This window comes from Podarcis liolepis (genome assembly GCF_965112155.1).
Source record: "Podarcis liolepis genome assembly, chromosome: Z".
Classification (NCBI taxonomy): Eukaryota; Metazoa; Chordata; class Lepidosauria; order Squamata; family Lacertidae; genus Podarcis; species Podarcis liolepis.
In genome coordinates this window covers 26,801,246-27,045,038 of record NC_139570.1, presented here as the reverse complement: position 1 = coordinate 27,045,038, position 243,793 = coordinate 26,801,246, and the positions used below count along the sequence as shown (strand labels likewise).

At 43.3% G+C, this 243,793-nt stretch overlaps 3 protein-coding genes and 1 long non-coding RNA gene across 11 annotated transcripts; 2 read left to right on the top strand and 2 right to left on the bottom strand.

The window, feature by feature from the left end:
* Positions 1-370: 370 nt before the first annotated feature.
* On the bottom strand, positions 371-15,307 carry ZC4H2 (zinc finger C4H2-type containing). The gene is made up of 5 exons (XM_083485441.1): positions 15,046-15,307; positions 9,459-9,630; positions 8,320-8,492; positions 5,650-5,812; positions 371-4,463 (listed from the first exon to the last, which is right to left on the bottom strand). The coding sequence occupies exons 1-5, from the start codon at positions 15,096-15,098 to the stop codon at positions 4,350-4,352; spliced, it is 675 nt and encodes a 224-aa protein (XP_083341567.1). The 5' UTR covers positions 15,099-15,307; the 3' UTR covers positions 371-4,349.
* A 6,040-nt stretch (positions 15,308-21,347) lies between these two features.
* ZC3H12B (zinc finger CCCH-type containing 12B) lies at positions 21,348-52,669 on the top strand. 7 transcript variants are annotated; one of them, XM_083485065.1, is made up of 8 exons: positions 21,540-21,821; positions 24,226-24,297; positions 28,464-28,553; positions 45,184-45,905; positions 46,992-47,131; positions 47,988-48,222; positions 48,676-48,782; positions 50,796-52,669. In XM_083485065.1, exons 4-8 carry the CDS (start codon positions 45,310-45,312, stop codon positions 52,214-52,216), a joined length of 2,499 nt encoding a protein of 832 aa, XP_083341191.1. In that variant the 5' UTR covers positions 21,540-21,821; positions 24,226-24,297; positions 28,464-28,553; positions 45,184-45,309; the 3' UTR covers positions 52,217-52,669. The 7 variants fall into 7 exon arrangements, with proteins under 7 accessions (XP_083341190.1, XP_083341191.1, XP_083341192.1 ...); XM_083485066.1 differs by lacking the exon at positions 21,540-21,821 and adding an exon at positions 22,201-22,218; XM_083485067.1 differs by lacking the exon at positions 21,540-21,821 and adding an exon at positions 22,609-22,713.
* An 8,231-nt stretch (positions 52,670-60,900) lies between these two features.
* On the bottom strand, positions 60,901-104,834 carry LAS1L (LAS1 like ribosome biogenesis factor). 2 transcript variants are annotated; one of them, XM_083485166.1, is made up of 14 exons: positions 104,715-104,834; positions 103,212-103,442; positions 100,984-101,109; positions 99,730-99,799; positions 99,453-99,534; positions 96,849-97,037; positions 92,006-92,052; positions 90,326-90,435; positions 78,398-78,483; positions 77,697-77,903; positions 76,204-76,342; positions 75,319-75,668; positions 71,698-71,842; positions 60,901-61,236 (listed from the first exon to the last, which is right to left on the bottom strand). In XM_083485166.1, the coding sequence occupies exons 2-14, from the start codon at positions 103,391-103,393 to the stop codon at positions 61,146-61,148; spliced, it is 1,824 nt and encodes a 607-aa protein (XP_083341292.1). In that variant the 5' UTR covers positions 103,394-103,442; positions 104,715-104,834; the 3' UTR covers positions 60,901-61,145. The 2 variants fall into 2 exon arrangements, with proteins under 2 accessions (XP_083341292.1, XP_083341291.1); XM_083485165.1 differs by having other exon boundaries at positions 103,212-103,443; positions 104,671-104,795.
* A 108-nt stretch (positions 104,835-104,942) lies between these two features.
* LOC310698342 lies at positions 104,943-160,772 on the top strand. The gene is made up of 4 exons (XR_014521414.1): positions 104,943-105,180; positions 115,918-116,013; positions 148,768-148,823; positions 159,144-160,772. It is a non-coding gene; the product is annotated as an uncharacterized lncRNA (long non-coding RNA).
* Positions 160,773-243,793: the final 83,021 nt, after the last annotated feature.

Sequence of the window (243,793 nt, the reverse complement as noted above, 5' to 3'; positions counted from 1 at the left end):
GGGAAGTCTTGTTTGCCTCTAGGACGCCCTTTTATGATGCCACACATACATGGAGGCTGCTAGCACATCACATGGATTGATGGCATCATTAATTTACATCACTGCATTGCAATATGTGACAATAGTGGCCCAGAGAGTACAATACGCTGAGCTCTTTCTATATAGTACTTTTGAATGGCTATTCAGGACTTCATTACAGAGCATAGGGGACTCACTTCAGAAGTCACTGGGTTTCAGAATCCAACCTGAAGCCTAGCATAATCTGAACTCAAAGCTGGGAGTCTACCAAAGAAATCAGCATCAACAGTAGATGAAGCCTAAATCTATTAGGGAAAATGGCAGCAAATAAAATGCATTCAAGTGTGCTATATCTTTTCCAGGCTTTACAAATTTTTATTTCCAATAAAACAATACACTCTTGGCAAAAGTTAATAGAAGGCTATATATTTGGGGGGGAAGACCACAAATTTTAAAAGTCAAAAGAGGAAAAGAGATGGGGGTATCCCCAATATTCATTTAACATCATGAGGCAAACCAATTAAGACAAATTCTGCTATTAGTAAAGAAAGAAGATGTTAAAGTGTGGGGTGTGAATGATAGTCAAGATGTATTCCTGGTAGTGGCATGTTTTTTACTTAATAAAAAACCTTAAGGATGTAGAATTGGGTTCAAAGCCTTTCATAAAAACGAGTTACAATTTTGCAGTCTAGATGGAAGCATCCAGTTTCAATTAAGACCTTGCTTACTTCCATTGGCATCATCCACTGTTCTATAATAACAGAACCCAGAATTTTTTTTAATGGTTAATAAAGGTATATTATAGAATTAAGAATTTCTGCAATAATAATGAGTAAGAGTACTCTTGGTTTGAGCTTAGGTGAGTTAGTTCCTTTATAGTAAAATATATTATTAAACAGCAAGTAAAAAGAGAATTGCAACCATTCAAAAACCTGATATTGGCACATAATTTCAATGCCAAAGGATGTATGACCCCAATTTATAAAATATTAACAAAATGAATTTATAAAATATTAACAAAATGAGGCACAGGTGATCTAACGGAATGATAAAAATGTAGGCGAAATGTAGGTTTTGATACTGATCCCATAAAATGGAAAAGAAAATGCAGCAGGGGGCATATGAAATCAATTTCAGCAAGAATTCACGAAATGACCCTTATGATCAATTTTAGGTTCCACTGGTGATAATCCCCAACCTCTCCCCCAAATGAATGCATATTTACAATTATGGAGGGAATGTCATTCAGTGGAAGTTTTTCATGAAATTCCTAGAAATTAATTTAATATTTTTTAAAATAAACAAACAAGAATTTACACCAACCCTATCTTTAACATTATTGGGGATATGGGATGGGCCAAATCAAAATAGTTTGGAAAAAGAAATGAATTTATATTTTTTGTATGCTGCCAGGATGATTATCAAAAAATAAATAAATAGGAATACTTAGAGATTAAATAAGGATTTATGGTATAGTCAAACCAGGCCCATAGCTATTGCTGAATATTAACTCAGAAATTAAGGGCAAGCAAAAAGATTCATTTTCAACTATATAGCAAGAATTTATTTTATATATAAACGTTGAGAACAATGTTCAAATGCCTTTTTGAAATATGCTACTATCTTGAATTCTTAGAAACGTTTCAGCTTAAACTGAACTCTGAAAAAAGAACGTGAGGACAACATCTCAATATTTATGAACAAAGGAAATCTTTTTTAAAAGGACTTGTTACCATCCAAATCAACAATTATTTTTTCCAGGAATTGTGAATGCAACCAACATTTGGGGGGGGAGGGTTAATTTTGATTTTCATGCAATTGTATTGTTTTCTCCTTAGTTTTATTTTAATGTTATTGCACTATGTTTCTGATTAAATAAATAAAAAATGCAAAAATCCCAACCCTAGCAGCATGTGAAACAGGATGGGTAAACAAAAATGGTGTTTTAATATACTGTCCCTTTAATAGCTATTCTTGACATCTCTGTAGCAACAGAAAAGAACATTTTTCCAATGTTTACATTTTTCCAATGTTTACAAACATTTTTTCCAATGTTTGGTCCCCAAAAAGGATGCACTCTCACTTGTTCCTAAATCAGACTCTTTCTAGGCTACAAAAGGGCTAATAATAGATCCCATTATATCAGGGGTGGGGAATCGGTGGCCCTCCAGATGTTGTTGGATGCCAGCTGCCAGAAGCCCCAGCAAGCATGCCCAATGGTTAGGGATGATGGGAGTTGTAGTTCAGCAACATCTGGAGGGCCACATACTTCCCCCCCATGACATCTAAGGACTAGAAATGTGAAAAGCATCTGAAAGATTCACACTTTAAAAAAAATACTGCACAAATGTAAAGCAAACAGACATTTATAATTCTACATTTATGCTGAATAGCCTTTTATATAAATCACTGGACTGTGCATGGGCAGTGTAAGCCCAAATGTTAATATTCACATAGTCTAGTTAAATTGCTTGCTTTGTAGCTGACGTTACCAAGAACAACAAAAGTTATCTCTTCACTGTGTTAAAATAATCAGACACTTGTCCGTGCCAGAGAATTAATTTGGCCATCGTGGCATCACCACTCTGAATAAACGTCTCGATGCTGACTCAGTCTTGTCTGTTGATAGTTCAGAAGGGGATGCTTTTCTTTTCTTCATTTTGCATCACTCAGATGGTAGCCACCAGGGCTCTTCATGTGTGTGCCATAATCAAGCACAGTAGAAGACCACAAACCACCAGTGCAGAAGACACTAGGTCCAAACCCTGATATCTGCAGATAAAAGATGGGCATGGAACCTTCTCACCCATAAGGCTGTACTCCCTTCCGGGCAACTTTCCTGGGACTGCATGCCAGACAAAACAGGCAGAATAATAGAGCCTCTTACGTTTGTACAGTAAGCTACATTTCTTCATCTACCAACCAGGAAAGCAAGCAAGCAAGCAAGCGGCATTCTTATAGATCAGGGGCAGGTTCCAGTCAGGCAAAAGCACTCAAGGAGTGCACAGATCAAGGCTGGCGAGGGTTCAGCCTGGGGTCAAGAGTCCTGTAGGCTGGACAGAGGGGGCCATGTTTGGCCTGCAGATGGGAGATTCTTCACCCCCTAAATTAAAAGTGAACAAGGAAAAGGCCTTTCTCTGTTGGGGACCCTGCTTGTCACAGGCTGTCAGTCACAATTCTGGGCTAAGGAAGCAAATAGTCTAACCTGAAAATAAGAGCCTGGCGGTTGGTCCATCTAAGGCCAGCACTCTGTTCTCACAGTGTCCAACCAGATGCCCAGCAGAAGCCCACAAGGAGAACTTGAGCACTACAGCACTCTCCCCACTTGCAGTTCCCAGCAACAGGTATTCACAGGCATACTGCCTACAACAGTGGAGGGGGACAATAGCCACCCAGTGAAAAGCAACTTCCTATGTCTCTGCAGGAGCACAAAAAGTCTTGCAGAAGTTTCAGCTTCTTTTCAGCAAGTGCCTACTTCCTTAACATTGCAAACATAAAAATGTTTTTCTTTGTGTGGGTGATACTTGCTAAAGCATTGGATGCCAAAATAGTGGTCAAATAGTATTTCTCTAAGCCAGAAGGCAAGCCTGTGTACAGGCTCCTTGGCCCTCCCCATGATTAGCAAAAATGGGGTGCATTGTCCAAATAGTAAAAATTGCAAATAATAGCACAGTCGAATGCAAGTTTGCATGAACAGATAAGATAATTGATCAGTGTTTCCAGGTAGTGCAGAATACTGATTCCCTTAACACATACCCCTGATTATAACTGGAAGAGAAATGGGTGAGTAAAGACACACTTCCCATAAAATCAGACATACACAGTTTTGTCCACTTAAAGACTCTTCAGCTCTAGAAACTAGCATAAAGGCTTGATACAAAATTAGTGGAGGAATGGAATGAAACATGGAATGGAAAACGAAGATGTTTTAGCAAGCTGAGTAGAAAAATCATTCAGTTTGTTTTTCTAAAACATTAAGCATGTTATCACTGATTGGATAAAAGCCTTTGTTTTCTCTGTACCAGGTGTTCTTCATCCTGAGGGTGGTACAGGTTCTACTTGTGCGTAGGAGTCCAAATGGTGGGATGACCAACATGTCACAAACTGTAGCACCATTGCCTCTTAATAACTTCCTATAAAGCAGAAAATCAAAAGATGAAAATAAAGTCCAAAATGAAACAGTTGTGCTTAACATCATGATAAATAGAAACAAAAGCTAAAGTCAGGCTTGTAATTTTGCACTCGGATGGATGCTGGTCACATTTATGGTTCTACTGAAAAATGGGGCATGGTTGGGGTCTGGTTGGATCACAAACTTCCTTGGCAGGCTTTCATTCGTCTTGCTTCCTCTTGGGCTTCTTTGGATTCCGAGAGCGGCTTTTGGCTTTGCAGAGAGGGCAGATTGGTGCATTCCGATGGATCTGCTGATGGCATGACAAGCAAGCCTGAAATACAATAAAATCATCCCATTAGGAATGTGGTTTTTCCCTGGAAAGCCAGGGTGAGCAGCTTCTTCACCTTGATGGTTCCAGACACAGCCTGGCCAAGTTTCCTCAGAAGTCAACAAACTCTTACCAGCTGTGAGAAACTCTCTCATAATACTAGAACTCAAGAGCCACCTGATAAAAACAACTGGCAGCAGGAGGTTACAGGACAGATGAAAGAAAGACTTCCTCATCACACAAAGCACAATCACTTGCAAGAAACATCCCTTAAGTTTATTCTAAGATGGCCCCGGACCATGTCTAAGCTTGCAAAAATAAACAAGGCTGGAGAGAGTGTGGTAACATGGGCTCATATTTCCATATACAGTGGGGGCATGAGGTAGCACAAGCATTCTGGCATAAGGTACAGTGGTACCTCAGGTTAAGAACTTAATTCATTCTGGAGGTCTGTTCTTAACCTGAAACTGTTCTTAACCTGAAGAACCACTTTAGCTAATGGGGCCTCCTGCTGCTGCTGCACCACTGGAGCACGATTTCTGTTCTCATCCTGAAGCAAAGTTCTTAACTCGAGGTAATATTTCTGGGTTAGCAGAGTCTGTAACCTGAAGCATATGTAACCTGAAGTGTATGTAACCTGAGGTACCACTGTATTTGAAGCAATAGCCAACCTGTAGAGCCAGACGCAACACTTGTGCTGTGTTCTCTTAACATTAATATTAGAAATCTCTTCAGCAAAAGGAATTAGTATGTCTTTTATTAACTGCAGCCCAGCTTGAAATTGCGCAACATTGGTCATGGAAAGAGGGGATCCCTTCTTACAACTGGATCAATAATTTATGGGAAGTGCTTTTCTCAGACCATCTCATGAGACATAGAAGAGCAGTGAAAGGGGTTACAAAAATGGATAATTCTGGTGAACTGAATTTTTTTTTTTCATTTGTGAATAAAGGGGAAATTTCCCCCTCCCACATCTCAAGAGGGCATGTGGAGAGGAAATGCTGACTAATGACCTAGAGTTTTATACTTAGAATTTATTCTGTGAACTGATGCATGATCCATGATTTATGTGAATGAACTGTATATCAGGAATTGTGCTCCAAAATTTCTGGAGGGTGAAGGGTGCCACAATGTGTTGTTTTGCTGCTGGATTGCCTGACCACCAGTGACCCAAAAGGTGTGTCCTTACCTTCATGGGTGGGGGTTGCTGTCTGAATGTTGCTGTCTGTCTGGTGTCCTGTTTCCTGGCCACCTGTAGCTGTTGAGCAGCAGCTGCAGCCGCAGCCAAAGATTCTGGGATAGGAGGTTCCTGTGGTTCTGTTTGCCATTCAGCTTTCTGCTTTTCGAAGTAGCTAAATAAAGAAGAAAAACTAATACAGGCTATGCAGAATCGCTGCCACTCTGATTCTTTCGGGGAGCTTACATTAGCCTTCATTGACCTGGTGCACTCCAGATGTTTTTGACCACAATTCCCATCAGCCCCAGCTAGCACAGCTGATGGGAGCTGTAGTCTGAAACATCTGGAGGGCACAAGGCTGGGGCAGACCTTGGGGCAGACATCCAGTAGTGTTTTCCTTGTGTTCTTATGCTGCCACTCACTGACAGACACTGGGAAACAAGACAAGCCTCATCTGCGATACACATTTAAAGCAGTTTTATAACAGTTTAAACAGGCACAGCTTCCCCCAAAGAATGCTGGGAACTGTAGTTTGTTAAGAACAATGAGAGTTGTTAAGAGACACACACATACACACTTCCTCTCCCAGAGATGCAATTCCTAGAGTGGTTTGACATTCAATCACTCTTCCCAGGGAACTCTGGGAGTTACAGCACTGGGGGGTAGGATAGAGAGTCTAAAAACTCTCAGTCCCCTTAACAAACTACAGCTCCCAGGATTCTTTGGGGGGAGCCATGACATTTCAAAGTTGTATGATACTGCTTTAAATGTATAGGGCAGTTGAGGCCAAAGATGACTCTTCCAAAATATTATGGGGAATATTCAACTTCTGGGAGTAGTCAACTCAGAGCTGCCATTTTGAACACCTGCCATGTGTCAGGTGTCATGTTCCATCCTGAGTACTTGTTCCTAAAGTTTTTGAACTACTATCTTCAAAATATATCATGTGAAGTATAAAGTGTACGGTTCAAGTATTGAATAGATTGCTTCTCCTTTCATCCCTACAGGTGCTTGCCTATATCTTTGATATCAGTAGGAAGACTCTTGATGTTAGAATGCTGGATGGAAATCTCTCTATCAAAGTGAGGTGTCAGCTAACAAAGAACAGTGTATCCCATTTGTGATAGATTTCCATCCAACATCTCCAAACTAACACCTGGCAATCAGAGAAAGCTACTCATAGTTGGCAAACTCTAAACTGCTTGTGATCAGCAAGCTTCCCAATCTATGCAAAGTATTAGTGAGAGCTGTACTTAAGCCATCTATCTGCACTCCTGGATCTCCTCCTTGTCATTCCATCACCTGTGTGTGTCTCCTTCAGACAGCTACTTTCAAAAGCAGCAGGATGGCTAGAACATACTGCATCAAACAGGACATCACCTGCAGATCCTGGGTAATTCAATCCATAGCATCGAATGCAGAACTGCAATATGTCATATCCAATATATAGGTAAAACTACACCCGACCTACACGGACATTTTAGAAACCACAAATAAGCAATTTTTACACACACGTAGAGCAACCTGTGACTCAGGGTGGTCCAACTTTCCATACCAAATGGGCCGCAAGAGTATTTAGGGGAAGTGAAGCCCTCTCGCTGCCTTCCCAAACCCCGCTAAGTGAGGTGCTGAGGTTTGGGAAGAATGCTCAAGGCTCTGGCAGGGTCTTCAATCCCTCCCACCTCCTTGCCAAGGCTAGGGAAGTGCTAACTGGGCTTTGGGAAGGTGGTGTGAGGGCTGCAAGGGAGTGGGTGTCAAATGTTGCTAAGGGCCACGAAAAGGCCCCAAGGGCTGCATATTGGACCACTTTGCTGTTACTAAACACTTCAGTTCTGAGAAGCACAGACAGACAGACTGCTCAATAATTGCTTTAGAGATGTCAGCAGATCCAATAGCGTTGCAAAAAGGGAGAACTTCTGCATGCACATCCTGGACACATTAACACAACATGACCTCAACCATCACTAGGCTTCAGCGAAGGAGGGTCTTCTGAGCATTCCATTCTCAAAGCTCTATAATTGCTGGCTTGGGAATAGTATCATTTTTGTCATAGTAATTGATGAATGCAGAAGCCAAAATGTTTTGCTATAAGAATTTACAATTTCTGTTTTAAAGCCTTAGAGAACAATAAACAACACCTCCAAAAGCATGATCCTCAAGTAAAGAGAGATCGAAAGGGCCTTCAGAATACTGGACATAGTCCATCACGGCACCCTGCATACACATCCCCTCTTCATTGTGCTTGAGATGCTGTTTGCCTCTCAGGACCTGAAAGCAGGTGCCTAAGCTTTTAACAAGCAAGGGACGCGGGTGGCGCTGTGGGTCAAACCACAGAGCCTAGGACTTGCCGATCAGAAGGTCAGCGGTTCAAATCCCCGCAATGGGGTGAGCTCCTGTTGCTCGGTCCCTGCTCCTGCCAACCTAGCAGTTCTAAAGCACATCAAGGTGCAAGTAGATCAATAGATACCACTCCAGCGGGAAGGTAAACAGCATTTCTGTGCGCTGCTCTGGTTCGCCAGAAGCAGCTTAGTCATGCTGGCCACATGACCCAGAAGCTGTAAGCCAGCTCCCTCGGCCAATAAAGCGAGATGAGCGCCGCAACCCCAGAGTTGGCCACGACTGGACCTAATGGTCAGGGCTCCCTTTACCTTTAAGCTTTTAACAAGTAATGTGTCAGCTTACTCAAGGGAGAGCTTCTCTTCCTCCTCACACAAATCTGGCAGCCTCTGCAAGCCCAGAGTCATCCTCAAGGCATCCACATGCTCCTTCAGAGGCTTGTACTCCTCATGCAAACGGCGGGTAGACTCCAAGAGCTTATTGAGGTCGTTCTCCGACTGCTTGATTGTGTTCTCCATCTGGAGAAGGAACAAGGCAGCATTCATTAGGTTTGTCCAGCCCTGCCTGAAATGCAGCTGCAACAAAAGCACCAGGGGGCCCACACAATGTTGAGGTTTTTACATTCAGGTGAATATTTAAAAGAGACCAATGAAACTGTGATAAAGAGAGTCATCTGGGATACGGAAAGTCCATGCTAGATTCTGCAGGAGAGCAGAAACAGCACAGGTTGTGGGAACAGAAGCTGGAGTCAATGCCCTGAGAACCTCAGTTTTAAAAAATCAAGTTTCTAGGTCTTATGGTTGTGAAGAGATGTTTGTGGACCGCTGCAGTATCAGGAACCAGAGAGGTGGCTGAATAAGATTCCCTGTACAAATTCATTTCCTGTTTATTCCTGTTTCCCCTTCTTCTGTCACTTTCCCAGTGCTGAGCTATCCTCTCATAGTGACTACATAAAATACATTGATGGTGCCATAAAATATTAACAATAAGATTCGTATTGGGCAGGATTCTAGACCTTTCTCTCTCACTCACTCTTTGTCCCTCTCTCTGCTTCCCCCCCCTCCCACCCACATCAAGCATTGTAGCAAGATCATAAATAATGAACATAACATTTTCTTTTTCTACCACCTTTTTGCACAGTGACAGAAAGTTCAATAGCTGAATGTTTTGTTCACATAAAAGTTGCTCTGAGTTCCCTTCTGCCTAGCCTGTCAGGGGGGAAAGTGAAATAACAAATCTTGGACAGACAACATTTTTTGCAACCAGGTCTGGGAAGCAAATGAATTCAGCACACATTTCTGAGGAGTAGCATCTAAGAGGGAAAGCACAACATTAGTAGTAGATAAGCCTTCACACTCTGCCAGGTTACTCAGGAGTACACCCAACAAATGCAAAAGTCTTGCCTACTCCCAGGTAAGTATGCATAAGATTGCAACTCGAATGATCATGAAAACTCATTACCACCATGCCTGGCTGTCACTTACAACATTGATGTCAGCATGGATGAGTCTCAGTTCCTCCACATGAGCCATTTTCTCCTGCAGCAGGAGGTCCATCTCCTGTTTGTATTCCTTGAGGTGCCTTTCCTCAGATTCCAGAGCCTCGAATTCAGCCTTCAAGCGGGCCTTGATCTTCTCCATTTGCAAAGTCTTGTTTCTGGGGAAGGGGGGAGGGGATACACACAGGCACAAATGCACAGAAAATATCAAAGTAAAGCTGAGGTGGCATTTCCTGTTTGCCAAGAGGCATTTAAATCATTCCAACCACAGTCATAAATGTCAGGTGATGAGGCTGAGCTCCAAAGAAAGTGGGTTTTGGCAGCAGGGACATAGAATGGCCATGCTTTGAAGCTTTGGCTATGTTCAAATCTGGGCATCATAAGCCGAGAGATGCACAACCGTCACACATGCAGCCCCTTTGCTCCTGTGTCATTCCTTGCTTCATACAAAACAACCCCCAAATCTACAGTCAACCATCGCTTCCTGTTACACCCAACTGGGAAACAATGGTTAACCGTTTCTAATCAAGCCTGGATATGAAGGGTTAAAGTTGGCTTTAAAATCTTGACTTGTTCTGAAGCCATAGTTTCCTGGTTCTAACACTACAGGTTATGGTTAGCTGCCACTTCCTAGCTTTTCCACTTGCTCATTTTTAAATAATAAAATTTAAAGGGCAGATGCCACATACGTAGCTGCCATTTTTGGCTTCAAATGCAATTTGGCAATTTTTGACCAGTCAGCTGACTGGCATGTCAAATGTACAATCAACATATCTAACTGGCACATGGTTCATTTCTTGCTTAACAGATTACTTAATGCAAGGTATTTGGGCAGAACTCAGTGACTTAGCGGGGGGGGGGGAGTACTGGTGCTTCTAGTATCAGAGGCAGTATTCCTCTGAGTACCAGTTTTAGGGGAACATGAATGGGAGAGTGCTATTGTGCTGATATCCTTATGAGCTTCCTATAGGCATCTTGTTGGCCACTGTGGGGAAAAAATGCTGGACTAGCTGGGCATTTGGAATAACAGGGCTTTACTTATGAGCATTAAAGGGATGCGAGTGGCGCTGTGGGTTAAACCACAGAGCCTAGGACTTGCTGATCAGAAGGTTGGCGGTTCGAATCCCTGCAATGGGGTGAGCTCCTGTTCCAGCTCCTGCCAACCTAGTAGTTTGAAAGAACATCAAAGTGCAAGTAGACAAATAGGTACCACTCCAGCAGGAAGGTAAACGGTGTTTCCGTGCGCTGCTCTGGTTTGCCAGAAGCGGCTTAGTCATGCTGGCCACATGACCTGGAAGCTGTCTGCGGACAAACACCGGCTCCCTTGGCCTATAGAGCGAGATGAGCGCCGCAACCCCAGAGTCGGTCACGACTGGACCTAATGGTCAGGGGTCCCTTTACCTTTACTGTACCTTACTTATGAGCATAGGAAGTTGCCTATACCGAGTTGGGACCATCTAGCTCAGAGCTGTCTGCACTGACTGGCAGTGGCTCTCCACTTTTATAAACAGGAATCTTCACCAGCCCTGCCTGGAAATGCCAGGGATTGAACCTGGGACTTTCTGTATGTAAAGCAGGTGCTTCACCACTTAGCTATAGCCCTACCCTGTTGGATCTCAGTCCCCAGCACCACCACATCTAAGGCAGCCAACTCTTCTTTGTAGCCTCTGCCTGGCGAAACCTGCTCCATACACCTTAACTTCTAGATTGCCATTTTCTGCACTGCTTCTGTTGCCCCTCTCTTTCCCATTACAGCACATCATTAGCACCTAGGCTTCAACAACAGGAGAAAATGGAGTCGTATCATATCTTTTGCCACCTAGCTCTGCATGGGCCTCCTCAGCTGCAGTGGAAATGATCAGAGAGATGCCGTCCCTGTTCTCATTACGGCCTCACCTGCAGCCTACAATGCCGTAACGGCTCTGCCACCAGCTCTGTCGCCCCCTTCTCTCAAGCCTCATGCACTCACACTTCCAAGAACACATTGAACAAAAGAGCACACTTTTGCACACACTTTTCCTGGTCTCCTCAGCACATTTTGCCACAGCTCAGAACAAATGGGAGGATGAAGACTTGCAGCGATGCCATCTTTTTGTTCAGAATGGAACACGTAGCACAGTGGCAGAAGGAGAGAAAACCCTGAGCTCAGTGACAAAATGACTGGTTTCTCTTCAGAAGAGTCCAAAGTTCAATTTATTGCATCATCTCCACCAACACCTTCACACAGGAGGGCAGGAGTCTACATGAGACATTTTTTTTTTTGGGGGGGGGGGAATTCCTGCCATTCAGAGTAGACCATATTTCCTTAAGTAGGTTACATGTCTGACTCAGTATAAGCCAGCCCTATATATTCAGAGGGTTCATCTCTTTGGGGGAAATAGTGCTCTTTACAATGATAGAAGAAATGAAAAAAGAGAGAAAAGTTTAGGCTACCTCTAGCACAACTAGGATGTCAGAGAAGGAATTAAGGTACAACAGAGCATCATAACTAAGAGAGAAGGAAACCTGGGAAGGGGGGAGCTTTCAGTCAAGTCACTGTTGTTAGAAATTGAATAAAATAATAACAATTTGCCATTAATTTATCAGTTTTGATTTTCCCCTATGCCCTTCTCTGTTCCTGGGTCAACTTTTCATTCAAGGCTACTTGTAATGCCCTGTGTTATCCCTACAAGCAAATCTGTAACCAGTGGGTTATAATAACCTACCCTTAAATAAGGAGAGGAGAGCTTTAGACATTAAAAGCCAGAATAGTCTTCAAAATAATAATAATGAAAAAGCTATAGAACGATCAGTATCTCCTCCTTCATCCATCAATCTAATACACACACTCCTCTTGGAAATCATGTCTCAAAACTCACTCCTATGGTGTTTCACTTTTATTTTGGGCATTCATGTGCTGGCTGTATGACTAGATTCACTGGGTATTTTGGATTAGAAACCCAAAGCACAATTCAAATTTGACACAATGAAAACACTGAAGTTAATTATAGAACAATAAAATCCATCTGAAATCATAAACACAACAGCATTTTTTTTAATCCAGCATGAGGGAGGCGTGGTGTCAGAATCTAACCCACCAGACAAATGTGCCTACTGTAAATAAAAGGTACAGAGTGCCTCCAGACTGTCAATTTTTTGTGTGAGGGATTTATGCAGTTAAATTGGATTAAAGAGATCTGCCACCGTAGCACAACAAAGAAATGGTCTTTCTGCAGGTTGAAAAGTGATGGGAAAATGCACTGGGAAGAGTGGGGTGAATAGGAGAAAATCTTACAGTATATGTACACAACAAGGAAATCAGGATGAAATCTCAATAAACAAGACCCCTGGAGGAGTTCCTTGGAATCACAAAAATGGCCTCACATGGCACCTTAAAAGGCAAGTGTCTGGGGAGCGCTAACCACCTGTCTCACTTTGTTAGAGGCTGAGGACAGGAGACCCTGGAAGACCCTGTAAAACAGACTTTTGTTTTTTCATGGTCTGATGACTAGATACAAATAAACTAATTGGATCTCTGTAGAACAGAGGCAGCTATCCATAAGTTGTAGACAACAACATAATCAGCACTGGCCAGCACAGGTAATATTTATGAATTATGGGAGTTGTAGTCCAAAACTGGGAGGGCACCACGTTGGCTACCCCTGTACAGAAGATCTCAAGATCCAAACATGTATGCATTGGAGAAAGCAATCCTTCAAGGAGCCTGGCCCAAACTGCTCAGGATTTTATAGGTTAATACAAGAGAGCTAGAGCAACAGCACTAGAACATCTTCCTTGCATACAAAAAGCCAGAAGTTCAACCCCTGGCATCTTCAGGTAGGGCTTGGAGAGACTCCCTGCCTGAAATCCTGGGGATTTCAGTGTTGGCAACTGTGTTGGCATTCTGGTCTGATTCAGTATGAGGCAGCTTCCTATGGTCCATTTCAAAATGTGACTCTGCCTTCACAAAAAGACTTAGACAAGGTAAATGAAACAATAAGAGCATGATGTTCATATTATATGAAACACCACCTTAAAAGTGAAAGAGGAATGGTGCTTTGCAAACTACACATGTCCCAGTAACATGCACTACTGTCCACTTTATAAAAATGTAAAAGGTTCAATTGCATGGAAGGGTGGGCATTCCCAGCTCATTGTGTGTGTGTGTGTGTGTGTGTGTGTGTGTGTGTGTGTGTTGGAGGGAGGCTTTAGAAAACTGCAGCAGCTGTGCTCAGTCCATTATTCCTTTCTTTTGTGTGTCTCCAATGTGCAATCTACTCCCTTAATAATCAGGGGAGTTGATCCCCCTGCAAATATGAGAAAGGAAAGAAAACTGACTATGCTTTGCATCCCTATATTTACCAAGGCCCTTCTCTTTTCCATAGGAGAAGGGAAACACAGTGTGTGTCTAGAATGACACTATTTTCTGGTGAGATTCAGTCACATACAGGCAAATTGCATGGGTTGTGAAATTAAAGTTGATTTGGGACTCCTGCACAACAAAACCGCTTCCTCCCCCAAATCAAACTTTTTTGCACTGGAATGTGTGGGACAGGCACAATGTCAAATAACCTCTCTGTAAACAAATCAGAATAAATGCTCAATAAATACCTGGTGTCTAAACCTCCCTGCAAACTTGTGCAAACAAATCAGGATGAATGTTCAACAAACAGGTCATCTGGAAGGTTATCTGTGTTAGGCAGATAAAAACTTGTAATGAAGATTTCCCCAATACAAATTCTGCCTCATCCTCTCTTGGCAAGGATATACCCAAATTCACCTGTCTTCTACCTTGACTATTTCCAAAAGTGTTTCAGTTTAGGAGGAATAACATCTTCAACTTAGAAATCTATCTTCCAACTTTGTTCATCGTCAAAGCTCCTCATCCATCAAAACTGCTTTATGTTGCTAAAAAAATTACTGTTTCCAATACCCAGTTACAAGGGAGCAAGCTTTATTGAGCCCAGTGGGACTTCTTCCTGAGTAAGCATGCACAGCATCAGGCTTATTAATTTGTTTCCTGAGGCATCCTTCCATAAAGAATGTAGCAAGGCAGACTTTAACACAGAACAGCTTTTGACAACCAGGTGCCCTCCAGATGTTATTGGACTACAACTCTCACTCGCTATGCTGGCTGAGGCTGGTGGGAGTTATAGTTTAACATCTGGAGGGGACTAGGTTCGTGGAGGCTGATACAAAGCAAGTATAATGATAATAATGGACGATTTTCTGCAAATGTATGGTCCATAATTCCGCTGTGCGTATTTTATGTGCATTCATCATAAGTCAGTCTGGGGCTGCTTCCCCCTCCCCCCCGTCTGTTGCTCTCAAAAGAAGCTCTATTTAAAATCCAATGGACCTTTTGTGTGACATTTACAGTAGCTACTTTTACACTAGCATAAATTAGCCACTCTTTCACAGTGGAAAAGGAAAACGGGCGCGAGGAGAAATTAAGCTGCAATCCGACGCACGCATTTTCCTGGAAGTAAACCACGACAGACACAGAAGGGCTGCATTCGGAGTAAACATGCGTGGAATCGGGCTGTATATCACCATCCTTTCTAAAAACGGCACACAAACAACGAAAGCCTTACCTGATCTCTTTGATGCTTTCAAGTTTGCACATGATTTCCTGTTCATCAGCCATGCTTTCTCATTCGCGATTTTAACCTCCCGTGGAAATGACCAAAATAATAGCAGGCAAAGAGGAGGGAGAAAGGAAAATCCAATACAATAGACACAATGTAGCCGCCCCGACCGTGCTTCTGAGCGCAAAGACTGCGGTAGGGGAGAGCGAGACCTCTCGGGACTTCGAGTTCAGATTGTAATAGCGGTCCAGGCTCACTTAGGCGGCCAAGACTACAAGGCCCACAATGCAAAGCGCGGAGCTACTGCTCTCTTTCTTCCGGCAACCTCTCTTTGCATTTGTCACAGCTAATTATGTCCAGTAGTCATTAGGAGTGCAAATGAGTGAGATGCGTTTTCCTAGAGTGTTTTTTGTTTTTTTTAGTGGAGATTGGAGAGTGGAGATTATGGATCTTTCCATTTAATTCACCAAATGAATTAAAAACTACAACCTCTATTTGACAAAATTTGGATAAAATGCCATATAAAAATTACATAGTTACTTTGTGCTATATATAGTCAATAGACGATAGAATAGAGAGTAATGTATATTGTACGAAAGGGGAGCAAGTTGCACAAAGCTATGTGTGTATGTGTGTAAGAGAGAGTATTGTTTTGTGTGAGGTTTGTGCAACATAGACAGCCCCCCTTTGTGAAATACAGTCATACCTCGGGTTAAATATGCTTCAGGTTGAGCATTTTCGGGTTACCCTCTACGGCGACCCGGAAGTAACGGAACTCATTACTTCTGAGTTTCGCCGCTCACGCATGTGCAGACGCTCAAAAGGACGTCACACACATGCGCAGAAGTGGCGAATCGCGACCCGCGCAAACGTGCAGTCGCGGGCTGCATTCCACTCAGGATGTGAACAGGGCTGCAGAACGGATCCCGTTCCCATCCAGAGGTACCACTGTATAAACTAATGATTCCAATCACTTTGAAGGATATCTGTACGTTTTGTTCCGTAACTTTCATTCTCAAAGAGTTACGGACTTACTTTTTAAAATGAAAGCTGTAGGTTTGGGGGCTGCTGCTCACTGTGGGCTCTGTACATTCATACCCCCATTCTCACCTCTTGGCAGCCCTGCTCAACACGCCCTTTCCTTGTCCTTACTGAACCAAAGCAATGGGTGTTTTGCTCCCTTCCCCCCACTCTCTCGCTCTTCAGCCTCTGCCTCCTTTTGGGAAAGAAAAAAAGGGGCTCCTGCCTCCTTCACAATTTGTGGTTCTTGCCTCCATCAACTATCGGTTCACACAAAGCATTCGCTTTCAGTTGTTCCTTTTTATGATAAAATGCACCACGTATTAATGTAGTGCAGCAGATTATTCTACTCCAAGACAGAGGGAATTAAGGTAAAAGCCCATCACCCTAGTGGTGTAGAGGCCTGTAACTGTAGCTGTGAACAGAAAGAGATGGAACGATTAACATTTTTGCATCAGGACTTCCAATAAGGCAACACTGTCACCTTTTATTCATCTCACAATATCATGTCACATTCTTTTAAAAAGCTAGCTGCACATACATATGTGGGAGAAATATTGATTCAATGACCCTACCTAATCCATAGTCTCTGAAACAATATGCAAACTGAAAAACAGAAACCCCTTGAAATTCACCCTGTTCTGAATTTTGCATTGCAATTCTGCAGCCAAATAATGTATTCAAAAGGGCATATACTGGAGTTAATTGTGCATTAAAAATACATATATTAGTGAACATAACACACAATAGCCATGCTGCCTGGGGCTGATGGGAATTGTAGCCCAAAACATTTAGAGGACACTAAGTCAGGACCATAGGAAGCTACCTTGATGGTAAGAGCTGTTTGACAGTGGAGCAGACTTCCACAAGAGGTGGTGGACTCTTCTTCCTTGGAAGTTTTTAAGCAGAGGTTGGATGACCATCTGTCATGGATGCTTTAGCTGAGATTCCTGCATTGCAGGGGGTCTCTTCCAGCTCTACACTATGATTCTGTTATTCTACAACAACAACAGCAGCAACAGCAGCAGCAGCAGCAGCAACAACAACAACCAGATCTATTGTGAGATTAAATATTCTGCTGCCTTTTCTGAGGAAACTGTTATGGCCCCCGTAATTCATTCTGGAGGTCCGTTCTTAACCTGTAACTGTTCTTAACCTGAGGTACCACTTTAGCTAATGGGGCCTCCCACTGCCGCCATGCCGCCATCGTGCAATTTCTGTTCTCATCCTGAAGCAAAGTTCTTAACCTGAGGTACTATTTCTGGGTTAGCGGAGTCTGTAACCTGAAGCGTCCGTAACCTGAGGTACCACTGTAATATAATCCTTGGTTTCAGGAGAACACTTTAAAAACCCAGGTCAGCTTAGGGCTATATGTTTGGAGGATTCAGGATCCTTTGATGTGTGATTTAATTAGAGAAATTAAATGTGATTGCTTTGAGGGGGTTGAGGGACATTAGCTGCAGTGGGCCAGTGAGTCTCCTCTGGTTGCTAAGACACTGAGGGAACGAGAGCTGGCAGGTTGAGGAGATGAGGAGGGAGAGGAAATTAAGATTCCACAGAGAATGCACAAAACATGAGCAATGGCAAGGGGCTTATCCATCTTCAACAACAACATCAACAAAACTCATTTTTTCTTTGTTATTTTTATTTTAGCCCAAGGTAACATTTTCAAGCTGCATTTATTTCTTCATAGGTTTATTCAGTTCCCCATCACATCAATGAATGCAATATGAGTCAGACTGCAATCCATAGCCCACTTAAACCATCAACATCCCTGACCACTGGTCCTGCTAGCTAGGGATAATGGGTATTGTAGTCCAAAAGCAGCTGGAGACCCAAGTTTGGGAAATATCAATATAGAAAATACTGTTAGATGGCAAGTTAAAAATGGTTTACTTACAAACCCTTCAAAGGTCAGATTCACGTGCTTTTCCATACAGCAATTATAAAACACAGGCAGGAAAATTTATGTTCCAGTGTGGTGAGTGCTTCTAAATTATTTGTTTAGAATCACAAAGATGGCTTGTTCAAGCCACACATTCTGAACTTGGAGCAACTAGCTCAGAACTCCTTACTGGTAGGATTGACATGGTGGAATGGAAGAGAACAAAGGCTCGCTAACCTTCCCTTCCAAGGTGAGGTGGAGTGACCTAGCTAAGCCTGGCAGGACAGCTTACTGTATGGTCTTAACCCAATGATTCTCAAACTTCTTTCTCTGGCCCACATGTTCAGAATAAAAATTTCCTTGCGCCAAACCGAATGTTTTTATTGATTAGAAATTCAATGGAAAACAAAAAGAAATAAACTCCTAGCAGTGCTTGATTTTGAAAAGATCTCTATCCATCTTCCTGGAGTTCAGCCAGAACTCACCGGGACTCAGTTCCGGCACCTCTCAGGTGGGTGCCCCATTCTAAGAGAATGAGAGGGGTTCATGGTGAGTTCCAGCACCTCTTTTTCTAAAAAAAAAGAAAAAAAAGCACTGCATTCTGCAATATAAATAAATAAATACTACTTTGATACCATACTATGCTACACTGAAATGTTTAAATGTCCTTGAATCTTTCTGCTAAACTTGCCATCCTCTACACACTACTGTGGTACAGCACACCCTTTGAGAACCACTGCCTTAAGCCTTTCAGGCATTAATTAGACTTAAGCATTTTGGTTATATGAGGCTGATTATCCCATACGGGGGTGGGTGGAAGTTGTAATCCAGTAAGGTCTGGAGGGCCACTGGTTTGCTATCCACATTGTAGATAACTTCAATAGCTAGATACATTTTTTTAAAAAAATCAGCATTGCTGGTGGCTATTGACCTAGGCACATCCCACATGTTTGTAGAAGCCTTTTAAAGCAGCAGTGTGGCTCATGAAGATGAGATTTGCAAGTGGCTAAGAGGGAACACAGAAAGAAACTCCCAATGGATGTTATTTGCTTTGGGTGGGTGGTGTGGGAACTGATGATGCTTTGCAGACTAACAGCATCAGGATGTTTGCCATCCTGCTCATGCTCAGTAGATATATTTGTGAATACAGCAAACCGTGTACATGCAGAATGATGGGCTTGTCAGTGATCTCTCTCTCTCTCAAATAACATTTAAGAAAACAATTAATAAATATGAAGTCATTGAGACATACTTTCCATAAAGGTTAAAGGAGAATCATGAAATAGCTGACTCACTTTAATTTTAAAGGGCAAATCAATACGGGATAAGAGAGAAATAAAATGAGTCACTATAAAATTCATTTAATAAACTGGGGGGAGGGCGGCTAGCAGAGTTTGGATCATATCAATAAGTCCAGCTGGCTTTCTGGCAGTGACGCCTTGTGCCTCAATTTTCTTATTTATTTATTTGTACATCTGTTTCATCTGATTTCAGTAGAACCCTTGCTTCATTCTATAAACTGCTCTGGGATCTATGATTGAGCAGTAAGACAACACAAAAATGAAACTACCTATGTATATATATGGGGTGTACAGGGGACGTGTAGCACCTCTGTTGGGGGACAGGTCATGCTCCTTTGGGGGTAGTTTGTACACCTTTGGTCTCCACCCTGCTCTCAGCTCTCATCTGTGGCTCCTAGAAGCTGTCACCATGCGACCGTGGTCACACCCTGGGAATGGCTTCGACTGACCAGCTAAGACAGGTAAGGGTAGCAGATGAGGCTCAAGCCCTTGGTGAGGTTCTGGCGGCTTGAGTGAATGAAACCAATAATGGGTCCAACAGTTTCTGATTGTGCTGTAGAGGGAAATGAGGGGCAAATGGGGCACATCAACCTGGGAAGTTAGCCCATCTAGGAGAAGGAAAACTCTGATCCTAAACCTCTGTTGAGAAAGGCTTCAGAAGTAAATCCTGAGGAAAAATCTGTACTTGCTGTCTTGCAGGACATCTTCAGGAGAAGAAAAGGCTAAGCAGTAAACTCTACACAAATCCAGAGTGGAGTTGGATGGGTGACTTATACACCTCTGTCTGGCAACTCTTGCAGCCAAGCTGTATTGTTCTACTTTCCTTTGGACCAACCACAGCAGTGAGATCAAGAGGGGAGTCTTGTTAACTGGGCAGCCCAGGACCTCCATGCACACTACCCAGGCTCGCCCCCCATGAAAGAGGTCACTTCAGTGCTGCTAATGCAGCAAACACAATGTGGGAGCCAGAAGTTATGAGTTACTGTTCTGTACAGACAAAGAAGGTGCTGTGGTTCTCCAGTGGCTTGACATCACACCCAGGAGCACACTCCATTATCTTTCAGGACGTGTGGAGGCCAGCAACAACTGTGTCTGACAGTGAGGGCAGAACATAGCCATAGTTGTTAGCATCCACTGATAGCAGAGATACCTTGTTTGTTTATATTTCATAAAATTGTAAAAAACAAACAAAACCCCAACCCTCAAAGTGGTTTACAAAGAGAATGAAACAATAAAATTCTTAGTAACCGTCACAAGGAACTATTTAAACATTAAAGAAATCAGCACCAAACTACAAACAGATTAAAACACACACCAGCATTTGACACATCTGGGTGGGCTTGCCTGAACAACGTTTTTAGCAGAACAAAGTGAAAAAATGCATGTTTGATGTCAATAGGTAAGGAATTCCAAAGTGTAGCTGCCATATCTCCCCAGACCCTGTGATCATCACCTGAGGCCTTTCTTTGTGTGCCTCATCCACAAGAGGTCTAGAGAGTGGCAACATGAGAGAATGGACTTTTATGCAGTGGTTTCCCACTTGTGAGATGGGAACCTCCCACAGGGAGGTTCATTTGTTGCCTTCAACCCATATATTTAGATGCCAGGCAAAAATATTCCTGTTTTCCCAGGCCTTCAGCTATTTAAACAATCCATGAACTTTTAAACTGGGGTGGGGGTACTGTTTTTGCCTAATACTATGTTATGTATTTTTGTATTTTTATATTGTAAACCACCCTGTGATGAAGGGTGATATAGAAATTTAATAAATAATAACAACAATAGATCATGTTACTAGAAATGTGGAACAGGTATCCTGCAGCACCTCTATCAATGCCAATTCTGTTGACTGAAGTGGCTGAGTGGGTGCATTATGCCGGGAAGATGGCCTCATAGGCAAACCTGTCCTAAGTTGTTAACGGCTTCTTATAGACGGACACCTTGAACTTAGCCCGGTTGCGAACCGGCGGCCAGCGAAGACCTCCGAGCACAAGCTGACAGGGTCAGCAATTGTGCTGCAGCATCCTGCACCAACAGCAGCTCGCTCCTCTCTACTCCTCCTCCGCCGTCCCAGCCACCCATTGAGCGCACTGCAGCAGCCCAGTCCTGAAGCAAGCAGCCCCCTTGCTAACCTCCTAGGCAGCGCACGCCGGAATCGCGCACGGGCCAGCGGCAGCTTAGCGGGTGCCCGCGCCTGCGCAGACGGCGCGATAGCATCTTCTCGGCCAAGCCGAATCCGCCGCCGCCTCTTTCTCAGGAGCGGGAGGGGCCCGGGCGCGGTTGCTAAGAGACGGCGCCCGAGCGGCCTTTCTGAGGAGCAGCCTCAGCAGTAGCCGCGAAGAAGCGGCGGCGGCGGAGGCCAGGCCAGGCTGGGCCGGCTCCTCCACCTCCTGCTCCGTCCGGGGGCCGCCTCCTCGTCCGGGAAGGACGCCCCCGCCCCATCCCTCATGCTGTGGGCGCCGCGGGGCGGGAGCGGCCGCGGCGGGGCCCCCCAAGCAGAGACGCCGCCGCTGCGCCCAGGAAGAGACCGGTGAGGAGGGCGGAGGCTCTGTGCGGCAAAGCGGCCTCCGGGACAGGTGGGTACCCGGCGCCTGCCAGCCTCACCTTCGGGAGGAGTGGGGTGGGGAAAGGTCGTCGCCTCCCCTCCCTCCCCCTCGCCCGCGGTAGACCCGGGAGGGGGGCGTCGAGGCTTCCTCGTAGCTTGGGAGAGCTTCCCGTTGCAGGGGCAGTGTACCTGCCTGCCTGCCCACATGCAGCACTTGGGGTTTCAAAAGAGCATTTCCCTTTTGAGGGGCTAGGGAGCTTGTCCGCGCTTATTTAGGGTTTTGTGTGCTTGTGCGTGTTAAGATATCGTAATCGTTGCTCATTTATTTCTGTTCCGTTAGTCCGCAACTTGGCAAAAAAGCACACCAAACCAAGCAAACCCCAAAAAGGAAGAAACAGAAGGGTAGGCGCCTGGGGGGAAAAACTTTGGTAAGCCCCCACACCATTGAATCCAATTTGTTTTGACTATACAGTACATGATTTTAGCGTTAAGCACGATCTCTGGAATTTAAACCGCCCCCCCTCAAGTTGCAGGCTTACTGTGTTTTTTTTAATATATTTATGATGGTAAGGTCTCTTACCTTCTGCCATACACCCCCAACACTCTTTAAATTTTGTTGTTCAGTATTTATTTATTTTAAAAAATTGTGCACCACTCAATTTTTAACCCCCCCTCAAAGTGGTTTACAAAAACATGAAATTGTAAAATCAAGAAAGATTCAGAACCCCACTTTAAAATATGCAAACGTTAAAATACCAAATTACCTCAACTTTCTAAGCATCTGGGTAGGCTTGTCTAAACAAGAATATTTTTAACAGGCGCCGAAAATAGTACAGTGAAGGCGGCTGCTTGATTTCAACAGGCAGGGAGTTCCAAAGTGTGGGTGCCACCACACTAAACAATCAAGTTCTTACAAATGTAGAGTAGGTATTATGTGGCACCTGTAATAGTGCCAATTTTTTATATATTGATTTTATTTAATTAGCATATATTTTATTGCTAACCACCCTGTGAATTTTTACATGGAAATGTTGGGTTATATGTTTAAGTAAATTCTTAGGTGCAGAATAGAGGTCTGTCCTCAGCTTGCAAGCTGGAAATATGTATGGAAAGCTGGTTAGGGCGTAAAAGATTAAAGCAAATAACTCAGCAGGACCCTCTAGGGTTAGATATAGTATACTGCTGGGTGCTGCTGGGAATTTGAAATAACTTAAAAACAATAATTAGCAATTGTAAGGTATTATTTGTTGTATTTTATTTAAGGTGCTTTCACACCATTCTTCAGCCATAACCCCTGCTGCCATTTCTGCTTCCAAATGTCAGTCATAACTGTTCATGCTTTCATTCTGAACAGACACAGCACAAAAGGAAGCAGGATTGGGAGGGAAGAGGAAAAGGAAAAATCAGGCGCTGTTTCTTGTTTACAGAGTTATTGACATGACTAACTGGCATGGGGAGATTTTAGTGAGGTGGGTGAATGCCATGTGTTTCTGGGGCAGATTACTGGGTGGAAATTGCAGGAAAGCATATTTTTGCAGAACATTAGGAGAAACAAACTATGGTAAGAGTTGTTCAGCAATGGAATATATTATCTCAGGACTCTTTTTTTGCTGAAGCTAGATGCCAATCTATCAGGGATGCTGTGGTTGCATTCTGCATTGAGTAGAAGGTTGAACTACATCCGTATTCTTGAACCTTGTGTCTCCAGTTGTTGCTGCTCTGCATCATTCCCATCCATTTTTTGCTAGTGTTCAGGAATGATGGCAGGTGTAGTTCAACAACTAAGGCTGTTGTAGACTAAGATCTAAGGCTGAAGAACACTGGATTAGATTACTTTAGAGGGTGCTGGTCATGGACTATAACAATAAAGATTGGATTTTATTACTTCCAAGGTTCCTTCCAACTATGATAATTATGTGGGGATAAGTCTAAGTTCACCTATTGGCTTTTGTAGCTATTTGGAATCTAGGTTCATAGGTAATATTTTTCTAAACACTGGAGCAGTGGAGGAGCAGTGGACTGATCTAACCATGCCTTCAGTAGTCCCAAAAGCATCTGTCTAGCCTCTGGAAAATGGGGTGTGGTTTAGATGGGCTTTTGGCTTGATCCTTCAGCTGATGCAATGGTGAAAATGAATGATATCCACTTATTGCTGCATGCAAAATCTATAGAAAGAACAAGGAAGGTTATTTTATAGGAGTTGTTTCTCTGCATGCTACAGGACATAGACTCATTAGAAATCTTAAAGGGGTATCAAATTATTTAAGAAGCTCAAAGTAGACCATGAAGAATTCCAAAAGGATTATCTCAAGAACGGATGAATGGGCATCAAAATGGCATATAAGATACAACATAAGATTGTGCAAAGTGATTGACCTTGGGACACAACCCCCTGCCCTGAAATGTGTCCTTTCATTTATTCACTCTATCCCTAGAGAAGAGATCTTTGAGCTGTGGTTGGGCGCTTACTGTAAACCACAAATCTGTGTGGTCTGTTACTGAAAAAGGTGAGTTCTTTATTAGGAATTGTTAGGGAAGAAACTGAAAACAAAATGGATAGTATCACAATGCCTTTATAAAACTTACATTTAAAATACTTTGTACAGGTCACCACATCTCAAACTGGACAGCAAAGAACTGAAATTATCAAATGATTCAGGTTTGAACAGGTTCATCAAAAAGAAAGACAAGCATTTGGAACTTAGTTTAGAAAGGAGACCATCATGGAGGTTTATAAAAAACATTCTCACTCTCCCATAATACTAAATCCCACCAGGGGAGGGTTATGTCCTTTATTCCTTGCTTGTGTGCTTCCTAGAAGCACTTGCCTGGCCACTGTAGAAAATGGGCTGTTGGATTTGATGCATCTTTAGTGTCAACTAACAGGACTCTTCTGAGGGAATATAAACACTGCTGTGTGCAGTTACTCAAAAATTTTGCAGAACAATATTTTTATAGGTTTCAGAACATGAGATACAACATTTAAAAAGAACCCCAGTGTTAATACTTTGTATTGTTCAAAGCTTTAACCTGATTACTTACTTCAGTCACATTTTAAAATATGCTTCTTCTTTTTTACTCTTTAGCAAGCTCATTAGAGTGCATTTGTGTGTGGAGTGAAGTAGCTTTGTAGACTGTTTATTATAAGCATGAATTATATTTTTTCACATATCTACTTAGCCCACATTGACATCCAAATGATAATTTGTGGTCAATTCAGAGAACTAGTACTCAGTATAAACAGCGCCTGTTTTGTTTCTTCCCACTTTGCCTTTCTTCCCACAAGCCTTTGTTTACCTTTGTTGTTCTGTACCTTCTTAATCCCTTCTTGTGGCACACTGTTAGCTGGAAGAATCAGCTTTGGAGTCTGTTGCCATTAGTTAGGTCAAATATAACCTGGTGATTTGGTAAATGAATTTTATCCATGTGCTTTTGCTGTATTTTTCACAGTAACTTTCTGTAAAAGTTCTGAAATTGCAGAACTTGAACTGAAATTCTTTCTAGAACTTTATCCAGAGAGCTATTAACTTAGTCAGAATTGTTGTTTGGTTTGTAGTTGAATGGTACCTACAAAACTAGATCCAGTGTAGCAGTACAATCTTGGGCTTTGTGTTTGGCATCCCAACTCTACATCATTCTACCCAGAACTTTAAAGAAATTTTGACAAGCACAGAACTGGCAGTGATGGCACAATGCTAAGTGCCTTAATATAGGAATGCAGAATTTGTGCCCTCCAAATGTTTTTGGTTTCCAACTTCTGTTGGCTTGCATGTTTACCTTGAACTAAATTCTGCTAAATTCAGTTAGACTTACTTCCAAATAAGTGTGCATAGGATTGCAGTTTTAGAAGAGGAAGGCTAAAAAGGATGCAATCCATATCTTTGCCTTCAGACAGAATCTTGCACATGTTAGACCACATGTTAATCCCTGACTGATATATTACCTTTTCCAGCAATTGTGGTGTGCCAGAAGAAGGGAAACAGGAAAACAATTGTGCTGTTTCACTTCTTCTTTTTAATAATGCCAGAACAATTTAGTTGAATAATCCATATAGTGAACCAAACCTCCAGTGTAGGGAAATCCAAGACTACATTATGAATTTTCTTCTTTGGCCTTTTAATGAGGAGGCTTATTTTATTCCAAATGCTCTGAATCTGCAGTTGAAGCTACAGGCAGCCAATTTGAAAAGGTGTCGCACTGTAACTTGAGCAAAATTGAATGTTCCACTTAGCACTTCCAACACAAAGACTGTGTGTTTTGGCTGCCTTCTGTTGCCTGACTTTTGCCATGCCTCTCCCTGTCTCTTTTAAAGGTTTATCTTTTTCTTATTTAAAAAAAAATAACGGACCCCTTTGATGTCTTCTAAGCAACCTGCTTCCTTTTCTGCTAGTAATGAAATTGTGCCTAGTACCTAAATGACATGTAGATAATATGCCTGACAATTCTGTAGGGCAATTGTATATTATTCTGTTCAGCTGTGTGTTTTATGGCAATATTATTGTGATCTTTGCACCCATAGTACTTCTGACTTGAAACATTGGCCTGTTATGGCTAATAGCCCTGAATGGGGATGGGCATCCAGTCAGACCTAGTGATATAGATCTCCATCCTTGCATATACTCATCTCACCTATGTGTGTGGAAGCCTCGTTGCATGTGGAGTTCTACCTTAGTAGGTTTGGAAAACTGAATTTTTCAGAATAAATAATAATAATATTTTAGTATTTATACCCTGCTCATCTGGGTAGGTTGCAGCAGCCACTCTGGGTGGCTTCCAACACATATAAAAGCATGATAAACATGGTGTGAATTTGCTAGTCACATTATGTTTTTAGGCTCCCGAAGCAATTGACTTAGTGGTGCTCTGGCATCAAAGGAATATATTTTACCAGCAAGTGATGGCGTGACAGCTTTTTCTAAATGCATCTGTGTGGGAGACTGCTCATATGGCAAGCCATTTTTGTGAAATGGCTTTCAGTAATTCTGATAACCTCAGCTATGTACTACGACCCTTATTTATTTGTATTGTGGTGGAATCGCACAATGAGTTCTTTCACAGAATCTTTCCATGTGGAACTGCCTCCATACAGTTGCATCCTCCTGAATGGCAGCCCTGCCGGTATTTGGATATTATGGAGCATTTTCTGTAACTCCGTTAACAGCAACTGACTCATTGTCATTCTAGCTGTAGTTCTATCAAGGTAGTGCTAAGGCACATATTTTTATTGTTCTACTGTGGAGGTGGCTGTGGGAGAATAAGAATCAGTAGCTGTTGCGAAAACTCATCCAAAGCCAAATGTACTTTAACAAACTACTTTAATCTGAGAGTCCTGCAGAAGAAGACATGCCACTTAGACAAACTGAATGCCAATTGCTAAGAGCAGGCATAACCTGAGGTGCTTTCTTCTTTATTACAATTTGTATAGTTTGCTGTTGGGTGGAGGTGGTTGTCCATAAATGTTTTTTCCTGCTTAACCTAAAAACTCTTAAGCAATTTATAAGAGCACACAGTCTTCTACACCACAAAGTAAAACATGGAATTGAAACATTCTATGATACCTGTTTTGTTTGAATAGCTTGTGGTTGAGAAAAGAAAATCTACCCCTTCCTCAAAAAAAAGTCTGTGCAGAAATATCCTTGAAATGCCCTTGGGCGTGTTGAGAGTAGCTTGTTCTAGCTATGGTTGATTCAGATTAAATCTTATCAAAAGCAGTAAAATTTTAAAAATGTGTCATAATATCTACATAATTACAAAAGCAAATAATAAATAGGATGCTTTCTAACAAAAGATTGACACCACATCCTCTGGATAGAATAAAAGAGATGATGCATTGACCTCAGGGTCATACATTTGAAGTGATAGAATTTTTATTTTTTTGAGCAAACTCAAAATGTTTCACCCTTCTCCTCATCTTAGGGGTGAAAATTTGCGGTAGCATTGTAAAAGATCAGTTTCTTTTTGGAAGAGAAGCAACTCAAGACTTATTGTGCCTTTGTAATACTTTGTATACAAATGCAAAAGATGAACAGATATTTTGTGAGGAATAGGATAAGCAGAAGCAAGTATTCTGCTTTGATTTGGATTCATATAATTCCAAAATTCAAAATCCAAACTTAACTCCCTGGCAAGAAGATTAAAACAAGTGCCACTTTTCAGCTCTCCCAGTTTGTAGTTCCTCATGACAAAACTAGCTCCCACCATGGCAAGAGTTAGTGGCACACGGTCCAGATATTTGTGGATTTAGAGGTCTGCATTTCCACTTACTATGGCAGGTGTTTTATCACCCTCTGGCAAGAGTGACAATTTGGGGTAGTTCCTAGCCCACTCTAGTTTCAAGTTGAACGCCAGCAAGGATCATCTCCACAGTTGTGCTTATTTTCAGAGAGCAAAATATAAAGGCAGTGTCCACCTCAAACTCAGACCTGGAAATGAGCTTTCTGTTTGGCACTGGCTGGCTGATAGAATATACTATTGATATAGTATATTACAATATTCTAGTTTAAGGTTTCTCCCCTTGTGTCTATGTAACATTTAGTAAGAGATGAAGTGGTTCAAAATATCATCTTCGACAAATATTTGAAAGCAAATCTAAATATGTGCTGTTACTGATATCTGCTGTTTGGTTTAGTTAGGTCTGTGTTTTTTAAACTTCCTTTCCTTTTTTTTAAATTAGGAATGTTTGTAGCCGCCATGTAAGCCTGAAGTATAGAGACCCAAGATATGATTCTGGCACTTTAAGAAATATAAGAGACCAGCTTTAACTGTAAGTTAAATTATTTTGTTTGAAAATGTACAATGTCTTAATGTCACTTGATTCTTAAGTACAAGTCTGATGAAAACAAACTTTTCATCTGTTAGTGGATACTCATGTCTACTTGAAACTTAAGTTTATAGCCATGCAGACACAATCCTTGTTGCTTGAAATGGTGAGCTGGCTCACCTAGTGTAAAGTAAATTTGCTCATGGCAAGCTTGATGGCTCCAGTTCATCTCATGATATCTGTCTAGCAATCATGACAGGATGTACTGTACTGGGAAAGTATTCTCTCTTTAATAAGGTACTAATGACTATCTTGGGACAATCTCAACTATAGAGCCACAAGTAGGAATGCCGCTTGGGGCAAGATATTGACTGTACCATCTGTTCCTAGCATGTATGAACACTTTAATTGATATATTAAGAAATTCAACTTTTAAATTGATCTTCCTACTTGTCCCTCTCCAGTGGTCTAGATATTGAAGTTGTCCTCCCTTCTTTCCACTAGGAGGCAGGTTCTGCTTAAATTCCGCTCTCGGTACAGGCCTAGATTTCATTGTGAGGGCTCCAAGGGGAGAGTGTTTCTTTTCTTTTCTTTTCTTGGGAAACCATTGTGCCCACCCTGGGAAAATGTAGTATTTTCTTAGTGATTCCACTTCTTGAAGAAAGCATGTTTTTATCTCTTTCTTCTCTATTAGCTTCCCTTAAATATACCCTGACCATAAATTATCTTTCCATTGATATATAATTTTATGGTATTACTCAAAAAAAAATGGTGTTATGAGCCATCAAACCTCGGAAATACACTTTCTCTGGAAGGTTTCCACAATTTTGGCTACTAGTGTATAGTTCAGATAATTGTTTATTGAGTGGTGGTGGTCCTGAGGAGTATTCGATCATATGAGCCCCCGCAGCTGGAACCAGAAGTGTTGCAGTACAGACATAAGCTTACTGCATTATCTGAGGTTTATGAGAAGTAGGTTTTAGTTTGTTGTCCTTTCCCAGGCAACCAAGGGGACAGCTTGATGTAGAATAGTGACGTTAAGATGGGGGATTCAATCACATAATTAAAACCTCTTTGAATGCAGTGTAGGGCTGCAGCCTTTGTAGTCTGTCAGCGTTCTTGTATCCTTTAAATACATTTTTTCCCTGATGGGCAAAAATGAATTAAGAGAATACATATGTTACCACCTGTCTGTGCTTAAGGAACAAAAGATTTGGATAGAGGGATTATGCTATTTGCATTATTAACGCTAGACAATTTAACAAATCAAACAAAACTGTGTATCTTTTTTTAAAAAAATGGTTGTTTCGTGTCCATTATAGTTGGTATGCAAATATTAGGAATATCTCTCAGGTTTGTTTTTTTTAAATTTAGAATTCACATTGAGACATGAACCATGGAATGTGTAGCAGCTGTTTGTTTAGTCCTAGCAGTTTCAAGCATGCAAATAAGTGTTAGGTAAAAATTTTGTGTGATGCCATCTTCAGTAGGAAATTATCAAATGCAAACTTGTGTGGTAGAGGTAATATTTTAGAGCTAGGAGAGTAAATTAAACAAGGAGGGGGAGAACCATGTACATCACATTGAACTCATTGGAAGAAAAGGTGGGATATAAATACAATAAATAAATATTTGCTCCTGGCTAGCCTCCTTCTGTACACAATATGAGTCATGAATCGCCCCTTTTCTCAAGCCATTGCCTCATCTTTTAGACATACACCATTTTCAGTTCTCTTGGAATCATGTTTCTTCCTGATGCAAAAATTGGAGATAGGTGTGTAAGATAATTAGATTGAAGAAATAGATCCCTCCCTTATTTTAAGAAGTGCATTTATTATTATTTTTTGCAAAATTCTTGAGGGTTATGGTGGTGGGAATAGGGATTTTGTGGCTCTAAATACAATGGAACCTCGGGTTACATACGCTTCAGGTTACAGAGTCTACTAACCCAGAAATAGTACCTTGGGTTAAGAACTTTGCTTCAGGATGAGAACAGAAATCACGCAGCGGCAGCGTGGCAGCAGCGGGAGGCCCCTGAAGTGGTGCTTCAGGTTAAGAACACTTTCAGGTTAAGAACAGACCTGTAGAACGAATTAAGTTCTTAACCCTAGGTACCACTGTACTAGTTAATGAGTACAAAACAAGCAAAACACACACACACACAAAATTCCAACCCCATAGGAATTCCTTTTCTATAGATTTCGTTGATGAATGCTGTCAATTTTTCCTGGGGTTAGTGATCTTTCTCCTAATAATATGATGATATGAGTAATTTAGGCCAAATTCTGTAGTAGCAAAAGCCTAGATTTTTTTATGAAGGAATAAGAATTATCTGGAATGAAATGTTTTTGAAGTTTGTGGTGCAGATAATTGATTAAAGTTCTGATCAACTTTATACTCTCTCTGTCTCAATGAGATTGCCAGTTCTCTGGCAGAATCCCACATCACTCCAATAACATTTGAGCGATGGAGTCCTGTGGGCCAGGCTGTTGCATAAGAGGTACCCATGTTCCATGTCTATAACCATTGCTGTCCCAGTATGGGTTGCTGGCACTACTTTTGGCAGTGCCTGACCATTCTCTTACAGCAGAGGTGGGAAACCTTTGATTCTTCATATGTTGTTAGACACCAACTCCCTTCAGTCCAGCCAGTATGGTCAATAGTTAGGGATGATGGGAGGTGTCATCCTGCAATATGTGGTTCCCCATCCATTTTTTGCATGATTCTATCCTTCACACATTACTTCGGCAAGGTGGGATCCAAATATTGCTACTCAAGTAACATATGACTCTGGTCATAGTCTTCTGTTGTTGAATGAAATTCCAAACCTATAATTTAATACATAGTTTTGGCCTGCGAAGAACTTATATTCACATTACAGTATTTCTTTTTCCTTGTGATTGGTTGCTTTTGAAACAGAAACTGGTTTCTCATAATTTGTGACTGAAAAATTCCTAGTGATTTCACTGGACTCTGAGTGATTATGGACTGCTTGAAAAAGTTTAAATCATCAGCATGTAAATCAAATGCCTTCTTCATAAAATGGTTTTTTAAATGTACTTTGTATCAGGATAAAACAGTGTTGTGAACAATGATTATCTGCCTTTATGCCTTAATTCTTCTAAGAACTGGAGCTCAAATTGTGCAATTGAAAAATTATTATTTTTCATCCTGTTAAAATCCTGTTGTGGTATATAATTACTGGGAAAGCATTTTTATTTTATTACACAGAAAGGTGTATTGATACTTGAAGTACAGTACTATGTGAACAGAATTCAAGTGCTTTGGGAACACTTGTTCTTTTTGAATTGCATTATCAGCCCCACCAGTCAGTCGTGACTCTGCTGAAAAACGGTGTTTAGGTAAGGATGCCCGGTTGCTAAGCAATGGACATTAGAGGCTTAAACGTTTAAAGCTGTAGTGCAAAGTTTCCCTCTTTGAGTGAGATATTTTCATGTTACAAATTGGAAGGGATTTTTCTTCCTTAAACTGCTATTTAAATATGTATTTTATATAAGGAAGACTATAATAGCTCCAAAGTTATGAAATTTTGCATAATTGGAGATGATTTTATTTTTATTACTGTCTCTTACTATCTTTTAGTCTGTTACTTACAGATGGGGAAAAATTTACCCATTTCCAAGTAATAGTTTTGGTGGTATTTAAAGGCATTTTAAAAATTCTGCTTACTTCAGTATTAGCAAGCAATATATAGCAGCAGTAATTAAATATGGAGGGGAAACTAAAGGATTGCTTGGTAGCTCATGAAAGAGATATGTTAGTGATAATGCAAAAGTTGATCACATCTATTTCACTTCACATTTTCAGTTGCAGAAGGTGATAATTTGATGGGTCAGCAAGAGGGAGCAGAGAATCTCTACTTGTCTTGGTTAAAAGATAAAATAAAAATAGCAGGGGATTGTTTTGTGCCTTGACAGGGCACATGTTCCTGACCTCTTTCTCAGGACCTGGATAATGTGGTATGGTGAGCAAGGCCAGGTTTGCAAAAGAAAAGTAGACTTGGATTGCCTGTGGCAGGGACTTCAGAGATGAATGAGAAATTGGGAAGTAGGGTTAGGGAAATAACTGGAAATCTCTATCCTTCCACTGACCTGTCATTCAAAGATGTTGATCTCTTAGCTAGCAACTAAATTTTGTGTCAAGAAAACACATTGCAAAAAAACCCCTCAAAGCCCCAGGTCAGAATGGACTCCTGCTGAAAGAATATGTGGCTAGGAATATTCTCCATTGTTCAGTGAGGCCCAACTGGACCTACCTACAGTGTTCAAGACTTGTTCAGCCCCAGGACTTCCTATTGGGTGCCCTGTTGGTCTCTCAAGCTCTAGCCTTTCCCTCCTTTGGCCAGAATGATGTCATGCAGTTGAACACTTGTCTGATAGCACTGTTGTTTGTTTGTTTTAAAACCAAACTCAAATACTATGTAAAAAATCATGATGTGGGGAAAACCTTGAAGCTAGTCATCACTTCTCATGATTCTTGTCACCCCATTGCTGTACTGCCTCAGCTCTTCCTTGCCTCCTGGAGGGGGCAGCAAACCACAAGAGCAGGTGCTGAAGAAAGCAGCTCACCCAGAAACTTAGCAATATAGATGTCACAAGCATCTTTTTTTAAGCACAGGTACCGGGCTGGGACATGCTTGAAAGAGATGCCGGTCGAAGCTGGCTCTGGGCCTCTTTCTGGGAGTCCCCTTCCCCCTTCTTTTCTCCTTTTGGACTCTCTTTGCCAGCAGGACCTGCCTGAGGGTGCCTCCTGATACTCAAGCTCTTCTGAGGTCTTTGAAAAGCAAGAAGGTCTTTCTGCTTCACCTCCCCAAAGCCTGCCCCCCATGTTGCTGCCCAACCCTGCCTTTTGAATAGCTGCTGCGCTCAGCCAGGGCGCACTTGGAAACCACTGCTTGTCCTGTGGAAAAATACACTGGGGTTATTTACCTCTGAGTTTAAAAAAATAAAAATAAACCTTGCCCTGTTGTTTAAGCCCCTTTCCTCTGTTCTTGCCTTCTGTGTCCGTGTGGATGTCTGTGTCTCACCCCCTCGTAATGTTCCCTATTTTCTCCTCCCTATCCTCGAACTCTCCCTAATTCTCCCCTCGCCCCTTTGCTTTCTCACACATTTGTTCCCCCAACCCTATACTTCCTTATGTGTTCCTTCCTTTTTCTTCCCTCCCACCCCCACTGGCAAAAAAGGAGGGAGAAATGTTTTTGTTTTTATTTTCTGGTGTTTACATAGTTCCAACCTTATTTCAGACATTGTGATATCATGATGTTTAGCTTTTGATACATCACCATCTTGAATACCAGACATCACACAGCCCTACCATGAACTTCGCATCTCAACATCTGGGCAGGTCTGTTTGGGAATAGAAAGTTCTTAAGATTGTTCTGGCCAGAAATATCAACTGACCACTTACACGGGGCTTCTTCCCTGTTCACTTTCCATCACCATCTGTTTTGGTTTTATTTCTTCACCCTTCTCTTCATTTGGGCTCCCCCCACAGACATGAAATTAGTTTGAAGACCACAGGTTCCCTACCTCGATGAAAAGGGAAGGGAGAAAGAAGCTTGCTGAGCATTAGGTATGCCATATAGATAAAAACAGTATGGGAAGAAGGAGCAAGCAAGAGGTAAACATAGCAATTACCATACTTTTCTGTGCATAAGACTATGTTTTTTTACTCTAAAATAATGTTCAGAATCTGGGCTCGTCTTATACACTGATAGTATCTCCCCCCATTTTCTTAAATCAGAGTCCCCCAAAATAGGGGGTGTCTTGTACATGGGGGCGTCTTATAGATAGAAAAATATGGTTTATCTGTTCTATTCTGTAAGCAGATGTAGTACATTTGTAGCCTGCCATATAATGCTGCATTTTCAAAGCGAAAGTTTGACTTGCCTGTCAAACGATTCATTATAGCAAGCTCTAACTCTTAACACCTGCCAAAAAGTCTTCTGCTTCCTTAACCAACTTTGCCCACCCTGTTTGATAATCTAATTGCCCCCTGCTCTTCAGCCCACCTTTTCCTGTAAATCCTTTGGCTAGGAAGTCTCATCTGCAGCAGAAACACATGTAGGGTGCATTTGCTCACACTTCATTTCTCTGTCTTTCCCCCATTTGAAATTTAGGCAGTACATTCACTGGGGAAGAGCCCCATCCCTTTGGGAGCTTATATTGTTCTGTAATATGTCATGTGCATTAGAATTTCAGTATAGTTGAGTAGCATGGCTTGGAGAGCAAGGCTTCTAATATTTTAGGAACAATTGAGTTATGCATGCAGCATGGATGCTGCTAGCCATGATAGCAGTGCTGTGCCATTGCAGTTGAAGGCTTCAATGCTTCTGAATACCAGTTGCTGGAAACTACAGGAGGGGAGAGGGTTATTGTGCTTGAATCCAGCTTGCAGGATTCCCACAAGCATCTGGATAGCCACTGTGAGAACAGGATGCTGGACTGGATGGCAACTGGCTCTGGCCTGATGCAGCAGGCTCTTCTTACGTTCTTACACTTGCTCTGTTAGTGCTTGGGGATATCATTATGCAAATAAGTATTAGGTAGGAATTTAGTGTGATGACCACCATTCATGAAAGTAGTAGGAAATCAGCACAGGCAAACTTACTAGTCACAAATGTATTTTAAAGCTAGAATGATACACTCTTGGATACACTTCCTGCCCTCTCTCCACTGTCTCACGCCAGCTACAGAATGCTCATTTTCTCACAACATTGAGAAACATATTGCCCTTTAGTTTAGACAAACTCTTTCTGTTCCCTTGGAGAAATTGTGCATTTTTTCCTGATGGCAGAGGAGAGCCATGGAAAAATTGAACAGAAGCAGGTGCTTACAACTTGGAGAAAGAGAATCTCTTCCTCCCACCATTCTCTTTCAGGAAGTTCAAAAAAGTTTCAGGGAGTTCAAAAAATTTCTTGCAAAGCTCTTGAGGACTACTTAAAAACAAATAGTAATGGTAGGGGTAACCAACCTGATGCCCTCTAGATGTTATAGACTCCAATTCCCATCATAGAATCATAGAGTTGGAATAGACCACAAGGGCCATCGAGTCCAACCCCCTGCCAAGCAGGAAACACCATCAGAGCACTCCTGACATATGGTTGTCAAGCCTCTGCTTAAAGACCTCCAAAGTCGGAGACTCCACCACACTCCTTGGCAGCAAATTCCACTGTCGAACAGCTCTTACTGTCAGGAAGTACTTCCTAATGTTTAGGTGGAATCTTCTTTCTTGTAGTTTGGATCCATTACTCCGTGTCCGCTTCTCTGGAGCAGCAGAAAACAACCTTTCTCCCTCCTCTATATGACATCCTTTTATATATTTGAACATGGCTATCATATTACCCCTTAACCTCCTCTTCTCCAGGCTAAACATGCCCAGCTCCCTTAGCCGTTCCTCATAAGGCATCGTTTCCTCACCTCCAATCAGAGTCGGTAATAAAGGAGTTGTAGTTCACAACCTCTGAAGAGCATTGTGTTAGCTACCCCAGGCTTTTTAGTGGCCCTGAAGAATGTAGTAGTAGTAGTGGTAATAGTAGTAGTAGTAGTAGTAGTAGTAGTAGTAGTGGTAATAATAGTAGTAGTAGTAGTGGTAATAATAGTAGTAGTAGTAGTAGTAATAATAATAATAATAATTAATAATAATAAAAATTTTTAAAATCCCATAGGAATCCCCTTTGGTATATGTTCCCTTGATGGTGTCAATTTTACCTGAGGTTTGAGGGATTCCCTACTACCACCAAATAATAGTATGATTATGATAGCTAATAATAATTTTGATCAAATTTTGTAAAGACTAAAGCTTAGATGTGACAGAGACTTAACGGTCATCTAAAGTGGAATGCTTTTTTGAAGTTTGTGGTGCAAATAGTTAACTAAAGTTTCCAGATATTTTTTCAACTCTTGCATTTTAGAGAAAAACACATTTCTGTTTCATGTGGGACAAGCTGGTCACATGAGTGATACCCATGCCACATCCTTACAACCACTGTGCTAATACGGGTTGCTGACTGATGTGGATGATTTCCATGTGATTCCATCCTTTACATGATATTTGGAACCATGTGGGATCCAGGCATAGGGATCTTCCATGCCAGATACTATTGAATCTGGTGATGGGCTTCTATTGTTGTAGACGGTTGAGTAAAAATTCTAACTCTTTGATTTAATAAAAAAAAATGCCCCCAGAAGAACATTTGGGAGCAACAAATTGCATCTCAGAACTTATCATTAGAAAATTCCTATTGATTTTGTTATACAGTCAATATGTTAAATCAGGCTGATAAAGCTGTCTTTTCTGTGCGGATCTAACTTCCCCCTATTTATTAAGATGTCGTAGCACTATAGCAACATTTTTAAAAAAACAATTTAAATAATTACTCCCTCATAATCACTGATTTAGAGGCAGTTGTGATTCTCACATCAAAGTGCTCCCCCCACCTGTCGCCTTTTAATGAAAAAATGACACAGCTGAATTTTCTTGTTAATAGTCTTTCAACCACAGTTGACAATCACTTAAAAAAAGAAGAAGCAAGATACTCCTGTGAGTCATGGAAGTGGGTGTGTTTCTGCAGAGAGCAGCTTTCGTAACACCAATCCACCAATCTGTCACCAGAGTCGGAAGAATAGAACACCCCTGCACACAGGCTCTGCTTTGGCAAAGAGCTATCTTCTTTACTACCAATGTGAGTTACAGCTAAGCTGCTGCTTTCTTAGAGGCAAGTGGAAGTGAGTATGCTAGCAGTAACGGTAACATGTGCTTGGAGATGAATTCCCCCCTGTAGTTTGCTTTTCAAATCTTGTTTTTGATGTGTGACAAATCTTAAGTGCCTGTTATTCATAATATTGTGGTTCAAAGGAGGCAGACTTCAGTAAGTAGTGTGTGTGTGAGAGAGAGAGAGAGGGAGGGAGGGAGGGAGGGAGAGAGATTTTTCTGAATTGTTGCACCACGCTTGACGTCCTAAAATATGGAAACAAGTTGAAAGTGTGCATGTTGCAAAAATAAAATAAAATGTACATGTGCATAAGATTAATGCTGGAAAAAGAGGATCTTTTGTTAAATTTTGAGTGTATAGAATCTAATGCCCCACTTGGGGGACCGGCAAGTTAACACTTGGCAAGAGCAATTTGCATAAGAGAAAAGACAGGAGGAAAAAGAGTATTTTAACCCTTCCTTGTTAAGTATTTACCCTTATCCCCTTTCTCACAGTGTTATTAATTGTTTGTATTCTTGTTCATTGTTTACTTCAGAGATTTAATATTATTTAAGGATAAAAGCTGGTTGGGGAAAGGGTTTGGGGGAGATATGGCTGACAGGGAAACGGATAAGTGCTCCCCTTCCTGAGATTGCTTTGCAACAAGCAGCCTTCAGGCACCTTATACCCCTTATTTCAGATTAGGTCAATCTGCACCCGTATAGCTTATGGTTGTTTGTTGTTTAGTCGTGTCCAACTCTTTGTGACCCCCTGGACCAGAGCACGCCAGGCACTCCTGTCTTCCACTGCCTCCCGCAGTGTAAAGTTCACTAGTAAAGATAAAACACACTATATGATTACTTAACAAGGTATTGGATGGTACATGTTACAGGTGTTCAACAAACTTTCAAACTTTACATCACTGTGATACTTTACTAAAAACTAGAACAGTAAATTAGTGAGCCGGTGAGGTAACAACTTAATCGTTCTTCAAGATTATGTTTGTGCAAGCATCCTTTTTGTTGCTTTTCATTTCATTTCTGTTTGTCTCCTTCCACAGCTAAGAATTATGTGTTTAGGTTTTTAAATTATTTTAATAGTATGGGATTTGTTCAGTTATTGCTTTACACCCCTGCAGCACACACAAGTAATTTATTTTAGTCTACAAAACAAAGGTGGAGAAGCCTGATGGTGACTGTAAATATCAGGGGTTGTGTAGGGTCACACATCACCCTCTCCTCTACACCCAGTATAAATTGCGGGGGAAACAGGTCTGTAGTGACTGTAGGACTTGCACAAAATCAGCTTTAAAAAAGGGAATAGGTAATGATCAAGGAGGATAACAACTGGGATGAAGCACATCTTGAGTTGAATGAAGAAACACCAGGAGATACTTGCCCAAATTGTGTGAAAGTTACTCCTCTTTAAGGGATGCTCTGCGTGCTCTCAGATCCCTGTAGCAAAATTCCCTTTTGATTTGTGCACGCATGCTTCTTTTATGCTTCCTCTTGAACCGTGTGCCCTTATTTCTCTACAAAGATATCTGGCTACACCACATTGCCTATTATAAGTTTGCCCATGTGGGAGAAGAAACGGCAAAGTAAATTTCCAGGGCAGAGAATTTCTGATTCTTAGTAAGTTATATGGTCATATGTGACCCTGATTTCTGCTAGGCTGAGATGGAAGGGACCCTCCATTGCTATTCAAGGGTTTCATGATATACAAAAAAGGTAGTTTGCTTGCTTACACAGAACTCTTCATGACCGTATGAATATATTTTACTCTAGCTGTACGTCAGCTCATCAGTTACTGATTACCATTAACCAGCATCCCCACCCTTTTAGGTGCGGAGAAGTGACAATAAAGTCACTTTTCTCAACCAGTTTTTTCTCTATCTCTTCAGGGAGCTTCAGGTACTTCTGACTCAAGGTAAATGAGCCATGAGGATCAATGGTGTAGAGTCCTGTCCTCAGCTTTCTTTTTTCTGTTGTAGTGTCTTCATTGGTCACAAAGCTGTATCTTCTGTTCTTTCTAGAAGTGTGTCCTTGTGTAGCAGGTCTGGGCAATATAAAATGCTAAGTGTCCAAAGGTGGCAGGTGCTTCACATCACTCAGGCTGAGGATATCAGCAGACATCAATACATAAAAACATACATTTGATGGGCACCTTCATGAAGGCTGACCCAGAAGTAAACATCTTCTATGATGCTTTTTAAATGAGATTTGTCACAAACTTAAGTAGTGTTCAAAAATTTCATGGTAACTGACAGGATTCAGTTACAGTGAAAATAAACATTTTGTTTTATTTTAGCTGAAACAATCTATTTGGTGAACCTCAGCATTTTAAAATTTATATTTGTAGAAGCATATGCACCCTCATCTTTTGGAAGGCAGTTCAAAGTCATAAAATAAATAAAATATTTACACTTCTATAAGTTACATCAATCTGTCCAGTTTCTTGAGTATGATTTCCAAATGGCCTTGAAGTGAAATGTGAATCACAAATGAGCCCAAGGTACTTAGATAATACCAGATGCAGAAATCGAGGAGGGAGGGAGTCCAGAAGCCCCACTGAACATCTGGAGGGCCACAAGTTCCACACTTGTGCCTTAGGACACAGGATTTGCAGAATAAATAATTTTACAGCAGAGTTGTCTGTGTCTTCCTTTTTGGAAGGAAACTTTCTGGAACACAGTCATACTTGGAGCAGAGTAGTTGTTGCATATGCTGACGTCTGCTTTCAGTAATGTGAAGGTTACATCCATTCACAGAACGCTGTGCACAGTGACCTTTTCTGCTGCTATTATCACACTTCTCCACTTGCTATTCTAATAGCTAGTACACTTGGGTGTGGGCCTTCGTACAGCCAGAGGTGTGTGGAATACTGCATGATTTATGTCTAGGAGGTGGAAATGAGAAGAGTCCCATAGTAACTTGACTGCAAGTGGAAGTTTGTTTAGTCAGCTTAGAATCTCCCCTTATTTGCATTGCTAGCCTCAATTGCTAAGGAAGGGATTCACTTATTCAATAATTTAGCATTTCACTTGCTGTTTCAGAAAACAAGGGCAACAGGATACTTTTAAAATTAGAACAAACAGGCTATATTGTAAGGGTGGTGGGCCCATTTTGAAGGCCAGCCTTGGGACCTGATCTTTTCTTGAATGTTCTGCTAGTGGGAAAATGCAGATGATCCTGTCAAAGCTCCTGTCTAGCTATAAGATGGTGAAATGAAATAGGTAGCTGACATAATCACTCCTGAGCCTCCTCTCTGGCTTAGTGGTGCCCATGTGGTTCCTTAGAATTTTGGGCAGCTTTGGGCTATGAAGCAAACTACATGAAGGTTAGAGCTCAAGTCATACAATTCTTTATTGAAAGCTGACTGAACCCTGGCTAGTATGCATAAACATGCCTACCATGTTCCAGTGTGGGCTACGAGGAAGACACATTTTGCATTGCATCCTCAAGTGGTCAGCAGACAGTTATTTTGAATGGTCCAGAGGTTAATGACTCCCACTGTAGAGGAGGAATCTGGAGCATTTGAGGACCTGCTGCGACCAACTAGTTATACATGTTGAGGATAAATTGGCTCGAATTCAGAGTGTTGTTGTTGTTTATTAAATGTCTATACTGCCCTTCATCTGAGGATCACAGGGTGGCTTGTAATATAATGCATGGAGTACCATTGACTCCGCAGTTCCAGTTCCAGATGAAGGTACCCAATGCCACAGTCAGTGATGTGTTGTGGGATCATTTGAACTTATGCAGTCAGCAGATGTGGACAAGGTGCTAGCAGTTGTACGTCTGACCATTTGCTCTCTTGACCTCAGTCCAGGCTGGCTTATTCAACCTATCAGAGTTACTTTGACTAAAGCATGCTGCCTTGAAATAGGTGGTGTATCCACTTCTAAAGAAACTTGCCGTGGATCTCTTGGATTGGAATTGATCCAACTGAACTATTGATCCTCATCTCTGACCATTACAGGGAAAGGGACAAGGGGAGTGTTACCTTGCTCCTGCCTCTTGATCTCTTTGTGACTTTTGATACCATTGACCTGTTAGCTCTGCTTAGGACTACGTATTCAGAGCCATCAGTTTTGGTAGGTTTCACAAATAGAGCAGCTGTGATAGATAAAAATGAATGACACTTCCATGCCTGTATCTTTAATGCGGAAGATTCTTGAATCTTTGTACATACTGCTTCTTTAGATAAAGCTGTTGAAAACCTTGGTATTATCAGCAGATTAGTGGAAAAAACAGCAACTATTGTGCCAAAAAAGTTCTGGCAAACCAATGCTGGAAATGTGTCACGGTGCCTTGCATGAGGAACTACTGATAAAGCAGAGTCCCAGTTCCCCTCCCTCCCAGATAGTTTGTGATAGTAACTCTAGATTTTATGCATAAAAGGTCCACCCCCTTGGATCCATTGCTGAAAAAGCTAAAAGGTTCAGTCAGTACTCCGTTCGGGGAGAGAGAGGAGATTGCTTGTTTTCTTCTTCTTCCGTGTTGCCTGCTATCTGCCTGGCTTTGCTTAAGCTACTACGAAGCCTATCCGACTACCCTAAAACTGGTGACTGAAATTTTATTGACTCAATATGCTAAAAAATGTTTCATGGCTGGGTGGGCTACAGTTATGCTATTTACCTTGATTGCTTTGGCAGTTTTGTTAGATATTGGACCTGGAAAGGTGACCAGTTATCTTGTGATTTTATAAGCTATGTGACTTCATTGCTCAGTTCAGTCTTTTTACATTATATTTTAGGTTTTGGCACTTTGCTTTTTTTATTGACTATGGCATAGTCATGATTTATTTTAGTTATTGAGAGTGAATTTTTGTTTAATTATTATTTGGTGGTATTTTGAAAGTTAATTTTAGTATGTATTATTATATCCTATATGGATTATTGGATATTACTTTTTTGATATAAGTTGTTCATTTTAAAGTCAATTTTAAATATGACTTAATTGCATTAGATCAGATTATTATGATCACAAATCTGAAGTTTTATTGTATAAACTTTATTCCCTATTACATTGGGTTGCTACTGAGCAAAATCAAACCTTGATTGGAATCTAATGAGTATTGGCATATTGGCCGGTTTGTGGTGTGGTGTGCACTGATGCTGATTGGATCACCAGATTAACAGTATCCTTGTGGAATGGGAATTGGGGGCACCAACCTCAGAGAGGAGCATTGGGAAGGTGCATGGCACTATTTTATCTTTAATACTATTTAGTAAATATATAAAGCTCCTGGAAGTAGTCACTAGGCGTATGGGGGCAAGGTGCCATGTACTCTGATTACATTGAATTCAATGGGACTTGCTACTTCGTAGGGATGTATAGGATTGTGTCTCAGTCATTTTAAGGCATAGCACCTCAGAATGTTCTATCTATCCCTTGAAAACACATAAGTCAATTGTAAGTTCTTTGTGGAGGACATTTAAACACAAAACAGGTGTTTTTGATCTCCTTTGTGTACAGGAGGGAGTAGGGGAGCATATACTAAGGGGGGGGGGAGAAGTAGCAGGTATGGTGGCAGCATATTTGGCTACCCCTCAGCAGCTATTTCCCAGATAGTTCTGTGTTCCTTTAAACAGCTGTTGCAATTATCTTTCTCACTTCTTAATCTGCTGCTAAAACAGACAAATTGTGGTGCAGGGCTAAAAAAAACAGTGTCTACCAATACATATCATGATATAACATTGGCCATTCAAAGCACCTTACCTTTCTCCTTTTATGGTTGTTTTGCCAAAGATCTGCTACCACATATAATGGAGGTGAAGTGGCCATTGAAAAGAAGTTTTTCAAAAGATTAATGTCAGTTTTGAAGAGGTTCCACAAGTACAGTTATTTTTCCAGTTATGCTTCTCTGGCAAGGAAAGTGAGGAAAGGTGCCATTATGTTTTGTTTGCCCTTGTACTGATATTCAGTAGTATGTACAGTAAATAATATGCTTTTAATATAGGGAGATACATTTGCATTAGCAGAATTCATTCTTACCATGCTTCCTCTTGACTCCAGTGACTTGCTTTGATTTTGCAGAGTGTGCCTTCTTTTTCTCTATTGGAGGAAGAATGAATAAAGATTTATACTTTGAAATGAAACGGTTATTTGATTTGGCTTTTTAACAGTGTGGATGAACAGTTCATTTTTAAAAAAGAATAATGAACAGCTGAGTAAATATAAAATATACAAATGTTCTGAGTTCCTAAATAGGTCTTTGTTTCTTAATACCTCAGAGCATACAGGAAAGAAAATAATACAAAAAGGGTTGGGAGAAGTACTCTGGAAATACATCTGGAATTTCTTGCATGAGGCCCTTCTCATGCATTTCAGTCATCAGCCATAGAATCCGGAATGCTTTATTCACATACAGATCACTGCATAGCTTTTGGGGCAAACCTTCAGATTCCGTTTTTGAACAGAGATGCTGCACACTATTGTGCAGCATTAGCCATGCTCAGATACCATGATAAGCCATAGTTCCTACAGTGTCAAGAATGGGGAACCTCTGGCCCTGCAGCAGTTGTTGTACTTCAGTTCTCATCATCACCAGCCAGCATGGCTAAATAAACGGTCAGGGCTAATGAGAGTGGGAGTCCAACAGTGTCTGAATGACCACAAGTTCTCCATCCCTGCATTATGTGAACAAATCGTTTTAAGCTGTGGGCTGTTACACTCCGTCTTTTCTTTTTCACCCACAAGGAGAAAAGCAGAAGCGCAACCCTTCTCTGTTTAAACTAATTACATGGTTTCGAAAGATGTCCTAACTGGTTTGCCTTAATTATGGTTAGTGAGAACAAGCCAGGACCAATCTGTGGTTTCAGATCCTTGCTTGTTCTGAATTTGAATTTAAACAAATAACGCATAGTTATTACCAATCCCCTTTTAAAGCCGGCCATGTTAGTGACCATCATCACATCCTGTGGTAACAAATTACATAGTTAAATGATGTGTTGCCTGTCTGGAATCTTTTGCCATTCAGTTTCATTAAATGATTCCAGGTTCTAGTACTATGAGAAAGAGTACTATCTGTCTCTTTTCTCCATTCCATGCATAGTTTTATAAACTTATATCTTGTTCTCCACTATTCACTTTTTTTCTAAACTAAAAAGTCTACAATGTTGTAACCTTTCACCATAATGGAGTTGCTCATTTTGGTTGTCCTTTTCTGCTCCTTTTCCAACTACACAGTATCTTTTCTGAGGTGTGGTGACCAGAAATGTGCATGGTATTGTGGTTGGTCTGGGGTAGTAGGATTATTCAGTGCACCCCATATTCTCTTTAGGCATTCTTTCAGTGTGTGAAGGTGAACTTTCTTTGTTTTCCCTGGTTTGTGAGTACAGTTTCTTATTCACAACAGCCACTGTGACAAGCAGCTATCTGACAGGGCATTAACTTGAAACAGTGAATTTACTGTGTGGGTGGTGTTGGTATAATTGCCATCACTGGCCCAGTTCATATGCCACATTAAACCATATTTAAGACTATAAACTGTTTAATATGAATGAGCAGCGTGCTTCTCAGAATTACAGAATCATAGGATTGTGGAGTTGGAAGGAACTCTGAGGGTCATCTAGTCCAACCCCCTGCAATGAGGAATCTAAGTGTGCTCCCAGTGTGCTCCTCTGCAGATGAAACAAGCCAGAGTCTTGTCATGTTTGTGTTTCTTTCCCTGAAACAAAATATGAGTGTTAACCAACGTTAGTTTTAAGTTAAAGTTTAATGTGATGTGCAAACCACGCCTCTGTATTAAATGCATTTATTTTGGAGAGTGAGGGTAAGGGAATTCAGTTTACTTGGAAGTAATACAAACTCTATTGTATTCAAATTATCTAAAAATGTGTTTTGTAAAATTCATAATTATTTTGCATTAGTCAGTAAAATCTAATTATGCATGTTGTGTATTTTCATAATGCAGGGACATATTTCTGGCTTGGGGTATATCACAGATCAAACCCAGCCTAGTGATGTCAACAAGATGCAGTGGCGTACAACTTCTGGGCTACTTTGGCCATAAGAGAAATCTGGCCAGAAGGTGAACGTGATGACGGCCTGGTCTATGGTAGAAAGGCTGAAAATGGAGAAGAGCCGCTCCCAAGAAGAGAGGACTAAAGAGCAAGATGGTGGGGATCGTAGCACCGAATCTGAGGAATGGACAAGCTCTGAGAGTGAACCTGAGCAGCCTGGCTTCAGGAATAGCTGCAGCAAGGCACAGTTGAGGGATAAAGAGATTTCCCACAAACCACATCGACAACTTTGCCGCTCTCCTTGCTTGGATCGTCCGAGTTTTTCACAGAGTAGCCTCCTTCAGGATTTGAAACCGGAAGAGAATAAAGCAAACTTGAGTCAAGAATATCAATCTAAACTTGATTTTGCTTTGAAACTGGGGTATCCTGGAGATCAGATTCAAGCTGTGTTGAACAAGCTGGGGGCAGATGCTCTTACCAATGACATTTTGGCTGAGCTTGTGAGACTTGGAAACAAGGTTGAGAATGAAGGACAAGCAAGTAGTGGAAATGCCACTGGTCCTGCAGGTACAAAGGAGGTTGCTAGTCCTGAGCTGTCTCTGGAAGATGAGGTGGTAGACAGCTCTGACAACTTGAGGCCAATCGTTATTGATGGAAGTAATGTGGCAATGAGGTACTTTAGTAGTAATAGAATACTCTAAGAAATGCACTAATTATGCTGCATATGTATTTGTTTTATTTCATATACACACTTTGATTTCTGTTATTAAAAACAACATCCAATTAAAAATGATAGCATAATAGATTTTAAAAGGCAACATCTGTAACTCAACTGAGATAGCCCTTTTAATCAACCATGGGAGCTCAAAGACCTGTTGAAGAAGATGAGCCTTAAGTCTACACACTTGTATTTAAAAACTAAAAATTGAGCTGTTTACAGTGGCGTAGCGTGGGTTGTCAGTACCCGGGGCAAGGCAAGTAATTTGCGCCCCCTAAGTGAGAGAGAGTGAGTGGGCCAGGTAGGGGCAGAGAGCTGCGAGTGCGAGCGCCCCCCCCGATGTTGCGCCAGGTGCAGCCGGCCCCCCTGCACCCCCCACGCTACGCCACTGGCTGTTTAATAGATTTTTAGGGCTGTAGTCCTGTATATGTTTCTCTGAGAGAATTCAGTGGGGCTCCATCTGAGTAGACATAACGTAGGACTGTACTGTTCATCTTGTACAGTGTATCACAGAATAGAAAATCTTTCCTTTTACTTGAGTAATTAAAGTCCAATGGAATTTAAAGGCCTATTCTTATAGGTAAGAATGGAATCACTTTAGTAAATTCTCAAGGCATTATTCACTCTCTGAAATACATGTCTGAAAAGCAGTTTAAAATTTACAGACAATTTGCTGAGCACAAGAGTTGTAGCAGGGGTGGTTACAACCCATTGAAATAAAATTGTGTCTTTCTAAAGTGGGTACTAAACTTCCAGAAAAGGTTTCTTTCCCTCTATAAGTCTGCTTAATGCTATTTGCTAAACTACATTTTAGTCCCATCCATATTCCAAAGAGCTCAGGGTGGTGTACATAGTCTGATGTGAGGTAGGTTAACCTGAGAGACAGTGAATGGCTTTAACTGAGATTTTCCTAGTCTTAGTCCAACACTCTGCCCCACTACATAACACTAGTCTCTCTGGCTTTATGTATTTTAGAAAAAACAAATCTCATTGCAGTACTTATGACCAGTACTTGCTAAACCAACTTGTTCTGTTTTTCAGTCATGGCAATAAAGAAGCATTTTCCTGTCGGGGGATTCAGTTAGCTGTCGACTGGTTTCTGGAGAAAGGTCATAAAGATATTACAGTGTTTGTGCCTACATGGAGGAAAGAGCAATCTCGACCAGATGCACCAATTACAGGTGGCAAATCAAACATACATTTGTTTTCTTCAATTGCCATTACTAGGACGAGGATAATTACCGTGCTAGACACTGGCTTTTCTTGGAATGGGGCCAAGGACCTGAATCAGAGCATTTTCTGTACACACATGCATGGTAGTTGCTCATATTCTAAGCCACTAGATTGTTATTTTTTCTTAATTTTTTTACACTTCATACTTTAAATCCGTGCTGCACATAAGCCTGCAAAAGTTACTAGCCTGCAGAAGTGTTAACAGTCCTTCTGAGGGATGACAAAGGAGCAAAAGTCTATGGCATTTCTGTGCTGGGAGTAGAGGAGTAGCCTACTTAGTTTCTGTTCTGGGCATGGATGGGAGGGCTTGAGTGCTCCATTCCTTCTCTGCCATCCCACTTCACCTGCATGCATTTTCCCCTCACCTGTGTCTGCAAGGTCATTCCATACAAGGCAGCTTTACAGTTTTTTGTTGCATAGACTGAACCATAATATAAAATGTCATGGTGTATAAACTGAAACTAGTTTAACTGTGAGATTATTCCCCAGAAGGGAGACTCTTCAGCCTTGTGCCCCAAGGTGTTGCTGGAGTAAAACTCCCATCATGTCCAGCCATCTCAACCAATGACTAGGAATGACGTGAGTTGCAGTCCAAAAATATCTGGGGACCCAAGATTGAAGTCCACTGTTACAGAGCAAAGCACTGGCACACCAACTTTTATGCTCTTGGGGAGTGTGCAAACACTTCTTCTTGTACAATTCTTGAAGAATATCTCAGATACTGAGATAAACAGAGAGAGCAAGCATATTTCTATATAAGGGACTTTGCTATTAACAGTTTCTTATATAACCCTGGTTTTTCAGATCAAGATATTTTACACAAACTGGAAAAGGAAAAAATTCTTGTTTTCACCCCATCTCGAAGAGTTCAAGGGAGACGGGTTGTCTGTTATGATGACCGTTTCATAGTGAAACTGGCGTGTGAGTCTGATGGCATCATTGTGTCAAATGACAATTACCGTGACCTTCAAAATGAAAAGCCAGAATGGAAGAAATTTGTAGAAGAACGGCTCCTGATGTATTCTTTTGTGAATGATAAGTAGGTTTCTTTATTTACAAGTAGAATAGTAATGCTTAATGTTTATCTGGTGCGATTTGAGTATTTGACTTCGTCTAGATTTTCATAGATCCTTAAACAGAAGCTGCCTGGTAGGGCAATGTAAGACCATTAGTGACTCCCTTTTGTTATTCTCTTTTAAACTAGAATGCCACACACCTATTTCATTTTTCTGCACAGAGAAGGGACTCCAGTCCCCTATTGATTTCAATTGGCCTTTCTCCACTGGTTCCTACTCTACAGTTTCCTTTCTGAGATGGTGCGGGGGGAGCTGACAGAGATTAGCTTGCCTTCAGGCACCTGCCAAGCTCATAGCTATGACCAGGTTCAAACTGGGTATTTCCCAGCCTATTCATAACCATTGTATTGTTACCAGTCTACCATGTCTGGTAAATTTAATACTAGCAGGTAAAACTGGTCTCTTGGTTTTTCCAGGTTTATGCCACCAGACGACCCATTAGGACGCCATGGCCCCAGCCTTGAAAATTTCTTAAGGAAAAGGCCTGTTGTTCCTGAACACAAAAAGCAACCTTGTCCTTACGGTGAGTGTGTCACACTTGACTATTTTGGGAGTCAGAATAATAAAATTAATAACCTTGATAAAAAGCAAAAAAATCATAGTGGGTCATCTGAGGTGTTTTCTGTATTGGAAATCATGTAAGAAGCTTGAGTAGGACAGAAAGGTGTAGCATGCTTCTAGAAGTGTGGGGAAATCAGATTTTGTTTGTGTCTGCTGAGTGTACTGCTGAGTTAAAAAAAAAAAAAGCTTTCATGGTTAAACCAAAGACATGGTATTAAGTAGGTAACTGGCTCTTGCTTGCTTGATCTTGGCATTGCGTACGTGTGGCTGGGAGCAGGGTGGGGAGAAAAGAGGAGGACTCAGAGAGGGACTGCAGTTTGGGCAAAGAGTTAAATTTCCTCTTACCTCTTTGCCACATGTGACCCAGAACCATCCTTCCCTTCTCTTGCACCCTGCAGAAAATAAGAATGGAAGGGCCAATCATGTGTTTAATGTCACATCTTGGCTCTGTTAATTTAGAGTAGTGGTTCCCAATTGGTAGACCACAATCACATAATGAAAACTACCATAGATGTATCAACATTTTCAAAAGTAGGGGGTCTATGGCTTGGCTTTTGCAGTACTTAGCTAATTGTGAACCACTGATTTAGAGGGATGTTCACATGCAATAGCATTTCTTGGAAAAGTCTGGAAGAAAATACAGTTGGAACTTAATTTGGTGTTTGGAAATATTTTCAAAGCTCTCCTGTGCTCAAAAAGTCATTTAACTAATCCAGTATTAAGGCCACAGAGAGTCAATTAACAGCTGTAAACCACCCTTGATTATTATTTTTAATTAAAGGGCAGTATTCGTTAAATAAAGTTTTAAAACCCAGTTAGATATTTGACAATTAAACCTCTCCCTCCCCTTGTTCATTTTCAAGCTCCCAGCGCATCCATTGTCAGCAGATCCATTCTGTTAAATTCCTAATGAGTAACACTATGTGGTCTTGGCTGAGAGACTTTTACTGCACAGTCTGCACAGTCTAATGTGCATGTCTACTCAAAAGCAAGTCCCACTGAGTTCAATGGCAATTACCCCCTGTTGTGCATAGACCTGTAGCCTAAGGGAGTTACATATTCACACTTGCAGTTCACTTTCATAACACCTTTGTGTCAAAAGTTAATCAGAGAGATGGTGACCCAAAGGCACATCATGTGCACGTTTTAAAATATGATAATGCATGAAGCTGACTGTTTAAAAATAAAATCAGGGATCATGTGGAAGATCTTGGAGAGTTGCTGCCAATCATAGCAGACAGTGTTAGGCTTGATAGATTAATGGTCCTAATCTGTATATGGCGATTCCCTGTGCTTCTATGAGTGGGAATTTAAACCTGAGTCTTTATTAGACTCACACCAGTACCTGCTCTTGCTACCTTCAGGGAGGTTTATATCACTTAAGTAAGATAAATAGATACAGTGACGGGATTGTAGAACATATATAGCACATATTTGGGTCTGCTAACAAAGGAAATGTGATGGCTGTTAATAGTTCATTCTAGCATTGACTGTTACAATGCATTTAAAGGACCTTGGGTTGTATCCATCTATGTCATGTTCCAAATTGACTCATTGAAATCAGTGAACAAGTTAAGAATTGTATCCAACTAAGTTTTATTCATAGTAGATGCACTGAAATTAATGGACCCAAATTAATCATTTTCATTAATTACAATGGCTTACTTTGACCAGGGCTAGCTAGCATTGGCTATAACCCTTACTCATTACTAACTTGAGTCCATTGAGTTCAGTGGGTCTAGTCCAGGCATTCCCAAACTTGGCCTTCCAGCTGTTTCGGGACTACAGTTCCCATTATCCCTGACCACTGGTCCTGTTATCTAGGAATGATGGGAATTGTAGTCCCAAAACAGCTGGAAGGCCAAGTTTGGGGATGCCTGGGCTAGTCTAAGTATGACTCTGACACAACCTCCTGTGCTTAGCTGGATATTGCTTGCAAAGACCATGCCTAATATGGGAGATTTTTCCCCAACAGGGAAGAAATGCACCTATGGACACAAGTGTAAATATTACCACCCGGAACGAGCAAACCAGCCACTGAGATCCGTAGCTGATGAGCTTCGCATCAGTGCCAAATTATCCGCTGTGAAAACGATGAGTGAAGGAGCACTGGCTAAATGTGGCACAGGAGCAGCCCTTTCCAAAGGGGAAATAACTTCAGAAGTGAAGCGCATTGCTCCCAAACGTCAGTCAGATCCAAGCATTCGGTCTGTTCCTGTGGAACCCGAAGATAGACTTTCAATGGTGCGGAAGTCTGAGGCTAATTCTGTCCCCTCCCTTGTTTCAGCATTAAGCGTCCCAACCATTCCACCTTCCAAAAGTCACGCTGTTGGGGCATTAAATACCCGGTCAGCAAGCAGCCCTGTACCTGGTTCATCTCAATTCACACATCAGAAATCCTCACTAGAACACATGGCCAGTGTACAATATCCTCCGATCCTGGTCACTAATAGCCATGGCTCTTCAATGAACTATGCAGATCAGTACCCAAAGTATGAGTCTTTGGGGGACCATGGCTATTATTCAATGCTCAGTGACTTCTCCAATTTGAGTATTAGTAGCATGCATAGCACAGATTACTATGGGGCTGATGTAGACCAAAGTTTATACTCAAGAAATTCAAGCCCCTGTCCAGACAGTTGCTTAAGCCATACAAGCAATGATTCGTACTCCTCATATACAGACTTATATATGGGTCTGGGGGATGGGAGCCCAGAAGACAGTGTGAAGGTTCACCGACTCCCACCTCAAAGCCGCCTTCAGCCTTTCTCCCATGGTTATCATGAGTCCTTAACAAGAGTTCAGAGCTATAGCCCTGAAGGGTCTAAACATATTCACAAGCATTCACTTTCCCATTTAGCACTGCACATCCAACACCCAGTTGTTGGGGCTAGGTCCAGTTGCCCAGGGGACTACCCTGTGCCTCCAAACGTTCACCCATCAGCCACTACCCAGCCAAGTCGTGCCCTTGTTATGACGAGAATGGATAGCGTTTCTGATTCGCGTCTTTATGAAAGCAATCCCACACGACAAAAAAGGCCACCGCTCTGTCGAGAGCAGCATGCCAGTTGGGATCCATTGCCATGTCCGACCGATACCTACCCTTACCATCCCTACCCACTGAGCAACAACCTCATGCAACCATCTTATGAGCCTGTAATGGTGAGAAGTGTTCCAGAGAAGATGGAGCAGATCTGGAGGAATCCTTGGGTTGGAATCTGTGGTGACCCACAAGAACCACACATAATCCCAGAGCATCAGTATCAAACCTATAAGAATCTCTGTAATATTTTTCCAGCTAGCGTTGTCCTCTCGGTGATGGAGAAGAATCCCCACATGACAGACGCACAACAGTTGGCAGCTATGATTGTTGCCAAATTGAGAACAGGACGTTAATAAAGATCCTTCATTTTGAATTTCTAAAGATAAATAATTGAAAATTCTGTACATTCTGGAGATCTCTAAAAATGACAGGTGATATGCTCTGTTTGTTAAAAGGTTTTAATTGCAGTATACAATTCAATTCTGTATATTATTGTAGTGATTATATTTAAAATATGCATGAAGCATTTTGAAAAAGGAGATTGTATAATAAATATGAGTATTTAATGATTTTTAAAGCAGGGATTTTTGAAAAAGGCATTTTACAGGAAGTGCATACCTTATGCATGGATGTATCATTTATTGAATCTAAAAAGGTCATATGTTGGTATGTCCAAAACAGGTCCTTCAAAACAGCAATTATATTGCATGACTCATTGTATAGTCTTCAGTATTAACTGACATATGTTGCTCCAACATAACATTAGGTTTTTACAATAAACTCTGTGCACTTGGACATCCTCACAAGCAGAAGCCTGCTCTTCTTAAATATCCTTCACAGATATTTAAATAAAACAATAAAACAAGCCCAGTCAGTTGACATGCCTTGTGTTTCACAGAGGGCTTTTGCACCTATCTAGTGGCTCCAGCATGAGGCGGCTTTTGTGGGGAGGCTCAGTTCTCTGGGGAATACACTTTTTGTGCAGTGGAAATACCTTTTTGCACATGAGGAGCATTGCCCAACCTTGAAGGGAATGGGGCTGGGGCTGGGAAGCAGTGAATGTTTCTCTTGGACCTTCTAGATAGCTTGAGCTTCTGCCCTTTGGGAAAAAGAACATGGCCGGCTTGCAAACTTGTTAATAATTCTCAGCTAAATACTGTTGTAATCTTTGCACTGTTACCATAGGCGTGTACAACACATTTCATTAGGGTGTGCACCCAGGGATTTTAAGTTTTAAGGTGAACATTTCTTCAATATATACTCATACTCAGTCACAAAGGACATTATTTTTATCTATCAAATTAACTAAGGACACTAAAACTTAATTAAACTTACTTTTTAAAATTAACAACTAAACCTTCCTTTAAATATGCAAACATAGAAAATGAGGCACAAAATGCCAAATCTGTGGTGTAGTGATTACCAAGTGTATACAAAATACAGTCAGTTTTCATGATCTGTATGAGCTAACCCAAATTGACCAAAGCAGATTAAGATTTTTTCATGTTCCTGTTGTGTAGAATGGGACGTTGCCCACCAGATGTGAGTAACAGGTGGTGAGTGGAGCTCTGACAGAGACAGAGCTATGAAACAGAAACAGATACAAGCAGAAAGAAAAGGCTGGAATGGATATGCAACTTCTTCTTGTCCACTTCTAGAGACAAACACAGGCAGACACTGCCTATACATTCCAGTTTTATTCCAGCCTTTTAATCCTGCCTGTGTCTCCCTTCATCTGCTTCCCTACTCTCCTCTCTTGCACCTTTGTCTCTCCCTGCCCCACTGCTTCCCCAGTGGCACCTGAGGGAGCTGGGTTGCCACTCCATACTCTATCCTCATCACAATCCAGTTTTGTTTTGTTTTGTTCTGCTAAGCACACCAACATGCCCTATGTGCACGCCTATGGCTTTTACAGATCATTACAATTGGCATTTCTAGCCTTTTCAGTACAGTCCAGAAAGCAGAGAAGTTGTAGAATCTGCAATCTGAATTCTGCTTTCCTGTTCTTGTGCGTTGACCAAAGACATGCCGAGAACGTGTCTGGAGGATGCCAATGAACAAATATGCAAAGTAGTTTTTAAAATCCAGTTCATTTTTATTAGTGTTGGACAGCAGGCTAGTTTTCAAATGGGTGCTCTAGAATTGGGTTTACTGCAAACTTGCTTCAGTTTTGCACTTTGAAATCCATGCAAAGGTGAGCATTTGCTTCCTGGAACTCCCTGTTTGACAGGCCAGAATCATCATTCTATGGGTGGCAATGTTTGCAGAATGAGTATCCTTTGCTCCAGGGTGGGCAATTTAGTAGCTAAATGTCTCCTATAAGAGGCATTTATGGCGGCGGTGGCTCTTTTGTTTTCTTTTTTAAGGCTGCACTGACTGGACACCCTTTTTAAATCCAAATGTGTATTTCAACATTTTGAACCACTACTAACTCGATATGTCTCGAGCTAGGACTTGTTGACTTCTACTGTAGTTTTTTTTCATGAAAGTCGAGAAGGCCTGGTTTCTGGCCTTTTGTTTCTTCATGAGAAGGTGTGACACTGCCTAAATGTTTCTTACTATGAAACACACGGAACGTGAGGCTGCAGTCAGGGTTGTTTCTGGTGTTTTGATAATGGCTTGCAAGCTGCTTTTGGGTTATTTGTTGATCCCAGTCTAAAAAAACCCAAAGGAAACCCCAAGCCCTCTACTTGATTGATTGCACTAATCCTAAAATGGCTGCTGGTGGCCCATTTCTATTTTGTGTTGAGTACACTTCAAGAGGGATGTGCTTGCATTAAGTTGGACAGCTCAACAGGTGGTAATAATTCTGTCACATGCTGATCCAGTCTGTTTGCCTACAACCACACAGGGTGCAGAGTGGGCTCAGGATGGGCCAGGCAGTGCCTATAACAGCATGCAGCACAATGTTGGCAAAAGGGTGGGCAAGCAAACTTTGCTAGCTTGCTGTGTTTCTGCTTGAGTGCACAACTGAAGACCCAAGACTGTTGGTAGGTGCTGTCTTGACACGTTCTTCTAAATGCAGTACAAGATGAGGATATTGGTTCACCTACAGTATCTTTGTAATCTCAAGGTCCCCTGCCTTCATGATGTCATAATAGGTTTTCAAAAAGTGGTGCGAGTTCAAATGCTGAGCTCAAAGCAAGTAACAATAATCACAGTACCATTAAAAAACATGAAACATTGCAGTCTATATTATATCAAATGCAGTCGCATGCAGGTAAAGGAAACAACAAAATCATACTAATTGAAACAATTACTACTATTCAATAGTAATTCAAAATATAGGAAAGAGTGGCTGACCACTAATTGAAACAATTACTACTATTCAATAGTAATTCAAAATATAGGAAAGAGTGGCTGACCACCAGCCCTGTGCCAGATGGCATTCTTTGGGAAGGGGCTGCTGCTTCACTCAGTGCAGGGAGCACACTCCCAGGCATTTATTTTCAAGTGTTAGAATACCTGGGGGGTCTAATGATGAAACACAAAAGTTGCTGCTTTTTCCAGGTAGCTACAGAAAATTGTTGCTGAAGAACTAGTGGCAAACAGGTGGTTTGTCATGGTTGCAGGTTGGGTTTCAGCAGGAGGCTGAATCTGCATTGGAACAGAATGGCACACACCATGTTGGCTTGCGGTTATGTGGGCTGGTGTCCAGAACATCAGTTGTCCTCTCTCATCTTTTAAAAGCAAACAGCAGAAATGCAGATCAGCCCTGTAGCTTTAATCTGTGCACCAACACAACCCTTAAAGATACCTGCATTTAAATCTGGAAAACATCTTTTTAAAAAAAAAATAAAAAAAATTGGCCAGCTTTTGTCGGAATGGGATTCCTTTATTGTTGCATTTATTTTATACTTCCTTCTTTTGTGTGGTGTAAAAGCAGCTGAGAGCAACGCCTCAAATATCCAGAAATGACCTTTTGTTTGTTGATACAAATTGTATCTTTCTTGATTGTATAAAAAAAAATGTACAAAAGCCATCTCTAGATTAGCTTAAATATTGTATTTTCATCACTATGTTTGTGGCACTGTGTGTCACAGGGGAGTAGCCCATCACAGATTATGAACCTTTTTATTTAAAATGGGCACTTAACAATTTATAGAAAAAACAAAGGTAACTTTTCAAATCCACTTTATTACTATAATGTGCACAGCCTAGTGTGTGTGTTTAAGAACACTACTCTGCATAGGTTATATTAAGTCTATTTATTAAATGAATGCATTCCTGCAATTGATATTTTTTGTAAAGCATCAGTGTTAATAATATTGATGTTAATATTTATACAGTTACAGTAAAATTGCTGTACATCCTGCTTTTGTTCTTAACAAAATAACTATTGTATGATTTAGGTTCAATAAGGAATTTTGTGTGCTCACAATTTCTTGCATGGAAATCAGTTTCTGTATGTATAAAAATGGATGTTCTCCATTTTATTCCTATGTTAAGGCAAACTCTTGCAGGGGATCTTGGAAGAGTCTTTTTAGCAAACCTAATGTTGGGCTGAAATTACCTTGAGAGCTTTTATTGGGTTCTAAAATATTTTACTGTTCCCGTCAGTAAATGTTTTTTGTTTGTTTGTGTGCGTGTGTGTGTCAGGGGGTTTATATATTGTTTTGTTCTGTATTGAAAAACATTTCAAGCCTTTTTTGAATGCTTTCTTGGGAAGAAATATTGCTGTGAAGTTGAAGTGGTTTACTGTAAAACAGCTTTTCCTAAACAATGGTTCCCAAATTTTTCTGCTGTACAAGGAAGAAGTGAATGAAAATTTTGAAGCAGTATGCAAATCTTTTGCCTGTCAATTATCTTTCATCAGTGAAACTTTTTTATATGTTTCCTTTATGCCTTGATCCACTTCTCTTTTTCTCTTGGGAGACTTTTCCCATGCCAGTTCAAAACTGACATTTCACTGCCTTCATCTCTTATTGCAGAATTTCTTCTAAAAGTAGAAGGGATGGTATAAAAACAAGTCACAGTCGCCTACATTGTAAATATAAGACTTTACTTTAAAATGCTCTTTTTGAGAGTACAGTATTTAATTTTTTTAAATTGTGTACCAAATAACTACAGAATATGTATCTATATATAAATTTAAAATAGCCCAGGTAACAGCAATCTTTCACTTGTAAAATATTTTAATTTTCTCTTAATTTATTATTGAAGAGTAGTTAATGTTCAGTTAGGCAACTGAGTTGTGTCTGAAAAACCCAAAAGATAGGTTAGGAACCAATCTTAAGTAATTTTGTAAATATTAAATGTTGTTCTGTGTTTTTGCTTGTACACACATATTTGACTACTATTAATCCTATTGTACTATTGAGCTGCAGTATTTTGCTTTTCTTAATTTGTAGAACTAAACATAACTGTTTAATTGTTGTAAAAATTTATAAAATCTCTTTGGGTTTTTTTGTTGACCCAAATATAATGTAAGTCTCAATGACAAAGAGTGAAGATAGACTTTACAGCCCATTGCCCTGGTCCAGCAAGAGCAATGCAAACAGGGAAGCTGGCTTCCACAAGTGCAACAGAGGCAGGTGGTACATCATGATAGCAATCTAGACTCCATTGAATTAGTTGGATGTGCTGTTTTATGCCGAAGAGAATGCACATCCCCATGTCGGGGCAGTGCAGCTACAGCTGGGTCAGGGCCAGCATGTGGTGTCTGTAATCAGTGTAATATTTTGTGCAATGTTTTTTCTATACAGCTGCATGTTTCAGGCATCCACTGGCATGGGCATGTGTGTAAGTTTTGTAAAAAGTTTTATATATATATATATATTAAATGGCTGAGATAATCGCCAAAGCAACATCTTGCAGGGGACAGAAAACATGCTTTCCCTTTAAAATGTGAAAATCAATGCTTACACAACAGTGGCCCTGTTTTCATGTAACTGCAAGCCAAAACAAGAATGAGCAAGCGTGTGGGTACCCAGAGTGAAAATTCTGGTCTTTCAGCTGATATGCTACCTGAAGCCAACCTTACCTGGAGCTAAGCCATAAGTATGTTGGATGTGGGTCTGAGCTTTGTGGCCTGTCTTCCCCCAACAAACCATGAGTGGTAAAGAAAGAACATACCTTATATGTTGGGAGCAAGACAAACCACATGTAACACTAAGCCAAACTGTGCCTTAGCTCTGGGTATTGTGGTAGCAGAAGAATAGGCAGAGTGAAATGGTTGCGATTTTCACTATGGGTATCTGCTGCTTGCGGAGCCATAGTTTGGCTTAATGTTAACTATGAACCGGGCCTCTTAAGAATTGTTTTCTTGCAATTCAGTTGTAGACATTTCTCTGCAATACTTAACCAATGAAGTACTGTAGTGACTTTCCACAGGGCCTGATGCCACTCAGCAGCTTCATAGTACCAATGGAAAAAAACAGCCTTTTTTCACTAGAGTGGATTCCTTAAGAGGTGTATGGTGTCAGGGCAAGACAAGACAGTGGCACAAATTTGAAGCCATACTTGTAGGGTTCACTAAAGAGAAGTCATTAGTGCCAAGTTAGTCACTTGGATAAATAATCTGTGAAGTGTTGCTATATTTTGATCTGCCAAATAATAGCTTACAAGCATCACACGTACAGGACTTCTGAATGTTTTTGTGTTCAACATTACAAAAAATGTTAGAAATCTTGCTAGAAATTGTAGTCAATCAACCACTGCTGATGAGTCACCATGTTAGCGTAACTTTAATAGGAGCTTTACAGAGTCCACTGAAATAAGTGGATATTCAGCAACAGAACTGGAGCTTTACACAGTCCACTGAAATAAGTGGATATTCAGCAACAGAAATCAGTGGATATTCAGCAATCACCAAGTTCGTGACTTTGAGGATCTTTTAATTTTCTGTGACAGGGCTGCAATGTATATGCGCATGTGCACACTAGTACAAATGTCACTGTCATTTCATGCTCAAAGAATGCAAGCACCCATTTATTTATGAAACAGCTTAATAGTCGCTTCCAGCTTGCTTGGATTTTGACCTTTAATTTTCTGGTGAGTGGTGTGGGCAGCAAATCTTTCTGTTTAAATGCATCTCAAAGGTGGTTATGGTGGGGGCGGAAGGGATCCTTGTTTTCTCCACTCCGCCCCATTAGCAGGTTTTGTGTAGATGTTTTGTATCTAGGCATTTATATTAATGTATTCAATAAACTGAGTCACTTGGTCAGTACCTCTCAAGTCTCTTGTGCATTTCTTTTTGTGGCCAATACCCGCCAGTCTAAATCTTGCAAATTTGAAGTTGTATTGAAGCCTTAAGCCATAGGTCTTAAACCAGTGATTCAGGACCCACGTGCCAATCTCTCAGCCAGGCCTGGAGGATGCAACCTTTTCTTCTCTTTCCTTTTGTGAGATTTTCCTCCCTATTTTGTCCCAGCCCAGCCTTGCCTCCCCACCCGCTGCTGGAAACATGCTGCCTGGCCTTGGAAGAGGATTTTCATCCTATTTCAGCAGCCTTGCCTCCCCACCCACTGCTGGAAACATGCTGCCTGGCCTTGGAAGAGGATTTTCATCTGATTTTAGCTGTCTCACTGATCTTCACAAGACAGTGGGTTGTGGCAGGAGGCCTATAAACCATAGAAACAAGGAGCGTGAATTACTGCTGGTGCAGTAATCAGTGAGTGAATCCAGTAGCATCCAATTCTAGAGCAAGCCTTGTAACGTGATGGTTTATTCACTAATAAAGGCTGCTACTCCACTGTACATTTGATTTGGAATAGAGGGGTTGGGCAGGAAGAAAAGGTGGGAATCCCAGTTGAATTGAATGGGTTCATTCATGCATTAAGTCTACTGAGGGTCCAGTCCCCTTGAATGTTTTATATCTCCCTGTCTCTCATCCAAGTTTGGATCGGATTTCTATTGCTTTGCTGTATGGGTTAAATTCTCTGAAGAAATATAATTTGGGAATAAGAATTCATGGGTTCAGCTAAGGTAGGGCTTATCTTTTTCCTTCCTCCCCAGGTAAATGTATGCTGATAGGATTGTGGGCAATTTCACAGCCTGATCCTTTGGGATAGTTTACCCAGGTTTAACCTTCATGTGCTTCCTCCTCGAGAGGTCCAGAGGGTGGCAACATAACAGGCCTTCTCTGCAATGGCTTCTTGTCTGTGGAATGCTCTCCCCAGGGAAATTCGCCTGGTGCCTTCATTATACACCTTTAGGCGCCAGGCAAAAATGTTCCTTTTATTGGGGGGTGTTATTAGGTGGTTTTTATTTTGATTATACATATTGTGGTTTTTATGTTGAGCTTTTCTGTGCCCGCCCTGAGACCTCCGGGTATGGAGTGGTATATAAATTCAATAAATAATAAAAGAATAATAATAACCATGGATGGGGCTTAGGATTGCTATGCGTTTCCTCAATAACACCTGAGGGTTATTGCAGTTTTTCACCCAAATCTGAAATGGCAATTCTAATCCAATTTACTTGGGAGCACACCCCGCTGAATAAGTAGGACTTTCTTCTGAGTTGGCATGGGTAGGGATGCACTGGCGTGCTTGCTTACAGAATGATTAGCCATCTTGCTCACTGCCTTCCCATAAATGCTTATTCAGAAGCAAGGTCCATTCATTTAAATGGAGTTGGCTCCAAATTAAGTGGGCTTAGAAGAGCAGCAAACAATTGCAGACTATGTTAGGTTCTGAGGGTACTAAAGCTACTACAAATTTTCCCCTCTACCATTTGAGTTCAGGAAAGTTGACACAAGAAGAGGACAGATGGACAGGTGATTGTGAGAAAGGGAAAGAAGGGAATCTATTGAAGGTTACAGAAATAGGAGGCTCAGCTTCCAAGGGAGTGATAAGTTAATATGAAAGTCCTATGCCTGTCTACTTAGAAATAAGGCCTATTTATTTTAACAGGACTAACTCCAAAGTAAATATGTACAGGACTGTAATTTTTATATTTCAATATTTGATTGAAGATTTATATTGTTTAGTTTCTTTTTAAAAAATAATTGTAAAATGGCAAGACTTTCACATGTAGTAAACAAAATAGCATGCCAACACCTCAGCACATGATATGTAACAACAACAACAACAACAACAATAATAATAATTTTTATTTATACCCCACCCTCCCCAGCCAAGGCCGGCCGGGCTCAGAGCGGCTTACAAGCAATAATAAAACAAGTTGAATGATTACACCTTAAAACAAAATTAAAATACAGCATTAAAATACTGAAACATTAAAATATTACAAATGTGGAACATGTATGTATGTGACACTTGCAGTAGTGCCAATTCCGCACACTATATTCTTCTGCACCACCAGCACATCATCCACTTGTTAGAATAGTTGAAGGTCATTTTTTATCTTATGGAGCTCGCTCTGGGTCCATAATAATCCCTCAGCAGCAGAGCCACCCCATTCTGAAGAGCTGTAGGAGAAGGGGGGAAAACAGCTTTAAAAACAAATTTTATAAGCAAAAGGGACACAAACACATACCATACTTTTTGTGTATAAGACAAGGTTTTTTATTGTAAAATAAGGTTTAAAAACTGGGGGCATCTTATACACGGGTAGTGGGTACAAATCCCATCATCCCTAGCTAGGAGGACCATTGGTCAGGGGTGAGCTGGGGACCCAAGCTTGAGAAACACTGGACTTACCTATTGAACTCAACTTAAGATATACAGTGGTGCCCTGCAAGACAAATGCCTCGCAAGACGAAAAACCCGCTAGACGAAAGGGTTTTCCGTTTTTCGATGCGCTTCGCAAGACCAATTTCCCTATGGGCTTGTTTTGCAAGACAAAAACGTCTTGCGATTTTTTTCGCTCCCCCCCTTTTTTCTAAGCCGCTAATAGCCTTTTAGCCGCTAAGCCTTTAATAGCCGCTAAACCGCTAATAGCGCTAATCCGCTACTAGGGTTGCTTCGCAAGACGAAAAAACTGCTAGACGAAGAGACTCACGGAACGGATTAATTTCGTCTTGCGAGGCACCACTGTACTAGTGAAGAGTGTTTCACAACTATAATCACCTTTGCCCTATCCCAGGATTAAATAATGGTTACTTCTGAATGTAAATTCCACATTGCACACACAGAAAACTGCCCAACAGCTGTTTTGTTCTCTGGAGGAAAGAAGGAATTCCCCTAACAAAATGCAAATACAACCAGCAAGGGACCTGCCAGTGCCAGAGCAGAAACTGATATTTTAACAGAACCATCCTTGGTTAAAAAGTAAATACAGCAGAAGGTGCATCCAGACAACTTGTTTATTCAGCGTTCATGCATCTCTGTTTGACTATATTAGAAACATTCATTCTGGATTGTTTTCAAGGGTGCTAGATGATTCTGCAACAGAAAAACTGTTATCCCACACTTTCCAGAGCATTTCCCCATCACCTTCCTTATTGCAAGAAGTCAGATCTTTTGGGGAAGTGTGTTTGCTGCATAAGACTTCCAAATCAACTATAATTTTGCAAGCTGAATTCATCAAGATGTGATTTAATCCCTCCTGGACACAGTGACAGCCTGGGAACGCCCTGTGTTCAGCAGGATTTGCCTTCCCTGCTTCTTTACCATCAAATTCGCAAAGTGGTCAACAGCATGTGCAAACCACAATGAAAAGTCCAGCTACAGCTTCATAAAGCTAACATCAAGTCAGCCAGTAAGACAGGCAAAATCTGCCCTCCTAAAATTAACTGGCCACTGTGAGGTAAGGTTGGGGTATGCACCTACATATTGGGGTAAGTATCTCAGGTATTCCACACCCAAGATGCTTAGAGCTGGTAAACCTGCTTAAGGCTATAGCCTTAAGACACATGCCTGCTTCATGTCTGCTGTGGTTTCTAATATCTAACCCCATCAGGCCACATGTGTGTTTTCAACAAGTAGGGACAAGAAAAGGTTGAAAAGCACCTACAAATTTCCCTAAAGCCAGATATAGTAAAGAATTCCCCTAATGCTAGAGTCAAGAGCCAATCTCATGTTCAAGCTTCTGCATAATCATAGATAAATGAGAGCCTTGGAGAAAAGGTGGAATAAAAAGGTAGCAAAATAAAACATCTTGCCCATGTCTCAACATGGCTTGCCAAGTAACACAAATGATTTAACTGAAGATATGCAGCGGGACTGGTCTACATATGCAGCAGAGCAAGTCACCAGAATGCTGAGGTGGTAGAGTGGACCGTACCGCTTCAGACAGCTGATAAGGGATGCCGGTTTTGGTACCCAACCCCTCATCACAATAAAAACCCCCACACAAAAACAAAAACCAAGCATGCTAGGAAGTTGCTCCCTATTGTGCTAGCATTAGGGTAGCATAAAAAATTGTGAAGCCTGAAGTCTGCAGTCTGTTCTCCCACACCTGAGAACTCTACCACCTCACTCTGTCTTATGCATAGATCAGGCTGTGGTGCAAACCTGAGGAGTGAACACTACAAGCAGAATCATAGTAGAAACAGAGGACAGGCTGCATCTCCACTATAAGATGAAACAAGGTAGTTGGAAATAGCATACTGGGGCACAGGATGGTAGAATAAAATGCTTGTCACAGCTGGAATGTTTCCACCTCATCACTTTCAGGGATGGGACTGGACATTTTAGTTGGGGGCTGTAGTTCAGTGGCAGCACATCTGCTTAGCATGCAAAGCATCCCAGGTTCAATTCCTGGTATCTCCAGATAAGCTACGAATCTACCTTGTCTGAAACTGGAGAGCCACGACTAGCAGCCTGACTAAAGACAGTTTCCTATGTTGTAAAATGCAGAGAACTAATAATGCTAGGACACGGGTGGCGCTGTGGGTAAAACCTCAGCGCCTAGGGCTTCCCGATCGCATGGTCGGCGGTTCGAATCCCCGCGGCGGGGTGAGTTCCCATCTTTCGGTCCCAGCTCCTGCCCACCTAGCAGTTCGAAAGCACCCTTAAGTGCAAGTAGATAAATAGGTACCGCTTTATAGCGGGAAGGTAAACGGCGTTTCCGTGTGCTACGCTGGTGCCGGCTCGCCAGAGCAGCTTTGTCACGCTGGCCACATGACCCGGAAGTGTCTCCGGACAGCGCTGGCTCCCGGCCTCTTAAGTGAGATGGGCGCACAACCCTAGAGTCGGACACGACTGGCTCGTACGGGCAGGGGTACCTTTACCTTTTTAATAATGCTAGACAGCAGATAAAGATGGATAGGCTCTGCACAAAGCAAACTATCTCAACCCCACATGAGAGACCTCCATCTATGACAGAAAGGGAATGCTGCTGCTTAAGTGCTAGAATGAAGGCTGCTTCCTGCTGCAAGGCCCACTTCCACCTGGCCCACGGGGGTGGGGCCCACACTCACTTGAACAGCGAAGAGGCTCCTGGGAGGCGGAGGGACATTGCTGGAACAACTCTTGGGTTGGGGCAACTGGCTAAAATGTTTTGAACGGTTCTACTTTTGGTTCCTCTGTTTCATTTTTGTTGGGTTGGTGTTGGTTAAATGTTTAGTTGGAGTTGGTGGTTACTTTAATTTGGGTATAACTGCAAACTGTTTATTATTATTGTTATTGGTTTGTCGCTTGTATAGGAGATTTTGTTTTTAATGTTTGATGTTTTGTTTTTTTATATACCCAGTCAGATGGGTGGGATATAAATTTTATATTATTATTATTATTATTATTATTATTATTAGCCTCAGTGAGCATTGCCACTGAGTTAGTCACTTGCAGTCCAGCGTCATTGGGAGAGGCACAGCACTGACTACACTTGTCATAAACTGGACATCATGCTCTTTGAAATTAAAGCACAAAGATTTTTGCCCCTTTCTAGGGCCTGTGTGCCCCTTAAATCTGCTCTAGGGTTTTCCCCAACCCTGTGGAGACTGAGGGATGTCCCCTTGCAGAAATCCTTGCACAGACATGTTAGTTAGACAGCATCTGGGGCTTCTGTAACATCTCTTTGAGTAAGTTATAGCCCAGGTAAAGCAAGGCACTTTGTGGAAGTGAGGTTTCTGCCCATCCTCCAAGTTGCAGGCATCAACAGCTCCCTTCCACAGTGATTTATTTCAGAAATCAGCTGCTTCCTCTACATCATTTGAGCCCTTCCTTTTTTGCCCGCAAAACCAGTTGGGGGAAGACAGAGGGGGTAAACCCATCCTCCCCACCACACAGGGAGGTGCAAAGTCTGTGAGAAAAAGAAACAGAGGACCCAAGGTCCTTAAATTTCCCACTCAGCCCACAGGGGCTTAGTTCTTAAAAGAGACCTCATAACCAGAGTAACCTCTTTCCTTTCCCTTCCTCAAATAGACACATGCGACCACAAAATCCACACCTCATTGCTAAAGCAAGACCTCATGCTTCTCTTTTGCACTCTCACAGCAGCAGCAGAAGAAGAAGCCTCAAACAGTGACGTAAATCAAACCTCAAGGTGGGGGAAAGAAAGGCGGAAAGAGAGAGCATCACATACCCTAAGAGGGATGGTGTTTTGAAATGGACTCAAGATAAAAACAAAGAACTCTTGTTAGTCAGTCTATGTTTAGAAACTGAATGGTGGAGGGGGTTTCTGCTACTTATGCAACTGAGGGATGACTGGAAGACAACAGAGAAGAATCTGTAGGTATGAAGAAAAAGGTCAGTGCTATTAACAAATGCATTTATGCTGGTTATGTCCAAACTGAAGCAGACTCATTACTGCTCTTATAATATCCCTGCAAAGCAGGTCACTATTATTATCTTCATGTTGCTGATTGGGATGAAGGGACAGGGTGCTTTCATGGCAAAGGTGAAGTTCAATCCAGATGTTCTGCCACTCTTAGCTCCATTTCTTGGCCACTGTACTTAAGCCAACCCTGTGGTTATTATATCAGTTGTGGCAACTACCACAGAAGTGAATGCTTGGGTGTTGAGTATGCAGTCTGGTTGGAGATGTTCTGAGGCAGGGCCTTCTCAGGAGTGGTTCCCCGTTTGTGGAATACCCTTCCTGGTGAGGTGCACCTGTCTACCTTGTTATTAATGGTCAGGAGGGATTTAAAAACATTTGTTTTTAACAAACCTCCCTTACCCGGCATTGGGTGGCTGAAAGAGATTGTTCCCAGCAATCTTGAAATGATAAGCCATCATTTAAATATGTAACTGTTTTGATACATTCTTAACCTTTTAACATGTTCTGAGTTTAATTTTTAATTCTATTGTTTTGCTACTTCAATACTTGCAGCACTGGATGCCTTCTGATAGAAGGATGGGATGAAGATTTAATTAATAACCAAAAGCCCATCTAGTTCAGCAATCTGTTCTCAACTATAGCTACTCAATATGCCTCAAAAGGAAGCAGAAAAGCAGGACTGGACCACATGAACACCCGTTATCAGTCATTAATGATAATAATTTGCCTGCTTCCTGATTATACATCCCCAGAGGTAAAGGGAAAGATAAATGACCCCTGGGTGGGCAAGTCCAGTCAAAGGCGACTATGGGGTGCGGCGCTCATCTTGCTTTCAGGCTAAGGGAGCCAGCGTTTGTCCAGACAGCTTTCTGGGTCATGTGGCCAGCATGACTAAACTGCTTCTGGCACAACGTTACACCGTGATGAGTGCCAGAGTGTACGGAAACACCATTTACCTTCCTGCCACAGTGGTACCTATTTATATTTTGAACTGCTAGGTTGGCAGAAGCTGGGACAGAGCAACAGGAGCTCACCCTCTTGCATGGATTCAAACCACCAACTTTCTGATCAGCAAGCCCAAGAGGCTCAGTGGTTTAGGCCACAGCACTACCCATATCCCCAGAACAGCAAGGGGGAGGTTCAACAGCAAGACAGCATAAATAAAATAAAATAAATGCACACATTGGAGTGCCCCAGGGCTATCTGCTCCTCCATCCTTGCTGCTGGCAAAAAAATCTACTTGGAAGGGCGAGAGAGGCAAACTGCCCTCTTCAACAATTGTTCCCGCTCACCATTCTCGACAAAGGAGCAGCATCTTCATGCTCCTTCAGGTGGATCTAGTATTGCATGAATATTGCACTAAAAATGAAGCCGAACTGGGGAACGCAACCATTTCTGATCATCTAGAAAAGCTCAATTTGGATGTCAACTATTTTCTGTACATCTCTGCCTTCAGTTGTGTGTCAAACAATTTTGCCCTCGCCACACACCGACAGGAAGAAATCAACACCACAGCAGGATCAGAGTTAGAACAGTTAAGCAAGTGGGACAGGAGTGGCTATAAATGGCTACAATTGGAGCAGCTGCTGTGGCAACTGACATTATTGCTCTGGTGACAAAATGATGGAAGTTCACAGCACTGGCTCAAATGGACAATTAGGAGCCACCCTGCTGGAAACATCCAACTTTGGGGTAAAAAACTAACCATAAATAGAAGGCCTGCTGCAGAGACCTAAAATAGATGCCGGCCAATCTAGTGTTCAGATTAGTGTTCAATCTAGTGCTCAGACCTCTGGAACAATTTTGTAGCAAAGACTATTGTAACATACGCTATTCCCCAATCCTATCTGAGGTCTTTAGGGCAAGAAAAATATTTGCAACTTGGGCTGTTAAAGGTAAAGGGACCCCTGACCATTAGGTCCAGTTGTGACCGACTCTGGGGCTGCGGCGCTCATCTCGCTTTATTAGCTGAGGGAGCCGGCGTACAGCTTCTGGGTCATGTGGCCAGCATGACTAAGCCGCTTCTGGCGAACCAGAGCAGCGCACGGAAACGCCGTTTACCTTCCTGCCATATTTTTCGCTCTATAAGACCATAAGACGCACCTAGTTTTTGGAGGAGGAAAACAAGGGGGGGGGGGGAATTCTGAATCTCAGAAGCCAGAACAACAAGAGGGATTGCTGCGCAGCGAAAGCAGCGATCCCTCTTGCTGTTCTGGCTTCTGGGATAGCTGCACAGCCTGCATTCGCTCCATAAGACGCACACACATTTCCCCTTACTTTTTAGGAGGGAAAAAGTGAGCCTTATAGAGCAAAAAATACAGTATTTATCTACTTGCACTTTGACGTGCTTTCGAACTGCTAGGTTGGCAGAAGCAGGGACCGAGCAATGGGAGCTCAGCCCATTGGGGGATTTGAACTGCCGACCTCCTGATCAGCAAGTCCTAGACTGTGGTTTAACCCACAGTGCCACCCGCGTCCCTTAACTTGGGCTGTTACCAGATTGCAGAAGTCTGAACCACACAAGTTTTTTTAATCAATTTGCTTAATAAATAGGAGTGAACATGGATAGAAACTAATATTCAAATGCTGTTTATTTATGGTCTACCAACCACAGATAAAATAAAAAGTTACAGAATGTGAAGCATTTAAGATGGCTAAAAGCAGAAAAAGCTATCAAAGATTGCTACATTTATGAATTTTGCAACTTGCTCCATCATTCAAAAAGTTCAAGCTCTCCATGAAAGTGGTCAAGAGAAATTCTGAAGGGCATTAAATGAAGGACTGTGCAATGGGGCATATCAGTTCCTATGTACACTTGTAAAAATGCTTTAAAAAAAGAACAGGTAAAACAAAATATACGTCTTTGTTGTTGAAAGTGCACAATCTTTTACTTATAGGAGCTTTGTAATATATACCCCCTAGAAGCTTTGAGGATAAAGCATTCGTCTGAGCCAAGGAAAAATGTTTTCTGTATTTAGAAACAGACAGAAACTTTAAATAAAGCATCCCATTCCTACAATTAGGACATAGTTAACCAAACAATTGGGTTAAGGCCTCTGGGCTCCTGAAGGTCAATATCATTTCATATGACAAACATTTATTGAATATATAAATTGTTCAGACTATTGCGGTAATCCACCCAGCACTCATGAGAAAATGTGGTGTGATCTCAGCGTAATCAAATGAAACTTTAACATGTGGCATAATATAATACTAATAATTTTGTCAGAACTAGCTATTTGTTGTTTACTGTTGTAGCAATTGTTTTCTCAAAATTTATCTTCTGTACCATGAAAATAAATAAAATCATTATTTAAAAAAATATGATTCTATATAACAATATACTTGGCTTGCTCACCGTTCATGGGTCAGCTTAGCCAAATACCATCTTGACCTACCTGGTGCCCTTTTGACACTTTGGACTATGACTGCTGCCAGCTTCAACCTAGCACATGTGTGCTGGCTGGAATTGATAGATGTAGTCCAAAACATATGGGGGACACCAGATTGGTTAAGGCTGGGCAGTTCCTTCACATGAAGGAAAAGAGTGCCTTTAAAGAAAAGTGGAAAACATGTAGGCCCCAATTCAAGTAACATAGCATGCTGGCTAAGCCCAGTACAAGGGCTTCTGCTAGCATAATGGTGCTTTCTCTCCACTCCTTGCCTGTATTTGCTCTGGAGGGTTGCCGAGACCCCCTCAACAGTGCACAGGGAGAAAGCAGGGGATCATTCTGTCTGGCAGAACTGCTAGCATGGACAGAATGATCAGATGAGTGTGGCACTGAATTGCTCTCATACTGTTTTTGTATGTTACATACAGGGGTTGCCGCAGATACAGTCAACTGTGAGGGAGGAGGGTGGAATAAATGCTACTGGATGACAGGGAGAAGGCAGAATTGCTCAACACCTACTTTGCCTCTGTCTTCACCCAAAAGGAAAGCAATGCCCAACCTGATGATAACAGAATAAACGATGCAAGGAGGGAGCTGAAGCCCAAGATAGGAAACAGGTCGTAAAGGAACATCTAGCTACGTTAAATGAATTCAAATCTCCAGGGCCTGGTCAGCTGCACCCAAGGGTACTAATGGAGCTCATGGATGTAATCTCAGAGCCTCTGCCTATAATATTTGAGAATTCTTGGAGAATAGGTGAGGTCCTTGTAGACTGGAGGTGGAGAGATGTTGTCCCTCTCTTCAAAATGGGGAAAAAGAAGAAGACCTAGGTATCTACTAACCAGGAAAGGGTCTAGAACAAATAATTAAATGGTCAGCTATGAGTACTAATACCCAGCATGGGTTTCTCAAAAACAAGTCATGCCAAACACATCTCATTTCTTTTTTCAATAAGTTACAAGCTTGGTAGATCAGGTGAATGCTGTGTACATAGCGTATCTTGATTTCAGTAATGCTTTTGACAACGTCTCCCACGGTACTCTTGCAGAGAAGCTGATAAAATGGGGGCTAGATGAGATAACTCTTAGGTTGATTTTTAACTGGCTGGCTGGCTGAACCAAAGAGTGCTGTCCTGGGCCCACTGCTGTAATAGTACCAGTCTATTCTGCTTTGGTCAGACCCCATTGGGAGTACTGGGTCCAGTTCTGGGTGCCACAATTTAAGAAGGATAGTGACAAGCTGGAATGTGTGCAGAGGAGGGCATCCAAGATGAACAAGGGTCTGGAAACCAAGCTGTATGAGGAATGGTTGAGGGAGTTGGGTATGTTTAGCCAGGAAAAGAGGAGACTGAGAGCAGCCATGATAGCCATCTTCAAATATCTCAAGGGCTTTTGGGTGGTAAGAGCTGTTTGACAGTGGAATAGAATGGTCTCTCTTGGCAAGTGGTGGACTCTCCTTCATCGGAGGTTTTTAAGCAGAAGCTGGATAGCCAATGGCTTTAAGCTACAAGAAAGGAGATTCTGACAAAAGATCAGGAAGAACTTTTTAAGGTTGGATGGCCATCTGTCCTGGATGCTTTATTCCTGCATTGCAGGAGATTGGATTAGATGATACTCAGGGTCCCTTCCAACTCTACAATTCTAAGATTCTACAACATCTGCTAAGGTGTCACTTGCAGTTTTTAGCAAATACTAGACTGCAGACAGGCTTTGAACTTCAGCTTCAGTTTAACTGCTGTAAAACACCCAAAGTCCAAGGTGCTGCATAAACAATGCTACAAATTTTCACTCAGCATTGCATCCACAATTAGCCCTTGCTTTCCTCCTACTTCCTTTGGAGCTAGAGAGGTGGCCAAAGATCTTCCCTGTAGTCGCAGTGGGATTCCTGTCTCTTCCCCAGCTCCAATGTTGGGAGAAAGGCTGGTGGAGGCTTTTTTTGTCACTGTATTGCTAAAGTGCTTAGAAAAAGGATGGGCAGAAGCTAGATTTGAATCTACAGTAGATCTCTGGGTAGTTTATAAAATTTCTGTCCCACCCTTTGCATCAGTCTCCAGTTGGTAGATCTCAAAACTCTAGCAAAAAACAAAAGTTGACCTCATAAGTCAACCCTAATCTAGAAAGCCTCAATCACACAGAGCCAAACAAGCAACCTCCCAACACACACTTTCAGCACCAAACTTAACATAAAAAGAGTCCTGCTAGATCAGGCCAAAGGCCTATATAATCCAGCATCCTGTATTCACAATGGCCAACCAGATGCCAAGCAGGACCTGAGTTCCACTCTCCCCTCCTGCAGTTTTCAGCTGCTGGTAAGTAGTTTATTTTTTAAAAAATTGAGGGGACTGGAGGAAGGTTGGGTTATTAAAACATCTGTTAAAATGAACAAATATGCGTAACATCCATGAGTCTATCTTCACAGGCCAAGGACAAATAACATATGATGCTGTTTTATTCCTGGAAAGTTAAGCAAGTGCAGATGGGGAAGCTGTCTGGGTGACAGACATTCAAGGAAACATGTAGAAGCTACTCTAAGCTACTCGGAGTAAAGAGCAGTTCCTAAGGAGTGAACCAAGTGAAAGGGAAAAGTAATGTTCAAAACCCAGCTTAGAGAGACATAAAGAACAAAACATGACACACTGTCAATTCACAGCCTGTGCCATTCCCATGGATTTTATTACATTTCCTCTGATCCTCCCCAATATAGCATCCACAGCGCACACCCTCCACACCTCCTGATGTCTTAACAACCCCCCTGTGAGGTATGTTAAGGTAAGAGAAAGACTGGCCTGTGCGTTTCATGGTGGAGACAAGATCGAGCCTTTCATCTCTTTTATTTAGCACTGCAAGGGCCCATTCAGGCCTCAGTATGTTACTCACGTGGCATTGGGGGTGCTATTCCTGCCTCCATCCATCAGCTGGTCGTGTGTCAACATCACGGAGTAGTTCTCCACCAGCAGGTTGTCAGGGTCATCTGATTGGTCAGGCAATTTCCCCAAGGGATAATTTCCCCACTTCACCCAATCTGTGAGAGAAGACACAGATAATTCAGCACGATCAAATGCCTTTCACCTGGGGTTAGTCTGTTCATACGGACTATGAACAAAATGTGGTACAATATTATTGCAACCACAGAGCCTAGGACTTGCCAATCAGAAGGTTGGTGGTTTGAATCCCCGCGACGGGGTGAGCTCCCGTTGCTCGGTCCCAGCTCCTGCCAACCTAGCAGTTCGAAAGCACGTCAAAGTGCAAGTAGATAAATAGGTACTGCTCCGGCGGGAAGGTAAACGGCGTTTCCGTGCGATGCTCTGCTTTGCCAGAAGCGGCTTAGTCATGCTGGCCGCATGACCCGGAAGCTGTACGCCGGCTCCCTCGGCCAATAAAGCGAGATGAGCGCCGCAACCCCAGAGTCGGTCACGACTGGACCTATTGGTCAGGGGTCCCTTTACCTTTACACAGGGGTTCGGTTTCAAGGGTTCTGAATATACACGAAAAGCATGTATACCCAAACCCCTAGAACGGCTAAGGACTGCAATACCTCAAGGACTGCCTCTTCCCATATGATCATCTTCTCAGGCCCTTCTTTGTGTGCCTCCTCTTCGAGGTCCAGAGGGTGGCAACACAAGAACGGGCCTTCTCTGCAGCGCCTCTCCGTCTATGGAATGCTCTCTTTAGGGAAGTTCATTATACACCTTTGCGCACCAGGCAAAAACGTTCCTTTTTAACCAGGCCTTTGGTTGATCTTATTGACATCCAACACCCTTTTAGAATGTCGCTTGGAGGGTGTGTGTGTAATTGCTTTTGGTTTGATTTTATATGTTGTGGTCTTGTTGTGAACCGCCCTGAAACCTCTGGGTATAGGGCAGTGTATAAATTGAATGAATGAATGAATGAATAAACCACCCAGCAGCTAGTGGGTGAGGGGGGGAGAGGGGGGGACTTGCCCAGCAAGCTTAAAAGCTCTTTATGTGTGGGGTAACCCAAGTGGAGCTTTTAAACTCTCTGCCCTGCTTGGATTTAACTTGCATAATTTCAACCAGCTTGCCTTCAACTGAAACTGAGCAAATTAAATATGTGTAAGATGTGATCATGCTGTATTCCCGGTTTTTCCTCTCCCCAGAGATCAATGTGGGTTAGAATTGAGTTAAAATGTAAGTATGCTTTACAATGGATGGGAAACCCCTTTCAGTCCGAAGGCCGCAATCCCTCACAGGCATCCTTCTGGTGTCACATGCCAGTGATAGGTGGGTCTGGAGGCAAAATTGTGTGAAGCCACTTTTTGCATGGCTGGAATGTCTCCTACTCCATGAACTCAGAGGTTGCACACCCATTCCTCCCTATCCTCCATCCAGGCAAGCAATGAACATTTGCAGCCAGGCAAAAGCAGGGCTGGTATGGCCTGGGGAAGGTGCACGGCCTGCAGACAGTCTTTCAAATAAGGCTGGGGGTTATATTTGCCCTTTGGGCTTGAAGTTTCAGAACATCAATAATCGTCAACCCTTCCAAACAAGCACTGAGAGACCAACTTCTTAACATATACGGCCTATGCATGGAGATGATGATGATGATGATGATGATGATAATAATAATAATAATAATAATAATAATAATATAATTATACCCCACCCATCTGGCTCCATTACAACCCACCTTATGGCAGGCTGCAACTGTGCACTGGGTCAGCTTCAGAGTGAGACTTGCATCACTCTAGCCTTGATCTAGCTTGTTTCATAGCCTGGAGCTCCCCAGAAGACAAAGAGACCAATTGGGCTCCACAATGCTGGAGAGGATGCTCAGGAACAATCGTGCCAACTATTCATTTCATCTTGGATTCCATAGGCAATCCTGTCTATGACAGGATTGTCAGCTTTCTTAGCTGGAAATCCCCCAGATCATTAAAGAAACACACACAGTTGCATTAGTTTCTAAAGATGGGTTACCCCATCTTTAGGTGGGAACTACCAGTGTCAGTCCAAAACTTACCCAATGATGGTCTGATCATGACAAGGGAGTTCAATGAACACTCACACAAATCCTTGGGTCCTTCCCTCATATCATTTCAAGCAAAGGATATATTTCCCTCATATCATTTTGATAAATGATATTTCCCTCATTTCAACCAAAGACCATATTGAGGGTCCAATGTGTTGGACCAATGGTCTAGAAATTTGACAATCTGTTTCTTCAGCAGAGCAGGGCAGCAAATGCAGAGCAGTGTGATTCTATTTGACCCCCCCCCACTTTGTCAGTTGAATACAAGCTTATATGTTGAGTTGCCCACAAACATCTAATTGATGCAGTGAATGAGGTGCAGATCAATTCTGAGCTGTAAACACACTTCAGACTGAGCCATGATTATTTCTGGATAAACCAGCTCAAAATATCCTCACCATTCCGCCCCCCAAAAGAAAACAAGTGTGTGGGTGAGAGACACAGAGAGAGGGGGGGGGAGGGAGAGAGAATGAATGAATGAATTTGAGTAGTTTCTAAATGAGTGGAGCATTGAAAGCAGATTTTTTATATCTCTTTGGGGCATGTCTAACACAACATTTCTGGAAACTTATTGGGCAACACACTGGGTAACTGCCTGGGAAACTCAATGTGTACTACTTGAGCAATAAGGAAATTAAAAAGATTATTAGAGAGAGCTGGAATTAATACTAAATCTAGTAACAGGTGCTAGAATGAGGCTGACTCAGCCTAGGGGAAAAAACAAACAACATTCATAGCTCAGAATGATTCTCACAAGCCCGGGCATTTTGCACTGAAGACTAGACTGACGCAGAGAATACTTTTTTTTTTTAACATTAGAACTCAGCATCATCCAAATAAATTGAATGGGCCACTCAACACACAAATTAACTTATAGGACTGCACCTGGGATCCTGCAGGCAAAGCAGATATTCTACCACTGATAACTTACAAGAGAGGGTCCTCTTTCTCTCCCTCCACCAACTCATCCCCCCATGTGATTTTATCACCTCAGAACATACTTAGGAAGCTGCCTTGTGCCAAATCAGACCATTAGTTCACTGTCTAAGGCAACAGCTCTCTATGGTTTCAGATGGGTATTTTCCAGGCCTACCTAGAGATGCCTGGGAATGAACATGGGACTTTTTGCATGCCAAGCATGTGTTCTATCCTTCATAGCTCCTGCAAAGTTCTATTTCCTCTGATGTAGCAAAGGCCCCTGCTAGGCAAAGAATGAAACTGTGGGCTCAAGTGTCTCTGAATCACAGGTGCTTAGTTCCATCCTTTTCTATCTCCACTCAACTGTTTGGCTGTAAGTCACTTTGGGCTGCTCAGGGTAAGAGGAAGTGACTCACAAATCCAATAATAATATTAACAGCCCACCACTGCCACTACCACCATTCCACATACTTGCAACTACTAATCATGATGTGTACAGATACTCAAGACAATGCCAGATGTAAGGCTGGAGACACTCCAGACTGCTGCTTGTTTCTCCCTTTCCCCAGCAAACCAAAAGGCAATTTTTACCTGGGCTGACCTGCCAGACCGACCCAAGCAGAACCATCTTTCTCTCATCAAGATATCCAGGGTGGAGATGTGCTGCCTGAGCTTCTCCCTCTTCCTCCTCCATCTCTTCTTCTTCTTCAATATCTCCCAGCGGCCACTCATGCTTTGTAGTTCTTTTGGCAAGCCCTCTGGCCATATTGCTCTGCTTCACTTGCCACTGTAAGCTCTCCACAGTATAAATAGGCTGCTTGCGGAGTTCTGGGATTGAGCCTGGGCTGGGAACGGTGTCCTCTTGGGTGTAAATAGAGGTGAGGTAGAGAAGCAATTCCTTGGAATCTGGAGGCAAAGGCTGATCCAATTTTTCCAGAATCCTGAGCCCGGAAAGAGAGACATGTGGAGAGAGTGTGATGCAAGGGCAGAACAACTGCTTTCAAATGAGTTGGCCAAAGCAAGCTAGTGTTTAAGAAGCCAGCTGGGCATAATAGGTGCCAATAAATTCCATACCTGCGAGTTTTATTTCCCTATCTCGGTGTGGAGCACACCAAACCACCACACTCCTTGCAAGTGCACCACACTCTCATGTGAACCCAAGCACAGAACTAAGCAAGATCAACTTGAGAAAGTGCAAGGGACAGAGAAAGGGAGGCTTGGAAGGCTTCATTTGATACCCAAGCCTGAGGATCCCCATCTCTGCCCTAGGGTTTTTAAGTGCCAAGGTATTTAGAGTACTTCAAGTAAAAAGTCCCATCTCTTACCTGTGTCCACAGGTCAATGAGGAGCCAGTTCAGAGGCTGAAGTATTGGCTGCAAATCATGTTGGTTTCCTGAACTGACTCTTCTGCACTAACACCCTGAAGCCCAGGTCTCCACCACCATGCATATTCCAGTGAATGGCTTACATACTTACATGTGCATGAGATGAAGACTCGCCCAGCAAGTAGCTTCTAGGCAACAATCAAGGAGTTTTTGCCACTGCAGTGAAACATTTTGAAGAAATGGCTCCGGGGTGCTTTCGCTATTTGTGTGGGAATGCATTGACTTTTTCTCTTCACGCAGAACCATGAAAGAAAAAGAAAAGAGACACTTAGCTGGCAAAGAAAGAGTGTGTAATCAAATGAGTTGGATTTGAAAAAGGAAGGCCTGGGTCAAAATTCCATATCTGCCATAATGTGGCTTTGGGAAAGTGTCACTTTGTCTCAGCCCCAGTTGTCTTATCTGTAAAATGGAGCCAAGAGTAGCTGATTTAACAGTATGTGTTTTAAAACAGAAAAACAAGTAGATGGAGAGCCAGTTTCGAGAAAACCTCAAGGAGCAGGTTTGTCAAATTTTACTAACAGAACAAGGCATTGGTGGGAGCCAGACTGATCAGAACAACAGCAGTTCAATTGCCATCTAACAGATGGCTTAAATGGTGATTAGACAAATTCATAGGGGCCAGTTCTATCAAAGGCTATTTGTCAAGTGGAACTTCCATAATCAGAAACAGCCACTTTGAATACCAGTTGTTGTGAGGGACAGCCATTGCTTTCATGCTCTGCTCATAGACTCCTTCAGAAGTTAGTCCCTGCTAAAATAAGAATGTTAGACTAGATGAATCTTTGGTTCAGTGCAGGACTATCCTTGTGTTCCAATTCTTGAGGCTTAAGCAAAAGGTATCATTAAAAGGAAGAAAATGAGGGTGTAGAAAAGAGCCCTACAAGGAGAGCAACTCCTTTCCAGATTTATAGTAAATGTGACATTGCTAGGTTTTCCCATTCGCTAGTTCCTACAAAACTGCAAATGTAGTTGGCAAGGAACATTAATTCACACTAATGTGTGAATTAACACATTAATGTGTTTCCTCAACCTTCAAGGCTGCGTACACAGAAAGTCATGGTCACCTGTATTCTACTTATTCTATTTGTCTTTTTTGTATGTGGTATATAAACACATAAAATAAATAGCAAAAAATATTTTTTCATATTGGTTTGCATGTTTTAGATCAGCCTTCCTCAACCTGGCACCCTTCAGAAGTTCTGGCCTCCCACTCTCACGGCTGATAGAAACGGTCATCAAAACTTCTGGTGGGTACCAGGCTGGGGACAGTTACCTTAAATGTTTATTATTATTTGTTTTATTACATTTATATCCCACCTTTACTCCATGGAGCTCAAGGTGGCATACTTAAGTTCTCCTCCCCCCTCCCCCTTTTTATCCTGTGCGGTAGGTTAAGCTGAGAGCGAGTGACTGGCCCAAGTGAACTTCACTGCTGAGTGGGGACTAGAACTCTGGTCTCCCAGGTCCTAGCCCAACTCCGTAGCCACTACACCACCCTGGCTCTCAAAAAATGTTGCTGTTGATGATGAGGATTAAACAGCGCTTTCTGTTGCTTTTTATTCCTGCAAAGGGTACAATACTCACTTGATGGTGCGCTGGTCTCTAAAATTTTTGTGAGCCACCTGATGAGATAGTCTGACCGGAGTTCGGTAATCGAGAAGAATTTCTTCAGCTCACAGAACAGCATCTCGGCCAGAGTCTGTGTGAAGTCTCTAGAGTGCAGGCCCCTCAGGAGGGGGTACCAGAAGCAACCAAAAGACTGAGGGATTCTAAAATCCCAATCCGCGGTTTCTACACCACCACCAAGGGGAGAGAGGAAAAAAGTTATTCAAACAACAACAACCAGGTAATATATTGAACACCACCACATTCCCTTAATTTTCCTCAAGTTTTAAAGTTATATTTCTGCGTGATTATTGTTACTACTGTTATCAGCAGGAGGGTGTAGAACCACAATCATAAGGCTGTATCCAATGCTAGCTCTACTCAAAGCAGAGTCACTGAAATTAATAGACATGATTAACTCAATTTCATTAATTTGAAAAGGCAAGGTGCAGGGCAGTTTACTACTTTCTCATTCTGTCTTTGCCCCCTCCCCACATTCCACATAATTTTTGACTATGGTGGCAACTGAAAGCTATTAATTTATATTACTTAAAATGGTAATACGGTTTCCAGTTTGCTAGGATGTAGCACAGATTTGTTTTATTTATTTTGAGTGGTCAACTGCTGAAACCATGTGCACACATCTGTGCCAAAAGAAAAGAGAAATCTAGAGCACTAACCTAGATGTTCAATATTCAAGATGTTCAGCTCTTCCGTGGTTGGGATGAGAAAGCCATCATCAAGCAACACTTCGATCATAGCCTCCCTAGAGTCATTACAAATCTCAGTGAGTTTCCTTCCTTCCGCTCTACCACTCCATATGAGCACCAGACACCATTGGTATAACCCAACCTTCTTCAATTGTGCTTATTTAATGCCAAACCATTAGAAAGAACAAGGCTTGAGTAGATTGCACACTTCCTCCTTCCCTTCTGATCTTGGTGTAGCTATTAACCTTAGTTCATTGGTACATTCCAATGGCCAAATGACTGTTTGCACCTGCCTACAAACTAGGATCCAATCACAAACCAGAATTTCTTCTCATCTTCATATGCTAGGGAAATGGAATGTTTTTCTTATGCCATTCCTGTGGGAGATTAGCAGCCAAACCTAACAAATGCATATTCTTCCCACATAGCATGAGAAGGGGCTAAGTCAACGGAGCTGTATTGCTGATAGGTAGATACTCAGACCATAGAAATACAAGTGGTAGAAATGGCTCTATGTGATGTCATTTCCCTTCCTCTCTTGGAGAGGAAGCAACATATTCCTTCCTGTTCCTCTCTCTCTCATCCTTTGACCAGCGATGAGGGCAGTCCGCTTGCTCCAGTGTCAGGCATGTGCTATACTGCCTACGGGATATTTTTTTAATGCTGCCATTGCTGTGAACCAATGCATGATTACAAAGCAAGTAAATCTTATTTTAAATATACTTTATAAGTTGTTGCCTGATTGTTTGTTGAGTGGGATAAGAAGTGAGAAGGTTGCTTATTTCATTAGGTGGACTTGCTCAAAATGAGCCTTTACAGCCTAATTCCTATGCTTTTAGCATAGGAGTTTTTGCTGCCAAGGGTGGAATGTTAAAACTGTTCAACCCACACATGTGGCCTGGAGGGATATATTGCAATTAATCTATTTTCTTCTACCTATTAAAACTCATCCCACAATTTCATAGTTTGGTATTACATCTGAAGAACGTTTTTGCTTTTCTGTTCTGGTTTGGAGTGAAGCTGCCAGTTGTGGAAACCAAAATTGAGGAAAGGAAACACACATCCTACACTTACTTCCAATTCTCCAATCTATTGCTGAGAGGATCAGAACCAGCCCACTGATACATCCACAATAATACAGTTTGAGTCTCTATATAGAAGTTCAATAAAGTTGTGGGGGTTTCAAAAAAGGGGGGGAGGAGGAATCTGTTTCTAAAACAGGAATATACTACAGCTAATAAAAGAGGATGGGGAGACAAATCTCATTTCTGGAAGTGTCATATAATAGTGTTAGTTTCTAAAAGGAAACTTCTAGTTGGAAAGGGAAGATGTCATTGTAGTCAGTGCATCAGTTCCAGTTGCTGTAAATAGACACAGCTTCTCCCCCAGGCTGTAAAAATAGCAGCTTGTACTATAATTCAAAAGGCATGTTTCTGCAAAAACTGGGAAATGAACAACAGATCAAAATGAACAAGGGGTAAGTAGGCCTCTGGTCAATTGCTCAGGGACTGCTATGATGCTGCTATGCTGGAGCAAATTATAAAACAGCATTAATTCCATGTTCTCTGTTCCCTCCCACCTACCACCCACCCCCTTACTATTACCTTTCTGGCACCAAAACCTGGAAGCAGGTCGGAAAGGTGAATGCAAAAGATCTCAGGTTTTAGTCTCTAGCAGCAGCTCTCCAGATTTTCCCAGCACTGTCTGGGGATGCCAGAGGTTGAACCCGGGACCTTCTGAATGTAAAGCATGTGCTCTACCACTTGAACCACAGTCCTTCTCAAAAGGCATCAGTGAAGCTGGCTCTCACTTCTTCTATCAGAAGCATCCCTGAACAGTACCAGCCCTGCCTCCACTGCCGCTGCCTGCTGCTTTTCTCCACTTGACCTTCAAACCTGTTGGCGGATAAGCAGCTCTGAAGTGGAAGACTTACAAAAGAGAAGCAGCAGGCAGGGGGGGAAGGTTAAGCGCATGGACATAAACACAAACACTGCTTTTTGCAACTGTCTCTCATATATTCCATTTTTATCCTACCACGAGCTCATGCTCAAGGACTTTCCATCCACAGGGCCTGCTCTGGGGATGTGGTGGTACCTCATCAAAATGCCCTCAGGTGGGTCCCCTCCATTGCTGGGCCCCTGCGGCAATGGTAACAACACCATTTAAAGTCTCTACAAATGTTGTGGTGCAATGCTTTGTCAGGGGACATTGCGATGCACTGGCAGAAGCTGGTGCTTATTCAGAACTTCATCTATGAAATAATAAGGGAGACTGCTAGAGCTGACATCCACAGCAGCCCAGGATGGCGTGTGGTGATCCCAGCCAATGACCAGCCCCACGTCCTGGAGTGTACAAACCCCTTATTTAACAAACAGGCATTTCTGCCCTGATCTGGCAACAATGGAAGGCTTAGACTACTTCTTTAAAAGGGAGGGAGAGAAAGAGGGAGAGGTGCACTTGATCATATTCCCGCACCCTTCATAAACATATATTTCTTTACCCTGGTAATTTTAAGAAAGCAAAAGCCACCCCCTTCTTCACAAAGTCTGTTCAGAGCCTGGAGAAGTCCTGCAACAGAGAGAAAGTGCTCAACTCCTGGCCTCTAAAAAGCTGCAGGCTATTTAAAACAGATGGTTTCAAGCTTGTGGAAGGTAATGGGCCCAGCTCTTATCATGTCTCTGAAACCAAGGAAATTCTTCCCAATGAAATGGGGAACCAAAACCTGAGTTTCTTGCTCAGTCACAAACCTCAACCCTCTATGGTGAGCTCAGGTGACCCATGGAGAAACCCCCTTCCTGGTTTCCATGCCCATCCATGTCCAGAACAGGTACACCTTCTCTCCATATGTCTATATATATATACCTCCCAGTAGCCCAGTTTCTGCTAGAACACCAATGTGACTAAGAATCTTGAACATTAAACTATCAACATCTTGAAGAATATGACCTCAGTGATTCTGCTACTAGTAGCCTTGTACCCGATATTGCTAAGAAATTCTAGGAAAGTAGGGGTGGCATGAGTTTTGCAAGGTTCTGCCCACCATCTTGATTCAAATAGCATCTACTCATATCTAAATATAGTTGAAAACCTGCTCATAGATCTCAGGAATGATAATGCAAAATTGGGTTATGATATCTTAAGAAAGTGTTTGCCAACCAAATGCTCTCCAGATGTTTTGGACTACAACTCCTTTCAGCCCCTGGAAAGCAACCAGGTTGGCAAAGGCTGTCTTAAGAGGTGTTCAAATGTACAGCAAACAGACAAACAACATTCCAAAATATATAGGAAATATATAGTAAAGGGTGGCTATCAATATGTGATGTCAATCTTACTACACAGAATTTTATTTTATTTTATAGGAGAATCACTTCCATTTGGAGGGCTGCATCCAGAAGTGGCTCTCTGTGGGCCACTCACCTACCAATTACCTGATGTAATAAGACATCTGGTTATCAAAACTTCCAAGCCACAGCTGCAAAGGAAATTTCTACAAGTATGGGAAAGGTGGTCAGAGTTTGCCCAAAACTGATTAGTATGCTTGGGGCAAGTTATCAGGCCCAATGTCCAGATGTTCTCCAACACCACTTAAAAGTTCTTGTGATATTACAGTATTCTATTCATTATATAAATTTATATACTGCTTCTCATATTTAAGCACCAAAGCAGCATACAACATACAAACACAATAGACCATCAGTTGGTGTTGGATAACAACTAGCTCTTTTTTCTTTTTTTTTAACACTGAGTACAAATGAATGCTGCAGACTAGAGATGCGCCCACTGCTCCCCACTCTTGACCCCCATGCATTTAAAAGGAGCACCTGAATGAAGCCTACTTCTACATGTGTAATCTGGTACCTGGGAAGTGGGAGGGTCCCAGATTGAGCATTCTGTTGCTTAGTGCATTACCATAAGACATTGTGCACTGGTGATTGCTTATTACATGATTTCTGATACTGAGAAGGAAATGGTAAAAGAAAGTTCCAATTTGTTATTTTTTCCGCTACCGTACTCACAAATAGCAAAAATGTCTCCAGACGTTGCAAGTAGTTAGGATTACAATAAGATGATGCTGCCTCTGTAAAAGACATTGGCTTGAAACATTTCCAGACCTTTGACTAAATAAACAATCTATGGCCTTTTAGACAGTTGAGGGTGGGGGCAGTTGTTTTGTTTGTTATATTGTTTGCTTTTACACTGTAAACTGTCCTGCAATCATCAGATGAAGGACAGCATATAAATTTGATAAACAAATAATAAACATCCTGAGGGAAAGACATTGGCTCTCCATGGTGCAGATAATACTTTAATGCATGGAGGTCAAGGAACACGTCAAAGTCAAACCTTCCATCGCTCTCCCCCCCACTTCCCCTCTTTCATTACCCAATGTACGCATGAAAAAGGGTGAAAACCTAAATGACCTGAAGGGAAAGATAACTCTGACGTGGGCCTCTTTCCCCAAAGGTCACCTGAGGAACAATCATCATGTCTCATCAAGAGGACGCAGATGTTTTAAGCGAGGGGATTGCACCAATAAGTTGTTGCTTTCTAAATGCTATCCACTTCTTCAAAGTACTTCCCCACACCCTGGATGTTGGAAATTTTCCAGTTGCTATGCAGCTGACGCTACATGGCACTTCAATCAGGCGGCAATTTCTACTTAATAAAAGTATAATAAAATAAACTGAGGGAGAAGAGGAAGCAAAAACAAAACCACTCATATTCACATCCCTTAAGAGCTTGAGATCTGGTTTAAATTTCTCACCCAGAAGAACATCTACAACAGCCTTGGCTAACCCGGTGCCCTCTAGTCTTTTCAGATCATCATCATCATCATCATCATCATCATCATTTATTATTTATACCCCGTCCATCTGGCTGAGTTTCCCCAGCCACTCTGGGCGGCTCCCAATCGCATGTTAAAAACAATACAATGGTACCTCGGGTTAAGTACTTAATTCATTCTGGAGGTCTGTACTTAACCTGAAACTGTTCTTAACCTGAAGCACCACTTTAGCTAATGGGGCCTCCTGCTGCTGCCGCGCCGCCGGAGCACAATTTCTGTTCTCATCCTGAAGCAAAGTTCTTAATTTGAAGCACTATTTCTGGGTTAGCGGAGTCTGTAACCTGAAGCGTATGTAACCTGAAGTGTATGTAACCTGAGGTACCACTGTACAGCATTAAATATTAAAATATTAAAAACTTCCCTTCAGATGTCTTTTAAAGATAGGATAGCTGCTTATTTCCTTCACATCTGAAGGGAGGGTGTTCCACAGGGCGGGCGCCACTACTGAGAAGGCCCTCTGCCTGGTTCCCTGTAACCTCACTTCTTGCAATGAGGGAACCGCCAGAAGGCCCTCGGCGCTGGATCTCAGTGTCCAGGCTGAACGATGGGGGTGTACACGCTCCTTCAGGTACACAGGACCAAGGCCGTTTAGGGCTTTAAAGGTCAACACTAACACTTTGAATTGTGCTCGGAAATGTATTGGGAGCCAATGCAGATTTCTCAGGACCAGTGTTATGTGGTCCCAGCGGCCACTCCCAGTCACCAGTCTAGCTGCCGCATTCTGGATTAATTGCAGTTTCCGGGTCACCTTCAAAGGTAGCCCCACGTAGAGCACATTGCAGTAGTCCAAGTGGGAGATAACTAGAGCATGCACCACTCTGGTGAGACAGTCTGCGGGCAGGTAGGGTCTTAGCCTGCGTATCAGGTGGAGCTGGTAGACAGCCGCCCTGGACACAGAATTAACCTGCGCCTCCATGGACAGCTACGAGTCCAAAATGACTCCCAGGCTGCGCACCTGGTCCTTCAGGGGCACAGTTACCCTATTCAGGACCAGGGAATCCCCCACACCCGCCCGCCCCCTGTCCCCCCAAAACAGTACTTCTGTCTTGTCAGGATTCAACCTCAATCTGTTAGCTGCCATCCATCCTCCAACCGCCTCCAGGCACTCACACAGGACCTTCACTGCCTTCACTGATTCTGATCTAAACGAGAGGTAGAGCTGGGTGTCATCTGCATACTGATGAACACCCAGCCCAAACCCCCTGATGATCTCTCCCAGCGGCTTCATATAGCTATTAAAAAAGCATGAGGGAGAGGACGGAACCCTGAGGCACCCCACAAGTGAGAGCCCAGGGGTCTGAACACTCATCCCCCAACACCACTTTCTGGACACGGCCCAGAAGAAAGGAGCGGAACCACAGTATAACAGTGCCCCCAGCCCCTCTAGATGGTCCATAAGGATGTTATGATTGATGGTGTCAAAGGCCGCTGAGAGATCCAGCAGAACTAGGAAGCAGCTCTCACCTTTGTCCCTAGCCCGCCGAAGATCATCGACCAGTGCGACCAAGGCAGTTTCAGTTCCGTGGTGAGGCCTGAATCCCGATTGGAAGGGATCCAAATGGTCCACATCCTCCAGGCATGCTTGGAGTTGTTTAGCAACCACCCACAATTCCCATCAGCCCTAGCCAGCACCTACAACCTAACTATTATCTTCAAGCTAAGATGATTTGCTTGAAGATAACTATACGCTTCAAGCTAAGATGATTTGCACTAGCATTCATAAGAGACTAATTGAAAAGAAGACTATGCCATAAGAACCATAACCCTCAAAAGCAGAAAAAACAGACATTACTGAGCCTAGTCTTCTTTGACTTCTATACACCTCCAAATTTGTTGGCCACTTGGTTCATATCAGAATAGCCAGTATTGAGGTATATGTGTATCGGTGTTTATATATATGGATACAGATACTTTATGAGTGCACAACAATTATTTTTAATAATCCTATTAACTTTGCAACATCCTTCAATACTTCATTCCAATACTACCTCTGGTGTTGTTGTTTTTCTGGGGAGATACTATTGAGGCAGCACTGCCAGCATTTTGTTAGCATTTTCTTGAAAGAAAAAAAAATTCAGAGCCCTCATACAGAAAAGCATTTTCACAGGTCATCATTGTCATAATTTATTATTTATATGCTGTCCATCTGACTGGGTTGCCCCAGCCATATGGACATCCCTGCTTGTAGAGAGAGAACCAAGTAAGAAAAAGCAGCCTTTGAAATTGGCTCCATATACACCTGTCCATATACACCAAAGGCCTGGTCTACACATGCTCCAGAAATGAGGTGGTAGAATGCACTGCATCACTTTAGATTGAAGGTGATGCATGCCGTTTTCAAATGACCAACCTATATAAAATATAATATAAAAATCATGCAAATAAGAATCTAGCATGAAATGAGTGTGCTAGATTTTTACATGCAGAGATTCATTCGTTTTACATGGAACTGAGTCTAACCTGGGATTCCCCTGTAACCTACATTCTGAAGCAGGACAGTCCAACTTTCAACTTATGTCTTTCCACGTCATACTCCTGCATTTGTAAACTGGGCAACACGTCCCTTTTGTGGCATTTCAATGGGTCAACCCTACAATCAACCCTCCAGACAGGGTAAATTCTAAACTTCATTCACTTGGGCCACCTGGGTGCTGGAGATTGTTGGCAGACTCACAAGTTTGTGTCATCTATCAAACCACAGTATCATTCTCAAACGTTCAAGGTTTCAAGCAAAATAATTTACGCCCTATTTCAAGATTCCTGACATACTGAACACAAAGTAATAGTTACTCCCTTGTTTTAGATTTGCTAGCCTTGGAAGGATTTTTATCAGCAGTTAAAGATATTTTTTTCAAAGCAGAGGATATTGGGCTGCTTGAAGGTTCTCCAAGGCCCTCAACGGAGTGACCCTCTGGGTGGGCTCCAGCTTGGAATCAGGGTTCAATCAACTGAGAACACATGGGCAGTGGCGAGGGAGGAAATGTGCCATTGGCAGCACTGTTTATCTGTATTCCTCTGTTGCTCCGGTGGGAGAGGAGCTGGCAGCAACCTATGGCTTGGGTCGCTGCCAGGAATCTTCTGGAGCCATTGACCAAAGCCCCACACTTCCTCCCCATCTCTCTGGCACTAACAGAATGCAACACAGTCTTATTAGCACTGTCTTTCCCCATCCTCACACATGGAAGAGGCGAGCCTTGCGATGCAACACCACTCCCATCACACATTTCACCTCCCTAGACATTACCATGGGACAGAAGGAGACAAAGTGACTGTTTTCGGAAGGAAACTGTAATATCTAGTCCCAGCCATATTCAACAGACTACCTGTTATTGGGTTGCAGTAAGAAATTGCCAACTACTGACACTCTTGGCATCACAATAAACTATACTCTGCAGGAATCTCTAGACTGAAGTCAAAGCTCAGAAAAAATCATAAAACAAACAAATGCAATTAGTCACAGCAGTCTGATGCATGGGATGAGGACACAGCTCAGCAGCAGAGCACCTGTTTTCCATATACGTAGAAGATATCAGGCTCAATCCTTCTCATTAGCAGTTAGTAGATGTGAAAGATCTTCTACCGAAGACCCTCGGAGTCTGCAGACTCTCAAGAGTCTCGATCCAAGGCTGCTTCCTAGGTTCATATATTTATTGGGAGGAACAGGCTCTGTTTGAGCTGTTGTCCTAATAAAATCAGGCCTCTAGAAACAGACAAGGAGAGCACCTTTTTTGGCCTACAAATGCTCAGATTCAATCCTCAGCAACTGCAGACAATCAGGTAGTAAATGACGGAAAACCTCCACTTAACACTTTGAAGAGGCTCTTCCTGCCAGAGTTGACCATACTGGGCTAGAAAAATAAGGATTTATTCTTATACAAATTTGTGGAAGAAAAAGCTACCGGTGGTTACTAGCAGTGATTATACTGAAATAAGGCAGCTTCCTGCACTCCTCGGACAGTTTTTGTAGTCAGCACAGTTCTCTCTGTTATTGTTTACTGTTCAGACTAATTAATGCTTTAAAATAACTGGCCCAAATTCGACAGGCTGTAATTTTTGCTAGTCAAATGCTAAACCAATACCTACTCTCTCTGCCCATAGCATGCAGTGCCCTGGACTGTGACAGCTGATCTGGGAAAAAGAGCTGGTGGGTGAATTGCCTTGTATTTGGGCAGGAGATAGACCCAGATGAACACCACAAATCACATGATATAGCAATTTAAAATGCTACTGCAGCCTCTTAAAAAGAAGACATCACCTTGCTGACAAAGATCCATATAGTTAAAGCTATGGTTTTCCCAGTAGTGATGTATGGAAGTGAGAGCTGGACCACAAAGAAGGCTGATTGCCGAAGAATGGATGCTTTTGAATTATGGTGCTGCAGGAGACTCTTGAGAGTCCCATGGACTGCAAGAAGATCAAACCTACCCATTCTGAAGGAAATCAACTGTGAGTGCTCACTGGAAGGACAGATCGTGAAGCTGAGGCTCCAATGCTTTGGCCACCTCATGAGAAGAGAAGACTCCCTGGAAAAGACCCTGATGCTGGGAAAGATGGAGGGCACAAGGAGAAGGGGACGACAGAGGACGAGATGGTTGGACAGTGTTCTCAAAGGTACCAACATGAGTCTGACCAAACTGCGGGAGGCAGTGGAAGACAGGAGTGCCTGGCGTGCTCTGGTCCATGGGGTCACAAAGAGTCGGACGCGACAAAACAACAACTGCAGCCTTGTGGCTACTGATCTCTTTCTCCCCTCTACTTCGCTCTGAGCTGGACAAGTTTTTGCCTGTGAAGAGAGCAGCCTCAACAGAAACACATTTCCCTTCACTTTTTGTGTAAATGTGTTACAAGCATGCACTGTGGTGTGTTCTCTCATCCAGGACTCCTAAGCAAGCTAGAGGTGGGGTGGTTGTCCTGTGTTGCACAGCTGCCTCCTACACTTCCTGTTGCCCATCACTAGAAAATAGGAGGCCCTGCTGAAATGCTAAGTGCCAAAAGCAAATTCCGCTTTATCAAGAAACAACAGGACATGCTTAAAAGAAGGTCTCAGAAATGTAAATAACAGAACAGAACACTGAAGCATATCTTCTGCGCTGTCAGGGAATAATGCAAACAGAACAGTTGCTAAGAGAACTCCACAATCTGCAGAGATAAGAGGGCACAAGTTCGTTGTCTGCAGATATTTAGGAGGTTGACACAACCTTCTCTCCTTCACAGCATGGTGGTCCTGACAATACTCTTCCCCCCTACATATGGGAGTAAGAATGCACCTTTCACTCCCTCTCTTGTGTTCACAAATGGGAATATGTGAATAGCGAGTGCATGTGTGTAAAATCAAATGTGCATGAACCTGAACACTACAATCAATAGCCCAGATAAAATCTAGGCAGTGAGCCGGCAGCCTGAGCCTATGTATATTTTACCCACAAAACATTCTATCCATGGATATCTGGGGATAGGACAGGTGCACCAAGAGTGCCGGGAGGGAATGCACACATTTAGTTCCTAAACATACATGAGAGAGAATGTCAAGTGAAGAGTACTGTATTGTTTTGTTCAAACTGGGCCAGAATCTCTTAATGGGCCTAAATACTATGGAAAAAGTAGTCAATTGGCACCCACAAAAGGCCACTAAGCAGACGGACTCGGAGTGTGATAAGATGGTAAAATCATGGTAAATCTTATTTCCTACAAACGTTTAAAGCTAGAACCACTGTGCCTAAGCCCAAACGGTGCACGTTAGACATCCCAAAGTCTCTCATTTCATTCCATTTATTTGGGAAAAGGAGACAAGGCCAGCACATGCTCCAATCATAGCCTTGAAGCAGGAAGTCATCAGGTCTCCTTATGAAACCGTCAGCCCTCAGCTGTTCAGTGCTTAGAGCAAAGCTCTCTGGGAAGCCCCAGCTACAGCTAACTGAGTTCTGTTTCTGGGTTAGTGGAGTCTGTAACCTGAAGCGTCTGTAACCTGAAGCGTATGTAACCTGAGGTACCACTGTATTTATATTTTATTAAAAGTTTTCTTTGAAAAAATAATATGAAAAAAAGGAAATGTGAATAGTCATACCTCGGGTTAAATATGCTTCAGGTTGAGCGTTTTCAGGTTACACTCTGCAGTGACCCGGAAGCTCCTGCAGCCAATTGGAAGCTGCGTCGGATGTTCAGCTTCCAAAGAATGTTCACAAACCAGAACACTCACTTCCGGGTTTGCAGCGTTTGGGAGCCAAAACAGACAAGTACCAAGGCGTTCAACAACCAAGGTACGACTGTACAATTAATCCAATAAATTTAAAATTACTAACAAGACATTATACTCTATGAATGGATTCCAAATATCATTGTATTTAACCATACACAATCTGTGTATAAAAGCAATCCATTCATATGTTGCTAGAGTTATCATATCTTCTATCCATTGATTGAAGGGAGCCATGGTATTATGTTTCCAGTGAATTAATATCAATTTTTTAGCAGAAGAAAGGGCATGGAGAGTCCATTTACGTTGACCTTTTGTCAGCTCCCTTAATATTCCTGGTCTCTTGTCAAAGCATCTGCTCTTGACATTCAGTTCCTACTGGACAGCTCTCTCACAGCTCTAGGCCTCATGCTCAGTACTTTCTCCTGGGAAAGGCTATAGCTCAGTGGTACAGCATCTACTTTGCATACAGAGGTACAATGCCTGGTATCTCACGGCAGCGCTGGAAATGGAACCTGCTGGAAATCCTGGAGAGCTACTACCAGTTGGTTCAGAAAACACTGAGCTAGAAAGACCAATGGTATGCTTCTGTATAAGGCAGCTTCCTGTGTCTGCTATTTGTGTCCCCTCACTCTGCTCAAGGCTGGCAGAAAAAGACACTTTGGTATAACTTTGCATGGCTGCTCCTGCGTATTTACACATGCAAACTAATTTCCCCTGCCTTCATAGGTGGGGCTCTGTTACCATGGCATAGTATCTAATTGGGAAATATCATGCATCAATTGCTATGTACTTGCAGGCATGGTAGACACCTGCCACTGTGGGCCTCAGTCTCCACTAGGTTAAAGTCCTTCCTTACCTGTTCTCTAGGAACAACTCTTTCACCTGGGCCACAATCCACTGTATCTCTGCAGAAGAGTTGTACCACAATTTGCAGACCTGATTGATGTCCTGCTGTTGCTGGAGAACCTAACACAAAGAGAAAGACTCAATTAAAAGGCTGGATTGCTGTATGTGGGGCTGCCTTTGGGTATGGTTCAGAAGCTCCAGAATGTGGCAGCCAGATTGCTGATGAGGGCATCTGGCCAAGAATTACATGACACCACTGTTAAAACAGCTGCACCGGGTGTCCATCTAATACTAAGCCAGGTTCAATGTCCCTGCATTAATTTGCAAAGCTCTGAATATCTTAGGTCCAGGACACCTTGGGAATTGCCTAAACGCTTATACCCCAGCTTGATAATTGAGATAATCTGCAGGAGCATCTTGGGTTGTTCCCTAAGTTGGTGAGGCTCCTTTGCCAACACGAAACTGAGCCTTTAGTTTCACTGGCCTAGTCCTGGGGAACACTCAGCCAACAGAGATCGAGCAGGTGCCTTCTGTGACAACTTTTAAATAGCCACTGCTGAAGCTTTTTATATTCTGTCATGCCTATGTAGGCAATTAAAATATAAAATGTTCCACAACAGTTAATTGATATCCGTTTTTAACCTTTTAATATGGTTTCTATTGTACTGTACCATTTTATGTTTTATTGCTGTAAACCACTTGGATACATTTTTATGACACAAGTAGATATATATTTATGAACATATAAATAAACAGGAGGAATTGTGCTGTACAACACCAACGGTAAAAAAGAAACCAGGAGTAAGGCGGCCAGTGAAAAATAGCCTCACTGGATCTATCCATCAGCATTCAGGGATGGGTCATCCATTGCCAGTGCAGAATTTATGGGCTTTCATGATCTGTACCAGTAAGAAAGGGCAGGGAATCAATCAATCTACCTCTTTATTATGTTCAATGATGAGAACTGGGGTGAGGCAACTTTCTGGCTCCACGGGTCAGATCCTTATTGGGATCAGCCTCATGGGCCAAATTGAACAGGCAGGTGGGCTGTCAAAATCCTTTGCATGGAGTTGCTACCTAGGAACCACACCACAAGGGATACTGTGTCAGCCATATGTCCCAGCACATTTGGGAGCGCTGAATGAGGCTGGCAAACTGCATGCTTCCCCACTCCCTGCCACTGACAAGGACATGAGAAGTAAGGCTGGAGTTTACAAGTGACAGCAGCTTTGCTGCTTTAATTGGCAAAACATAGTTGTGTTTCTCCCCCACTCCCAAAATCACTTTACAGAGATGAGAGAAACAGGGCTACTTAGTGCTGTGTTCAAGCATAAGAGAGCCCTCCATGAAGGCAGCACTTTTGTGAGCCTGAACCCAACACTATGCAGCCTTATTCCTTCTGACCCTCTCAAGTGGCATCAGCTGATAGGAGGGTAGGCATGGCCTCTCTGACTGAATTGGACCCCACTGGGGAGGTTCTCCACCCTTCTAGCATGACATCTAAATGATATATAGTATGTACATTTGGAGCACAATTCCCTATTTGAAATTTAGTCCTCAGTATGATTCTCTAGATGCATTGTCAAAAGGTCCAGGGAAAATATAATGTGGTATATAGAGCAAACCTTCTTGAGCTTTATATTTTACTACTTCAAAAATGAATCAGGAAGTACAAATCTGTGTAACTTACCTCAAATTGTTGATTTTTATAGGAAACCAGAAGTTCCACGACTTTCTCTGGGAAGGCAAGTAAAGAAGACAGACAGTAATTGTTTTGAAATCTATGAAATGCAAAACACCCTGAGCACCATTTCTTCAAACAGCAAGATGCTAATTTAACAAATAACTAGATATTATTTCCATCATAAGAGCTCTTTCCATCATAAGACCCCTGAGGGTCATCTAGTCCAACCCCCTGCAAAATTACCCTTGAGGCCCCTTCCAACTCTACAATTCTATGGTTGTATGAGAGCTGATAAACTGAAGCTCAATTCAGACATGACTGAGGCAGTGGTAGTGGGTGGTTCCTTATACCTGATGGATGGGTAGTGGCCTGCTCTTGATGGGGTGACATTTCCTCAGAAGTAAATGAGAAGCACTGGGCATCATCTAGGTCAGCCCTTGCCTATGGCCATGCTAACTGGGACTGATGGGAGTTGTAGCCCAAAACAGGTAGAGGGCACTCAAGCACCAGACTAGTGAAGGCTGCTCTGGGTAATACACTGAATTGCAGGAATGACTGTATCATCCTCTTCACATCAGCACCACTTCATACACTTAGGCTCCATTTAGGCCCCAAAGTTACTTAAATTTCTACCAAGGCAGGTCACCTGTACTGCATGGCTGCTTTTTGTTGAGAGATGCTTCTGAAGCTGAAGCCTTTTTCAGGCAGGGATGCCAAAAAGCCCTGCAGCTAGTAGCCATGAAGACATGTACAATGAGGGTAAGAATGGTGAACTGACATCTAATATGCTTTCCACACCCTCATTTCCAGCAAGCCCCAGGATTTCAGTGCTTCGGCATGACTCAATGCAGGGGTGAAGAACTGAAGGTGACTAGTGGGCCATATCCTTACCCCCACCAACTCCTGCAGACCAAACCTATCAAGCAAGTGGGGCTAGCAACAAGACAATAATCCATGTCACAACAGCTTAAGGTGAACGTTTTCCTTTCCCTGTGTGCTTTGAATTGCGCCATGCAGGCAGACACAGTGCTTTTAAGGTGCTGAAAATCAGCTGATTGCCAACTATGGCAAAGCCCTGTGCCTTTACGAGTGCTGTAGAGATTATCAGATCAGGTTAAGGCACAGCTGGTGCCTGCAAACCACGCTTTCAGCAGCAAGCAGGATCTTTTACCTGTGGACTAGATGTCCACTGTGGGGCAATTGGGTGTGGCTTGGCCAAAACAGCTTGGAGAGCCAAATGGGGAGGGCACATGGGCCTGATTAGGCTCTGTGGGTTGAAGGCTTCCCCACAGCAGCCCTAAAAGATGATGGAATAATCGGTGTAACCTCTGCCATCGTGCAAAGAAAACTGCACATACAGTAGAAATATTTTGTGGGGTTGTTGTTTTTTTTGAAAGGTTAATAATAAAATTTTATTTATATCCCGCCCTCCCCAGCCGAAATAAGGCTCAGAGCGGCTAACAGTAATAAAAGTAACACAGCATTCTAAAATCAATTCAAAATCAAATGGCAACCAGTGGGCCAGAGTTCTACGAGGATCGCCAAAGGAGGGGGTCAGACTGTGCCTTGGCCAAAGGCCTGGTGGAACAGCTCTGTCTTGCAGGCCCTGCGGAAAGACGTCAAGTCCCGCAGGGCCCTAGTCTCTTGTGACAGAGTGTTCCACCAGATCGGGGCTATAGCCGAAAAAGCCCTGGCTCTGGATGAGGCCAGCCTAACCTCTCTGTGGCCCGGGACCTCCAAAATGTCTCAAGGGCAGCCCCATGTAGAGTGAGTGACAATAATCAAGTCTGGAGGTGACCGTCGCGTGGATCACAGTGGCTAGGTCAGGGCGAGAGAGATAAGGAGCCAACTGCTTAGCTTGGCGGAGATGAAAAAATGCCGCCTTTGTTATAGCTGCAATCTGCACCTCCATGGAAAGGGAGGTGTCAAAGATTACACCCAAACTCTTAACGGACAGTGCTGGCACTAATTGCGCCCCCACAAGAGATGGGAGTTGTCCCCCCAATCCCATATTGTCCCAACCCAGCCAAAGGACCTCTGTCTTCAAAGGATTTAACTTCAACCGGCTCCCACGTAACCATTCAGCCACAGCTTCCAAACATCTGATCAGTGTGTCTGGGGCTGAGTCAGAATGGCCATCCATCAACAGATAGAGTTGGGTGTCATCATCATACCGATGACAGCCCAGCCCAACCCAAAACTCTGGACAAGCTGGGCTAGGGGGCGCATAAAGATGTTGAAAAGCATCGGGGAGAGTATCACACCCTGTGGCACTCCACACACCAAGGAGTGGCGCAACGACAGTTCCCCCCAAGCGCCACCCTCTGTCCCTGACCAGAGAGAAACGAGTGCAGCCACTGAAGGACGTTGGCAAGGCGGTGGTCCAGGAGTTTGTGATTGACCATGTTGAAGGCTGCTGACAGGTCTAGAAGAATCAGCAGCCCCGACCCGTCTCAATTCAGCTGCCTGCGGAGATCATCTGTTAGGGCGACCAGAGCCGTCTCGGTCCCATGACCAGAGCGGAAGCCGGACTGGAATGGATCGAGAGCTGATGTTTCATCCAGAAACCCATCAAGCTGTTCAGCAACTGCTCTCTCAATCACCTTACCCAGAAACTGAAGATTCAAAACCAGGCGGTAATTGGATAGATCTAAAGGATCCAATGATATTTTCTTTAAGAGCAGGCGCACCAGTGCCTCCTTCAATTCCCCTGGGAATGTCCCAGTGCCAAGGGACAAATTGATGATATCCCCTTAGGGGCCCCCGCACCTCGTCTGGACACGCTCTAATCAGCCAGGATGGGCACAGGTCAAGAGGACAGGTGGTGGGCTTTCTAGCTCGGAGGAGTCTGTCCACATCGGCTGGGGATATCCGGTCAAAGTGGTCCAATACTGGACCCGAGGACACTCGAGGGGCCTCCAGTTCTGTTATTGTATCCAAATTGGCAGCGAGGTCACGGTGGAGCAACAGGACCTTCTCCCCAAAAAAGCCCACAAATAACTCACAGCTATGTGTCAAATTGTTATTTCAATTTGGCTGTCCCTCCAGGGACGTTAAAGACCTAATTATACTAAATAATTGCGCCGGGCAAGAGCTAAAGGATGCAATGGAGGCTGAGAAGTAAGACTTCTTAGCGGCCTTCACTGCCATCTCATAGGTTTTCATAAAAACCCTATAAGATGTTCTTGAGGCTCTGTCGCAGGCACCCTACCATACTCGCTCTAGCCGTCTGAGGTCCCGCTTCATTTTCTGGAGCTCCTTGGTAAACCAGGGAGCCCGGTTTCTGCGGGGTCGCAGAGGGCGCAATCTCATTGATGGCCTCCAAGAGCTGGGTATTCCAGTCCTCAACAAGCTCAGTCAATGAGTCGCCAGAGGGAGCAAGGTCCGCAAGGCTTGACGGAATCTATCAGGGTCCATCAGCCTCCGCGGGCGAGCCCAAATCGGCTTGCCAACTAAGCAGGGTGGGGGTGGAAAGTCAATCCTGGCTTTCAGAGCATAGTGATCAGACCATGGCACCTTCATCGAAGGGGACATGATCACATCTATACATGCACCAAAAATCAAATCCAGTGTGGCCTGCTTGATGTGTGGGGCCCAAAACAAACTGAGAGAGCCGTAGTGTTGCCATGGAAGACACCAGGTCGAGAGCCTGTGAGGAGGGAGTGGCATCAGCATGGATGTTGAAGTCCCCCAATATCAATAGGTTAGGGAACTCCAAGGCCCAGTCAGCCACTGCCTCCAGTAGGCCTAACAGGGTGGCTGCTGGTGCGCTAGGTGGCTGGTACACCAGCCAGACAGCCAAGCTCTCCTCAGAACCCCACACTAGGCCAACACATTCAATGCCAGGGATCGATGGTGATGGCAAAGCCCTGAAGGAACAATCTTCCCGGATTAATAATGCCACCCTCCCCCCCCCCCCGGCCCACAGTCCGCGACTGGTGGAGGACGGAGAAATCCGGGGGCGTCACCTCTTGTAAGGTAACTGTTTCCCCTTCTGGTCTCTGTCACACAAGCCCAGGTCTCTGTCACACAAGCCAGGTCCGTCCCCTGCGAGGTAAAGAAATCTCGCAGGGTGGCGGTTTTGTTGCCTATAGACCTGGCATTGCACAGCACCAGTGACGGAGGTGAATTATCCTTGCTCACTCTACCCTCGTCCCTCGGGATGGGGCGCAGATCGGAAGGGGTATGAGTGTATCCGTATCTCAATCCCCTTCACCTATAAAATCTGTTCCCACTGCCACACCTCCCTTGCCCCTCTACAGTAGCAATCCTGAGCCTTATACTAGCCTCCATTGATAGCATTGATGTTATTATTTCCCAGCCTAATTACTCTGCTTATAATAGCAACAGCTTGATAAACTCTAATTAGTCGAGTAGTTACCTATTGGCTTTAATTAACACAAAGGGGGATCTGTATTTCAAAATGGGTGTTCCTGCTCAGGGATGACCAGGAGCCACATAGCGCTGTTTGGGGCTCACATTGAGCACACTGAGCATGAAAGCTTAATTGCCATATAGATGAAGGTTGGGGGAGGTGGGGGAGGAAAGGGTAAAACACTGGAGAATAAGTTCTTTAAATCTAATGGCAACACTTCAGAGTATTATAAGCTTCTTAGGGGCCCAAGGTGCCTAGTTTCATTTCCCCAATTTCCATTTGAATTGACAATTCCATGCCTCAACTTCTCTCACAGATGCAGACTTGTTACTAGGTTCATACCATTGACCTCTAGCTCCTTTTTTCTTCTCTCTGCCCCCAGCTTCCTGCCTCAAGAAAACAATGCAGAAATCCAGGATTTTAGCATAGCTGTAATTGGGTGGCAGTGTGTATCCACATGGTGACTATACTCACCTTGAAACATCACATTTCCCTGACAGTCGAGGGACTCCAATTTTTCAGGCTCCGTTATACTGCTGATGAACCCGGTACCTGCTAGTGGCGATTCCTCATCCTCATCCTCTTCATATCCTCTTACTAGGTTATTGGCCAACTGGCGGCTCCAATATGTTTGCCGGAGCCATTCCAGGACAACATCACAGCCTGGAGGTGACAACACATATACAGTATAGAGAGGATAGTAAAACAAAGGCAGCCTGGTCAAGTGAAAGATTTACAAGTAATTTCTCATAACTGCTCCATACAAGGAAACATGTGCAGAGGGCAACAACAAGAGTGCATGTCTTTTCAGTGGCTGCCCCTCTGTTATGGAATGCTCTCCCAAAGGAGGTTCACCTGGTGCCAGCACTGTCAACTTTTAGGCACCAAGAAAATACATTCTTGTTATTTCTGGAATATGAATCTTCACATGGTTTATTTGCTTAATACATCCATATACTACCTTCCTACCAGTGGACTTATGGTGCTCTACAATGTAAAATAATGACTGTAACTAGCTTGGTGGATCACAACCTGGATGAGCTTGTTCTTAGACTTGTCTATGGAGGGAAGGTACTATGTAGAATTAGAATCATACAGTTGGACAGGAACAAATTTTTGCCCAGCATGGGGCTCCGCTGGAGCAAAAAGACAGGCTAGCACTTCCTCTCTTCCATCTACAGAGTGATGCTCTACAGTGGTACCTTGGGTTAAGTACTTAATTCGTTCCGGAGGTCCGTTCTTAACCTGAAACTGTTCTTAACCTGAAGCACCACTTTAGCTAATGGGGCCTCCTGCTGCCGCTGCGCCGGCGGAGCACGATTTCTGTTCTTAACCTGAAGCACTATTTCTGGGTTAGTGGAGTCTGTAACCTGAAGCGTATGTAACCTGAAGGGTATGTAACTCGAGGTACCACTGTACTGCCTTCTGTTCCCCTACAAATGAACACTCTATCTGTCCAGATCTTCAGACCATCCAGTTTTTCTATTGGTGAAAGCATTTACCAAGCCCTAAATGTACAGCACCACCTGCTGGAAATAATAAAGTACTGCACTTAGCGGTTAGGCATTTGGTGAGGCAGAGCAGCCCACTGGGGCTGAAGATCAGTAGGTGAAGGTGGAATTAGAGTTAAATGTCTCTTTTGTCCCAATGTTATCTCTGATCAAACAGGTCCTCGAAAGCACGAGACTTGTAATGGTTCCACATGTACCTCCAGTACTCCTGGAGCTACATGCTGAGTGGGTCATGCCCAGAAAGCAAGGCAGACAGGCTCTTTTCATGCCAGGTAATCTAAGCAGGGACGGGGTGGCACTGTGGTCTAAACGATAGAGCCTAGGGCTTGCTGATCAGAAGGTCCTGCCAACCTAGCAGTTCGAAAGCACGTCAAGTTCAAGTAGATAAATAGGTACCGCTCTGGCGGGAAGTAAACGGCGTTTCCGTGCGCTGCTCTGGTTCGCTAGAAGTGGCTTAGTCATGCTGGCCACGACCCAGAATCTGTCTGTGGACAAACGCCGGCTCCTTGGCCAGTAGAGCGAGCTGAGCGCAGCAACCCCCGAGTCATCCTTGACTGCACCTAACCGTCAGGGGTCCCTTTACCTTTACTCCAAACAAAAGAACTTTAAAGCTCCATAGTTTGCATGGAGTGGAGGGAATGCCCAACCAGTGGGCCAGCTCTGGAAGGCTAGTAATGGTCTGTAAGATCTCACAAAAGAGTATCCCAGAGCCAGCATGCTGAGCAGGCCTTGGCCCCCAAGGCAGAGAGCTTAAAAGCTTTTTCTATGCCAGGTAACTCTGTGTCTTGCTTTGCTTTGCCTTGTGCAATTTCAACCTGTTTGCCTTCAACTGTGTCAGGTTGAAATTGTGAAAGTTAACTGCATGTAACGCGCAATCGTACTGCACATAGATTGTCAGCAGGACTGACAGTCCATCTCTATCACCTGCAGATCTACTGCTCCCTCAAAGGATGCCGACCTTTGTCTCTTACTACCCCTTCTGCCTGGAAATACCTTTCCAGAATACCTCGCTTCTAACCCTTCCTCAAAACACACCTCTTCCATGAAGCCTTTAGCAAACCTGCCCCCCACTTACCCTCGTACTGTATTCCAGCTAAGCCCAAGTACACATAACTTTACTCCCTTTTATACCCAGTAGATGGCTGTAATCTATGGGAGAGTCTTTCTTGAAAGTTCCAAAGATCTCAGAAGCCCACTCTGTGGTAATTCAGTGCAGGGCTTTTAGTGCGGCTGCTCCTGTTCTGTGGAACAGTGTTCCTGTTGAGATATGACATGCACCCACTATCTGCACTTTCTGGAAGCAACTGAAGATAATTTTTGTTCCCAGAGGCTTCCCCAGCTGCATAAATGGATCTTTACCATGAGTCTTTACTTGTTACAGGTTCAGAATCATTTTAAATGTATTTGTTGTTTTCAGTTTTAAATTGATTTTAATTATTTGTAAATCGCCTTGTCACCTATTCTTCCCATTTACCCCTGCTTCCATTTCTCCAGGTGGGAGCCTCTAGAGTCTGGCCCGTTCTCCCACAGAATGGGCACAGATAGCACTATATAAAGCTGCACTCACCTTTTTGGCAAGCATCCAGGTGAGGTAGGTTGCCATGGGTCAAATCATGACGAAGGTTCACAATCCAGACTGGGATGTTTAGCTATAAAAGAGAACCAAATGGTCATTAACATCACAGGGGCAAGGGGTAATACCTCCCTCACATTTGCTGGAGATGAATACTATCTGTGTCATCATTATCCAACTGTCTGCCTCTGTGTGTGTGTGTGTGTGTGTGTGTGTGTGTGTGTATAATGTCTGCAGCCTGCAGAGACTTAATTCTCTGGAACCTTCCTACCTCTTTTGCTAGGCGTCTCAGTGGAATGACAACCGTTTTCTGCTTCCGCTCTGTGATGAGGTTCACAAACCTGCACATGAAAGAAAAAAATACCCCAATACACAACTGATTCTAGTTTTTCATGATACATTTGTCTGAAAAAAATGTTTCCAGGAATGCAGTCAAAATATAAAACTGGAATAAAGCTTTATTTTGTTTTCCTGAACTGAACCTGAACTGTTGTTTGAAAGTCTCCACTGAATGTGAATCCACAAAAATTAAATAAATAAAAGTTAAGTCAATAATATCTGATGTGGTACACTAAAGGGTATCAATAGATTTAATCAGTATGAGCACAATGTACATGTCTCTGACTGTAAGATTAAAATTAACATTTCTAATTTATTACATACTCAGAATTCTTTTATACCTATCAGCTCTGCCCCACAATACTAATCAAAACATGCCTTAAATACTTAAGTTTGATTTCAAATTACAGTCACAGAATATCTGACTGGTAAATTCTTAACAGATGATAAAGGGCCATCTTCATATATGAGGATCAGACTGAATCAAAGGCATTGTGCATTACCCTTTATACAATTCACCTGGGAACATATTGCTCTATTTATTTCAGAATTTTATAGAAGACCAGTCATATAATTCCAAAATCTGATGGTTGCTGGATGATGCAAACATGTTTGTTGCCTATAGAGCAGCTTCATTTGTGCTAGCATAAGAGAAAGTTGTGGGTCACATTTTTTATTTTGCCCCAAACAGTGTCAGCTGCCAAAAAGATTATTTAATCTAACTAAATTGGGAACCTTACACTTTACTTTTTTCCTAATCTGCAGTTCTAAAAATGTGAAATGCCTTAAATCAATCATCTTGGATTGTCTGGTTTTGCTTTTATTATTTAAATCTAATTGAATAGCTGTATTAAAGTTCTCTCATGCAAGCTAGAACTGAACCTGTTGGTTCCTATGTGCCAACTCAGTTACTAAACATTTATTCACCTTAACTGAAATCAAAACAGAATTTCAGTTGTGGGTAAACCTGAGCTGGAGACAACACCCAAGAACTTAACGATTGGAATTTTAAGGTATGCTGCAATTATGAATTATATATAGACTGAAAATGCTATAATGGTATGACAGCTTTCTACAAAGAAAGCCTAATCTCTCCCTGCTTAGCACTAGGGGTGTGGAATTACTGACTAGCACAAACACCCTTCCCAGCCCTCCAATCTTCCTTCCTCTGTCTACCCGTTCTTACCTCACAAGAGCTAGACCATACGTAAGGACCAGTTCATGGGACTTCATAACACCAGAGGCATCTAGGAGTTTACAACGAATCAGATCTGCAGTGCACTCCACAGCTAATGGCATCCTATGCCCATACCTAGGTTTAAAGTGTGAAACACAGTGAGGCCAGGGTTGTCTCCATTCTGAAGACAAAAAGGATATACTTACCTCCTAGAGCAGTGTTTCCCAAACGTTTTTGGGCAACGGCACACCTGCTTACCGGAAAAAAATCTCGCGGCACACCACCATTAAAGCCCCGCCCCGTGACGTCAGCGCGCAGCGTCACGCGGGGGGGGGGGGGACGCACAAAAGTGAACGTTTTTTCCCTTCCCCTTGCCGGGGTGGGAGGAGGCAGCAGAGCGAGGGCAGCTGAGGCGGCGGCGGCGATAGCGGGCGGAGGAGGAGCCGTCGCCGGGAGTTGCTGCTGCTGCTGTTGCTGCTGCTGCCCGGACATGCCGGCCTCCTCCTCCTCCGCTGTCTCGCGCTCCTCCCTTTTGCGCGAGCTGCCCCGCCGCTCGGCACCACCACCGCGGAGCCGCCCCCGGCTCGACGCGGATCCTCGCCGCCGCCGCCGCCTCTCGCCGCCCGACTCGCCCGCCTCCCTCCCACGGCACACCAGCCGGTGTCTCACGGCACAGTAGTGTGCCGCGGCACACCGGTTGGGAAACGCTGTCCTAGAGCAGTAGTTTTCAAACTCTGAGTTTAAGAAAACCCCTTCCTCAAGGAGACCTGTGAACTCCTTGAACTGTGGAAAAGTGGCACACAAATAAAATTATTTAAGTATGCCATTTTTTTCATCTGGAATTGCCAAAGATAGGTACTGTGTGAAATTGACCAGGATCTAGATCAGGGGTAGGGAACTCGTGGTCATGCAAATGTTGAATTCCAAATCCTATCAGCCAGAAGGATGACATCAGTTGTAGTCCAGCAACATCTGGAGTGCCATAAATTCCCCATCCTTGATCTAGATCAGTGGTTCTCAAAGGGTGTGGCAGCAGAGGAAGGTACATGTGGCAGGAAGATTCAAGGACATTCAAAGAAACATTTAAACATTTCAAAATGAAAAAATTCCTTCCAGTAGCACCTTAAAGACCAACTAAGTTAGTTCTTGGTATGAGCTTTCGTGTGCATGCACACTTCTTCAGATACATACATCTGAAGTATAGTGTGCATGAACACGAAAGCTCATACCAAGAACTAACTTAGTTGGTCTTTAAGGTGCTACTGGAAGGAATTTTTTTTATTTTGACTATGGCAGACCAACACGGCTACCTATCTGTAACTTAAACATTTCAGTGTAGTATAGTATCAAAAAAATTTTTTTAAAAAAAATATGCAACCAGAAGCAGAATCCATGCCTCTGTTCAAGAGCATTGGCTATTCTACAGTTCTCCACAACTTAATCCTTGTGAACAGGGATTTTCAACAAATATGAAAGATCAGAAAAGATAAAGACTTCTTTGTGTTGTTTCTCTCAAATTAGACCTAATATAAATGAGATTACCTGGCAAAAGCAAGCTCACACCTCTTACTGAGTCTGTAGTTAAGATACATATGTAAGAAGCTCATTTATATTATATTTCAAGAATGATTCATGTTTCTTATGTAGCTGCATTGTTTTATATTTTCTGGATGTCCCATAATCATATTATAAAGTATTCATGCTCTATGTTATAAAGCAAGCATTGATGGGAGCTGTTTCTTTTTGTTTTCCAATGCATTTCTTATCAATAAAAAATTTAGTGAGGTGCAAGCAAATTTTTATTCTGAAAGTGTGTCCCAGAGAAAAAAAGTTTGAGAACCACTGATCTAAATTCAAGTGAAAAGCAAAGAGCTTGGGACTGAGAAAAGAATAGGTGCTGCTAAGCAGAGGAGGAGTGGACAGAGGTCTTCACCCCTAGCAATCATAGGATAGGGAAGAGGTTTCCAAACTGTGTGTCAGTTGCAGTGTGTAGATGTGCCATGTGAATACTCCCCGCACTTCTCCCGGGACTGAAAGGGGATAGTTTAACCTTCAGTTTGCCGAATTACTGTGTTGCGAAATTATGCATGTCTAAAAAGTGTGTCACCAACATGTAATGTTTGGAAAGCTCTGGGATAGAGTCTAACTCACCTTATCCCCTGCCATCCTTCCCTTGCACTTCAGGTACCTCCCCACGCTGCTTGCTGTCTCTATAACCTGTTCACATTCCCTCTTACCTGCTTTTCCAAGCAGATATTCGGTCCAACGCATCCTGTTGTATCTCACGGTCCCCACAGTATAGGCCCACCATTACTTGGTCCCATTCAGCTTTGCTCTCCCAAGCCACGACACTCTGTGGCCTCTTCCGCCAAGACATCTGCTTCCATCCTGGGGTTGTGCTACTGGGACCACTAGCCATGCTGCGGCTACACTCTTCAACAACCTCCGCAGATCCAACACTATCAGATCTAAGGATAAAACAAAACCTTTGTGAGCTGAAACACATCAAAGTCAATGTCTCATATGCGTTCTCAAGCTGACAAATGCTGTTCCTACATCCCACACAAGTTCAAAGGTCAGCTTGCACAAAACTGGCATTTACTCAACTTCCAGTAGGCAGCTGTGCTGCTCTGTTGCAGCATAAACCAAAGAATGTCTTGAAGCACCTTTAACACAATTAAATTCTTTAGCCTATACTTGATGCTGTTTTCCTGCATTTCTGTGGCGGTCCTATATTCATTTATCTATCTAACCATACACACATAAATAAACATAACGGTTTGTGTGGTGCATATATAAATATAAAAAGACATTTTTAACTATTCATACAGCCCTGGTAAGATCCTGTTAATCACTAAAATCATACACTGATGACAATTACTAACAGTTTTGCATGCGCTCTCTATAAATATATCACACGCACACTTACACTCAAGTCCCTGCTGCGTTTGGTGCATTTAAAAGTAAAGGTAAAGGTAAAGGGACCCCTGACCATTAGGTCTAGTCATGACTGACTATGGGGTTGTGGCGCTCATCTCGCTTTCTTGGCCGAGGGAGCCAGCATACAGCTTCTGGGTCATGTGGCCAGCATGACAAAGCCGCTTCTGGCAAACCAGAGCAGCGCACAGAAACGCCGTTTACCTTCCTGCCAAAGCGGTACCTATTTATCTACTTGCACTTTTGACGTGCTTTTAAACTGCTAGGTTGGCAGGAGCAGGGACTGAGCAACGGGAGCTCACCCCGTTGCAGGGATTCAAACCACTGACCTTCTGATCGGCAAGGCTCTGTGGTTTAACCCACAGCACCACCCGCGCAGCAATTCATACCTTCACATTATACATACATCACACAAAATACATATTTCAGATGTATACACTTAAACATATACACTAACACACATAAAGTTTATAAATTAGGATCACTATACGTAGTAGTATTTATGTGATTCTATGTTGTTTTAAACTGCATTGAGTTGAACTACTGTAAGGCCGCCGCCAGCACATGGAACAATAATTCCTACGAATACATTCATATACTGTATTTACTGACGTACATACAACACACACGCACACACTGTGTGGCGATACCCGTGTTCCATATACACATACGATGCAAAACCACCACTTAGGTCCCCACCGCCCTATTTGGGAAGGGGGTGAGTGTGAGGCGCCTGTAACCACTCCGCCCACCCACCCCGTCCCCCACGTCCACCTTATGCTGAGCAGACCCGCCGCACACACATATATCCTGCGCCGATGGGACCGGCTAAGGACGAGCGAGGCTCCCCAGCCCCTCCAAAGTCAAGAAGAGAGTAAGCCGACCGGGGGGAAAAGAAAACGAGCGGGAGACAAAGCAAGACCAATTACAGCGGCAGGGGCGGGGCGAAGGAAGCGAGGGAGCAATCTGACTGGGTGCGCGGCGCCCCCTGCGACACGGAAGCGGATATGAGGGAGAAGGCATAGATATAGCTGCGGCAAGACTGTCCCCGGCGGCTGAGCTTCCGGGGCTTTCCAGGCTTGGTGTTTGTGGTTGCCGGTCTTCACCTGGGCGGAAGTGACGGTTGCCCATAGCAACGGCACGGGATTCCAGGGTTTTAAGGGGAGCTGCGGTTGGGCGGAAGCCTCTTATGTTTTCCTCAGGCGGGGGTGCAAGCGCACAAGCATGCCATTCTCGCGTGAAAGGCGTCAGTACTGAGAGGTGACTCAGGTGGGTAAGAGATATAAGCATCTTACGAGTTTATTTAGGCTTCATCCATTTTTTCATCCAGGCTGGTGTACCTGGCTCTCCCCGTTCCCGATTTGTATCCCTACGACAACCCTGTAATACCTCAGGCCGAGAGGCAGTAGCTGAGTGGGAATAGGGAACCCTGGTCTCCAGGCCCAACCACTAGGCCAAACTACCTCTCACAGCCCTGTTAAACTTTCAGCAAAAGTTTTTGATGAAAGGACACCCCCCCACACAAAACTTTTCACACAAAAATGAGATCCAGGTTCCAGTGCCTCCCCTTCAGCTATTATTTGTGAGGAAGTCATGGCAAGTGATCTACTGCAGCTGCTGTTGCGACACCAGATCCTTGAACCCCTCCATTGTTTTCAACAGTCCCCTCTCAGCCCTGCCCACATTATAACCTGGCAGTAATTTCCCTGATTTGTAAGACTGAAACCTGCTTTATACGATTGAATCCCCCAACTGCCTTTTGATACCAAGTACTCAATATTGTTTATTGTGGCAGCACCTACACCTTGGAACTCCGCCTGTTGGGACCCAAACAAGCGCTGTACTGAACTCGGCCATGAAGGTTGCTGGGTGATGGCAGGCCTGGGTAAATGTCCCCTCAAAATTTGAAAGTGCATAAAAAATCTGACTCTTCCTGTACAGTTGTTGCTTACTCTGGCTCAGCTTCTGCTATGCTGAAGATGCATCTTTAAACATGCCCATGCTTACAGACTCCAGTACTCTCTAAGGAATTTTATAACAGTTAGGATTGGCAATCCTACCAAGGCCCTTGTCTCGCTATGCAACAGTGAGATTCAGAGGGACATGGAAATGATCACTCCTGAGTGATTTCTCTGCTACTGTGGAGCACATTCAGTTCCCCTGATATACCGGAGAGTATACATGAGATGAAGCAGGCAGGCAGGATGACAGAGCATAGGTGGTGGAAGTCCCACCGCAAAGATATCCAAACACAGGCAATCATGCCTACTCTGTGACTGTGAAAACACAAAGCGGGCCTACTCCATTCCTTCCAAGTCATCATCAAGAAATCAGTTGGTGGAGTTTTTCAGGGTGGTCAGCAGGCTGTTGGCACCTATATCAGTGGAGTGGGCCCAGGACACTTCAGAGACCTTCTGTGAGTTGCTGGCTAGGCACTTTGAGGGCAAGGTTTATTCATCTCCATAGTGAGCTAGATGCTGTGATTGATGTATTCCCAATATAGGTTCCAAGCACTCCATCAAGCCATGTTTTGTGGGATCAGTTTCAGCTTTTGTAGCCTGGTGATGTTGGCAGGGTACTTGTGAATATGTACCCAACAACGTGTCATTTGCACCCTTGCCCTTCATGAGGGGGTGATGTTGCTCACATAGAAGGAGGTAATAGTTCAACCACTACTGGGGGGAAAACCCACCCTGGACCAGATGGCATTTAACAACCACTGCTCTGTCGTAGATACCACGTTTTGGGACAAGGGATTTATGTGATGCAACTGCATGTGTTCCTGGAGAAAACAATATGTAGACACATTTCAATCTGGATTCAATCTGCTTTGGTCACCCTGGTGAATGACAACTATTGGGAGATGGAGAATATGACCCTGTAGCTCTAACGAAATCTCTTATTGGCTTTTGATACCATTAACCATGGTATCCTCCTGAACCATCTATGAGACATGGGTGTAGAGAAGAGATGTTACTCAGAAGAATCTCTTCCATGCCATTCCTGGCCCCATTGCTGCACAACAGTCCTGCAGTGCTTTCCTTAAAAAAAAAGAAGAAGTTCAGCTGCTTTAAAATAAATTGAAAAGAATAATTACAAACTGAACACCCCATCCCCTCCACCTTCCCCCAACCTAAAGGCATAGTTCAGATGTCGTATAAGCACTGAAGTGGAGGCTGAATGTTACTAATATCAGCATGAAGGAAAATACTAATGCAACCACATATTATGGAATTTAGCAAGTACAGTGCTCTTCTACCTGGTCGTTTCTGGTATTGCTCCTTTTTAGGTCACAGCCTCAGAAAAGGGAGGAAATGACCAATTAACAATCAAACCTAGCCATCCTGGACCAATGTACCTCACACCTCCAACCAACCCACTAAAATTTCTTTAGAGTTTAAAGTCAGTTCCCCAGCTCCCTGCTTCTCCCTGAGAATAAATTACTGTGTTTGCCCACCCTGACTTTAGACCTCCAGTAGCATGGTTCCAAGCAGCAGCAGGAGGAGGAAACTGACCTTGCAGGACTCAAAAACTTCTCCAAAGCAGCACTAAGGAATATTTTGCAAGGAAGAAATAGTGGACAGGAATACTGTGTAGTGGGGAAAGGCTCCGGGGTGGGGTGTGATCTGCAGGTGGGGGAGGGCTAAGTAGGCAAAAGATCACTAATAACCACCAGTACAACCAGGGAAATTTCATCGCTTGATATGTTCCATGTTGCAGACCAACCATATTCATGGCCCTCTGTCCTGCCTGGTCTCACACATTTTATTAAGCAAGTGTTCCTGGAAGTGTGGCAAAAAAAACAACCCTGTCCATCCCACCGCATAATGAAGGAAAAGCTGAAAGGCACAAGTGTATACTGTAAAGACAGCATCTTGTTTTAATACCTACTAATTAAAAACCATGATGCCCTTGGGGGTCTTCCATTAGTTTTTTGATCAGGCATAATGGGATTAGTAGTAAACTAGGAGCCTGCAAAAAGCATTTCCAGTTTATTCCCTTTGTGCCTCACTAAAGGGATTGAGCATAGCAGGGCAGGAACCAAGGAAGGATGTACAGCAGCAGATTTACATAAAGGCTGCATTCACACTATGTACTTAAAGCACATTTAAAACATTCTACCTCTCTTCCTCCCCCCCAAAAAAGAATCCTAGAAAGAGTTGTTTGTGTAGGGTGCTGAGACCTGTGAGCTCTGAACTATTGTTCACAGGATTCTTGGGGGTCATAGAATCATAATTATAGAGTTGGAAGGGACCTCAAGGGTCATCTAGTCCAACCCCCTGCAATGCAGGAATATTAGCTAAAGCATCCATAACAAATGGCCATCCAACCACTTCCTTTGTTATACTAAGAACCCTACATATTTGACTCACTAAGAAGCTGGCCTGGCTTCTTCAACAATTGAATCCTCCATTAGATTTTTAACCCTTGTCAAGTTCAGGACCTCAAGAATTATAAGGGACTCAGACATCATGCAGTCTAACCCCCCAAACTTACAACAAAACAGACAAACAAATGTTTCCACCTCCCTGTAATGAATGCATTGCCAACTAAATACAGTGGTACCTCGGGTTACATACACTTCGGGTTACAGACTCCACTAACCCAGAAATAGTGCATTGGGTTAAGAACTTTGCTCCAGGATGAGAACAGAAATCTAGCTCTGGCAGTGCGGCAGCAGCAGGAGGCCCCATTAGCTAAAGTGGTACCTCAGGTTAAGAACAATTTCAGGTTAAGAACGGATCTCTGGAATGAATTAAGTACTTAACCTGAGGTTCCACTGTATCTCGCATGTGCCCTTGTTTTAAGAGAATCAGCTATGACCGAGGAGCCCAACTCCTGGAGAGTTAACTCATAGGTGTGGCCTGGCTGAAGGACTTTAATTTCTACTCTGTGCAGGTTCCGAGGCCTCATCAATAATAAAGTGCAATTCACTGTTAACTAAGCTTGTGTTACGTTCATACATAAATAGCAGAAAGTGCCCCCCGCCCCAGTAGTCATTTTTATCTGCTCTCAGAAGGTGGGATATTAGCAGCCCAGTAGAGGGCATTCTCTGGCAGCTCTATGGATGTATAAATCCCTCCCCAAAGAGCTGAATCTGGCACCTGCATTTTATAGTTTTTGTGGTATGCTGAAGACACAGATCTTTAACCTGTCTTTGTCAGCATAGATTTGTGTTTTCACGACCCATCCTGTGACTGCAATTTGTTTTAACTGTTTTTAATACAGTGGTGCCTCGCAAGACAAAAAGAATCCGTTCTGTGATTCTCTTCGTCTAGCGGTTTTTTCGTCTTGCGAAGCAAGCCCATTGACGGATTAGCGGATTAGCGCTATTAGCGGCTTTTAGCAGCTTATCTGCTGATCGGATCAGCTGATAAGCAGCTTAGCGGCTTAGAAAAAGGAGGGGAAAAGGAAAAAAAAACCCAGCAGGAACTCGCAAGGCATTGTCGTCTTGCGAAGCAAGCCCATAGGAGATTCGTTTTGCGAAGCACCTCCAAAACGGAAAACCCTTTCGTCTAGCGGGTTTTCCGTCTTGCGAGGCATTCATCTTGCGGGGCACCACTGTTTTGAATTTTAGCAAGACAAACAAGCCATCCCTTCCCTTGTCTGGCTCTTTTAAATTTGTTTGTAAATTCAGATCGAGACCTGAATAACAAGGAATGGTATGGCATCTTTTGACAGGGGCCCAGGCCACAACTGCCAAGTTCTGGAAGGCTTTTGATCTCAATAATCTTGATTTTTGCTATTCCAAGGCTTGGCCCTTCTTGAAAAGATCTTGCATAAGCAAAAGTGCCCAGGGGCATAAGTGTTCAAGATCCCTTCTTTGCCATTTGATCTCATTTTATTTTTTTATATACAAACACAGCGACTCAGGAATGTCAGGTACCACAGATCTATACAAGTGTCCTAATTTATTACAGCCCAGTGTTGTTTATTGCTTTGAAATGGACTGAGACCATAGAACCCTTTGGTAATTACAGACAACACATCATTTCCCTCTCAGTATGCTTTATTATTAGCTTAGTAAATCACAGCTGCATTCTACATTTCTTTATTGACAATTGTGACAACTAATCTTTGTTTTTAAAAACCAATCTTTTTTTTTTTTTTTCTGTACAGTCATACCTCGGGTTAAATATGCTTCAGGTCGAGCATTTTCAGGTTATTCTCCGCGGCGACCCGGAAGTAATGGAACGCATTACTTCCGGGTTTCGCTGCATGCGCAGACACTCAAAATGATGTCATGCGCGGAAGCGGCGAATCGCAGCACGCACAGATACAGGTTGTGTTCGCTTCAGGATGCGAACGGGGCTCCAGAACAGATCCCATTCGCATCCAGAGGTACCACTGTATTTGCCTCTTGTTGTTAATGAAAATACTTTGAACTAAGATTGAATTTTGAATTGTCATAACCCACCCTGGGTAGGCTGGTGAAGGTGTGGTGACATATTTTATCACCATCCCTGACTTTTTCCTTTACAAAGGTAAAAGTCATTTCTGTTCCTCCTCCCCACTTTTGCTTCAGGCCCCAACCATTGCTGCCAAGTGGCCCTTAGATGGTTGTGCCATGCAGCTTGCAGACTGAAAAAAGTTTCCCACTTGTGTTCTAACTGGAGAGGCAAGGAATTGAACCTAGAACTTTTCACATGCAAAGCATGTACATTAACACTGTCCCCCTCCCCCGACCCTTTCACCAGAAAACCACATAATTTCTTTCACAGTACTAGCAATCCAGGGGATGCAGAACTCTGAGAGACTTTCATGCCACTCTGCTGCAGAGGGATCTTTGCTCTGCTGGCAGCAATTGTTTATGATCCTTTTGGTCAGAGAGGGCTTCATGACTTCAACCTGTTATTGTGCACGTTTCGAAAGCAGGAACACTTGATCACCAGTGTCGTGTCAGAGAGTGTCCCAAAAGGTGGGTTCAGAAGATAGGTAAAGGTACCCCTGCCCGTACGGGCCAGTCTTGACAGACTCTAGGGTTGTGCACTCATCTCACTCTAGAGGCCGGGAGCCAGCGCTGTCCGCAGACACTTCCGGGTCACGTGGAGAGCGTGACGAAGCTGCTCTGGCGAGCCGGCACCAGAGCAGCACACGGAACGCCGTTTACCTTCCCGCTATAAAGCGGTGCCTATTTATCTGCTTGCACTTAAGGGTGCTTTCGAACTGCTAGGTGGGCAGGAGCTGGGATCGAACGACGGGAGCTCACCCCACCGCGGGGATTCAAACTGCCGACCATGTGATCGGCAAGTCCTAGGCGCTGAGGTTTTACCCACAGCGCCACCCGCGTCCCGGGGTTTAGAAGATAGTTCAGTACAATTAAATTAAATTTGTCTTTAAATCTGATTTAGGCAGGCACGGCTCTGTGAGAGAGATTACAGCTAATGTTTATTTGCCAGCCAGGGAAAGTTTTTTGTTTTTTTTTACAAGCCCAAGAGGCTGCAAAATTGAAAAATGCCTCCTAACAAATTAATTAGTCTGTAAGCATCCTTCAGCTTTTTGTAGGTAGCACATTAGACATGTGGGGAGGACAAAGGAGGAGGCTCCTCTGTAGCAGAATCCCTTTTTCCTTCTGACTCTTTGGAGACAATGACAGCAGCACACAGGTTTCTTGGGGATGAATGTCGTTTGCTGCCAGCATTGGCCAAGGCCAATTAAGGATGATCAAAAGCTCCTTCCTAAAAATTCTAGCCTCCAGCTTGTTCATAATCAAATTAAACCATAAAAACTGCATTTAGCAGTCGATTTTCTGGTCCTTTGAGGTGCTGCTGCTGGAGTTGGGCAGATGTAATGTTCTCAGTCCCTTCACCCTGGGTCAGAGATTGGGACTGCAATCTCTACATGGTGGCAAACCATGAGCTCCTTGGAGAAAAGGTGGTGTGTAAATGCAAATGATGATGATTATTATTTGTGTGCATAAAGCTTATGCAGAGTATGCCTGGTTTTATTGATCACGTGTTCCGATTTGTCAGGAGGTTATATAACAGTGAGCATTCAGCCTGATTTGTTTGTGCTGTGTTTATACATTTTCCTGTTATTCATTCATCCAGTGACTCCAAGGTTGCAGGTTCGATCCCTATTTGGGACAGCTACATATTCCTGCATTGGAGGGGGTTGGATTAGATAATCCTCTGGGTCCCTTCCAACTCTACAATTCTCTGATTCTATCATCCACACTTTCAGAGCATTTCCCTGTCACTTTCCTAACTACAATTAGTCATGGTTTTTAAAAAGTGAATTTGTTGTGTTAGGATGACAGAGAACTTTAATACATTTTAATTACACAAATCAAAATCTTCAGTATTCCCTTGAATCCCCCCTGCAAAATATTGACAGCTGACCTTAAATACAGAGAGTAAAGCCAATAGAGCAAGTCCTATTAGTGGGACTTACCGTATTTTTCGCTCTATAAGGCGCACCTGACCATAAGTCTCCTAGTTTTAGAGGAGGAGAACAAGAAAAAAAAATCCTCTCCCTCTCTGTGCAGCACTTCTCCAGCAAAGCAAGAGGAGAAATGGAAGGGGCTCCATTTCTCCTCCTGCTTCACTGAAGGGGCGCTGCGCAGAGAGAGAGGCTCCTGCTGCGCTCAGGAGGCTTCGGGCGGCTATCCCTGAAGCCAGGAGAGCAAGAGGGATCGGTGCGCACCGATCCCTCTTGCTCTCCTGGCTCCAGCGAAAGCTGCACAGCCTGCATTCGCTCCATAAGACGCACACACATTTCCCCTTCGTTTTTAGGAGGGGAAAAGTGCGTCTTATAGAGCGAAAAATACGGTAATTCTCAGGAAACATGCAGGAGTTTGTGCTGGGCAAGTATGTTGGCCATATGTCTCTCTTTGCATTGGGCAAACCTATCTTTGAAGGCATCCTACTTTTCAGAATGAAAAGAAATCCCAACATTCCTGACCATTAGCCATGCTGGCTAGGGCTGATGGGAATTGTAGCCCAACAGTGTCTTAGGGTCATCAGCATGGTACAGACAATACTGGGCAAGGTGGATCAATGGCTTGACTCAGAAGCTTCCTATGTCCCTGTGCACATTTGACAATCTGCCCAATGAGACGTTTTCAAGCATTATACCACCACATGGAGCCTCTACCACATAACAAAAACAAGAGCTTTGTGGCATCTTAAACATATCTTAACATAAACATTATGGCATAAGCCTGCATATGACAAAGTGAACTAGCCCTGTAGAAGCTTGTGTCATAACAAAATTTCTTAGCCGTTGTTCTCTGTTGTTTATTCTGCAACCCACTCACATAGCCTGCCTCTTTGGAATTCGTTATGCAGACACATTTCCAGTATGGCTGTCATTGTGTTTGAATTGTAGCATTGTAGTCCATTCTGTTGTTCTTGAGTTACACAAAATGCAGCCATCCTCCCATCTGATTGAAATGCCAGGCCCTTCGCTGAATGATGATTTAATAAGTTCCATGAGCAATCCTGGCCGTCACAGCAAATTTCAGCAATGGAGTGGTGTGAATCAGCAATGGAGAAGCAAAACACACCAAAGAGCTTTCATTTCCAGGCCGGGTTCTCAGCCTTAGTTGCTGGAAAGATCTTTCTTTTTCCTCCCACAATTTCTCCTTTCTGAACAAGCTCAACATTTATTGGCTATGTGGATGCAAAGTGAGCTAACTAATAGGTTAACACCCTTCAGTTAAGAAGAAACACTCAATAGTGCTTGTTTTTTGTTTTTTAAAAAAGACAAATAAAAATTCCAGATTTTATTTTTTAATTTAAAAACAAGCACTTACAAAAACTGTGAGTAGCAGGCAATTGCCTCATTTGGATGTAGCAGTAAATTATGATTTGGCATTAAATAGGTTTGCGATATTTTGAAGAGCAAAAAGGGGACACATTTTCTGTGATACATTTGTAGGTGGGCTGGGGGGGAATAGTAGTAATAAGATAAAAGGTGTATTGAAATATTTAATAATGGTAATAAAAATGAAAATGATTGTAAAAAATGAAAATGGAGAGTGATAAATAAGAGATGTCAGTTAAAGTGGAGTAGAAAGAGAAGGGGAGATATAGTTAAAAGAAGAAGAGGATTCCGCCGCCCCCCCCCCAAGAAATGGAAGAAAAGAGGGGAAATTATTAAAAATACAAAAACAAAGCAACAATAGGGAGAATCATTTTAAATATATATATATATATATATAAGGATGGGGATGGTTACTGCTGCCTCCAGAAGTTGGAGCCATTACTGAGGCAGCATCCTTGAGGGCTCAGACCTTCCCCATGGGTGCTGGCATATTCGGTCTCCTCTGCACTCGTCCACTAAAATGTAATAATAATAATAATAATAATAATAATAATAATAATAGACCAAACCAAGCAACTGAAGGCAAAACAAAACAAATTACTGATGGGGGCGGGGTCTGATCTGTAGTAGCAGGCAGCTGTGGTCCTGGGGGAAGCAGTGCCAGGAGCCACTGCGCTCTCTCCCCAGAACCTCGACGGTCTCATTTTGCGGCCTCAACTTTCTTGTGGCAGGTTGGCTCTCTCCAGCAGCACAACCATTATGTCCCTCACACACCTTCACAGATTACTGGGCTTGGAGCATGTTGGGGATTCGTGCTCCACAGTGCCACGCAGGAGCACCCTAGGGATGTGGCTAGGGCTTCCCTGCATACCCAAGCCCCACTAGAGCAAGCCGGTTCCCAGCCAGGAAAGCCCTTTCCCCTGTGCTGCTCCTGCTCCTCCATGCCCTGGTGCCAGTCATGCTTCTCTGGCTGCTTCTGTTCGTCCTGCTTGGTCTGGGCCAGGCACCGTGGCCGGGAGGTGTCTCAATAGCCTGGGGAGCCTTGGCAATGCGCAGTGGTAGCAGCCATTTGGAGGAGGAGGAGAGGCCACAGGTGCAGGTCTAGGAAGGAGACCCGTGGTGCCCATACAGTGGTACCTCGGGTTACAGACGCTTCAGGTTACAGACTCCACTAACCCAGAAATAGTACCTCAGGTTAAGAACTTTGCTTCAGGATGAGAACAGAAATCACGCAGCAGCAGCAGGCCCCATTAGCTAAAGTGGTGCTTAAGGTTAAGAACAGTTTCAGGTTCAGAACAAATTAAGTTCTTAACCCGAGGTACCACTGTATAAGGTGCTGAGCAAAGACCCCAATGATGAAGGTGGTGCAGAGCGGGAACCCTGCTTCTGCAGCCCTGTGCACTGTGCAGCTGCAAAGCACACCTCTTACCTGGGTGCGCCCTGCTGGCCATTGTGCTCCTCAAAGGCAGCATCCTTCTGGAGTGGGGCTGGCCTCCCCTGCTGGCAAAGGGAGAAGAAGACAATGAGGGCCATAAGGCTCCTGCCTCCGCTGCTGAATTTGGCCCACTACCAAACCAAAAAACCCCAGACATTTTGCCAAGTTTTAAAAATCCTCCTGGACCCAAATTTTACTCCAGTGAAAACCTGACTTATGGCAATTATATGACTAGGCCACATGCTCCTCCTTTCTACTCTCTTCCCTTGAAGGAGGGCTCCAATGCGTTGGGGAGGTCTATGCTGTAGTTGAGGCAACCTGACAGTGAGGGTCCTGGAGATGATCCAAGCATGGGGTTTTCCCCTCAACCCACTCTCCAACTCATCCATCTCTGTAACAACAGCCGTGACCTCTGCCACCCTCGCCTCCCTCTCTACAACTGCTGGAGCATTCTTTGACACTTCCATGGTGCCTCATGTACCAGCTTCCACAGCACAGTCAGACACTAGGAGGAGTCCTATCCAGAGGGGGGTGCCCTGTCCAGCATTCAGGGGGCAGAGACCCCCTCCCATCTAGATGCAAGAGGCTCCTATACCAAGCAAAGTGAGGGATTGCGGAAATGCTTGCTGGGCTAAGTTGAGTCCGCCCTGTTCCTTTATATAGGATAGCAAGGGTATGTGTCATTGTCGGATCAACGTCTAAGCCTTTAGAGCTAATTCACTTGCCTTTGTGTAGCTGAAGCTTGGATTAATTATGTGCATTCCCTGTTGTGCCTTAACCAGCGATTTGCATATGTATTGTAGGAATCTGGATATTAAAGCCTTTGAAAAGAATCCTCCTTCAAGCTCTTGTTCTTCAGCAACTGGGAGCCAGGTGTCAGAGGCAGTTGCCAGGGTCAGGTAAGTAATAACTCACAAGGTGCCAGTGAAGTTAACTCTTTATTCAAAGAAACAAAACAGCTCAAGCCTAATGAGCCTAGTAACTTTCCACAGTGAGGCAGTTACAAGGACTGAAGGTCCCCACCTTCCCACAGTTCCCTAAATCTCCTTCCTGGATCCTTCTCAAGCAACCTGAGTCTCCTTCTTCTTGCCTCTGTTTCATCTGTTCTCTTCATTCCTCTTCATGCTCTGGGAGACCAGTATGGTTGCAGCTGTAGGGGGGGACCCTCTGGCTTCTTCAACAGCTTACCTGATCTCTGCCTTGTGCCCCCTCCCTCCTCTAGCCTCCGCATCTGCCTCTGCTTTTAGATTGCTCTGCCCCAGTCTCTTCCTGTTCACTAAGCCCTGTTGCCTTTTTAGCTTTTGACACATCCTCCCAATCTTCTCCCTCTGACCACTCATTGTCATCCCACCAGTAATCCCCTGGCTTCCTCCCTTGTGGGTTACCAAGCTGGTGCCTCCCACCATGCTTCTGCATCCAGCCAGTCCATGGCCCTAGGATAGTAGCCTTCGTCCCACTTCATGTTTTAAGCCATCCCCAATTCCCAAAGTGGCAAAAAGCTCTAGGTGCCACATTGCACTGCGCTTTAGAGTTGTAGTGTCATCATGCATTTTATTTTGTTTATTTGTTTTTATGAACAAAATTTGTACACTGCTGAATTGTAACTAAAACCCATAACCTACGTGCATGTGTCCAAGATATAACGGGAGTAAAGGTCCTAAAAAGTGTGGGCAAGGCACAAGAGTGCATGGTTTGCCTCCCCATGACCAGGAGGGGCTAAAAGAGGCAAGTGTAATGGCAACTTCCATGTAGGAGAAGTCTCAAGTGGCATGCGCCCATTCCGTCAAAGGTACATAAGCATAGGGGTCACAGTCCTACTGTTGCTTCAACTGCTCTGTGAGGACACAAACCAGGGAGAGTTAATGCCTGCTACGTAGTTCCTAGAAGTGTGTGGCAGTGTGTATTCAGTGCTTAGGAGCTGCTGTGTGTGCTTTCGTCAACAAGAATAACTATCTGTCTGGATGTGAGCAGGACACTCCACTGCCCCTTGGGGAAACATAAACACCACCAACAAAAACATTTCAATAAACCATTATGCTATCCTGGGAGATATATGTTTATCACTCCTTTTAATAGCGAACTCAGCTGCTGAGTGCTGACATTATAGCCATAACGCTGTTCTGCCACCTCTGCATTTCATCTCTCTGCAGCAAGTTGGCAATGCCAGTGGCAATGTGAAAAGCCTGACAGCAGAGGGCCTGTGTGGCCCACGTAAACATCACATAAGGGATTGGGGAAATGATTTTTCCGGAATGGAATGTCATTAAATTTGCCATCATTACTGACTGGGTCAGTATATAGCACAGTGGCAGGAACAGCTGGGGGTGTTTCTCCATAGAGCAGCTCTCTTTCAATCAAAGCCCGGCGTGCAGCAGTGGCTCGAACCTTTTGGTGTACTTAAATTGATTTTCAAAAAGAATATCATGCATCTTGTTACAACAGCACAGTGTTACTTCAATATAGACTTAACAAAAGTCACTTCCACTGACACAGTATTAATCATAGCAGTTCTTTCTACTCATAACCGCAAAGATTATTGATCTAAATATGCCTGTTTATCTCAGAAACCAAGAACAAGCAAGCAACGGCACTCTTACTACACAAACACCTGTGATTCATATTCAGTAACAGTGGTGGGACAAAGGGCCTCCCAAGTACTTCACAGCAGGGACAGTGATCTCATCTCCTGGCAGGCTATCTGCAACCCTCTGTGTGCTAAATAGATAGGTTTTTCTCAGAGAGAAATTTACAAAATAAGCTAACCAGAGGAAGAGGTACATTACATGAGCATGCGTGGCCAATGTTTAGAACTGCCATGGTTCATTTTGAAAAATAATAAAGTCTCTTTCTTGTTACTAACCAAAATGTCATAAAGTAGTGAGCAAGCTTTTGAGTCCACAAGAATTCTTCATAGGGTCAGATGTTGGATAAAGCTGAGTGGCAGCTATTTAAGTCATCACGTTTACACTGGCCAACAAACTTACTTACTTACTTACTTACTTACTTCTTTATTTATTTATTTTATTTGTGTCCCGCCCTTATGCCGTAGATTTCAGGGCAGATCACAACATAAAAGTACAAGATAAAAACACAAAAATCATAATAAAACCAGAAAAAAATGCCTACAAACCAATAGCCCCCTCCCCACACTCATCAGAAGGGGCACTGCTATGGGGACTGCTATGAAGAGTGCCTGTGCTTTAGAATTTACCACTTTGTTGCAAAGTAACATATTAAAATGGTGTGTGTTGGTTTTACTGACCATTAATTTCTATTTCTTTTTGGATAATTCTATATTCTGCTATTTTTGATTTTGTTAAATGTTATTGGGCATGTGCTTTTAGAATTATTTAGATTCATTGTTGCTTTATTGTTTGGCTTTAAGCTTTGCATATTTTATATTTGTTATATATTTTCAGTTCTGTAAATCACCCTGGATGATGATGATGATGATCACCGTATTTTTCGCTCTATAGGACGCACTTTTTCACCTCCAAAAATTAAGGGGAAATGTGTGTGCGTCCTATGGAGCGAATGCAGGCTCCTTGGGTTCAGCGATAGCAACGCGAAGCCTCCGAAGTGCAGAGGGAGCGCTCCCTCCGCGCTCCAGAGGCTTTGCGTTGCTTTCACTGAAGCCTGGAGAGCGAGAGGGGTCAGTGCGCACCTCTCACTCTCCAGGCTTCAGTGATAGCTGCCTGAAGCTTTTGGAGCACAGCGGGAACATGGAGGTGGTGGGGACTTAGTAGCTTCATGGGCACCAGGGGAAGACGTGAGGACAACATTACACCAACAATTGTCATGCTGGTGACTGCTGATGTAGATTCTTCTCCCTTCCCTTTTTTAAAAAACCTAAAAATTCATTCAGTTGAGTAGCAACTGTTTGTACAATTTACTCACTAGAGCTTTCTGGATCTTGATATTACTCCCCCTATTAGCAAAACAGGAGTCCTACATGCAGGCATGCTGAAGTGGAAGGGGAAAAGAGCTAAGATGGGTTGTGAGTCTTGTAAACTGTAGAGACTACAACTGTTTGAAAAAAAGACCAGGTTTTGTTGTCATTTAAAAAAGAGAACAAGGCCACACTCCATACCTAAACAAAACTCCACAGGGATAAAGGACTGCAGATGTGCTCTGTCATCATGGTGAATGTTGGCAGCAAAGAGTATCACACAGGTGCACATCCATATCCTTTGGGAGTTGGCAGTTAGACTGGAGAGATGCCAGCCCCCTTCTGCCAGCTTCCGTTCAGCCTTAAGTCCAAGGGTGGAGGGAGTATATGCACCCTTAGAAATGCCTGCCTTGACTCAGTTCTTCTTCCATATGATTCTCTAAGCTGAAAGTCTGCTTCCTTCCCTATAGACCAGTGGTGGCGAACTCAGAGCCCTCTCTGTGGGCACACACGCCATCGCCAAAGCAGGGCTGTTACTGGGGGTTGGCAAAGTGGCCGGCCGCTTCCCCCCCATGCCGCTGCATGCGGGAAACGCTCCCTAGAGTGTGCGCTGCCCACAGCATCGTCGGGGGGAGTTGCGCACCCACCAACCAGCTGGCATGGGTATCTGGGTGAGAGAGAGAGAGCGCGCACACAAAGGGACACACGTGCAACTCGCTCGCCACACCTCCTGATCTGGGCTGGGAGGGAGGAGCGCCGCCCCTGGTCTAGGCGGACGGCATTCTCCGTTTCCTTGGGGCTCCTAAAAGATCGAGCAAGAGATTCTCTGTGGCGATAGTGCAGGTGATTGGTGGCTGTGTCAAGGGCTGTTTTCAATTAGCTGCCATTGTGGCAATTGGGCGGTTGATTTGCGGCTTTTGGCAGCGAGTGTAGAGATGACTGGTGTCTTCCGCAACTTGTGCGATTGTAAGCATCTGTGCGGCTGGTGAGCAATTTTCAGCAACCCCCCCAAAAAGCTTAACAACTTTGGGAAATCGCCCCCCCCCAACAGCTGAACAACTCTGGGCAATCCCCCCCACTCAAAAGCTCTTAGTACATCAGTGGCCAAAATTGTAGAATCTTCTGGAAAAAGTGTATTTCCAAGGTTTGATGGCTCATAACTACTTTTTTTGGAGTAATACCCGTGCTTTTTTTCTGTGGGGACGCAGGGAGATGCATACCCTAAACATTTTGTGAATTTAACGGGAGAAGAAATTCACTGTATTTATTTCCCCCGATGGTGATTTTCTTGAGTCAAAATGAGAGTATTCCTAAACATTTTTTAAAGAAAAAAAGCACTGAGTTATACCATAAAATTATATATCAATGGAACGGGTTACATTAACCCTAATGTATGAGTTGTCTTTTTCTAAACTAAAACCTCAGTATTCAGGTTAAATTGCCATGTTGGTACTTTGTGATAAATAAATGGGTTTTGGGTTGCAGTTTCAGCACTTGGTCTCTAAAAGGTTCGCCACCAGTGCTATAGACCCTCTCAGGTGCTGAGATCAGCAGAGGGGGCCCTCTTGTTAGTTCCTCCACTCTCAAAGTCTGGGAGGCAGGTAGAAACCCAGGAAAACATTTTCTCTGTGGCATCCCTTAAGCAATGGAACTCCCCACTTTCAGAGAATGCTGAAGATTTACCTCTTTACCCTGAGTATATTGTATATAGTGCATATTCCATTAACACAATAACTGGTTTCCTCTTAGAGATTCTACCCTCATCTACACAGGACCACAGGTTTGGAAGGGATGCATGGACACCATCCAGACTGACCCCCCCCCAAAAAAAACCCTTATAACACTGGAACACTGCTCATGCACCTGCGTGGAAGTTTTGGATTTCGGCAAGTCCCTGCTGAGGCACTCAGAAAACCTGGCAGTGCCACTCAGGGCATGGGATGTGGATATCTGTGAGCAGCAAGAAAGTTCTTCAACAATGTAGTAGATTTTGTTCTCACCCTAATCCTTCATGGTTTAGTCTACTCTGTGCTATAGAAGTGAAGGGGAAGGCAGAGGCATTTAAAAGGGCAACCATACAATGGCTTTCATTCAGATGCTGAGAGAGTTAACTCTGCCCCTTAAGCAGTTAATGCTTAAACCATTTTAATGCTATACTAATTGTTTCACATCAGAGGGTAAGACATAAATTATAACCCATTGGGCTTTAATTGCATGTTCTTACATTGTTGCTAATTATCCTTTATTCCTGAAAAAGAGAGCTTTAGAATGTTTAATTTTGGATTCCAAGAAATAAAAGGTACTTCCAAAGAGGTTATTCTTATCAGATGTGTGCTGCATCTACATTTGAATATTTTCAGGAAATTTCAGTCCATTCTCAAACTAGGACTTTGCTTGCCTTGACCTCAGTGCTGAATTTTTCAAAATATACGGTGTTAAGAGTTTGCAATGAAACTATATTCAACGTGTAGAATCCTTTTCTTGTCCTGTGATCCTAGCTGTTTGTATGTGGAGATGGCTTCAGATACTCAGTGCTGCAGAGCATACTCTTAGAAATGCTCTTCACATTTCCCACTCCAGGGACAAATGTAACTTCTGCATGGTCTGAAGGCAAAGCAATCTCACATTTTGGAAGGTGGATGGTATGGAGCTTTGCAGGGCATCCATGTACAACACAATGTGTAGTCTGGAACAGAGGAGATGGAAACTGTTAATCCTTCAAAGGTCCTAAGGAGTCTTATCTGGTCATTGCCAGCTCAGCCTCTTCCAGGTAGTCTCTGGATCAGGGGTAGGCAACCTAAGGCCCGGTGTCCGGATGCGGCCCAATTGCCTTCTCAATCCAGCCTGTGGACGGTCCGGGAATCAGCGTGTTTTTACATGAGTAGAATGTGTCCTTTTATTTAAAATGCATCTCTGGGTTATTTGTGGGGCATAGGAATTCATTCATATTTTTTTTCAAAATATAGTCCAGCCCACCACATGGTCTGAGGGACAGTGGACCAGCCCACGGCTGAAAAAGGTTGCCGACCCCTGCTCTGGATCATTGTTTGCTGCCGGATCTTCTGAGTAGACCCTTCCTCCTAAGTAGACCCTTGGTGATCTAGTGTAGAGTGAGCTGAATCAACTTTCAAAAATGAAGGGTGCTAAAAAGGTATAATGTGACTTGGGAATTCAAAGATATTTTGGTTAAATTAATATTATTTAGTTTTGCTTGGTAAGTAACATTTGTGTAAAATTGCATAGAAAGCATTAAAAATGATTGCCAGGTACTTGCTATTATTAGTAGCATTAGCATTAACATCTGACATTTTCAGAAGCTAAGATTTAAATTATTTGGTTTTCTGAAAGCAATTTATGTGCTTCTTAATCCAAATGTTGTCCAGTCACAAAAATAACAGCGCGGCTGATGGTCAGGGATGATGGGAGCTGTAGTCTAACAACTCCTGGAGGGGCCACAGGTTCGCTATCATTGATACAGGCAACATGCACAACTTGTGATACATTTGGGACAGAAGGAAAACAACAAATCAATTCTAATAGAAGGGGATAAAAGCTCACATATTAACACCCCCCTTCAAATAAGCATCCCCAGAAATATGCCAAACAACTCATGGTAAAAACTGTCAAAAGGCAGTAAGTTGAGCTGCAAAGGTCTGACAGCAGTGCTCTCTCCCCCCCCCTTTCTTTTTTCTTTTTTCTTATGGTGAAAGAGCCTCTTTCTCCAATGAAAGGAACATAATCACTCTTCAAGGGTGAGGCATTTAATTTATTCCACAGGGATTCGTTTCAATCCTTTTCGAAAGCTAATCTCTGCTTTGAATTCCTGGTGTTTGCCATTGAGGAAGGGCACACGTAAGAGCCTGCTCAAACCTCCCTTCCCCTTTAAAGCCATGTCTGAAAAAGATTATTTTCCTCCTGCAGCTCCATTTTCGATTTGGTCTGAGTCAAATCGCTGGATGACCCTGGGAATAGCTGGCTTCACTGACAGAGCTTTTCCTGAGTCTGCTGACATCCTTTCTGATGTGGTAAATAAGTCACAGGAACCATAAAAACCAAGGGCTTGGTTTTTTGTTTTGTTTTTCTGCTTTAACACATGGGCCACATTTAGAGTTCATCTCATCCAGGGGAATATTTAAGCTTAGAACACGGACAAGACACCTTTTTTAAAAATCCACCCTGATCTGCCCCTGGGATATCCCATTTGCCCTCCCCATCATTGAGGCAAGAACAGTGGAGGGGCAACAGTGGCTCCTACACTTGTTGGGAGGGGGCTTCAGATGGTGGACTACTCTCTCTGCCCACAGACTTCAAAATCCTATGTCCTCTGGGGTGCCCTTCTAGGATTGCACTCAAAGCATGCATAGAATACTTTATTATTTCAGGACGGCACATATTCACAAGAACATTAAAAGAGTTCTACTGGATCAGGCCACAGACCCATTTACTCCAGCTTCCTTTTCTCACAGTGGCCAACCAGATGTCTATGGAAAGCCCTGAGGCTGGCTTGAGTGCAACAGTACTCTCCCCGTGTGTGATTCCTAGCAACTGGTATTCACTGGTTTCCAATAGTAGAGGTAGAACGTAACCGCCATGGCTAGTAGCCATTGATAGCCTCATCCTCCATGAATTTACCTAATCCTCTTTTAAAGCTATCCATGTTGGTGGCCATTCCCAACTATGAATTCCTTAGTTTAAATATGTGTGTTATGTGGTGAAGTACTTTCGTTTTGTCCTGGTTCTTCCAACATTCAGCTTTGTGAAATGGCTCAAAGTTCGAGATTTATGGAAGAAAAACTATCCACTTTCTCTAAACCATGCATTTATTTCCCTTTATCATGCTCCACCCCTTATTTGCCTTTTTTTCTCTCCACCACCACTATTTTCCAATATAACAAAACTGCAACAATAAGAACTGAGTCTAAATGCATGATACAATTACCACTGGGTGCATTACATTAACCGTGCAATATTATTTCAGACACACTCTTTGTTTTTTTTAAAAAATAACACTCCAATTAATAACAAATCAAATCTTGCCACACATAATACAAATAATAAAGCCAATTATACATTCCAAATTACCGTATTTTTCGCTCTATAACACGCACCCGACCATAACACGCACATAGTTTTTAGAGGAGGAAAATCCGTAGGCATGCCACCCGTAGGCATTCCCTCCATAACACGCACAGACATTTCCCCTTACTTTCTAGGAGGAAAAAAGTGAGTGTTATGGTGCAAAAAATACGGTATATAATTTAAAGGGACTTCCCGTGTTCTGGCTGGTCAGGAGAAAATCTCATAATCATAAAGTATCATAAATCCAATATCCGATCTTATCCTTTATCTTATCATAACAGTCACTGGTATGCGACTTTCAATTGTATTTAACAAATCCATATGTATATTAGCATGCAAGAGGAATTTTATTTATTCTTCCTGTTGTTTTCATCAGATGTTTTTGGTGCAGTCCCCCTCAGAGGTCCCTTTTCATTCCATGATCTTATCTTCCAGGACTCTGAGCTGTCTTCCAGCTTTCCTTTATCTATCAAAATTTAAAATACAACAATCCTTCAAATCTTTTAATGAACTGGTGTTTTTCAAATCCGAATAAGGGTCTTCCATAGGGGGCAATGCCATAAGGTATATTTCACAGTTAGTAATTGTTTGGTTCCTCTAAAATCCAAGCTTTGCTCCCCCCGGGCCCTAGGGGAAGCTTGCAAAGATCAAAGATTCACCTTCACTTTGATATTAATCCATATACGACAAGAATCCATGCAAGCAAATGTAGTTTCTTATGTGAAATATTCCCCAGTTGTAATCCATCGGTTGTGTTCAACCCCTGTAGAGAGGCCCTTTCTTTTTCTAATGCATCACCATTTACGCCATTTTATCGTTCCAAGCCGAAAGTATATCTACTCATGTTTTTGTACAAAGTCCTTTCATATCTTGCCAGTTCCAATTAGAGCCCTCCACAGAGGGCCACACCATAAAGCATCAAATTCTCAAGTTTTTGTACAGTTCCTCTTGCATTCCGTTTAGTTAATTAAATCTTTCTTAGTGAGGCTTGCCAAGTCATGAAGTAATAAGTATAGAAAAGAAACAGATGCTCACCTCACATAAATCGTAGCAAAATGACGAAAATCCTTTCCAGATCAGAACCTTAACACTTCTTTCCATAGCACGCCTGTTTCAGGGTCCGAATTCAAATATTTTTTAAGGAACAGGAATACTCTCTCTCATGGTGCCAGCAATGGAGAGTTTCCAATTTGTGCAGTGCTAAACACCCAGCATCCCTGCCCCTGCATTCCATTGTAGTGAGCAGCAGATGAGAAGTCCCCCCTGCCCTGGGGGGTTGCCAGGGATAATTACCCCCATATTATTCCTAATAAATTGCATGACTGGAGTCCGGTGCTATGGGAAAGCTGCCAAACGCCATGGCGATCGCACCAGAAGCCATTTCAGATACACTCTTAAGCACATTAGTAGTTAATATAGCTCCTGCACTGATGGGTTTGGGTTGTCAGTGAGAGAATTTTTATTTCCATCCCTTACATATGAGAAAAAGAAAAACCAGGTTTCATCCAAAGTGTTTCTCTTTGCAATACCTTTTATCATCCTTCTGTGTCTATTGAGGTGTTCAGAGATAACCACAACCCACTCATTGCTTTACCATATTTCTAGTGGCTGTTCAGCCTCGGATTTCCAAAAACGTGCCAGCAGGTGGCTGTCATCAGGGGGAAAATGAGTCTATGCCAGGTATTGAAATCTGGGTTTTTATTTAGTGAAAGTAGGACTAGTGCTAGAGATAAGTTGCAGGCCCTCCAAGTGTCCCTATTTTCCAGGGACATCTCTGATTTAGAGAAGCTGTCTGGGTTTCTGATTTGATCCCGAAATGTCCCACTTTTCCGTAGGATGCCGCCATTTTCATTGGAGAAAATAGTAAAATTATCATTATGGAATGGGGCGTCTCTATTTTCCTTGGATAAATGTTGGAGGGTATGAAGTTTTTAGTGATCTTGGAAATGGTGTCAGAAACAGTGGTCCAAAACATTCACAACTTTGTAAACAGATAAACAACTACACAACTTTCTAAAGACATCTAAAGGCAGCCCTGTATAGTTTTTAATGGTTTAATGGTTGATATTTCATTGTATTTTTATATTATGTTGAAAGCCACCCCAAGTGGCTGGGGCAACCCAGTCAGATGGGTGGGGTATAAGCCGGGCTCCCCCCCCCCCCAGCCAAATGAAATACCGTATTTACTCGAATCTAATGCTCATCTTTTTTGGCCAAATTACATTGGAAAAATTAAGGTGTTCATTAGATGTGATGGCACATTTACATTTGCCAGCAAATGCTTTTTTTGGTTTCAAGGTTCTGAAAATTGAGTTGCGCATTAGATTCGATGGCACGTTAGTCTTGAGTAAATATGGTAGATAAAATCCATTTTCTGCTGCTTCTGCATTAGAAAAGAGAATTCTGGATTGAGTAATTTGTGACTCGGTGGAAAGCATTCAGCTGGTTGACTAGAAAGAATGAGCTTCTTTTGGGTTCTGTAGCATTAGAAGTATCATATGCAAAGGCATCAGATGATGCCTTTAATAGAAGAATCTTCTCACAGTCAATTGCCTGGCACCTTTATCACCACTGCAAATAACAACAGTGACAGGGAGCAGTCGTGACACATGCCTCTAAGAAGGTTGATTAGAGGGGCCTTAAAACCATTAACCACACTGCCTGTTCTGGTTTTCAAGCAGGACAGAATCCATCAAAGGCTGCTGTTGCTGCTGTTGCTGCTGTTTTTGCAGCCATTTTCTTAGTTTTGTTCTTTTCTCCTTTTTTTCCTCCCCCCCCCCACGCCTTCTTCCCTCTTCAGGATCAGTGTCTTCTCCGCTGTCTTCTGCTCCTCTGTGTATTTATCTCCTTTTGGCTGAAGCTGTAACTGGTCCATCTTTGTTTTTATTTTGCTTCAAGGTGGGTGACTGCAGCTTTAGTTATTCCTTCATGTGTTATCAGCAGTTTGAAGAGGTAACCCCATCTATATTTGATTCCAGCTTCTCTGAGTGCAGCAGTGAATTCATGGAACACACATCTGTATTGCAAAGTTACAGGCTGTAGTGGGTCTTCAGGATCTCCAGAAGTCCCTCCCCAACAATGGGAGTCAGTGACTGAAGTGTAGGTGGGTTCCCACAAAGCTAGACACAGTGATAACAGCAAGAACCTTTATTGAGCTAACAGAACTGGACAATAACAGCAAAGCAACTGCTTATGTACATTTCTGAAGGCCTGGGCCACTCCCACTCTCAGTGTGATTGGCTGTCTAAACTCCCAAGCTGCAGATCATAACTTAGAGTTTAAAAACCAATGGCAGTGGCCCAAATCCTGAAATGTTCTGTGATTGGATATTATGTATTGAATTAGAACACGGGGGCTCAGAATCCTTAGTCCAGACTCAAGCTCAGGCAAACACAGACCACTGAATATATAACAATAACCCCCACATCATCAGAGATAACTCTAATGGCTGGCTTCTAAAGGATGCAATGTGAGCTACAAAATGAGCTTTTTTCACTGCCCACACTGTAGGCACAACTATGTGTTCTTAGCAGTTTTCCGTAGGCTTCAGAATGAGACTTGCACCACCTGCACTCCAGTTCTCACCCAGCCTGCTTCATAGTCTGGAGCACCTCAAAGTACCAAAGAGCCTCTCAGGCTCCAAAACACCGGCAAGGATGCCCAGGGCAGGAATGATCATGTCTGTTTCATCTCGCTATTCCACGGCAAGGGCTTCAACAGGATCACCAGTGCAACGAGAAAATCCCTCAGGACATTCAGGGACATATCAGATGACATCAGTCTCCCAGGGCAGGCCATACCTCCCTTCAGAGCGGCACTGCCATTGTTAGTCGAAACTTAACCAGATAATGGTTTGGCCATTGTACTCCTTCTATCTTCAGTAAATCCCTCATATCACTTTGGGCAAAGATCACATCCAGAGTGTGCCCTGCCTCCTGTGTTGGACTGATGGTAATGTGAGAGAGACCTGTGGTTGTCATGGAGGTCATGAAGTCTTGAGCTGGCCCATCAGCAGCCTCCACATGGAGATGGAAGTCACTCAAGATTATCATTTTATGGTCCTCCAACAATATCCCAGAGACTACCTTGGTCAGCCTGGTTAGAGATGCAACAGAGTGATCAATAGACCAGTAGCATCACTGATCTGTCTTCTGGCCCAACACCAGTGAAAGACACTCTAAGACTATCTCAAGGTCAAGAGGCTTCCTGATAAAGGAGATGGTGTCCCTGCAGACAATAGCAACTCCCTTGTTGAATCTCTTTTTGAAAACACTCAAAGTGTTTATTATCTTGTGGTGATTGGAGACAGATACTTATGCCGCCATTTAGCTCCTCAGCTAGCTCATTTGCCTTTTCTTTCTCTTCTAAAAACCTCAGGTGGTATAGCCTGGAGGTAGTTCCAGCCCTTTGTTTTTATGTATCTGAGAAGGAAAGATTAAACAATTTAAAAAGGGATATGGGGACATATTTTTGCATGTTGTGGACAAATCATGGTTATACATCATGTACTCTGGGCCCATCACTAACCTGAGGGTTCTCAGAGCCTTGTAAGGTGGAGAGCTTTAAAAGCTCTTTCTGCAGTAGGTCTTCCCTACTCTTCGTTTATTTATTACTTTCCTCCACCCATGGTAAGCTGTAGTCACGTAAGGATAGTGAGTGTAAGTTGTGGGCCCGCCATATACTCAGGAGAAACTTTATTAAGGACTCCATCACAAGGCATGGTCTCCTCCACTATACAGTGGTGCCCCGCAAGACGAATGCCTCGCAAGACAAAAAAACTCGCTAGACGAAAGAATTTTTTTAAAAAATCTGGATTTGAATTTCTGTGTGCTAGGTGGCTGGGGGAACAGTTGGGGAGGGGTTTGCAAGAATCTGGAAGCTTGTGTGTTTTTTCTGCATTTTTATGATTTTCTGTGACCATTGGGCCACTCTGCTGTTTTTTTAAAAAAATTCTGGATTTGAATTTCTGTGTGCTAGGTGGCTGGGGGAACAGTTGGAGAGGGGTTTGCAAGAATCTGGAAGCATGTGTTGTTTTTCCTGCATTTTTATGATTTTCTGTGACCATTGGGCCACTCTGCTGTTTTTTTTAAAAAAATCTGGATTTGAATTTCTGTGTGGTGGGTGGCTGGGGGAACAGTTGGGGAGGGGTTTACAAGAATCTGGAAGCTTGTGTGTTTTTTTCTGCATTTTTATGATTTTCTGTGACCATTGGGCCACTCTGCTGTTTTTTTTAAAAAATCTGGATTTGAATTTCTGTGTGCTAGGTGGCTGGGGGAACAGTTGGGGAGGGGTTTGCAAGAATCTGGAAGCTTGTGTGTTTTTTTCTGCATTTTTATGATTTTCTGTGACCATTGGGCCACTCTGAGAGCCAGTGTGGTGAGAGCCAGTGTGGTGTAGTGGTTAAGAGCGGTAGTCACGTAATCTGGGTAACCGGGTTCACGTCTCTGCTCCTCCACATGCAGCTGCTGGGTGACCTTGGGCCAGTCACACTTCTTTGAAGTCTCTCAGCCCCACTCACCTCACAGAGTGCTTGTTGTGGGGGAGGAAGGGAAAGGAGATTGTTAGCTGCTTTGAGACTCCTGAAGGGGAGTGAAAGGCGGGATATCAAATCCAAACTCTTCTTCTTCTTCTTCTTCTTCTTCTTCTTCTTCTTCTTCTTCTTCTTCTCTGCTGTTTTTTAAAAAAAATTCTGGATTTGAATTTCTGTGTGCTGGGTGGCTGGGGGAACAGTTGGGGAGGGGTTTGCAAGAATCTGGAAGCTTGTGTGTTTTTTTCTGGCATGGAGAGGCTGCCAGTTCTGATGTTTCTGCGGCTGAAGACTTTGCAGCGGAGTTCCTGGAGGTTGTGAAGACGGAGGGCTACGTTCCACAGCAGGTCTTCAACTGCGACAAGACCAGGCTGTTTTGGAAGAGGATGCCCAAAAGGACTTTCATCACACAGGAGGAGGCCAAGTTGCCTGGCCACAAGCCCATGAAGGACCGTCTGACCCTGCTCTTCTGTGCCAACGCAAGCAGCGACCTGAAGATCAAGCCCCTGCTGGTGTACCACTCGGAGAACCCACGGGCCTTCAAGAAACACAAGGTCAACAAGGAGCGGCTGAGTGTCATGTGGCAATCCAACAGTAAGGCTTGGGTCACACGTGTGCTGTTTGTGGACTGGGTCAATCATGCTTTTGGCCCTGCTGTCAAACAGTACCTGCTGGACAACGACCTGCCGCTGAAGGCTTTGCTTCTGATGGACAATACTCCTGCTCATCCTAAAGGCCTTGTGGAGGACTTGTTGGAGGAGTTCAGCTTCATCAGCATCATGTTCCTGCTGCCTAACACCACACCACTGCTCCAGCCGATGGATCAGCAGCTCATCGCCAATTTCAAAAAACTCTACACCAAGGAGCTTTTCAGGTGATGCTTCGAGGTGGCTGATTGCACCACCATCACCCTGCGGGAATTCTGGAAGGACCACTTCGACATCGTCACCTGCTTGAAGATGATCACCACGGCCTGGAACGGGATCAGCCAGAGAAATTTGAATTGCGCTTGGCGCAGCCTGTGGCCGGACTGTGTGGCACCAAGTGACTCTGATGCACCAGAGTCAACTGTGGTGGAGGACATTGTTGCCTTGGGGAGGACCATGGGCCTGGAGGTCACAGAGGAGGACATCAGCGAGCTGGTGGAGGAGCACGACCGCGAGCTGACTACCCAGGAGCTGGTCGAACTGCAGGCAGAGGCTGCGCAGGAGCAGGCCTCGCTGGAAGAGGAGGAAGCAACTGAGGAACGGCTGTCCTCCAAAGAACTGAGGGACATTTGCCAGAAGTGGAAGGATGTGCAGGCTTTTGCACAGCGGCACCACCCTGACAAGCACGTGGCACATGACCTTGTGAACACTTTTCATACGAGGGTCATGTCACCTTTCAGGGAGGTGCTGAAAAGGCGGATGAAGCAGCAGACCATGGACAGGTTCTTCAGCAAGAAGCAAAGAGTGGAAGAGGAACCTTCTTCGAGTGGTCCCCCAGAGTCTTAGAAAATGTACTGTACACTTTGTTGATTTTTAAATGTTTTTCTGTCATGTTTAGAAACTTAAATTATTGTTCCTTCAGTTTTTGAAATGCTCTTTACAGTATGTGTGACTTTAAAGAGCACTTAATAAACTCTTGTTGTACCAAATTTGGCTTTGTTTGGACTTTTTTTTACCATAGGAACGCATTAATTGATTTTCAATGCATTCCTATGGGAATTCGTGATTCGCAAGACAAAAAATTCGCTAGACGAAAAAACTCGTGGAACGAATTAATTTCGTCTTGTGAGGCACCACTGTACAGTGGTACCTCGGGTTATAAACACTTTGGGTTACAAACACTTCGGCTTACATACTCCGCTAACCTGGAAGCAGTACCTCGGGTTGAGAACCTAGCTCCAGGATGAGAACAGAAATCGCGCACCGGCGGCAGGAGGAGGCCCCATTAGTGAAAGCACGCCTCAGGTTAAGAATGGTTTTGGGTTGAGAATGGACCTCCAGAACGAATTAAGTTCGTAACCAGAGGTACCACTGTACATTGAATAGGATTTGTTCCACTTTCTGATTTTCTTTTAGTCTGTTAAGATTTCACCCTGAGAAGTTAATAACAAATACTTCTTCTTCTTTGGTGATCACTCGTAGCCGAGTAAGATTGTCTTCCATAAACACGTTTTAACAATAAATCCAGAAGTGACTGTGGAGGCCAATTCTGGATCCACATGTCTTTCCATAGTGGGGACATTGGTTTCCAGGCAGGAGTTGATCTCAGTGTGGACTTGCCAAGCGTGCCTTCCTCTTAGGATGTTTCTTCCCTTGTGTCCTGAGTTCGAGTGTCTTCAAAGCCCATGACACCTTTGGTAAAGGCTGTTCTCCAATTGGAGCACTCGCAGGCAAGTGTTTCCCAATTGTTGGTGTTTATACTACATTTTTAAAAAATTGCTTTGAGACAGTCTTTAAACCTCTTTTGTTGACCACCAGCATTAAGCTTTCCATTTTTAAGTTCGGAATAGAGTAGTTGCTTTGGAAGATGATCATCAGGCATCCGCACAACATGACCAGTCCAACGAAGTTGACGTTGAAGAATCATTGCTTCAACACTGGTGATCTTTGCTTCTTCCAGTACACTGGTATTAGTTCACCTGTCTTCCCAAGTGATGTGTAAATTTTTTTGGAAACACTGTTGATGGAATCTTTCGAGGAGCTGGAGATGGCATTTATAAGTGGTCCATGTTTCACAAACATATAGTAAGGTTGGTAGTACAATAGCTTTGTAAACAAGCATTTTGGTTTCCCTGAGAATGTCCTGGTCCTCAAACACTCTGAACTCCAACTGGGAGAAAGCCGCACTCGCAGAGCTCAGGCGATGCTGGATTTTGGCATCAATGTCAGCCCTTGTGGAAAGATAACTGCCAGGTAGGAGAAGTGATCAAAAATTTCCAATGTTACACCGTTGAGTTGGATTTGTGGTGCTGCAGAGGAGTTTTTTGTACTTGTTGGTGCAGCACTTGGGTTTTTTGGATGTTGAGCCATAGGCCAAGCTTTTTGTTACGGTAACCTTACTCTTTGCTTTCAGCCTGCTCAGATTAAAGAGCTTTCCATTTGTTCGATATATGATTTCTACTCCGGTGGGGAGTTTCCCTTTGACAAAGTGTAGGATTATGGCAATGAAAATAATGAATAGAGTTGGGGCAATAACACAACCCTGTTTAATACCTGATCCCACTGTGAATGGTTCACTTTGAGAGCCATTGTTATCTGCAGTTGTTGCTGTCATATTATCATGGAGGAGCCAAATGATGTTCACAAATTTATCTGGGCAGCCAATTTTCAGAAGGACAGTCCACAGGGCATTACGATTTACAGTGTCGAAAGTCTTAGTCAGGTCAATAAACGCCACATACAGGGGCTGGTTTTGCTCTCTGCATTTTTCCTGAAGTTGTCGAGTGGTGAAAATCATGTCCACTGTCCCCCTAGAAGGCTGGAAACCATTTTGGGATTCAGGAAGGGTCACCTCTGATATTGTTAAGAGACGGTTTGCTAAGATCCTTGCAAGAATTTTGCCGGGCGCAGCTAATAGAGAGATGCCTTGATAGTTTTCTGCAATCTGTCACCCTTCTGTCACCTTTTTTTAAAGACATTGATAATTTTCTGTCACCTTTTTTAAAAGACATTGATAATTTTGGCATTCCTGAAGTCTGCTGGGATCTCTTCTCTTTCCCAGATTTTTTCAATGAGTTTGTGAAGTTGTTGTGTAAGTTCAATTCCAACCACTTTGAAGACTTTGGCAGGTATCCCATCTGGTCCACTGACTTTGTTGTTTTTCATTTGGTGAATAGCTGTACACAACTCTCCCAGATTTGGAGATACTGCAAGCTCATCTCTAACTTGTTTTTTGTGGAATTTGTGAGAAGATCTCAGCAGCTACAGGGGAGTTGCGGTTAAGGAGATGTTGGTAATATTCTTTCCAGCGCAGTGCAATAGCTTCTTTATCTTTTAGAAGTGTGGTACTGTCTGCTGAGCATAGAGGGCATACGCCATGATTTATTGGCTCATAGATAGTCTTTGTGACTTTAAAGAAACTCTGTGCATTATGAGTGTCATAAGTGCTAAGTGCTCAATCTCTTGAGCTTTTTTTATCCACCAGGTGCTTTTTACTTCTCTGGTTCTTCTTTGAACCTCAGCCTTAGAGTTGGCAAAGGTTTTTTTCCTAATGGCACAGTTTCTGTCTCTTTGCCAGATCTGAAAGGCCTTCCTTTCCTTGTCAATCATGCATTCAATCTCACTGTCATTCTCATCAAACCAGTCCTGGTGTTTCTTGGTTTGGTATCCAATAGTTTGTTCACAGGCTGCAATAATGGATGTTTTTAGCTTGGTCCAGTGTTCCTTGATGTTATCAGGGAATTCTGAAAGCAGATGGTCCTTAAGAGCTGTTTGGAAGCAATCCAACTTAATGGGATCTTGAAGGGCTTGAGTGTTCATTTTGCACCTTGGTTTCCTTCTTTGAAGCCTGTGTTGAGGTATAATCTTGATAGCCATCATGGAGCATATTAGCCAGTGATGTGTCCAGCAGTCGTCGGCACTCGCCATAGCTCTGGTAAGGAGCACATCACGGTAATCTTTAGCACGGACAATAACATAGTCTAAGAGGTGCCAGTGGTTTGACCGAGGATGCCTCCATGAAGTTTTTAATTTATTTTTCTGTTGAAAGAGTGTGTTGGTAATAACAAGGTTGTGCGCTGCACATATCATCAAAAGTAAGATTCCGTTCTAGTTACTGTTACTAATTCCTTCTTTCCCAGTAGTTCCAGGCCACAGATCAAAATCTCACCCAACTCTTGCATTAAAATCATCCAGGAGGATAATTTTATCTTCTTTAGGCGTCTCTGATAGGACGGTATCCAGCTGAGAGTATTTTTTCCCTGTAATGTCTTCATCGGCATCCAGTGTTGGTGTATAAGCACTGAGAATAGTAGCCTGTTGGTTTTTGGTGAGTTTTATTTGAAGGGTTGAAAGTCGCTCATTAATGCCGGTAGGGACTTCTCACAGGAGCTTCACAAGATCGTTTTTGATAGCGAAGCCTACCCCATGTATTCGATGTTCTTGTTCAGATAGACATATCAATGTTAAAACGTCGCAGCTCTCTTCCAATGATGGCAGTTCTGCGTTCAGGACACTCGTTATCTGTGTTATCTAACAAAGTCTGTATATTCCATGTTCCAAAGTTCAGTTGTCTTTTACGACCACTGGGTGGTGACCCCACTGGGCACAGTAATCAAGTCAGAGAAAAAGGGAGGCAGACTTTGTTTAGGGCACCTTTTCTAGCCCCTCCCCCTTTTCGGGGTGAGTGGAGTGGATCCTAAAAAGGGCTGCTCAGTCATGGATACAGCTGTCGAGCTTCTCAGCTGCCTCATTTCTTGAGTCAGAACAACTGAATCTGTATTCACTGCCCATGTGCTAGGCGCTTCCAGATTTCATGATCCTGCCCCCGTTACCATTTGCTGATTGCCATGGGACTTTTGGGATTTGGGTTTGGGATGGGTTTTTGGAAGAAGCCTGTGTATGAATTTGTTTTATTTTTGTAGATCAGTGCACACTGGCCAACGCACAGTCTTCACAGTAAGGCTCTGTTCCGATGGCATGAGCAGCCACGACGACCAGTAGATTCTTATCTGCTGCAGCCTTCATCCGCCTTCACAGCCGTTGTAACATATCACTTGTTATCATCCGCCTGTTTTGCCATTGAGGACTTCTTGGATCATTCTTTGTCTAGCTCTTTCCCTTTGACCTTACCGCCTTGGGTGACCCTTCTGGGAGTACGAGATTCCCAACGGCTTCGCTCACAAGGTGATGATCCAGCGAGCAAGAATAACAAATACAGGAAATGTAAGGTAAAGGTAAAGGACCCCTGGACGGATAAGTCCAGTCAAAAATGACTATGGGCTGGGGCACTCCTCTCGCTTTCAGGCCATGGGAGCCAGTGTTTGTCTGCAGACAGCTTTCAGAGTCATGTGGCTAGCATGTGGCCAGCATGACTAAACCTCTTCTGGTGCAACGGAACACTGTGACAGAAACCAGAGTAAACGGAAACGCTATTTACCTTCCTGCCGCAATGGTAACTCTATATCTGCTTGCACTGGTATGCTTTTGAACTGCTATTTTGGCAAGAACTGGGACAGAGCAATGGGAGCTCACCCTGTCGTGTGGGTTCAAACTGCCAACCTTCTGATCAGCAAGCCCAAGAGGCTCAGTGGTTAAGACCACAGTGCCATCCGCATCCCTACACAGGATATGTAAAGAGTACCAGCAAGTTCCCTGGGTAATATAAGGCTGTAAAAGCAGTAATTGTGATATATTTATTGTGAGTGTGAAGAACTTTTGGTATGAAAGTGTTAAAAAGATGAGATACTGTGATACATTTTAAAATACAAGGCATTGCACAGATAGATAATGTTCATTCATGCAAGCATGATTCATAAGGGGATTCATCAAAGGCATGGCATATTTGAGGAAGGCTGCCAGAGTTCTGAGATGGAGATTTGAAAATGAGGGAACCACATTATTTAACCTAAATTTAATCCCCTCCCCCAATTGCAGTAGCAAATTCCCTTAAACATGCAAAACAAGCATGCAGAGGAATGGAAGCTTTATTCAGAAGGTAGAACTTATTAGTAATTTAATGAGAAGTCAGACTCCAGCTGACACATTCCTTTGGGCTTTAAGATTGAGGTCAAGCATTCTGGTGATGTGCAGAGCTGAACTACAAAGACTTTAGCTTATTCACAGATGCTTGATGATGGTCAGAGAGACAGGTACAGAAGTGAGAAGGTGGTGGTAAAGCAGACTGATAAAAACGGCCAACATGCTTTGAAGAGCAAAGGCAGAATTTGGGCCTATGAAGACCATTTTGGGGAGTGGCTGGGGAAAAAACAACAATGTTGCCTTTGCAAGTCTTTTTTTATTTAGTATATGCATAATAAGAGGTCTCATTTGTGCATGTTTTGCCTTCCAGAAACCATCAGCGTTCAGTAAAGTCTCACTGACTTTGCAAACAGTGAAAGGCAGTCATCTTTCTTCCTTCAGCCCCGCACCCCAAGTACTTGCAACAATAGAACTTTGTACTTTGGAGCTACTCCTGGATCCATCTTTGTGTCTGGGTTAATTTTAACATGCTAAATCCATTATCTGGCACCTATGAATTAGAAGGGGTAGTTTAGGAACTAGAAGGGGGTGTCCAGGCACCCCACAAACTCATAACGCTATTATTATAATAAGCACCCTTTCTGATCACTGACATTAGGCACACTGATAAAATGGTAGTGATCGGAATTTTTTTCATAAAAAACTTAGCATTATTGCAGTCCTGTATTGCATAGTGTTGTAGTGCTATAGCACCAGCAGCAGTAGCATCATCATCAATAACAACAACAAGTATTATGGTGCTATGGCACTATGCCTCTTTTTCATTAAAAGATATCCCCTTCTAAGTTCCTTCCAAAGTACCCTCTTCCCCAGGCATAGTAAAAGACCATACATTTGATAAGTTAAAAATGGTTTACTTATGAACTCCTCAAAGGTCAGATTCATGTGTTTTTCCAAACAGCAGTTGGAAAACACAGGTAGTCCAAAGTGCTGAACGTTCCTAAATAATTTGGTACAGAAGCACAAGAATGGACTTGACTTCCTTCCTCCAAGGGGGAGGGTGTGTGACCTAGCTAAGCCTGGCAGGGTAGCTTACTCTATGGCATTGACCTTGTCTTGGGTTCATTAGCCTTAAGCATTTTGATTATACAAGGCTGGTTATCTCATACCCTTAAGGTCACCTAGTCCAACCCCCTGCAGTGCAGGAATCTCAACTAAAGCATCCAGGACAGATGGCCATCCAACCTCTGCTTAAAAACCTCCAATGAAGGAGAGTCTACCACCTTCCAAGTGAGTCTATTCTACCATCAAACAGCTCTTTACTACCAGAAAGCTGTTGCTGCTGTTTTAATAACAGCCCAGACACTGTTCAGCCTGGACCCTGAGGTCCAGCTCCAAGGGCCTTCTGGCAGTTCCCTTACTGCAAGAAGTGAGGTTGCGGGGAACCAGGCAGAGGGCCTTCTCAGTAGTGGCGCCCGCGCTGTGGAATGCCCTCCCATCAGATGTCAAAGAAATAAACAACTATATGACTTTTAGAAGACATCTGAAGGCACTCCTTTATCGTGAAAATTTTAATGTCTAATGTTTTACCATTTTTATGTGCTATATGCTGCCCAGAGTGGCTGGGGAAACCCAGCCAGATGGGCAGGGTATAAATAATAAAATTATTATTATTATTATTATTACAAGGTTACAGGTTCTCCAAACTCGGACTGCTGTCCTGTGCATACCCACTTTCCTGGGAGTATGTTTCTGAATGGAGGTGGTATGCTTGTGGATGTCACCATTACATGGACATACAGTGGTACCTCTGGTTACGAATGCTTCAGGTTACAAGCTCTGCTAACCTGGAAGTAGCTGCTCCTGGTTGCAAACTTTGCCCCAGGATGCGAACGGAAATCCATTACCGAAAGCGCGCCTCAGGATAAGAACAGTTTCAGCTTAAGAACGGACCTCTGGAACGAATTAAGTTCGTAACCAGAGGTACCACTGTATATCTGGCCATTCTGATAGATGGTCCTTTAGCCTGATCCTGCAGGCTCCTCTCATGTTATGTTCTTACTGTACTCTGTGGATTATTTTTGATCAAACATGCATGCTTTTGCACTCTGTCAGTCCATTCACTTCCAGCTTTGTGATGCCTTTTCTGGTGAACTAAGTCTGGAAGAATAGCCTGACTGACAGAATCACTCATGCAAAGATTATTTGAGTTTGACATGTCCCCCTTACAAGAGACACAGATAAATTGTACTGAATTAACAGTGAACTTTCTGGTGGTTCCAGTGAATGTTTCTGATGTATCTCCAGATTTCAACTCAATATAGCTAGAATGATCTTCAGCAAGTGGAATGAGCTGAGTCTGAAGGTGGGGTAAAGGAGGAATTTGTTCAGCCCGCTTTTCACAACTGACTGACTCAACTGAATGGTTGCAAACATATGATTGCAGTTTAGAACCAAAACTTGATTGTTCATTACAACACAACTCCAGATTGTATTATGTACTTTTTTGGATTTTGCAATGTAGTTTTGGTCCATGAAATGTACACACAAAGTGGGGCACATGGCCATCCATCATTGATGCTTTAGTTAAGATTCTTGAATTGCAGGGAGTTGGACTAGATGTTCCTTGGGGTCCCTTCCAACTCTACGGTATAAGGAAACAGGTCTCTAAAGTAATCTGGTCCATGCTTCCCACTGGATAGGTTATCCTGTGTTCTTCCAGTCATGACTGGCAACCACCATCTTTTCTTCCCTTGGCTTCTTTAATATCATGTTGTACTTGTATGTCTATGAATGGTTGCTCCTTTAGTACCTATGTGTTATGTTTACACGTGTGTGTGTGTGTGTGTGTGTGTGTGTGTGTCAGAGAGACAGAGAGAAACCAGGCCCTGAGCTGTAGAGACCATTATATAAGTACCAGCAGCTTGAACTTGGACCAATAGTGGATTGGCAGCCAGTGCAATCCCACAAGTAGCATGTTATATGCTTATATGCTGATGGGTAGTTTGCTCTCACAAACAACCTAGCCGTTGCATTTTGTACCAGCTGCAGCCTCCACAACAACCCCAAGAGCAGCCCCACGTAGAACAAATTGCAGTAATCCAACCATGAGGTTACCAATGCATGGACAATGTATGGAGCATATGGAGGCTGACTGATTTATCCCTAGTCTGGGGTCTGGACATGTGTACTATCAAAATCTGCTGGGGGTGTGAGGGACTTGTATTGACAAACACCTCTCTCTCTCTCTCTCTCTCTCTCTCTCTCTCTCTCTCTCTGGAATTGACCCTAACCTAAATGAGACAAAGACTCTCAATTATACCATGTTTTTGTTTGCTGTAATTACACAGTCAAAGATTCTTTGTGCCCTTCTTACATGAAAACACACACACACACACAAACAGAAACAAATGCAGGAAGAGCAGCAACAGAATGATGCCAGCAGCATCCTCATTCACTTCCCCCCAGTCCCTGTTCAACATTATGAATGCAAGCCTGCATAGCACATCATTTTCCTAATCATGTAGTACTATTGAAATGCTTTGCTAAAATTATAAGCATTAACCAGCATGCAAAATCATACAATAGTGTTGCTGTCACTGGCAATTTTACAACCCTTCAAAAGAAATCAGCTTGGGGTGTGCGGTTATTTATTTATTTATTTATTCATTCAATCTCCCTCCTTCCTATTGTGGCAATTGCCCCCTCTTTTATGAGGTCAGATGATTTAGTCGCAATGTCAAAGCTCAAGAGGGGCAAAGTAGTGGAATCAGGCAGTGAATGTGGAACACTGACATCATGCAGAGGGCAAAAGTAAGATTAGTGCCAGGATTAATGATAGTAAAGATGCCCTGATCTACAGATGCAGAGAATCTCGGAGGCAGTACCATTGACCCAGACAGTGGCAGGTCCCATTTCACTGGCTCAGGCCACCCTCTCCCACTGCCTCCCTCACAGAATCCTAACTTACCTGGGTTGTTTGGCAGTGGTTTCTGGGTTCTCACAAGGTCTATGATATCTTGCTGGAACCTGGAATATGCCACTTGTCCTCTTATATTCTGCCACCTGCGGCAGTTGCCTCAGTCCGGCTCTGGACCCAGAGTCCTGACCAATGGAAGAAAGGGTGGATTCCAGGACCAAGGATGGGGCAGAAATGTAAAGTGATGCATGTTAGGCTACAAACCTTAGAGTCATAAAGGATAGTTCAATGAAGGTGTCGGCTCAGTGCCCAGCCATTGTGAAAAAAGCAAATTCCATTCTAGGGATCATTAGGAAAGGAACTGGAAATAAAACTACTGATTTCAAATTGCTGTTAAGATGCAACCACGTTTGGAATACTGTGTGCAGTTCTGGTTGCCTCATCCAAAAACGTAAATTGTAGATGTAATGGTTTGGAAAAGCACAACCAAAATGATCAAGAGGGTGAAACGATTCCCTTGTGAAGAAAGGTTGGTGGGTTTGGGACATTTTAGTTGAGAGAAAATGTGAGTAAGAGGTGCCATGATAGAAGTGTATGTAACTATGCATGGCATGGAGAAAGTGGGTAGGGAAAAGTTTTTCTCCCTCTCTCATAACACTAGAACTCATGGACATCCAATGAAGCTGAATGTTGAAAACTTCTGGGAACTGTAGTTTCCATTTGGGAATTATAGCTCAGTCAGAGGTAAAGTACGGTAAACTAAATGTACTTTGAATGAGTGGTTATGAGCTACCAAAGGCAGTTAACAAATATTTGTGTGATATTCAGAAAATACACAGAGGGTATTAATTTGACTTCAAATTATTTAGAGGAGAATTTGGAGAAATAATTTCTCTCAGCTTTTCCCCTTCAGATCACAACTGCCTACTACTACATCCTACTGTGAATAAGGGGCCATAGTCTTTAGTAGTTTTAAGGTAACCCGGGACATGGGTGGCGCCGTGGTCTAAACCACTGAACCTCTTGGGCTTGCCAGTTGGAAAGTCAGCAGTTCAAATCCACGGGACGGTAGTGAGCTCCTATTGCTCTGTCCCAGTTCTTGCCATCCTAGCAGTTCAAAAGCAGATGTCAAAGCGATAAACAACTACCTGACATTCAGAAGACATCTGAAGGCTCAGGGAAGTTTTTAATATGTGCCATTTTAGTGTATTTTTCATCTTTGTTGGAAGCCGCCCAGAGTGGCTGGGGAAACCCAGCCACATGGGCGGGGTACAAATAAATTATTATTATTATTATTATTATTGTTGTTGTTGTTATTATTATTATTATTATTATTATTATTATTATTATACCAGTGCAAGTAGATAAATAGGTACCACTGTGGCAGTGGTGCACTCTGACTTCCGTCTCGGTGCCGCATTGTGCCAGAAGCAGTTTAAGCATGCTGGCCACATGACGCAGAAAGCTGTCTGTGGACAAATGCCTGCTCCCTTGGCCTGAAAGCGAGAGGAGTACCGCACTCTATAGTCACCTTTGACTGGACTTAACCATCCAACCTTTTTACTTTAGTAGGTTTCTACCTCAAACAGTATATGGGAAAAAATCTGCAAAAGAAAACCAGGAATATTTCAGTTCTGTAATCAGTGTAATAATAGTCCCCCCCTTTTTTAAAAAAAAACAACCCTGCACATTAGGCTAATGTTTTCCCCAAGTGATCCAACTGTGTATGAGCAATGCTTTCTCTGACCGTAGACTGGTGTGTCTAATGCTGAAGCCACAGCTGGTAAGTCCTGGGTGCCGTTTTGCCTGCAGCATTTGAATTTGTAAGCCAGGGTAGTGACATGAGTGACACGTGAGTAGGAGGGAATATGACAGACAGGATCAAAAGTAATTGCTGAGTGTGATGCACTTACAGATTTTCCTCTTGTTAAGCCTGCTTCTCTACCCAGTGCTTCCTCTCCATCTGTTACTTTATCAGCTTTTGGGGAGAGAATAGACACCAGTCCTTGAAATCTTATAGCAAAATGTCCTCCATGAGGAACTTCCGTATTAGGAAAGGCACTGTAGCAGCTTCTGGGACTCCTTAGTTTAAAGAAAAGGCAATAAAAGAGGCAGCATGATAAATGTTTTACGATACGATACAATATGATATCTTTATTGTCATTGTCCCATACAGAACAATAAAATTGAAAAATCTACATAAGACATTCAAAAACCCCTAAAAACTCTGAAACCCCATTTTAAAATATAATATACCATAGAGACTCCTTATACTGCATTTAAAACCAGAATTGCATTTGGATAGAAACTGTTTCTCAGGCGGCTAGTCCTGGTCTTTATAACCCTGTACCTTCTTCCAGAAGGCAGAAGCTGAAAGAGATCATTTCCAGGGTGCGTACTATCCTGCTCTATCTCTGCAGCTTTCTTATGGCACCTGACAGCATAGATTTGATCTAAGGTGGGAAGAGTGCACCCAGTTATTCCCTCTGCAGCCTTTACAACCCTGGACAGCATTGTTTTTTCCCTGGCCATGCAGCTCCCAAACCACACACACAGACCATAAGTTAATACACTCTCCACAGTACAATGGTAAAATGCCATCAACAGGTCTTTTTCCGGAGGATTCTCAGAAAATATAACATCTGCTGTGCTCTCTTCATCAGGTCTTTGCTGTTTTCTCCCCAGGTTAGGTCATCTCTCAACTCCATTCCCAGAAATCGAAACACCGAAACCTGTTCCACGCACTTCCCCTCAATAATAAGTGGCTGAATATTCAATTTACATTTCCTAAAGTCCACCATAATCTCTCTTGTTTTCTTTAAGTTAAGGAGTAAGTTGTTTTTCCTGCACTACTCCCCCAACTGCTCAACTTCCTTCCTATAGGCCACCTCCCCCTCTCCAGCCGTGATTTAACCAACCACCGTTGTATCATCTGCAAACTTAATGATCTTATTACTGGGGTATTTGGGGGCACAGTCAGCTGTATAGAGCATATATGAAAGCGGGCTCAACACGCACCCCTGCAGCATCCCCGTATTTGTGATGAGATCCGCAGAGACGTGGGAACCCAACCTGACCCTTTGGGAATGGTTTGATAGAAAATCTAATATCCACCTGCACAAACACGGTGGAAGATCCAGGTCTAATAATTTGGGCACCAATCTATGCAGAATAATAGTATTAAATGCAGAACTAAAGTCTACAAATAACAGTCTCTCATAGTTCCCTTGATTCTCCAAATGAGTCAGGACAGTGTGTAAAGCCATTGCCACAGCATCCTCCATGGATCTCTTTGCCTTGTACACAAACTGGTAAGGGTCAAGTCCCACTGGCAGACTAGATAAGATGCGGTTCCTCACTAGTTTTTCGAAACATTTCATTATAATGGGTGTCAACGCCACAGGGCGAAAATCATTCAGACTGTCTATCTTTGATGTTTTTGGCAGGGGTATAATGGTAGCAGATTTCAGACAGGGTGGAACAGTGGCTTGGGCCAGAGACTGGTTAAAAATCTTTGTAAAGATTCCTACCAGTTGGTCCAAACAATCTCTTAGCACCCTGCCAGCCACCCCATCCGGGCCCATAGCCTTCCTCGTGTTTACCTCCTTTTAAATTCACCTCACTTCTCCCTCTTCCACCCTGGCAGCATTTCCTGTAGGTAGTGACGCCAATAGCAATGGCATCCCTGTTGGAGTCACTGTTGGTGTCACCTCAAATCGGGCAAAGAAGGTATTCAACTCTTCCATCAAGGAAGCAGTACTCTCTACCACTGATGAATTTCTCGATTTATAACCAGTCAGATGTTGGACTCCCTGCCACATTTGTCTAGTATCGTGATTTCTCAGATGGTCTTCAATTTTTCCTCTGTACTCCGCTTTTGCTTTCCTGATACCTCTCTTCAAGCTCACTCTTTCTATGCCATACAATACCCGGTCCCCAGTTTTAAAAGCAGAGTTTCTGGCCTTCAATAATCTCCTAACCTCTCCCGTCATCCAGGGCTTTCTATTCGGATACAACTTAACATACTTTTCCCTGGTGACATTTGCTGTGCAGAATCTAATATAATCCAGGACTGTTGATGTATAAGTTTCCAGATCTTGATGGTCGAAGATATTCCAGTCGGTCTCCTGGAAACAGTCCTGCAGCTGCTGAGAGGCTCCCTCAGGCCACACCGTAACCATCTTTGTTTGTATCTGGCCTTGTTTCCTGAGGGGTGTGTATACTGGTGTCAGAAGCAGGGAGACATGATCTGAACCACCGAGGTGCGCCAAGGTCTTGACCTATAATAATAATAATAATAATATTAATAATAATAATAATTTATTATTTATACCCCGCCCATCTGGCTGGGTTTCCCCAGCCACTCTGGGCGGCTTCCAAAAGAATATTAAAATACTATGATACATCAAACATTAAAAGCTTCCCCAAACAGGGCTGCCTTCAGATGTCTTCTAAAAGTCTGGTAGTTGTTGTTCTCTTTGACATCTGGTGGGAGGGCGTTCCACAGGGAGGGCGCCACTACCGAGAAGGCCCTCTGCCTGGTTCCCTGTAACTTGGCTTCTCGCAGTGAGGGAACCGCCAGAAGGCCCTCGGTGCTGGACCTCAGTGTCCGGGTAGAACGATGGAGGTGGAGATGCTCCTTCAGGTATACTGGACCGAGGCCGTTTAGGGCTTTAAAGGTCACCACCAACACTTTGAATTGTGCTCGGAAACGTACTGGGAGCCAATGTAGGTCTTTCAAGACCGGTGTTATATGGTCTCGGCGGCCGTTCCCAGTCACCAGTCTGGCTGCTGCATTCTGGATTAGTTGTAGTTTCCGGGTCACCTTCAAAGGTAGCCCCACGTAGAGCGCATTGCAGTAGTCCAAGTGGGAGATAACCAGAGCATGCACCACTCTGGCAAGGCAGTCCGCGGGCAGATAGGGTCTCAGCCTACATACCAGATGGAGCTGGTACACAGCTGCCGTGGACACGGATTTAACCTGTGCCTCCATGGACAGCTGTGAGTCCAAAATGACTCCCAGGCTGCGCACCTGGTCCTTCAGGGGCACGGTTACCCCATTCAGGACCAGGGAATCCCCCACACCTGCCCGCCTCCTGTCCCCCAGAAACAGTACTTCTGTCTTGTCAGGATTCAATCTCAATCTGTTTGCCGCCATCCAACCTCCAACCGCCTCCAGACACTCACACAGGACTGTCACCGCCTTCACTGGTTCTGATTTGAAAGAAAGGTAGAGCTGGGTATCATCTGCATACTGATGAACACCCAGCCCAAACCCCCTGATGATCTCTTCCAGCGGCTGCATGTAGATGTTGAAAAGCATGGGGGAGAGGACAGAACCCTGAGGCACCCCACAAGTGAGAGCCCAGGGGTCTGAACACTCATCCCCCACCACCACTTTCTGAACACGGCCCAGGAGGAAGGAGCAGAACCACTGTATGACAGTGCCCCCAGCTCCCAGCCCCTCAAGACGGTCCAGAAGGATGTTATGGTCGATGGTATCAAACGCCGCTAAGAGATCCAGCAGAACTAGGAAACAGCTCTCACCTTTGTCCCTAGCCCGCCGGAGATTATCAACCAGTGCGACCAAGGCAGTTTCAGTCCCGTGATGAGGCCTGAATCCCGATTGGAAGGGATCCAAATGGTCCGCTTCTTCCAGGCGTGCCTGGAGTTGTTCAGCAACCACTCGCTCAATCACCTTGCCCAAGAATGGAAGATTTGAGACTGGGCGATTGTTGGCCATCGTGGCCGCATCTAAAGATGGTTTTTTAAGAAGCGGTTTAATAACCGCCTCTTTCAGCGGGTCTGGGAAGGCTCCCTCACGGAGGGAATCATTCACCACCCCACTAAGCCCATCGCCCAGTCCTTCCCGGCTAGCTTTTATAAGCCAGGATGGGCAAGGATCCAGGAGACAGGTGGTTGGTTTCACTCGTCCAAGCAGCCTGTCCACATCCTCGGAGGTAACAGATTGGAATTGATCCCATGCAATTTGACTAGACAGGACTCTAGCACTCTCCCGCCCCGGCCCTGCTCCCACGGTGGCGTCTACCTCTTCCCGAATCTGAGCGACTTTATCTGCAAAAAACTTTGCAAAATCATTGCAGGAGATCATGTGGCCCGTACTGGGCCCCGATGTAGCAGGTGGTTCCGCTAAATTGCGGACCACCTGAAAAAGTCTCCTGCTGCTGTTTTCTGCAGATGCAATAGAGGCGGCGAAGAAAGCCTTCTTCGCCGTCGCTACCGCCACTTGGTAGGCTCGACACTGAGCTCTAACCTGTGTCTGGTCAGCTTCAGAATGGGTCATCCGCTACCGGCGCTCTAGCCGTCTCAACGATTGTTTCATTGCCCTCAGATCCGTGGAAAACCACGGGGCTGTCCGGGCTCCATGCAATTGGAGAGGGCGCTTCGGAGCCAAACAGTCAATAGCCCTGGTTAACTCCACATTCCAGTGGGCCACCAGGGAATCAGCTGAAAGGCCATCAACATGGGATAAAGCATCCCCTACCGCTCTCTGGAAACCATTTGGATCCATTAAGTGGCGGGGGCGGACCATCCGAATTGGTCCCACCTCCCTGCAGAGGGGAAGGGTCGCGGAGAAGTCAAGTTGCACCAGGAAGTGGTCTGACCGTCTAATGTTCTTATACACCTTGTCAAGAGTATTTTCTCTCCTTGTTGCACACTCAATGTGCTGATCGAATTTTGGGACTACTGTCCTCACGTCTGTGTGATTGAAGTCCCCCACAATAATGTGCACTGCCTCCGGGTATCTGCTCAATTTAGCATTGATGTTTTCATGCATACTACTCATGGCCCTGCATGCATTTGCAGTTGGTGCTATGTACACCACTGTTAACACCACTGTTGTAATTTTTTAAAATTATGCACAGCATAGAGAAAGTGGCAAGAGAAAAAGTTTTTTTCTCTGTCTCATAACACTAGAAATCATGCACACTCAATGAAGCTGAATGTTGGAAGATTCAGGACAGATAAATGAAAGTGCTTATTCACACAGTGCATCGTTAAACTGTGGAACTCACTCCAGCAGGAGGCAGTGATGGCCACTGGCTTTAAGAGGATTGGACAAATAAGGCTATGCTGTGCTTTCACAATTGGAGGCAGTAATGCTTCTGAATACTAGTTCCTAGAAATTGCAGGAAAGAAGAGTGCTTTTGTGCTTGTCCTGCTTGTGGATTTCCTATAAGCATGTAAGTGGCCACTGTGAGAATAGGATGCTGGACTAGATGGGCCACTGGCCTGATTCAGCAGGCTGTTATATTCTTATGAGGATTTGTGAAAGGAGATTCCACATGCATTAAAACAGGGGTGAGGACGCACTGTGGGCCAGATTTAGCCTGCTAGGCTTCCCCATGTGGCCCATGTGGCTGTTTCCCTCAGACATGACCACCTGCAACACTTGATATCATACATGATGTGAGGTGTGTAATAGGTAGAGACATGGTTGGATTTGCTATGTAGGAGAAAAGTAGGATTGAATTGAGGAGCAAGGAATTTCAAACATGGGGGGGGGGGAGAGGCTGTTTTAATGGTTTGCGACAATAAAGTTTTAAATGAACAAGGGAGTTCAGTGCTAAGAATTTTTTTCCCCTGATCAAAGCGCTGCTTAGAAATTGAAAGTAACTTCCATTTGATCCTGTGGCAATTATATTTTAGTTAGGAAAAATAAATTAGCTTAATGTTATCTTTCCTGTTTTACACTTGTTAAACTTAATAAATGTTAGTTTATTTAGTAACTATTTTAAATTGCTATTAGTAATTCATACCCTTTTGTTTGTTCCCTTTTCCCTCCAATGAAAACTACTCAAGACACTCTTTTAAAGTTTAAATAACAATAACTTTTGCTCTCAGTGTCCTTGCACTTGTTAGATAAAATATATATGTAGAAGGCAGGCAGGTATCACTTATGTTACTAATGTATTACATAGATTCATTACTAAGACTCAAACTCTTACAGATTCTTATTCTGAGGCAAACAGCAGCAGAACAGAACAGACCTATTGCTCAGCTGCTCTAACAACACAAAAAGACTGTTATAAACTGATTTAATGTCAGGAGCTGGAGTCAAGCGTTGGTCAGCAATCAAAGAAAAACATGGTGTCAGTGAAGTTAACTCTTTATTTAGTACACCAAAACAGAACAGGCCTAGTGATTCCAGCAACTCTTTCCAGGAGGTCTTGCTCCAACAATGCAGTTGTGAGATCTTTCCGCCACTTCCTAAGCCTCTTCCTCTACAGGCTCTTTCCCAAGCAGTCACAAACTGCACCTGTGCACAACCCCTCTCTGCTCCGCCCTCTTCATTTCTCTGTGTGTTCTAAGAGAACAGAGGGGAGGAGAGCTGGTTGCAGAAGAATGAGGAGACTCCTGGCTTCTTCAGCAGCCTTCTTCTGGTCAGCCCCCAAAGGAACCATAGTAAGATTGGAGCTGATTTATAGGTTCTGGACTGCTCTCTGCCCCAGACTCTTCCTGCTTACCAAACCCTGTTGCCTCTTCAGCTTCTGACACCCCCTCCTCCCAGCCTGCTCCCTCTTCTCCCTCTGACCATTCATTGTCATCCCACCAACCAATCCCCTGACTCTGAGCCTTCTTCCCTTGCAGGTTACCCAGCTGGTGCCCCCACCACTCCTTTGCATCCAGCCAGCCCAGGACACAAGGTATATGACCTCACAAGATTCTTTCTTAGAATGTTGCAGCCCTTGTGTGTATTAATCCTTTCCTTAGCATTTTGGATGTTTGTATCATTCATATATATATATATATATATATATATGCAGGTTTTATCTACGAAATCTACGAAATCTACGAAATCTACGAAAGCATATATATATATATATATATATATATGCAGGTTTTGGTGTCCTCGGGTGTCTTCCCGTGTAAAAGTTGGGGTGTCTAGGCGACGTTTCGACGAGGTCTCACTCGTCATCTTCAGGCTGGTGCTTTCGGCTTCTTGTTACTGGAACAGAGCGGGATCTCAGTGTTTGAGTTCCTATAAATACTGTAGAGGGGTGTGGTGTATTGCCTCGAAAGTTCTGGGCAGAGGGGAAGTTCCCAGGCTAGTGTTCTTTTCTTCTTTTGTTCCTTAATTACTTGAGGGATATCTTGAGTGATTTCTTGAGTGATATTCTGAGTACCACTTAGGTGGGTCATTAGGTGTGGATTAGTTGCTAAAGCCTTCGTGTCTTGACCTCTTGAATTTGTGAAGAGTTTTTCTGGGAAGATGGCTGTACTGCACTTAGTTGTGCTTTGGCTTGGCTTCGTGTATAGGGGCGAGCTGTGGTTTTGTGCCCTGTGCCAGCCAGATCTGTGTAGGGATTGCAGGGGGGTGCAGCATCCGGAGGTGCCACTATGGTTTGGTTACTGGATGGTGTCTGTAATTTATCTGTGGAGAGGGTCTGGGTTTGGGTCTGGTGTGGTTGATTGGTGGTGGCGTTCTGTGTGCCTCTGGATCTGGTGTCGGTTTTTGTGGGGAGGGCTAATTTCCAGATGTCTGGCAGGCGGGACGTGTCGTCACGCTTGTTCATGTTGTGAGGGTGTTTCTCTATCTCGATGGCTTCCATGATTATTCTCTTGTGGTGATGTTCCATGTTAAAGAGCAATTTGGAATCTGCAAAATTAATTTCGTGTCCTGTTTCTTTCATGTGTTGGAAAAGAGAGGAAGATTTTTCTTCTTTTTTGACGGCATTCTTGTGTTCTGCGATACGTGCATTTATTCGTCTGTTTGTTTGTCCAATGTACGTGGCTGGGCAGACTTTGCAGGGTATTTCATAGACCCCTTGGTTTTCCAACTGGATTTTATCTTTGGGGTTTCTGAGGATATTGGCTATTTTTTGGTTGGTGCAAAAGGCTGTTTTGATATTGTGTTTATGGAGGATTTTGCTAATTTTATCTGTAGTGCCCTTGATATAAGGAAGGAGGGCCATGCCATTGTTTTCTTCCGTGTCTTGGTTTTTGGGGGGTGTTTCTTTTTGGATTAGCTTCTTAACCCTGTTTTGCTGGTATCCATTGGCGATTAACACATTTGAGAGATTCTGTAACTCAGTTGTCAAGTGGTCTTTGTCAGCCAGGCGTTTGGTTCTGGAGATGAGGGTCTTGGCTACGGAGTTTATTTGTGCAGGGTGGTGGTGTGATTGAGCATGTAAGTAGCGGTTGGTGTGTGTTTTTTTCCGGTAGATAGTGTGTCCTAGGGAGCCATCAGGTTTTTTGTAGATTAGGACGTCAAGGAAGGGAAGCTGGTTGTTGGCTTCTATTTCCATAGTGAATTGTATTTTGGGGTGTAGGCTGTTGAGATGTGTGAGGAAGCTATCTAGTTTTTCTTTCCCGTGTGGCCAAATTACAAAGGTGTCGTCAACATATCTGAGCCAAAGTTTGGGTTTGTGTTCTGACTTGTCTAAAGCATTGGTTTCAAAGTGTTCCATGTACAGATTTGCGATGACCGGTGAGAGGGGTGATCCCATAGGTGCTCCTTCTATCTGTTTGTATCTTTGTCCATTGTGGATGAAGTACGTGTTGGTTAGGCAGTGGTTGGTCAGGTCCAGGATGTATTCGGGGGGATTGTATTTGTTTTGAATGGCTGTCAAGGCTTCATTAATGGGCACTTGTGTGAAGAGAGATACAACATCGAAGCTCACAAGTAGGTCATCGGGATGTAGGTTTTGCTTCTTTATTGTTTCTATGAACTGGAAGGAGTTTGTAACGTGTGAAGAGATGGATTCTGCATAGGGCTGAAGTTGCTTAGCGAGAAATTTAGCGAGATTTTGTAGAGGTGAGCCTATGGAGCTGACTATTGGTCTGAGTGGTGTTCCTTCTTTGTGTATCTTGGGGAGGCCGTAGAGTTTGGGGCATCTGGATGATTTTTCTCTGGGGATGATTCTTAGCTGGATTTCTTCACTGATAGGAGAGGCTTTTATTTTGGATTTGGTGGTTTTTTCCAGATAGGTGGTGGGATCTGTTTTTATAGGTTGGTAGGTAGGGTCTTGGAGTAGATTTGATAGTTTTGCTTGGTAGTCCGATGTGTTCATCACAACAGTGGCATTACCTTTGTCTGCTGGGAGAATGATTATGTTGTTGTCTTTCCTCAGGTTGGTGAGTGCTTTCTGTTCTTCTTTGTGTAAATTGCTTCTGGGTGGTTTGCTGGAGCAGAGGATGTTGGTGACTTCAAGTCTGATTTTATTGGCTTCAGATCTGGCTGGCACAGGGCACAAAACCACAGCTCGCCCCTATACACGAAGCCAAGCCAAAGCACAACTAAGTGCAGTACAGCCATCTTCCCAGAAAAACTCTTCACAAATTCAAGAGGTCAAGACACGAAGGCTTTAGCAACTAATCCACACCTAATGACCCACCTAAGTGGTACTCAGAATATCACTCAAGAAATCACTCAAGATATCCCTCAAGTAATTAAGGAACAAAAGAAGAAAAGAACACTAGCCTGGGAACTTCCCCTCTGCCCAGAACTTTCGAGGCAATACACCACACCCCTCTACAGTATTTATAGGAACTCAAACACTGAGATCCCGCTCTGTTCCAGTAACAAGAAGCCGAAAGCACCAGCCTGAAGATGACGAGTGAGACCTCGTCGAAACGTCGCCTAGACACCCCAACTTTTACACGGGAAGACACCCGAGGACACCAAAACCTGCATTCCTGTACCCGTGAAAATCTACGAAAACATATATATATATATATATATATGCTTTTTATTAGTTTTCTTACTTAACAAAAAGTTAACAAAAATAATAACAAAAGGAAAAGCCTACATCCATCCACATTTCACAGATACTTCCCCTGTGAGGAAGGACTTTGTTTATTTGAAATGGGCTATGCCTATTGGTTCTCATGTTACAATAAGAGATAAGGCTATGAAGATCTCATGGCAGAGACGGGAGATGTAATAAGGGAGATGTAATAAGACTGGATTGTTAATAAGATCAAAAATATTCAGTATGGCAAGTATACCTTTGGATATTCCACTGACTGCTGGTGGTCTTTAGCAAATGTTTGCTGAGCAAATAAAATTGATTAGATCAAAGATTGATGAAATGGGGGGTGAAAGTAAACTAGGGACAAATGAAATGAACAGCTGAATCAAAGATGATACAGAGACTTTGGAGAAGAATATGGATAAAGGACTGGCAGAGGTTGAAATGGTAGAGTTGGAGGAAACAAATGGTGAAATGGAAAAGTCCTTCACAGAGGTGTTTGGAAGAATAAAAAAGCCAAATGGAAGAGTTGTGATTCTGGAGGAATGGCTCTGTGTACAACTAGGACTAAACTCAGAGGAAAAAGCTATCAGATCTCTGGCGCTCCTTTGGAAAAAGAATGGAAGAAATGGAAATATATGATTTTAGTCATATATGGAAAACAATGGCAAACACAACAGGTGCTGAGAACTGAAGAAACAAAAATGGATGTGAATTCAACCCTGCTTACTGTATATCTGCCCACACCCATGTAGGTTAACTTTGACAGGTGGGTGAGACAATCCACCTGTCAGTTAACTGACATTATAACAGCAGTTGATTTACAATTGGGTGGTCCTGCCCACCTGTCAAAGTTGGCTTACAGTAGAGTGTGAGATAGATCTGCCCTGCCCTGTAGAAACTTGCCCTGGAACCTGATGGATAATAAATATAATAAAAACAGTACACTGAAGGTTCCTGTCTGATGTCCACAGGCGGGGGGTTCCAAAGCAAGTTTCCCCCTTTCATTAATGGACCTTTGGAGGCATGCAGAGTAAATCCCTGCACACTTTACATCCAGGGTGAGCAACCTTTTGGAGCCTGAGAGCTACATTCCCTGTGAGCAAAAGTTCTCAGCCTCCCAAGTTCAAAAATAGTCTTTGGTGAGGTGTGGAGGATCAGATCCTGCAGCCAAACACATTATGAGTGGGATTTGTTGTGGAAGCTGTTGTACCTCTGTGAGAACAGGATGCAGGACTGGATGGGCTTTTGGCCTGATCCAGCAGGTCTCTTCTTATGTTCTTATATAATTATCAATTTCACTAGTGTCACTACCCTGCAGGTCAAAGGCTAAAGGACAAACAAAGCTCCTTTCCCAGACTAGATGCTATGGGGTGAGCAAACAAGGGTTTGCTTGCAACAAGTCTCATTACATTCTTATTACATCTTCCAAAATACAGGCAGCTCCCACGGTCTTCAAGGAAACACTCACTCTAGAGATGACTTTTAAAGAGCCAGAGAGTCCCATCTAAAGATTTGAATTGGCCCTTTAAGAAAAGTGCTTCCCTCTCTAGCAGTTTTGCCCCCTGCTGTGACTTTCATCTTTAATTCATTAAGCACAACTGCACTTAGTGACGAAGAGCATTTACGCCTGATGAGCTGGCAAAGTTCTGATGTGCTTTTATGCAAGGTTCCCGAGAAATAAAAAAAGTTGCTACAGTAGAAATCACATGAAATCCTATTCTTCTTTGTTTGTTGCCGTGTCAGAAGCATACAGTAGGAGATTGCACAATTTGGGATAAGTATTACCCCCTCCCTCCCCCGCCCATCCCTGTTCTCTTTGGACTTGAAGCAAAGAGACCCAGGTTCAAATGCCCACTCACCTGAGAAGCTCATCAGGTGACCTTGGGGCTGTCACCCTCTCTCCACCAAGCTTACCTTGCAAGGTTGTTGTGAAATTGCTCAGCAGAATGATATGAAACCTCCATTCCTGGTGTTAGGAAACACTTATCTACAATCAGGTTGATACCTTGAACATTGTGATTCATAACTTGCCTTCCAGAAAGGCTAGAGACATACATTTTTTTTAAAAAAATGAAAGCTCAGACTTGGGGCCCCTTGCAGGCATTGGCCCTAGTGCAATTATGCTGATTATACCATTGATAATCTGTCCTTGCTCCCTGCTGAAATCCTGTAACAGTGTAACTTCTTATACCACAAATGGTCTGGTTCATTTTTCTTGTTTTGCTGCAGCCCCTCCGGATAGCAATAATGAGGTAGCACTGGGGAAGCATTGCAAGAACAAACTAAAGTGGAATAAGCTCACTGCTAATACACTATTACTGTGTCAAGAACATATTGCAGAATGCACCTGCAATAAAACACCAGTCTGGAAGGGCCCATTAACAACATCACACTGGCCCCAAGTGTCATGGTGGGCTCTATATTGCTTTATTTCAGGCTCCTTTAAATAAGTTATGGGTTTGCAGAAGTGGGGGCATATTCCGCTAAATTCATGGGTGCCAGATCTTCTCCATAATTCCTGAATTTGGTAAAAGTTAGAATAAATCAAGGTTTGCTTAAACTGCCAAGCACGGAACCCCCTGGATATAATTATGCTAATGAGGCACTCCAGCTCAGCAGAGGCAGCTGGATGGGCCATTAGGATAGGATGAAGTCCAGTGATGGCCCATCAAGGAAACAGTCAGAGGGCAAGACTGCCAGGCAAAGGAGAGTGGGGACCCTCTTTGCTGTGTGCGGATGGGCAGAGGCAAAGGTCTAGTTTAGGGTTTCAACTTAGAATGAGGCAGGCTGGCCAGAGGTCCTTGGAATAGCTTAGCAGAAAGAAGGAGAAGGAGCAGCAGAACTCCATGTGAGCTGGGGATGACTGGCTGGAACTAAGAGACGCAAAGGATGGATTTTTGTGCCCTTAATGAGGAAGCCAGACCCCCATATGATGTGAATGCTCTGTGATCCCTCCATTTGGTGAAAGGTATAAAACCATATATCATAAAGACACCACAGTCTCTGTTGTGCCTCATTGTCCCCAAAGGGTACACAGACTCTGGTAAGCGCGCTTGCAACCCCTGGAGTCCCACACCACTCGGAGATTGGGGTGGTGTGTTACAAAACCCATTCAGTGTGTCACAGGTCCTACTTGAAGGGAGGCAGCAAGTCTGGGTTATTCAGAATTCTAGCATCCAGGAAGAAATACAGAGGAAAGAATTGAAAGCATCCCTGTGACCTTGGACATGGTAAGCCTGTTTTACATTTCATATTGCAGTATCCTTTCGGTGCCACCCTCCTTATATCAGCATCACTGCCACTTACCTGGGGAGTACAGAGGTGAGGCAGGGCACTGGTGAGGTGTAGGCTGTGCAGGACCACTGACAGAGTCTAACTGGTGCTTCTCCCTGGTGCGCCTCTGCAGCCCCCATGTGAGGCCTAAAAATGACCTCATGGTATAATTGAAGATATCCTTAGTATGCCTAATGGTATGAATGGAGATATGTCTGAAGTGTGAGTACAACCAGATGGTATGTGACACTGAAGATAAAAATAAAGATAGAGACTGCTTGATTCTGAAGAAAACAGGAAAGATGGACAAGCTGATGGAATGGACAAGCAGGATGTGCCGGATGAAGTCACAGGACATGTAGAGGACATATTGAGATTTAAAAAAAAAAAACTTCTGAAAGGACATGATGAGTCAAAGGACATGCAGAGGACGTGTTGAGACAAGTAACCATTCTCAGAGGACATACTGAGACAAGTTACCTCTGGGTTAACCCAGAGGAAGAGCTGGACTGTGCTTTATGTGCATGCCTGGCCCAGCGCCTGGCCCAGCAGACAGCAGCCGCTGTTCTCAAAAGACATGTTGGGACAAAGAACTATTCATAACTATCTGTGGAATCAGCCTGACAAAAGCTATCATCTAGTCCAACCCCCTGGAGTACAAGACAATGCAGCCATACGAGGACCGAACCTGAAACTATAAAACAGCTGGTAAAACCCTGGTACAGCGCGTTGCTTACCTGCTGCAGAGGTGGCCATCCACAGACTTTTAAAAAAGATTGATCACCTTTTTTAGTGGGCCCATCCATTTGGTGAGTATGAATGAAAGGAGTGAATGAGTTGTTATTAGTTACTACCACCATAATCAACTACCTCTATAATCAATAAAATGGTTATTTCTAAGAAGATTTGGGTCGTTTTGTTTCTACTTGAAAACACTCTGATCTAAAAGAATCTGCTGCCATTAGACTTATGACAGAACTGGTGATGAGGCTGGGATCAGTAGCGATTTGAAAGAAAAGACATAATGGCTTCTGAAAAAAGTTTTTTTGCGGGGGGGGGAGTACCTAGACGAGCAATGGGGGAGGACTCTAAAGAACAGCTGAAATATTTTTTTTATGGAGAATTTTTTGGGGAGAAATCAGACTAGATGGAGGAATTGGGATTGGCAAAGTACTCCAAAATCAGGTAATGGCCAGGAATGGCTAAGAAATATAAAGAAAGCTCGGTGCTGCAGGAACAGCCCATGAGCTAAAGATGTTGGAAAAAGAGGGTGCCTCTTTAAGAAGTGAAATACAAACTCTGCTTGAGTATAAAACAGGACAACCAGGTGAAAACTTAGGTTACACCTGGGAAGATAGAATAAGAGAGCCCTGCTCTTAAAAATGAGATACAAACTCTGCTTGAGTATAAAAAGAGGGAGACTGAAAACACCCAGGAAGAATATACATGGAAAGATAAAGTCCTAGAAACCAGCAGACATGCTTGATAAGAAAACGGGTAAAAGATCCTTTACAGAAAAGGGACATGGCATTATGTTTTATGGAAGATTTGTTGTATTGGCTTATAAATAATGCCCAGAACCAATGAACTTTAATAGAGTTGAACTCAATGAAATGGCTGCACAGGTAAAGGTTTTGAAAATCTTGGTAAAAGGAGGAAGAAAAAAATTGAGAAAGTAAAGTGTGGAGCATATAGAAAAGGAAATGCTGCAACAGAAGCTTCCTCAAGGAGAAAACCTGTTAAAAATGATGAAGATGAAATAGAAAATGTACAGATGGAAATAGAACGGAAGGTAGATGAGGGCATATAAGAAAGACCCATGTGAGGGATGTGATTTCTTTGGTTGTGCTGATGGTTGTGAGGACGATCCCTGTTGTAATCCTGTAGGAGTAAGTGTTAAGGTATTCACAAGCCTCAGTGTTACATATGGGGGAACAGGAGAGCAGGGCAAAGACAGTTACAGACAGTTACTGAAGTACAGGAACAGATGACAACTGGGGAATTAGGGGAATTAAAAACCCAAGGAGAAGGGGAAAGTTCTACTGTAGGAAAAGCAGTTAAGCTTTCAGAACAGATATCGAAACATGGGCTTACCCCTGAAGAAGGTAATAGATTAATGAGAATGATTAATGGAATGGGAGAGCATGTAAGCAGAGCCCTACGTTTAGGAATAAATTTAGCTTTAAGGGATTGCATGGGGGAGACAGGTCTCCCCAAAGCTAAAAAGCAAGCTTTGTATTAGACTTAAAAACCGGGGAAAGATCCTATTGCCTTTTGTTTGTAGATATATATACAGTGGTACCTCTGGATATGAACGGGATCTGTTCCAGGGCCCCGTTCGCATACTGAAGTAAATGTAAGATGCGACTGCGTGTGCGCAGGTCGTGTTTCGCCGCTTCCGCGCATGCGCATTACGTCATTTTGAGCATCTGCACATGCATGAGTGGCGGAACCCGGAAGTAACGTGCTCCATTACTTCTGGGTCGCCGCAGAGCTCAACCCAAAAATATTCATCCCAAAGCCACTTCAACCCGAGGTATGATTGTATAGATATATAACTAGATATATATAGGTATATATATACGGAAATGTATTATGCAGATTTTATAGAGCCGAGGAGTGGAGCAAATTGGAAAAATAGTAAAATGGAAGAACTAGCAAACGCAATACAGGATGTAGATGTTTTAAAAATGCCCCTTGATGGAACGAAAGTAGGAATAAAATAGATGATAGGAATCCAGAGGACAAACTGGCCCCACTCATGGCCAGAACTCATGGACATGACCTATACATTTGCAAGCAGGTTTATATCAGAAATTTGATAAGGAATATCGCCCAATTGCGAATGCCTCTAGAAAACTGAATAAGCTTGAATTGAAATATGATGAATGTGAAAAGGCTGCTACTGTCACGGTTTTACAGTGTACAATGCCAGGCTTTAGTTCTACCAAATTAGCTCAATGGACTGTTAATTTAGCACAAAAGGGTGTGGTGTCTGAAACTATTAAAATACCAGAGCTTATGGTATCTATTGTAGAAACTGGCAGTACCAATGATTGTTCACCTGTCCTCCCAACAGAAATTGTGAATATACACAAAGGCGAATGGAATTCACTGTCTGAAAGCAATTGTGCAATATTTATGGATGGAAGTTGGTATCAAATTGGCTCTCAAATAATAAAATGGGCTTGGCTTTTGGCAGGAACAGAATGATTCAATTGTGGTATTATTGAAGGACAATGTAGTGTACAAGATGCCAAAGTCTTGGAAGTGATATCAGCCTTAAGACAGAAATCTGACCTCTTACAAGAGTGTAATAAAAAAGGGGGCTAAAGATAATTGGATGACAGGGAAAGGAAAAGTAGAAAGATTAAACCAGACCCCCCCCCCAAAAAAAAGAATGTTGAGAAGATTAGGGGGGGAAATCTGGGAAGGACTGGGATGAAAAATTGCCCACTGTGTTGGCAGCTATAAGAAGCAGCCAAACAGGGATAGCAGGATTGTCCTCCTATGATATATTATTTGGATTTAAAATGTCTTTGGGATTTCCTGTCACAGTATTGGATATGGAACAAATGGAGGAATCATAAATGAATTTCTTACAACTTTTAAAGGAGAGTGAATTTATGAGGCAAGAAATACATGAAACTTGGTTATAAGCAGATAATTTGAACGAAGCAATTAAAAGGGAAAATATTATGTTACCAGTTTGCTTACAAGTAATGGATATGATTTAGGAGCCAAGCAACACCTTGGTGGTGGGGTCCATAAGCCATATTGGATTTTATTTATCCCTGTTCTTGTCTTATACGGATGGACGGTGAAAAACGGAAATGGGTACACTGAAATCAATTAAAGCCTTTTTCAATTTCTCTAGGTTGGTGCCTGATGAAGGATGTTGAATAATGATTATGTATTTCTTTTTTTCTTTTTTCTTTTGGTCTTTTTCTTCCTGTTTCTGTGTCTGTGTGACTCTTTTTCTGTGGTTGACCAAAGAAACATGAGGATATTGAGCTCCAACAACTGAAAAAAATGGGAGGACCTTTACCAAGTATATTAAAGGAAGTAACCATTCAGTTATCATTTGCCAACTGAAACAGGGAATAAAACACTATCCCTAATAACATTAAAACACAACCAGCATACTTTTCAAACTATTTTAATACGAAGAAAACACCCAGTGGTTGTGTTTACAAGAAGAGTGGGAGAAAGAGAAGAAGTATTGGTGAAATATCCTATGTTACAACCTGCATCACTTAGCCATTTTGACCTAGAAAAGGAAGAAAAATGTTTTCGGTTTATTTCCACATCATTTAGGTTATTATTCTTAGAGGATTGGGATTAATACCTTCCTGGAAAAAATGGTTTGTGACAATACATGGTGCTTGGGTCTTCTTTAGTATAATTGTATATGCAAAAATAAGGAGAAAAATACTCCTTCAGTTATTAAACTTCGTCATGAAAGCTGAAGGGTATTGTTTCAACCCTTATTGCACCAATAGGATATAAAATTCAATATGTCAGGCTTAAATGTGTCTACCTCTTTGCCATTTTGTAGAAATTATACCCATGAGTTTTATGAATTATTGGCAAAATCTAAATTATTTCAATGGAAACGAGCCCGTTCCAGAAGGGATTTGTTGGATACAATCCTGGGAGGAATAGGTACAAGAACGGGAATTGCAAATGCCTATGATATTGAGATACAGGCAAACAAGTTCCTTGGGACAATTACAGTTTCAGATATTGAGATTGCAAGGAGGTGATACAGTTGATTCATACAGGTTACATTTGTTGGAAGCAGGACTCTCAGAAAGAGCCATGCAGGCTATGAATAAAACAGTATTTCAAATATTTTATATAAGAAATGAAACTGCTGTGGCTATATGATACTTTTAACAGTTGGCGTGGAATTTGTAGGAACATGTCCATATGTTTTTGCTAGAGAAAAATGTAGAAGGGGTTCCTCGTGCAATGGGTTTACAGAAAGAATGGGCAACTATTGATGGTTAGTATAACCTAGATATTTATAAATGGGAAAAGGATATATTGTTTATGAGAATAATATATTGTAAAATACCACTCAAGGCAACACTAGGAGAGGAGAAATATGTAAAGTTGCAGCAATTCTGGTAGTTACGGACCAAAACTGTATTCTATAGATATGTTACGTGTAAATCTAGTGTGGGCCTTATAAAGGATAATAGGACTTTTGAGCCGAATAGAATATGTCATTTACAAAGGTTAACAAATTAATAATAATGAAATACGATGTATAGTTGCCCAGGAATCTGCTCTTACTGAATATCATTGGTGGGATATCTTTTATGGCTACTCATTGAAAGCATCTGCTTTTTTTTCTTTTTTCTTTTTTTTGGAAATCATTTATTCAGCTTACTGTAATTTTACTGTCATTACTTTTATGTGTAATCATATGGTCCTGCATCTTATTTTGATGCTTACAACGTATTAATACTACTATTCAAGTATGTACTGCATTTCTTAAAGAATATATGTGATTTATTATTTATTAATAAATCAAGAAGGGGAGTCTGTGAGGCCTAAAAATGAATTACCTCCATAATCAACTACCTCTATAATCAATAAAATGGTTATTTCTAAGAAGATTTGTGTCATTTTGTTTCTTCTTGAAAACGCTCTGATCTAAAAGAATCTCCTGTCATTAGACTTATGACACCCATCCTACTCCATCTCTTCTAGCTAAGCTGCAGCAATATCACTGTCAGGAGGGCAGCTCTGCTTCTGTATTAAACCATTTAAACAAACAAGGGAGTTTTCTATTAGGGACATGAAGGAGAAGTTCATTTTGGTTTAAATTTTAATATACACTAGCCTAATTGGCACTTCCCAATTAGTACCCAAGCCAAAATGAAGCATTCCTTGGAATTGTGCACTGTTCTGAATTATACTGCGCAGTGTTCATCAACCAGTAGACATTTCCAAAAATGTGTAACTTGAGGAAACCTGAGCATGCAGATTTGCATATTAAGGAAAGTAGCATGCTTGCAAAAATGCACATCAAAGGCACAATTGTGTACAGGAATGCACTTATTGGGAGAAATGTACATTTTTAAAAAATCACCCAAAGCAGAAATGGGCAAACTGAACTTACGTAATACTGGCAAAACAAGAAACCAAGAAAAACTAAAATGCATAGATTTTTCCCATTCATACTTTTTATGTCTTTTGCCTTGGCAGATAAGTGTCTATGCCAATCAGCTGATGGTCAAAGCAAAGGGCTAGGGACTAAGTCCAACCCGCCCCCCCCCCATACCCAGCCAAACAAATTATCACTGCTATTGTCCATCATCTGCTTAGGCAGTATAAATAAAATAAAATAAAATATGTGTGCTGTCTCAGCTCCTGGATCAGGCTTAAGAACAAGACACAGAGCCCACTCCCCCTGCAGACCATATGAGCCCTAGCAAGCTGAAGATAAGTACAATTCCAATTGCAAACAGCTCTCAGCCAGCTAGATCCAGGCAAGTGTCACTTATAATTCAGCAGCACTTATAAAAACTTCAGGAGGAACATGCCAGAGGTAGTAAGCCATTAACCAGGATGATCTACATCTGTGTGAGCCAATCCTAAGGCCAGTTCCTACTTCCCATTGTAAAAGGTATGAAAACAAAATGGAATGTATTTTGAAACCATGGGTGGGGTCAAGGGTTGGCATGTCAGGCACCTGCTGAAGGACCACAAGAGCCATTGCTCACCTGCATTCCACTCTGACCTAGAGGAAGTGAGGGAGCAAGCAAACAGTAGTGATGGTGCACAGAAGCCTGCTACTCACTGCCTCTCCACCTTACAAATGAGCTGGTGGTAGTAATGGCGAAGAAGAAGAACAGAGGTAGCTGGTCTTTAGAGCAAGGCAAGGCAGCAACCCAAAGCCTCCTTTGTTGGAAACAGCTTCCCAATATTGAGCTATATCCTCAGCAGCATATTTCAGTCTTGAGGGCTTAAAAAAACTGATTGGCCTGATACTGTTAGTCCCACCAGCTTTAAGGAGCTGTCTGTTGCCTGAAGGGCTGTTGCCTTATTCTGCAGCTTCTGGTTATGAGGGTTGCCAAAAGGGGTGTCTCCTGAGTTGGAAGCGTTGGACAAAGCTGCATCCTCTAAACTGGGCGATCCAGCAGTGGAGGTCGGGATGCTGAGACCTCTTCGTCAGAGTCCATTTCTAAGGTGGATTGTAGACTGTTGCCCAATAACGTGACACCTTGAGGTTCTGCAAGAAGACATGAGAAAGGCAAGAAGCAAATTGGTGATCCTCCCCATTGCCCAAACTGAGATTACAAGGCATTTGCTAAAGATATCCTTTGAGAGACATGGTTGAGAAACCTGTACACTTTACCCAGCAGCAGTTCCCCACTGAGGGTAAGTGTTGTCTTGGGTTTGAAATTGGTTCACAGAGCTAAAGAAAAACCTTGAAATCTGGAGCTACCTGGCCAGCCAGTCAGTCAGCGCCCCCCCCAATCCTGTCTCATTCCCACACCAATTGCATTGCAAGAGTAAACACACAATACAGAGGTCCCATTGGTAAAGAAGAAGAAAAACAGTGTTAACAGTTTCTTCAAATTTCTAAGGATGGCTTCAGATCTAAGCCAACATGGTGGTAGCTAGTTTCATAGCTGCATTGGGCAGAAGTGAGGGAAGCGAGATAGACAGCAAGAAAGAGGAAGAGTGGAGCTTGGCACTTTGGCAGAAAAGCACAAAGTGTATTTCCTCCGGAATATCTGTTAGTCTCAACCCTACCCTCTGCTGACTACCTGTGGCTATTCATTTGATGAGAGAAATTAGAGGATTATGCCCTTCTTAATCCAATCTGCATGAATCAGCTAGTGTGTATGCACAAAAACACTACCTTGGGTCACCCATCACCATTTGCATACAGCGCCTGAAGTGTTGGTCAAGGATTAATGCAGATCTTGGACCAAAGAAAAGGTTACCCACCTCCTGTTCTAAAGGAGAATTATGCTCTCTAGCCAGCTTTTTCAGCTCTTTTGTCCTGAATTCTGGCAAAAGCAACCAGCCCATTTCTTCTTGAAGGCCTGTTAAAATAAATCTGATAAAACAAGTTCGATCAGCCAAGCTCTTTGGGCCTGCCACCCTAACAGGGGACTCAGCAAAGCAAGCACATTTCGCTCCAGGAAAACATTTTATTTAATAAAGTTGACTCTGGGTTGAGTGATGTATGCCATCTGGAGACACAGCATTCTCTCTCCACTCACTCCCTGCTCTAGAAAGAGCTCAATAAAAATACATTCATAAGTTCAGGGAGGGTTTATGTCATATCCGCAAGAGACATTTAAACTGGATTTTGAATAGGTGGTGACATCACACAGTCTACATTAGGTCGCTCAAAATGTTAACATTTTTACACTTCCATATAATTTAATATAACACAAACTGGGAATTGGCAGTGCAGCTCCATACATACTCATTCAGAAGTAAGTTCTATGGTGTTCAGAGGCATTTCCCTCAAGGTAGGGATTCTGGAGAAATTCAATTTAGTTCACATTTAAAGGCAACTCTGTGAAATTTGCACTGTGTGTGTGTGTGTGTGTGTGTGTGTGTGTGTCAAATTGTTATTAAACTTTATCTTTACATATAAATTCCAGATTCCAAATTTGTTATACATTTTTTTAAATGTTGACTTTCCGTCTTTCTTTCCATGCTGTTCTTAATCCCATTTACATATTGCATTCTAATAAGCATTTCACCTAAGATTTATTCTTCTATTTCATGTATTATCATTTTTCTTCCACTGCTCATATTTCAAATCCCGCTCGCAGTTTCATCTGATTATGGTATTTTTTTCAGATGCCCCAAAAAGGGCTTCCATTCTTCCATCATGTTGGTTTCTTATTTTTGCCATTAGTTTTGCCAGTTCTGCATGGTCCATTCGCTCTAAAAGCCATCTTCTTTCATTGGTGTTTTCTCTTTTCAGTTCTGTGTGTACAAGATTCTAGCCATTGGACGACTTCCTGCAAGGCAATATGGCAAGCACCATGGCCGCACCAAGCTCATGGGGAATGCCAGCACCAACAGGGTTCTCTGGCTGGTCACCACACTGCCGCCGTGAGCATGGGGGAGCCAGGGGCGCCCAACGCAAAGGATCCAGGACTGGGATCGCCCCAACGGCGATCCAGCAGAGCTTGGAGATCTGGAGGCCTCCAAGCTAAGCAGACAACATAGCAGAGGGCCTACCGCATCCAAAAACACTTACCAGCCTCCACCACCACAGCCCCCACTGCAGCCATCAAGAGAGAGGTAGGAGGGAACTGGGAGAACCAGGGAGGCCATGTAGAAGCACACAGCCCAGTCCAGACTTGGCACCCACCCAACCTCTCTGGTGACTGGCACTAGGGTAGTGGGCAGGAACCCATCGGGGAACCGCATAAAAGGTATTGCTGTGCGGGCCCTCCCCTGCCGGCAGAGGGGTGCCACTGTCGGTTGGAAACGGACACAGGATCCAAATATTTTCTTTTCTTATACTTCATGTTGGTTATTTTGTATTTCTCATTCTCTTTTTGATGGAAAATAATTGTTGAAGTTGAAATTGTAAAGCCAACAAAAATTTATTTACAAAAAAATTCTTAATTTTTAAAAAAATTGTAAATACTTTCTTACTTACTTATTTAACTCTCAAGAATTAAAATGGCGGCACCCATAAAGGAGCCCTGAACCAACACAGGACACTTCCTGGGACCGGCCCTTCAGCCCTGACTTCCTCTTCTTTTTAATTTTTTATTTCTCATTTTTTTAAATTAAATGGGGGGGGGGATCTCACATATTTTTTTTCTCCCCCTGCCCTCCCATTATTATCATCAGCTTAAAAAAAACTTTTTATTCCACTTTATTGTTATTGTTATTGCTATTGCTATTTTCCCTTTCCCCTTTTTTATCTTTAAAGAGCACACACACACATATAATAAAACAAATAAGTAAATAATTTGTTTCCCTCTCAAATGGTCTTTTTTATATAAAGTCATACCTCGGGTTACATATGCTTCAGGTTGGGTTTTTTTGGGTTACGGACCGCCGAAACCTGGAAGTACTGGAACAGGTTACTTCAGGGTTTGGGCGGTTGCACATGCGCAGAAGCGCTAAATCACACTTTGCGCATGTGCAGAAGCGCAAATCGCAACCCACGCGTCCACTGTACTTTTAATTTTTACTTTTATTATTTTATTACACACATACAGACACACAAACTTTCAGATATCCCCACCTCAACTTCTTTAGTTTTTCTTCTTTCAATTGATTTGGAGTGGGTGTTATGAGGCACCTGTAACTCTGCAAGTTCCTCAGAATGAAGTGGTTGAGTGGGCATTTATGGGGTAAGGCAATCTTGCATACCTCCTTTGACTGATAATTTTAATATATTTTTGTAAACCACTTACAGGTTTGTGGTATATAAATTTTGTCAGATAAATGCCAGCATGGTGTAGTGGTTAAGAGCGGTGGACTCGTAATCTGGTGAACCAGGTTTGCGTCCCCGCTCCTCCACATGCAGCTGCTGGGTGACCTTGGGCTAGTCACACTTCTCTGAAGTCTCTCAGCCTCACTCACCTCACAGAGTGTTTGTTGTGGGGGAGGAAGGGAAAGGAGATTGTTAGCTGCTTTGAGACTCCTTAGGGTAGTGATAAAGCAGGATATCAAATCCAAACTCTTCTTCTTCTTCTACCTTCGGATCAGGCTGTTTCTCTGAATGATTCCTTGAATGATTCCATACATTGGCCCCTTCCAACCACTCTGCCTTGCTCCTATAACAGTTCGGTGCCTGAAGCATCCATTTGCCTGCAGCAGAATCAACTACCCACCCCACCCCCACTGCCTGTTGAATCCCTGGATGAGTCTGTGTTGGAGATACATGGACTCAAGCAAAATACATGGAGTGTCCTCATTTCAGGCTAGCTCCTTATTTTTCCACATTTGATGGGTGTGGCGGGGAGGACTGTAGGAATGAAATGCCTCCAGTGTTTTTTCTGGTGGGGGTGTTTAGGAAACACTGGCTTGATATGGGGTAGAGCAAAATCCACCTCCTGAGTCATCCAAAGGAATTCAAAGACCTTTATAGAAAGATTTCAGGATGGTGGGGTAAGGATGATGAGCAAGTTAGAACCACAGCAACCTAATAAAAACAGTTTTCTGGCCTACTATTTTTGATTTGATTTTTTCGCATCCCTGCGGATGGCAGCTTTAGATGTTTCTTCCTTCCAAACACTTGTTAATTCCTCATTATTTCCCCCTCCAACTGTTGTCATCACTAGCACTGTAGAGCCCCCTCCCACCTCCAGTGTGTGTTGACTGACAGCTTGATTCTTTCATCCCCAGAAGTGGTGATTTATCTTTTATTCATCTCTGCACATTAAGTGCCTGTCAGGCTGCCAAAACATTCTCTGTCTCTTCCATACAGATTTATCATTGTTAAGGGAACTGTGGATTTAAAGGACATGACATAAGTACTACCATAACCAGTTGCTTGGAGATCAGCACTGGTTTTCACAGAGGTGTGGGGCACAGGCAACGTGTTCTCCCAGACAAGTGCTTTGGAAAGAAGGGAAGACGGGAAGAAGGGAAGAACAAAGTCTTTTGTTTTGGGCTCCTCCAAGTGACCTGGTTATTGTTCATTCACCCTGTGTCCAATATTTACTGAGCATTTGTTTCTATTTGTTTTTGCGGGAGGCTAAATGACAACGAGCAAATTGGAAGTGGAACATCAGAGATCATTTTGTTTGCAAGGGTTATTCCTGTTAGCGTTCAAGTCAGATAACAAAGGGTCTTAGTGTCAGGTGTTGCTTAGCAACCAGACAGAGTGGTATGATGCTTGCTGAGGGAACATATACCCTGATTGGTTGTATCATTCCAAGAAGGTTTCCCCTGAGTAGTTGTCATATGTCTCCCTACTATAGACTGAACTGTAAAGAAAGACAAACCCTCTCTGTTTATTTATTCTGAAGTTATACACTGTTCTTGTTCAGTTTACTCAGTAAAGTATTATCCATTTATTTTCTCTCTGGATTCAGTGTACATTAATTAGAGTCACATTCAAATGGCAGTTTATTCTGTTTTCACGAAGCCTCCCTAACTGTTAATTTCTACATTACATTTCAGCTTTCACACAATGTAAAAGCCACATCTGGAACTAAAGTGGAATATAGCAAAAGTTTCGCACTCATTTCCATGTTATTAGCAAATGGACTTTTTCTGGAAGCAAATGATGTGGAAATGGGCACTAGCTCTAAATTCCACTGTAAATCCAGAAGCTATTATGTTGTGTGAACGTTCAAGTATAATGCAGAACTTAACAGTTTGGGGAAAGTCATGAAAACAGAATAAACTTCCATGTGAATGCAGCCTAGGTCACTCCCAGAGGGCGAGATTCAGCTAAGTCAGGGCAGTCCAACTTTTCATACCAAGAGTACTTTGACACAGAACCTGCACACTGCATTGTCACAAGGGGGGGGGGGCAAACTTTGACAACCCCCCACCGCCACCCTTGTGCTACCTTCCGAAAGCTGGCTAAGTGAGGCATTGAGCTTTGGGAAGGAGGCACAAGGTATCTGGCAGGGTACTAGAGCTTTCCCAAAGCTGAGAAAGCGCTACCTACCTAGGCTTTGGGAAGGAGGCAGGAGGATCCCGTCAGAGCCCTCATGCTTCATTCCTAAAGCTTGCAGTGCAAGAACTGGGGGGATGTCAGATGTTGTCAAGGGATGCCAAAAAAGGCCTCAAGGGCCACACAGTGAACCACTCTGAGCTAAGCAGTTCTGCTAGTGGGGCTTTCTCCCCTCTCTTCTCCCTAAGCCCCAATTGCCCACCCCCACCCCCACCCCAGCTTGTGTGTGCATGGAGCATAGCTGTCAACCTTCCCTTTTTTTGCAGGAAATTCCCTTATTCCAGTGCCATTTCCCACTGCTATCCCAGATTGTTAGATATCCCATAGATTGTCCCCGGGACAGGTGAGGCTGCTGATCCCTTATTTTCGAGGCTGCTGATCCCTTATTTTCAAATCTGAAAGTTGACAGCTATGGCATGGAGTACTCAAATAACAGTATGGAGGAGGGGGGGAAATATGGTTCTGTTGGGCACGCAGAAATGCTTGTGCTGATGGAATGTTTATTTTTGTTGTTGTTCTTCTTGTTGTTAATTCATTTTCAGCACAGTGTTGAATTCCTCCCAGGGCATTCATCCTGCGTTCATCCTGATTCCTTAATGGAATGTTTATATGCCTTCCCGTTAATCATTAATTCTTCCTACACTTTTCAATTCATTTCCCCATTACTTTCCAATCCACAAGAATATTCCTTTCTTTTTTTAAAGTGGATTTCTTGAAATAGGGCAACAGGCCACTTTAATCCACTTTAATGGTGCAGACTAAATTTCCAGCATGCCCTCCCTCCCCTGCAAGACAGTGGCAGTTTGGAGGGACCCTTTCTTTGTTGCCAGGTATATATTTGTTCTTTGGTGCATGAAAATAATATGGCCCATCTTGATTTGAACACATTTCCTTAATGAGAAGAAATGACTGGCTGTTGGGTGGCAGATTATTCTAACAGTGGCAATTATCTGATGGTAGTGAGTTAAGTGTGCTGTCGAGTGTTGAAGTAAGACTGCAGGGACCCAGGTTCAGAATCCCACTTGATAGGGGTCCCGATGGGCAGCACAACTCAGGAGTAGCAAACTTTGCATACTTCAGATGTTCTTGGGCAGATTACAGCACCCATCATCCTTGGCCAGCTGGAGCATGCTGGGTGGGGCTGGAGCTGGAGCCCACACCTTCACACATCTTTACTCAGAAATAAATTCAGTAGGATCGAAAGGAAATGAGCACAGGACTGCTGTCTAGAATAGATCATCCTGGAACAGTTGCTTTCTTAAGCTAACGTACCTAAAGGAATTGTTGGAATAAGATGAGCAGAGGAAAGCCATGTATGTTCTTTGAGTTCCTTTGAGGAATAGTGGGATGTAAATGCAAGTCTGCATTTGCATTTCTGACTCCTAGGGGCTGTGGGGGCTTCGGCCCCCACAATAAAATATTTGAGGGAGCTGGCCCCCACAAAGTTGGTGTGCATTCCCATTCAAATAGTTTGTGTGTACTGCATCATGTGATCGTTTATGTGGGGTGGAGCTTGCCTGGGCCCCCACAATATTTTATTCAAGTTGGCACCCCTACCTGCCCCCCTTTTAAGCTTTCAGTTATCTATCTATCTATCTAATCTATCCATCTCCCCAAGCTTCTTTTGTGTCTGGAAGTAAATGGAAAAGGGCATAGTCTATACTGTTGTTTGATGTACCTTTTGCTCCTGCCTCCAGTGTTTTGGCTAATCAGTGGAATAAGTGGCAGCCTGGGCTGTTGTTTTTAGTGTCATATAAAGTTAAACTTTTGTTTAATATTTAATGCATTTTATTCTATTGCTACTTTTAAAATATTTTATTTACGGTACTGCCCTTCAGCAATGCTTCTGGGGTGGTTTCACAAAAACACGATTCAACTCAAAGTAAAACATAATAAATTACAGAACGTTAAAATGACTGTAAACATCTTAGGCTCCTGGTGTTTATGCTTCAGCTGCACTGCTATGATTCCCTCTCCACAAAAATCCTGGCTAGGAGCCTGAGAGAATGTATACATGAAAGATTAATCTTCCAACTCATTGGTGTCTCAGGCCAGCGATGGGGGAGGCAATGGCATCATCCTAGAAACAAGGATGGACAAGAGTGTCAGTGGTGTGGTTAAGGGGGGTCTGGGACAGCAGCAGCACACTGAGCTTGTGAGGCCACCACTGCCATCCTGGGGTTTCCACAACCGTGACCCACCCCATCCTTATTTCAATGAATGTAGAGCTTCTGGGAGGACACCACCACCTCCATCCTCAGGAGGTGCCCCTCATTAATAAAACAAAAAACAAGTATGCATAACAAATAAGGTAAAGGTAAAGGGACCCCTGACCATTAGGGCCAGTCGCAGACAATTCTGGGGATGCGGCGCTCATCTCGCTTTGTTGGCCGAGGGAGCCGGCGTACAACTTCCGGGTCATGTGGCCAGCATGACTAAGCCGCTTCTGGCGAACCAGAGCAGCGTACAGAAACGCCGTTTACCTTCCCGCCGGAGCGGTATCTATTTATCTACTTGCACTTCATGCTTTTGAACTGCTAGGTTGGCAGGAGCAGAGACCGAGCAACGGGAGCTCACCCCATTGCGGGGATTTGAACTGCCAACCTTCTGATCGGCAAGCCCTAGGCTCAGTGGTTTAGACCACAGTGCCACCTGCGTATGCATAACAATTACATTTTGCATAAATCTGCTTACCTTGCACTACCTATTTGGCTTCTTCAGGTCATGGGCAAAGGTTGATTGCTAAGTTGGCAAAGCCTCAACCATCCTACTCACTATACCCATAATTGCTGGATATCCTGCAAAGCTGCCAACTCAGCCACCCTCTCGCCTTCAGCTTCCTTAGATTTAATCAGCCCATGTACTTTTATGCATTTTTCAGGCTGAAGAAACTTTTTTTTTAAGCGAAAGCTGCATTCCTTAGGAGAATCAATTATGTACCTCAAATAGTGTTGCCATTTTCGAACAGTGAAGATCAGGACAGAAAAGTTGTTGAGGGGTTTTTTTTGCCCAAAGTTGTTTGACATGGGGGTTGACATACATCCGGATTTTCCCAGACATTTTGCTGATTTCCACCCGGAAACTGCTGTCAACTACAATGTTCCAGATGTGTCCAGAAGATTCTGGACATTTGGCAACCCTACCTTAAAATATAATTAAATGGTGCAAATGAGTTGTGAACCACAGCTCAATTGAAGAGCATCTGTCTGGCATGCTGAAGGACACAGGTTCATTCCTTGATGTCTCCAGACAGGGCTGGGAAAAACTTCTGTCTAGAACCCAGGGGAGATGCTGCCTGTGATGAACTAGATGGACCAGTGGCCTGACTCAGTACAAGGAAGCTTCCTATGCTGCTGTGAGAGCTGTGGCTGGCTCAGGCAGTATTGCTACACAAATTTAGCATAGACTTGCATGACCCACCAAGCCAAAGGCAGTCCTATCACAATATAGGACAGCACACCAAAGATTCTGTAAACCTGCTCTGTTTTACCTCCTGCTTGAGACTACAAAAGCAGGGCAGCTGCAGGAGAAGCTGGTCCATCCTCCATCTGCCCTCAGCCAGCCCCTCCTGTCTGCCTTCTTCCTTACAACCAGTCCAGGAAATGGCTGGGGCTGCTAGCATCCTCCTCCTTAGTCTCATTAGTGTTGTCATTGTAAAACTCAGCAGGGAGGAAGAGGAAGATGGGGACATTGTGCCTGTCCTTGACAGTGGCTCCACTGGCTGTTAGACTCCCTGCCTCCAGCACCACTAGGTCTCTAATGTACACCAGTGGTCAGCTCCCAGGCAGGCTGCAAGGTTGGTGGCTCTGGTGTTTAGCTTCATTGTGCACAAACCCGGTTGGTTTTGTTTAGCTTTCTACTTACCCTTTTAATCCAGAAGGACTGTTAAAGAGACCTACTTCTAACAGTGCAAAATGACAACATTGGGGCTGCTCTTACCTGCCCTGAAATATGACATTCCTCTGCGGTAGCACAGCCTCTCCTTCCCCTAAACTGGAAGTCTGAGGAAGAGAAGCCAGGCGCAGCAGCTGGGCTTTGGATGAGCTGCTAAGCCAGGTGTGGGGAACCTAGCAGGCAAGTAAGAGGCAGTATCAGCATTCAAGGGCACATTTCAGCCAAGCAAAAACACTAGAGGAGGGTACAAAGCAGGGCTGGTGAGGGATGTGGCCAGAGACAGTCCAGAGGGTCAGATAGAGAGGTTTGGAGGGCCACATTTGGGACCCAGGCCTGAAGTTTTCTATCCCTGTGTTAAGACATGGCACTTGAACTGCTGTTTAACTTTATATTTATGCAAAAAGCAGGCAGCCAAAGCTGGATAGGGATTGATTTCTAATCTTCTGAACCCTCTGCACTCTCTTTTATGCTTCCCAGGAGTGAACGCTCTTCATTCAGGAAGGACTGACTTTGAATTGCAGAGCTCCAGATACTCTGTGGTTTGGGACTGACGTAAAGTAGGGTAAGGCCTTAGTTGCATTATCTCCTTAATTACTGCACAGAGAGGGAGAGAGAGAGAGAGAGAAGGAGAGATGGGGGCTTTTTGTCTGGTAATTATTTCTGAACTGGTGGTAACAATCAGATCTTCAGCTCAAATTATTAAACTGGGAAGTCACACAGTAAGAATTGTCATATTGTAGTCTGTGGTTACAAATACCTTCGGGGCCCTCTACAGCCAACAAACTCTGAGCTGTATTTTATTGACAGGTTAGATCCACACATCTAATTTTACCTTCTGCACAATCAAACCAAGAGGGAAAGGGGTTGCATTTGAAGCCTGAGATCTTGTGGGAAGATTTGAACTTTTTTCAGTCTTCCCTATCTTTCCCTATCTAAATTTTGATAGTTTGTTGCTTCAGATTTTGGGGGTTTCATTTTTGCGTGCCATTTGAGATTGTAAGTAGGGACGAGGAAATTTTTAGTAGATGGAGAGATGTGAGTTTCAGCAAGGCACAAAGTCCTGCATACTGGATACATTCAAAATTCAAATGTAAGGGAAAAGGGAATTATTGCTATTACTTAATTGCTTCCTCCCAAAGAAGCCTAAAGTACAGGTGGCGACCATTTTAGGCACATCCAAATGACTCATGATTGCTGATGCTTGGGTCCTTTTAGACCCAGAGGAGGAAAGATTGGGGGCGGAACGGGGCAGGGTGCATTTTTACATGTTCCACCGACATTCAGGGGGCTGGGAGCAGAACCTGCACAAAATGGTTGCTACGTCTAGAGTCACTTTAGAACAATAGTTCCCAAATTCTTTTGGACCATCGCCCCCTTGGTTCCATAAACTTATCCCCAGGGCCCTCTACCATAGCCCATAAAAAGCATTGTTCAAAATAGTGGTTTGCACAACCCACTAAGGAAGATAATAACACAATAAAACTGAAAACAATAAAAATCAATTGCAAATTTTTTCAACGTCCAATTAAAACCATTTTGTTTAAAGTCCAGTTAAAACTAAAAATCACACAGCGTATTTACTACAAGCACAGTGTATTCACTACAAGGTGCTACAACTGGCAGAAAAATCATTAAGTGGGCCACCAAGACCACCAGCAATTTTCAAGTGGTCCCATGTTTGGGAACCACTTATACAAAGCAAGGTTACTTACTTTGTAGGCCCAGAAGAAGAGGCTCCAACCCACAATAACTGGAGACAATATTTATCTCTATAATTATCAGTTGTTCCATTTCTACACCCTTATTTCATAGCCTGGAATAAATATTAATATTAATTATTATTATTTATTTCATATCCCACTCCTTTCTCTGAGGTGCTCAGTGTGGTATATGTGGTTCTCTCCCTCCTCATTTAATCTCCACAACAACCCTGTGAGGTAGGCTAGGCTGAGAGAGAGTGACTGGCCCAAGGCCACCCAGTGAGCTCCATGGCTGAGTGGGGTTTTGAACCTTGGTCTCCCAGGTTCTAGTCAAATACTCTAACCACTACCCCACACAGGCTCTCACATCATCCATCCATCCCTGGGGCATTATTTTAACATTTTATGTCTGAATAATATGGGGAGGAAACCTTCAGATTAATAGGATACCCCCTCTTTTAAAGATATTTGTAATGTGTTGTAGTTTTAGCCCACCTGTAGTTCTGAGGGATATACCCCTTTGACTGACTGTATTAATTGATTCTTGCTGTGAAATTCTACTCCCTATGTTTCTGCTGTTGATTCTCTTATTGTTTTAGTTGCCCTGCCTTGCTGTTGATTCTTGTTTTACTGAAATTGTAATTTTTAACCTGTTTTATTTTGTGCATTGCCCTGAGAACTATTGCTGCTGGGTAACTGATAAATGGAATGAATGAAGGAAGGAATGAATGAGCTCTCTTCTAGTGCAGTGAGGGCAACAGGCTTTTAAACCCCCTTTAAAGGAGAGCTAGACAATACTTAGACCAGGGGTTGTCAATCTGGTCCCTACCATAGCTGTCAACCTTACTTTTCTTTGCGGAAAATTCTCTTATTTCAGCGCCCTTTCCCGCTGCTATCGCAGATTGTTAGATATCCCGTAGACTGTCTCCGGGACAGGTGAGGTTGCTGATCTCTTATTTTCAAATCTGAAAGTTGACAGCTATGGTTCCTATCACTCACTAGTGGGTGTTTGAGGATTCTAGGTGGGCGGTAGGGGGTTCTACGGCACAATCTGAATCCTCCTTCCATCGAACACTGGTGGGCGGTAAGGAAATTTTACCATCAAGAAAGATGCATTAGTGGGCGGGTGGTAGGTTTAAAAAGCTTGACTACCCCTGGCATAGACAAACAGACAGGTCTATTGATGGCTATTAGCAAGGGTAGCTAAACTGAATCTCCAAATCCAGGAAGAGTGTGCCTCATTTGTCGGGAGACAGGTTGAGAGGTAGCCCTGGCTGGCTGACCACTGTGTGGAACAAAATGATGAACTAGTCAGACCTTTGATCTGATCCAGCAGGGCTCAGCTTACCTTCTTAAGCCTTTGGAAGGTCACTTTGGGTCAGGGGCCCAAATCAGCATCAATGTATAGAGTGCCTCCAGGCATATCAAGATAGTGGGTGGCTAAGGTCTTACTGTTACAGCACTTTCCACCATGCACAGCTGTCTTGTAAACAAAGTTTTCTTAATGAAAAGGTTTTAAAAGGAGAGGAAAGGACAGGAGAACTGGGTCCCAGAAGAAAGCACTCGTGGTTTGCTAGGAACGTCAGAAGATTCCGATAAAAACAAAAATGGGAACAGAAATTGCCAGTGCTTGCCTATTCATCCCATGTCTCCACCCCCATCGTTCAGCCTGAACACTGAGGTCCAGCTCCGAGGGCCTTCTGGCGGTTCCCTCGCTGTGAGATGTCAGGTAACAGGGAACCAGGCAGAGGGCTTTCTCAGTAGTGGCGCCTGCCCTGTGGAACGCCTTCCTGTCAGATGTCAAGGAAATAAACAACTATCTGACTTTTAGAAGACATATGAAGGTAGCCCCGTTTAGGGAAGTTTTTAATGTTTGATGTTTTATCATGTTTTTAATGTTTTGTTGGGAGCCGCCCAGAGTGGCTGGGGAAACCCAAACAGATGGATGGGGTATAAATAATAAATTGTTGTTGTTGTTGTTGCTGCTGCTGCTGCTGCTGCTCTTCTTCTTCTTCTTCTTCTTCTTCTTCTTCTTCTTCTTCTTCTTCTTCTTTCCAGAAGGGAAATCAATCCTGTGAATATGATCAGAGCTCACCATTATTGTTGCTTTCAGAGTGTAAACAATATGTAAATGGTGCTCCCCTCTATTTGTATTGTGTTTCCTCTGCATTGAAATGAATGGGGTGAAATGACGTAACATCAAGGTGATTTCCATAGTTAATGACATAAACTACATACCACATCAGACAGAGAGATGTATAATGTTGTTTTTGGCAGAAAACAAAGTGCAGTGAAACAGAAACAGTGCAGTGTGCAAGGAATACAGGACAAAACAGAAAATGACGCCTTCTTACATACATAGGGCTTGGGGGCCCCAGACCACTTCTGAACAGCATCCTTGGTTTGTGCCTTCTTGGTGATTCCCCATTGTCACTTTTTAAAAAAGAAAAGAAAATTGTCCCTGCTGATGACATTGCTGTTAGCAGTCAAGAATAAAGATTGGCAGGGAGGTATTTGCCATTGCCTGCGGTCCAGCAAGTGTCAAGGCAGGAGAGCACTGTCAGTCTGTAGAGAACAAATGGATACTGTAGTAGAGCCTTATGACAGCATACGTGCAAAAGAAACACGTTTGCTCCTTCTCTGTGTTAATGAAGAGAAAGAGAGAGATTGATGGATTGCAGCCTGCTAAGGAATGCTCAGGTTATATTATAGCTATCGATCCCCATAAATAAACATGTAAGACCAAGCTACAAATCATATAAGTTTTCATACAATATTGTGCAGTGTTCATGAGGAGACTCTCAATTTCACTGTTTATTGATTATTTGGATGTGCTCATCTTTCTTTCTTTTTGATTATTAGAATAATTTCTATGCCTCTTTTCATTTGCCTGCTTTTGATGGGGCTGCAGTTCTTCTGAAGGAGTAGGTGCATAGCTTGGGGGTCCTTCGGGGTCCTTTGCTGTCACTTGAGGCTTAAGTGGTCTTGGTGGTGCAGAGTGCCTCCCACATTCAGTCACTGTATGCTGCTGACACAAGAATGGAAAACCGAAGGCTCTTGATTTCAGCAAGAAAAACTTCTGCATGCTCCTGATTTCCGCAAGAACAATATATACTTCTACACTGCCTTATCTTGATTTGTAATCAAGCATTCTCTAATAACAAAGATTAATCTGTTCAAACTGTTTCACTGGCAGAATTTGCATCTCTCTTTTCTTCTCTCTCCTACCGACACCTGTTTAGAAACAATAGTGCAGGTTGTGAGCACTTGTTTGGCAAATTTCAAACTGGAAACCAGCTAAGCATTTTTTACAGAAATGTGATGGTTTTTGATAGATGTCCAATGTAATTGTAGTAATGTTATTGTTTAGCTCCAAGCCGAAAGGAACCTAAATTCCCGGTTGCAGGTGCAAATAAGGAAATGTGCAAAGTAATATAGTTTTCATATTAAACAACAACAACAACAAAATCAGCAAATTCAAAAGAAGAGGAGGAAGAAGAACTTACTCAAAATAAAGTAGACATTGAAAAACATAATGAACAATATTCTCTTTAAACATTTTACAAAACACAAAAACACTGTTCTGGGGGTAAAAAGGCTGAGGGAATTACCTTAAATCTTAATTCTGTAATGGCATTCCTATGTGAAACTAAGGCAATGAGTTCTCATAACGTTGCTTGATGCATTGATGCAGCCTGGAAAATCTTAGAGTACAAATAATTAACATATGAGTCAAAGTCTGTACAATCTATATATTGCACTAAGCATTAGTTAGGAGCAACGCTGGAAAACCATGACAATGCCTGGATAAAATATGGAGAAATGGATACAGGGTTGCGGGGGTATGTAGACACCTCTTAACTTGTAGTGTACAAAGGTAAGAGTAATCCCTGTTGCCTCTAGTGCTGCCCACCATTGGCATGCAAGCCCCATAAGTCCCCCCCCCCAAAATAACTGGTGTTATGATAGAGAATGTAGGAGATAGCATGTTCCATAGCATCTAGTTATAGTCAGTGCTGGTTCTGGCCTGACCATTAGATAGAGTGAGACAGTTGCCTTAGGCAGGTAATGCTGGGTGTCAGGAAAGGGCAGTGAATGCTCATTTATTTCATGTATTGCTATTGTATTTCTACTGCCCGGGTAAAAGGCTCCTGGGATTTTCTGTCTTGGGTGCCAAAAGAAATACCAGTTGCTGGGAATCGAGTGCTGTTGTGCTCATATCCTGCTTGTGAGCTTCCCATATAGGAAACTGGTTGCCACCTGTGGGAACAGGATGCTGGACTAGATGGGATACTTTGTCTGGTCCAGCAATGCTCCTCTTAAACTTTTGAAAAGGGGCACAAATATGTATTTTTATTTATATATCTCTATATCTCCATGTCTCTCTCTGTGTGTGTCTTTTGCTAAAACAAGCCCAATTATCACACTGAGCAAAAGTGAAAACGAGCTGCTTGTTTCAACTTAGCCCTAATCAGACTCAAAATATACTGAGAGCATCATGCAAGAGAGAGAGAGAGAAACCATTAACTGTAATCAAGATCTAAATAAGGGATGGCACCATAATTAGTAGATCAAATAAGGATTAATGGTATTTAATTTCCACTGCCCTACTTGTTTTCTTTGAAGGAGTCCATCTCTCTTGCACACTAAATAATCTTCAGACCTCTATGGCCAACAAGAACAAACTACTGTGCTGAGATACTGCCCAGATGATAAAATGTTTTCCTCTTCCTTACCAAACATTTGATCCATGAGAAATTATTTGTCACCCTCCTCCTGCCTAGCATGGAACTGGTTCAGAGTAAATTGGAAATGGTGTTGAGCTTTTAAATGTTTTAAGTTGCCACACAATCTGACACTGGGTCTGTGTACCTGAAGGCATCTATCATTGTAGATTACTTTCCATATAGACAAGGACAGGGAAATAAGTTTCCTTACAGTATATAATTTAGAAGGAAAGGACGGAACAATCTGGTCTATGTTGGTATTACAATCCTGGTAAAATTAAACCCACAGCTTGAGAATTCTTAGTCATTCTGTGGGAAATTGCTCTGTGATCATGCTTAAAGCTCACTGGAGATTAAGTTGATTTTGTGGTCAAATCAGAGGTCCAAAGTCTGTGCTGAATGTACACTGCAGTTTTCAAGCACATTCAAAGCGCACACATCCCAAATCCTGGGAACTGTATTATTATTATTATTATTATTATTATTATTATTATTATTATTATTAACATTTGTATAATGCCCTTCATCCAAAGACCATGGTACAGTTCACACCATAAGAATACAAAATGAAAATACAAAATACATACATAAAACAAAAACCACTCAATAACACCTTTCCCACAGATACATTTTAAAGAGTGTTAATCAGCCAAAGGCCTGGTTGAAGAGGAATGTTTTCACCTGGCATATATGTAATGAAGGCGCCAGGTGAGCCTCCCTGGGGAAAGCATTCCATGAACTGGGAGCCATTGCAAATAAAGACCCCTTTCTTGTGTTGCCACCCTTCAGATTTCTCATAGAAGGCCTCTAATGATTGCAGGGTCTGAATCAGTGGATATGGAAAGAGGTGGTCCTTGAGGTATTGCAGTCCTGAGCCGTTTAAGGATTTATAGGTAAGAACCAGTGCTTTGAATTGTGCCTGGAAAGTTTGTTTTTAAGGGTCATGGGAATTGTAGCTCTGGAAGGGGTAAAGTATAGTTCCCATTCTTACTCTTACTCTTATTTCAGGGAGGGGAAATGTGCTTTAAAGCTATAGTGTATATGCAGCCTAGGTCGAACATGATAATGATAGGCCTGTCTTGCAGTCCTATCTTACACAGGATTGTTTAGAAAGTTGGATCCCTAATGATTATATAAGGGGCACCACCAGCCACTTGGTGGTGCAATTCCATGACCTTAGATAAGGTGCTACATCATGTCTTGTTCTATCTTGTCATTGTGTTGTCTTGGAAATGTTCTTATAAAGAACAGATCGGTGTTGGAGGCTTGTGCTGACAGTTTAACTGGCAGATCTCTTAATAGAGCATTTTATTCTAAGACAGTATTACAGATAACTTTGTTCAAAAGAGCTTAATTCCAAGTAAGCATGCATAGGGTTGCAACATATTACAGAAAATTGGGGTGTTGGGTTGGGGAACCAAATTGTACTGAAAACAGCTGGATGGAGGATGCTTGCATGTCCCGTCTTGTCTTGTCATGGGTGAATTCAGTCTCCAATAATCAATAACTAGTTAAATTCTCCGCATCATTTCCAGCTTCAACATTTATAGGGAGAACGATTCATTTCACCAGTCTAACTCCTTGGCCCAGTTCAGACATGAAACCTGAACCCATATCCATAGTCCCCTCCTCAGAAATGTTCCATACAAATCAAGATACTATAGCTACCAGATGTGGAACAAGCCACGATGATAGGTGAGGTCCCTGCAGACAGGAAGTGGGCAAATATTGTTCCTATCTTCAAAAAGTGGGGGAAAGAAGACCCAGGTAACTAATGACTGGTGAGCTTGACATCAATACGAGGAAAGGTCTTAGAACAGATAATTAAACTGTTGTTTTATGACCCCTTAGAAAAGGAGTGTAATGACTAAGACCCAGCATGGGACAAAATCACCCATGATACTCTTGTGGAGAAGCTGGTAAAATGTGGATTGGACAAGATAACTCTTAGGTGGATTTACAGCTGGTTGGCTCACTGAACTCAGAGAGTGCTCACTAATGGTTCCTCTTCCTCCTGGGATAAAGGGACAAGTGGAGTGCCACAGCACTCTGTCCTGGGCTCATTGTTGTTCAACATATTTTAAAATGATTTGGATGAGGGAATTGAGGGGATGCTCATCAAATTTGCAGGTGGCATCAAACTGGGAGGGGTAGGTAATACCACTTAAGACAGAATCAGGATTAATTATAACCTTAACAGATTGGATAACACAGTCATCCTCTGAAATCTGCACTTATTCAGATATTGCAGTGCAGTTCTCCAACCAGTTCTCCATATGTACAAAAACACATATTCTAGGATAAATTGTTCTTTAAAATGCACATACAGTGGTACCTCAGGTTACAGACACTTCAGGTTACAGACTCCGCTAACCCAGAAATAGTACCTTGGGTTAAGAACTTTGCTTCAGGATGAGAACAGAAATTGTGCTCTGGTGGCGCGGCAGCAGCAGGAAGCCCCATTAGCTAAAGTGGTGTCTCAGGTTAAGAACAGTTTCAGGTTAAGAATGGACCTCCAGAACGAATTAAGTTCTTAACTCGTACCACCGTATTTGTGAAAATGACATACAATGTTGTTATTTAGTCGTTTAGTCGTGTCCGACTCTTCGTGACCCCATGGACCAGAGCATGCCAGGCATTTCTGACTTCCACTGCCTCCCGCAGTTTGGTCAGACTCATGTTTGTAGCTTCGAGAACACTGTCCAACCATCAAATTTGTCCATGGAGTTTTCTTGGCAGGGATACTGGAGTGGCTTGCCGGTTCCTGCTCCAGGTGGATCACGTTTGGTCAAAGCTCTCCACTATGACCTGTCCATCTTGGGTGGCCCTACACGGCATAGCTCATAGCTTCTCTGAGTTATTGAAGCCCCTTCGCCACGACAAGGCAGTGATCCATGAAGGGGGACATACAATAATGCATTGCATTAGGGAAAATTGGTTTGCTGGTGAATTTTCATGAGGAAATAATTCCATCTCTCCCCAAACAAAGTGACGTGGAGAACTGAATTTAAGATTGGAACAATGAAAAACTGAGAGAAACTGAAACTGATAGATTCACCCATCCCTTCATGTAGCACATGTGCTCTGTCACTGAGGTGTGGCTCCATCCATAAAATCCTTGCCATCCTTTCCCATATCTCTGCCACTCACAAACCCCATGGCCTACAGCTTTTCTTTCGTTGGCTGGTTTGTGACATGGGTCCACCTCCTTCAGGTTGCAGTTTATCTTCTTAGGCAGCAAGAATTCTCATGCCCCAAGTTTGCCCCCATCTTCAGAACTGGGACAATTCAGCAGCAGAGTAAAACAAGGCAGGTTTTTGATGCTCTGGGACACTCAGATGAGTGACATAAGAACCATCTGTGCCTGTTCCATTCTAATTTACGAAGCAAAGAGTGCAGGTCCCCAGAAGATTCTATTCTTAGACCTTGTATAACACAATGAAATTGTGATGGGTTTGAAGAACATTTTTGAACACTGACTTAACTGTTTTGCACTGTTTCTATAAATGAAGTCCATTGTGCTAGCTGGCTCACGTATCTTTTATGCCTCATATTCACCTCTCTACATCTTTGTTCTTCATTGTTCATTTACCAGTATAGTATTTGGATGCATCATCAAAAAGATGCTCAAGTGAATTATTTAACTGATGCGGCAATTATAAACATGCACATATGTGCTCTCTCTCTCACTCTCTCTCACACACAATTCTCAATAGAAAGCACGTGCAGTACTCTGATATAATTTTCAGAATGAGTTTTTAAAAAGTTGATGTGTCTTTTAAACTATATTGATAAATTCATCAAGCACATAATTAAAGACAAGTGCAATCTCTGCACTGCTGGTTAACATGAGGTAAAACTGAAATCTATGTGATGAATATCTTTAGTCAGTCAAACGGCTTTGCTAAATTCCACAGTTCTTACTTTTTGCTCCATTAAGCCCTAAATGATGACAGTGAAGTAGGCATGACAGTGATAAAGTTGGCCTTTCACAACTGTAATTTCCTGGGCTGAGTGCAGATTGGCCCACAAAGTTCAAGAAGAGATGCAAAATAAATTACAGCTGTTTTACAGCAGGACACCATAATCAGATCAAATTCCTTTTGCTGTTTAAATGAGGAACTGAGTTACAGACATGCCCCCCCATCATATTCAAGCTAGGAATGGGGGAAGAAATTAAATTCACTTTGTAGCACAATATACTGACAAAAACACAGCCATCCTTAAAAATTCATACTTCTCTGAATTTTGCAATGCAGTTCTCTAGCCAAGTATTGTGTACAAAAATGCATACACTAGGATGAAGTGTGCAAAACAAATTAGAAAATGCACACTAAAATGATGCTGAATTTCCATGGTATTGTTTCCCTGCAAAGTGATGTGAAAATGTGAACTGAATTTAAGACTGGAACAACAAGAAACCAAAATGACAGATTTGTGCATCCCCATTTTAATCTTCAAATACGGAGATGGAATGAGACTGCAGAGACATTGTACATTGTGGGATGGGTGGAGGCAGGGTGCAGCTCTGCCCACACTGTGGAAGTGTACAACTGCTGTCAAGGTAGCTGCTGGCCACTGGTGTTGTCATCAGCTAAGCCACTGCCTCCATTTTGCCCCTTTTCAATTGCACATTTTCTTGCTTGTCCCCTTGGATTGCAATGCACACTTGCTGCCAGCAAAATTCCTTACTACCTGAGGGCACTATTAGACTACCTGTTTGTTGAGCATTTATTCTGATTTGTTTGTGGGAAGGTTACATGATGTTGCATCAAAGCAAGTGTTGTGCCATATTTTCTGGTGCATTTTTCCAGTTGCTTTCCTTATCACAAAAATCTGATTATTATTTTTTACAGAAGCAGGGTTTGTTGCACAAGACCTCCCAATCCACTATAACTGTACAACCTGACTTATGCTAGTATGAGATTGAATTCCACATGAAAACACTGGCAGTCTTGGAATTACCCTGAATCTGTTAGATCCAAAGTTTTATGCCTGGCATATAAAACCATATATAGAAACATCATTTGAGCAGTTCAAATCCCAATGGCGATGCTGGGTCCAACCATTATACAAGGGGGAATCCATTACTGGAAGTCAAGTATAGCCAACATGGTGCCCTCCCAGATGTTGTTGGATTTCAGTTTCCTTCATCCCTAGCCAGAATGGCCAGTGGTTAGGGATGATGGGAGTTGTAGTCCATGTTTGGCTACCATTGCTATAAGCAGAGGTACTTGAGGAGGAATGGTAGAAGGTTGCCATGGCTGCTGCTTTCCAGTATCTTCTGCCTGAGGTGATTGACTAGCTATTCCTAATGGCTGGTCTGGTCCTGTGGCCTCAAGACCAGCAGATGGTTCCACAGATGGCAATTCATCTTCTCCTAAGAGCAACAAGTCCCCCAGGCTGATGAGCCAAGCTGAGGTCAACATTACAGGGCCAGATATGATCCATTGTGCTTCTTGTACTGCTTGTTTCTGGTGGAGCTAGAAGTGTAGTATCTCTCCCAGTGCAGTTGAGATCAGTCCAGCAGTTCCTGCCACTTGCACATTGAGTGAGGCTCCTATCCTGGGCCTACAGACTTCCTGGTCCCAACCTCCCCCCGCACCATTGCCTTACAAGGGTTTAACAGTAAGAAATAGATAGCCTTGGGACCTTTGTCAAATATGAAGGTCACATGTGTAAAACTCTGGCTGAATACCTTAAAAACACTTGGAACTGCTATGTAGTTTGTGTCATTTCCTAATCGCCTATTTTGAGGACTGGGGGAGTTTGTACACACAAATCCCACTATAAGAACACTCACTATGTGAAAATTCAGTTATCCAAACATAAAGAATTATGCCCAAACCCAGGGAGGATTTAGGGCTGTGCAAGTGGTGTGGTCACACTGGGTGTGCTGCTGAGAAGGACGCCTTCTCAAAGCCCAGTAAGTGACCAGTAAGGGCTCTCACAGGGTCCTATAATGTTCCTGCCTCCTTCCCCAAACCAGGCAAACGCTTAGTGGGCTTTGGGAAGGAGGTAGGGCTCTAGGACTTGGCAGAACCTCATGCCTCCTTCCCAAAGCCTGTCTTAAACCTGTGCCATGAGGGCTGGGGGAGGGCATGAAATGTCATTTTACTAAGGTCTGTCCCTGCCAAGCCTTTTTTTAGGAGCATGGCTGATTCAGATGTCTCGACAGGTAGAGTTTGCTCACTTCCTTACTTGTTTGTGCTTTGCTGCTCAGCGGAAGTCATTTGGGGCAGAAACTTAACATAACCAAGGAGTACGATATGGCAAATATTGCACACAAGTCCTTCACACATCAAGATATTTTGTACCAGAGTGTCTTTACTCAAGTGCAACATGTAAAGTTAGAATGGGCTCCCAGCATGGGCATTGACACCTGCCCTCCCTGATAAGAAGGAATTAAAGATAAATCCAAACAGGAGTTTGTCTCAAATTGGAATGGTTTGAAGAGCAATTGCTGCAATTTGAAAACGGTAACAGCCTTTGAGCAGTTTCTGCAGATAACAAATTTAAAAGGAAAATCGATAGATAAGAAAATATTGTAAATAAAAAGACAATGGACAAATATAGGCAATAAGTTTATTAGTACAAAATGGAAGAGAAGGGAAGTCCCTTTATGAAGAATATTATGATTTTAAAATTACATCTTTTCTTCTTTTTTGTGTACAGTAATATTTGTTGATCTATGATAATAACAATTACGAATATAATCTGAAAATAAAGAAAATATAGAATTGTAAGATGTAAAGCTATGATGTAAAGATATATTTGTGAGTAATAGAGAGGTGGGGGAGAAGACACCTGCCCTCCCAGATGAACCAGTTTCCCACCTTCCTAGCATTTGTATGTAGCTATGAAACAAAGTGTATAGGTACTTGTCTCTTTTTTTCAGACAAATTAGTCTGCTCCCCACTTTCAATGTCTGGACTTGCTCACTCCTGGAACAATTCTTGCAGATACCCATAACTCCAATTCTCTTCTAGCCCAACCTTCCTCAACTTATACCATCCAGATGTTTAGGACTTCAACTCCCATCATCCCTGGCTATTTTCCATGCTGACTGGTGATTATGGGAATTGTAGTCCAAAACAATGGAAAGGTGCCAGGTTGGGGAAACCTAGAATCATAGAATCATAGAGTTGGAAGAGACCACAAGGGCCATCGAGTCCAACCCCCTGCCAAGCAGGAAACACCATCAGAGCACTCCTGACATATGGTTGTCAAGCCTCTGCTTAAAGACCTCCAAAGAAGGAGACTCCACCACACTCCTTGGCAGCAAATTCCACTGTCGAACAGCTCTTACTGTCAGGAAGTTCTTCCTATTCTAGTCTGACATGCCATCATTCATTCCCCTTTATTATAATGGTACTGAGGTCTGGCAGCAAAACTAGGAGGCAGCCTTTATAAAAGCTCCAGTGTTTGGGGGTCTCTATGGTATTCAGGCAAGCTTCAAATATACTGCCTTAATTTTTAAAATGTCACCAATCCCTAGAAAACATAACTCAGCAGAATTTGCCTGGTTAAATTCTAAACGGTTTAATAAAAATGGGCTTTAAAAATATGGGGGTTTATGGTAATGAGGCTCTGCAAAACTCAGTGAGGCAAACAGTCGTGCAGAAAGATGATGGGATCGTAAAGGGTTTGTTAAAGGTTCAGCAGATACATTTTTATTCCTTGAGCCAACTGGTTTGTTAGCTTAGCAAGCTCTGGATTGGTATCAAACCCGTGGAGCCAAATCCTTAGCATGTTTACAGAGATTAAAGTCCCAGTAAGTTCAATGTGATTTACTAAAAATATTAGCTATGCACAAGTAGGGATGGAAAGAGATATTTGGTCCAGTTTGCATTTTAATATGAACCTAACTTGAAACAATACATGGACCAGAACACAAGTACCCTTTGATATTCACACTTCTCCAAATTTTGTGGTGTAATTCTCTGCAAAAAACAAACAAAAACAACACACACACCCCAGACAAAAATGTGTATTTGTTAGCAGAAACGATGCGTGAAAACGCAAATATTCATGAAAGGACATACAATAATTTAATTTGTTAGGAGAAATTATTTGCAAAAAATGTGTACATTAGGTTTGTGAGCGACCATTTTAAATTTCCAGTGCAAGTGTGCATTGATACAACACTGGAGAAACTCAATATTGATGTGCATGCGTGCTTGTGGATGTGTTTCGTTTGGTCCAATCTTTTACAAATGTGTATGAATGCACGTGGACATAAGGATTGCTTCCCCCTGCCATGTACTACTATCAATGCACATCTGAAGACTGGAAATGGAGAGGAGAAAAGTAACAGAACAACTGAAGAAATGGAAAACTGCACATGCAGGATTATTGGAATGAGGTTAATGTTGGAATTGGGTGTGGGTTTTTTCTTTGTGGGGGGAACACCATGTAACAATCCCTTAAAAAACCGGTTCTTTGGGGAAAACAAAACCAGGTGATTTGGGATTTCAAAATGCAGGGAGAAATTAAGTTGCAGAGAATACAATCTCAGAAACACTTCTAGGGTGATCACAGCTCCTGTATTACAGAGAACAGCCCTTTATTCAAAGTGCTGTCAGCCCTCTATTTGAAGGAATCCTCTGTTTGAAGGATAATCTTGTCCAAGTCCATTTTGATATAAAGAACCGTAAGACCACACTGCAGGTTTTTGAAGCAGTACATGCATGGATAGCAGATGGGGCAAGCATATAGGCCATCTCTTCACAGTCTTCCCCACTGTGAAGTATTGTTTTTCTATTTAAACTCTGGCAATTATTTCTAAATCTGCATCTAATGCATGTAAATTAGCAAATGCAAACCAGTGTCCTATTTTGCCCTCTTTTTCTTTCTTTTCTTTTCTTTTCTTTTCTTTCTTTCTTTCTTTTTTTTTGCAATATCTAAATAGTCACTGGATTCAGGAAAAGGAAGAAAGTTGGATATGCATCAAAATGCACAGTTCCAGTCCATCTGGCCACCTGTACTAAAATGCATACTGCATTAGCTTTGAAGAGTCCTTTGTGGACTGAGCATACATGGTCCATTGCAGAACACCAGGTTGTACCCCAGCGTTAGGCTCTGCCATTCCTGTTTTATGGCCTGGAATCCCTGGCAAGGTTTGTCTGTTTGACAGCCATTCCCTGATTGCATGCTCCTGACTGCTCTCGTATGCAGAATGTACGATCACCAATAAAAGGGTTTACTTCAATTGATTACAGATGCTCTTTTTAATGTCCCTACGGATACTATATTCACAGCAGTTTAGTGTTTGTAGGCTAGACTTGATCGATACAGTTCTAAGCTCAAAGCTATTTTGTGTAATGATGAGCACTTTGAAACAACACACTCGTTCTTCTGGCAAAATAAAGATTTTAATAGGTCCTCAAATCACAGACATGAGCTGAGAGCTATGGGACTGTTAATTAGAAGATACTTGCCTAGCCAAAAAGTTCATACACTTAACCAATGATGGTAACACCATCACAGAGGTCACATTTACTAGAGATGGCTGTTGCGCTCAGGACCTCTTTTGTGGGTTTCCAACAGGCATTTGCTTGACCACTGGGAGGAAGAACAGAGTACCTATTATTTCATCCACCTTTGACTGTAGCCCCACCCACCACTGGGATGTGTCCCCTGGAAGGTTGCCCTCAAGAGAATAATGCCCATGGTTTGAAAAATGTTCCCCACTTCTGCTATGCACTGCATGAAGAAGTACAATGGTACTTAATTCATTCCGGAGGTCCGTACTTAACTTGAAACTGTTCTTAACCTGAAGCACCACTTTAGCTAATGGGGCCTCCTGCTGCTGCCATGCCGCCGGAGCACGATTTCTGTTCTCATCCTGAAGCAAAGTTCTTAACCTGAAGCACTATTTCTGGGTTAGTGGAGTCTGTAACCTGAAGCATATGTAACCTGAAGCGTATGTAACCCAAGGTACCACTGTACTTTGTTTTGTCTATTCTGAATCTTCCAACATTCCACTTGATTGGAAGGCCTTGAGTTCTAGTATGAGGGAGGGAGGAAAACATATCTCTGTCCACTTTATCCATACAATGCACAGAGGCAGATCTACTATGAAACTAATGAAGCTTCAGCTTCAGGGCTTCTAACCCCAGAGAGGCCCCAGAAGCGACTTTAGTCCACATTGGTTAAGAATTTTGGGTCTAGTAGAGTCACATTGATTTGAGTCACATTCATTAATTTTTTTGGTATATTTTTCAACAGTCCCAAAGTTTGTGGTGATGGAACAACCCCGCTGAAGAAGATAACAGTGGTTACCAAGACCTTGTTGCTGGTGGTGAAGCCCCCCCCCCTCCAATCACTTCATGTTTGCTTACATTGAGTTGCATTAACCACACTGAACATCAGCAAACATGGCGACCTCACTGCTCATTGCTATCCTTAGATCTCTCACATCTCCCACCATATCCTGGTGTCAGGATGCTGTCAGTGGTTCCCAACTGGTTGCCTAGGAAAGTACAAAGACAAGGAAAAGTTTCTTACAGTCCTTTTTTATTTCAAACTTTACAGAGAGAGGCTATAGAACGTAGCCTCTTGGATAATGGCATTGTCCTGAGTGAATTCCCCCCCATCTCTCCCACTTCCTCATTCATCACCTCTATGGATGCTGCTACATGCCCTCTGTCTTTGAGCTCTTAGCTCTCCTACTTTCAAGGCTCGCTGGGTTCTGGAGGATGGAGGGTCTGATAGGCTTTCTAATGACAACGTGTCAGCTGGGTGTTGCTCTGGTTCTCAAATGATTTCCCAACGTTCCCCCTCATCTGCCTCTGAGCTGCTATCTCCCTCAAACCCTTGTTGTAAATCTATACTGTCTCTGTCATCTTCCTCCTTGGAAGGGTCAAGATGGGGAGCTGGTGTGCTGGTCCAGGGGGGAGGTTACCGTGGGGCGAGGTCCAGGACCTGAGTCGAGGGTTGGCAGACAGTCCTCCACGGGCGAAGCGGGGTCCACAGCGAGGAGCAGGGCAAGGACAGGAACTCTGGGGGAACCAGACTGGGTGCTGGCTGAAACAGCTCTTCAACGAGGCCAGGGGCGGTCCCGGCCCCCAGGAGACCCACCTCTCCTGGCCTTAAGGTGAGCACTCCTCCTGGGAGAAACCAGTTCCCTCCGCCTCTCTGCCCTGAGCCTCTGCAGTTCAGGAGAGGCTGAAGGGTTACTGGACCCAGGGGGAGACTCACCTGTAGGCACTGAGTCCTCAACCACCTCCGGAGCCAGAGTGGATTCACCTGGTGCCTGCTCCTGAGGATCTGGCACAGGTGCAGGCGCTTCAGAATCAAGGCCCTGCCCCTGATTCAGCTGGCCCTGGAGGCGGGGACTCCTGTGCAGGCTGGGATTCCTCCGGTTCAGCCTCTGAATCAGATTCCCAGGCCATCACAGCTGGTCTCCACCATTCCTCTTCTGCCCAGTCCCTGACACCTGGGCACATCTGAAGATTAAGTCTAGACCCACAGTCCCTCTGATAGTTTCCATGACCAACTCTTCTGGGGTGCGGTCATTTAGGATGCCTAGAAAGTTTACTTCTGTGTTGTTACTGGGATGTACATTTATGCTGTCCATGTGAGAGCAGCTGAAATCACCCATTACTCCAGCACTTCCTCTTTTGGATTGCTTCTTCCTTATCTCAAGATCATCTTGGGCATTTTGGTCAGGCTGATGATAGTACATCCCCAGTAGTTAATTATTCATGGAGCCCAGTATCACCACCCACAGCAATTCTGTGGAGGACTCTGCCCCCTTTGGGATTTCTAGGTTATAGGACTCTATATCCTGTTAGAGGTACAGACCAACACCACTTCCAGTACATCCTTTCTTGTCCTTGCTGTAGAGTAGGATTTGGGAACCTTTGGTGTTCCAGAAGTTGCTGAACTATAACTCCCATCACCCTAGACCATTATCATGCTTTCTGGGGCTGCTGGATTAGACAGGCCGGCTGGCTCTTCTTATGTTCTCGCATTCTTATGGACTCAGTCCAGCCAAGCAAAAGCTCTCAAGTAGGAGTAGGTGGTCTGGGAAGAGAGAATATGGCCTTTTGAGATTCCCCAGCATTGGAATTGGCCTGAGGTTTCCTACTCCTAATCTAAGTAGTCTTCCCTGTAATGCCATTAAATCTAGAGCCTAATGTATCACTGTTGTGTAATACATAATCACTTGCTTCAGGTACCAAAAGGATACAGGCCTCAAAATATATTGGCCATTGGAATCCAGTAGTTTCTGTCACACTTTTTAAGACTTGTAGTAACTTCCATAGTTACACAAAATGTTGCAACAGTGTTTAGCTTCAGAGCGCCTTTTTACTAATGTAGTTGCATTAGTTCACAGCAGTCTTCAGACCTTAGGATAATACAGGGCAATCCTGTACATGTCTACTCAGACATAAGCACCACTGAGTTCAGTGGGATGTACTACCAGGTAAGTGTGTATAGCAGGGGTCAGCAACCTAAGGCCCATGGGCCAGAAGTGGCCCGCGAAGGTTGTTTAACCGGCCCATGAGCCGCCCCTGAACTGAGCCCCCTGTTCACACGCTGTGCTAAACTGGTGCAGCACGGCACGGGGATTCGCTTCCGCAGTGCTGAAAATCTTGTCTCCACATGCACAGACGCCGAAAATGCAGGCAAATGCAGGCATGTGCATGATCCGGCCCATGGAGGGATCTCTGTGGGACCTATCTGGCCCAGGCACGATAAACCTTGCTGACCCCTGGTGTATAGGCTCACAGTCTTAGATATACTGAACATGCTAAGGTTGCAGTCATATGCACTTACTTGTGAGCAGGACCCATTGAACTGAGTGGGCTGACTGCTTTTAAATAAACATTGAAAATGAGGAACCAACAACCCATTGTTCATAATCAGTCATAGCTTTTTGTCAATTTCCAATTCAATTCATAATTAGGCAAGAAATAAAAATAACAATTCAAGTGATGTAAGTATTTTATGTTCTCCAGCATATTGTATTGTATTTTAAGTCCATAATACATTTCTCCATATTATGGAGCACAGTGTGTGTGTGTGTGTGTGTGTGTGTGTGTGTGTGTGTGTGTTTGATGTGTGATGTGATGCATGTTAGATATATACTTGGTTGTGTCTAGTTTTATGCTTTCCCTGCTGTAGCCTAGAAAACACCCCCAAAGCTCTAGATTCTGGGCAGCGGTTCTTTCATTGGATCTTGTGGGGTGGTTGCTATCCAAACCAATTTATCACGCAAGGATTAACAGTGGACTGACTTTTTCTGGTGTTTTGTTCTGGAACTACAATGCACCGAATACAAGTGCACCGCACTGGTAAACTTTGGCTTCTATCTCCTCTGAGCAGGGTGATATACAGCTTACGTTATTCATTCCAGCCAAGCCCCAAAGCTGCAGTGCTTAACAGTTGAAAATTAATGCAAATGCCATTTGTATTTTGCTTACAAGACAAATTGTATCTGAATAATTTAAATGGTTTTTCACCCCTCAAGGCATCACACGTTCTCAAAACAATCCTCTTTTTTATTGTTTCATCGTATGCATGTAAGTGACTCTAAATTACAAATATTGATGCTCTAATTTCTTTTTAAAATAACTGCCAGTGGGGGCCTGGGTGATTGAATCCAATTCTTCTTCATAGTTAAATATTCTTTTTATTATTGCAGATTTCCACTGAGGGGGTCTGGCACTGATGAACTAAGAGGTGTTTTTCAGCCTTTCAGAGCTGCTCTAATACATCTTTAGTGCCACAGTGACTTTTTCCACCTACAAATAAAAGGACTGGAAAGAGATATCAGTGGCTGTGACAGATGTCCTGGTCTTTAATTGTGGTAGCCTTTCCAATGCCCTTTCCCAGTAGGCACAGATTTTTTGCTGTTTGTAGACTTAAACCATCTCCCCACCCACCCACCCTGCCATATCCCCCAAATCCTCTGTCCATCCGCCTTTACCATTCTTGCTGCTTTTCTTTGTATGGAGTACGGGGGTGGCTGAGCTGAAGTATCTCCCCCCGCCCCATCTCTGAAAGGAAAATAGGTAGCTGCATTGCATTGAGTAAGGCTGTTGACTAATTATTGTCCATTTAACTTGCTATTGCCTACACTGACTGGCAGCTGCTCTGTAGGGTCTCAGGAAGGTTCATCAAATCTGGCCCTCTTTAAAAAAAGTTTGGGTACCCCTGCTCTAACATGAAGTGATTTCACTCTGATATGTGCTACTATAATTGTGTAACATTACACCTGGAGGCCCTGCAGAGATTCAGTCTCCTGAACTACAACAGCATGAAGGGGAGATCTTTTGGCAGGGATGTGCCATGGATAGATTAGTTACATTCTGGTCACTCCAAAAGCTGAGCCTATGAGCTCAACCGCACTTCCTTCAATGTCTGAGCAGTTGTTGTTGTGGATGAGCCCTATGTGTGTGATGCATTGCATGTGGAATTATTGTTTTGGGGTTGTGGGTGGGGTTATTGTTTCTTAATCACTGTTTTAATTGTACTGTGTTTTGCTAGATGTTGCTGAGGACATTCCAAGGACATTGTCTCCAATCCAGATAATGATGGGTCTCTAGATCAGAAGGACTTGCTGCAAAGGTCATAGAAGATGTTAGCAGTCACTTAACAGATGGGGAGAGAAATCAAGGTAACACCTTACTGACCAAAACAGAATAAAAATTGAAGGGAAAGGAACAGAGACTTTTTGTCTTTCTTAGTTCAGGCCTTGTATATAGAAACAATTAGGGAGGGTGGTGGAATTGCTGTAAGTGGACTGAGCATCAAACTGGCGCATAGACTGTTTGTTTGCTCTCTTTGCAAAAGGAGTCTTGCTTGCAGCAACTTTCTTCAGAGTCTGATACCAGTTGCTCTTGTCTTTTAGAATTTTTCAGATATGACATTTGTTTCCATACGATTTAGTCAGCTACAGTCATAATCGTTTGATCTTAACTGTCTGCTGAGTACTGCTGAAATGTCTATTCACTTTAACTTCTGCCCTATTGATTCACTGCTGAGGCGATTATGTTAGCCATTAATCACCATTAACATTCACTGCGTTATTGTTGACTTTCCTCTCCCTTTTCTGCCCTTAGCCAGACACACAGAGAAAGTACAGTCAAAGGCTCACATCTTAATGTGAATCTATAATATTTATTAATGTAGCAAAAAAATAGGCTTTATTTGTATTTTGTGGATATTAAAATGAGATTGGTGCATATATATTGTAAAAGTGATATTACATTATTATTATAATACTATAACAACTGGTTAATTTTTGTCTCATCCTGTTTGTGCTTATTACTTCTCATTATTAATTCATGCAAAAATACAATTGCATTTATTTTTGTTTGGTTTTCTGGGCAAAGTGTGTCATTGGGTTGGGGGACAGAATTATAAGCACACCCTGAAACCTACACCTTGAACAATGCGAACTGATTTTTTGGGGCTGTGGTGCGTCACTTACTTGCTTGACAATATAAGCTGTTAATATGTTAGCTAGCTGATAAGAAAAAAAAATGGCAAAGACTAGTAACTTGGGCAAAAGAGATCTATCACGTCCTCTACCTCATTTGAACAGACAGTAACCCTGAGGCCTACATACCTCAACATACTTCATATCTTCAGCTAGGATTACATTATGTTTTCATTTTTTATGCTGATTTCAGAACTGTCTGAAAACTCAGTAAGCCAGTAATTGCTCATTGGCTTACTGAGTTTTCAGACAGTTCGGGAATCAGCATAAAAAACGTAAACAATAATGTTATTCTGAGAAAGCTAAAGGAGCAGATAAGGGATAGTTTAAAATAACTAAGTGAAAACTGAAGTGAAATGGTATGTGTGATGAGATCACTGAAAAGTAATCTTAACCAGTACTAAGAATAAGATTACATCTCTAGCAAGAAGTTCCAGTTACAGATAGGTAGCCGTGTTGGTCTGGCATAGTCAAAATAAAAAAATTCCTTCCAGTAGCACCTTAAAGACCAACTAAGTTAGTTCTTGGTATGAGCTTTCGTGTGCATGCACACTTCTTCAGGTTGGTCTGCCATAGTCAAAATAACAAAATTCCTTCCAGTAGCACCTTAAAGACCAACTAAGTTAGTTCTTGGTATGAGCTTTCGTGTGCATGCACACTTCTTCCCGTCACTGTATCTATTTATCTTACTTAAGTGATATAAACCTCCCTGAAGGTAGCAAGAGCAGGTACTGGTGTGAGTCTAATAAAGACTCAGGTTTAAATTCCCACTCATAGAAGCACAGGGAATCGCCATATACAGATTAGGACCATTAATCTATCAAGCCTAACACTCAAAATAAAAAAATTTCTTCCAGTAGCACCTTAAAGACCAACTAAGTTAGTTCTTGGTATGAGCTTTCGTGTGCATGCACACTTCTTCAGATACACTACAGTGTATCTGAAGAAGTGTGCATGCACACGAAAGCTCATACCAAGAACTAACTTAGTTGGTCTTTAAGGTGCTACTGGAAGGAATTTTTTTATCTCTAGCAAGAAGACATTCAACCAAAGGTACACAGGGAAAACAGCATCAGAAGTACGCAACCAAATGGGGCACTGCCTACCTCAGTGAACGTCATGTCACTTTGACTAGTTGCTAAACAACATATTGACCCTTTTGGGTGGTTGGCAAACACTGGGAACAGAATTAACCTCTTAGGTCACAAACTGAATGATCCCTGCTGTTGAACTTCAAACAACTGGGAGGCCTGCCATTCAAGAAACCCTTTACACAGATTTTCCAAGAGACTGCGGCAGAGACATCCCCAGTGATCTGCTTGTTACCAGCACCAGTGATCCAGCAATGTGACATGTGAAACCAAACACGTACCACTAGAAGTCAAGCTTCATTTATGAGTAAATATCTAACTTCTGTAAATAAAATGAGAAGTCTTTAATGATGACTTTGCACATAATTACCTCCTAAATTATTTTGAGAATGACTTTATTTACTGCATTTAGAAAGCAGTAATCATAATGGAGTTTACTGAGCATGATCCCATTTTATCCTCCGCCCCCCGCACCTAATTGTGATGGAATGTTGTTGCTCTCTCCTCTCCCACACACCCTTTCCCCATGAAGTTGAGCAAGTAGTACATGAAACAGAAGGAGCATCTTGAAAAGATTCAGAAAACACAGTCGTAAGTCCAGTAATATCCAACCAACCTGATTACTTCCTTCTTCCTGCCCATATTCAGTGCCGGATTTATGTATAAGCTATAAACAAGCTATAGCTTACAAAATTTTATAGACCCACTCCTATGTCAATTTAGCTTCCTACCCAGAGAAAACCAGGTTTTACACTTGTTGAATAACGTCACTAGAGCTGTACCTTTCTTGGTGGCCAAATTTCTTTTTTTAGCTTTTAAGCGTCGCAAGACTATAATTGACTGTATTGATATGGGACTATCTGTTTAGCCCATTTTAGTGTTGGCTAAGTTCTAAAATCTTCCTGGATGTTTTAACTGTGTATTGACAAATGTACTTTTTTCTGACTGACGGTCGAATAAAAAGGTTGATGGAAGCTATAGCTTAGGGCCCCACTCTCTTGGGGGCCTCCAAAAAATTTAAAGGAAAAAAAACAACTGGATGTACATTTCCAAAATATAAGATAAGTTCAACAATTACTTTGAGAAAATATTTTGTTATGTGCAAATGGCTTTAGATATCTATTAGGTCCCTAAATTACCATATAGCATATATTCAACACAAAAAACAGTGACAATTTGTTGTTGACAAAGGACAGCTGGACATATAAAGGGCCCCATTACCTTCAGTGGCTTAGGGCCTCATCAAACCTAAATTCGGCCCTGCCCATACTCACCATGGTTGTCTTTGCATCTAAGTTAGTTTTTATTTATTTATCTGAAACATTTTTACCCCACTGTGGCTGAAAAGTCTCCCAGAGTGGCATACAAAGACCAACAAGCCAGACCCTCCATGTGTCCCTATTTTCCAGGGATGTCCCTGATATAGGCTATCCTGGTTTCTGATTTGATCCTGGAATGTCCCGCTTTTCCTTAGTATGTCCCTATTTTCATCGGAGATATGTTGGACGGTATGGAGTTATCTGACCCCCAGCCATCTGAAGGCAATCCTGTATACAGAAGGTTTTTTTAAAAAAATGTTTACTGTGTTACTATGTTATTGTCTATGTTGGAAGCTACCCAGAGTGGCTGGGGCAACCCAATCAGATGGGGGCGGGGTATAAATAGTAAAATTACCATGGGCATCCCTATTTTCATCAGAGAAAGGTTGGAGAAAGGTTGAACAAGCTTGCAATCTAAATATATACAACAAAAAGGGTTTGGGGAGAGGGGTTGGGTGGGGATGCAAGCCCAGGCACCAGTTCTCATGACCACCAATTGGAGAGAGCCCAAGACATAGCAAATGATTGAAGGCAGTGATGTTAGAAGCCCACAAGAATCTCTCTCCTGGACTCTCTGAGATGTTCAGTGAATGTGAATGGGGGAGGGAGTTGGATTGCAATATCACCCCACCCCCCATAGGAAGAAGAAGAAGAGTTTGGATTTGATATCCCGCCTTTCACTCCCTTTAAGGAGTCTCAAAGCGGCTAACAATCTCCTTTCCCTTCCTCCCCCACAACAAACACTCTGTGAGGTGAGTGGGGCTGAGAGACTTCAAAGAAGTGCGACTGGCCCAAGGTCACCCAGCAGCTGCATGTGGAGGAGCGGAGACACGAACCCGGTTCCCCAGATTACCGAGTCTACCGCTCTTAACCACTACACCACACTGGCTCTCTACATGTTCACACTTGTGCAAGTCCCTGCAATTTTTACAAACATTCATGTAGGGCTCACAAAGTTCACAACTAGAAATGAAAAAAAACAAAAACACAACAGAATCTGTTGTACAGTAGATTACGCAACTTGTTGCACAATGGGTTTTCACTAGCTCAACTGCTGTATTGGATTCCTCTCTTGCAAAACATTAAAACGTGCCCGTCAGCTAGCACAAGAGCAAACAGAGAATGTTGGATAGAGCCCTATTGTATGTTCAGCATTAGCGGATTATATTGTGGACTGGGATATTTTTGGTACTTTTAATTATTGTTACATTTATTGTCCCACTGTTCCACCACGGAGCTCAAGGTAGCATGCATGATTCCCCTCCTCCTCTCCTTTTAAGAAATGCAACTGTCAGGAGCGAGTCAGCAGTAAATCACACCAAGCAAGCTGATTAGCTAAAACAGGATCTGCACAGGAGTGTCAGATCTAATGAGCACAGCAACTCATTTTTAATAGGTCTTGCCCCCATGAAGCAGTTGCTGAGACGGAAGGCCCCTGCCTCCCCACAGCAGTGGCAGAGGAAGAGTGTGGGGGAGTAGACTGCCTCGGGTGCCATCCTTAAGGGGCGTGACAAGAAGGCACCCCATGAGGAGCTTGCCCCGCTGCTCCTGGGCGCAGTGGCGCAAGCCACTGCCATCACGCCACTGCAGCCACGTACAGAGGATCCTCAACTCGCGGTTGCAGTAGCGGTGGAGGGATCCTGCCGCCGTCTGTACGGTGCTCGAGTGGCGCCATCGGCAAATCAAGCCACGGCACATATGTGGCTTTGCTATGTACGCCACATGCTACGTACGCCACATGTACATGCACCATGGGGCAGTTTGCCCCGCACCGGGTGCTGGTTAGCCTTCCTTCATCCCTGCGCCACAACTGCCTAAGTCCCCTCCTCTCCAGCGTTTTTCCCAGTCAACCTGAGTCTGCTCCTGCGTGAAGCTCCCTTCTCTTCCGCTTGCCCTCTTCATGCCTCTCTTAATCCTGGGAAACCAGGGGAAGAGGAGCTTGTTGCAGCAGGAGGGGGAGGCACCCAAGCTTCTTCACCAGCCAGACTCATCTCTGCCACTTGACCTTCTTCCTTCCCTGCTTCAGCTTCAGCTTCTGCCTCTGATTCTTTACTTCAGTTTGCCACAGACTCTCCCTGCCCCCCACAGCCTTCATGAGATCTCAAATGGCCCCATGAGAGCTTTTAAGCTCTCTGCCTTGTGTGTTTAATTTGTGCAATGTCAGCTGGCTGGCTGGCAAGCACGTAAAACTGCAATCACGCAAGTTAAATGGGCACAAGTTGCAAGTCAACTGTGTTGCAGGGCAAGATTTTGTGTGTGCACAATTAAGAAATACAGACAGACAGTCTGACTTGATTGACAGATTGGTTGGATATGTATTGATATATATATATTGCTACTCCTGAACTGGGACTGATCACAGTTAATGATCAGCTAATACAATGTTATGAGTTTGGGGTGTGGGGAGGAACTAGAGATCCTTCTAACGCCTAGATCCAGCAAGTGTTGAAACATATGCCAGGCTAGCCTGAGTGATGGGCCATTAAGGGAAACAAAGGAAAGGGGCTCCTTGTGAAACAGCAAATGGGTGGGGCCCCTCCCTCAACTCTTAGATAGTAGAAGTACAAAGCCTGAGTTCAGAGTTGAATTGCCCTAGAAGTCAGAGCAATGTGTCTGAGCTCTGTTTGAATCCAAAGCTGTTGTTATGCAAGAAACTAGATTCTTTTAGAGTGTTAATAATGTGAACCCCTCCATTATAGACACAGGTTGTATTTAAAGAAACCATATATCATAAAGACACTACAGCCTCTGCTGTGTGTCATCTCCAAATGGAACCCTAAACCCAGGGTAAGCTCCTGGAACCCCAGGAATATTGCGCCGCTCAGAGATTGAGGTAGCATGCACAGGGGTGAATGAAGGCAAACCACCAGCTGCGCACGCGTTGCGCCGCTACGTAGGGCGCATGTGCGGCGGCGCTATGTACAGCGCATGCGTGTGACACCGTACATGCATTGTACGTAGTGGTTTGCTGCCGCTCGAACACCGCATAGACGGTGGCGGGATCCTCTGCTTGAGGCTGCAGCCGCGAACGGGGGATCCTCCACATGTGGCTGGGCGGTGCGATGGCTGCTTGTGCCGCCTCGCCCAGGGTGGCAGGGCAAGCACCCCGCAGGGTGCCTTCTTGTCACCCCCCCAGACATGGCACCCAGGGCACACCACCCCCTGCCCCCCCTGCGATGCCACTGAGCATGCAGCAGTATTAATCTGAGTTGCAGGAAGACAACCTTACTTAGAAATAATTTGCTTTAAAGAAGCTTCTTCGTGTTATTGTACATCATTAGCGTTGCTGATTGAATTGTCTAATTGGTTTTCTTTTTTGCCCACCTAGACTCCGTGTTCTGAAATTGGTAGAAACACATTTTAGAAGCCAGGAAATTTAAAGAAGGAAAGAAACAGGTTAGAAAGGACTATGATGGGGTGGAAGAATGAAACAATTTCAAAAGGTACCAGGCGGCCACATAAAATGAGCTTGATGGCCTGCATGCCAGATTGCTGGAGGGGATGATGGTGCTCATCCCCAGCAGCGAAGAAGGGGTGAGTGAGTTTCTGCATCCAAAACAAGGGGGAATAAATATCTACACTGGGAACAACAGTGAAAGGAGACCAGCAATACCTCTTATTCACCAAGAGGTCATTGTAGAGGCGGAATGGCAGGGAGCTGCTGAGGAGGCAGTAGATTGGACTTCAAAGGAATATGCTGCAGCTGTTGCTGCAGCAGTAGTTGGAGATGCATTCCTTGGAGGCTAGATCTGCTGCCCTTGTGGATCCTGCTGCCTGAAGCAGTTGCCTCACCTTGCCTAGTGAGGTTTGGAAGACTTCCATACTCAATAAATCAATGGATGCATTGCAGCATGCAACACACAGCTGGCGGACGGAAAGCAGAGGGCCAGGCTCTATTTTCCCAATGAAGTCTAGCATTTTTCAGGGAATTCTGAGTCATATTCCGAGCTGCGCACAGCTCATAGGAACATGGAGTGCTGTATTGGGTGTATATTATGGACAATCTTCTCCAATACTGCAATAGTCCAAATATTGCTGGACTAGGCTTTGAAGAGACAAATGGTCCACGTTTTTTCAATTGAAAGTGAAACCACAAACATTCAGTGCCGTATGGTGGAACTTTATTCCATACGCTAATTACATCAGATGTGTAAAAATACATGTCAGCAATGGGCAACAGGGTTTGGACTGCATGAAGTTTCTTTTCCTTTCCACCATAAAGGGACTTCGTCCTTTTTTGCTTCTTCTTCTTTCTTTTCATTGAAGTGTCTACAGTGTGATTTATCCAATCTGTTTACTGTGTTGGTAAGAGGGGTTTTTTCCCCAAAAAAGGAGGGGGTGGTATATGTTTGGTTCAAGGGCTGTCCAGGTCACGTCCAGTTTAAAGATAAAGAAAACTAAGAAGGGAGAGATGGAGTTGCCTTGAGGTTGCCCCATTGAATCTTTCTTCACCTGCTTCAGCATGGACTGTTAGCTTATCTAATGCTGAATTCTATGCACATTTACCTGGTTCAACTAGAGTGTCCCCATGTCATCCTTAACAGAGGACAGTCCTTTAGAGGGTTTTCTGGTCCAAAGCTGGCTTAAAGAAAAAAGATATGTTAGAAAGGAAATACAGAAGGGCTTTGTCAACTATGGTAAGATACGTTTAAATTATAGTAATTATTGCAAAATCTGCATCTATACACATAAAACAGCTTTTGCACAGTTTATGGAAATCAGCACCTTATTTTGATAAAGAAGTGGTCACCAAAGGGCCCCCTGGTGGGCCACCGCTAACTAAGTCAGTGATCCACTGACCACATGCTGGCACTGGGTTTTTGTTTTTTTTTAATCTTTGTTTTCTAGTAGCTCTGGGAAATGCCATAACTGTGCTTCTAGGGGGGAAATGAAGCCAGGGGGGCTGGATATCTTTGGAGTTTTGTAACTTTAGCTAGGTGAGTATTGATGGATGTGCAACAGCAGGGATCTTCCAGTTTGTAGCTTAAGTGCTAATTCTGTTAAAGTCAACTAGTCAGGAGCAGGGTAGGTGGACACCAGGCTGAACAGCAAGATTTTCACTGAAGTGTCACATTTTCTTATTGGCTTTGTAGTTCTGATTAAGTTTTCCTCTGTATGTTTGGTATTATGTTTCCCTTCTATGTACAAGGCCTGCCCTGAGAAAGGCAAGATCTCTGCTGTCTCTTCTCAGTTTATACACTGTTGAGTTTTGTCAGTAAAGTCAGGACTTTTCTATGTCTGTGTTATTTAAGCAACTTTGCTCACAATTATGTATACACATTTTGCTTGTAGCATCTGTAGCACTCTTCGGGCTGTGACATGTGAAAAATTAATTTACAGTGTCCCTGCTGCTAATGCTAGTTATTGTACAACAGGCTAAATTTAGTTTCTTTTTCATCTGCTCAGACCTTTGCTCTGTGTTGCGATGATGTTTCTGTTTGTTTCAGCACATTAAACTGAAATCACTTCATTGCATCTTGCATGGGAATGTGCACAATGCTGTACTGCTTATTCACTAAGATTGCAGCCCATGAGCCTTTGATGCCTGGGAGGGGAGGAGAAAAAAAGATTAGTGGCAATGGGAGGGGGAAAAATTATTTGTAGGCTAGAAATACACTGTGCAGACAGGTTTTTTGGCCTTCCCCTTCTTTTCCCTTCTTTTTGTGCTCATGAGAGAGAAAGGTTAAAGAGTGAAACTTTAAACAAATGACATTTTTGGAAAGCCATTAAGTGATCCAGCTCACAGGAATCTGATGTCCCCCCTGGAGCCTGAGACAGGTGCGATAAATTCAGAAGTCATGGAAACAACACATGAAGACAGTCGAGCATGATGAACAGCAACAGCTGCTGTCAGGGTTCAGCCTGCAGACAAGGATCAATAAGTCACTTGCTGAGCGACTGGCTCTTCGGTATAACCATAGCCACAATGGGGATAGTGCTGTAATCTGAAGCTGCAAAAGAAAACTCTCTAAGTAAATTTCACCTTGCTTTGTTTCCTCCTTCCCTTCCTGTCTGTCTTTCTGTCATTTTCCTTCTCATTTTTATAAGTGCCAAAATAAATCTTTTACTCTTGACATTTTTCAGGGACATCTAAATCCAGAGGCCTGCAAGGGATGGTGCAGAATTTCAGTTCAGTTTGCTTACCTGTTTCACACTTTCTGAAACAATACATGAACTGAAACACAGCCATCCTTTGAAATATTCATTTAATCTGAATTTTGCAATGCACTTCTCTAGCTGAGCAATGTGTAGAAAAATGCATCTACTAGCATAAAGTGTTCTCTCTCTCTCTCTCTCTCTCTCTCTCTCTCTCTCTCTCTCTCTCTGGCATTTACATTTATATGCTAAGATCCAAATTTAGGGCAAGTACTCTTTGGCAGCGGCAGAGTATATGCCTGCGATGCCCTGGGCAGACGTGAGGGGCGCGTCCCTGAGAGGGGAGGGGTGTGGAGGGCGCCCTCCCACATGCCACAGTTCAAGATAGGAGAGGGGTGGGGAAGCTGCTGCCTACTCTCTCCCTGCTCTCTACCACCAGGTCAGGCATGATCCGGCAGCAGAGGTGGAGCTGCTGCTGCTGGGTGTGCCCCGCTGAGGTGGAATGCTCCTGGCCACCAGATCAAACATGACCTGGCAGTGAAGCAACTGCAGCCAGGTGCGAGGCACCTTGCAGCCAAGGAGTGTGGGCAGCAGCATTGCAGCTGACTCTCTTGCTCTCCACCACTGGGTCAGACCTGACCCAGAGCCACTGCAGCCAGGCATGCCTCACCGCAACACAGGAGGGCTGCTCTCTGCCACTGGATCAGACGAGACACAGCAGCAGAGCTGCTGCCACTGGGCATGAGGTGTGCGGCAGCCAATGAGGGTGGGCAGCAGTGCTGCCACCCATTCATCTGCTCTCCTGACCCAGGTCAGGCCTGACCCGGAGGGCAGAGCTGCACCTGGCACAAGCACCACAGCCAAGGTGTAGCTCCTTCTGGCATGGAGTCAGGCTCCAATGAAGGAGCCTGCTGTGGGGGTGTCTGTTTGTGTCCCCTCTCGATTTTGCACTTGGGGCCACGGCCTCCATGGCACCCCCACATGCTATACCTCTGCTTTTGGGTGAGAGGACTCCAGGACAGATTTAAAGTTAGAAAATATGCAGCGAAGTGTGGAAATAGGCTGGTAGACCTTTAAAATATGCCCTTCTAAGTGAGATCCAAAATATCTCCTTAAAAAGTTTCTTTCCAAAGTTTTTCTCTTCCCTTAGCATAGGAAAAGATCATGTGTTTGGTAAGTTTAAAAATGATTTACTTACAAACTCTCCAAAGGTCAGATTCATGTGCTTTATAAAATTCCACAGACAATAAAACTTGGTTTAGTTACAAAGTGGTGAAAGTTCCTAAATTTTTGGTATAGCAACTGAAGCTGGTGAGAGCCATGTGGTCTGAGGGAACAGACTACTGTGGGAATGGGATGCTGGAATAGTGAGCCATTGGCCTGATCCAGCAGGCTCTTCTTATGTTCTTAAGTGAGCCAATGTTCTGACTTATTATAAGACAGTATCCTAAGCTCCTAGTAGTGATATATCAGTTGGGGAAATGTGATAGCTCAGTGGAAGAACATCTTCTTTGCATGCATAAGAGCATGGGTTTAATTTCCAGGCATCTGCAAGTAGTGCTGAGAATGTCCTCTGAAACCTGAAACCCTGGAGTGTAACTGCAAGTCAATGTAGATGATACTGAGCTCAATGGACCACTGGTCTAACTCAGTAGACAGCAGCTTCTTCTACTCCAGTCCAGAGGTCCTGCTCCAATTGCTCACACCAAGTATTTCCCAAGACATATTGAGGCCTGGGTGAAGGACAATAGGGTGCCCTTTCCTCATTTTATGTACAGAAGACAACTGAGTTTGTGGTCAAATTATATGTCAACAGTGGTGATCCAATAGAGTCCTCCACCGCACCTGAAGCAGCAGGCCAGGTTAGGTGACTTCCTTTGTTCCTAAGCATGCTTTTTAGAAAGTACAAATAACACAACACACAGTTTGGCCGAGCAGTAAAGAAGTGAGAAATAAACCAATTTCTCTTGGTTGCTTCAGAAAATATAAAGGATACAAAAAAGCAGGTCCTGGACCAGTTCTTGTTATGTACAAGGTTTCCTGCATGGAAGTAAGAATTCGGCCACTGATGTTAGGATAAGATGATTTCCTCAATAGCTGTTGCATCTGGCTTTCAGCTGAGCACTTCAGCTTTCAATAAGATTTTTTTTTCTTGAAGATAAGCAGACGATTGTGCTGATATGCTTCATTTTGCATTGACTGTTGCAGGCTTCTAAATACGGGACCTGATCAAAAATCTCAGTGCAGAAACTGCATTCAGAGTTACCACTTGCTAAAGTGCTCAGAGGCTCTTTATGTACACATGCAGCACGTAGGCAGTGAATACTGCAATAAGCAAAATGCTGTTTTGTTACCTACTTGCTGCCATTCTTTTAAAAAAAGCCTCTTAGCTTTCTGTTACTGAAGGCCATGAGCTGGTAGCCATATTAAAACAGAGCTAAAATGGATTTGCTGCTAACATTTCCCCTCAAAATGTTCATCCTACAGATTTTAAGATCATATACTTATGGATGCTCAAACATCTGCTGAATAACCTCCAATTATTTGACATTTGTATTTACAATCCTATTGTATTTGTTCGGAATATGCTATTTGACAGTATTTGATTGTTGGCATGTAATATTCAGTATAGGGACGCGGGTGGCGCTGTGGGTTAAACCACAGAGCCTAGGACTTGCCAATCAGGAGGTCTGCAGTTCGAATCCCTGCGACAGAGTGAGCTCCTGTTGTTCGGTCCCTGCTTCTGCCAACCTAGCAGTTCAAAAGCACGTCAAAGTGCAAGTAGATAAATAGGTACCGCTCCATCGGGAAGGTAAACAGCGTTTCCGTGAGCTGCTCTGGTTCGCCAGAAGTGGCTTAGTCATGCTGGCCACATGACCCGGAAGCTGTACACTGGCTCCCTCGGCCAATAAAGTGAGATGAGCACTGCAACCCCAAAGTCGGCCACGACTGGACCTAATGGTCAGAGGTCCCTTTACTTTTACCTTTAATGTTCAGTATATTTCACAATATTAAATCACTAACAAGCAGCAGTAGACAGCCTCCAGCAGTTATTAGTAACAGAGATGCTGTTATAGCTGCATTTGACAGTATTGTTCTCAGCCACCCCAATCTCTGAGCAGTGCTAGATTCCAGGGATTCCAGGCGATTACTCCAGGTTCCTGTTTCCTTTGGGAATGAGGCACAACTGCGGTTGCAATCTTGGATTCAAACTGACATCAAAAATTGCTCTGTCTCTCTGTCTTCTCCCAGATTTCTGCTTTTACTTCTGGCGCACATCATTGCAACTTTCAACTCTCAACCCTTCCTTTGTTCTCCTTACATCTCACTATTCCAGGAATAGAAGACTTGATTGGATTTTAACACTTGCTGTATCCAGGGATTAGTGGGGTCTGGCATACAGCTTAACACCCCAAACTCATAAATGTATTTAGCTGCTGAGAGTATTTACTTGTTGCATATTTCCCAGCATTTAATGGTTAGCATGCAATAACATTTAGGTTATCTGAGACCATTTTATAACTGACAAGCAACAGTATATTCCTTCTCTGACAGCATTTGATATCTGATATACAGGAGCATTTAGAATTGCTCAACATTCAATAGAAGTTGTTTTAGCATTTGACTGTATTGCAGTTGTAGCCAACATGGTGCATCCCGGATATCTTATAGGCTACAGTCCCCATGACTCATTGGCCATGCTGGCTGGGGCTTACAGGAATTGTAGCCCAAGAACATCTGAAGGTCATCACACTGGCTACCCCTGCTGAACTGGATAGTTGTTATACAGTGATGTTTAACATCTGTTTAAACAGATGTTTAACAGATGTTTTGGAGGGAGAAAATGTGAGGTCCAAATGTAGCAAATGATAAATAATAGCAGGTTGTCACCAACATGGCATGTGCTAGTTGTTGCCATAACCTGGACATGTCCTGGGGGGGACGGGACACATGCCCATCTGGGTGGATTTTTACATTTTAAAGGAAATGTCTGGTTTTTTGGGGGGAGGGGGGCTTGGGCTGCTTTGCACACTGCGGCTGCTGCCAGCCTGTGTGTTTCTTTCTCTGGCTCAGGCTGGTAGTGGTTTCAGCTAGCCTCTTTTTTGCTCTTCAAGAAATGGCAACTCTAGCATGTGCAGAGTTCTACTTGCCACTTAAAGGGACTTCCCCTTCCTCTCCTCTTCTCCTGCACCCTCAAAATTTGCTCCCAATCCTCTGGGGCAGATTTTGAGGAGGGTTTGCGTGGAGAGGGCTATAGGGCAGAGGAGGTGGGAGTTCTGCTGCACAAATAGGTGGATGTTGCACAAGCTGAAAGGCTGCAGTGAATACAACCTAATAATCCTTATCATCAGCATCTGCATCACAACAATAATAGTTTCCCCCTGCACAGAAAGCTCTAGTGCATAATGGAATGGATCTGTTTCTGCTTTACAATAATACATGGAGTGTGTCCTTGACCATCAAGTATGAAGCAAAATCTGGGCTTCATTGCCATCACTTTGCTCAGGCCTTTTCTTGGGGAGTCAAGCTTAAAGCGGGGGAGGGTCAATTCCAAGCTCTTATCTCAATAGGCTCACATTTTAAAGGATTTAATCCTGACACCACCAGCACAACAAAAGGAATCCATGCATTCACACTTCTGAATACCAATGAGAACTTAATCTCCTCCGCAGCAATGAAATACAGTGTAGACTGGCGAAAAGACAGAGGAACTAAAGCACTGTGGATTCCTGAGAAGTGAAAATAATATTCTGCGGCTGCTGTCAAAGAAGAAAGAAATCAGATTAGATTTCAGATGACTTTCCAAGGGAACAAGATCAAGGGAAAGAGCAGCGGGGACAATAATATATCAAGATGCAGAATCCCGTTTTGATATCAGGCGGTATCTATGGAGGTCATGATTGTTATAGCCCTGATTAAATTACCAAAGTCCTGGTGTCTGTTCAAACCAATTACCTTCAATAATGCTGCGAATCATCCTGTGGCATTACTGGATTTGCAGCCTAAACAGATCATGGCAGTTGTTCAACAATATTCCTTTGTATAGCAACACCCAACAGCCAGAGATAGTTCTAATACAGCACCTGGTATTTCTGGGTAGCTGCCAGGGGGACCCTAAATGACTCTTTAGACCCCCCTTTTAAAATAAATAAATAACAGTTTGACACTGCCATGCGGTACAAAGGCAATATTGAGGTCAGATGGCAGAATGGAAAGGGGAGGTGTGGGGTTTGGTGAGCCCTCTCCCACCACAAAAGTACTTTATCTCCATCCAAATATTCATTTTAGTTACTAAAAAACCCTCAAGGGGGGTACAAAGCACAACTGCAGAGGGGTGGTCTGAGCCCTGACAGAAAGAGGCCGGGGGGGGGGCTGCATTTGCTCCCTTAGCCTGATATTCTCTGCCCATGCTATAACCCAGCACCCTTAACAAATTGCATTTCTGGGGTGGGGGGGTGGGGGGGAGCATTTTGGCTCTGGCTTGCCTTGGACTGTCCCTGCTTGGGCTGCATACACAACATACATTTAAAGCACCAAAGAATGCTGAGAACTGTAGTTTGTTAAGGGTGCTGGGAATTGTGACTCTGTGAATGGTTAACTACATTCCCCAGGATTCTAAGAAGACTGTGTGATTTAAATCTGTATGCAGCCGTTGTCACATTCCTGCTTATGTCACTGGGAGTGCAGCCAGAGCCAGAAGTCCTTACTTATCATTTAAAGGGGGCTGCCATATTTTGAAGAGCAAAAAAGAGGATGCACTTGCCGACTTCTGCTTTTAACTACGGATCACTGTGATGACTCTCATTTTACATACCCATGAAAAAGAGGGCGTGTCCTGGAAATAGAGGACAGATGGCAACCCTGGCTGTTCAGTGGACATTCTCTTAAACAATTTTTAAAAAGGTTAAGTGCAACTGTGAACCAGCAGGATCACCAGTCATCACCGGTGATCTCAAGAAACTGGAGAAATCTAGTCTCCTCTCTCATTTGTAGCAGTGGCTGCCAGAATCAATACTGACCACTAGGATAACTATGTTCCTTTGACCTGCTGAACACAGTAGGGCTTTAAATGACCCCTCTGCTGCTTTCAGATATTTGTGCTACACACACAAAGACCAGGAATGGAGGGTAGGGGACAGACTAGTGCTTGCAACCCTATCCATCTACTTATGATGTCACAGAATTCCAACAAAAACAGAAATGGGAGCCAATGAAATTGCCAGTGGTCACTTATTTGTCTCAAGTCCAAAACAGAAATTAATCCAGTGAATATGATTGTCATTCACTTTTGTGGCTGCTTTCAATCTACAAATTATTTATTTGTTTATTTATAAAAAATAAAGTTTTACAGCAATAAAAATGTCCTAGGGTAGGTTGCAACATTAAAATAGTAATATTTAAAACATTTAAAACAACTTATCACCACAAAAATAAGGTAGGTCCCCAAAATATATACCTCATCAAATCATAGAATTGTGGCGTTGGAAGGGACCACAAGGCTCATTGATTCCAACCCCCTGCAGTGCAGTTTAGGAAACTTTTGCCCAATGTGGAGTCTTGTGCTCTACCAGCTGAGCTAGCAGCCAGGGAGAAGAGGTGTGTCTCTGAAAGCTGTACAATGAAGGTGCCAGGCACATCTCTGTGGGGAGAGAGTTCCACAGCTTAGGGGCTGCCAAAGAGAGTACCTTCTCAGAGAATACCCACCAACACTGACCAAGGGTTGAGGAACTACCAAGAGAGCACCATTTGCTGATCTCTTGGGAAGGGGTGGTTTTGCAGATATTTTGGGGCTGAGTTGTGAAACAAGCTGGGAGGATCCATATACCCACAAGCTTCTGGTCTGGGCTGAGTTGGTGTCCTCTAACAAATTCAAGCCTGAAAAGCTGGTTTGGGATAGATTTTGAACATAGGCCAGAGGGAGGAGAAAATACAACGATGCATAATTTTCAGCCATTACTTTTGATGTTGTCTTAGGGTGACCTGTGCCCTACATTACAAATGACAATCTTCTATTTATGCTTGAAAGGCTGTACAGTGGTACCTCGGGTTACAGATGCTTCAGGTTACAGACGCTTCAGGTTACAGACTCTGCTAACCCAGAAATATTACCTCGGGTTAAGAACTTTGCTTCAGGATGAGAACAGAAATCGTGCTCCAGCTGCGCAGCAGCAGCAGCAGGAGGCCCCATTAGCTAAAGTGGTGCTTCAGGTTAAGAACAGTATCAGGTTAAGTACAGACCTCCAGGACGAATTAAGTTCTTAACCCGATGTACCACTGCATTGTTTAAAGATGAAGAACCATTGGAAGGGAGAGCAGGGAGGGGCCTGGAAGTTTCCCAAGCAGAGCACCTGGTTAGCAGACTGAGCAGACTGGCAGACAGGCCACCTGGCCAGGGTCTTTCCCACTATGGAAATATCTATTTATCCTAATATAGTAATTATATATTTATTACTGTATTAGTTATATTTATTGCTGTGTTCATCATAAAGCAGTAATTATGCAATTGCAGCTGTGCATATTCACATAGGCAAACATTATGCAATTCTGGGTCCTCTTTTATCCTCTTCTTTTGGTGATAAATTTTCTCTTTTTCTGGTGGCCACTCTCTGTGGTATCTGGACACCATCCACATAAATACAATTTCCTCTACTATTTCCTAAGCAATCTGAGTTCTGTCCGACAAATAGGTATTTTTTTTATCAGTAGGTTTAAAAAGAACACTTAATGGAATTCAGGAATCCTTTTGTGGCACATCCTTGCCAGAAAGATGGCTTTTTGACGGCACAAAAATGATTAATTGCCTTTTGCTTGCAGATAGCATTTGCTCGCATCAGTGACACACAGTGCTTGTGGCTCTGTATATTATGAAGGAGAAATGTAGATGAGTCGACGAAGATGCAATCTGGTTTTCAACATGGGGCAATGGGAAAGCCCTAAAGCCAGCAAGGAAAAATAAATAAGAGCTGGAATACATTTTCTGATGGCTAAAGGGCACCTGTTTCCCCTTCAATTAAGCTTTGTGGAATGTCCTCCAATCCCACATGCTTTTGTTTGTAGTCTTTTAAATAAAGCATCATTATCTGGAGCATCATTAACTGCCAGCTCTCTGACATAAACATGACATGTTATCCATATCAAACGCACAAGCAGCCCTTGTTGAGACTCACCAGCTTGCATGAGATGAGAAGCAGGCGGTAACAAGGGGAGACACTAGCTAACACAGGAAACTGAAAGCCATGTTCTGAAACCTTCTGCTGTCTTCTGTGGATTGGCATACATAAGGTTGACATCTGACCAGTTGTATTTTGCTTAACCAGTTTTTTTATTTTAAAAAGTTGTACAAAAATTGCTTCTATCTATTGGTTTAATTTATATGCCACTTCATATCTGAACAGAAATCTTTAAATCCACATTCAAAACCAAACAATGCAACAACTATTACTACTAATTCCTCATGTTAAGTAACATAGGTAATCAATAAATATCTCTTATTTGCTTAAGGAAATGAGCTGGTGAATTTTCATGGACACTTCAAAAAGATAAGAGCACACTGCAAACTGGTGTGGAAATGTGGAGAACTTGAGATTTGAAAAATGAGAAACCAAAATAGACAGATTCAACTGTTCTTAACAGGATTCCATAAATTAGTGGCTGAAGAGTCCCAAATTAAAATGTGGATTCAATATGCCGAGAATTGAGATCTTAACATGTGCTGACCTATTTCCTGTTTCCTGGCAGTGTTATATTTTCCTGAGGACCCCTGCAACTCCATCTAGCTGAACTGCGTTATGATGATTTGGAAAACCCTTGTGTGGAGAAGTGTGTCAGAACACCTCGGTGAAAAGGCTCATGGCACAGCATGCAATTTCATTCACAAACCAAGTCTAATTAACAGCACTTTAAATTGCCAGCTGTCCCTTCAAGAAGATTGCCAGGATGGCTTGACGATGGCTCAAAACTGAGTTGCCAGGGTCAATGCTAACGCATCCAGACATTGTAGACAGCTGAACAGGCAGCCAGCATTTTCAATGGGTAAGTTTTATTTACTGGTTTTAATGCCATTTTAATTATGGAAAGCTTTAAATGATTTGCAAGATCTGCAAAGAGAGATGTTTTTGGTGGCTAAGTGGCAGGATGTAAATCAGGGTTAGGGTACCTTTTTTAAAAAAACCAAAAACCTCAAGGGCCACATTAACTTCTGAGCAACTTTCCAAGGGGCACATACCAGTTGTGTGTGTGTGTGGCCAGAGACAAAAGTGAGCAGAACAATGAATGTAAATTTTATTTCCATAAGTAGGCTAGCTGCTACACACATCACTCTCTAGCTTCCACCCAGGGAAGAAGTTCAAGGGCACATTGCAGTCAGGCAAAAACATTTGGGGTACAAAGCATGGCCAATGAGAAGTGTGGCCTGGGGAGACATCTAAGGACCAAACAGATAGGCACAGAGGAATGCATCCCTCCAAGGCCTAAGATTCACCACCTGTTGAGTAAGGAAACGTATAGTAAATACTGCTTAGCAGGGTAGGCTATGAAACTGGTTTGCACATTATGCCCTCAAGTACAACAAAAAGTGTCAGAACAGTTTTCTAAAAACAAAAGAATCTTTTTCTTTTTTAATATAAAAAATACCTCTTGAGTTTGGCTTGAGATAGTGATGGAAAAAGTTTCATTCAATGCTCCTGAAGGCAGAATGAAAGTGCTGGGCAGGCAGCAGGGCACATACTGCTTTCTCTCCTTCAACAGAAGGGAGTCCAAGTGGAAGAATTATGGGGGTGCTACCACTGTCTCGGCGGGTAGAATCCCCGCAACGGGGTGAGCTCCCATTTCTCAGTCCCTGCGCCTGCCAACCTAGCAGTTCGAATGCACGTCAAAGTGCAAGTAGATAAATAGGTATCACTCCGGCGGGAAGGTAAACGGCATTTCCGTGCGCTGCTCTGGTTCGCCAGAAGCGGCTTAGTCATGCTGGCCACATGACCCGGAAGCTGAACGCTGGCTCCCTCAGCCAATAAAGCGAGATGAGCATGGCAACCCCAGAGTCGGCCATGACTGGACCTAATGGTCAGGGGTCCCTTTACCTTTACCTACCACTGCCTCCCAGCATCTGCTGCCTGAGGAGGTAGCTTCACTCAGCCTAATAGTAGGACCAGCCCTGGTCTTAAGTAAGACTAATCAAGTCATTGCAGATTGGTGATCTAATTATCTGTCTCTTTCAATTTGTTTGAAAAGCAGCTTTGGGGTATGGGGGGGGGGGTAAATTGTATTTTGACCAAAGTGCTAGAATGTGTGTGTGTGTGTGTGTGTGTGTGTGTGTGTGTGTGTGTTTTGGGAATGGACAAACTGTGGCCCCTATAAATTGTTTGACTCCAGGTCTCATCATCCCGTATCATTGGCCATTCTAACTGGGGCTGATAGGAGTCCAACAGCATCTGGAAGACCACAGGTTACCATTGCCTCAGCTGAAATGCTTCACCCCTCCTAAACTGCTATCTGCTTTCTGAGGGCAGTGGAACAACCAAGAGGGCCCCCTCTGGCAATCATAGCACCCCAAGGAGTCTGTAGGGAAAGAGGCAGTCTCTCTGATATTTGGGGCTTGAGTCATTTAGGGCATTAAACACTAATATGAACACCTTAAATTTGGGCCAGAAACTGACAGCAGATGCAGCTGTTTTAGAAAAGGGGTTGTAAGAGTTCTAAAGGCAGCCCCAACTAGTCCCTAGCTCAGGCATGTCATTTCCCACCCAATATTCTGGGTGCCCGGCATGTGACTTCACACCCACGTATGATGTCACATGTCACCACCACGGTGGGAGGGCCTGATGGAGCACCCCACCACAGTGCATGACACGTTGGGTCACCCAACCAGGCATCCACAGCACCCCTCCCCCCGAGATGGCACCTATGACCTGGCTGCTGCAGCCTCATGTAGAGTCCATTGTGATAATCCAATCTGAAAGTTACCAGAGCATGGAATATTGTAGCCAAGCAATCTCTGTCAAATAGGGGCTGCAGCTGGTGAGCCAGCCAGTGCTGTAAACAGGCACTCCTAGCCAGTAAGGCCACCTGGGTCTCAAGTGACAGTGTTGGATACTGGAGCACCTCCCCCCCCCCCAAGCTCTGAACTTGCTCCTTCCTGGGATGTGCAATCCCTTCCAGAACAAGCTCTTTTTCTACCTCCTGGATTTGACAACTTGGAACACAGGTGCACCTCTGTCTTTTCAGGATTCAGTTTCAATGTGTTGGCTTACATCCAGGCTTACTGCCTCCAAGCAACTGCCTAGTACTTCCGCTGCCTCACCTTGTTTAGATGGAACAGAGACAAAGAGCTGGGTGTCATCCGCACATTGCTGCCACTTCACTCCCAAACTCCTGATAACTCCAAGCAGTTTCATATAGTTGTTAAATAGAATGGGACCCTGAGGAACATCAGCCACCAGCTACCAGGAGGCCAAGAAGAACAAGCAGCGTCACACTCTCCCCATCTCTCTCCTGACAAATGTCATCAACCAGGGCTATCAAGGTGAGGTTGGCTTGGCCTTTCTTTTGGTATTCCTCTTTTTAAAAACTTGTTTTAAGATATTTAAAGCATGGCATGAGTTTTGAACATTTGGGACTGGCAGCAACCCCTAACTGCTTGTGCCAGTTATATAATCAAGTGCCGCATTAGTCATACTTAAATTGTCTTGTTTGGCAAACAAGAATACTAATGACTCTCCCTCTGTCAGTCTGCCATCCTGCTCTGGCTTAGCAATGTGCTCCTTGTAAAGAAGCCTAGCTGTTCATCTGTCCCTAGTCACTGCCTTGGCATTAAGACATTTTGATAGCTGACACAACAGGGTGGGGGCTGTGCATGATGCGCTACTGCCTGTGTTGGATTGCACCATTCAACAGCTCTTATCACGCTAGCAGCCATTGGTATGTTGATTTGGTATGCGCCTCACCAGAGCATCATTAGCTTTCCCCCATTGTGTAAAGGGATTACGGGATGCAATTCTTGAACTGGAAATCTAAGTGATAGCAGGCAGGGGATATTTATTTCATTCATTCTGCTCCATTCCCACGAAACACCATGAATGAAAATGATAAAAACATCAAGAATAAAAATACACATAAAAAACTATTTCAAATCCAGTACAGAGACAGACTGGGGTAAAAATCTCCACTTAAAGGGCTTGTTGAGATAAGCCAGGCATAGGCAAACTCCAGCCCTCCAGATGTTTGGGACTACAATTCCCATAATCCCTGACCACTGGTCCTGTTAGCACATTTAACACATCCAATATGCCCCCTGTTTTATATGTAACAGGAGGGAGTTACAAAGGGTAGGTGTCAAAACACTAAAGACCTTTTTGCAGGAGTCCCTCTCTTTCAAAGGACAGTGATTGGTTAGGTATATAGCTAGTGAGACGAATTTTGGAGTAACGGTGCATCCACACTTCAGCTTAATGTGTACCCTTTGCATAGGAGCCAACTCCTAGGGGCTGAGGTCCCTTCAGCCCCCCACTAAAATATTTTACCCTCCTCAGTTAATGGGCATTGAAATTTAAATGGTATGCATGCACTGAATCTTGTGATTGATTACAGTAGTTGGGCTGATGCTGGAAGCCAGAGATAAACAGGGGCAAGTCTTGCTTTGTCCTGGACCCAAAGCTGAGTTTGGCACATCCTTGGAAATCTAATAGGGAAGCAAGTTCTGTTGGGGTTTTAACACTGTGAGGCCCTCCATCCTATGCTCAGGGTGTGAGTGTGGGTGTGTAAATAAAACCCTATACAGTGGTACCTCTGGTTGCGAATGGGATCTGTTCTGAAGCCCCATTCACAACCTGAATGGAACACAATCTGCGTCTGCGCATCTGCGCATGCTTGGGTCGCGATTCTCCGTTTCTGCGTGTGCATGTGACATCATTTTGCACATCTGCGCATGCGTGAGCGGTGAAACCCAGAAGTAACCCTTTCCGGTACTTCCAGGTCGCTGTGGGACGCAACCTGAAAAGATGTAACCCGCAGTGTTCGCAACATGAGGTATGACTGTATTCTAAAGACACCACAGTCTCCAATGACTTTCATTCCAAGGAAACTGAAGTCTGAGTAAGTACAGGGATGCCTTGCCATGGGATGGAGTCTCTTGCCATTTGGACGCAGTGGCTGTGCACAACTGTATGCATCTTCATTATGAAATTTTCCACATGAAGTTGGTGGGGACGGACTATTTCAGCATCCACATCTATTTTTAAGGGGTGGGAATGAAAGTTGTAAGACACAGATGTACTAGATGATAATGTGATGATATAAAGCAAAGCTTCTTGAGCACTGTGGTTTGCTACTTATAGAATAAAGGAAACAAAGATTGGTGGCAAAGTCTGTAACAGAATTATCACTTCCCACTCATGTTTTCCTGAAAAATTTTCATATGGAACATAAGTGTGATTTACCTTTTTATCAAAGCTGCCATCACAGCTCTCATAAATAAACAACAAAGGCACTCCAAGAGTAGGAAATAAAACTACTGGCTTTCTAAGTTGTTACATTAGAATCCCCAATGAACTTATCTTCCATTTATCCTCACCTGCTAAATCTCACATCTGGTGTCTGCTTTTCCATACATCAATTCAAATCACGCACACCTCTCTAAGCTGCTATTTGCTCCATTAGGGAAAGAATACAGGCACATGCAAACCTTTTCAAATGGGCAGATAGCAGTTTAGGAGGGGCAAAGCATTTCAACTGAGGCAATGGTATAGGGCAGGGATACTATGCATTTCCTTAATCAACAGGTGGTGAATCTTAGGCCTTGGAGGGATGCATTCCTCTATGCCTATCTGTTTGGTCCTTAGATCTCTCCCCAGGCCACACTTCTCATTGGCCATGCTTTGTACCCCAAATGTTTTTGCCTGACTGCAATGTGTCCTTGAACCTCTTCCCTGGGTGGAAGCTAGAGAGTGATGTATGTAGCAGCTAGCCTACTTATGGACATAAAATTTACATTCATTGGTCCACTCACTTGTCTCTGGCCACACACACCCACACCCACACCCACACCCACACCCCTGGTATGTGGCCCTTGGAAAGTTGCTCAGAAGTTGATGTGGACTTTGAGGGTTTTTTTTAAAAAGGTACCCTAACCCTGATTTACATCCTGTCACTTAGCCACCAAAAACAGCTCTCTTAGATCTTGCAAATCGCTTAAAGCTTTCCAGAAGATTAAAATGGCATCAAAACCAGTAAATAAAACTTACCTCTAAAATAACATTATAGTCAATGACACACACACACACACACACACACACACACACACACACACACACCAAAGCAGAAAAGGGTGGTTATTCCAGTCATGTTAAAGCTCGTCAACAAATTCAGGTCTGGTGATGATGGCTTGGTAGCAACATTTTAAAAAGCTTAATTCAAAGATTTCTATGCCACCTTAAGAACATAAATCAGGCCGGCTAAGTCAGGCCTATGGCTCATGTAATCTAGCATCTTGTTCTCACAGTGGCTAACCAGATGCCCAAATGGGAAACCTGCAAGCAGGATTTGAGCACCCTCCCAGGGCAACTGCCTCACCCCCAGCCAGTATACATCAAAACTGGCATGCTATATATCAATAAAACAAACTTTAAAATTATGACATTAAACCAGAAGCCAAAGATAATGCAGAACACTACATAGTAAAAAATGTTTTCAGGATCTGCTTAAAAGCCAGTAGAATAGGAGCAATACATTTCTCCCTAGGGAGGGAATTAGTACTAGTATTAATTAGACTTGTTAATTTCTTGTTAAACCCAAATTTACAAGCAACATACAACACATTTAAAAACATGGCTATAAATACATTATACTGTAAATACAAAACATCCCCTATCACAGCTACAAGAGACTTGCAAGAAGCTTTCGTAGCACACTAGGAACATCTCATTTTATCAAAAAGATTGAGGAAATGTTCAGCAAAGACATCAAGTGGATATTGATGGAGAGAGCTTTCCATGAATGGGGAGCCACCAGTGAAAAGGCCCTATTCCACCTTGTCATCATTCTCCAAGCCTCCTCAGAGGAGAGACCTGGAGAAGGGCTTCTGGAAAAGATCTAAGGGTTTGAGTAAGTTCATATCAGGTGAGGCATTTCAAAAGATATTGGGGTCCTAATTTGTAAAGAGCGTCATAGGTAAAAACAAAAATCTTTAAAATTGGCTCAGAACAGGGAGTCAGTGTAGCTGTAACAGAATGGGTGCAAAATGATCTGTTTGCCTCAAACTATCAACAGCCAGGCAGCCACATTCTGCACTAGCTGAAGCTTCCAAACCATTTTCAAAGGCAGCCCCTCATCAAGCATGTTGCAACGGTCCAACCTTGAGCTAACCAGAGCACAGATTACTGTCGCAACATTATCCTTGTCCAAATGGTGACAGCTGCATGGAGCCACGACTTAAAAGTTCCCCTTCTCTCCCAGTTTTGCCGCAGACAAAAGAAGATTGTGGAGCACAGCCTGCTAGTAAGCCTGCAATTCCACTCAGTTCCATAACAGCGATTTCAATCAGAGGGTCCTACAGCAAAGGGGGAGAGGCTCCTAGCTTTCCTCCATTGACATAGCCCAGTCCAAATCGGGATGCTGTGCTGCTGCCTTTACAAAGGGGAAGTTACACTGGGAGCTTGGGAGGGTTGCATTCATTTCCTTCTCCCATATTTTCCCATCTGCCTGGCAGCAGCTCTCCAGGGTTTCAGGGTTTGCTGCTGGGACCCACTGTATACAAAGCAGGTGATATACTGAGCTACAGTCCTTTCTCTAAGACAGTGTTTCCCAACCGGTGTTCCGCGGCACACTAGTGTGCCGCGAGACGTTGACTGGTGTGCCGTGGGAGGGAGGCGGGCGAGGCGGGCGGCGAGAGGCGGGGCGGCGGTGGCGAGCACACGCGGGGCGGCGAGCGAGCTCCCTCCCACATCCCATCGCCGCTCGCTTCGGCCGGCCTACTGGAGGAAGGCGCGAAAACCTCGCGCATGCGCAGGCCTTCCGCCTGCGACAGCCCAGTAGGCCGGCCGAAGCGAGCGGCGATGGGATGTGGGAGGGAGCTCGCTCACTGCCCCGCGTGTGCTCGCTGCCCGACTCGCCCGCCTCCCTCCCACGGCACACCAGCCTACCTCCCTGCTTTTTCCAATTAAGGCAACCTCCACTCTCCTGCCCCTCCGCGTTTCTCACCCCAAAGCCTTGTGGGCAGCAGGAAGTGGGGCCATCCTGCCTCTACCCCACGCTGGGTGGCTGCTGACACGTCCCTTGGGCAGGAGAGGCATCCGGCTGGATGAAGGCAGCGACGCCGGGGGAACGAAACAGCACGGCAGGTCTGAGCTGGCGCCTGGAAGGACACAGATTGCTTCATGTCGCTGCATTCCACAGCTCCGAGGCTGGCAGGTGAATGCGTGCACTTCTCTCTCTCGTTTTATTTAATGTGCATTTTAGAAGCATGTGGAAATATCCTGCGTCATCAACCACTTTGGGGAAAGTGTGCGTGTGTGTGTTTGGGGCTAGATTTCATGCATGCCTTTTTTTTAAGTTCTCTTCCTGCTTCATCTACATTCACCCCCCAAAAGGCCATTTTCTGCGTGCTGAATAAATTCTGCAACTTACTATTTCATAATAAAGTAATTATAAAATACTTTCTTTGTGTTTATTTGATTCCTATTAAAGAGAGTTACTTTATATATAGTCAATATAGGCACAGAGTTAATTTTTTTAACATTTTCTAATGGTGGTGTGCCGCGAGATTTTTTTCATGAAACAAGTGTGCCTTTGCCCAAAAAAGGTTGGGAAACACTGCTCTAAGAACCAGAAGTTCTCATTGAAGTCTTTACCCCAGTTTTCTTGAAGCCCAAACCTGAGAAGAGGACTAGGGCTTGAGGGAAGGACCACTGGGGCAGATGTAAGCAGAGAAAGGTCACAATTTATTGTTGCATGAAGTATGTATCAAAAACACTTGCTAGTATTGGTGGCAAATCATGAGATGGCACCAGCAGCGTAGCATGGGTTGTCAGCACCCGGGGCAAGGCAAGTAATTTGCGCCCCCTAACCCCTAACCCCTAACCTGCTGCCGCTGCCAGCTTCTTCTTGCTGCTGCCTGGTCTGGTCTGGTGTGGTTCTCTCCCGCGCTCAGCGCTGCGCTGGGCGGCCGCTGCACTGTCCCTCCCCCAGATAGTCCCTCGCTCTCTCTCCGCACCGCACGCCTGGCACCCACCCCCTCCACAGTGGGCGGTGACCCAGCGGCTCGGATTGGATTCGCACAGCCAGCACTGCAGTGAGAGAGAGTGAGTGAGCCAGGTAGGGGCAGAGAGCTGCGAGTGCGAGCGCACCCCCCCAGATGTTGCGCCCAGTGTGGCCGGCACCCCCTGCACCCCCCACGCTATGCCACTGGATGGCACCAGAGTGCATGTACATTCTCCCCCCTGTCCCTCCCCAAACTAAGACTTAATATTAACATGTTCTGATTTTGGACACCCTTAGCAAAATTCCAGGATGGTCCTGGCATTCTTTGGAGAGTGGGAATTATCGTTCAAAACCCGTTGAAAATGCTGGCTGGCTGTTCAGCTGTCTACAATGTCTGGATGCGTTAGCATTGACCCTGGCAACTCAGTTTTGAGCCATCGTCAAGCCATCCTGGCAACCTTCTTGAAGGGACAGCTGGCAATTTAAAGTGCTGTTAATTAGACTTGGTTTGTGAATGAAATTGCATGCTGTGCCATGAGCCTTTTCACCGAGGTGTTCTGACACACTTCTCCACACAAGGGTTTTCCAAATCATCATAACGCAGTTCAGCTAGATGGAGTTGCAGGGGTCCTCAGGAAAATATAACACTGCCAGGAAACAGGAAATAGGTCAGCACATGTTAAGATATCAATTCTCGGCATATTGAATCCACATTTTAATTTGGGACTCTTCAGCCACTAATTTATGGAATCCTGTTAAGAACAGTTGAATCTGTCCATTTTGGTTTCTCGTTTTTCAAATCTCAAGTTCTCCACATTTCCCCTCTAGTTTGCAGTGTGCTCTTATTTTTTTGAAGTGTCCATGAAAATTCACCAGAATTTTAGTGCAGATTTCTTCTAATATAAACTTTTGAAGGCAATTTTCCCTCATACACACATTTTTGCAAATCGTGTCCTTTCTAAAAGAGGGCATGTGTTGTGGTGAGACCAGGAGACCAACCTCCTGTGTTGTGGGTGGGTGAGATTGGACAGCCACAACACCCGACTGGTAGGTCCCTCGTTGTTGGGTTCAATCTGGCCATTGGGGCGCAGTCCAAATGGATCGAGGGACCTATATATACCCATGCGTGTGACCCAAAGCTTCCTCTTTCGGCTCATGCATTCGGAACACCTGCCCACCTCTCCCTACTTTTAGGGTCTTTTGCGATTGACCTTGCTATGCTGTTGTGTGTCATTGGGACAGGGGCACGGCAGGAATTTTCCCATTTGGCTGATTGGCTGTTGCCATTTGGTTTCGCCTGCCACGTAGCAAATTGTCACAACTTGTAAGGTTGCGGATAGGCACTGGTTCTGGTGATAGGGATGGGAGAACGCTCTTGCCATCCCTATGTGAAGAGTATTCTGTTGAAAGAATCCAGGAATTCAACTGGTTTGGTCAACCCCCGAGAGGTGGTTGTGCCTGTGCCTGAGTCTAGGGGGGCATCTGGATGGTGAACATAGTCTGTTCCCGGATTTTTGCCTACCCAGATGTTCATCCTTGGCTGACCTATGCTGGTGCCCTGGGTCAGCGCTGCCTGCAAGGGTGCAGGGAGCTAGTCGAACCAGAGCCTATGCAACCACTCACCTTCTGTGATCAATAAGTAAAGGTAAAGGGACCCCTGACCATTAGGTCTGTCGTGGCCAACTCTGGGGTTGTGGCACTCATCTCGCTTTATTGGCCAAGGGAGCCGGTGTACAGCTTCTGGGTCATGTGGCCAGCATGACTAAGCCACTTCTGGCGAACCAGAGCAGTGAATGGAAATGCCGTTTACCTTCCCCCCGGAGCAGTACCTATTTGTCTACTTGCACTTTGACGTGCTTTCGAACCGCTAGGTTGGCAGGACGTGATCAATAAAGTTGTGGCCAAAATTCTGCCAAAAACCAAAACTAAAATTTGAGTCAAGTGTGTCTTTATTTTTTAGGGGGGCGGTCTCTGGGTGTGAACACGCAAAGCAATGTCCCTTAACACATAGCAATCTTGTATGTTGTTTTTCACTGTAATATGCATTTCAATTAACACTTTACTGTAGTCTACTGGAGCACTACAGATTTCAGCAGTTGTCTGATGTTCAATTCATGTATTGTTTGGGAAAATGAGAATTAGGTAGGCTTATCTTTAAATGCAGACATAACCAATAACACAAGAAGAGCCTGCTGGATCAGGCCAATGGTCCATCTAGTCCAGCATTCTCTTCTCAGAGTAGCCAAGCAGATGCCTTTGAGAAGGCCAAAAGCAGAACATGAAAATTGTTGGCTGGTAAAATCAAAAACATGTTAGGAGATAATTTGCTAGCCCCCCTCCCTGATATGTTGACTGCCTAGGGGTCTGCAAACGTTTCTCAAAGGGGAGTTGCTTCACCCACTTGATCACTTTGCTTGTTCTTTTCTTCAACCTTTCCAACTCTACAATATATTTTTTGAGGTAAGGGCACCAGAACTGCACACAGTATTCCAATATGTGGTCTCTGATGCCCATTATGGGAATGACCCCCCCCCCTACACACACTGTTTAGCCCCTTCCAACTATTGTCTTTTCAAGCAGGGTCACAAGAGAGTAGACCAACTGACCCCAGTTAACACTTAGTGGACTCCAGCTCCCACCAGCCCCAGACATTATCAGTGGTTAGGGAACTCTGTATGTGTAGCTCTGATTGGATAGTTATAGCAGTGTTTCCCAACCTTTTTTGGGAAAAGGCACACTTGTTTCATGAAAAAAATCTCGAGGCACACCACCATTACAGCCCCGTGACGTCAGCGCGCAGCGTCACGCCGGGAGGGACGCACGAAAGTGTAAGTTTCAATTTTTTCCCCTCCCCCTTGCCTTCCTTCTGTGCCAACTGCCAAAAAGCCAAGACTTTAGGGCAGCAGGTCGACACGGAAGAAGCTCCTACCTAAGGACAGGTGCGACGGCCGTGTCCTCTTCTGCCACACTTGGCAGCCCTGCCTCACGGTCGTGACTCCCACCCTGATTTCTCCCCGCAGGTCGAGCGGCACAGGCAGCCCAATGTGTCCAGCCCAGACACAAGCCCCGCTTCCCCACTCTAGATCCTGAATGCGACCAAGTGCTCTGGACTCCCGAGCAGGGTGGGAAAGAGGACTCGCATCTGGTAGCCTTCGGGCTCCTCGCCTGCTCGAGGGATGGCATTGCAGGCAAGCTGCCGGCCGTCGCCATCGCCGCCCCCTCATGCGAGTGGACCTGCCCGGAGTGGTGGGCCAGGGGAGGCTCGCTCTCTGTGGGGATGTGGCCCGCACGCGCAGCCCCGCTTCCTCCTGCCCAGGGCTGAGCTCCTTACCCGCGATCTCGGTCTCGCGCACGCGGATCCCACTTATTCCGAAGCTCGCGCCACTAGCCGGGGCTCTCACACCGTGCCAGGGCGAGGCGGCGCGGCCCACTGACGTCATCGCGGCTCGCCGCCGCCCTCGACTTCCCTGTTCCCTCCCCTCCCTCGGGTCGCCGTGGTTACCGAGGACTGCAAGCTGCTCGGGCGAGTGTGGGGCATTAAGTGGGAGAAGGAAAATTAAAATTAAAACTCGCCTGAAGGCCGCCTCTCCGGATATGAAGCTATCTTTCGAATTTTTTAATTTTTCCCGCGGCACACCAGGCAACATCTCGCGGCACACTAGTGTGCCGCGGAACAGTGGTTGGGAAACACTGAGTTATAGCACCAACCAGCTGTTGGGGTGGAACAGAAAGAGCTGGGAGAGGGCTGAATCTGGCTTTCAGAACAGCTGGTTGCAGTATTGCCACATTTTTTCCTTTCCCACTTTTCAATTATTTTTATTGAGAGATAAATAGTAATATAGCAAAACAAGTAACAAATAGCATATCAAATACAAGAAAACACAAACATTGTTTTTTGCAAAAACAATTCAGAGATATTTTTTGCAGAGAATGTTTATCTTTGGTGAAGGCATTACCCTTATGTTTTTACAATGTTCCCAATACAATGTTCAGTTCAGCATTTGCTTTTATTACAGTTTTATTACACCAGTACATAAAAAATGGCCATGATCGTTAATTTGTCTCCCTTCTCTTACTCTCAGTATCTTAGTTAATTTCCTCATTTGGACACTGTCCCAGACCCTCATAATTCAACCGCCCATAACTAAAGCATTACTTCCCCCCCCCCATGTGAAACTAATTGCCAAACTGGCTGCCTTCAGGAAGTGCCGTATCCTCTTTTGCTAATAATAATAATAATAATAATAATAATAATAATAATAATAATAAAAACTAATGCATTTACCGGTAGCACATATCCTATTATATACTCCATTTCTTTTAATATCGCTATACAGAAAGGTTTTGTTTTGGGACATGACCATGTAGTATATCAGCTTTTGCAGTTTTGCGTTTCCAGTATAAATTATGTGATTTTTAGGATATTAAATTAAATCTACCTGGGATTGTGTACCATCTGAAAAAGAGTTTGTAACATTTTATTTGTGATTTATGGTTTGATGGGGAAGATGCTCCTATTATGCAAAGCACCTCACTCAGTTGGTAGAGCATGAGACTCTTAATCTCGGGGTCATGGGTTTGAGCCACACACTGGGCAAAGGATTCCTGCATTTCAGGGGTGGACTAGATGACCCCTGAGGTACCTTCCAACTCGACAATTCTATGATTAGCAGGTCCAATTTTTCTTGTCCCTTTACCATCTGTTTTCTGAACATATTTAGAAGAAGAAGAAGAGTTTGGATTTGATATCCCGCCTTTCACTCCCCTTCAGGAGTCTCAAAGCGGCTAACAATCTCCTTTCCCTTCCTCCCCCACAACAAACACTCTGTGAGGTGAGTGGGGCTGAGAGACTTCAAAGAAGTGTGACTGGCCCAAGGTCATTCAGTAGCTGCATGTGGAGGAGCGGAGATGCGAACCCGGTTCCCCAGATTACGTGACTACCGCTCTTAACCACTACACCACACTGGCTCTCAATATTTATGGACTTGGAGCTCTGATAGCAGAGCTGGGGGGACACAGTACTGTTTTGCTAGTTACTGTAATAAATATATGGTTTTAGTGACTAACTGCACTCTGCAAGGATCTACAGCAAGTTTGTGTGAAGTGCTGTTAGATATATAGATAGGTATAATGCACACATGCATGCACACACATTTTTCACCATAACATATTTTATGTTTCAGTTGCTATTCTTCCATATATTAGAAATTAATTCCTAGTCCTTCTAAGGAATTTATTATTCCTTCTCTGTGTTAATAGAGGCCCAGCTCCTGCCCCTGAACTAGGCCAGCAGCTCTGGTTTTCTGGTTATTTCCTGCTTAGACTACTGCAATGCCCTCTATGTGGGGCTGCCTTTGAAGGTGACTCGGAAACTACCAGCTGCCAGACTGGTGACTGGGAGCGGCTGCTGGGACCATATAACATTGGTCCTAAAGGATCTTCACTGGTTCCCAGTACATTTCCAAGCACAATTCACAGTGTTGGTGCTGAGCTTTAGAGCCCTAGACAGCTTTGGTCCTACATACCTGAAAGAGAGCTTCCACACCCATTGTTCAGCCTGGACACTGAGGTCCCGCTCCAAGGGTCTTCTTGCAGTTTCCTCATTGTGAGACGTGAAGTTACAGGGAACCAGGCAGAGGGCCATCTCATTAGTTATGCCCACCCTGTGGAACGCCATCCTATCAGATGTCAAGGAGAGGAACAATCATATGACTTTTTGTAGGCATCTGAAGGCAGTTCTGTTTTGGGAAGCTTTTAATATTTGATGTTTAGTTGTGTTCCTTATATTTTGTTGTTGTTCATAGTATATGGAGCAGCACAGTAATATGGGCAGGATACAATAAATTTGTTGTTGTTGTTGTTGTTGTTGCTGCTGCTGCTGTTGTAACAACAGTTTAGAAATTAGTCCCTGAGTTTTTATTGATATTTTTTTCTTCCCTCCCTGTCCACTTTCCCTTGTGTGTCATGGTTATTGACAGCTCTTCTTTAATAGAAAAAAGGGTGCCAGTACTGCACACCATTGAGTACCACCAGAAAAAACACTGCTTATACATCCCATGTCTAGAATGGAAATCAATCCAGGGAATACAATTTAGCCACCAGGGTATTTTAAGCTTATACATTGGTACCTCAGGTTACAAACACTTCAGGTTACAGACTCCGCTAACCCAGAATAGTACCTCGGGTTAAGAACTTTGCTTCAGGATGAGAACAGAAATCACGTGGCAGCGGCAGTGGGAGGCCCCATTAGCTAAAGTGGTACCTCAGGTTAAGAACAGTTTCAGGTTAAGAACGGATCTCCGGAATGAATGAAGCTCTTAACCCAAGGTACCACTGTATCTGATTTTATACGCTTAGCTTAAGTGTAGCAGCCAAACAGGTTCATGCAATAGATTGTTGCTCTCCCAAAGAACATGATGATATGGAGCATGGACAAAAGAACATCAGTTGTTGCTCAGGACCTGCTGATGGCTGAAGATTAGGGATGAGGGAGAAAGACCTCTAAATTCATATTTTAATGCGGATCCACTTACCGTATTTTTTGCTCCATAGGGCACACCGGACCATAGGGCGCACCTAGTTTTTAGGGGGGGGGGATAAAGAAAAAAACATTATCCCCCCCCCCAGCCGCAAAGAAGCCAAGACAGCCAGCGGGATCCATCAACAGCCATTGATCGTGAGCCCATCATCATTCCCTTCTGTTGGAGATCAGAGCTCCATGTCCTACACAGCCTGCCATGCTCCTCTACATTACTCTGCTGCCCCTGGGTACTGAGGGGCGAGGAGCGGAATGTTGTCCCATTGCCAGTGGTGAGATATGAGTCAATGGCTGGTCTAGCTAACTTCTGTACATGGAGCAGAAACATTTGAAGAGGTTGAGCAGGACTAGTGAGGGACCTGGGGAAAGGAGGAAGATGCTCAAAGGACCACAATGGGCCCATAGTGGACATTAGAAAGAAATAGCTACTACATTTCCCCAAGTCCAAATATCAATACAGATTTGCTTCTGTTGAAATCAACCTCTCGCTTACCTTCCACTGTCCCTCGTGTGAGAAACAAACACAACTTGACTCAATTGCTCTAGCCCAGTGGTCCCCAAAGTGGATGGCCCCACCCCTTGGGGTTGGTGGGATTGCGTAGGGGTGCATTAAGAGCCAAGGGGGTAGCAAGGAGGTCCTGGAGATGTACCTGACTATCAGATTTGAAAAGCTTGTCTCACTGGATCAAGTTAATCAATTCTGTTGAATTAATTAAACTAAATAGTTTTAATTGGATTTTGAAAAGATGTGCAATTAATTGTTACTGTTTGAATTTTATTGTGCTATTATCTTCCTTAGTGGGTCGTCCAAAACCACTATTCTGAATAATGATTTTTATAGGGTGGGGGCACTGGGGTGAATTTATTGAACCAAGAGAGCAGTGGCACAAAATTTTTTGGGAACTGCTCTAGCCCATTTCAGCTGCTCATGTTAATTAAAGCAGCCCTCATTAATCTTCTTTCCTAGCTGCCGGGCAGGTGGCTAAATTACAGGTGTCTTCACTGGCTTCCTGCAGAGGCAGCTCCTCTAATAGAATTCACCGCTAAGTATTCTCAGGCAGCCAATCATCTCTGCCCTACATGGTTCCCTCAATGAAAATCACAGAGCTGAACTGACAACATTGTGAACTTAATAGATTAGCGTAGTATGGCACCGTTTTGAAGTCAATGTCTGATATGCATTCATTAGCATCCCTGTGGCTTGTTTTGCAGCTGTAAAAGCCAAAGTGCTTAAGTCCAGGAACCACAAACCCTCTTAGGCAACTTTCCAGGGGCCGCACACAAGTGGTGAGCAGGGCCAGTGGCAGAAGTTGGATGGAGCAACTGCCTCCAAACCCTGATGAAATATATTGTTCGGGTTATTTAAATGCAAACATTTGTATTCTTAAGGACTGCATGGAACAACCCTGAGACCTATGGGCATAGGGCAGGATACACATTTAACAAATGATGTTGATGTTGATGATTACAATGCTAAGGAAGGCACATCTAGCAATGTTGCCCAAACTGGCAGTGCCTGGCTTGGAAATATGAACCTTGGGGGCTTGTAAAACTGACTTCAAATATGAGACAACCTTTAAGACCACATTGTTCTTCTCCCATTCAAATTTTAGTCTGAACTGGGGCACAGATCAGCTGCTTTCCTACTCACATCCACCCTCCCTCCTAGCTTGCAGGCCCTTTCACATTAACACACAATCCTCCAGGCCCCTTCTTCTTTCCTTCTTTCCTTTCGCCTCCTTTCCTAGCTGTTGCTCCAACACCATACCCTCGCACCCTTTTCTGATGAAAATACAGTGGTACCTGTAGTTACAAACTTAATTCGTTCCGGAGGTCCGTTCTTAACCTGAAACTGTTCTTAACTAGAGGCATGCTTTCGCTAATGGGGTCTCTTGCTGCCACTAGGCCACCAGCACACGATTTCTGTTCTCATCCTGGGGCAAAGTTCTCAACTCGAGGTAACTCTTCCAGGTTAGTGGAGTTTGTAATCTGAAGCGTATACAACCTGAGGTGTCTGTAACCCGCGGTACCACTGTAGGGATGTCTCATTCCATAATGATAATTTTACTATTTATACTAAGGTTACCAGATTTTTTCAATGAACCCGGGGACACTTTTCAACTTCAATGGGTATTGTATGGGGACTGATTTGTAAATCCGGGGACTGTAAAAACAGGGACATCTGGTAACCTTAATTTATACCCCACACATCTTACTGGGGTGCCCCAGCCACTCTGGGCAGCTTCCAACATACATAATAACACAAGAAAACATTAAACACTAAAAAAACCCCTTCCCTATACAGGATTGTCTTCAGACCGCTCAGGGGTTGGATAATTCCATACCCTCCAGCATTTCTCCATTGAAAATAGGGCCGCCCTAAGGAAAAGTGGGACATTTTGGGATCAAATCAGAAACCAGGACGACTTCTCAAAATCAGAGACATCCTTGGAAAACAGAGACACTTGGAGGGCCTGCAACATAAGCAAGAGGAAAGGAAGACAGGAGACCTTTCTACCTGAGTGTCCAGTGCATTGCAAAGTTGAGTACATCACAGACCATGACTTTGCTTGTATTTGGAATTTGCTTGAGTTTCCAATCTTCTTATTGTATGTATGTGTGTGTAATTCCCACATTCATTAGGTCCTTGTTACAGTGGAACCTTGGTTTTCAAATGTAATCTGTTCCATTCGATTTCCGAAATGTTCGAAAACTGAAAATCAAAGGCCAAAGTGAATGGTGAAAATGAAAAAAAAAAAAGAGCCACGGAAGCCGTTCGACTTCTGAAAATCGTTCAAAAATTGAAGCATTCACTTCCAGGTGTTGGCGTTCGGGTTCCAAATTGTTTGGCTTCCAAAGTGTTCGACAACTGAGGTTCCACTGTATAAGATTTGGGGGGGGGCAAGACTCCCCTAAATATCTGGATTCAGTAAGCGGTTAGAATTCAAGTAACCCCATAAATTCCTGTGTCTAGTGGGGCTGGAGTTTAAACCATCCCCCCCCCTGTTCAGAAAACCCCCTGGCATAGAAGCCATCAAGAAGAATGTTGTTGTTTAGTCATTTAGTCGTGTCCGACTCTTCATGACCCAATGGACCAAAGCACGCCAGGCACTCCTGTCTTCCACTGCCTCCCGCAGTTTGGTCAGACTCATGTTGGTAGCTTCGAGAACACTGTCCAACCATCTCATCCTCTGTCGTCCCCTTCTCCTTGTGCCCTCCATCTTTCCCAACATCAGGGTCTTTTCCAGGGAGTCTTCTCTTCTCATGAGGTGGCCAAAGTATTGGAGCCTCAGAAGAATGATCTCAAGAAGAATGATCAACTGGAAATCACTGGAATGGCTGAGTCACTGGCATAACAAAGACAGAGTCATTACCCATCAAGATTGGCCAAGGCTGTGCCAGCCACAAACAGGAGATAGTTAGTAAGACAGAAAACCCGTTTCTGTACCACTTATACTGCCACGGGGGCCGAAGTGGACTTTGGACATGCCTGACTTAGGAGCAAATGTCAATCCACAAAAAAACACAAAAAAACCCCACCAATTGCCCTTTGCTTCAATTCAGGTAAAGACAAGCAGGATGAGCCCTAAGGCTCAACAGAAGCAACAGCAATGGGTGATATACTGGAGCTTCAGGCTTCAGTATTGTCAACTGGCATCTTACAGAAATGAAAGCAACAAGGATTTCTTAGAAAACAGCCAGCAGGCACAATTAAGACTAGCGCTTAGTGAGATTTTACCCATTTTGCATGCAGCGTCTTTGGCTGTAATTATTTCACTTTCCTAGCACTCTTATGAAAAGCATTTAAAATTAAATGCCCACTTTTCTGATTAAAAACACTGCTGCACCTCTGCCAGACCACAAGTGCTATTTATGGCCAGAAGCCATAATTTTTCCAAATTCTAGTCCCAAGACCCTAATGTTATCTCATGCAGAGAGGAAAAACAAAAAACAGCTTGGCTTGCTCAGAAGTGGGGTTTGGGGATTTCAAATTTCCCATCCTCACCAGAATCCCTTTCCTGGTTGATTGTCTGCAAATACCTCTTGCATAGTGCTTGTGGGGCTTCACACAGGGCAGAACTGGACTGAGCAGGAGAGCAGGAATAGGAATCACTGACAAGGGGGCAACACTCAGTAGAAGAGCATGTTTTGCATGCCAAAGATCCCAAATCAGTCCCCTGAGGTCTGTTAGCCTCCCCATCACATTTTGTTGCTTTCCAGTTATTTCTGCACATCACTTGGAGCAGGGGTCTAAGTCAGGGCACACCCGCATTTGTGCCACCTTTTCTGGGCAGAGGTCTGTGATTTCTGGGCACAGGTCCAAGCAGTTGTGTTTTGTAGTGCTGATAACACCAAGATCACAGATTGGATCCCCATGTGGGACAGTTGTATACTCCTGCATTGCAGGGGGTTGGACTAGATGACCCTCAGGGCCCCTTCCAACTCTACAGTTCTAGGGTTCTGCCTTTCCCTTGGGAAAACCCTCTGTTTACCACTCAGTCGGAACAGATATCAATCCACAGAAAACCCAATTGACGTTTGTTCTGATTCAGCAATAAACAGTGGGTATTTCCCAGGAAAAAGCGGTGGTGATGGGTGGGGGAGAAACTCAGCTGCTTGGAGACACATGCCTACACATCACAGACTTGCACCTAGGAAAAGCAACACAATGGTTCTTAACTTCGATTGGGTATTGATCTTGTTTTGATCTAAGCTTGGTAGTTGACTATTATGTCTAACAGCCAGTGAGTGAGTGCATCCCCTCCCCACTTTGACAACTACTGCCCTGTCACGGGATTTTACTGGTAAGAAATGGCAGTCTGTGACTGCATCCACACCATGCATTTAAAGCTCTGTGATACCACTTTAAACAGCCATGGCTTCCCCCAAAGAATCCTGGGAACCGTCATTTGTTAAGCATGCTGAGAGTTGGTAGAGGTCCCTTCTGTTTCACCTGCAGAGCTACAATTCTCTCTGCACAAGTCCCTCTGTAACTCTGAGAACTGTAGTTTTGTGAACTGCAGCTCCCAGAATTCTTTGGGGGGGCTGTTTATAAAGTGGTACCATAGTACTTTTAATGTATTGTGTGAATGTGGCCTGTGTGTGTCACTTGGAGATTTTTAAAAAACATATACAGTGGTACCTCGGGTTACATATGCTTCAGGTTACATACACTTCAGGTTACAGACTCTGCTAACCCAGAAATAGTGCTTCAGGTTAAGAACTTTGCTTCAGGATAAGAACAGAAATCATGCTCCAGTGGCGTGGCAGCAGCGTGAAGCCCCATTAGCTAAAGTGGTGCTTCAGGTTAAGAACAGTTTCAGGTTAAGAACAGACCTCCGGAACGAATTAAGTACTTAACCTGAGGTACCACTGTATTAAGCTTAAATAAATAGTAGATAGGTAGCCGTGTTGGTCTGCCATAGTCAAAATAAAAAAATTCCTTCCAATAGCACCTTAAAGACCAACTAAGTTAGTTCTTGGTATGAGCTTTCGTGTGCATGTGTATCTGAAGAAGTGTGCATGCACACGAAAGCTCATACCAAGAACTAACTTAGTTGGTCTTTAAGGTGCTATTGGAAGGAATTTTTTTATCTTAAATAAATAGTATGAGCACACAGATGCATATATACCTGTGTGTCTTTGTAGTATCCTGGCTTCTCATTTAACCTAATTTAAAATCTCGTCTAATGTTGGTATCCCATCCTCCCACGAACTACACTTACAGCCTTGTCCCTTATACGCCATTCTGATCACTGCAGTGATCAGGAGAAGCCTTCCTGGTTGCCCCACAGTTATCTCATATTTGTTTAGTTTCAATGTGAACTAAGGCTTTTAGTGTAGTGGCACCAGTCATCTGGAATGCTGTTCTTATTAAAATCAGGCAGGCACCTACATTCCTGATATTTCATCACCTGCTGAAAACATTTCTTCCACCAAACATTTTTAGACAATTACCGGTAATTTGATTCCGCGTAGATGATTTGTTCTGTATTTTACCATTTTATAAGTCTGTGAAGTTTTTTGTTTTTGTTTTAGAATTATTGTACACATCTGTGGCACCCCCCCCTTTTTTAGGAGATGCCAGTTTATAAATATTCATGCAAATAAAATAAGATGGTTCACATACTCAGCAAGAAAATCCAGCCATACTAAAATCCAATTAACAGAGCAACCCAGTGCTCTAATTATACGAGAGGTGGTGGGAGGGCAGCAGAGAAAAGAGAGGGAGGGAGATGTTCCTGCTACTCTTGAAGAATGTGTCCTATGGGTGCTCAGCCCAAATGGTGAGGGGAAAACAGTGCATATGAACAGGTAAAGCTGCTTTAGACTGACAGGCTACTAAACACATTGTTATCTTTAGTGATGGGCAAAGTTTCCCAGGCTGAAATCAAATTGCCACCCCCCCTCAATTCTATCCAATTCAACCCTGTCACAACACTGGTCAGGGTCATGATAGGGGTGCAATTCCTACTTCACCTCCCTGTGCCTTTACCCCCTTCTGACAACAATCTTACACACACATCTCTTTTCTGGGTGCAGTTTCTACCTACAGTATTTGCACTTAAGCACCTACTGTCAACAATGACATCATAAGATGAAGCAATGTTTTGATACGAACTGTTTCTAGAATGTTTTGTTTTAGAATGCTTTTAAAAAAAAAATAGTGGATGTGTATGCCACCCTGGACTCCTTCAGGAGGAAGGAAGGGATATAGATTTAAATGAATACCCCCCATCTGTTCTTTTAGTCTTTCCCCGAGAGGTGATCTAGTAGTGCTGATGTACTGCTCTGATGTTGTTCTGTGAATGTAATTTTATGTGTATAGATTTTATTTGTTTGCAAATGAATAAAATAAAAATTCAGAATCAAACTATCAAAATAAACAATAAGTAAAAATAAATAAAACACTGGGCAGTATAATCTAAAAAGCAGCAGGAAGTGCCCACACAAACAAGTACATTTTTAATACAGTGGTACCTCTGGTTATGAACTTAATTCGTTCCAGAGGCCCGTCCTTAATCTGAAACCGTTCTTAACCTGAGGTACCACTTTCCGTTCTCATCCTGGGGCAAAGTTCGCAACCTGAGGTACTACTTCTGGGTTAGCAGAGTCTGTAACCCAAAGTGTTTGTAACCTGAGGTGTTTTTAATCTGAGGTACCACTGTAGGTGTCTGAAGCCCATCACAGTGCAGCGGGGAGGGTTGTTCCATAGGCTTGTTGCCACTGCAAAAAATGAAAACCCTATTTCCGTATTATCACTAGATAGCAATCCACTAGTCAGAACAGCAGAGCCTCTTCCAATGATGATAAAGATCAATTAGATCTGTACAGATGAAGGCAGTCGTCCAGGTATCCTGATCCTAAATCGTTCAATAAATTATGTCAGATTATGACTAGCACCCCCTCCCCCCACTGCATTTTACAGGGTTCCTGTGCCTTCAGAAGTTGTGTAACAGACAGGGATTCTGGTGTTTTTTTTAAAATGATATTTATTAGAATTTTACAAACAATAAAAAGTTACAAAATTTAAAATAGAAAATAAAAAAGAATAACAATAATAAAAAAAGAAATACAAAAATAGAAAGACAAAATACATAAAAGGTAAAAAGAAAATTAAAAAAGAATCAATATTTTCATGTCTTATATTTCAGTTACTTGTTTCCTGACCTCCTCACACCCCCCTTTTTTGTATTCCAGTTCAAATAGTTAATTAAGCAAATCCTTACCCTCTATCCTTTATCTTTACTTAATATCTTAACCTATTTATAACTATATTTCCAACCATTGTCAATCCATATTTACATATTCTTGTTAATCTTTTTACCAATACCGCTTATTTTCAATCCAACATCCCTTTAACATTCATTAATTTTACAGAATTTCTGCAAATAGTCTTTAAATTTCTTCTAGTCTTCTTCCACCACTTCTTCTCCCTGATCTCGGATTCTGCCGGTCATTTCTGCCAGTTCCATGTAATCCATCACCTTCATCTGCCATTCTTCCAGTGTGGGTAAATCTTGTGTCTTCCAGTAACAGACAGGGATTCTGGAGGTGAAACTTCCCCCATCATGGAGCTCCAATGATGGGGGCAAGCTTCACCTGCTGAACTTCTGCTTGTTGTGCAGCTAAAACCTCAAGAGCCCCACCAGAAATAGAAGCAGCTGCCTCCAGAATAGATGATACTTTCAAGATGCATTTGTGAAGCGTCAATCATGTACCAAAGATAAATCAAACGTGGTTCCAGCTGAGTGAACACCTGCAATCTAATAACACAAGCAGAAGTAAAGGGAGCAGTGATGTGATGAGAATCATGGTATGGTGGTGGTGGGGAGGCAGGGGGACAGGGAAAATGTGGCCAGGTAATAGTATATTTATGGCACAGTCCAAATTCACAGCTAGCTTAGCTCCACAGACATCAGTAGAGTTAGCCAAGCTGATGACAACTTGACCTAATAAATTGCAGTAGCAATGATATAGTAAATTGCATTTATTTGCCCCTTTGACCACATGCCCTGCCGGCTGCTCCCTAATCTATCTCTGCCAGGTCTCATCTGCGATTCTAATCTCTGAGCTGCTTCTGATGGCCATTAACATGGTCTCTCAGTTTGTGTGTGTATGTCTGCTCCTCGTGTTTTGCAGGTAACCTTTTTTTTTCAGCCTGGAAAGGGATCTGCTAGCCCCCATTCCCGAAATTACTGCTATGATCTAGAGAACTCCTCAGTGTAATTATTGGCATGACCAGAACTGACTCACCCATGAGGCAAGGTGAAAAACCACCTCAGGTAGCAGGATCCACAGGGGTGGCATCTCCAACCCCATTGTTCAGCCCGGACACCAAAGTCCAGCTCCTTCTGGCAGTTCCCTCATTGCAAAAATCACCCAGAGTGGCTGCAGCAACCCAGTCAGATGGGCAGAGTACAAATAATACATTTATTATTATTATTATTATTATTATTATTATTATTATTATTATTATTATTATTAGGCTGCTAAGGAAAGCAGCCAGTGTGGTGTAGTGGTTAAGAACTGTAGACTTGTAATCTGGTGAACCGGGTTTGTGTCCCCGCTCCTCCACATGCAGCTGCTGGGTGACCTTGGGCTAGTCACACTTCTCTGAAATCTCTCAGCCCCACTCACCTCACAGAGTGTTTGTTGTGGGGGAGGAAGGGAAAGGAGATTGTTAGACGCTTGGAGACTCCTTCAGGTAGTGATAAAGCGGGATATCAAACCCAAACTCTTCTTCACCTGCCATGGTGTCATTGGTAGCTGCAGCACACCCCTTGGCTGCTGGATCTGCTGCCTTTTCAGCAGCACCCCCTCCCCCAGTGCTGCCTCCACAGTGACCTCTTGGTGAATAGGAGGTACTGGTGGTCTCCTCCCACCTTGTTCCCAATGTTGAGCTTTATTCTCCCCCTCCCTTTGTTACTGATGTAGATCTTCACTCCCCTCATCTTCCCTCAGGGGTGGGTGCACTCAGGTGCCAAAATCTATTGGGCCAACCCTGGGCATGACCCAACTCTTCCCATGTGCACACAACAGGAGATGCTCAGTGTGCAACTGCTATGTGGAAAGCAAAGAAGAAGGAGGAGGAGGAGGAGAATAAAAAGAAGAAGCAAAATCCATGAAGAACAAGCCATGCTGGCTCTGTTTCAGCAACACATGCTCTTATATATCAGGGTGGGGAACCTGTGGCCCTTTAAATGTTGCAGGACTACAATTTCCATCATTCTTGACAATTGGCCTTACTGCATGGGCCTGATGAGAGTTGGAGTTGAACAATATATGGAGGGTGAAGGGTTCTCCATCCCAGGTCTATATGCTTGGTTATTATAAATAGATGAAAATTTTATTTTAAAAATACCCTGGCTTGACTTCTGCAAGATCTTCTGACTAGTCCTGAAGAAAATTACAAGCATAGATCAGAGGCAGGAGAACTGTGTGGTGGAAATCAAAGAATGGAAACTAACCAAAGCTCAGACAGAAAGAAGCCAGCTCCAACAATGATTCATGGGGTCAAAGCATCTTGAAAAAGACAAACTGTGTGTCATCCTTCTTGATGTGTCCCCCCAAAAGCTGAACATCTGGGTTGCAGGTAAGGTTCAGTCATAAAGGGAAGGGGCCTGTTAGCAGCTTTTAAGTGAAATCTGATAAAAAAGGGATATAAGAACGGGAGATGTGAGGAAATCCGGAAAATAAGCTAATTGAAGATGAGAAATTAAGAAAGAGGGAATTTTTGTTTTTTGTTATTATATGTGTCTTTATCTCTTTTTTCTTTTTCTTTTGAGGTGTTTAATGTTTGTATTTTTGTATTGTATTGTTTTTTGTGATTTTGTATTTTTTTTCGTCTTTTATTGTGGAAACTTAATAAAATATTTATTTTAAAAAAATTAAGTGAAATCTGAAAGCAGATTTTGTTAATGTTTAGGATGTGCATACCATAGGAGTCATTTGATAAGAAAGCTCAGAGGTAGTCAGTTGTCCTAGCAATTAACTTTCCTGCCATGGAATTGCAGCAGTCAGGGAGGCATCTTCACGAACCAGAGTATGTTTTTAAAAGTATGACTATGTACACTATGGCAATTGAGCTTGAACTTCTCAGGAAATGCAAACGAGGGTGCTTACCCTAATTAGGGTGGAATATGGTTGCTGGGGGGATTCCATTCCTCATAAGGGATAATTAATGGCCGAATTAGAGGCTTTACTAGCACCAGTTTGGGGGGATTAATTAGGCATGGACTTACTGCGTTAGTATGCATATTATTCACTGTGGAGAAATTTCCCCCTTACCACAACCTCTCCAGGGAGAAGCTATGCTGGGAACCACTTGAACTCCCTCTGCACTGGGCTTGTGCTCTTTACTCAGAGGGAAGCCAAATTAAACACACTTTGGCTGCATTCACATGGCAGTTTATTCCATTTGCACAATGTTTCCTCAACTGTTATTTCCCACATGATATTTGCGCTTTCCCATAATGTAAAGACCACTTTTTGAACTACAGTGGAATATAGCTCAGGCTTCCATATGATTTGCAAATGGATTTTTTCTGGAAGCAAAAAGCGTGTAAATGGGCACTAAGTTGTGAAAAAGGGACACATACTGACTTCTGTTATATATGCCACCCATCTGACACTAAGTATGACTAATTCTGGATCCAACTAGTCACCTTTTAATTCTTGTCCCTCGGTACTCATGCATCCCACTGGAGTCCAACTGCTATCTTGAATTTGCCCCTCTGCTGTAGGCAAGTTTTCTTTAACCTGCAATGCTCTTGAATGATTTAACTTAAGATGTTTTGGGGGCAAATCTAAGATTGCATCATGAAGCCCAGAGGGATAAGGAGGAAGCTTTTGTATGCTGCATTAAGCCATCTAGCTCAGTATTGTTTGCATTTCACTGGCAGCACATCTTCAGTGTTTCAGGCGGCAGGTTTTCCCATCCCTACCTGGAGATCCCAGGATGAACCTGGGACCTTCCAAGGCAGATAATCATCCAGTTAGTGATGACCCTTCCTTTATGCAAAACTCAAAAAGAAGTGCACCTGTTGAAATTTGATGTGCCCCAAGAATGAAGCAGAAAAACAGAAGCCTTTTTCACATGGGTGACTGAGTGGGAGCATATGCCCATCTTGATAAGGAAAGCAGCCATAATGTCTCACACAATTGTTCTCTTAAATGTTACCGATTAGAAGAATAAGGTTGTACCCAGTGTTTTTTTAACAGAAAAAGAAAAATGAGGCACCAGTCCTCATATACTGATAAAACTTCTTGTTGGGCCAGCACAACATGGCTGCCATGGGCAGCAAAAAAGAGGTGCTGGTAATCTATTCCAGTGAGCACTGTCACATAAACACCCACCCACCTACCCTTATTGTATCCTATTCAGAGAAGGCTGGTTGAAAATAATGGCCATGGCTAATCTGGGTCCATTAATTTCAGTGAGTCTACGATTGGATACAGCCCATGCTTTCCTACCTCACAAGGTTTTTGTTCCGAAATGCAATAAAGACTCTTAAGCAATTCAACATTACATATGAAATGACAAACAGTGCAATTCTATACTTACCTCCTCAGAATGAAGTCTTACGGAATGAAGTGGGACTTACTTCCAGGAACAAGCCCCACTAAATTCAGCAGGACTTACTTCTGAGAAGACATAGGATTGCATTATAAGAATTGTTACTTCAAGGTGGAAGGAAGTCCTTTCAGGGAGGGAAAGATAGAAGTTGGGGGGGGGAGGGATCATTGAAGAACTAATTTAATCATTTAATCATTTTGTTTGCTATTCTATCAGCTTATGATTTCATAGAAAACATCTTTAATATTTCATCTAGTTCAAAAACCCAGCCTTTGAAACCCTGCCTTACATTTACTGATGAGATTAGTACACTGAACTTTTATTAAGCCTCCAGACTGTTTAATTCATTTTTATTCCCTGTCCATCTGATATATCTTTTCTGCAGTCTTGTTTCTTCTTCTTATCTCTCACTGACAGTAGGTACTTATCACCAATGCCTTTGGAAGAGAGGTCAGTTTGTGTGTGCATGAATCTGTCAGTGTAACTCTTTCCAACCCAACACCATACATTACATTCATAGGATGACTTTATATTAGTGATGCTTCCAGAAACCAGATTTTGCCAGCAGATTTCCAATGGGCTGATTCTGGAAGGGGTTCTGTAAGTATCTTCACACACACAGGTTTGTTGTTAATTATATTATTAACTTACATAGTTTTGAGCTGGGACTACCTAGATCTAGCATTTGTCTTCAAATATGATCAGAGTAGGGATGTGGGTGGCGCTGTGGGTTAAACCACAGAGCCTAGGACTTGCCGATCAGAAGGTTGACGGTTCGAATCCCCACAACGGGGTGAGCTCCTGTTGCTCAGTTCCTGCTCCTGCCAACCTAGCAGTTCAAAAGCATGTCAAAGTGCAAGCAGATAAATAGGTACTGCTCCAGCGGGAAGGTAAACGGTGTTTTCGTGCGCTGCTCTGGTTTGCCACAAGCGGCTTAGTCATGCTGGCCACATGACCAGGAAGCTGTACACCGGCTCCCTCGGCCAGTAAAGCGAGATGAGCGCTGCAACCCCAGAGTTGGCCACGACTGGACCTTATGGTCAGGGGTCCCTTTACCTATGATCAGAGTAAACAATCCAACAGGGCTCTTTATCATAATGACCCTCCACTCTAGTTGCAATGTTCAGACAACATTATTCAGGGGGAAATGCAAAACTGACTATTGAGGACCAAGTACATTCAGTGGCTCTCAAATTCTGATGGACAGTTGAATGGCGGATAGAAAATTTGTGAGTAGAATGGAATGGCTGGAATCCTGACCAGCAGCACACCACACTAACTCCAAGATTTTGTTGCAGATTCCACTTGCAGATCCAACTTTTCTTTTCTTTTCTTTTTTGGGTTTTTCGGGTTCTATTTTTTCTTTCTGCTTTCGTTTGTTAAGTTTCATAAACAGACAAGCATAAAGCAGTGATAACAGAGTACAGGTAAGCTACAATACAGTTATTGCAAGTTCAAGAGCACAGTGTGAAGTTAGCAACAGGACAACCACGACAAAGAAGGGAAAACTAAAGGAAGAAGATACAGAATTCAAAGAAGAAATGGACATATTACCACCAGCCAACAATTGTTATCTGTAAATCAGTATGCGTTTCAAGTGGTATAAAGTTCTTTTGTTAGAAGTAAATTCAATAAAATGATAGCACACCCCCCCATTTATTTTGGTCTAATTCTTTTGTTTTCTCAATGATTTCATTTTATGTGTTAATTTTTTCTATCAGAGCAGTCATCCAGATTTCTTGGTACCAAACGCCCAGTAAATTAAAATGAGATGTTTTCCAATATTTTGCTAATGTTAAGACATCCAGTATTTCTGAACTGGATTTATGAAGTGGTGGTTTGTTTGTTTGTTTGTTTGTTTGGCAATTGAAATCATTAAAGTATTTTAAATTTTCCTGCAGTAACAAACTAGTGCAGTGTTATGTTTCCTAGAACAATGTCAAATATGTATCAATGAGCAGGTTACATGAACCAGTTTTGTATCTTTTAACTACAGCAAGAGTCATATACAAAAGTGTGGGAAGATAAACAGAAAGCATAAAAAATGGGGTCTTTATTTAAAATCTGAGATACAATATCTTTGGATAAACTGACAGCCAGCTGAAATGCATTGTCTAAGTTTAGAGGCCAGTAATTACCTGAATGCCTTGTTCATCTTTAGTTACAGCTAATGAACATGAATTTGATCATTTAATTTGAATTAAATATAATACCTGCAATACTGAATGAAATTAAGTATTTAAATGCTCTTATGTATTATATGAATGATGTATGATCAGCTAGTGTATTTAGTAAAAAAAAAATTCCTGAAAAGAATGTGAAAAATCCATGCACAAATGTTTCCAATATACATAACTCACTTCTTCCAAGACCATGGGATAATTTTATTTCATGATCATGAGTTATGTCATAGTGATGACCACTTTCAATATGGTAAATGTCAAAGGCTCATGTCTGTAGATTTCAGAAATATTGGTGTGTGTTTTTTAATTTATAGAGTCCCTTATAGGAGAATGTAGTTTTCAGTTAGAAATTGCTCATGTATTTTGGATCTCCTGAATACCTATTTCTAAAGCTGCAACAGAAAGTAACATTGCAAGTCTGTCTGGTAAGGCTGGTTTCACACCTACACTGCAAATAAAGAAAATGGTTTGTGTAAATACATGTGCTAAGAGAAATGGACAACACAATGGATTTAACTTGTGCCTACAGTTTACTGTGTAAATTCCAAATTCCTTTTCACATGCTGGCTAGAGCTAGTGGGAACTGTGCACTATGGTGGTGGAGGCCAGTCTTGTTCCACATTTTACCACTAGTGGAATTTATTCTGAATTTACACCAATTTAAGCTACACTAGAATCTAGCCCTTAACCATTTGATTCCTGTGAATATTTCATTTACACCACTCTTTCTCCAGATCACACGAAACACTATTTCTGCTTTAAGTCCTTGAAGCAAAACACAAGGGTAGAGCTTGCAAGAAGACGCTGTTAAGGGAATCTGAATTGCAGTTTCGATCTCTCAGAAAGAAAATGTAGCTTATTTTATGGTTTCTGAAGTGATGGGGAAAATATCTTCCTGGGTGCTGCCTGATAGGTTTTGTCCTTTATCTCTGCTCAAGGTAAGGACACATTGTACTCTGCTCAGGGTAGAGGAAAGAGATTGACAATTTCAGGAAAAGAAGTGCATAACCATGAAAAATCCTGTGGTTTGTGTATTTTACTCTTACTTTTTTCTTTCATTACATCCACTCCTGAAGAAGGTGGAAGAGAACATAGGAAGCTATCTTATAATAAATGGGCCCATTGGTCTATCTGCTCATACCTTGGTTAAATGTGGATTGTCTATGCCTGGTGTGTCCATTAATTCCTCTATGCCCAGACATCCTTCACTGTATACAGCTTTTGTGCCACACTTCTTCTCAGGAAATCCAGAATTACCTAGTGTTTGGAAAATCTGAAAAGAAATCTGATATGCTTAGCTTTGTGGCAGTGAAGGTAGGGTTGCACCCTGAAAGAACCCTAGGAAAAAAATCTTATTGGATTGACTTGTCTAAGATTTACGATTCACCAAGTCTGCCTTTGAAATCACAGTAATGGCAGCCCTAGTGAAGGTATAGTTACTAGAGAGGGGGACCACCAAGCTGTATTTCCTCAAGTGCCCTTTTTTCCTTGAGGAGGGCACTACTGGAAACATGGAAATGTGGAAAGAGGACACAATGAACCCAGTTTTCTAAACAGATTTCCAGAATACAAAATGCTCAAGTATGGTCTTCCAGATGAGAAACCAATAAGAAAAATCTGAATTTTGCAGGTAAGTGTAGATGAGCCCCTAGATATTTTTATTCTAAGCAGTTTTAAAATTGTATAAACAAAGAATTGAATGTGGTAGTTTTCAGTTGCACTCAGCTCCATTATAGAGAGGTAAGATATTTGTCATTGAGTAAGGTGGGGCTACATATTTACAGTAAGCCAGCAACTCACATGGAGGTTACATTCTGGAGATCATGCCTAAAGCTAAAATCACATATGGTCAAAACTCACTAGTTCAATGGTGGTTGGGGCTGCCAAAGTCATTTTCCCCAGAACCCTGCTCATTTCCCACCCTTATATATGCCACCTGCATAAAGTTGAATGTGCACAAGTTAAATGGATATTGTGGGCTTACTGTATTAACTTTGACACAGGAATGGGGAACCTGTGGCCCTCCAGATCTTGATTGGCTACAACTCCCATCAGCCCTGACCATCAGCCATTCTGCCTGGAGCTGATGAGAGTTGCAGTCCAACAACATATGGAGGATTGTAAGTTCCTCATTCCTGCTTTTAACATGTCAAGAAGATCTGCAATGATTCAGTCACTGTGTGGGAAGTGCAAACACTGCCTGGAAATAGGAGTCGCCTTGTGACCTCACAGTCTGAACCGAAAGAGCAAGCCTGATCCATCCTTGCATTGGAGGCAGTGCATAGACTACTTCTACCCAACCTTGTTCCATCTCTCTTGGTACTGAAGGAATTTGGGGGCAGAGGAAGTGCCCTACCATTGGCTTCAATCCACAAGGTTCTTCCTCTTCCTCACAAGTAAAAACGGGGAAAATATTTTTAAATATAGGGATATGTTCATGATATTTGGATCTCGCACATCTATGCTAATAGCTGTTGCTCAACATGAAATGGAACAACTTTCATCTCTTTAGTGAGGCCAACCGTATATCCTGTTTTGCATGCATCAGAAGGGGCTACAGAAAAAGACCCCACTGTGAAAGACTCAGTAGGAGTACTGAGAGAGAGCTAGCCGCATCCTTGAAAGGAAGTTCTGTGTGGGATGAGATAAAGAGTGTAGAGCATGGAGAATGTGCTCCAAAAAGGAATGTATGCATGAATGTTGAGTGCAGCACATCCACTACAAATGCATATAGGAACTGGTACACACAGGCTTAGATTGGTAGTGGTAAATCATAAAATGCAAATGATTAATAGGCTCAAAAGAGGGGAGGAAAGACATAAGAACATAAGAAGAATCTGCTGGATCAGGCCAGTACCCCATCCAGTTCAGAATCCTCTTCTCAAAATGGCGAACCACATGCCTGTAGGACACCCACAAGCAAGTGCACAAAGACACTCTCCCCTGTTGCAGTTTCCAGCAGGTTCCTAACCATAATGTTTCTAACCATGGAGGCAGAGTATAATTTTGATAGCCTTCTCCTCCATGAATTTGTCTAATCCTCTTTTAAAGCAACCTAGGTTGGTGGCCATCGTTGCCTCCATACTTTGACTATGTTCTGTATGAAGTACTTTCTTTAACCTGTCCTGTATCATCCAACATTCAGTTTCATTGGATGTCCACACATTCTAGTGCTATGAGAGAGGGAGAAAAAACTCTCCTCTGTCCACTTTCTACAGGCCGTGCATAATTTCATAAATTTCTGTCATGTCACTTCTTACTCAGATTTTCTCTAAATGAAAAGGGAGAGCCAGTGTGGTATAGTGGTTAAGAGCAGTTGACTCGTAATCTGGTGAACCGGGTTCGATTTCCCCGCTCCTCCACATGCAGCTGCTGGGTGACCTTGGGCTGGTCACACTTCTTTGAAGTCTCTCAGCCCCACTCACCTCACAGAATGTGTGTTGTGAGGGAGGAAGGGAAAGGAGAATGTTAGCTGCTTTGAGACTCCTTAGGGTAGTGATAAAGCAGGATATCAAATCCAAACTCCTCTTCTTCTTCTTTAAATGCTACAACTTTTCCTCATAGGGAAGGAAGAAGGAAGGAAGGTTGATGCTTCCTTTTTAAGGCAATGAAGAAAGGAGGAACAAGGAACGTAATCCAGGGCTACTCTTTGAAAATAGTTAAGCACATAGGAGTGGAACCATAGTACCACCATGGTCTGAAGCCACTGAGCTGTTCCACAAGGATCCCATGCAT

Excerpts from the sequence above, each read along its gene's own strand:
- ZC4H2 (XM_083485441.1), bottom strand. The coding sequence starts at position 15,098 with ATGGCTGATGAACAGGAAATCATGTGCAAACTTGAAAGCATCAAAGAG. Across the intron at positions 9,631-15,045 it reads GAAAGCATCAAAGAGATCAG|AAACAAGACTTTGCAAATGG; the intron begins GTAAGGCTTTCG and ends CCCCTTCCCCAG. Across the intron at positions 5,813-8,319 it reads GAAGAGAAGCTCTCCCTTGA|CTACTTCGAAAAGCAGAAAG; the intron begins GTAAGCTGACAC and ends TTCTTTATTTAG.
- ZC3H12B (XM_083485064.1), top strand. The coding sequence starts at position 45,310 with ATGACGGCCTGGTCTATGGTAGAAAGGCTGAAAATGGAGAAGAGCCGC. Across the intron at positions 47,132-47,987 it reads ACCAGATGCACCAATTACAG|ATCAAGATATTTTACACAAA; the intron begins GTGGCAAATCAA and ends CTGGTTTTTCAG. Across the intron at positions 48,783-50,795 it reads AAAGCAACCTTGTCCTTACG|GGAAGAAATGCACCTATGGA; the intron begins GTGAGTGTGTCA and ends TTTCCCCAACAG.
- LAS1L (XM_083485166.1), bottom strand. The coding sequence starts at position 103,393 with ATGGCTAGTGGTCCCAGTAGCACAACCCCAGGATGGAAGCAGATGTCT. Across the intron at positions 77,904-78,397 it reads CTTGAATATTGAACATCTAG|AAACCGCGGATTGGGATTTT; the intron begins GTTAGTGCTCTA and ends GTGGTGGTGTAG. Across the intron at positions 76,343-77,696 it reads AGAGACCAGCGCACCATCAA|AGAAAAAGTCAATGCATTCC; the intron begins GTGAGTATTGTA and ends TTCTGCGTGAAG.